Here is a 274,518-nt window from a genome sequence, read left to right as displayed (position 1 = left end):
CAGCCGGCCGGTTTCGCTCCCCTTTGCCGGGTACTGGGGAGACACCGCCGCCTCGTGCTGCCGCCTGCCCCCCGGGGGACCTCGCTTCAGCCCTTGGGAACGGGACCGGGAGAGACCCTCCACGCAAAGAGAGCGGATCCACGCGTGGCGTGGATTTAATCCCCGAGGGAAGAGGCCGGGCTCCCCGCTAGCAGAAGGACAACTCGCCTCCCTGCCGCTCGGAACGCCTTGCCGGGGACAGCCCTGCCTGCGCCTGGCTGCTCTTCAGCCGTGCTGGGAGCGCAGTCCGGCCGACGGATGCTCCGGCAAACAGACACTGCAGCGAATCGCAGCTCCCGCTCGTTACAGCTGCTGGTAATTTTGCCCCTGGCTAAGGCATGCCCCAGACAGCGGACACCCCGTCTCGTTCCAGCTCCTGCTTGCGACGGTTCTGGCTAATTGAAGCTCCAGCTCTGCACCGTTGATTTCAGCTCCTTCTCCTTACAAGCTCCAGCTATTTGCAACAGCCTGGGCTTTTGACAAGGTCGTAAACCAATCGCCGTCAAAACTCGACTATTAGGATTAAATATCATAGTTGGACATTGTATAAACATTAATTAGTTTGTACGACTAATTAGTTAATAACTATTCGAAGCAGTCAACAAGCAAGAGCTGGACTCGAAGAGGGCGTGCGGGGTCTGAAAAGCAGAGACCACCTCTTCCCCCCAGAGACCACCGCAGACGTTGAGTTGGGCCTGGTGCGTGCCGGCCTCCTGCACTTCGGGGTCCAGCAGGACCAGAGCCCCTCCCCCCGGGGAGGGTCCACGCACCCTGCCCACCCCCTGCTTTCCCCCGCAGCCCCCAATGCCCTCCCAGCCCCCCGCACAAACGGCCAAACCGGCTTCTGCTTTGGGCCCCCAAACCAGCTCACTTGGCACCCATTTCTGAGCCCAAAAACCCAGCTGCTGCGCCTGTTCTCAAGGCCCAAAGATGCCCCCGGGGAGGGCAAGCGCTTGTGTGATGCTTCGGGCAGAAACAGGACTGAAAGGTCCGATCCCGGTGCCGGGGGAGCAGAGGCGAGCTGGCTGGGACCAGCTTTTGCTCCTAGAACGACCCCAAGTCCCTGCTCCGAGGGCTTCCCCTTGGGGCCCTGGGGTGGACCTGTCCCTCCCCTTCAAATGCTCCAGCAGTTTCGGGGGCAGAAGGCCGTTTCTAAGCCCTCTCTCCAGCAGCTCCTCCCCCTCGACTCGGCCCGTGAAGCCCCCAGGCTCGAGCACCTCGCTGGGGCGGGCGGCCTCCATTGCCTACAGGCTGCCCGTCTGCCTGCAGGGAGGGCTGGGGGGTGCCCGGCCCCACGGGGCGACAGCGGGGACTCGCAGGGAGGGTCTGTTTGCACACAGCGCCCACCCCGCCCCCCCGCCCCGGCCCCACTGCGCGGCCCCCCTAGGGCACACAGCCCCGCCCCCCAGCCCCACTCCCCAGATGCTCACAGCCCCTCCTCCGCCTGGAGCCCCCCCAGCCCCCGTCCCCGGAGCCTGCAGGACCGCCCCCCCCCCCGCCACAGCCCCACTCCTCGGCTCCCCGGGCCCGCGGCCCCTCACACTCACGCTGCGCCGCCGCCTCGGTGCAGAGCCCGCCGCGCGCCCCGTTGAAATACCCTCCGCAGCCAATCAGCGCGCGGCTCCACCGGACCGCCCGCGCGGGGCACGCCGGGAGTTGTAGTCCCCGCCCCGGGACCGCGCATGCGCACGGCGCCTCGTGCAGCCCGGCTGGCTGTACATCGACACCCGTACAATGGAGGTGATCATGCACCGACCCTGGTGCAACCCTTGTGCCCCCCCATGCTCGCAGCCCCTCCCCGGTGTTTGCAAGCGCCTCCCAGCCCCAGGACCCCCGGTGCTCACAGCACCCGACCACACCATTTTCCAGCCCCGTGGGAGCCCCAAGCCCCACTCTCAAGCCCCGCCAGGACCCACAGCCCCACTCCCCAGCTCCTTGGGGGACTGCAGCCCCCGCCCCCAGCCCCACTCCCCAGCCCCCCTAGGACGCACAGCCCCCCCTCCCCGGCCCCCTCCGGGACGCACAGCCCCCCCCAGCCCCCCTCCCCGGCCCCCCCGGGACGCACAGCCCCCCCCAGCCCCCCTCCGGGACGCACAGCCCCCCCCAGCCCCCCTCCCCGGCCCCCCTCCGGGACGCACAGCCCCCCCCCAGCCCCCCTCCGGGACGCACAGCCCCCCCCGGCCCCACTCCCCGGCCCCCTCCGGGACGCACAGCCCCCCCCCGGCCCCCCTCCCCGGCCCCCTCCGGGACGCACAGCCCCCCCCGGCCCCCCTCCCCGGCCCCCTCCGGGACGCACAGCCCCCCCCGGCCCCCCTCCCCGGCCCCCTCCGGGACGCACAGCCCCCCCCCCCCGGCCCCCTCCGGGACGCACAGCCCCCCCCCCCCGGCCCCCTCCGGGACGCACAGCCCCCCCCCGGCCCCCTCCGGGACGCACAGCCCCGCCCCCGGCCCCCCTCCCCGGCCCCCTCCGGGACGCACAGCCCCCCCCCCGCCCCCCTCCCCGGCCCCCTCCGGGACGCACAGCCCCCCCCCGCCCCCCTCCCCGGTCCCCCCGAGACGCACAGCCCCCCTCCTCAGTCCCCCGGGGGGTCCCCAGCCTCCCGCCAGCCCGCCGTGCCCGCGGCACCTCAGACTGCCGCCGCCGCCGCCGCCGCCGCCGCCGCCGCCGCCGCCGCCGCCGCCGCCGCCGCCGCCGCCTGGGTGCAGAGCCCGCCGCGCGCCCCGTTGAAATATCCTCCGCAGCCAATCAGCGCGCGGCTCCTCCGGGCCGCCCGCGGGGGGCACGCCGGGAGGTGTAGTCCCCGCCCCGGAAGTGCGCATGCGCACGGCGCCTTGTGCACTGCGGGTGCCTGCGCAGGGACCCCCCCTGCAACGGTGGGGATTGTGCAGGGACCTTTGCGCAGCGGGGGGTCGGTGTGTGGAGACGCCCATGCAATGGGGGGGGCAGTGCAGGAAGACCCTTATGCAATTGGTTGGTGTGCAGGGGACCCTCGTGCAATGGCGGGCAGGTGCACGGGGACCCTTGTGCGATGGTGGGGATTGTGCAGGACCCTCGTGTGACAGTGGTGGTTATTTTTCTCGGCAGTACCCTTGGGTTCGGGAGCAAAACAGCCGGTGCCTGAAACCACTGGGGTGTTTTGACCGCTGCTGAGCAGCCTCGAGGCCGCCTCCGGTTCCCACATGGCTCCCATGGTGCGCGTGGACCCTCCTGCAACGGGTGCAGGTGTGCAAGGAGGGTGATCCGGGGTAGGGGTCCCTCTCTGGAGGCACCCAGCTCGAGCTGGCACCTAAGAACTAATCAAGGAGTAATGAGGAACCTTCTCTTGCACCTGACGTTAACCAGCGGGATCCCAGGGTCAGACCCTGTTACGGTGATTGGACCCTGGGGAGGTGGCAGAGGGTGCCCTAGACAGGTTGGGGGGGTTCCCTGGGGAGGACGGGAGCCCCCACCCCCCTGATTGTGGGCACTCCCCCCAAGGAGCAGAGCATGGTGCAAGACTTTAGGGAGGATGAGGGCTAGCAGGACCCCGAGATGGCAGTGCCGGCTCTTCCCAGTGTCTCCCCAGTGCCGGAGGGGGGGGGGGTGTGTGTGTCTCATGACCATGGGGATGGGGGGGGGGCGGCCTCAGGATGGGGCAGGGGGGGAATCCTGGGGTCCGGGAGGGACCCTGGGAGTGGGGTAGGTAGGGGGACATTGGGGGACAGAGGTGTTTCTCGGGAGATTGAGGACACCATGTGGGGAGTTGAGACTGGGAGGGATGACCCTGGGGAGGTGGGGGGCACCGCGGGGAGAAGGGATCCCACCCCCGACACCTGCAGCCACCCCCAGGGGCAGCTGGGACCCCGACCCACTGGGGGACCAGGATGGGAACGATGGGGACTCACTCATGGATACTGCACAGGTAATAAAATAGTTCATGCTGCACCCTGTTGTAGGGTCTCTGGGGTGCCCTGGGCGCCGAGTCCCCATGACAGCCGGCCCTTCCCGGGGGTCCCCAGGCTGCCGGGCTCCTCTGGCCCCAGCCGGCGGGAGCTGTGTCCTCCCAGCCGCTGGCCACGCAATGGCAGCACCGACCCACGGCCACGCGGAGACAGGGCTGGGGACAGGGCCGGGGTTGCCTGCGCTCCACCTGGGTCTGCAGGGCTCGGGCAGGGGGGACCCGGCATCCTGCAGCTCCGCTCCCACCCTGGGGACCCCAGACACCCCCGGGGGTGCGTCGCTGTCCCTGTCGCTGGTGGCAACCGGCATGGGGGGAAGGTGACAGTGAGGGTCCCCGCCAGTGGCCCGGAGTTCGTCACCGCTGGGGGGACAGGGGACAAGCAGGGCCAGCACCGAGGAGCGACGGCAGCACAGCCTACTCTCTGGGGGTCCCCACCCCCTGTCCCCAGGGGTCCCCTCCGTCCCCGTGTTTTATTGGGGGAACACAGAGCCCAACGACCAGCCGCAGGGACAGGGGACGGGGAGCTGCCCCAGGGATGGGGACAGCACCGGGACACGCCGATACTCTTGGGGGTGCTGGCATGCGGGGGGGGGGCACCCTAACCATTGCCGCCCGGGATGACGAATGCACCGGGATGAGGGAGGCACCGGGATGGGGACGGCGCATGGAGGGGCCAGAGCCGGCGCGCGAACGCCGGGCTGCAGGACCACGCTTCGGCTTCGGGGCGGCAGCAGCGAAGGCGGCGGCGGCGGCGGCGCTGCTGCGCACCTGAGCGGTGCCGGCGCTGCAGTACCGCGATTCGGCCACGGGGCGGCAGCAGCGAGCAGCCGCCGGGCGGCGCGTGCACGGGGGCGGCACCGGCGCTGCAGGCCCGCGCTTTGCAGGCCCAGCGCCCGCCGGCACCGCGCACGTGGGGCGGCAGCGGCGTTTCCTTACCGGAACGAACCAACGAAGGCGGCGGCATCACCCCGCAGGCACCACAGTACGGCATTGCCGTTACCGGCGGACGGCAGCGCGGAGAAAGGGGGCGCCACCGCGCATGCGCGGCTCAAGAGCTGCAGTACCCAGTTTTGGTCGCTCGGTGGCAGCAGCGAGCAAAGGAGAGCGCGCCACTGCGCATGCGCGGCTGAAGCACTGCAGTACCGAATTCTGGTCGCTCGGTGGCAGCAGCGAGCAAAGAAAGGCGCGCCACTGCGCATGCGCGGCTCAAGAGCTGCAGTACCGAATTCTGGTCGCTCGGTGGCAGCAGCGAGCAAAGGAGAGCGCGCCACCGCGCATGCGCCGCTCAAGAGCCGCAGTACCCAGCTTTGGTCGCTCGGTGGCAGCAGCGAGCAAAGAAAGGCGCGCCACCGCGCATGCGCGCCTCAAGAGCTGCAGTACCGAATTCTGCTCGCTCGGTGGCAGCAGCGAGCAAAGGAGAGCGCGCCACCGCGCATGCGCCGCTCAAGAGCCGCAGTACCCAGCTTTGGTCGCTCGGTGGCAGCAGCGAGCAAAGGAGAGCGCGCCACTGCGCATGCGCAGCTGAAGAGCTGCAGTACCGGATTCTGGTCGCTCGGTGGCAGCAGCGAGCAAAGGAGAGCGCGCTACTGCGCATGCGCGGCTCAAGAGCTGCAGTACCCGGTTTTGGTCGCTCGGTGGCAGCGGCGAGCAAAGAAAGGCGCGACACTGCGCATGCGCGGCTCAAGAGCTGCAGTACCCAGCTTTGGTCGCTCGGTGGCAGCAGCGAGCAAAGGAAAGCGCGCCACCGCGCATGCGCGGCTCAAGAGCTGCAGTACCCAATTCCGCCCGCAGGGTGCCACCGTCGCCTCACCGGCCCTTTCCCCTTCTCTCCGCCCAGTTCGTACCATCGAAAGACGGTAACTGCTTACTGGCGGTACTGGGCTTAGATTTCCCTGCCCTTTTCCCACTCGCGGCCCGGGCACTAATCTTCATCGCCTCTGTACCAAAAAGCACCCGGTGGCTCCAGCATTTCAGTCCTTTCCCTTTGGCCGCTTTACAAGTCCCGTGGTGGTTTCTGCCCGTGCCCCCCAGCCCATTACCCGGGGAGGAGAAGCAGCACGGGGAACCTGTGGAACAGGTTTCTTTCTAACCCGGGGGAAGCCCCAGGGATCGCTGTCTCGGTCTGCAGGTGGCATCGGGGTTGTGGGAGTGACAGCGGCGACTCAACAGATGCTGGAGAGAGACTTAAAAAAAATAAGGCCACACGGGTGACACCCTGAGAGCAGGGGAGGGGCAGCTATGTCCATCAGGAAACCGCGCTTCTGAGCAGACCCGGTGCCAGCGGCTGACCTGCAAACCGGTGCCAGTGGCTGACCTGCAAACAACGAGCGATACGCTGGTGGTCCTGGGGCTGTGTTGCGGTGTTTGCAGCTTTCCTCGCCTCTGTGCTATCAGCACTCTGCTCTCCTCACCCTGCACACGCGCAGGGCTTGCCACTTGGAGGAGAGACACTGCACGACGTCACTTACCACCCTGCCCTCCAGCGTGCAAAGGAATTAGAAATGAGGCAGGGAAAGCCAAGAGGCCTGCTGGTGTATTAGGCGTCCTCAGCAGTTGACCGTAGAGCCCGGCAGGTTCCATCCTTGCTCTGTGCTTTTGTAGCTTGAACCCCCGATTGTTTTGCCATCGAGACTGCAAGGCGAGGAATACGCCTCTACTTGAACAAGCAAGACCCCTGCCAAATAGCTGAGCTGTGCGCAGTGATAGGCGGCTGCCTGTGACCGACACCTTTTTCTGCTAACACCAGAGCACGCTTCCCTTGTGAAGAGCCATCGGCAGTACAGAACGGACCTGAGCTCTCCTTGCACCGGCTCCCCAGAGAACGGCGTCTCAGTTCGACTGAAGCGTGCAGCAGCCTGTCGTCATCCCAGCCCCTCGCCCTCGAGCAAGCGGCTGCCTGTAGCAGCGGCAGAACCGCTGCTGCGCAGAGGGGAAAGGAACGGCTTGGCGTCAAGCTCTGCGGGCTGCCTGTGGCCCCTGCGGAGCCGACGACCTCGGCAGCCCATAGAAAGGGCGAAGCTAGCAGCCTGAGAAGGAGTCACAGGGTGCTGCAGCTCCTGCCACAACCCTCCTTCCCAGCCTGCTGCTGGAGCACAAGGCACTTGAAAGCAGCAGGAAAGAACAAGGAGGGCAAGATGGCAGGAATAACACGGAGAGCCTAAAGCGTTTAGCCAGCAGGGCTTGCAACTCACCTTGTGCCGTGGTTGAATCCCAGCTGGCAACTCAGCACCACACAACCGCTCACTCGCTCCCCCCTCAGTGGGAGGGGGGAGAGAATTGGAAGGGCAAAAGTGAAAAAACTCCACTTGTAAGGAAAAGGGAGGAAAAAACCCCCAAACAACAGAGAGAAAAACCCCAGACAGACAAGCGGTACAAACGAAAACAACGGCTCACCGCCAACCGCCCGATGCCCAGCCAGCCGCAGCCCAGCAGCGGCCCCCCCGCCAACCGCCCCCCGAGTTTTATTTCCTGACGTCACAGGGCCTGGAACATCCCCTGGGTCCGCCGGGGTCAGCTCTCCCAGCGGTGCCCCCTCCCAGGCCCTCGCGCACCCCCAGCCCGCTCGCCGGCAGGGCGGGGCGAGGAGCAGCACAGCCCCCGGCGCGGTGCAAGCGCTGCGCAGCGGGAACTCACGCAGCCCCGCGTCACCGACGCCGTTTGCAGCACAAACCCAAAACGCAGGAGGAGGGAGAGCGGGGTGGGAGTGGGGGGCGGGGGAGCGGGAGGGGGGTGCCAGAGTTTGGGCGGGGGGCAACGGGCAGGTTGGCGGGGCAGGCAGCACCCCAGGGGTCCGGGGCAGAGGGGTTACGGGGAGGCAGTGCGGAACACGGGGGGTGGGAGGAGGGAGAGGAGAGAGGAGGGCAGTGCGGGCACGAGGTAGGAGGGCAGGGGATACGGGGGGCGCGTCACGGGGAAAACCTCGCACGGGGGGAAAAACCTCGCACGGGAAAGGCGGGGCGGACACCGGGAGGGGCGGGGGGGCACATGCGTGGGGGTGACCTATGCCAGGGGATCCACCCGGGACCACCCACAGCAGAAAACTCGCCTGGGATAACCCGCAACAGATAATCCGTTCCCGATGACTGACCCTCGCTGGATAACCACGAGCGATGCCCCTCAAGGGGCTGGTGTTTCACCCCAAATCTTCCCCAAATCGGGGGGTTTTTTGCTTTTCCATAATATCAAAATTGGGGTTTTTTCCTTTTCCAAAACATTCCACCATTTGGAGGTTTTTCAACGCTTTTTCACAACAAAAATTGGTGGTTTTTGCTTTTTCGTTTTGTGCGTGAAAATGGGGTTTTTTTTGCTTTCCGGCTGCCCAAATCCAGGCGGATTTGGCTTTCCCGGGAGCTCCAAGTTGGGTATTTTTCCCCCAAAATTGCGGGCTTTTTTTTCCCCACCCCTTGCCGGCCCCGAATTAGGGGTTTTGTGGTATTTTTAGGCCATGGCGGCAGGTCCCGCTCTGCGTGCGCAGCCCTGCAGGGGAAAGTCCCTGTTGGGGGAACTGGCCCCCAATCAGGATGGGAACAGGCGGAAAAGGAGAACAGGGAAGAGGCAGCTTTTGAAAGCGCTTTTATATCTTCAATAGAGGGGTGTTTCGGGGCGGGGGGTGGGGGGGGGTGGGGTGTCGAGTTTTAAAATCCTTTCTATAAACAGGGTTTCTTTGCATTTTAAAAACCTTATTATCATAGACATTTACACTTAATGTATTTACACATATCTCTATATATATATTTAGTGAATATATTTATGTTTCACTTATATCCCCCTGTTTCCCACTTATTAGATATAATACCTGCTCAGACTATGGATCTGTTGACTTACATATTTTGAACACTTAAATGTCTTTATAGACTTCTCTATTTACACTTACATATATTTACACCTATATCTTTATAGACTTAGGTTTTAGATTTAGATGTCTATTTACACTTGTACATAATCTCTTAGATTACATATAATGTCTATGTAGACTCTCTATGTAACACATAGTAAGTGTAGATAGCGGTATCTATTCAGACCTTTTTCTATTTTAAATTCCTTCATGTATAAAATGTATCATCCTTTTTGCATTTGGAAGTTCTTTATTTTTTAATTTATAGAGACGTGAGTTATTTTTGTATTTTAAAACCCTATATACATCTTTCAAATTTTTTTATACTCTAAAATCCTTTATATAATAGGGCAGATATAGGTTCTTATTTTGAAATCCTTTTGTACGTATAAATTAATATTATTTTTCAATATATGTAACAAGGAGAGATTTTTTTCTATTTCGAGGCCTCACAGATATATTTACAGTTTTTAAAAATTTTTGAAACCCACCCCATGAATTTTCAGGCAATTTGGGCTGTGACTCCCTTTGGGGGGGGGGAGGGGGGGACACGGACCCCCATGACCCCCCATTCCCCACTCACCTGCTCCTCCACGGCATCATCACCCCCGTAGTGATGCTGGGGTGCCCCAAATGACATCATCACCCCTCCAGGCCCCCCAACCCCCCCTTTTTATTCACCCCCCCAAAAAGACACAAAACGAGGGAAACGGCCCCAACCGGCAGCTCGTTACTTTAATAATGCCGTTTACGTATGTACGCACGCACCCCCGCCAAAAAGGGGGGCTCTGCTAGAAAGATAAAAGAGGAGCGGCCCCCCCAAACGCTTGCAGCCCCCCCCAGCCCCCGTCCCGCAGGCTGCCAGCCGGCCCCTCACCCTCAGCACGCCCAACGACCGGCAGGCAAACCTGGGCCGGGGGTCTCTCCTGAGCACCACGGGACGCTCACAGCGAGGCATCTGAAAAACAAAAATCCCAACGGATATTTCAGCACGTTAAAAAAAACAGCACCGAAGGCAGCAGAGGAATTCGGTCAGGACAAGGGAGAGGGTAGCAGTCGAGCTAAAGGAGGGTGCCAGGCAAACAGGTCAGCTCGAAATACAACGCGGCCTTTAAAAGCTCGAGCGATTCGAACGCTTAAAATCAGCGTGAAGACTAATTGACGCGATTCTGAACACGTTCTTAGCAGAGAAGTAAACGCTCTCGCTGGTGTCGGAAAACGCCTCGTCCCTTCCTTACAGCACCGCTGCCGGGAGATAACCCCGTGAGGCTGCAGGACAAGGGCGCGCCGTAATCAGCATCTATGCTCACGGATCCACCGCCGCAGCTCCAGCCCTTGCGCTGCTGCTGCTGCTGCTGCTGCGCATCTCGCTCGCTTGGCCGATAAAGCTGAAAGTGAAGCGTAAAACTTTGAAGAGTAAAATGAAAAAGAAAGAACAAATCTCAGCAATTCATTTTATGCTAAAAAGGCGTGCGCACGCTTACATACGTACAATGAGAAGACTCATACGACAAAAATATTTGATTTTCCTTTTGCGTTAATTGAAATTGCGTAGCTGTGAATTCATACCGTTAAATTATCTACCTCCAAGCTACACAGCTATCGTTTGACCAGGGGTTTTGCGTGTGTGACATGACTAGGAGGGACGCCTGGCCAGCTGCGCCGAGACCGATGCTACCGAACTGCCGGGGAAACGCGCCGTCGAAAGCGAGACAGAAATAAAGTGCTTCAGAGCACTCTGCCAAAATATCGGGAAAAAAGCCCCTAACGTTCAGTTGCCTCTCTTTTTAAACGTTTAGAGCAACTACCCAACTGCTTAAGCACACCTAATAAATTATACGCTACAGCTATTTGGCAGTTGCAGTTTAAACAATGCAAGTCAGTTTGGAAATTAGACAATTTTAACTTTCTTTTTAAAATTTCATTTATGATAGAAAAATCAGTGAGATAAGAGATCTCCCATACGGCTTATACTTTTTTTTGGGTGGGGAGGGGGGGGGGCGGGGCAGGCGGTGGGGAATATCAAATCCCTGGTGCTGCAATACATCAGGCTACCAAAAAGGACTGGCAGGTTTGCTAACGCTGTTGGCTGTACCCAAGCGTGCGGAGGAACGCGTCTTTACGATCTCTCGACTGTTACACCCGAGAACCCAAGATCAGCCATACGTCGACTATTGGAAGATGTGCTGCGCTTGGGTCCTTGCAAGGAAATCGACTTAACTCCTTTTTTTTTTTCCAGAGAGAGTGAAAAGTCTCCTTGCGGATGACTTCTACTGCCAAGCACGTCATCTCTGAAGATCCATTCTGATGGGAAGTTTGTAAAAGGCAACTCCTTTGAATGAAAAAGATTTCCATTCTGGAAAATCTCTTTCCAACCGAAGTCAAAATTACGCGCTGCAGGTTAGGAAAAAGGACATTATAGAATCAGTAACTCACCGAAAACACATCAGGACTCTCTGTCGCTAGTTACGAGGCTGCTACCGCTTCTCGGGAGAGCCTGGAAAACACACCGAAGCGACGCCGATTTGTCCCGTGTTGTCCACGCCTCTTCTTTGACCTTGATTGCTTTTAGCACAGATGCCAGTATCTCAGTAAGGTTTTCAAGTGCTCCTGTAAGGTATTTTAAACACTGACTGACTGAAAAAGCATAAAGCTTTTATCGTGAAAACAAAGCCTGTTTCTCCCGAACATCCGAACTCTTACAAACGGTTCCTTTCCTCTTCTAGTCCACCATTATTTTCACAGCACCCTTTAATAGCAAGCGCACAGAAACAGAAGACTCTGCTTTCAGGAAGAGAAAATAGACGAAGGAAAGCAAGCCTTGAATAGGCGCACCACGCTCCAGAACAGACCTTTATTTTTAGTATTTGTGTTAAAATATTTCATGTTAAAAAATCAGATAGAAGGAGAGCTGCCACATTCTTCGTGTTAACTGTAAAGTCCACACTACAAGCACCTTAGGAAAAATGCAGACACATATCACAGGCATACCTTGTACTTGCAGACCACCATGGATCCTTTCCATCCGTCTCGTACTTTCACGGCAGTTGACATTCTGCTGAGAGGAAAGGAAAAGAAAAAAAAAAAAACCACGTTTAGCACAAAGCTTCCTTTTCTGTGAAGACTACAACTGAGTGGAGGAGAAAGTATTTTGCATCATCTTTGGTGCAGTTGTTGAGACAGGCCACTAGAGCTTATGCATGTTTTAGACAACCGTGCCTTTTCTTTTGGCTCATCGGCAGCTTTAGTTTCGCTAGAACTCACTTGCCTAGAGACGCGCAGGTGACAGGCACAGACACCTACGTACGTTTTCTCAAGCCTAAGTAGAGCCGCGATTTCCTCACCCTATACGTCCCAAGTTGAGTATTTTTGTTAAAGAGTACGGCAACCCGTCTGTCCTCGCGAACTCGCTGCAAAAGAGGAATCCTTTTTTCCAGGCCGTTTCTCTAGACGGTCAAGATCTTTGAAAACTGCAGTTGTGCCACCAAACCTGCTCAGGGTCCCTCCCAACCTTCGACCATCGTTAGATTTAACAGGCACACGCTCTATTCCGTCTTCCAACAGCAAAAATACATAACGCCCCCAGACCCCTAGCGCAACCCTACGGACGTCCACACACACCTCGCTGTTTTGATGAGGAGCCACTGAGCACCCCTGCGAGCACAGCGGGATCATGCGCAAGACCAGTGTCCTGGTTTCGGCTGGCATAGAGTTAATTCTCTTCCTGGTAACTGGTATAGCGCTGTGTTTTAGATTTAGGACGAGAAAAACGTGGATAACACGCTGATGTTTTAGTTGTGGCTAAGTAGCGCTTACGCTAGTCGGGGACTTTTCAGCTTCTCATGCCCTGCCAGCGAGAAGCTGGGAGGGACCTTAGCCAGGACAGATGACCCAAACCGGCCAAAGGGACAGTCCGTACCATATGACGTCACGCTCAGTACATAAGCTGGGGGAGTTGGCCGGGCGGCGGCGACTGCCGCTCGGGGACCGGCTGGGCATCAGTCGGCGGGCGGTGAGCAATCGCATTGTGCGTCGCTTATTTTGTATATTCTTTTATCGTTACGATTGTTTCCCCTTCCTATTCTGTCCCATTAAACTGTCTTTACCTCACCCCACGAACTTCACTTTTTTTTCCGATTCTCTCCCCCACCCCACTTTGGGGGCAGGGGGAGCGAGCGAGCAGCTGCGTGGTGTTTAGCTGCCTGCCGGGTTAAACCACAACAACCAGCTTCACCTACGCCGATTTCAGCGAATGCAGCTTCTGAAGCTTTAAACTGAAAACCGTATCTTGACACTTTGCCGCGGCAGAAACGATCCGTAACTAGAACTCTACAAAAACGCAGTAACGCACATTGCAAACCCACAGCAGCGACAGCTTCAGAAATATTTCTACCGGGAACAAGGGAGAAAAAAATACAGTTTCATCTCACGCACAGGAAAGCAGCAGGCAGAGAAGAGGGTCGGCATTCGTAGCCCTTGCAGAACACAGGCATTCTCCTTCCATTCCTAAACCCGCCTCTTAGGTCGAAATATCACAACACTACTACGGCAATATCGAGAGCAGGGAACAGCAGCCCTGCCGCTGGATGTGCTACTGACTGATGCTATTTACGTAGCAGGACACCTAGACAGAGGGGCACGTTTTTCCACACACAACCCTGAACTTCCTGAAAATTTAAGTTTACCAAAACGAGCCATTTGGAACACATTGCCAAACAATGTTTGGCAATAAAACTTTGATGTGTTTGACACACACAAATTTGTGGTAACTCGCTACTTGCTTCCTGCTGTTGTTGTTCTTCCTTCAGAAATTCTACTTGTAGCCAAGTTATTCGCTACCGGTTCAAGCATTTACCTTCCAGGTATTACCAGCACATTTACACAGGCAATGAACTAAATCGCTCTTCTAAAACTACCCGAGTGAAAATTACAGCCACGAAAGAGGAGTGACAGGGAAGAAAAGGAGAGGTCAGGCAGCAAGAGAGCTCTGCAGGCTGCCACCAGTCAACATCGCACTCTTTTAAAAAAAAAAAAAAAACCACAAACCAAAAAATAACACAAACACAAAAAGCCCACAAAAACCAACAACAAAACAAAACCTTGACGTTGTACCTTTTTTTTCTTTTGGAGCTCGTCCCTGTCTCAGCAGATTGTCTCGTCAGAGCATGAAATGCAGATGATCCGTATCCCGATGACATCTGCACGCGATGAACACGTGTTCAGAAATAGTCCAGATCTGTAAGACTGGTGTCATTTGTGTGGTTTTAATAATCATAACTCCGTTTTATTGACCGACGCATTTGCGAGGAAACTAAGTAACTTTTAAACGTAGCCTCTCCTTGGGGAGAAAAATGCATTAGGGAGTGAAAAAAAGGATGATTCAGAGCTCCCAACCATGACGGAGCAGCGGGGAAATTAACGAAAGTGAAGGCCAACAGCAGCAACACGAAGCGACATTTGGCTTTAATTCTGATCACGTACTTAAGCGGCTCTCCAAGTCTATGCCTCGAGCCTATGAATGACTAGCCCTTTTTTGGAAGGACCAACTTTTTTCCTTAAAAGACCTAGACTGAAGACTCCACTGAACAGAACGTGGATTGAGCCACAGGACAACGTGCCATTGTCACCGAAATCGGGAAGGAACCTCGTAACACCAATGTAGTGTTAAAAGGCAGGCATGCTTTATTAGCAGCGCTGGGGACACGGGGGATCGCTCCACCACAGCGTGTCCAATTTGTTGCACCTTTTACCATAAATTTATACAACAAAATCATAAATATACATAGCATTACATCATTTACTAATACATATGCATGACTAGTCTTCGCTTCGTATTAAAATGAGCTCTCCTCCCATTTGCGCCTGCGCACTGTTGCTTGGTGGTGGTCGTCAGGGGTCTTGGAGATGAAGGCCAGTGACTCCTCTTCGTCACCGTTGGCTGACCCTTTTACTTTGCGCAGACTCAGTGGCCTTTTGGCTTCTATCCGACCTAGGTGATTTGCTTCAACTGGTTTCTTCTAAGCATCAGTTGCTTCTCACAATAGTACATCAAACCACCTCTTAATTTTTAACGATGATTTAGTATACTATTGTAGAAAGCAACCGGCAATTTCTTTATGTCCTTAAGTCTATCTGTACATCAAGGACTGTACTATTACCATATTATCAAAACATTAACAGAACACTCTGAATCTATAATAATCATCTTTTCAACATCTACTTCTAGCAACTAATGATTTCTTTTAATCATTAGTTTGATTGGATTTTAACCCAATCATGGTCTGGGGCTATACAGAGAATTTCATAGCATAGCAGCACTGCTTTGTAACTATGTGGTAACATTTCCCCCCTTTGGAAGTCTTGAAATTTTATTTAATTTCAATACTTCCACAATATTAACTATTTACAAAGGCAGGATTCGTGTTTGCTAGATTGTAATTGTCACCACTATTTCCTACTAGTGCGAGAGTGATTTTTCGATCAACGGCAGCCTTCCTTGTGAACTCTCTTTTCAAGCAATAATAGATAAGCAATATTACTAGGGAAATAATTAACAAACACAATACAGTACTAATTAAAGATTTTACCCAGGAACTTAGGTTCCATCCCAGTCCACTAAAGATTTTGTCAAACCAATTTTCTTGCATGTCTGTTTGAATTTCTTGAGTGTTCTTTTCTATTTGTCCTAACAAATCCAAATCATGTTCTACATCTTGTGTAACATTTGGGATATGTATGCAACAATGATCAATTCTATCTTTCAAATATCCACAAACTCCATGTTCTTTTAACAGAAGCATATCTAGAGCCATTCTATTTTGCAAAGTCATTTTTGAGGTGGCTTGGAGTTGTAAATTTAATTGTTTAAACCCTTTTCTTGTCACATTAGCTAATTTTTCTACTTGCCCTGTTAATTTATATAACCAAGCCCTATTCCTATACGTTGATAGGGGAGCTAACAAGGACTCTAAGGCCCAGCCAATTTTCACTCCTACTGAGGGTTCATTCCATCTTTCTTCCTCAACTTGTGACCTCTTTGCACGAACCAATCTTAAATTTTCAAGAGCACCTTTAAAAGGAGCCTTTTTCCAAATTGGGCATAATGTTGGCATTCCTAAAGTAATTTGCCTCACCTTTTTATCCATGGATAAATGGGTGGTCCAGGTTCCATCACTCATTGCCCAAACTAAATGTCCTGGACTTTGAATAGTGGATTTCTTGCAACTAAAAACTGCATCTCTTTTAAGCTTATATGGATCATTGAGAATCAAATCATTTTTAAGACCTCTACACCAACACCCATATTTCAATGCAGCCGCCAAAGGGGGAATATTTTGAATTGTTTTGTCTATTGTACTACAATTATATATTTTTTTACAACTCCACCAAGATACTATATTTTCCTTTTCTCGGGAAGCGGCTTCTTTATCATTAATAACTGATAAAGCTTGAAAAACTGTTCCATCCCAAGTAAAACACCAAGATATATTAGAGATATATTGAAATTGAGACAGAATTGTCATTGACCACACGGAATCCCATACAACTTTTCCTTGAGCGGTCTGGTTGGTTTGTCTGCAGTCCCATTCCATAACTATTTGGCTAACATTTTTCTTAATTGGTTCTGCATAATTGCAGAAATACCGAACAAAATGTATGTTGGCGCCCTTACGTGTATAATTATAATACGGTGAACCCATTTTCTTTGCTAATAGGTCACAATCATTTTTGCTATTTACAATCTTCATTTTTGGTACCCATACTAATTGTTCTCCCCATTTTTGTTTTGGACTTTGTTCACAATGAATTTCACCTTCGCTCAAATTTGTCGTTAAAATTCCCCATGGAATCGACTCACCTACTGCTCTCGGAATTGGGAGGCATGCCGTTATTTGGGTGACATTTTGCAATTTAGCAAACTCCTTTATCAATCCTATCATTAGATTTTCTTCCGGAGTCCTTTTGGGAATGTGTATCAATTGCTCTGATGAATCTTCAATTTCTGTTTTGTTCATTTGATTTCCTTCTTCTCCAAATAAAGTTCCCACCAATATTAATTGCCAGATTAACATACATTTTCTTACAATCAGACACATTTTAGAGTCAATTTTGCAGTTTCTGGATCCCTATTAATAATTTTCCACGACGGGGCCTTCTTTACTCGAGTGTAATGTATCCACGGCTCCACTCCTTCTACTTTGATTGCAGTGTAAGTTGTTAACAGTACCTGGAAGGGTCCCTTCCACTTCTCCTGCAGTGGTTCAGAGTTCCAGGTTCTTACATATACAAGATCACCTGGCTGATACTGATGTACAGGCGTATCCAAGGCAAGTGATCTAGTCAATACCACATATCTTCGGAGTGCTCCAAGGACTTTCCCTAAAGAAATCAAATATCTTTTCAAATCAGTTTCCCCAGTTACCTTCATATCCCCTGGGATTAAAGGAATTTGGTATGCCTTACCATACAAAATTTCATATGGACTTACACCGTCTTTTGATCTTGGTTGAATTCTAATTCTTAAAAGAGCCAACGGTAAAGCCTGTGGCCACCTCAAAGATGTTTCCTGGCAAATTTTACTTATCTGTCTTTTCAATGTTTGATTCATTCTCTCTATTTTTCCACTTGACTGTGGTCTCCAGGGGGTATGTAGGTCCCACTTGATGCCTAAAATTTTGCTAATTTGCTGGACCATTTCTGCCACGAAATGCGGTCCCCTATCAGAAGACATTCCTATCGGTACTCCAAATCTAGGTATTATTTCTTTCAATAATATTTTGACTACCTCTTTGGCTTTGTTGGTGCGGCAAGGAAAGGCCTCCGGCCATCCAGAAAATGTGTCAATCAACACTAACAAATATCTACACCCATTTTGCCTGGGTAACTCAGAAAAATCAATTTGCCAATAATCTCCAGGAGAATTTCCTTGCTTTATTACTCCTAACGGTGGCTTCTTTTGGTTCATAGGATTATTCTTATGACAAATTAGACACTTAGCTACTATTGATTTAACTATTCCTGTCATTCCCACGCAAACTGCAAATGTTTTCAAATTAGATATTATTGCATCTATTCCCCAATGTGTCTGCTCATGCTTTTCTCTTGCAAGTTCTATCATAACCTGCGGGGTCACTATTACTTGTTTTTCCGGTGTTACCCACCATCCTTCGGCATTTTGGGATGCCTTTAATTGCTCTGCCAATTGGTTATCCAATTTACTATATTTTGGTTTTGAATCAGGGAGTTTTATGTGTTTTACTGGTACTAGTGCAAGGATGCCTTGTTTTGCTGCCTCTTTCGCAGCTTTATCTGCCAATCGATTACCTATGTTTACTACTGTTTGACCAAATTGGTGGGCTTTGCAATGCATTACTGCTACTTCTTTCGGTTTCTGTACGTCTTCTAGAAGTTGGAGAATTTCTTCCTTGTATTTTATAGATGTTCCTTGAGCTGATAACAATCCTCTCTCTTTCCAAATAGCTCCATGAGCATGGATCACACCAAACGCATATTTAGAATCAGTCCAAATGTTTACCCTTTTTCCCTTGGCAATTTGCAGAGCTCGCCTTAATGCAACCAGTTCTGCTTTCTGTGCTGAGGTATTTGTAGGCAGCATCCTTGATTCCAGTACCTCGGTGGTGGTGACAACAGCATACCCGGCCATTCGCTTTCCTTCCTGGACAAAGCTGCTTCCATCAGTAAACAGTTCCAAGTCAGGATGTTCCAGAGGTTCATCTCTCAAATCCAATCTACTGGAATAGACTTGTTCAATGGTTAGCAAACAATCATGTTCTAAACTTCCTGCTGGATTCTCTGTTGTTAGAAATATTGCTGGATTGACAATTGGTGTGGTTTTCAATTCCACATCATCTTGTTCCAATAGGACAACCTGGTATTTTAGCATTCTGCTAGGGGACAACCAATGACCCCCCTTTTGCTCTAGAACAGTTATCACCATGTGTGGGGCATATACCACCATCTTCTGTCCCATAGTCAACTTTCGAGCCTCTTGGATCAACAACACTGTTGCTGCTACAGCGCGCAAACATCCCGGCCATCCTTTACTCACATTATCAAGTCGTTTGGAGAAATACCCAACCGGTCTTTTCCAGGATCCCAGTCTTTGTGTCAGCACTCCCAGAGCCAGATGTTGTCTCTCGTGCACAAACAGCTCGAACGGCTTAGTCACATCAGGTAGTCCTAAAGCAGGAGCCATCATCAATGCTTTCTTTAGTTCTTTAAATGACTTTCGGCATTCAGGTGTCCAGGTCAAATACCGATCTTTGGATTCTTTCAAAGCCTCGTATAGTGGCTTTACATATAGTCCATCCATAGTCCACAATCCAAAGTCGGCACCATCCAACCATTCCCAAAAAGGCTCTCAATTCCTTTGGGCTATTGGGTTCAGGGGTCTGACAAATTGCTTCCTTTCTTTCATTCCCCAATTGTCTTTGTCCCTGGGATATTTCAAAACCCAGGTAAATCACAGTTTCTTTTCCTATTTGGGCCTTAGTCTTAGAGACTCTATATCCACCTTGGCCCAGGAAGTTCAATAAACTAATAGTACTCTCGAGGCACTCCTTTTTGTTTTCTGCCGCTATCAAGATGTCATCCACATACTGTAACAATGTGCCTTTCCCTTGATTCTGTCTCTTCCATATTTCCAATTCTTTTGCCAATTGGTTTCCAAATATTGTAGGGCTATTTTTAAACCCTTGTGGAAGTACAGTCCATGTCAATTGTGTCTTCCGTCCTGTGGTAGGGCTTTCCCATTCAAAAGCAAATATGCTTTAGCTTTTTGCATCCAGGGGTATGCAAAAGAAGGCATCCTTTAAATCCAGTACCGTAAACCATTTATGTTCCTCTTTTAGAGAGGTCAATAAAGTATATGGGTTAGCTACAACTGGATGCATATCTTGCACTATTTGATTTATAGCTCTCAAATCTTGGACTAATCGATATTCTTTTCCTCCAGATTTCTTTACTGGCAATATGGGAGTGTTATATTCTGATTCACATTCTACCAAGAGCCCATATTCTAAAAATTTTGTAATCAATTCTTCTAATCCTTTCCGAGCCTCCCACTTAATGGGGTATTGTTTTTGTCTTACCGGCTTGGCTCCAGGTTTCAGGTTTACTTTTACCGGTTCTGCCAACTTAGATCGTCCTGGTTTTCCACTCGCCCAAACCAATGGAATTACTGCATTTTCCACTTCTTCTGGAATTTGTTCTTCCTTGGGGAAATCCTGCAACATAAACGCCTTTGCCTCTATAATTTTTTTGACTCCGGTACTAACAATTTAATTTCCCCATCTCTAAAAGTTATCTGTGCATTTAACTTACTCAACAAATCTCGCCCTAATAAGGGCAATGGGCATTCTGGCATATATAAAAACTGATGAGTTACCCACCGCTTTCCCAATTTAAACTTTAATGGTTCTAAAAAGGGTCGGTTCTCTCTTTGCCCTGTCGCACCAACAACATTAACTGATTTACTACTAAGTCCCCCCTTACACATATTTAGTACTGAATAGGTAGCTCCTGTATCTACTAAAAATTCTATTTCTTCATCCCCTAGCCTTAACATTACCAGAGGTTCAGCTAGGGTTGATTCCTCCGGTCCCCTTCATAAATCTTCGTCCAAGGTCATCAATTTAACTGCTTGAAGAGTTGGATCTAATTCTCTAATTTTGGGGCATTCTCTCTTCCAGTGTCCATGCTCCTTGCACGCGGCACATTGATCTTCCGCCAATCGGAGGTTTACCCTTTCTCTATCTCCAACATTCATTCCACGTCCTCTTCCTCTACCTCTACCCCTCCTATTATTTCCAGCTAGAACAGCCAGCAGTTTTCCATCCCTTCGTGCATCCCTTCGTGCTTGTCTTAATTCTTTCTCTTTTTCTCTATTATTATACACAGTCCATGCAATTTCAAGCATTTTACCCAAATTCCTAGATTCAGAACCTTCCAATTTCTGGAGTTTCTTCCTAATGTCTGGGGCCGACTGGCCCATAAATATAGAGGCCAATTGCGCTTCTTCATCTGGTTTATCTAAATCTAAATTAGTATATTTTCTAGCAGTCACCTTCAGTCTTTCCATGAAGGCTGAGGGAGACTCATTTGGTTCTTGTCTTACATCATATAATTTTGACCAATTCATTGCCTTGGGCATTGCATGTCTCACACCGTATAAAATCCACCTCTGATATCTATTTAACATCTCTCTGGGCCCTGGTTGATTAGGGTCCCATTCAGGATTCACGGATGGAAAATTCTGTTCCACTGTTCCCTGTAAACCCCCGTTAGCATGTGCCCCTTCTACCTGCTTCCTAGCAGCATTTAATACCATCCCTTTATCAGTATCATCAAGCAAAGCATCCAATATCACTTGTAAGTCACTCCAATCTGGATCCTGGGTTCTAATTATTGTTTCGATCACTTTAGCCACTCTTTCAGGATCCTCTCGATAAGTACCCGCAAGCTCTTTCCATGATCTCAATTCAGTGATAGAAAATGGAACTTTAACCAAAACCGGTCCTTCATTTCCTACTGCTTCTCGAAGAGGAGCTTGGAGGGAAGTAGGTCTTACTTCTCCTTGTTTTCCCCGTGTTCTTCCCGAAATTGGGCTGAATCCCCCTATCCCTCCTTCTACTGGAGGAACAGGGAGTTCATCATCTTCTAAATCCTGATCTTCCCCTCCCCTCCTTCGGCGGGGAGCGATCATTAATTCAATGTCTTCTCCCTCAGTTCCATTTTCTATCCTTTTCTTTTTACCACTTTTGTTTGATCCCTTCTTACTTTCCTCATCACTCAATACCATCATAGAATGATATGATCGCATTCCACATCGTTTCTGCCACTCCGGATGGTTTCGCAATGCGAAAAACAAATCAACATATGCCATTTCATCCCATTTACCTTCCCTCTTACAAAATAACATCAGTTGTAGGATGGTATTATATTGCAATGTTCCATTCTCTGGCCATTTTTCCCCATCTTCCAATTTATACATGGGCCACCAATTATTACAATATTCAATTAGCTGTTTCCGAGTCAAAGGATCACCCCCCCAAATCTTTCCAATGCTTCAAAATACATCCCAAGGGTGTTCTTTGTGGGACCGGTTCCTTGCTCGGAAAAGTACCCATCCTCCAAGGACTAGTTGAGTGTGATTGTGCACTATCACCAGTCACTAGTCAGAGGGACCCCAACCCCTGGTGGAGCTCCCTCTCCGGGGACTTTAACCCCGCGGGGACTCTAACCCCCTCCTTTACCCGGGTCTCTAGCCCAACCCTGCGAAGCTTTCACCGCGACTTATGGGCAGGCGTTATTACTAGGTACCTCTCAGCCCAACTCTGCGTAGCTTTCGCCGCGCCTTACGAGCAGACCGCGGGGACTCTACCCCTTTCCTTTTTAGAAAAGAATGCCTTTTTACCTGTTCCAGGGGACTTGCTTTGAATTCTTCGGTCCGGGGATCAGAGGTTCTCCCCGAGAATCCCTCGGTGCCGGCTGGAGGTCCCGTGATCCCACGGATCCGTCGAGATTCACAAGCAGGGTCCCATCTGGGTCGCCAAAACTGTCACCGAAATCGGGAAGGAACCTCGTAACACCAATGTAGTGTTAAAAGGCAGGCATGCTTTATTAGCAGCGCTGGGGACACGGGGGATCGCTCCACCACAGCGTGTCCAATTTGTTGCACCTTTTACCATAAATTTATACAACAAAATCATAAATATACATAGCATTACATCATTTACTAATACATATGCATGACTAGTCTTCGCTTCGTATTAAAATGAGCTCTCCTCCCATTTGCGCCTGCGCACTGTTGCTTGGTGGTGGTCGTCAGGGGTCTTGGAGATGAAGGCCAGTGACTCCTCTTCGTCACCGTTGGCTGACCCTTTTACTTTGCGCAGACTCAGTGGCCTTTTGGCTTCTATCCGACCTAGGTGATTTGCTTCAACTGGTTTCTTCTAAGCATCAGTTGCTTCTCACAATAGTACATCAAACCACCTCTTAATTTTTAACGATGATTTAGTATACTATTGTAGAAAGCAACCGGCAATTTCTTTATGTCCTTAAGTCTATCTGTACATCAAGGACTGTACTATTACCATATTATCAAAACATTAACAGAACACTCTGAATCTATAATAATCATCTTTTCAACATCTACTTCTAGCAACTAATGATTTCTTTTAATCATTAGTTTGATTGGATTTTAACCCAATCATGGTCTGGGGCTATACAGAGAATTTCATAGCATAGCAGCACTGCTTTGTAACTATGTGGTAACACCATCAACACTCTCAGGAAAAAAAAATCAAGTAAAAATCAAGTTTAAATATCAGTTTCCATCGTGTCTCATTCATTCCGCTTCTAGTGACACCTGGGTGCTCCAAAATTCACTATCCTGACACCACGTAGTACTACAAATTGAGTTATGCCTATAAAAATAAAAGGCTATTTCCAACCTGCCCATAAAATCAGTATGAACAAACAGAAGAGAAACACTTGAACTTAAAGAAGGACACAGGCAGCTCTTAATTTTTCGTAGATGAAAGCTCATTCTTTTCCCTGAACGGAAAACACTCGTAACTACCCAGGGTTAGTTACACTAACGAGGGTACGTAGGCACGCTCTGTTCACGGCAATTGTTCATCAGCTTTTCTGCACCGGCAGCAAATTTGCCTTTTCCCTGGGTTTGACGTGGAGCATCTGCAGCGACCTTGAACGCGCCAATGTTTCTCCCGGCTCCCCCGGCCCCACACGTGCCATCACCTGAGCAGCAAGCGGCGTCAACCACGCAGGATTTTCTTCACGTGACGCAGAAGGTGACGCTGGGAAAAGAGGAGGCACAAAATGAACCTGTTTGTCACACCCAGCCAACGGCGAAAACCCAGGGAAGGATTCTGCCGTGCGGGGCCGGGCTGTGCACCCCGGCAGCTCCAGGCGGCCGGTTTCGCTCCCCTTTGCCGGGTACCAGGGAGACACCGCCGCCTCGTGCTGCCGCCTGCCCCTCGGGGAGAGCCGGGGGACCCCCACCTCACTTCAGCCCTCGGGAACGGGTCCGGGAGAGACCCTCCACGCAAAGAGAGCGGATCCACGCGTGGCGTGGATTTAATCCCCGAGGGAAGAGGCCGGGCTCCCCGCTGGCAGAAGGACAACTCGCCTCCCTGCCGCTCGGAGCGCCTTGCTGGGGACAGCCCTGCCTGCGCCTGGCTGCTCTTCAGCCGTGCCGGGAGTGCAGTCTGGCCGACGGATGCTCCGGCAAACAGACACTGCAGCGAATCGCAGCTCCCGCTCGTTACAGCTGCTGGTAATTTTGCCTCTGGCTAAGGCATGCCCCAGACAGCTCCTGCTTGCGACGGTTCTGGCTAATTGAAGCTCCAGCTCTGCACCGTTGATTTCAGCTCCTTCTCCTTACAAGCTCCAGCTGTTTGCAACAGCCTGGGCTTTTGACAAGGTCGTAAACCAACCGCCGTCAAAACTCGACTATTAGGATTAAATATCATAGTTGGACATTGTATAAACATTAATCAGTTTGTAGGACTAATCAGTTAATAACTATTCGAAGCAGTCGACAAGCAAGAGCTGGACTCGAAGAGGGCGTGCGGGGTCTGAAAAGCAGAGACCACCTCTTCCCCCCAGAGACCACCGCACACGTTGAGTTGGGCCTGGTGCGTGCCGGCCTCCCGCACTTCGGGGTCCAGCAGGACCAGAGCCCCTCCCCCCGGGGAGGGTCCACGCACCCTGCCCACCCCCTGCTTTCCCCCGCAGCCCCCAATGCCCTCCCAGCCCCCCGCACAAACGGCCAAACCGGCTTCTGCTTTGGGCCCCCAAACCAGCTCACTTAGCGCCCACTTCTAAGCCCAAAAACCCAGCTGCTGCGCCTGTTCTCAAGGCCCAAAGATGCCCCCGGGGAGGGCAAGCGCTTGTGTGATGCTTCGGGCAGAAACGGGGCTGAAAGGTCCGATCCTGGTGCCGGGGGAGCAGAGGCGAGCTGGCTGGGACCAGCTTTTGCTCCTGGAACAACCCCAAGTCCCTGCTCCGAGGTCTTCCCCTTGGGGCCCTGGGGTGGACCTGTCCCTCCCCTTCAAATGCTCCAGCAGTTTCGGGGGCAGAAGGCCGTTTCTAAGCCCTCTCTCCAGCAGCTCCTCCCTCGACTCGGCCCGTGAAGCCCCCAGGCTCGAGCATCTCGCTGGGGCGGGCGGCCTCCATTGCCTACAGGCTGCCCGTCTGCCTGCAGGGAGGGCTGGGGGGTCCCCGGCCCCACGGGGCGACAGCGGGGACTCGCAGGGAGGGTCTGTTTGCACACAGCGCCCACCCCGCCCCGGCCCCACTGCGCGGCCCCCCTAGGGCACACAGCCCCCCCCCCCAGTCCCACTCCCCAGATGCTCACAGCCCCTCCTCCGCCTGGAGCCCCCCCAGCCCCTTCCCCGGAGCCTGCAGGACCGCCCCCCCCCCCCCGCCACAGCCCCACTCCTCGGCTCCCCGGGCCCGCGGCCCCTCACACTCACGCTGCGCCGCCGCCTCGGTGCAGAGCCCGCCGCGCGCCCCGTTGAAATACCGTCCGCAGCCAATCAGCGCGCGGCTCCACCGGACCGCCCGCGCGGGGCACGCCGGGAGTTGTAGTCCCCGCCCCGGAACCGCGCATGCGCGCGGCTGCCTCTACATCGACACCCGTACAATGGAGGTGATCGTGCACCGACCCTGGTGCAACCCTTGTGCCCCCCCATGCTCGCAGCCCCTCCCCGGTGTTTGCAAGCGCCTCCCAGCCCCAGGACCCCGGTGCTCACAGCACCCGACCACACCATTTTCCAGCCCCGTGGGAGCCCCAAGCCCCACTCTCAAGCCCCGCCAGGACCCACAGCCCCACTCCCCAGCTCCTATCCTCCGCAGCCAATCAGCGCGCGGCTCCTCCGGGCCGCCCGCGGGGGGCACGCCGGGAGTTGTAGTCCCCGCCCCGGAAGTGCGCATGCGCACGGCGCCTTGTGCAGTGCGGGTGCCTGCGCAGGGACCCCCGTGCAACGGTGGTGATTGTGTTGTCCGAAAAGCGGATTCGTGCCCGGCGTGCAAGTAACCAATTCCACACGCTCACGAGAGAGATTGTTTTATTCAGGCCTGGGTGCTCGGTGGACTTGCCGCAACTCAAGCACACACGGTCTAATCACCTTTCTGTTTATATCCATGCTTCTCATACATATTTTAAGTTTCCTTGTTACATATTCATTACATTTCCGAGAACTAATTATAATATTGCATCATCTTAAACACATGCGCACTAAAGCCTTTAGGGTCTTCTTGGGGGTCTTGGGTGGTCTCTGGTGGTCGGCAGGGCAGTGAACTCTTCATGAACTTATTTCCTCTTTACCTTATAGGGTCGCAATTTGTCCCTGAGCCATGCTTGGACCACGTCTGTTTATAGTTTCCATAGCTAAAATTAATTATCACTACTTCTAAAACACACACCTGTTAGTTACCTAACTTCTAAGCAACAAGTCTTCATTGTTTAAAATTACAGAAGCGAGCAATATAGAATCCACAACAAATTAAACTATCTATCACCATAGTGTTCTTAAATTAAAACATAGACATCTTGATCTCCTCCAATCAAACACCCACTCACTAGCTTCATCATTCTGGTTTCTTATTAACTGGTCTTTTAACCCAGTTCTGGGTGAGGGCTGTACACAGGATGATAACACTTTGAAGATTAATATTGATTAAGATTAACATTAACAATTCCCCCCTTTGAGACTTATGATGTTAAACATCATGAGTCTCATAATACTTATTTTCTACAAAAAGATACAAATTGAATCATACAACATGTAATCATAACTAAAATAACGATCAGTACCACAAACAAAAATAATTGTCTAAGCCAATTTAAATTTGGAAGCCACGAGAACAACCAAGAAAATCTAATCCTTCCAGTTCTTTAAACCCATATGCCAAATCTTTTAATTGTTGGATTTTCTTCTCCACTAACTGTGAATTATCACTTAAATTAAAACAACACATTCCTTTAAATTCTTCACAGCCATGATTGTGTCTTAAAAGTAAATAGTCAATTGCAGCCCTGTTTTCAAGTGTGGCTTCTCTTATTTGTGTCATTTCCATACCAGTAGTCGAAAGTGCTTGGGAGGTATAATTTATATCTTTTCTTACCAAACAAGAACTATACATCTCTCCCGCAGAATTTTCGGCTGCAATACAAAAGGAAGACATGTTGGTTACTTCTCGGGCTAAAAGTTCCCAGATATTTCGATTTCTATAACAAAAATTGAGAATCAATCTGACTGATCGTTATTATTAACAACAACACATTTTACATCTTCCTTCTCTCTCTAATTTAATTCTGTTCAAAATCAAATTGTTACACTAATTTAGCAGCATCTCCAGTATCTCATTGAACACGCCGCAAAGTTAACTTCAATGGTTCCTTAAATACAGATGTCCACAGTCCAGGTGGAATTTTTTTAATCCTCGTATAATGAATCCAAGAATCTATTCCTTCTAGTTTCACAGCAGTGTTTGTTATTAACAGCACCTGGAAAGGTCCTTTTTACTTTTCTCCAAGAGGGTCGTCCTTCCACGTTCGCAAATAAACTTGATCCCCTGGATTAAACGAGTGTACTGGAAATTCAAGAGGTAAAGGTGTCTTCAAAAGGACATACTTATGGAAAGAATTCAACACCTTACTCAAAGATAAAAGATATTCAGTTAATACTTTTTCTCCTATTACATGCATTTGTTCTGATCCTCCTGTCAAATTAACACTATCAGGTTTTCCATATAAAATTTCGAATGGACTCACTTTTTCTTTAGCTCTAGGGGTCACCCTAATTCTCAACAAGGCAAGTGGTAAGACTTCGATCCACTTCAATTGAGCTTCCTGACATATTTTAGAAATTTGTCTTTTCAATGTTTGATTCATCTTTTCCACCTGCCCACTAGATTGAGGTCTCCAAGGGGTATGGAGATCCCACTTAATCCCTAATGTTTCACTCATGTTTTTAACAACCTCTGCTACAAAATGTGGACCTCTGTCTGAGGATATTCCTAAAGGGACTCCAAACCTTGGAATTATTTCTTTCAACAAATGTTTTACAACCTCTTTTGCCTTGTTGGTTCGACACGGGAAAGCTTCCGGCCATCCAGAGAAGATATCTACCAATATCAATAGATATCGGTATTGGTTACATCGCGGTAACTCTGAAAAATCTATTTGCCAATACTCACCGGAAGTTATGCCTCTTTTTACCTCTCCAGGAGGGGGTCGGATTTGTATTTTCGGACAAATCTCACATTTATTACTCACACTTTTAGCAATCAATAACATTTTGGTTCCTATCGCATATCGTCTTACTGATTCCACCATTGCCTCTGTTCCCATATGTGTTTCAGCATGGGTTTTGACCATTAATTTCTTCATAATTTCAGGGGTTACTATACATTGTCCATGTGAAGTTATCCACCATCCTTGATCATTCTTCTTACAATGTAATAACATAGCTAATTTATTTTCTTTCTCATTCTAATTTGGGGATTCCACCTGAATTTCTTTTGATGGAATTAAAACATAAATCATAGTATTTAATGCTACACGTTTAGCAGCCTTATCTGCTTTTCGATTTCCTTGTATTACTTTTGAGTCCCCTTTTTGATGAGCTTTACAATGAATCACCGCAACTTCTTTAGGTTTCTGTACTGCTTCCAACAAATTCAAAATCTCTGTTCCATATTTTATAGGGGTACCGCAAGCAGATAAAAGTCCTCGCTCCTTCCATATTGCTCCATGAGCATGCACAACTCCAAAAGCATATTTAGAATCTGTATAGATGTTAACTCTTTTACCTTTAGCCAAATTTAAGGCTTTTGTGAGGGCTATAATTTCTGCTTTCTGGGCGGATGTATTTGGAGGTAATGCTTTTACTTCTCGATCTTCAGTTAAAGTTACCACGGCATAACCAGCCCTCCTTTCTCCTTTTACAACAAAGCTGCTTCCATCAGTAAATAATTCTTCATCCGGAGTTTGGAGAGGGACATCTTTCAGATCTGGCCTGCTGGCATAACTTGTAAACAATCATGGTTCAGATCACTCTCTTTTTCACTTGGCATTAAAGAGGCAGGATTTTCTTCAGGGCCTTTGGTTGCCTCATACAATGGTTTTGCCATCAAACCATAATTTGGAATCCAAAGGCAACACCATCCAGCCATTCCTAGAAATCCTCTCAACTCTCTTTTGGATTGAGGGGGTGCCATCCTACAAATGGCTTCTTTTCTACCATTTCCCAATCTTCGCTGTCCTTGGGAAATCTCAAACCCCAAATAAATTACAGTTTGTTTTGCAATTTGTGCTTTCTTCTCTGACACCCTGTAGCCAGCCATTCCCAAAAAATTTAGGAGGCTAACAGTCTTTTCTTTGCAGATCTCAGTAGTATCTGCTCCCAATAGGATGTCATCAACATACTGAAGGAGGGTGATTTGATCTTCCTTACCGGACCACCGTTCCAGTTCCTTATTCAGAGCTGCTCCAAAGATGGTTGGGCTATTTTTAAACCCTTGTGGCAGCACGGTCCAGCAGAGCTGAGTCCTCCTCCCAGTCGACGGATCTTTCCATTCAAAAGCAAAAATCTTTTGGCTGTTTTCTTCCAGAGGTATACAAAAGAAAGCATCTTTCAAATCTATAACAGAGAAATATGCATTTGATTCATTGATAGTTGTTAACAGCGTATATGGATTAGGGACTATTGGATGAATGTCCACCACTAACTGGTTTATCGCTCTTAAATCTTGAACCAGCCTATATCCTTGGTTATGTGGCTTTTTCACTGGAAGGACAGGAGTATTATAATCAGATTGACATTCTCTTAAAAGTCCGTATTTAAGAAAATTATTTATTATTGGTTCCAAACCTTTTCTGGCTTCTATACTAATAGGATATTGTTTCTTTCTTACCGGTCGAGCTCCTGTTTTCAATTCAACTTTTACTGGTTCCACATTTTTCGCTCTTCCTGGTTTCTCTGTTGCCCAAACAAAAGGGTAAAATGCATCTTTAATCTCTTCTGGAATTTCTTCAGATTCATCTGTGTTTGTCTGTAATAAATAAACTTGGGCTTGCCAGGCATTAGCTTCAGGAAAATGAACTTGGATCTTTCCTTTTTTAAAGTTAATTTGTGCTCCCAATTTATTCAATAAATCCCGTCCTAAGAGAGGCATGGTGCATTCTGGTATATATAAAAATTCATGCATCAGTGTTTTTCCTCCAATTTTACATTTTAAAGGTTTCAAAAAAGGCCTTATCTCCTTCTTTCCCGTGACCCCAACAATAGATACATTAAATTTATTCATTGGTCCTTTACATGTATTTATAACAGAATATTTTGCTCCAGTATCTACTAAAAAATCGACTACTTCATCTCCCAGCTTTACTGGAACCAGGGGCTCAGCTGGGAAAATATCATTTTCTACCCCCGGTCCCCATCATTCAGAGTCTCCTCCCATCATAAGTAAATCAGCTTCAGGTGGTATCTGCTGTGACTGAGTCATGACTGCTCCTTTGTTCTCTGGACACTCACTCTTCCAGTGTCCCTGTTTCTTGCATACAGCACATTGATTAAATCCTAATGGGGTATATTGTTTAAACATATCTCTACCTCCTCCGCCTTTTCCTCTCAAATACCCTCTACCTCTACCTCTCAAATATCTTCTACCGCTTCCTCCAGCTGATCCTTGGGCATTTACAAAAGCAGCTGCTAAAATAGCAGCTTTTTGTTTCCTGTCTTTTATTTTTTCTTTTTCCTGATTTTTCTTTTCCTCCTCTTCCCTATTGTTATACACCTTATAAGCAATTTCAATTAACTGTGATATAGTAATTCCTGTAATCCCATCCACTTTTTGCAATTTCTTTCGAATATCTGGAGCAGCTTGCCCTACAAACAAAGTAGTAAATATTGCTCTATTCTCATCAGTCTCAGGATCTAAGTCTGTCCATTTCCTAGCTGCCTCACATAATCGTTCATAAAAGGTGGATGGGTCCTCTGTTTTTCCCTGAATCATTTGAGTCAATTTCGCCAAATTCTTTGGGCGGGATATTCCATTCTTTACTGCATACAAAATTAATTGTTGATACTGTTTAATCATCAATTTCCCATCATTACTATTAGGATTACAATTTGGGTCTTGAGTTAGCATAAAATGAGCAGGATCTTCTTTTGCATTTATTCTCTCATTTTCTATATTTGCTTTTTCTAATATTACCCTCTTTTCTTCAGGAGTAAACAAATTATTCAAAAGAATTTTAATATCTTGCCAATTTGGATTATGATTTTCAATAATTGTTTGAAAAGGTCTATACTCCTTTTCAGAATTCTTTCTATATGATCCTGCTAATTCTTTCCAATTCATTAAATCAGAAGTTGTAAATGGTACTTTCACAAATACTGGCTCCCCCCTTGGGCCCACTGCCTGGCGAAGGGGTGCTAACCCTTGCTGGGTTCTAGTCCTGCCAGCTATCGGACTAAAAGTATTGCTTCCTCTTGCTTCGGTTTCAGAAGTTTCATTTTTACTTGGTGGTACTAACATTTGTGTATCTTCCTCTTCTTCTCCTAGTTTTAAACATCATTTTCCTATGCTACAAGCAGAACAACAATGCACTTTTGGTTCCTTATTTTCCATCATCATCATCATCACATTAAAATCTAAATCTAAAAGTTTATATTTTTTCCAAATTTCATGATCATTGCTCAAAGAAAAAAAAAACAAATTACATAAGGTACCTCATAACATTAATTGTAAAATAGTATTATATGGCAAGGTTCCCAATTCTGGCCATTTTTCCTCATCTTCTAATTTATACATTGGCCACCATTTAGTACAATATTCAATTAATTTATCCTTTCTCAAAGGATTACCCCCAAATTTTCCCGAATGTTTAATGATGCATCCTAAGGGGGAACAAGGTGTTACTTTTGATGGTTGAGCTCCCATATCTTTACCAAAAAAAGAACGTTCTTTACCACAACTTCATATACTCCAGTCGTCACTGTCAAACGCATATGAATATACCGGTTTACCCCTGGCGCCTACAACTTCATATACTCCAGTCGTCACTGTCAAACGCATATGAATATACCTCTTTACCTGTGGCCACAATTCCTTACCAAATGCATGCACAGTTTTATACTCCAGAACAATATCTCATTTACCTTAGCATTGCACCGTTGAGTCACTCACCTGCTCTGGTCGGGGAGAATACTCACGGAGTCCCCGATCAAAAGGTCGGTGCGCGCTGGAGTCCGGAGAGCAGGGTCTCCCCACCGAGAGCCGGCGAGTCGATCCGGGCAAGGCTTCACAGCAGTCCCATCTGGGTCGCCAAAAACTGTTGTCCGAAAAGCGGATTCGTGCCCGGCGTGCAAGTAACCAATTCCACACGCTCAGGAGAGATATTGTTTTATTCAGGCCTGGGTGCTCGGTGGACTTGCCGCAACTCAAGCACACACGGTCTAATCGCCTTTCTGTTTATATCCATGCTTCTCATACATATTTTAAGTTTCCTTGTTACATATTCATTACATTTCCGAGAACTAATTATAATATTGCATCATCTTAAACACATGCGCACTAAAGCCTTTAGGGTCTTCTTGGGGGTCTTGGGTGGTCTCTGGTGGTCGGCAGGGCAGTGAACTCTTCATGAACTTATTTCCTCTTTACCTTATAGGGTCGCAATTTGTCCCTGAGCCATGCTTGGACCACGTCTGTTTATAGTTTCCATAGCTAAAATTAATTATCACTACTTCTAAAACACACACCTGTTAGTTACCTAACTTCTAAGCAACAAGTCTTCATTGTTTAAAATTACAGAAGCGAGCAATATAGAATCCACAACAAATTAAACTATCTATCACCATAGTGTTCTTAAATTAAAACATAGACATCTTGATCTCCTCCAATCAAACACCCACTCACTAGCTTCATCATTCTGGTTTCTTATTAACTGGTCTTTTAACCCAGTTCTGGGTGAGGGCTATACACAGGATGATAACACTTTGAAGATTAATATTGATTAAGATTAACATTAACAATTGTGCAGGGACCTTTGCGCAGCGGGGGATCGGTGTGTGGAGACGCCCATGCAATGGGGGGGGCAGTGCAGGAAGACCCTTATGCAATTGGTTGGTGTGCAGGGGACCCTCGTGCAATGGCGGGCAGGTGCACGGGGACCCTTGTGCGATGGTGGCGATTGTGCAGGACCCTCGTGTGACAGTGGTGGTTATTTTTCTCGGCAGTACCCTTGGGTTCGGGAGCAAAACAGCCGGTGCCTGAAACCACTGGGGTGTTTTGACCGCTGCTGAGCAGCCTCGAGGCCGCCTCCGGTTCCCACATGGCTCCCATGGTGCGCGTGGACCCTCCTGCAACGGGTGCAGGTGTGCAAGGAGGGTGATCCGGGGTAGGGGTCCCTCTCTGGAGGCACCCAGCTCGAGCTGGCACCTAAGAACTAATCAAGGAGTAATGAGGAACCTTCTCTTGCACCTGACGTTAACCAGCGGGATCCCAGGGTCAGACCCTCTTACGGTGACTGGACCCTGGGGAGGTGGCAGAGGGTGCCCCGGACAGGTTGGGGGGGTTCCCTGGGGAGGAGGGGAGCCCCCACCCCCCTGACTGTGGGCACTCCCCCCAAGGAGCAGAGCACGGTGCAAGACTTTAGGGAGGATGAGGTCTAGCAGGACCCCGAGATGGCAGTGCCGGCTCTTCCCAGTGTCTCCCCAGTGCTGGAGGGGGTGTGCGTGTGTGTCTCATGACCATGGGGATGGGGGGGGGGGCGGCCTCAGGATGGGGCAGGGGGGGAATCCTGGGGTCCGGGAGGGACCCTGGGAGTGGGGTAGGTAGGGGGACATTGGGGGACAGAGGTGTTTCTCGGGAGATTGAGGACACCATGTGGGGAGTTGAGACTGGGAGGGATGACCCTGGGGAGGTGGGGGGCACCGCGGGGAGAAGGGATCCCACCCCCGACACCTGCAGCCACCCCCAGGGGCAGCTGGGACCCCGACCCACTGGGGGACCAGGATGGGAACGATGGGGACTCACTCATGGATACTGCACAGGTAATAACATAGTTCATGCTGCACCCTGTTGTAGGGTCTCTGGGGTGCCCTGGGCTCTGGGCGCCGAGTCCCCATGACAGCCAGCCCTTCCCGGGGGTCCCCAGGCTGCCGTGCTCCTCTGGCCCCAGCCGGCGGGAGCTGTGTCCTCCCAGCCGCTGGCCACGCAATGGCAGCACCGACCCACGGCCACGCGGAGACAGGGCTGGGGACAGGGCCGGGGTTGCCTGCGCTCCACCTGGGTCTGCAGGGCTCGGGCAGGGGGGACCCGGCATCCTGCAGCTCCGCTCCCACCCTGGGGACCCCAAACACCCCCGGGGGTGCGTCGCTGTCCCTGTCGCTGGTGGCAACCGGCATGGGGGGAAGGTGACAGTGAGGGTCCCCGCCAGTGGCCCGGAGTTCGTCACCACTGGGGGGACAGGGGACAAGCAGGGCCAGCACCGAGGAGCGACGGCAGCACAGCCTACTCTCTGGGGGTCCCCACCCCCTGTCCCCAGGGGTCCCCTCCGTCCCCGTGTTTTATTGGGGGAACACAGAGCCCAACGACCAGCCGCAGGGACAGGGGATGGGGAGCTGCCCCAGGGATGGGGACAGCACCGGGACACGCCGATACTCTTGGGGGTGCTGGCATGCGGGGGGGGGGTCACCCTAACCATTGCCGCCCGGGATGACGAATGCACCGGGATGAGGGAGGCACCGGGATGGGGACGGCGCATGGAGGGGCCAGAGCCGGCGCGCGAACGCCGGGCTGCAGGACCACGCTTCGGCTTCGGGGCGGCAGCAGCGAAGGCGGCGGCGGCGGCGGCGCTGCTGCGCACCTGAGCGGTGCCGGCGCTGCAGTACCGCGATTCGGCCACGGGGCGGCAGCAGCGAGCAGCCGCCGGGCGGCGCGTGCACGGGGGCGGCACCGGCGCTGCAGGCCCGCGCTTTGCAGGCCCAGCGCCCGCCGGCACCGCGCACGTGGGGCGGCAGCGGCGTTTCCTTACCGGAACGAACCAACGAACGCGGCGGCATCACCCCGCAGGCACCACAGTACGGCATTGCCGTTACCGGCGGACGGCAGCGCGGAGAAAGGGGGCACCACCGCGCATGCGCGGCTCAAGAGCTGCAGTACCGAATTCTGGTCGCTCGGTGGCAGCAGCGAGCAAAGGAGAGCGCGCCACTGCGCATGCGCGGCTGAAGAGCTGCAGTACCCAGTTTTGGTCACAGGGTGACAGCAGCGAGCAAAGAAAAGCGCGCTACCGCGCATGCGCGGCTCAGGAGCTGCAGTACCGAATTCTGGTCGCTCGGTGGCAGAAGCGAGCAAAGAAAGGCGCGCCACTGCGCATGCGCGGCGGGAGAGCTGCAGTACCGAATTCTGGTCGCTCGGTGGCAGCAGCGAGCAAAGAAAAGCGCGCCACCGGGCATGCGCGCCTCAAGAGCTGCAGTACCGAATTCTGGTCGCTCGGTGGCAGCAGCGAGCAAAGAAAAGCGCGCCACCGGGCATGCGCGCCTCAAGAGCTGCAGTACCGAATTCTGGTCGCTCGGTGGCAGCAGCGAGCAAAGGAGAGCGCGCCGCCGCGCATGCGCGCCTCAAGAGCTGCAGTACCGAATTCTGGTCGCTCGGTGGCAGCAGCGAGCAAAGAAAGGGGCGCCACTGCGCTTGCGCGCCTCAAGAGTTGCAGTACCAGCTTTGGTCGCTCGGTGGCAGCAGCGAGCAAAGGAAAGCGCGCCACCGCGCATGCGCGGCTCAAGAGCTGCAGTACCCAATTCCGCCCGCAGGGTGCCACTGTCGCCTCACCGGCCCTTTCCCCTTCTCTCCGCCCAGTTCGTACCATCGAAAGACGGTAACTGCTTACTGGCGGTACTGGGCTTAGATTTCCCTGCCGTTTTCCCACTCGCGGCCCGGGCACTAATCTTCATCGCCTCTGTACCAAAAAGCACCCGGTGGCTCCAGCATTTCAGTCCTTTCCCTTTGGCCGCTTTACAAGGCCCGTGGTTGTTTCTGCCCGTGCCCCCCAGCCCATTACCCGGGGAGGAGAAGCAGCACGGGGAACCTGTGGAACAGGTTTCTTTCTAACCCGGGGGAAGCCCCAGGGATCGCTGTCTCGGTCTGCAGGTGGCATCGGGGTTGTGGGAGTGACAGCGGCGACTCAACAGATGCTGGAGAGAGATTTAAAAAAAATAAGGCCACACGGGTGACACCCTGAGAGCAGGGGAGGGGCAGCTATGTCCATCAGGAAACCGCGCTTCTGAGCAGACCCGGTGCCAGTGGCTGACCTGCAAACAACGAGCGATACGCTGGTGGTCCTGGGGCTGTGTTGCGGTGTTTGCAGCTTTCCTCGCCTCTGTGCTATCAGCACTCTGCTCTCCTCATCCTGCACACACGCAGGGCTTGCCACTTGGAGGAGAGACACTGCACGACGTCACTTACCACCCTGCCCTCCAGCGTGCAAAGGAATTAGAAATGAGGCAGGGAAAGCCAAGAGGCCTGCTGGTGTATTAGGCGTCCTCAGCAGTTGACCGTAGAGCCCGGCAGGTTCCATCCTTGCTCTGTGCTTTTGTAGCTTGAACCCCCGATTGTTTTGCCATCGAGACTGCAAGGCGAGGAATACGCCTCTACTTGAACGAGCAAGACCCCTGCCAAATAGCTGAGCTGTGCGCAGTGATAGGTGGCTGCCTGTGACCGACACCTTTTTCTGCTAAAACCAGAGCACGCTTCCCTTGTGAAGAGCCATCGGCAGTACAGAACGGACCTGAGCTCTCCTTGCACCGGCTCCCCAGAGAACGGCGTCTCAGTTCGACTGAAGCGTGCAGCAGCCTGTCGTCATCCCAGCCCCTCGCCCTCGAGCAAGCGGCTGCCTGTAGCAGCGGCAGAACCGCTGCTGCGCAGAGGGGAAAGGAATGGCTTGGCCTCAAGCTCTGCGGGCTGCCTGTGGCCCCTGCGGAGCCGACGACCTCGGCAGCCCATACAAAGGGCGAAGCTAGCAGCCTGAGAAGGAGTCACAGGGTGCTGCAGCTCCTGCCACAACCCTCCTTCCCAGCCTGCTGCTGGAGCACAAGGCACTTGAAAGCAGCAGGAAAGAACAAGGATGGCAAGATGGCAGGAATAACACGGAGAGCCTAAAGCGTTTAGCCAGCAGGGCTTGCAACTCACCTTGTGCCGTGGTTGAATCCCAGCTGGCAACTCAGCACCACACAACCGCTCACTCGCTCCCCCCTCAGTGGGAGGGGGGAGAGAATTGGAAGGGCAAAAGTGAAAAAACTCCACTTGTAAGGAAAAGGGGGGAAAAAAACCCCAAACAACAGAGAGAAAAACCCCAGACAGACAAGCGGTACAAACGAAAACAACGGCTCACCGCCAACCGCCCGATGCCCAGCCAGCCGCAGCCCAGCAGCGGCCCCCCCGCCGACCGCCCCCCGAGTTTTATTTCCTGACGTCACAGGGCCTGGAACATCCCCTGGGTCCGCCGGGGTCAGCTCTCCCAGCGGTGCCCCCTCCCAGGCCCTCGCGCACCCCCAGCCCGCTCGCCGGCAGGGCGGGGCGAGGAGCAGCACAGCCCCCGGCGCGGTGCAAGCGCTGCTCGGCGGGAACTCACGCAGCCCCGCGTCACCCACGCCGTTTGCAGCACAAACCCAAAACGCAGGAGGAGGGAGAGCGGGGTGGGAGTGGGGGGCGGGGGAGCGGGAGGGGGGTGCCAGAGTTTGGGCGGGGGGCAACGGGCAGGTTGGCGGGGCAGGCAGCACCCCAGGGGTCCGGGGCAGAGGGGTTACGGGGAGGCAGTGCGGAACACGGGGGGTGGGAGGAGGGAGAGGAGAGAGGAGGGCAGTGCGGGCACGAGGTAGGAGGGCAGGGGATACGGGGGGCGCGTCACGGGGAAAACCTCGCACGGGAAAGGCGGGGCGGACACCGGGAGGGGCGGGGGGGGACATGCGTGGGGGTGACCTATGCCAGGGGATCCACCCGGGACCACCCACAGCAGAAAACTCGCCTGGGATAACCCGCAACAGATAATCCGTTCCCGATGACTGACCCTCGCTGGATAACCACGAGCGATGCCCCTCAAGGGGCTGGTGTTTCACCCCAAATCTTCCCCAAATCGGGGGGTTTTTTGCTTTTCCATAATATCAAAATTGGGGTTTTTTCCTTTTCCAAAACATTCCACCATTTGGAGGTTTTTCAACGCTTTTTCACAACAAAAATTGGTGGTTTTTGCTTTTTCGTTTTGTGCGTGAAAATGGGGTTTTTTTTGCTTTCCGGCTGCCCAAATCCAGGCGGATTTGGCTTTCCCGGGAGCTCCAAGTTGGGTATTTTTCCCCCAAAATTGCGGGCTTTTTTTTCCCCACCCCTTGCCGGCCCCGAATTAGGGGTTTTGTGGTATTTTTAGGCCATGGCGGCAGGTCCCGCTCTGCGTGCGCAGCCCTGCAGGGGAAAGTCCCTGTTGGGGGAACTGGCCCCCAATCAGGATGGGAACAGGCGGAAAAGGAGAACAGGGAAGAGGCAGCTTTTGAAAGCGCTTTTATATCTTCAATAGAGGGGTGTTTCGGGGTGGGGGGGGGGGGGGGGGTGTCGAGTTTTAAAATCCTTTCTATAAACAGGGTTTCTTTGCATTTTAAAAACCTTATTATCATAGACATTTACACTTAATGTATTTACACATATCTCTATATATATATTTAGTGAATATATTTATGTTTCACTTATATCCCCCTGTTTCCCACTTATTAGATATAATACCTGCTCAGACTATGGATCTGTTGACTTACATATTTTGAACACTTAAATGTCTTTATAGACTTCTCTATTTACACTTACATATATTTACACCTATATCTTTATAGACTTAGATTTTAGATTTAGATGTCTATTTACACTTGTACATAATCTCTTAGATTACATATAATGTCTATGTAGACTCTCTATGTAACACATAGTAAGTGTAGATAGCGGTATCTATTCAGACCTTTTTCTATTTTAAATTCCTTCATGTATAAAATGTATCATCCTTTTTGCATTTGGAAGTTCTTTATTTTTTAATTTATAGAGACGTGAGTTATTTTTGTATTTTAAAACCCTATATACATCTTTCAAATTTTTTTATACTCTAAAATCCTTTATATAATAGGGCAGATATAGGTTCTTATTTTGAAATCCTTTTGTACGTATAAATTAATATTATTTTTCAATATATGTAACAAGGAGAGATTTTTTTCTATTTCGAGGCCTCACAGATATATTTACAGTTTTTAAAAATTTTTGAAACCCACCCCATGAATTTTCAGGCAATTTGGGCTGTGACCCCCTTTGGGGGGGGGGGAGGGGGGGACACGGACCCCCATGACCCCCCATTCCCCACTCACCTGCTCCTCCACGGCATCATCACCCCCGTGGTGATGCTGGGGTGCCCCAAATGACATCATCACCCCTCCAGGCCCCCCAACCCCCCCTTTTTATTCACCCCCCCAAAAAGACACAAAACGAGGGAAACGGCCCCAACCGGCAGCTCGTTACTTTAATAATGCCGTTTACGTATGTACGCACGCACCCCCGCCAAAAAGGGGGGCTCTGCTAGAAAGATAAAGGAGGGGCGGCCCCCCCAAACGCTTGCAGCCCCCCCCAGCCCCCGTCCCGCAGGCTGCCAGCCGGCCCCTCACCCTCAGCACGCCCAACGACCAGCAGGCAAACCTGGGCCGGGGGTCTCTCCTGAGCACCACGGGACGCTCACAGCGAGGCATCTGAAAAACAAAAATCCCAGCGGATATTTCAGCACGTTAAAAAAAACAGCACCGAAGGCAGCAGAGGAATTCGGTCAGGACAAGGGAGAGGGTAGCAGTCGAGCTAAAGGAGGGTGCCAGGCAAACAGGTCAGCTGGAAATACAACGCGGCCTTTAAAAGCTCGAGCGATTCGAACGCTTAAAATCAGCGTGAAGACTAATTGACGCGATTCTGAACACGTTCTTCGCAGAGAAGTAAACGCTCTCGCTGGTGTCGGAAAACGCCTCGTCCCTTCCTTACAGCACCGCTGCCGGGAGATAACCCCGTGAGGCTGCAGGACAAGGGCGCGCCGTAATCAGCATCTATGCTCACGGATCCACCGCCGCAGCTCCAGCCCTTGCGCTGCTGCTGCTGCTGCTGCTGCGCATCTCGCTCGCTTGGCCGATAAAGCTGAAAGTGAAGCGTAAAACTTTGAAGAGTAAAATGAAAAAGAAAGAACAAATCTCAGCAATTCATTTTATGCTAAAAAGGCGTGCGCACGCTTACATACGTACAATGAGAAGACTCATACGACAAAAATATTTGATTTTCCTTTTGCGTTAATTGAAATTGCGTAGCTGTGAATTCATACCGTTAAATTATCTACCTCCAAGCTACACAGCTATCATTTGACCAGGGGTTTTGCGTGTGTGACATGACTAGGAGGGACGCCTGGCCAGCTGCGCCGAGACCGATGCTACCGAACTGCCGGGGAAACGCGCCGTCGAAAGCGAGACAGAAATAAAGTGCTTCAGAGCACTCTGCCAAAAGATCGGGAAAAAAGCCCCTAACGTTCAGTTGCCTCTCTTTTTAAACGTTTAGAGCAACTACCCAACTGCTTAAGCACACCTAATAAATTATACGCTACAGCTATTTGGCAGTTGCAGTTTAAACAATGCAAGTCAGTTTGGAAATTAGACAATTTTAACTTTCTTTTAAAAATTTCATTTATGATAGAAAAATCAGTGAGATAAGAGATCTCCCATACGGCTTATACTTTTTTTTGGGGGGGGAAGGGGGGGGGGCGGGGCAGGCGGTGGGGAATATCAAATCCCCGGTGCTGCAATACATCAGGCTACCAAAAAGGACTGGCAGGTTTGCTAACGCTGTTGGCTGTACCCAAGCGTGCGGAGGAACGCGTCTTTACGATCTCTCGACCGTTACACCCGAGAACCCAAGATCAGCCATACGTCAACTATTGGAAGATGTGCTGCGCTTGGGTCCTTGCAAGGAAATCGACTTAACTCCTTTTTTTTTTTTCCAGAGAGAGTGAAAAGTCTCCTTGCGGATGACTTCTACTGCCAAGCACGTCATCTCTGAAGATCCATTCTGATGGGAAGTTTGTAAAAGGCAACTCCTTTGAATGAAAAAGATTTCCATTCTGGAAAATCTCTTTCCAACCGAAGTCAAAATTACGCGCTGCAGGTTAGGAAAAAGGACATTAGAGAATCAGTAACTCACCGAAAACACATCAGGACTCTCTGTCGCTAGTTACGAGGCTGCTACCGCTTCTCGGGAGAGCCTGGAAAACACACCGAAGCGACGCCGATTTGTCCCGTGTTGTCCACGCCTCTTCTTTGACCTTGATTGCTTTTAGCACAGATGCCAGTATCTCAGTAAGGTTTTCAAGTGCTCCTGTAAGGTATTTTAAACACTGACTGACTGAAAAAGCATAAAGCTTTTATCGTGAAAACAAAGCCTGTTTCTCCCGAACATCCGAACTCTTACAAACGGTTCCTTTCCTCTTCTAGTCCACCATTATTTTCACAGCACCCTTTAATAGCAAGCGCACAGAAACAGAAGACTCTGCTTTCAGGAAGAGAAAATAGACGAAGGAAAGCAAGCCTTGAATAGGCGCACCACGCTCCAGAACAGACCTTTATTTTTAGTATTTGTGTTAAAATATTTCATGTTAAAAAATCAGATAGAAGGAGAGCTGCCACATTCTTCGTGTTAACTGTAAAGTCCACACTACAAGCACCTTAGGAAAAATGCAGACACATATCACAGGCATACCTTGTACTTGCAGACCACCATGGATCCTTTCCATCCGTCTCGTACTTTCACGGCAGTTGACATTCTGCTGAGAGGAAAGGAAAAGAAAAAAAAAAACACCACGTTTAGCACAAAGCTTCCTTTTCTGTGAAGACTACAACTGAGTGGAGGAGAAAGTATTTTGCATCATCTTTGGTGCAGTTGTTGAGACAGGCCACTAGAGCTTATGCATGTTTTAGACAACCGTGCCTTTTCTTTTGGCTCATCGGCAGCTTTAGTTTCGCTAGAACTCACTTGCCTAGAGACGCGCAGGTGACAGGCACAGACACCTACGTACGTTTTCTCAAGCCTAAGTAGAGCCGCGATTTCCTCACCCTATACGTCCCAAGTTGAGTATTTTTGTTAAAGAGTACGGCAACCCGTCTGTCCTCACGAACTCGCTGCAAAAGAGGAATCCTTTTTTCCAGGCCGTTTCTCTAGACGGTCAAGATCTTTGAAAACTGCAGTTGTGCCACCAAACCTGCTCAGGGTCCCTCCCAACCTTCGACCATCGTTAGATTTAACAGGCACACGCTCTATTCCGTCTTCCAACAGCAAAAATACATAACGCCCCCAGACCCCTAGCGCAACCCTACGGACGTCCACACACACCTCGCTGTTTTGATGAGGAGCCACTGAGCACCCCTGCGAGCACAGCGGGATCATGCGCAAGACCAGTGTCCTGGTTTCGGCTGGCATAGAGTTAATTCTCTTCCTGGTAACTGGTATAGCGCTGTGTTTTAGATTTAGGACGAGAAAAACGTGGATAACACGCTGATGTTTTAGTTGTGGCTAAGTAGCGCTTACGCTAGTCGGGGACTTTTCAGCTTCTCATGCCCTGCCAGCGAGAAGCTGGGAGGGACCTTAGCCAGGACAGATGACCCAAACCGGCCAAAGGGACAGTCCATACCATATGACGTCACGCTCAGTACATAAGCTGGGGGAGTTGGCCGGGCGGCGGCGACTGCCGCTCGGGGACCGGCTGGGCATCAGTCGGCGGGCGGTGAGCAATCGCATTGTGCGTCGCTTATTTTGTATATTCTTTTATCGTTACGATTGTTTCCCCTTCCTATTCTGTCCCATTAAACTGTCTTTACCTCACCCCACGAACTTCACTTTTTTTTCCCGATTCTCTCCCCCACCCCACTTTGGGGGCAGGGGGAGCGAGCAAGCAGCTGCGTGGTGTTTAGCTGCCTACCAGGTTAAACCACAACAACCAGCTTCACCTACGCCGATTTCAGCGAATGCAGCTTCTGAAGCTTTAAACTGAAAACCGTATCTTGACACTTTGCCGCGGCAGAAACGATCCGTAACTAGAACTCTACAAAAACGCAGTAACGCACATTGCAAACCCACAGCAGCGACAGCTTCAGAAATATTTCTACCGGGAACAAGGGAGAAAAAAATACAGTTTCATCTCACGCACAGGAAAGCAGCAGGCAGAGAAGAGGGTCGGCATTCGTAGCCCTTGCAGAACGCAGGCATTCTCCTTCCATTCCTAAACCCGCCTCTTAGGTCGAAATATCACAACACTACTACGGCAATATCGAGAGCAGGGAACAACAGCCCTGCCGCTGGATATGCTACTGACTGATGCTATTTACGTAGCAGGACACCTAGACAGAGGGGCACGTTTTTCCACACACAACCCTGAACTTCCTGAAAATTTAAGTTTACCAAAACGAGCCATTTGGAACACATTGCCAAACAATGTTTGGCAATAAAACTTTGATGTGTTTGACACACACAAATTTGTGGTAACTCGCTACTTGCTTCCTGCTGTTGTTGTTCTTCCTTCAGAAATTCTACTTGTAGCCAAGTTATTCGCTACCGGTTCAAGCATTTACCTTCCAGGTATTACCAGCACATTTACACAGGCAATGAACTAAATCGCTCTTCTAAAACTACCCGAGTGAAAATTACAGCCACGAAAGAGGAGTGACAGAGAAGAAAAGGAGAGGTCAGGCAGCAAGAGAGCTCTGCAGGCTGCCACCAGTCAACATTGCACTCTTAAAAAAAAAACAACACCACAAACACAAAAAGCCCACAAAAACCAACAACAAAACAAAACCTTGACGTTGTACCTTTTTTTTCTTTTGGAGCTCGTCCCTGTCTCAGCAGATTGTCTCGCCAGAGCATGAAGTGCAGATGATCTGTACCCCGATGACATCTGCACGTGATGAACACGTGTTCAGAAATAGTCCAGATCTGTAAGACTGGTGTTATTTTTGTGGTTTTAATAATCATAACTCAATTTTATTGACCGATGCATTTGTGAGGAAACTAAGTAACTTTTAAACGTAGCCTCTCCTTGGGGAGAAAAATGCGTTAGGGAGTGAAAAAAATTCAGATTCGGAGCTCCTAGCCATGACGGAGTACCGGGGAAATTAATGAAAGTGAAGACCAACAGCAGCAACATTAAGCGACATTTGGCTTTAATTCTAATCACGTACTTAAGCGGCTCTCCAAGTCTATACCTCGATCCTATGAATGACTAGCCCTTTTTTGGAAGGACCAACTTTTTCTTTGTGTTAAAGTCCTAGACTGAAGACTCCACTGAACAGAACGTGGATTGAGCCACAGGACAACGTGCCATCAACACTCTCAGGAAAAAAAAATCAAGTAAAAATCAAGTTTAAATATCAGCTCCCATCGTGTTTCATTCATTACGTTTCTAGTGGTACCTGAGTGCTCAAAAATTCACTATCCTGACACCACGTAGTACTAGAAATTGAGTTATGCCTATAAAAATAAAAGGCTATTTCCAACCTGCCCATAAAATCAGTATGAACAAACAAAAGAGAAACACTTGACCCTAAAGAGGGTCACAGGCAGCTCTTAATTTATCGTAGATGAAAGCTCATTCTTTTCCCTGAACGGAAAACACTCGTAACTACCCAGGGACCGGTTCAGGAACGAGGCACGCTCTGTTAACGGCAACTGTTCATCAGCTTTTCTGCACCGGCAGCAAATTTGCCTTTTCCCTGGGTTTGACGTGGAGCATCTGCAGCGACCTTGAACGCGCCAATGTTTCTCCCGGCTCCCCCGGCCCCACACGTGCCATCACCTGAGCAGCAAGCGGCGTCAACCACGCAGGATTTTCTTCACGTGACGCAGAAGGTGACGCTGGGAAAAGAGGAGGCACAAAATGAACCTGTTTGTCACACCCAGCCAACGGCGAAAACCCAGGGAAGGATTCTGCCGTGCGGGGCCTGGCTGTGCACCCCGGGAGCTCCAGCCGGCCGGTTTCGCTCCCCTTTGCCGGGTACAGGGGACACGACGACACCTCGTGCTGCCACCTGGCCCCCGGGGAGAGCCGGGGGACCCCCACCTCACTTCAGCCCTCGGGAACGGGTCCGGGAGAGACCCTCCACGCAAAGAGAGCGGATCCACGCGTGGCGTGGATTTAATCCCCGAGGGAAGAGGCCGGGCTCCCCGCTGGCAGAAGGACAACTCGCCTCCCTGCCGCTCGGAGCGCCTTGCTGGGGACAGCCCTGCCTGCGCCTGGCTGCTCTTCAGCCGTGCTGGGAGCGCAGTCCGGCCGACGGATGCTCCGGCAAACAGACACTGCAGCGAATCGCAGCTCCCGCTCGTTACAGCTGCTGGTAATTTTGCCTCTGGCTAAGGCATGCCCCAGACAGCAGACACCCCGTCTCGTTCCAGCTCCTGCTTGCGACGGTTCTGGCTAATTGAAGCTCCAGCTCTGCACCGTTGATTTCAGCTCCTTCTCCTTACCAGCTCCAGCTATTTGCAACAGCCTGGGCTTTTGACAAGGTCGTAAACCAACCGCCGTCAAAACTCGACTATTAGGATTAAATATCATAGTTGGACATTGTACAAATATTAATTAGTTTGTACGACTAATTAGTTAATAACTATTCGAAGCAGTCGACAAGCACGAGCTGGACTCGAAGAGGGCGTGCGGGGTCTGAAAAGCAGAGACCACCTCTTCCCCCCAGAGACCACCGCACATGTTGAGTTGGGCCTGGTGCGTGCCGGCCTCCCGCACTTCGGGGTCCAGCAGGACCAGAGCCCCTCCCCCCGGGGAGGGTCCACGCACCCTGCCCACCCCCTGCTTTCCCCCGCAGCCCCCAATGCCCTCCCAGCCCCCCGCACAAACGGCCAAACCGGCTTCTGCTTTGGGCCCCCAAACCAGCTCACTTGGCACCCATTTCTGAGCCCAAAAACCCAGCTGCTGCGCCTGTTCTCAAGGCCCAAAGATGCCCCCGGGGAGGGCAAGCGCTTGTGTGATGCTTCGGGCAGAAACGGGGCTGAAAGGTCCGATCCCGGTGCCGGGGGAGCAGAGGCGAGCTGGCTGGGACCAGCTTTTGCTCCTGGAACGACCCCAAGTCCCTGCTCCGAGGTCTTCCCCTTGGGGCCCTGGGGTGGACCTGTCCCTCCCCTTCAAATGCTCCAGCAGTTTCGGGGGCAGAAGGCCGTTTCTAAGCCCTCTCTCCAGCAGCTCCTCCCTCGACTCGGCCCGTGAAGCCCCCAGGCTCGAGCACCTCGCTGGGGCGGGCAGCCTCCATTGCCTACAGGCTGCCCGTCTGCCTGCAGGGAGGGCTGGGGGGTGCCCGGCCCCACGGGGCGACAGCGGGGACTCGCAGGGAGGGTCTGTTTGCACACAGCGCCCACCCCGCCCCCCCGCCCCGGCCCCACTGCGCGGCCCCCCTAGGGCACACAGCCCGCCCGCCCCCCCCCCCAGCCCCACTCCCCAGATGCTCACAGCCCCTCCTCCGCCTGGAGCCCCCCCAGCCCCCGTCCCCGGAGCCTGCAGGACCGCCCCCGCCCCCCCCCCCCCCCCCCGCCACAGCCCCACTCCTCGGCTCCCCGGGCCCGCGGCCCCTCACACTCACGCTGCGCCGCCGCCTCGGTGCAGAGCCCGCCGCGCGCCCCGTTGAAATACCGTCCGCAGCCAATCAGCGCGCGGCTCCACCGGACCGCCCGCGCGGGGCACGCCGGGAGTTGTAGTCCCCGCCCCGGAACCGCGCATGCGCACGGCGCCTCGTGCAGCCCGGCTGCCTCTACATCGACACCCGTACAATGGAGGTGATCGTGCACCGACCCTGGTGCAACCCTTGTGCCCCCCCATGCTCGCAGCCCCTCCCCGGTGTTTGCAAGCGCCTCCCAGCCCCAGGACCCCCGGTGCTCACAGCACCCGACCGAACCATTCTCCAGGCCCCTGGGAGCCCCAAGCCCCACTCTCAAGTCCCGCCAGGACCCACAGCCCCACTCCCCAGCTCCTTGGGGGACTGCAGCCCCCGCCCCCAGCCCCACTCCCCAGCCCCCTAGGCCGGTGTGTGGAGACCCCCGTGCAATAGGGGGGGCAGTGCAGGAGGACCCTTATGCAATTGGTTGCTGTGCAGGGGCCGGCAGGTGCATGGGGACCCTTGTGCGATGGTGGTGATTGTGCAGGACCCTCGTGCAATGGTGGTGGCTGTGTAAGACCCCCACGCGATGGTTGTGGTTGTGCAGCGACCTTTATGTGACAGTAATAGTTGTGCAGGACCCTTGTACAATGGCAGTGATGGGGCAGGGACCCTCATGCAATGGGGGGTGGGTGCACAGGAACCCTCATGCAACGGTGGTGATTGTGCAGGACCCTCATGCAATGGTGGTGGCTGTGTAGGACCCCCACGCGATGGTGGTGGTTGTGCAGGGACCCTGGTGCGACAGTGATGGTTGTGCAGGATCCTCGTACAATGGTGGTGATTGGGCAAGGACCCTCATGCAATGGGGGATGGGTGCACAGGGATCCTCATGCGATGGTATTGATTGTACAGGACCCTGTGCGATGGTTGTGGTTGTGTAGGGAGCCCTGTGCCAAGGTGGTGATTTGTGTGACAGTGGTGGTTGTGCAGGACCCTCGTGTGACAGTGGTGGTTATTTTTCTCGGCAGTACCCTTGGGTTCGGGAGCAAAACAGCCGGTGCCTGAAACCACTGGGGTGTTTTGACTGCTGCTGAGCAGCCTCGAGGCCGCCTCCGGTTCCCACATGGCTCCCATGGTGTGCGTGGACCCTCCTGCAACGGGTGCAGGTGTGCAAGGAGGGTGATCCGGGGTAGGGGTCCCTCTCTGGAGGCACCCAGCTCGAGCTGGCACCTAAGAACTAATCAAGGAGTAATGAGGAACCTTCTCTTGCACCTGACGTTAACCAGCGGGATCCCAGGGTCAGACCCTGTTATGGTGATTGGACCCTGGGGAGGTGGCAGAGGGTGCCCTGGACAGGTTGGGGGGGTTCCCTGGGGAGGAGGGGAGCCCCCACCCCCCCGACTGTGGGCACTCCCCCAAGGAGCAGAGCATGGTGCAAGACTTTAGGGGGGATGAGGGTCAGCGGGACCCCGAGGTGGCGGTACCGGCTCTTCCCAGCGTCTCCCCAGGCACCTGCCGTGCCACCTATTACCGGGACAAAGCAACGAACGCGGCGGCATCACCCCGCAGGCACCACAGTACGGCATTGCCGTTACCGGCGGACGGCAGCGGGGAGAAAAGCGCGCCACCGCGCATGCGCGGCTCAAGGGCTGCAGTACCGAATTTTAGTCGCCTGGTGGCAGCAGCGAGGACGGCGAAAAGCGCCACTTGGCACCCAGGGCAGGCTGGCAGCACTGCGCGCACGGGGGGTGGCCATGCCCTGACCACCCCTCCCTGGGGAAAGCCCTCGATGGCGGGGGCCAGGCAGGAGCCTGCCGCCCGCCGGCCCAGCCCCTCGCCTCGAGGTCTCCTTCCCCCAGAGGCACCACCGCCCTCCCACATGACCCGGCACGACAGCGACGGCCCTCCCTCTGCAGGAGGGCCCTCAGGGCTCCCTGCAGGGCTCTCCACTGCAACTGCATTGAGGGACAAGAAGACCAGCAGCGCCCCGCTGCCAGCACCAGGCACATCCCCTAGATGGCTGCTGGCCCTGAGCCCGTTGCAGCGTCCAGAGGGAGCGGCACGGGAGGCACGCGAGGGATGGGTGCGTGGACGGCGCCCCAGGCATTCAGCTGCACTGAGGACGTTGTGCTGCCAGCCTCCACTCGGCCGTGGACGCTTTCTGAGGCCAATAAAAGAGGACGATTTTCCCCCAGTGCTCGTCCGTGCCTGGTCCATCTCGGCAGAAAGACGGGTGCAGCCCATGCCAGCAGGCAGAGCTGGAGAGCCCCTGTGCTCCCCCTTCTCCAGGCTGAGCAGAGCCCGCGCCCTCGGCCTCTGCCCGTGCCTCCGGCGCTCCAGCTCCTGACCAGCTGGTGCCTCCGCTTCCCTCCCCCCATGGTGCCCGTGTCTGCCTGGACCCCGGCAGCCCCAGCCCACACCCGGTGCCCAGGTACAGCCTCCCCTGGGCCCAGCGGCGCAGAGAAAGCCCTTCCCTGCGGTGCCGCCCATGCCTTGCTGCCCAAACACACTGCCCACCCCTGCCCACCTTGACCTTCAGGGCCCTTCCCAGAGCCACTGCTGCTCTCCAGCCACCTGGCCTCGGCCCCACCTCCTGTGGGGGCCACCTCACCCCATCCCCAGGCCAGTGCTTGGCACTTGCCTTTGCTGGACTTCTTGGGGTCCCCAGCAGCGTGTTCCTCTGCCCCGTCCAAGGCCCTCCCAAGACTGCCTGGCCTCCAGCACCACCACTGCCACCCCCAGTGCGGGAGCCTCCCCTGCCCTGACTGTCAGCATGAGCCCTCCCACGCTCCATCTCCAGAGGAAAGGAGAGCAGCCGAACCTGCCTATTAAGCAGCTGCCAGCCGGGCTCAGGACGCCGAGTGCCACCACCCCCGGCGCCCAACTGACCGGCCAGTGCACCACCCCGCCCCCGGCGCTGGTCACAGAGCCTCCCCTCTGCTCAGTCCCACGGCCGGGGGCAATCCCAGAGGGCCTCAAGCCTGTCTGGTGCCATTGGCCCCAGGGAGAATCCTGCCGGCTCTTCCCACTCCCCTGGTCCTCCAGCACGTCCCTGGGAAAGACGTCCAGGAGCATCCGTGCCAACACCTCCCTGGGGACAGAGCGGCCTGGAGGTTCTCCCACTGCTCCTCCTTGCCTTTCTGGAAGACGGCTCTGGCAGTTGCTCAGATCACCAGGAGTCTCCCCAGATGCGCAGGCCCTTCCGGAGAGCACAGCGTGGCTTCACGCTGGCACGGCCCGGCTCCCCCCAGCCCTGGGATGCTCCCCAGCCAGTCACACAGCCATTTGGTAAACAGTTTAATTAATACAGAGAAAGGACCACTGCTGGCCCACCTGGAGTTCACCCGCTGCTCTGCTTGGCCGCCAGTCGCTTGTCTCTCTCTTCAGCAATGGTCAGGCGGATGCCCTTTCCACGGGGCAGGGAGATCCATGGCTTGTTGCCCTGCAGCAAGGGAGAAGCAGCCACCTCACGTTGTGAAACCCGGACAGGGGCAGAGCTCTCCCTCTCGGGGGGAAAAGCAGCACAAGCCAGCCCCTGTCCCTGCTGGGCCACATAGACATGGCCCAGCAGAAGCCCCTTAGGGGGTGCCAAAGATGTACAGGCCTACATCTGCCTCTTGCAGTCACGTCCATGAAGAATGCACTTCAGCCAAAACCAAAACACCACCCCTTTCCAACCTGGACAAAAGAGCCCATCGGGGATGGCGAGAGCGCCGAGGCGCTGCCAGGGGAGGGCACTCTCAGTCAGAGCAGCTGCCCCGGTCACGTCAAGATCTGACCACCGCGCATTGCTCAGCTCCCAACTCTCGGAAGGTTTAAAAAACCACAGGGCTGCTTCTTGAAAATGTCCTCATTCCTGAACTTACAGATGCTTCCCCTTCCCAGAGTGCTCAGCCTGGAGCAGGCAGAACCACAGGGAGTGGAGCCAGAACTGATGCCAGCACTGGAGCTTCACTGTGTGGGAAGGCAGCTGCCTACAGAAGACACCAACCAAGCCTCTTGGCTTCAGCTAACAGCCCCCAACAACAGGAGAGAACCCACCCGCCTTGTGTCCGCGCAGGCTTACTTTGCCAATAACGAAGATGTTGGAGAGCCTGGTGGCAAAGCTATTGCCATTGGCATCCTTCACGTGAACCACGTCAAATGACCCAGGGTGTCTCTCTCGGTTGGTGATCACCCCAATACGGCCCAAGTTGGCACCGCCGGTCACCATGCACAGGTTACCTGGGGTGAAGGAAGATGGCTGTGACAAGAGCTGGCACAAGGTGCCGTGGCGAAGCCCTTCCGCTTGGGCTCTTTGAAGAGCGCTGCTGGAGAAGGGCAGGGACAGAGCCGCACTGGCCCACAGAGCGGCCACCGGAGCACCTGATGACACCTACGTCCCACAGGAACCCTGGCACACCTCGAGAAGCCAAAGAGCTCTCTGGGCCCAAGGCCCATACCAAACATTCCCCACCACCTTCTTGGTTGTGTTAGCATCAAGGAGGTGTTCCTGTACTACTTGTCCTGGCACTGCTCGTGGCTCTGTAACCGAAACCTTCTCCCACAGCAAAGAGCCAGGAATCTCCCTATGGCTGCCCAGAGAGCTTTCCGTTCACAGCCCCGCAAGAGCTCAAGCTCAAGCAACCTCTCCACCAGCTCAAGCAACCTCTCCACCAGCTCGCTGCTTCTACCAGGTGCCTGCTTGCTCTTGGAATCGCTCCAATTCCCTAGGTCAAATGCCTCCCACTGCCAGCACATGGGAAGAATCCCTGCTCCAGGTGGAGACCCACCCCTTCCCAAGGCTGCCACCACTGCCTCTCTACTTTAGACCAAAGATGTCTGGTGTTTGTATTTAACTTCCACACTGCTCTCCACAGTGGGAAAAAGTACAGTGTTTTACATGGGATGCAAGACCTACCTGTGTCAAACTTGATGAAATCTGTGATCTTGCCTGTCTCCAGGTCAATCTGGACAGTATCATTCACCTTGATGAGGGGGTCCGGATAGCGGATGGTGCGGGCATCGTGGGTGACCAGATGAGGGATTCCTTTGGTGCCCACAAAGATCTTCCTCACCTTGCACAGCTTGTACTGCAAACAAAACCCAATACTGCTCAGCTGAGGGAGTGAGTGGCACCATGGACCAGGGGCCTCTTGTCACTCAGAGAGCCGCCAGCCACAGCAGGCCTCAGACCCAAGCAAAACACCCAGACACTCCAGAGCTTTCAACAGGAGCCTAGGCAGCAACTTGCCCAGCTCACTGCCCCAGCAATCATAGAATCATAAAGGTTGGAAAAGACCTCTAAGATCACCGAGTCCAACTGTCAACCCAACACCACCATGCCCACTAAACCATGTCCCTAAGCACCTCATCTACACGTCTTCTAAGTACTTCCAGGGATGGTGACTCAACCACTTCCCTGGGCAGCCTGTTCCAAGGCCTGACCACTCTTTCAGTAAAGAAATTTCTCCTAATGTCCAGTCTAAGCCTCCCCTGGCGCAACTTGAGGCCATTTCCTCTCGTCCTATCGCAAGTTACTTGGCAGAAGAGACCAACCCCCACCTCGCTACAACCTCCTTTCAGGTAGTTGTAGAGTGCGATGAGGTCTCCCCTTAACCTCCTCTTCTCCAGACTAAACAACCCCAGTTCCCTCAGCCCCTCCTCATCAGACTTGTGCTCCAGGCCCTTCACCAGCTTCGTTGCCCTCCTCTGGACGCGCTCCAGCACCTCCATGTCCTTCTTGTAGTGAGGGGCCCAAAACTGAACACAGTATTCGAGGTGCAGCCTCACCAGTGCCGAGTACAGGGGCACGATCACCTCCCTGCTCCGGCTGGCCACACTATTTCTGATACAGGCCAGGATGCCATTGGCCTTCTTGGCCACCTAGGCACACTGCTGGCTCATGTCCAGCCAGCTGTCAATCAGCACCCCCAGGTCCTTTTCCTCTGGTCCTTTCCAGCCGCTCTTCCCCAAGCCTGTAGCGGTGCATGGGGTTGTTGTGGCCCAAGGGCAGGACCCGGTACTTGGCCTTGTTAAACCTCATACAGTGGCCTCGGCCCATCGATCCAGCCTGTCCAGGTCCCTCTGCAGAGCCTTCCTACCCTCCAGCAGATCAACACTCCCATTAGGAGTGTTGCCTCTCATTAGCCTGCCACACAGCTATACTACAGCCCCACCAGAAACACCTGCGCTTCGGGAACAGCTGCCCACCCCAGGCTTCGGCCTCCTCACAAACACTGGCTGCATCTTCCCACGAAAGCCTATGCCAGGGCAATTTCCTCATTTTGCCCTGAAGCCCATGGTCACACAGTGGAGGCAGAGGCTGCCTTTCTTCAGGACCCAAGAGAGACCTGCATCCCTCCTCCAGGGCACCCTGGTTTCCCTCCTGCCTTTCATCCCCGACTCCTTCACAGCCACTTTGGGACTCACGGGTCAACACGGAGTGGTAGCCAAAGGTAAAAGCGTACCACAGGGGGACGGAGGGGTCCCAAACGCACACCACAGCCGGCTACAGCACAGCCAGCTCTCCCCTCAGCATCACTGCGTGCCTGCTCAGCCTGCCCTTAGGAAGGACATGCAAAGAACCCGCAGATTCGCAGCTGAGGCACACCAACATGCTTGGGTTAAGGAAACACGTGCGGGAGTCACTCCCCAACACTGAGGGCCAGAAGACAGTTTTGTAAACATTTCCGTAACAGACCCGGGAAGGAGTTCAAGGCTTTTGCATCATGGGCAGTACCATGTTTCTGATCACTGTTAGCTTGCAGAGTCCTACGCTAAGGCTCACCACACCACAGCAGAGCCACCCCCACCCCAAAGGTAACCCTTTGTTACCCATGTGAAGGTAACCCAGCCCATGCCAATAGCCGTCATTTCAATCACCAGACAATGCACCTGCAGCCATCTGGGAGTTGCTCTCATGTCACCAAAAGATTTCCCCCCACCAAAGGCTTTGGACTCCAACCCTGAAGGCCCTGATCTTCTCAAGGGTGGCATGGACTCAGCTCTCAGGGAAGAGAGCGAACAGCTCCTGCTCAGGACATGCCAAAGAGGAAACACCACCCCGACCAAACCCACCTGGGCCCACGCTTACGCCAAGCTGAAGTCCCTCACCTTGGCCTCTTCAGCTGTGATGCGGTGAACAGCAAATCGGCCCTTGGTATCGTACACCAAGCGGAAATGTTCGCCTGTCTTCTCAATGCTGATGACATCTGATTTCAGAGAGGGAAACAAAATAGCAGCTGTTATCAGCCATGTTACCCAACACTGTGACTCAGCACGAAGCTCATGTTTAAAAAGAACTAGGGACTTCAGGCGTGAATGACGAGGTCGTATCTCCTATTGAGCTCATATCTTTTACTGTGATGCAGTGCAAATTAGCAAAAACTGCCAAAGGCTAAAATCTGAACAGCAATTTACACATATGCAAGCAGGCAGCTATAGCCTACAGATATCTGGCTTTGGTATTGTCCCGGTTTCGGCTGGGATAGGGTTAAATTTCTTCCTAGTGCTGTGTTTTGGATTTAGTACGAGGAGAATGTTGATAACACACTGATGTTTTCAGTTGTTGCTAAGTGCCCTCCTAGTCCAAGGACAGCTCCCATGCCTACTGACTGAGCTAGGTACACAAGATGGGAGGGAACATAATCAGGACAGTCAGCCCAGCTGGCTAATGGGGTATTCCATACCATGTGACATCATGCTCAGTATATGAACGGTAGGCATGATCCAGGAAGGGCCAATCGCTACTTGGTTATCCGTCAGCGCGGGTGGTGAGCAATTGCATTGTGCATCACTCATTTTGTATATTCTATCATTATTTATTATCATTATTTTCCCTTTTCTGTTCTATTAAACTGTCTTTATCTCAACCCACGAGTTTTTCTCACTCTTACCCTTCCGATTCTTTCCCCGTCCCACTGGGGGGGCGGGGGTAGTGAGCGAGCAGCTGCGTGGTATTTGGCTGCCTGCCAGGTTAAACCACGACAGGTATTCATTGCAATGCACAACTCCAAACTAAATAACTGCTTATACTTATCCTTTCTTCAACTCCACCAGGAAAGCATCTTTCCCCCCAGATCGTGCCAGCCTCACAAAACATACCCCCCCAGTGCAGCAGAGCTGCCTGAGGTACCTGTTCCAGCCCTCCCCGCTCACCCATAAAGCCTGCAGGATAGGTGATGTCTGTGCGGACTTTGCCATCTATCTTGATGAATCTCTGCATGCAGATCTTCTTGACCTCGTCTCCTGTCAGGGCATACTTCAGCCTGTTCCGCAGGAAGATGATGAGCGGAAGGCACTCCCTCAGCTTGTGAGGGCCTGTTGATGGACGGGGTGCCTGCAAACAGAAGCTTTCTGCTGGGTGCTCAAGCACAACAGCATCGACTGTCCCCAGGGGAAGAATGCTACTGCCCCAATGGCTCTCGCAGCAGCACCTGAGAACAGCTGCGTGGAGCCTAACTGCTAAGCAAGCAGTGGTGGGCTGCAGATATCTTTTCTTGGTATTCTCAGCACCTTTCCCCCAAGTCTTGCCAGCCTCACAAAACCCTGCCCGCAACATAGTACAACCATCTACTGACCCACTCCAGTGAAAGAAAAATACAACAGCGAACAGCTTAAAAGAGAGCAGCCAACTACCCCACTGCCATATTCCTTGCAAAGGGGGGAAACATGAAAGCTGTTCGCAAAGCACTTAACAGCAAGCACCCCCTTCTCCCCTGAGCTGCCCAACTGCCCCAGCTCACCGTCACCCCCCGAGCAGCGTGCCTGAGCATCCCCTTGGTGAGACTGCGAAGCCGCCTGGGTCCTCCGAGAGTGGGAAAGGCCGCTGCCGCAGGCAGCCCGGGCCCGGCCCCGACCCCGGCCCCATCCCCAACCCCGACCCCATCCTCATCCCGCACTCACGAAGACGCCCGTCAGCTTGTCCAGCATCCAGTGCTTGGGCGCAGCCACGCGCTTCAGGTGCTTCTTGGGGCCGCGGGCCTACGGGACGGGACGGGACGCGTTACTGGCCGCCGCCAGGCCCGGCCCCCCCAGCCATCCCTCCCCGGCCCCCTCGGGCTCCCGCCCGCCCCAGCCCTGGCGGCGGGCTCCCTCCCACGCCCCTCGACGCGGCGGGGGCGGCGGCGGCCCGCGGCAAGCGGTGGATGGCAGCGGATGGCGGTGGAGAGCGGCCGCCCCGCGCTCTCACCATGGCTGCGCTCCGCCGGGAAAGGGCGGCCGCTTCCGGGCCGCCGCTAATATCCGCGGGAGGGGCGGCTGCGCTGCGGAGCGCCCCCTGCGGGCCCGGAGGTCCAGCGCCGCCCGGTGCCAGGGCAGGTGGGGTGCGTGTGCCTCCCACGCGGGACTGGCTCGGCGCTCCCGGTGGTGCCCTGCTGACATGCTGCCCACGGAAGGTGTGGGGGACGTCTGGGCAGCCCTCACCAGCGAGGTGGAGTGCCCCGACCCCTCCCCGCATCAAGCGGCCTCGTTGGGGGCACCCTGCTCCCGGCAGCGGGCGGCTGTGTCCGTGCCGGGAGGGTACGGGGGAGGTCGTGGGGAGGGTGATCGGATCCCTCTCGGCCCTCGCCGGTGCTATGGGACACCCCCCACGTTATGCCCCCGCGGTTTGGGAGAGGGTGTGAGAGTGTTGAAGGTGGCGCATCCCCCCCCCCGCTCCTGGCAGGGCGGGGGGGGCTCGGAGACTCCGGGTGCCCCGGCTGCCCCCGGAGCCGAGCCGGGGGGGGGACACGCGTGCCGGCCCACGGCCCCTCCCGGTGTGGAGCTGGGACTCCACGCAGCCTCCCGAACCCAACTCCGGGCCTGAGCGCCCGCTCCCGAAGGCAGCTCGGGTGCCAGCGGTCCCCGGCTGGGCTCCCCGGGGAGGCTGGCGTGTCCCCCCGGGGTACCGGGGTCCCCGGAGCACGCCCAGCCCCCCGCGCCTCGCCAGGCAGCCGAATGGAGCGGCCCCCGGCGAGTTCCCGCAGCATCGCTCCCGCAGCGGGGCGCGGGCGGGACAGAGATCACATCCTCGGGGGTGACACGATGGGGACACCGCGCAGGTGGCACCCCTGGCGCCACCGAAAAGCCGGGAGGAGGCACGGGAGCTGCGGGGCGCGTCCTCCCGCTCCGGGCCGCTTCCCGCGGGCATGGACCCCCTTGTCCAGCCCCAGCGTTAGGCCGGACAGGGAAAGGGGCACAGCCGGGGGGACAACGGTCCTTCCAGATTTTATTTGACAGCAGCTTGAGAGCTCGGCCCGCCTGGCCCAGCGAGGCGGCTCCGCGTTGGGGGCGGGCAGCGCGGCCCCACCCCTCCTCCAGCCCCGAGGGCGGCCCCGTCCCACCCTCGGCCGGGCTCCGAGCGCTCCCTGCGCCCCCACCCCGCCCGCAGCGCCGGCTCTCGCCCCCCGTGGGGCAGCCGGGGCGTTCCTCGCGCCCAGCGGCACCGGACCGCGGGTCCCCAGTGGCATGCGGCGACGCGGGAGCCCCCCGCCCCAGCTGCCCTCCAGCCTTAGCAGCCGGCCGGCAGGTCCGCGGGGAAGTCGAACTCGTGGTGGCCGAGCCAGAGCTCCGGCAGTTCGTCCGCCCTGTCGAGGCCAAGCTCCAGCACCAGCGCCCTGAGCACCTCCTCGTCCACCGGGTCCGAGTCGATGATGCCGGGGCCGGCGGCCGGGAGGGGGCGGCTGCCCGCGCCCCGCGGCTGCGTCCCCAAGCCCCAGCCGGGCGGCGAGCCGGGCTCCTGGGGGCGGCGGACTCCCCCCGCGGCGCGGTGCTGGCTGTTGAGCTTCTGGAGGTGCATGCTGGCCAGGAGACGGGGAGCCGCCTGCAGGGCCAAGGGGGCGGCGGGGGCCGGCGGAGCCCCCCCCGCGGCGGCCGGCAGCTCACCGGCCCCGGTGCCGGAGGGGTAGCGCAGAGTCGCCGCCACCTCGCGGTCCTTCGTGCCCCGGGGGGGGGACCGTAGAGAGGTCATCTCCTCCGGGGCCTGCGGGGACACGGCGGCGCTCAGCGGGGCGCGGGCTGCTCGCCCACCCCCGGGCGGACGACGTCCGGCGGTGTCCCCAGCCGGGGGGGCAGGTTGGAGCGGGGCGGGGAGCGGCGCCCCGGCTCCCCGCGCGCTTACCTGGGCGGCCCGGCTCCCCGCTCGGCTCCGCTCCCCGCACGGCCCAGGCAGCCGCCGCCGGCGCCGGATTTATAGCGGCCCCAGTGCGGCCGGGCCGCGGGGAAAGGCGAAGCGGAGCGGGGCCGGCGGGCGGACGGGGCGGACTGGGAAGGATGGGACGGGGCGGGACGGCCCCCGGGGGCGGTGCCGGCACCGCCTGCCCCTCTGGCCCCTGGCCGGACCCCCGTGTGCCCTTCTTCCAGGCTGGGTCTCTCCGTGTCCTCCCCCTTCAGGCTGGACCCCGCCATGTCACCCCATCCAGGCAGGTACCTCCCACGCTTCTCCATCCAGCCTGGACACCATGCTCTTCCCACCTGCCTCCCAACCTGTTGGTTGGGAACCCCCATATCCCCCCCATCCAGGCTGGGACTCCCCATGCCTCCCCCCGTCCAGGCTGGGACACGCTTGTAACACCTATCCAGGGTGGGTGGCAAGAAGAGGGGGTTCAGCTGGTGCCAGGGCTGGTGAGGGTGACATGAGCTGATGCCCTCAGCCAGCTGCAGGGGAATTTGGGTGCGAGGGGGTCTGTTGATGGGGCACTGGGGGTACCCCCGGACCTTTTGTCCCATCTTTTGCACTTTTCTTGCTTGCACCGAGCTGAGCTCCAATTGTCTCTCCACATTTGGTGATGTGGACAGAGATGGCAGAGGGGGTGCTTTGCCCCATGCCTGTTTCCCTAGCTGTCTGTGGGCGGGCAACCTGCCTGGTTTAGGGTGCCATATCCCTCCAGTCCCATCCCCTGGTGCAGCTCTCCCTGCACCTCACCTAAACCCATTTAGTGCCACAATGTTTGACACTTGGGGGGTTTCCTATTGTTGTATTTGTTTTCCCAGTTGTGTTGCTGAAACAACCCCCGCAGCTTGCAGGGCCGACTGTGCCTTGTGCAGGGACACAGCATGTGGGACGCCAAGGTGGGTCAGAGAGGGCAGCTGCCAGCTTCTCTGCTCATATCCCGCTTTTCTCCTGGCTGAATGATGCCCAAGGCTGATATCTCCCCTGGGCACTGAGAGCCTTTGCTGTGCCGCTGGTAGCACCAGCCTCCTGCCAGCAGTCACCGCGCAAGGCCGGTCTCCCTCACCCCATTGCAGCAGGCGTTGGGGGGACATGGGGAGAAGCAGGGATGGGGTCAGGAGTCACTCTGCAGGGACATGGGAGCCATGTCCAGCTGAACTCCCTCCATGCTGGATTTCCTGTTATTTGGCTCAGCAGTGAAAAACAAGAGATCAAAACAAAGTAAGCCAGGCTGGGAGTCCCTTGGTCTTGCTATTTATTCCAGCATAATTTAATTAAAGCAACAGGAAACATGCTTTCCCACAGCGACTGGACATCTTTAAAAAGAAACAGCACAAATAAAAGCTCCATGGGCCAGGTGAAGGAGGGGACAAGGGCAGCAGAAGCCAGACTCCACGGCCCAAGGCACTGGGAGGGATCTGCCCCAGATATCTGGGTACCTGTCCTCTTGCTGAGATGCCTCGCTGAGATGCTGAGTGGCAGCTCTCATGGGGCACTGGGGCACCTGGAGTTTCATCTGAGGTCTCCCGGGACAGGAGCTGCCACCCTGCCCTGCATCTCCCTTGACACTCTGGAGAGCATCCCTGGGGTCTGGTCCCTCCACACAGGATTTCAGAAGCCCAGCCATTGCCCTGGGGCAGGGGTCTGTGCTGCCTTACGTGATGGGGCTGGAAAGGACAGTCACAAACGCAACTGCACATCTTTGCTTTCCAGCGCTGGCTGGACCTCTGCTGAACACGTGAAGTGCTGTGGAAAAGAGCACTGGCAAGGCAGGGTGGGCGCAGGAAGAAAGGAAAGGGCTGGAGGAGTATTTCAAATATTTTATTTAAAAAAAATTCCCAGTTAAAAACACAATGGCTGTACCTTTCTGTGGGTAGGAGGCACAGCCTGTGCTCCGGGCCTCGGCACCGCTCCCCGGGTGGCAGCGCAGAGGCCGTGCTCCTGCCAGGAAGGCAATGCGGTGCTGGGCTCCAGCTGGGGAGGGTTCACAGCTCTGAGCAGCCCCTCTCTTAAAAAACATTTAAAACCAGTTGTGAGAATAAACTCTGTGGTGTTAAAAAAGGAAAGAGAAAGGAGCAAGGGAGGCTCTGCCAGCAGTGGAAGGCTGTGGCTGGAGGGCCCACATTCTGCCTGGGGAGAGCCATAGTGCTCGCGGTGCGCAGCAGCTTTTCTTCTTTAAAGAGAAAAAAATCAACCAGTTATTTCTTCCAAATTTCCCCCGCAGCCACAAATTTCACCAGCTGCTCACATAAACACACCGTCTTCCCCACGGGAAATGCTCTTGCGGAAACCTGAGCCTTCCTTCTCTGCTAAACAACATGCTTCAGATTCCCTGCAAATAAAAGGAGGCAGAAAAGGATATTTCCACTGATATTTCAGCCTGATGGAGTGGCCTGGCCAGGGGCAGGGGTGCCATCCCTACGCCTGATGGACTGGGCAGTGATACAGGAATCCCAGTCTCAGCACAGACCCTGGTCCCCGCTGGCCCCTCACTCCCTTCACAGAGGCTGCTGACCGCCTCTGAGCCAGACTTGAGGAACTACCAAAGGGAGACCCTGCCACCACTTCTGCTACGAGTTTCTCCTGCAGGTTGATCGCTGGTTCAGGATTCATGGGCCAGCACCAGAGCGGTACACGCTCACTCCCTGCTGCCTTGTCCTTCCTCGGGGCTGGATGCGCCGCCAGGAGTGCACAGCATAGATCCGTCCCTCCCAGCTCTGGAGTGATGTTGTTCCTCCTCCCCTCCTGGACAGGCCAGGGGGGATGTCCCCTCCCTAGGATTGGCCTGTGCTTGGGAACGGACATCCCAGGGCATCCATGGTCATCGCACCCAGGAGCTGCCCCCAGCTTCTCCTGGGGACAGGGACAAGACAGATGGGCAAGGGCATTGAACAAGGCTGGCAGGAGCTGGCAGGGCTCACCCAGCTGCCTGCCCTTGACTCCAACAGCTTTCAGTCTCCTGCCTGACTAGAGGACTGTCCCAGCTCCTGAGGAAATGCATGGAGATCAGGTGGGGAACCATCTTCCTTTGCCCTCAGGCAAGCCCCAGCCCTGCACGCAGCTCTGAGAAGAGCAAGGTGGCTCTGGCTCTGCCCCAAGGGCCGATGGAGGGATGCCAGTGCTGCAGGAGCCAGCGCCAGGGACGCTACACACACTCCAGCCAAAGGCAGACCTCTCATTAGGGTCTCTCATTAGGCCTGAAATAAAAAAGAATAGCTAGGGCTTTGCAGGACCCTGGGCAAAGCACTTGGCATTTGCTCCAACCCTCAGTTCTGGAGGAGCTAACTGTGCTGAAGAGAGCCTGCAGGCTGGGCTAGCAGACCTGTCCTCTCCCCGCCGCCTCCCCACCCACAATTTCCCTTTAGACATGGTGGTTCACATCCCAAGCAGATGATAAAGACTTTTCCTGGGTGCCGGGAGACTGGATGCTCCACACTCACACTAACTGCTCTGCACAGCAGCTGGGGCTGCAGTTGCTGGAGCAGAAGGGGATGGAAAGCCCAGCAGCTGCCAGCACAGCCAAGCAGGCAGCAAAGCAACGCTGGGAGTCAACAGCCAAGAGCAGGAGCCACGGCTCTGCTGCTGTCAGTCTATCCAGCACCCTGTCTTGAGCCCAGCAGGCCTGTTCCCCCAGCGCTGGCAGTGCCACATCCCCCTGTGCAGCCCAGGGTAGGGGCTGCAGTTCTGCCTTGCTCCATCGGTCACTGTTCACTCCTTGCCCCACTCGCTCCTGCTGCCTCCGGCACTGCCATTGCAAGCACAGTGGAAAATTCACTGCAGGGAAAAACAGTCCTGGAAAGCACTGGGCTCTTGGACCAGTTCTCCACGGTGGCTGGGGAGGGAGGAATGGTGTTTCTCCGCTCTCCCCTCTGCCACAGGCATGAGTTTTCCTCTCAGCGGTTGGCACGACAGAGGGAATCCCGCTATCCAGCACCCGAGCTTCCTGCTCCATTTCAGTCACACATGATGCTGGCTGAGAAGCCTTTGTGTGCTCACCCACAGGCCTGGATCTGCATGGGAGGCATTCTGGCCACTGCAGGGGAAAATGAGGCATGGCTTGAACTAGCACTGAGCACAGGGCTGACCAAGCTTGGGGTCTCAGACCCCTTCCTGAGCAGCCCATCTGAGGAACAGACCGCTCATGCCAGCTGGTCCCCAAGCACACATCTGGCTCCTTTGAGAGGTACTATCAGGGAAGACAAAGATGTCTGGGATCTACCTGTCTCCCTTCTTCCCCTACAAATCCAGGCTACCAAATCCATTTCCTTCCACAAGCACAGAAGCTTTTCTAGACACAAAACACATGTTCCCATCAGATCCAGTGCTTGCAGTGGCCGTGGCATTGCAGCTCCTTCAGGAATGCGCTCAGTTCCCAGGGGAAGTGGCTGTGAGCTGAGCTGGAAGCGTCACTCGAGGGTGTGGAGGTGCCATCCAGGCAGAGCACAGCCTGCAGTGCCCTGCTCCCTCTCCCCTCCCTGCTCCCAATGCTCGGGGGTCCTGGTCCTTCTCCTAGGACTGATGTTGAAGAAGGGACATTGAGGAGGGCATGAATTTCCAAGCCTTCCTGCTCCTGAGCCAGTCTGACGAGGTCTGACAGCAGAAGAGAGGGGTTCTAGTTAAGCTGCAATTGCCTTAGGAGCCCGTAAGTCAAGCATCTGTAGGGAACAGGGTTAACTGCCTCATGCCCCAGGCAGCACTTTGACAGATGACAGTAAAAAGAAGGACTGGTCTTTTGCAACACGACAAAGAAGGAAACAAAAATCGTCATGCACAGGAGAGAAAAGGAGTGGAGGAGTTGTATGTAACAAAGCGCAGCAGTTGCGATCAGGTGGTGGACTGAACGTTCCCAAAGAAGTGTTTCAACCCACACTGAAGTTACCCACCTCCAAAGGACAGGCACAGACTGTTTACACCTCCTCCCAGGCAGCGGTCCCTCACACAGGCTTGGGGACAATTGCGTGAATGTGATCCAGGTGAGGCTGGAAGTGTGCCATGTTACAAGCCCACTTCAGCAAGCATGGAGTCTAACCACTTGCCTTTTACTCATCTCTCTGTAAGGCACTAGAAGACATGGCTGTTTTCTGAGTTGCTTCCACCGAGTTGGAGCACCCGTGCTCTCTTGGGAGCAAAGGATGGGAACTTTGCTCCAGGGCAAAGCGCTGCCTCAGAGAAAAGACTTGTGCCAGGGCTGACTGTGGGCCAGAGATATTTTTGCCTTGCAGGGTTGACTCTCTAACTGACAAACTCCAGCCAAACTTGCATGCAGGAGGAGGATGTGAGCTTACAGCATAAACATGCAGAACTTGGACTTTTGATGAAACAAATGGTGATTTAAACCAAAGAGGCAGAGGAAGGTAAAATACTCTATGCCAAGCTTGTAACGGGTGAGGAGCGTACATGTGGGAAGTGGTAGCTCACCAAGCTGTGGCAACGGGACTGTCAGCAACGGGGAAGCATGTCTAGGAGTCAAAACTGGGCTGGGAACTGGAGAGGCTATGGAAAAACTAGGCTGGGGAACTATGGTACAGGAGAAGGGCTAAATATGTGAGCTCTCCTCTCCTGAACTCAGACACTGTGGTACACAAGGGAATGAAAACCACGCATCAGAAGCAGCTGGAAAATATCCCCCTGAAAGCATCTGCTTCTCATTCAGCCCTACACAGCCTCCACGTCCTGCTGCATCCAAACGTTAACCCTCAGCTCCAGGCAGTCCACTAAGATTTCTCTCTTATTGACAGGGTAATCCCAGCCATGGTACCTTCCCTGCATCCAGGCTGAGACTTGGGCTCACGCTCCCAGCTTTTTCTGTCTAGCTGTAATTAGCTGCCCTCCTCTATAGGAAGCCTGTGTGGGCACATCTGTCTGAGGCTGATGACACCCACAACCCCATCCAGCAAGCGTTTCATCTCTGAATCATAGAATCACAGAAGGGTTTGGTTTGGGACGAACCTTTGAAGACTATCTAGTCCAACCCTCCTGCCATGGGCAGGGACATCTTTCACTAGATGAAGTTGCTCAGAGCCCCGTCCAACCTGACCTTGAACACTTCCAGGGATGGGGCATCCACAACTTCTCTCATCACCCTCATCGAAAAACGTTTCTTCCTTATGTCCAACCTAAACCTACCCTCTGTCAATATAAAACCGTTGCCCCTTGTCCTGTTGCTACAGGCCTTGGTAAAAAGTTTCTTTCCATCTTTCTTAGAAGCCCTCTTCATATATTGTAATGCTGCAATAAGGTCTCCCCGCGGAGCCTTCTCTTCTCCAGGCTGAACAACTGCAACTCTCTCAGCCTTTCTTCCTAGCAGAGGGGTTCGAGTCCTTGGATCATTTTTGTGGCCTCCTCTGGACCTGCTCCAACAAATCCATGTCCTCCTTGTGCTGGGGATCCCAGAGCTGGACGCAGTGCTCCAGGTGGGTCTCACCAGAGCAGAGAAGAGAGGGAGAATCCCCTCCCTCCACCTGCTGGCCACACTGCTGGTGACACACCCAGGACATGGTTAGCTTTCTGGGCTGTGAGCCCACATTGTCGGCTCATGTCCAGCTTTTCATGCACCAGCATCCCCAAGTCCTATCTCCACAGGGCTGCTCTCAACCCATTCATCCCCTAGCCTCTATTGATACCGGGGGTTGCCCTGACCGATGTGCAGGACCTTGCACTTGGCCTTGTTGAACTTCATGAGGTTCACATGGGCCCACTCCTCCAGCCTGTTAAGGTCCCCCTAGATGGCATCCCTTCCCTCAAGCGTATCAACTGCACGACTCAGCTCGGTGTCATCTGCAAACTTGCTGAGGGTGCACTCAATCCCACTGTCATGTCATTAATAAAGATATTGAACAGTATCGGTCCCCTGAGGGACAGTGCAGACCCCTGAGGGACACTACTCGTTACTGATTTCCACTTGGACGTTGAGCTATTGACTGCAATTCTTTGGATGCACCCATCCAGCCGATTCCTTATCCATCTAACACTCCATCCATCAAATCCTTCTCTCTCGAGTTTGGAGAAAAGGATGTTGTGTGGGACCATGTCGAAGGCCTTACAGAAGTCCAGGTAGATGACATCAGTTGCTCTTCCCTTATCCACCAATGCAGTCACTCCATTGTAGAACGCCACCAGAGGAGTCAGGCATGATTTGCCTTTTGTGAAGCCATGCTGGCTGTCTCTAATCACCTTCCTGTCATCCATATGCCTTGACATAGCTTCCAAGAGGATCAGCTCTATGATCTTACTGGGCACAGAGGTGAGGCTGACTGGTTGGTAGTTCCCAGGGTCCTCCTTTTTACCATTTTTAAAAATAGGCACGATTTTTCCAGTCACTGGGGACTTCACCTGACTGTCATGACTTTTCAAATATGATGATGATCATATTTTTCAAGTATGACCTCTCATCATGACTGGCTGTTTATTTGCAGTGTCACCAATTCTTTACAAACCTAATCTTACTTCTAAAAAACCTCCTCTTAACAAGGTAACAGATGCATAACCCAAGCCAGGCATGTTGTGGCCATCTGTCAGGAAGATTTCAATAAAAACTGACTTTAATTTAGGCTGTCTGTGAGATAAGGTTTAAAAAGTTTGGGCATATGACTCCTATTAAAAGTGGTCCATTCACTAGGACTCATCTTGTGCAGTGTCATGCATGTCCTACAGACCAGACCAGGCTGGCCAGAACAGTCCATCTCACCCAAGAGTCACTCACTGCCTGCTGCTTTCCCACAAGGCTTCCAGATGTGGCCAGGGAGAGGGTGGGGGCCTCCCAGCTTGTGCTTGCTCTTGCCTGACATCCCTCCTATAAGCCCTTGCCTTCCTCAGCAGGCTCCACGAGCTGGTGCTGGCAGAAGGGATGGACAGAAGTGCCATGGCAGCCGGAAGCCCCCTTCCTTCCCCTGCACTGTCTCCAAGGAGTTGCAGTTCCAAAGCACCGACCACAAGCCACAAACTGAGATCCCAGAGCACCAAGCCATTCCTCATTTTGAGCGCTGCATGGTGGGACAGGACAGAGGAGATGATCATCTGTTCATCAAGCTTCTGTAATGAACCAGACCCTCAGCAGCTCCTTGTCCGCTGTACAATGGATTTCCAGAACAGTGGCTGTCCCCAGGACAACACTCTGCTGAGTTGGCAGCAATATCCTCTTGACTTTGCAGAAGCTCCTTTCTCACTGAAATGCTTTCAGCCCTACCAAGATAGTGGACCCTGCCATCTTTTCTCAATGCCCACTGCAGATGTGTGCCCACTGCTTTGTACCAACAGGTGTTTGCCAGGCACCGCTGTCATGCCAACCTGCTCCACCACCTCTTGTGATCTCTGTGTGAGATGCTGAAAATCGGTCCCCTGTAAAGATCCAGCTGACTTTAACTGATTTTTTTTGCTTCCTTTTTCCAAATCAGTGGATGTGAAAGTCTCAGCAGCACACGGACTTGATACATTTCCAACTTGGCCTAAGGAGTCTCAGTTCTTGGTGTAATGCTGTTATAAGCTAGGTACTCTAGCACTTAAAAATAATGGAATAGAAACTCCTATTTTTCTCCTAAAAGGAGCTGTGACATCTTTCTCGTTTCATCTTTGGGAACTGCAGCAAGTTCTGAGGGTTTATAAAACTGCTGCTGGGTCCAGTTAATCCCAGATGAAGATGTGCTGCTTGTAGAGATGGAGCAGACTAAGGCCCTTCAGCTTGGAAAAGAGATGGTGGTGTAAGTGCAACACAGGTCTGTCAAATCACAGACTGGCAATGGGAAGGTAAATAGGAACAAGTTACTTGCTCTTTCTCATTTACATGAACAAGATGGCACTCAGTGAAATTACCCAACACCAAGTTTTACACAAAAGAAAGTAGTTTTCCATATGCCAACCATGACACTCACTGCTGTGGACACCCAAAGTCTAAATGAGTCCAGAAAAGGAAGAGGAATTAATGGAGGACAGGTTCCTTGATGGATCTCTAATGTGCATCCAGTAACAATGCCTGGCTTGGGAAGCCCCAAAACCACCAAATCCAAGAAGCTGGGTAAAGATACCAGGAAAAGGACATATAAAACCAACTGCCATACTTCTCTTAGAAATGCAGATTTATGGACACATTTACTGTACATTTACAGATATACCTACTGAGCCTACCTTCCCACAGTGAGCTACATACCCTCCTGGCTGGTAACCACCCTTGCTTTCAGTGACATTTTAATTAAAAATCAAGAAGTTAATACAAGAAGAATGGGCTCTTCAGATATGTGAGCAGTAAGCAGAAGCCCAGGGAAGACACAGGCCCATTGCTAACAAGGGCAGGAAAACCAATTACTAATAATGCTGACAAGACAGAGGTTCTCAATTCCTTCTCTACCTCTGCCTTTACCGGCATAGCTGGACCCCAGATCACAGGAACATGTACCTACCACAATGCATGCGTCCATCCACCAGCAGGGATGGGTGGTCTGTGACCTCTTGTGAAGGTTCAACCCACATAAATCTGTGTTAAGAGAAGTGGCTAAACATATGTTAAGAGAAGTGGCTGACGTTGTTGCAAGGCCATTGTCTATAATATTTGAAAAGTTGTGGAGATCAGGGGATATCCCTGAATTCTGGAAGAGGGCAACTGTCACACCCATCTACAAGGAGGGCCCAAAAGAGAACCCAGGAAACTACAGGCACATTAGTCTTACTTCAATCCCTGGGAAAGTCATGGAACGAGTCCTCCTAGAAACTACTACAAATCAAATGAAGCAGGTGACTGGGAAAAGCCAGCATGGATTTACCAAGGGCAAATCAAGCCAGGCCGATCAGGTCATCTTCTACAACAAAATAACATCTTCTGTCGACATGGGGAGAGCAGTGAATGTTGTTTACCTGGATTTCAGCAAAGTGTTTGACACATTCCCACAGTCTCCTCCTGGACAAACTGACAAGGTACAGATTGGACAGGTGGTCTACAAGGTGGGTAGAGAGGGAATTGGCTCACAGGCAGAACATAGATGGTGGTGATCAATGGTTTTTACTCAGGTTGGCAGCCTGTCACAAGTGGGGTCACCCAGGGATCGATACTGGGCCCTACACTGTGCAACATCTTCGTCAATGATCTGGATGATGGGACTGAAAGCAACCTCACCAAGTTTGCTGATGATACCAAACTGGGTGCCGAGGTGGACACATCAGAAGGGAGAGCCATCTTACAGAGACCTGGACAAGCTGGAAGAGTGGGCTAACAAGAACAGTATGAAGTTTAACAAAGACAAGAGCAAGGTCCTGCACCTGGGACAGAATAACCAAAGAGCCCAGTTCAGGCTAGGATCTGTGCAGCTGGGGAACAGCCTTGCTGAAAGGGACCTGGTGGACAGCAAGCTGAACATGATCCAGGAGTATGCTGCTGCAGCAACAAAGGCAAATTGGATCCTGGGCAGTATCTGCAGGGACATTACTAGCACAAATAGAGATCATTCCACTCTACTCAGCACTTGTCAGCTGCACCTGGAGTACTGTGTCCAATTCTGGTCCCCACAAATTAAGAGAGACATGGGCAGACTGAAGAGGGTCCAAAGGAAGGCCACGAAGATGATCAAAGGGCTGGAGAACCTGCCCTGTGAGAAAAGTCTGATGGAGTTGGGTCTCTTCTCCCTGGAGAAGAGAAGGCTCGGTGGGACCTCATCACAGTATTCCAGTACTTGAAGGGCAGCTACAGCGAGGACAGAGGCTTTCTCTTCACAAGCAGCCACATGGAGAGGACAAGGGGCAATGGGTATGAGTTGCACCAGGAGAGGTTTCACTTTGTTATAAGAAAGAAATTTTTTACAGTGAGAACAATCAATCCCTGGAACAACCTCCCCAGGGATGTGGTAGAGTGCCCATTGCTAGAGGTTTTCAAAACGCGACTGCACAGGGTGCGAAATAGTCTCATCTAGGCTCCCTTTCCCATGAAAGGTTGGACCAGATGACCTTTGAAGTCCCTTACAACCTGGGCTGTTCTATGATTCTAATAAGGACGAGGCCCCATGCTCCTCTGCCCAGCCAGAGGAAAGGCAATGCAACTTTTGCTAACAGGGACCCACAGCTCTGAGCTGATGTGCTACTAACACTGAGAATCCCAAGCGAAGCAGGAGACAGATGACGTTGTACACAATGAGCAGTCAAGTGAATGTAGTTCATCTTTCTAGTCAGCGAGAAAGACTCCAACGAGCTTTCCTGAAGTCCTCTCTAAAAAGACCCGTAAGACTGAAGTAGGAGTGTTGGCCTGGACAACTCACCTTTGATAGAGTTAAGAATTTCTTGAATTCTCTGTGGCTCATTGCGGTCTGGTCTGCAGCTTGGTGTGATCTCCAGCACATAATCAGGACCGTACTCTGTGAAGAACTGCAGGGAAGAGGAGAGGACAGTCAGCAGAGAGGTCTCTGGCTGGCTGAGGCTGGAGGGAGGGCTCCCCGTGGGCACCTGTTTGTAAAAAGGCAAAACCATGTTCTCCATCTGAGGGGCACATGTAGCTTAACTACATCAAAGAGGTGCTTCTGCAGTGTCTGTGCCCACCTGAAGTTTGCAACTACTACCAATTCAAGGGTTTGGTAAGCAGAGCTCAGTGGTGCAGCCAAAAGCAGTCTCACATCTATCCCAATGTTTTATTTGGGAAAGCTGTTGACACTCATTTTACACATGGTTACTTGCAAACCTGATTTTTTTATGATCAAAATTCAAGTGCTGCCTATCAGATATCCTTCCTTTTGGCTCCCCACCCGGCAGGGTGCTGCATTGACATGACTATGAAACACCTGGAAGGAGAAAAATCAGTGTGCTTCAACACTAATAATGTGTCTTTCCTGGCTGAGTGCTCCAATAGTGTGCAGTTGAGCCTGAATGAGAAAATCTGCAGCACATGGGCTCTAAACAATAATGCAGAATCACAAATTATTGCCAGCAGTTTTATTTCACAAGCACACAGCACTGAGCAAAGAAGCAGACACACCAGGGTTAAAAATTCAGCGGTGAAGTTGCAGTCAGTCCTGTTGCTACCCCTGGAGAGTTTCACCCCATGGAGAGCTAGTCCAGACCCAAAGCTACTGTACCAAAGATAGGGAAATTCACAGCAATATAGTCTCCCAAGTGATTAATGATGCACAGGGATGGGGTTTTCTTTAAGGGTGAGATTGGAGGTGGCAGATCTGGCAACCAAAGACAGACATCTCTAGCAGGGGCAGTGAGGGCTTCTCCAAATAGACCTCAACATGCCAGTATTGATGAGGAAAATGAAGTGGCTTCTGAATGCTGCAGGTTACCGCCCAGCATTTGAAACCAAACCTGAAATCACGCTGGGTTTACCAGCCTGTGAATCGCAGTGTTAAGGAGCTGCCCGCTCTGTAAGTACATCAGCTATTCACACAGAACGGGCAAGGCAGCTGGGTCACGGCAGGCAACATGCTGCCTGCCAGACTTTTTTGTGGGCCAACACAATGTTCCACTGAAAAGGGAGTAAAAGGCAGATTTTGACAGCTGCACCAGCTCATTTGTGCAGTTCTTGGTCACTGTAGACCCAGCCAGCTGATTTAAAAAATGGAAAAATCTTTCCTTTTTAGTGAGTCAGGGTTTTGATCTATGCTTTCAACGCTGTGAGAATGAGATCCCATCTGTCCCCCAAACCAACATAGGGCAGCAGAAAGCTGTAGTACATTGTGGCTGCTCTTAGCTCATTGAAAAATTACCATGACTATTCAGATCAGAGATGGACCCAGGGCCAGCCTGAATGGGAGCCCTACCCAGCTGTATCATGCAGCATGGCAGCACATGCTTACCTAACTAGCAGGTAGTCCTCTTTCTTCCAAGCTTTTCTGTGGTCAGCCCAAGGACTGATGTATATTTTTCAAGCAGACTATTTTCACAGTTTTCTTAAGTAATCTCCCTTATCGCTAAACATTTTCCTTTCTTTACCTCTGCCCCAAGATTGTTTCGGAAAGCCCCTGCTGAAATACTGACAGGAGAGAACACTGACATTTTTCCTGCTTAGAAGGACTGAAAATGGCTACAGCAGAAGCCGCCAACATGTTTTGGGAAGTCCTCACTGACAGCTGGTGCCTCTAGTCTGGTTTGAGTTTGCTCTTGTAGTGTGAACAGGAGACAGCTACTCCCAGAGCATACAGGCTCCACTGGCAAGGCCCACTGACTCCACAAACCAAGCAAGCTGGCTTATTTTCAGGAAAAAAAGGAAATACACACAAAATCTTGACTGCAGCATCCAAGAAAGAGCACATGGAAAATGCAAACCTCTCAGTAACTGGTCTCGGCTGCACAACCTGCTGGTTACACTGGCAGTGGCACAGCGGACTTTGTACTGTGGGCCTAGCACATCCAACCTGGGAAACAAGGCAGGTTTCTGACAAAGGCATCATTTTGCACTTCCTTATCCTCCGATTTCTATGGCATCAAGTGAAACAGAGTACCAATACAGTTTCATGCAACTGTTTTTCAAAGTCTATGTTAAAGGGCAAAAATAACTGGACTTTTGCACTGATGTGGTTTATGGCAGTTGAGGAGCTTTCGGTATTAAATAACTAATATCCTGTAGAGCAGCTCCATGTGCTGAGCCACCCTGTATGGGTTGCAGAGTGCAGTCACGCAGAAGAGCTTGGGGCCAGCTGGGTTTTACACCATCCACCAGAAAGCGGGTCAGCAGGGAAGCCTGGTAAATCTTGAACTGGCTTATCCAAGAGCTCTGAGGCAGGTGCTCTGAAGCAAACAGCCCCAGCTGTTCAGCATGTTCCTACCCCTCTACCACAGGTTCCTGTGCAGGTGGCAGGAGAAATTCGTGTCCAGTCACCCCAGGTCAGAGACTGAGACACAAGGGCTGAGACACAAACCGGGAGGGCACAGGGGCAGCGGCAGGAGCCCCTGCCCACTTCTGCTGCCTTGCGCCGGTGGCAGGACAGCCAGGCAGGCAAGGATAGGACCACCTCTCATTGTCACAGCTAGAGGTGCTTCTTGTCTCTGAGGAAGCACTAACAAAAGAAATTCTTTCAACCACTCATCAATTGACAAAAGCAACAAGCAGCACCTGGGAATCGTCTGAGTTTTAACCCACCACAGGGACCCAGAGAAGCAAATCTACCAAAACAAACCAATAACATCGATTTTCTCTTTGAGGTGGGAGGCTTAAGTCTTAATATTTCCAAAGACAGTACAAAAGAGCCATTTGTACAAGCACCTTGTATCCACTCTCTTGCAGCCTGGAGGGGATTCAAGAGGTGGTTTTCATGCTTCAGAAAAGACTCATTCTGTTTCTTCATCTCTCAGAACAAAGAGAATGTTACAAGCAGGCAAGCTCATGCTTCAGCAACAACAAAAAGCCTGCACTACTCACTCATCCATTTATTTGTAGCAGGGGAAAATATATCTTTTTCACTCCTGAAAAAACCCTGTCATTTTCAGGGACGAAAAAAAGTGTTGAGAACCAAGACTCACAAGGAAAGCTAAAAATCCTCTCCTTAATCAGCAGCTCACCTGGAAGCTCACAACTGCTCCCTTTTAAAACTCAGGCATGCCAAAACTGAGAGAATCACAAATGTCCGATGCGCAATGCTAAAGCCCTGAGCAGGCCAAAAGGAGCTGAAGTTCAAACCAGAGGGAGGCATACCTGAGACTGCATATGTCTTCCCTCCCATCAGCGGGGTGTCCCAGAGAAAGAAGCAGTGCCCAGTGTAGTAGCACGATTGCTGAGTGCTTTGGTGGTCTGAAAGAGGGTGGGAGTAATGGTTCAGGAGATGGGAATGTGGAATGACTTCAGGGAAAGAAGTGTTGCAGGAAAAAAAGAGTGGGCATAGAGGCCAGGAAAAAGGGTGAGAAATGGAGAAAGCAAAAGGCAAAGAGGAGAAATGAAAAAAAAAGAAAAAGGCTAAAACAATAATGTTCTTAAAGGGGAAGGATATTTTCTACTGAATAATGCCAGATCTGACAACAAGTACTATGCCAATAGCAAAAAATTAGGCATCTTGTAAAAGTTTAAATTCTGTCCCTGATTTTAGTACAAACAGTTCATTGACGGACACTGCTGCAGGGGGACCATGACCAACTGCACCATCAGCACTGGATGTTCAAAGAAATTCTATGTTGGTCCTTCCAGACATCCTAAGACTCCTTAAGCACCATTACACTGCTGCTCAGTCAAATGCTTTCTGGATCTCAAGATCACAGCTGTCTTGATTTCAAGCCCTTCTCTACAAACTCATGAACAAAAAAGAACCACCAAAAGACCTCCATGTTTCTGAATATTGACTTTCTTTCATAGTAACTTGATTCCAAGACCTGGAGCTGTAAAGAACATCCCCAAACCCCTCAACGCTGGAAGAGAAGCAAAGTGCTGAATATAACTGGATAGAATTTGGCCCATCATCACTGAAAAAGCGTGCCAAACCCGGCTGATGGAGAGACATACATCAAGACCAGCACAACTTAGCCACTTCATAGCAAGGTGCTTCAGCAATGATCTGTCCCACGCCACACGCTCTCATGAGTTTCCTTCAGAAGGAGAGCAGAGCCCTGGGGTTGTACAGCAGGAAAGCAGTGCTTGGACTGCCTTCAAGTTGCTCACAGTCAGGAATTCTGCACTGATCTCAAAAAGCTGACTGGTCTGACAGCTCAGTTTCCAGGTTTCATGTTCATTAGAATGGGAATTCATACTTAAAGCAAAGAAAACACAAAATCAGGAAGTACTAACCTTTGTTTCTGTGCACAGGTTCTGATAAGCTATTAAACCATTAGTGGTTCTTTGCCAGAAGCAGCAGAAAAAAACCTGGGAATCTGACAAAAAGACATCAGCCCTGTGTGCGCACAAATACATATGTACACATACACAGAAAGCGCATGCTGTTCCCCTTTTAGATTATCTCACAGCTGTGTAAATATTTCATACCCACTAGCCTCCAAACCAATTCTCCTTCTTCATGAGTTTGCCCCCTGCCAAATCTGCTTCCACCAGTTTACCTTAAATATGCCAACCCATCCCAACAGCACAACGCAGGCAGCCTGGAGCATCTTGTGGAAAGATTATAGAGGGTAAAATATACTGATGAGAAGGTGACTAAAAATACGCAAAACCAGTCAGCTGTAGCTTCTCTGGGAGTTTCTGTCAGGAAGCTCTGCAGAATTAATGCAAGATTAGGACGTCTCATTCTTAGTCACAGAGAAACAGGCTGCCTCACAAAGCGCTGGCCTGGAACTTGCACTAGCAGCAAGGTGAGGAACTATGTTATCTTTGACTAGTTCCATCTAAGGGGAAAAAAAAGCCTTCTCTAAATGCAATGACTCATGGAATGAGAGAAGGGAACAGAAGAATTCCCATCAAAGTGAAGGGCCACATATTAAATACATAGTAAGATACTCCTTCCCCTGAAAATCTGGGGTCCATAAGGTTTACACTAACTTGTCAAGTCAAAAATCCAGGTGCGAACATCACACAGGAATGTGCCTTGTCCAGGATCTGGCATAAGGCAACGGCAAAGCACTGGCATCTGACTGCTCTCTGTCATGCTTTGACGGGAAGTGTATTTTAAGTTCAGTAAATAGCGGAGCAAGACGGGCTATGGCTCCCAAGGACAGTGTACAAGCATTATTCCAAACCGTGCCCTCCAAAAACGGTATTTGCCATCAACCATCTTACTGTCTTCTGCTCTGACAACTGTGACCAGCAAAGACTGGTCTTCCAGATAGCTTTGTTGTAAAGCAGAGCCATGAAGAGAAGCCAGAGAGCAAAAGGTCCTTGATGACTTTGGATGTCAACTCCCAAGCTGGCTCATCCCTTCTACAGGCAGCTTGCAAGGAGCCGTTTGACTTTAACAGACTCAGGTCCCCTCGTAGAAAGTGCAGGAGGGCAATAGCAGCAAGTTGCTTCCTGGAGCACTGGCAGGTATTCACATCTGTACCCAAGGCAGCTGGTAGAGACACTGCACTGAACTGCACACCCTGCCTGCATCCACCAGCGAACCTGCCTGATGGCTGGGAGCCTTTTCCCTTGGCAAAAGTGGAGACTGGAAGCTTCATCCTAACTTTGTCCAAGCCCTCCACAAGGCAACAGCCCATCTTATGGATGCAGAGCGCGATAAAGCTTGCTTTTGTTTGCACAACGCTTTCTAGTTCACACTGTGGCTTTTTAAACAGAGCCAAGTCTTGACATGCCCCTCTCCATGCTTCAGAGGAAGCCAGAGAACATCCAGCCATCCCTACATCCAAGTTGAAACACAGCTGGGCCCCAGACGCACTGCACAACACATGGACACGCTCACGGGAAGGTGGAGGATACCTGCACCCTGAATTGCTTGATGGAGCTTGCCTTCTCCACATAGCCACCCACCAAACACCCAGACAAGCACTCCCATGGCATCTCAAGAGTTAAGAGACCCAAACCAAACCTCCACCATTGTCGCCTGGACATTAAGTGTGTGGGGCTATGTGCTGCCATGCTCATATGCAGCCCTTCATCGTGAAGGGTCTGGCGAGTGGTGGCACAAGAAGTCAGGTTTTTATGCCCTTAAACAGCATAGAGGTTTCAGGAAGGCAGGCCTGAGATTTTTCTCCCCATCAGCATCTGCACAGGGAGCTGCATCAGCACACTCTCACTGCACTCTCTGCAGTGACCTCTCCCCAGACCTCAAGCACCAGCATTTCTTGTAGTTGCCTTATTACAGAGGCATCTGCCTCTGCTAAGGACCTATGTGCACGTGCCGTTGATGTGGATATTTCTGACTGTGCTGTGTCCCAAAGGCAGGGTTCAGCAGGTTCTCCAGGAGAGTCTGGTACCTGTATGTACCTCGCAGCTTTCATGAGAAATCAGACTTGTTTCAATGCTCCTGAGAAGCAGGAGGTTCCCAGCCCTGGAGGAAAACTCTTTCCTGGGGAAAAAGCACAACGTGATCCAGTACAAGTTGTCCCACGCTGATCTAAAGCTCCCATGCTGGCCTTAAAGACAGGGTTTGCACATCCACTCAAGGGCAAGAGGCTAGTAGATCTCAAACTCCTGCTCTCGTGCATGCCGAAGCCTGTGCCATCCCTGACCAGAAGACAGAGCAACGTGCTGAACAGCTGCACCACAGGAAAGCCACAACGTGGGGGATACGCAAGTACCTGGCAGGGACTCTCCCGTGAGTTTTGTCAGCCAACTGGGATTCCCACGTCAAGAGGAATAGATTCACCAGGCATAGATTAATACATACAAAGGCTGGGACATAACAGAGGTGGAGATTGGAGTTACTAAGACAAGAGTTTGGAAGAAGACACACACTGGTCCTCACATGCTCAGGCTGCACATGCCCTCTGCAAATGAGCAAGTAACAGCATTTTCCCAGTTGGCCCCTCCTGGTCCCAGGCTCTAACCATCACATCCAACACAAAGACCCGCCTTTTCACAGCTTCACTGGTTTATCAGCCTCAGCTATTAACTTCCTGCTGACAAGTAAACAGATCCAGCTGGCAATGTTTCCAGTTGACTCTTCTTTCTCCGTGAGTGACAAGACCTTGGAGGACCATGGACACAAGGAAGAGTTACTGGTTTGAGTAAAGCCGCCACCAGGCTGCACCCACAGTTGAAAGCCCACAAGAGCAGGATCAGGCAGTTTGGTCTGTGTGGAGAGGAGCCAGCTTGGGGACAGCATCCAAATTAAAAGGCAACGTTAGCTGCAGCGAAGACAAGCCTACAACTGCTCGGGATCTGCTGTGGCTTCTGATCTCATGGAAAACAGGACAAACAGTGAGAAGGACGTCAGCTTCACTGCAGATCACCTGCGGCTGTCCGACTGCAGCAAGGTTCCTGCCTCCTGCCCATGGCAGTGTTGCCGTGTTAAAAGTAACTTGCATTTACTTAAGTACCCAAATCTAGACTGGATCAAGAGGGGATTTTTTACCTGAGCTTCAACAGAGCTTTCCACTCTCGGAAAACAATTTTTCTCCTCTCCAAGCCAGGGTCGTCTTCAGAAACCATATCAAAAAAGGTGTTTATTGCTGCTGTAATCTTATTACAGAGCCATTCTGTTAGACACCCTCAGCCAAACATGAGACCAAGTAACCAGAAACTGTTGCATTTGTCTCTACCTCAGAGAGAGCATAACAGCAACCCCAAACCCAGCTTTCTTCTCTTCTAAGAGACATTCAGGCACTGACCCAAACCACTGTCAAGCAACCAAGTGCAAATCAGCTGGACAAATCACTCCCAAGTTTGCTTGCACATCTGCACTGCTTCCCATTTTATTTCAAAGTATAGAAAAGACTTAATCTATAAACCCAAAGATGCAGTTTCCAATGAGAATGAAAATTGGCCAGAAAGGCTTTACCAAGGAAGAAAGGATGGAAAGAACCAAATTTTTACACTGCAAGAGGAGCTGCTGGAGTCTCCAGCTGGGAGGTTTAAGCCCTGAGAGTTGGTTAAGAACACTGGTGGCACTGGGGATACTGGGACAAAACCAAACTGAGGGAACCAATCAGAAAATCTGAGCATTTCCTGCGATGGAAATCTTTTTGAAAGTGGAAATTTTCTTGAAGGAAGTGGTGGAAGCCCAATTGCTTCCACTACCTCAAACCAGATAAAGCCCTTGAGCATAAACAAAAGGGAACATTGCTGTACTGGGTGCCAGTTTACTTTGAAAGGGGAGTTTTGATATCTAAAAGTAATTATTTTTTTCCATGTCCAGTTTTCATGACCCAGGCGATTTTCTAATTCATTTATTTTTCAAAATGAAAGTCCTGGTAACTGTTACTAGCCCAATATACCCCTTCATAGGTATCTTTTAGCAATCTCTCACACAGCAAAACCCCACCACATTTTCTCCACGCAGTAAGACTTACACGCTGCAATAAACAGGCTACCTGCGACTACCCGACTGTTGGAAGAGTATCCAGAAGACAGAAAACTCGGATGATGCAGACGGAGACTGCTGCACGCACATGAATTCTATCCATTACAGGGGGTACAGACCTTTGCATCACCTGAAGCCTCAGTGCTGCGGACACTGGACCTGTCATCCTTGTTCAACAAGTTGGATGAACTTGCTCCAGGTAACTCAAGCCGAGGTGGCAGAGTGGGCTCTCAGGTGTAATGCCCCTGCCTCATTTATGGTAGGCAGGATTTTAATGAAGAACGGTGGCATTGAAGCCCCTTCCTTTAGTGCTACCCCATGCAAGGTGCATATTGGATCACATCTTGGCATACAACCAGGCGTCCCTGCCTCGCTCCAAACCAGAGGCTCAGCCAATTCAGCCCTATCAAGTACCAGGTGGAGAGCAAGGAATTACAGAAATCAAAAGAATGGCCCCAAGCGTGCCACCCTGGAGAAGCAGCTACCCCCTTTCCTGTGTGCACTCGGCAAGTCCTGTAAAGCACACTGCACAGCCAGTGGCTAGCCTTGCGCTCTTCTTTTTGCTCAGGGTCTCACTTGACTAGGGCAGGTTTAGAGAAGTGCTGAACACCCACAGCTGCCCCCAGGACCAGCTCAAACATGTAAGTACCATAATAATGCTGAATCCTTTCACAAACCAAATCTTACGTGTTACCAACAGGACAAATACAGAGACAGCAGGATACTTCTTGGCCATACATCACAGAAAACTGGAAGAGCACTCAGAGAAACTCTGTGTTCGTACTGTTCTTTATACTCGTCCCCCTGCATCTGCTATCAGCTACTGCAGCAGAGAGGAGAAGAGACAGACAGACTGACAGCTTCCTGGACAATACTGCTCACTTGACTGGTGAAGGAGGTACCATCCTCCAGACTGCACATTCCCATGCTATTTAAGACCATCGCAACACGTCAAGCGAGCGAAGTCCAGCGTCCAGGCCAAGGCAGAAAGAGAAACACTTGCAGTGGATATAACCATGATACAACTCTTTCTTGCAGCACGTGGGGAAAAAAAATCTCAGATGCATGGTTTGGGAAGAAAGCTTTTGTGGGCTGGGAAGGGGAAACGGCTTTTGCTATAGAGGGCTCAACTCCATTTCCCAATTCTCTTCAGCTCTGCGGAATAGCTGTTGCCTTTTGGAAATCGTCGTCTGTCAGGCCAGGCACCCAGCTCCACACCACCTGAGTGGCCAGCAGACACTGGAACATGCCCCAGCGCACAGGTGAGAAACAATAGAAGGGCTTCACTTACAATCAGGGCTTTGTGACAGCTTTCCCCCCACCCCCAAATGCAAATTGTCCCATTCCCTGCCCCAAGCCCCTTGCATCCCCTCAGAAAGGCCTGGCCTCCTGTTCCCTCACTTCTGGGAGCAGCGGGGGCAGTTGGTGGAGTGAAGCGGAGGTTGTTCAGCAGGTACAAAGTGCTTTTTGTTCCCTTGACAGGGCTGAGATGCCACTTCTCCTGCTTCTAACCCTCCTGGGGTCCCCAGGAGAAGGGGCAGTTCGGGAACCTGACTGTGTTCAGTTTGTGGTATCTTAACAGGGCCACAGCTTGCCTCTTTGATCCCTGGCTATGAAAAGTGCATAAAAGTTTGAATTCAAGAATGAGGATCTTTACAAACTGGCCTACAGGGACTCTGTCTGCCCCAGGACCTCCTCTCACAGTAGCAGCGCCCTGTATTATCACCAGCCCCTGTGCTGGTCACTGGCCGGCAGTCCCTTTCATTTAGCTGCCAACACCTCCCTCCCCAACACATCGCGCTCAAAAAGTGCCCTGCAAGCACCACTCTGGGGCCCCAACACCGAACATTCCACAGGCTCACTGCTGCCTGGATATATGCAGTCGGTATCTCACGCAAAACACTTGATTCCTGCAAGGGCAGCTGGAGCACACAATCACACAGAGGCAAAATCTCCCCAGCTGGGTGCCAAACAGAGCAACATTTAACCTCTCCCCAGTAAATAACCTTCAGGAGGGCAGCAGGCAGCAGCCAGAAGGCCAGGGCTGAGAGCACACCGCTCTGCCTGATGAGCCGGGGCCTGTCAGGCCATCTCGCTTACACTGCACACAAGGATGCTCTGCTCCCTCGGCCTTCCTCATTTTGTAAATCCCACAAAAATCACACCTTACAAGAAGATCTCATCATTGTTTATGAAAGTGTTTCACATTAGTTTACTGATGCTTCATTCCATTTCCTCATGTCCTATCGTTGGTTGCCAGAGAGAGGAGATCAGCACTTCCTCCGCTGCCCTAGACTGCGATGAGGTGCCCCCTCAGCCTTCTCTTCTCCAAGCTGAACAAACCCAGTGACCCAGCCGCTCCTCGTAAGCCTTATGGACACCCACGGTCCACTAAGATGCCCAGGTACATCAGCCTCATGCTCTGGGTCTCTTCCCTCCCTGCCCTCTTTCCTCCATTCCTGCCCAAAGTCTGTTAATGTTACCTTCTCTGGTTTGTGAGCATATTTGGAGGGACTAAACAAGGCTAATGAGACTTTATAAATGTCTCATTTAGCATGACCACGAAGACAGAGCACAATTGCACACGAGCACCATGGATCAGCAAAGCCATTCAAAGCAAACATGCTCCATCTGATTTGGATGGCAGACATTCTGCTGATTCAGCACCGCACACTGCACCGTCTTTAGTATTACGCTGTGCGTAGTAGCATGAGAGCAAACGTGGGACGATGTACCCCATGGCTCCTGGGCACAGCTTCCCAGGCTCGGGGTGAGCTGCTATCCTAACCCTTCAGTGGGCAAAGTTTGGACATCTCTTGTTTCAATGCAAATGGCCTCACCGCATCCAATATGAAAACACAATTTACTTGTCCTTACTCCTGGGCAAATAAATACGATGCTCAGCATTATGAAATAATCCAGTTTAGGAGGATGGAGGGGGCAGGTAACTGCATCAGAGTTATATTAAAGAAAACAAAGATGATCCTTCAATGTTCTTGTCCAGACAGCTGGTTTCAGAAATTGTTGATCTTGGTTGTGGTTCAAGAGCTGAAAACACAGACCAATGCTGATGGGAAGAAGCAAGAAAACATTTAAAAGTGATAAAGGAAATCCTTTGAAAAACTGTAAGCATCAGCCTGTGGCTTTGGCTTTCAGGGTACTTGTTGATACAAACTGCTTAATGCATTTCAGAACAGGATTATAAATGTAAATGAAAAATAGCATTTGGTGCCATTAGTGAGACTAGAAATGAAGCTCTTGATTTCCTGCCAGAGGATGCGAGCTAGCACCCCTCTAGGAGAGGCAAAAACTTCACACCTGATCGGGGACACACACCTTCCTGACTGTGAAGCAGCCCGCAGTGGCCACTTGCACACAAAAACACAAGGGTGACAGCCGGCTCGCGCCTTGGTTCAGGGCAAGCCCTACACGGCTGCAGGGCATCGCATGCACATGGGTAACGCACTATAGCCCAAAATCTCACCTTCAGCTACAAGGCAGTCCCAACCACCAGCAGGCTCTGTGGCCAATAATAATGGGATAAACCTGTTGACAGGCAACACTCCTCCCAATGCCTTTTAATTAGCAGTTCATCAATGCCTCAAAGCCAGGGAACATGCATCCATTTGTTCTACTACTTAGGAGCAGAGTTGTAACTAGAGGTTTGTATGCTAACCTAAGGACCATGCCTCGGGATACTTTACCTCATGCTGTTCAAATACAACTTCACCGCTTCCACCTGGTAACTCGTCACTGGGGATCTGAACCCTGCTGCAGTTCGCCTACCCACTTCTTCCAAGTCCCAAAAGAGATGCAGATTCCCTAAAGGCAGGCTGCTGCTTATTGACATGAATATAACCATCTTTTAGCTGGTATCTGATCCAGAACCGTTCAACTTATGTACCAAGGCTATTTCTTATTACTAAGGTCACTTTATTACCAAGGCTACTTTATTACCTTTGACGAAGCACATGGCCACAGACTTTAAAATAATCAGACAACTTATCATATGCCAGTGTCTCCACGCATTCTTTGTGGACCTGATGTATATTCTAGCAGAGCACCATAGATTTCTTACTCGTTCCCGGTTCAGTTCCAGCAAACTCCATTCACCCACGAGCTTTCTGGCTATGATGAACCATCACTCCAGCCACTTCACCTGGCATTCAATAAGCACTGCAGCTATGCTCCTGATCCTCACCAGCTGCTTTGCTAGCTAACGTCACCACCCCAGAGATAATTCTTACTAAACCCCCTCAGTAGTGCAGGAGTCAAGATGCACTTGCTCATGGCAGGCACTTGGTTTTGTGAGCCTGCCATAAAAATTCTCCTATAGGTGCCCGAGTGAGAACAGCAGCTGACTGCTTCATCCAAGGCAGACCATGCTTCCCCTCCCTCCAGCTCATTCCTCTTCAAGTGCTGCACCACAGCTCCAAGAGGCAGGCTGGACTGATCTCTGGGAACTTGTTCCTCCAGGGTGAACCCTGAGCAGCTCGTCTCATCTCCGGAAACAAAACCGCAAGCACCGTTTCAGTGTAAGGGGAACCCAAACAGGCCAGCCACCAGCAGCACAACTCACAGCCAGCTCAGCCCTGGGGCCTAAGTGGCAGCCAGCCCAGGAGGGCATACAAATTCATAGAATCATAGAATACCAGGTTGGAAGGGACCTCAAGGGTCATCTGGTCCAATTTTTCTTGGCAAAAAACTTCCTTTGAGAAGGAGCAGCCAGACCACGCAGGGCCCCACTGTGCACCTTGTGATATCTTGCAATCAACTCATTCCCAAGCTGCTCTTATCCTTCAGGGCACTTGGTGCAGGAACCATTAACACAACAAATAAACTGTTCAGAGCAACAACAAACAGGCAAAACCTAACCAGCAATTAAGTCCTACAGAGGGATCCTTTTCACTTCCCACATATACAAAAGAACCAGTCTTGTTTAAAGCCTGTTTCTGCAGAAACCTAGTTAAAGGATCATATTTAAGCACGACACCTCTCAAAAAGCATCTTGTATCTGTAATCAGCAGTTTCTGTAATGATGAATTTCCAGTTTCAATCCACACAAACACTTTACTTCCTCATGCATACTGGTCCGTGAGATCCTTAGATAAGGGCAAAACCATAATTCTCCTCTGTAGTCACTGTAGGCTTGAACTGCTTTGCACGTGCAGGTTTATTTCTGTAGGGTCAATACCATTGATTTGCAGTTTGAGACCTATTATGAACCTATAGTTATTTCACCCAAATTCAGTCTAGATTGTGTCCCTCCAACCAGCTGTCCAGCCCCGCTCAAGACTTTAAAAGCACCAGCACTGGAACTGAGACAGCTCATATGTGATCATGAAAGCACCTGGCCCCATGGCCCGCTGCAAGACTGCTGGTCAGAAAAGCTTCAAAGCACCTGGTACTTTCTCTAAGTCAATGAAAGCAGGCCTAAAATTTAAAGCCTTGAGAAAGGCCTGGCTCTTTCCTGGCAAAAGTACGTGCACATCCTGAAGAGCTCTTTGAGCAAACAGGTGACTCCCCCTCCCCATCTTCTCTGTAATTATCTGAGACTGGAGCTTATTGGCGCCTGAGATCCCTTGCAAAAAGATGCAGACAGCATCAGGTTTTGGGAACAAGCACCCACTATGCTGCTAGGACAGTGCGTTATTGTTACCAGAGTGTCTCAACAAAACAGTATTGAGCGGCAAGGATGCCGTTTGGCTTAGGTAGAACGACTCAGCTCTCGTGCAAGGAGAAGGGAGGGTTTGTCAAAGCTTTACCTCGTGATCAGGGATCTCGGAGGACAGTGTTCTCCCAAGGATGACCGCAGTCAAGTATGTCCAGCAGCGAGCTGTATTGGCAAGGTTGTAGCCTCCTATCTCCAGCAAGAATTGCGATTTTGGAGGAGGAAGAGTGGGGAAAGGGAAGAGAAAGGGAGAGATTTTAGTGGAAGGCACAAATCGCGGAGGCAACACGTGCAGTTTACATGAATTCAGCTTATTTCATCCACTTAAGCTGTGCCAAAAACTGTACTTTGCACCTGCTGGCTACACAAGGCCAGGTCCAAATGACACTGTATGCAGGGCAGACCTCCCAAACTGAACCCCAGTTACACCCAGTGTGGCACAGGCTAGGATCCTCCAGCCACCATCTCAGACTCTTTGGGCTGGGGGAGTGTTTTTGGGTTTTTTTTTTTGGTTTTTTTTTTTTTTTTTTTAGTATTGACTCTTCCCCCAATTTCCACCTCAAATGCTTCCACAAGTTGCAGTGGTGAGACACTCCTTTGTTATTTTCACAAACAACAAATAGTTGCCCCTCATTTTTTGACAAAAGTTTTGGGGTTTCTTTTTGCCTGAAAGGTGCCATTCCCAGCATACCCACAGACACGCCACAGCAGGATTGAATACTCGCAAGCTTTCCAAAACAAAGTGCATTAAGCACATCAAATTTTAGGCTTAACATGCTATACCTGATCTCCCTCACCTCAAAAAGGACAACAGCTAGAACTGATATGGCTCCAGGCACAGAGCTGGGGGGCTCTCCCTGGCACACAGTGGCTTTTGTTGTTCTGAAATGCTCTGTATTGCATAAAGCCTGTCCTGCACTCTCCCCACTGGACAAGCAGCTGGTTACGCAGCATGGCAGAACTAAGTCAACCTTAGCTTGCCCTGAGTATCAAAGCCCTGCTGTACAGGCTGTGCAGGCAGCCAGTCCTTTTCCTGAGCCCCTCCTTGAATCCAAACAAAATCATTCATTGCCAGATCCCTGGACGCAGGTTTGGGAACACAGCGCTCACTTTCAAAAAGCAGCACTGAAGGGCTGATCAGCAGAGATGGGAATCAGAGGTGCCACTGAGAAGCCAGGGTCAGTTCATCAGGGTTAACGGCCTCTGCTCTTCTCCAGAGGAGCCAAGCAGTCTTTAACTCAAGATCTTAGGGTCAGGATTGAGACTTGCACCTGTTGGTATCAAGGATTTCAGGTCTGTGTGAAAACAGTACTGCACCACAGAATGCGCTCCTGACGCTGCCCAGCAGTCACTCTGCTAAACTCCAGTCAGCGCTGAGCCCAAGGGCACACACTCAAGGAAGGGTCGCAGGAGGACAAACACATTTCCTTGTGAACAGCAGGACGCGCATGCACTCACCTCCTCCCAGGATGAGAGTTGCTAGCTGCCACTGCAGGACGTACTTCAGGCACTTGCCCACTCCCTCAGGCGTCATGTTGAAAGAGCACATGGGATCTCCGGCGACGGTGTCTGCCCCCAGCTGCAGCACAACTGCGTCTGGGTTGAACGCGGCGTACACCTCCTTCAGCACGCTGTGGAGAGGAGAAGCGGTAGGGGTTACCGCAAACGTGGCTCAGAAGGATGCTGGCGGCACAGCCCTGGTCCCTCAGATCCACCGATGGCTCTCAAGGTTTCTGCATTCTCTGCTCCCACCCCCCTCATACCAGTTACGCTCCCTCAGCTCCCAGTTAGCCTTCTGCCTCCACTACACTCCTGCAGTAAGTTTAGCTCTCAAATCACAAGGCTGATGAAGGCAAAAGCATCACTGAGAACACAGGGGAGGGAGATCTAGTCCTGATCAGCTTAGTGGTAGCATCAAACCACACATTTACAGTGGCCGCCCTAAGCGGAAGGGCTGCAAGCCAAATTCAGGGGCTTCTCTCCCCTGTAAAAGTCACGATGAAGAGCAGGGTCTGGCGAAACAACAATCCTAAACTCTCAGACACCTCTCACCAGGACAGGACGAACAGAGGAAGGCTCTGTCTAGGTTCTCACTCTCCTCTCTCCCATATGGCTCTTGAGGTAGAAATACATTTCCCCCCACTCTAGTGGATGCTGGGGTGCAGCAGGGCCGGTGTCCTGGAGATAGTTTATTAGAAGCATTCTTTCTTGCAGAAGGCAATTGGGCATGTCAGACATTTGGCTTTGCTCCAGGAGATTTTTAGTATTATGAACTTCACAGAGGGAATAATCCTGTTACCAGCGCTGTGCTCCAAAGCCCAAAATAACAAGGCAAATAATGGAGAAAAACATGTTCCTTTCACAACAGTGTTTTTATTTTGCTAAAGCAGAAACAGATGTGATCCCTGCAATAAATGCTTTTGCCTTGGTTAAGAGAACCTAAACATCGCCAGTTCTTATTTGATATGCAATTAGAAACCACTGCGGTGCCAAATGAGAGAGCTGCTTCCCTGTGACAAAGAGCTTGCATTTACCAGTATTCACCCCAAGAAACTTAGCCAGTCACTGCAGCCAGACAAGGAACCCCACTGAGCTCAGTGTGGTCTGCCAAGGCAGATGCCTGCAGGGCTGAGGATATCAGCTCTACAAGCACCACAAATTCACTACTGAAATACAGGCACTGCTGAGAAAAAGCTCGACCAGTGATGAGAAAAACTCTGGGAAAAAACTCAACCTGCCCCCTGCCCTGAGACCAAATATGCGAGCCTGAGGGAAAACAGGATTTCCATTCAGTATGCGTATTCACCCGGGTATGGCAGCACAGCCTGAACATGCCGAGAGCCAGGCCCCAGCACCCCAGGTACCTAGCAGGGACAGGTAGTTGACAGCTACTCACACCACTCATGTTTTGACAGCTACCAGGCCATGTTGTCCACACAGCCCCACCAAGCTAAGCAAACTGAGGCAGATGGTAAAAATCACAGTGCCAAGGAAAGAGCGGTCAAATTGGCATAAGCCTCCTTCCTGAGCGGACCCAAAGTCAGCCTCTCTTCTGCAGATGTCAAGGACAGGATGGATGAGAGGGGCTTCCACCTCTGCCCAAGGCCCACATTGTACTACCCTTCCCTGCAGTAAGGAGGACTGAACCGGCTTTCTTCCAACACTGTAGGGCTTCTTGACACTGTCTGCTGCTGGTGAGGGCTGTCGTTGCCTGCACTCAGACCTCTGCAAGCACATCTAGTTCCTGTGAGCTGTCTCTGGGTCCCTCTTCCCCCACCTCCCTCGGACACACTTCTTCACTTTTGCTAGACAGGCAGCTGACACTGGCCAGTTCAAACAGCTCACCTTTTCCCTAGGAAGCTTTACATTCCTCATGGACCCATCAGAAATGGGCAGATGCATGTGAAATAACATGGACAGAGGAAAGTTCATCTCTCGCTAGCAAAGACTGGGGGTCCCTGCCCCCTCACCGATCTCACTGTGCAAGGGGCTCTTCCACTTCCACCAAAATGCAATCATTATCATGAGTCCTTCTATTATTTCCCCAATGAAACTCACTTCAGGCCAACGCTTCCTACTATTTCTCAGCAAGGTCTCCCAGTGAGGACAAAGAGTCTTTTAGCCCATCCCTGCAGGTTTTTGAGGCTCCATGAGGAGTTTTAAACAAAGTTCACTCTCTCCCAGGGCTTTTAATTTTCAAAACACATCGCAGACATTAGCTAAATGATAAACATCTCCTTCACACGACAGCATTTGTCTGTAGCTGCTGGGATATCTGTTAATGCATAAGGGTAGCTTAGTCCCCTTCTTGCCCCATGCTGTGCTCAGGAACAGAGTAATTCTTTCTGCTGTTTTAGGAAATCAGCAGAAGGACTGCTCTGCAGTCTCAGGCCCGTGCAGATGTTGATGGACCTTCACAGGCATGCAGGCTACAAGCTTGAGCTGATGACAAAGCCAAACTGACCATACAGGAGCAGGTAGTCCCTTCCACCCATCCTTCCCAGTCCCTTCCTTTTGCTTATGATGGAGCTGCCCTGATCCCATGGTGTGCAGTTTCAGAGAGCTGAACTAGTAGAAAGTTGCTTAGCAGGGTTAGTTTTCTGCTAGGTTAACTCCCTAAACTGGTTCATGGCAAGGAAAAGAAGGGAAAGGAGCAGCACCCAGCACCCGGTCATGCCAAACAGTGGGCAGCCAAGGATAAGGCAGTGGGAACATGACTCTTCTCCCCTTCTGGCTGCAACCCTCAGGGAGACCAGCTCAGTCATGCCGTCAGAGCTCCAAGCCTGTCTGGGAACTCCCGATACCTCCCTGCAATGGCAGACTAAACCCAGCTAGAAAACTGACTTTGCATCGAGATACATCATGAGCATGGCAAAGACCTCTCACCGACTCACAGCTGCGGGCACAGGAACCTCTGACCTGTGACAGCTGGCTCCGATGGGATGGTACCCCCATCAGTGTGGCCAGGGCACGGCGCAGCCAGCAAGGACCGTGAGGTCTGTGGGCTGTGCACTCACTTGGCACATGTGCAAAGGGGATGTTCTGCCCCTTTTCTGTTCCTGAAATAACAAACAAGTTCAGGGAAGTCTCATGAGCAACATAGGGCCGAGAAGACAAGGTGACCCCAGTGGTTCCTTTCTGGCCCTGGCAGAGCGGTGCGCCGAGGCAGGGCTGCACTGCCTGCCCTTGCACCAGAGATAAACAGATGTTCTGAGTTTTCAGATTTCTCCAAGCTCTTTCTTTTAGCAGTATCCAATTCACTGCGCCCCTGCCAGCCCCTGAAGGAAGCGGCTGACAGAGAAGTCAGAAGAACAGCTAGAACAGTCAGTGGCTGACAGGGAGGATTGAAGAGAATGGTTTTCTGCAACTGCTCAAGTAAACCCAGAATGGCAGTCAAAATTTCACAGCCCCAGTGAGACTGCCACTGGAAGAGGACCAGTGCCACACAATGTGTCCTCCTATCGGTGTCAGGAGATGGCCAGCAACATGGGAAGGAGCTCCCCAAATTGGAGGGCTTTCCTTTACCTGGATATACAGGCAAGATTGTGACTTACACCTCTGACCTCCATCACCAATTGAGTGACGGAAGGGCCTGCCGGGAGGCAGCTCAATCACCAGCAGACATTCAGCCTTCAGTCTTTCAATCTTCCAGCATAGACAAAAGATGCTTGGAAAACACTTTTAGCTCAGCCTCAAGCATATCTCTCACAGATGGTCAGGGTTCAGAGCATTTATTTGAAGAAAAAGCATCTAGCTCTAAGTCCACAGCTAAAAAGTACTTGTCCCTTCTCAGTCTCTCCTTAAACACAAAAGGCTGACTCGTGGCCCTCCAGCCACCCACAAATGCCTCTGTATATTCAATTTGCCTAAGGATTCAGACAAGATCTCAGACCTCCTAAGATCCATGTTTATTGTAATCAAAAACTGCAACAGGGGAAGGGGCAAGCCTTAAGGAAAGACTGTAATTAAAAATAGTAAATAAACAAAATCTGTGCAGTCTCTGTTCTCTAAAATCCCATCCAAGTAAACTGTATCAGAGCAAGAGGGCTTACGTTTCACAGATCTGGTAATATTTCTCATCCTGAATGCCATCTTGAATAGGTACATTCACGCTGTAATAGCGACCTTTCCCCAGGCCAACATCTGTCACATCACCGGTGCCTGAAAAACAGAAACACCCCATGGTTAATTACGAGGGAAAGGGGATGAGCAGCAAGAGAAATGTGTGGGATGTCTCAGATGAGAGCAGAGAGCATGCTTATGGAGAAGTCCACTTGCCACCACCAATAAAAGAGGGGTTGGATGGACCTGGGTCTCACTCTCTGCCCAATTCTGTCACACAGCTCTCAAGGGCTGCAGGTGGCCGACCAGCAGTGGCTCTGCCCAGAGCTTAGCCACAACCAGAAAGGGGGAAATGCCAAACATCTAATTCTCCCCTCTTTCCTTCTCCTGGATCAACAGAAGATGTGTGAGACACCTCTGCTGGACAGAAGGGATGTAACCTGCCTTTGCTGGGGCCTTGTCAGTGATGCGTGAACCAAATTAACACAAATCTCCCAAGTTCAACTTGCCTGGGAAAAATCCTGGCGAAAACTTGTGCAGAGAAACAGTCATGACTTTCGAGGTGAAACTAAAGGCATCTTCAACTCCTATGAGAAAAGGGAAGAGAAAAAAGCTTTCATGCATCATTCCCATAAATGACAGAGTCTAAACACACAAACGAGCCACTCAATAAATATGGGGCAGCAAGCAGAGCAGGAATGGAACGAACAAAGCAGAAAACCAGATGTGGCTCAATAAATCCATCCTTAATCACCGGAGACCTGAATTCAACTGCAGCAAAGGTCACAACTGAAATGAATTTGGCAGGTCTCATGCTAATCAGTACTGAATGGTTCTCAATACCCCAGGTCAGTGCCCACGTTAGCAGCACTCGCCTGCACTGCTTGGCCTGCAAGGCTGGGGGAGGGAGCTGAGCAGCGATGCCTTGGCCAGAGCTTGGCTGATTAGAACCAGAGCTACTGGGCTCTCTTGCTTTTTGGTAATGCTGCTGCAGTTCAACATGCCTTTTCTCTTCCTTAAAGACATATTAAAATAGTGGGGGTGGGGAGGGAGAAAGAAGTAACAGGAAACTTAACAGAAACCAAATGTGGGGGGAAAACGGAGCAAAATGAAACACACCATAAAATTTAGGAGAGGAGGAAATGTTGAATGGTGTTGAAATAACGTCCCTGAAGGAGAGAACAGTTTCAGCAAGGCCAGCTCTGGCTTTAGTTTTACAGCGTCAAGCCTTCTTTTAAAAGCACCGTTTACTACTGACTGCTTCCCTCTTGCACTGGTGGCATTAAATAATTAAACACTGTCGGCAGCTGTTCTGCTGGGATGAGAGACAAGGGACTGGGGGAAGTCCTGCTGGAGAGCCACTGGCAGGGGGGATTACTGGAACGCGAACACGCTGTTTGTTCCTTTAGGTACAAGACTGCTGCCCACACCCTCAAGAGAGGTCTGATGAGCAGCACAGGGCAAATCCATAAAGCAGGACAAAGCAGAAATGGATTGAGGGAACTTGACTGCACTGAAAGGAGGCAAAGCCATGGCTGTTGCAGCAGGTAAAGCTCTACTGCCCCGACAAGCCTTCACTTCTCCCATTCCTCCTGCTGAGTCTGTGTGGCTGTGCTGTTTGCAGCGTGCGCTGGGTCTTACCATCCCCATGATGCAAATCCAAATCAATGTAAAGGACACGGTCAAATTTCTGGCGCAGCCGCAGGATCCCCAAGACAGCATCGTTCAGGTAACAGAAGCCAGAAGCTTCATCTCTGTGAAAACAATGTCCGTGAGGTTGAACATCACCAATGCAATTGCCACTGATCTTGGCGTTGTCACTTTTGCTTTGCAAGTCTCCACCTCGCAGGGGCACAGAAGAAGATGAAGAGCCTGGCCAAGGCCCAGCAGCGACCAAGGGATGGGTCAAGAGCAGCTCAAAGCATGGCTGGGAAGCACAGAGAACATGACTGCTTGTGCCAGTCGCTTATCAACCCTAGGCTTGCTGGCAGCTGGTAAAGCATCAGCTGGCTCTGCTGCAGAGAGGCTCTGACCCATGGCGGGCTTGGCAGGGTACCTCTGACCATTTCACTGCTGCACAAATAAAACGTTAGCTTTCTGCACCTGAGATATTTTAAGGAAGTTCAGAGCCACTGGACTCAAACCCACTCTCCGCTGTGCTTCCTCTCCCTCTGCAGCAAGAGGACGGGCCCCTGGACAGTCCTGCTTGGCCATTTTCCTGTGAGTGCTGTACAGGCACAGGCAGGCAGCCACTCCATCCCTGCTGTCCAGGTCACAGCTCCCAGGAAGGTGCTGGCAGTGAAAGGCAGGTCCAAGGCAGTCAGAACACTCTGCTGCTCTGTTCCAAAGTCTCGGGGTATGAAGGTCTCCCCAATGCAACACTCTCCCCTCCTCCCCAGGAAAACGCAAACAAGATGCTCCACATGCAGTCCCCCACCATACAGTTCCTAGGCTCAGCCAGAAGAGAGCCCCAGCAGCTAAACAGAGGACAGATGTTGCATGGAAAGATTTATCCCTGACATATATCAGGGGGCAGCTACCATACTGCTGGCATCAAAGGAACAAGGAAGTTTCTTAATGCTACTCCAGACTCGCTTCGCAGTCAAGTCCCCATCACCACTTGGCACTAGCCCATATGCACTCTTAGGTCAGCCCTGGATAGCTGATTTAAACCAAAGCTTTATACTTTGCAACAGGAGTGTCCAAACCCTGCTTTCCCAGGCTCGAACAACTCCAGGATCTTGGAGTCTCTTGGAAATGCCTCTTGGAAATGCTTCTTGACTTTCACCCACAGTACTTGGCTCATTTCCCCCAACACTCCCTGCTCAGTAAACAGCTGGAAATGGCGAGGAGCAAGCACAGGGTGGCAGAACTGCACCTGCTCTCATTCCTTGCAAATGTCATGGAGCACAGATGCTTCCCAGTGACTCTGTTCATTTACAGTGATGCTGAGAACTGGGATGTTAGCAGGTATCCTGGGAATCTTCCTTAACTGTGATTACACATCGTACCCCTCCCATCCTTCCCAGCTCGCAAGGAAGCAAAGTGAAATATGTCACGTCTTGGGCACTCTCTCCATGCTGTAACACACGATCTCTTTCAAATTTGAGGCCAAGTGGAGCAGGACACCAGCTCGGAGAGAGGCTGACGAGCCTCAGAGCTGCAGTTCAGGACCAGCACTTGGGATTTCTACCCACACAGATCCACGCAGCAGAGCTCGGTCTGTCACTGCCGGAAGGGCACTGGGTCAAGAAAGGCACTGCAGGCCTGGGTCAAGAAAAGGCACTGAATCAGATCTCACCCTCTGCCCCAAAGGCATATCAGTGAATTGGGACCTTCAAAAGCCCCGGATGACAGTGGTTACCATTCCTACCTTTACGACCTTGGAAAGTAACCAAGCCACCAGACAGCAGGTCTTTTTTGACAAAAGGACACGTATTTTGCTAGCACACACATCCTAGCACCAGGCACCTGCAGTTGGCTGTCAGTCTGGCTGGACCTTCACACTGGACTGGCACCTACCACAGCTGCTGCCTATCCTGCAGCATCCCGTGCCACTTCACTCGGGTGACTGGGAAGGCTCCTTTGAGATCAGTAAGTATTAAATGCCTTTTTTAAACAGACATTATTTGTTTCCCAGAACAGTGCTCATAGCACAGCTTAGTGGCAGCAACACTGCTAAGATTTCTTCTGTTACGGGCATTTTATAAGTCATGCAATCAAGATAAAAAAGAACAGAAGATTTTTAAAAAGCCATCCCTCCTGTGAAGAGCAAGAGGGCTCAGCTCAGCCAAACTAAACTCTCTCCTTTCTCAGCAACCCATAGTTGAACCCATATTCAGCAAAGTGCTGACCAGGAAAAAGGTCCTGATGAGACATTGCCATCGCTGGAGTTTGCACACTACCGTTACACCTTCAGAGTTTCTCTGCCAAGTCAGGAAAGTCACTGGAGCAAGAAGAGAAACCTGCACGCTCATGTACAAGTTGTTAGGGTCAGACATGTGGTTCATGCTAATTTCTGGGGCTCACCAGGGAAACAGAACAGCACTGCAAAGGCCAGTTAGCTGGAGACAAGGAAGGGTGCTGTCCTATCTGCATTTGCAGACAGGCCTCATGTTTTGGGACATGGGGGACACAAGTTAAAATAGAACATACATCCATAGAAAATGGGGAAGCCATAGAAACAAATTATTTTACCACTACAGAATCACAGGATTCAGGGATGACATTTTTACTTCCTCTCCTGTTGTTTTGGAAGATCGTTATTGACATTACAGCTCAGAGCAAACAGCCACGCACAGAGCATGGGCAAAACCAGAGGTCAGTCCTGCACTGTTTCAAACCTCTTATTAAGAAACCAAAAAAGCCACACAAAACAGTTTGGACAACATGTCGCCACGTTCCCATCCTCTTTCAAGTTGGGAGCAACACCAATCATTTGCCTCTCCACAGCCCTTCTCTACGGACTTTGCAAAAATCAATTCCCACTTGAACTCCCAGAGATAACCTAGTATCAACGGATGGTGGGACACCTCTGAAAATATCTGCCCCAGACCTGCACTGCAGTCCATGATAGCACCGGGATTGGGCAGTAACCAGCCTACTCTCAGGCCTCTGCCCTACACTCTGCTTCTTTCCTATCTACCTCCTGCCTTCCCTCACCCATCTCACACCTTGCTCTTTCTTCCAGCTGGATCACCACACCCTGAGGGTTTGCAGGGAAGCTGGGAGCTAGGAGGTGGGGTTCAGACACCAGATGAGAAAACACAAGGAAAGAGATTGTTTTCTTACTTCTTTGCATGATGCCACCCTCCAGGCCAGTTAATTGCTACCTTGCACTTGCCGTCCAGCAGGCACTGGGCTGCAGTGATGGTGGCTCCTCCCACAGCGGCCGCATACTCAAAGATCCCTTCAGTAGCTGGACAGTCGTAACCTGCAGGTAAGAATCCATGTATCAGACACAACAGGCCTTTTCCTCTGGGTGAAGCACATTCTCTTTGTTTCGAGCTCTCTCTCGTTAACCACTGCTCTAACTTTCTGTTCCAGGTGCAATGAAAGAGCCATGGCACAAAACCCTCAAAACAGGTATCGGATTTGGACTCACATGGCACATTTAGGTGGTGTAAGTAGGAAAAAAATTGTATTGGGTTTGCATGGTAAGGTTTTTGTAGTGGGGGGGGCTGCAGGGGTGGCGTCTGTCAGAAGACACCAGGAGCTGCACCCGTGTCGGACAGAGATGGCTCCAAGACAGACCCACTGCTGACCAAGGCTGAGCCCATCAGCAATGCTGGTGGCACCTTTGTGATAACATATTGAAGAAAGGGAAAAAAACACTGCGCAGCAGCTAGGAGAGACAAGTGAGAATATGTGAGAGAAACAGCCCTGCAGACACCAAGGTCGGAGGAGGTGCTCCAGGCGCCGGAGCAGAGATTCCCCTGCAGCCCGTGGTGAAGTCCATGGTGAGGCAGGCTGTCCCCCTGTAGCCCATGGAGGTCCACGGTGGAGCAGATATCCACCTGCAGCCCGTGGAATACCCCACGCCGGAGCAGGGGGATGCTCAAAGGAGGCTGTGACCCCGTGGAGAACCTGCGCTGGAGCAGGCTCCTGGCAGGACCTGTGGACCAGTGGAGAGAGGAGCCCACACTGGAGCAGGTTTGCTGGCAGGACTTGTGACCCCACGGGGGACTCACACTGGAGCAGTCTCTTCCTGAAGGGCTGCACCCCATGGAAAGGACCCACGCTGGAGCTGTTTGTTAAGGACTGTAGCCTGTGGGAAGGACTCACGTTGGAGAAGTTTGTGGAGGACTGTCTCCCATGGGAGGGACCCCACACTGGAGCAGGCGAAAAGTGTGAGGAGGAAGGAGCAGCACAGACAAAGTGTTATGAACCGACCACAACCCCCATTCCCCATCCCCTTGCAGAGCTCGGGGGGAGAGAGATAGAAGAGCTGGGAGTGAAGTTGAGTCTGGGAAGAAGGGTGGATGAGGGGGAAGGTGATTTTAGTTTTGTTTTCAATTTTCACTATCCTACTCTGTTATTAATTGGCAATAAATTGAATTAATTTCTCTAAGTCAAGTCTGTTTTGCCCATGACAGTAACTGGTGAGTGATCTCCCTGTCCCTATCTTGACCCACGACCTTTTCCATCATATTTTCTCCCCTACCCTATTGAGGAGGGGGAGACAGAGAGCGTCTTTGTGGGTACCTGGCAGCCAGCCAAGGTTAACCCACCACAAAAATCAACAATCAGAATGTTTCCTTGCACTCAGATCATTCACAGATGGGTCTTGAACAAACTTCTGATCTGTGTGCCTGGCTAGCCCGATCTACCGGTCCCTCATACCAATCTTGCAAAAACACTCTCAGTTCCCTGGCTACTCTACCAGGAAAGCCCTGACACAGTCACTGATGTATCCGCCCCTCTAAAACCAGACTTCCACAAAGGACACAGGCCTAGGTACGCTGGAGGTCTATAGCTAGAATATGATCTTCACCTATTCCTACAGCAGCCTCCCTGGAGCCGTTCCCCAGCAAGGTGTGACTCCAGGGCTGCTCCTCTGCCTGCAGACAGATCACCTTCAGAAAAGTAAAGGATAGATCTAGGGGAGACTCATGAGATCAGCACAGAATCTGCACCACTGCCTCAGTTCTGGGTCACTCCTCCTGTTCTTGAGACTAAGACAGTACCCACAGCCACCTTGCCTACTTTAACTACTGCATTGCTCAGGCTGTCTTAAGTCCAGGCAGGCAAGAGCCCTCTGCTCGAGACGTAAGGAAAGTACCAGGCAAACAGCAGCCATTCTAGTCCCTGGCTGTAGCTTCAGGCCATTGTTCATGCGTGCCCTCCACCACAGCAGGCTTGCGGCAGGCAGTCTCAGCTCTGTTCCAAGGACAACACGTCAGGGCCTTCTGTCCTGCTTGAAATCCTCAAAGCAGCAGCAAAAGGCACTGGCTCCCAGTATGCAAGCGACAGGCTGTGCTGCACGGAACAGTAGTGTAAGGCTGACAGTACCCTCTGCTGGCAACAGTGAGAACGCCAGCCTGACAGGTGACCACCAGCTGACAGGGTTCAGCAACACCCCATCAAAGAGCGTTTCTCTCCACAAACAGCCCAGCAGCCCACCTGAACTCACCCCTCTGTCTAACCTCAGCTCCAGCAAAAAGCATCCTGGACCTGATAGTCAATTAATCTCTTGCTGAAGATATGCATCCTTACCCAGTCCATACTCCACGGACTCCGGATGGTCATCATCCCCCTCCTCACTGACCTTCTGCAGGTGCTGCAGGTAGGCATCCGTGTGGAAGCTTGCCATCTCCTCCATGGAGGCCACTTTTGGCTTGACTATCCTAGGCAGAGAGGAGGAAGGGAGCACATCAGGACAAGAGGCGCCAAGGTTCGGCTGGAACGCGCAGCTTTAACCTCCTCAGACTAGGAGCTTTCTTTTGGCAATTACTGTTGAAAAAGTAAACAAACACCCCCCCCCCCCCCCCCCCGCCAAACTGTCACTTTGAGTGAAAGCCACTCAGCTGAGCTGGAGTAGGCCTTTCCCCCAGCTTGGCACTGTCTGCTGTGCCCACCCCAATGAGGAACATCTGCAGGTGCTTCCTGCATTAACCTTTCCACTTTGCTTCAAGTCTTTTCCCTTTTTTGCATGTTCTCCCAGTTTGAGCATTCGCCAGCAGATCCAACATTCTGGTTACACACAGAGGAAATAACAGAGTGAAAATGTCCAGGCCCAGCCCAGTGCTGGAGCAGGACACCAGCCCACTGAGTCAAGAGCTGAGCAGCACCTCTTACATGCTCTTAACTCCACCTGCATTCAAAGCAGAGACCGTCTGTGTCCTCAGCAACTCGCATATCACCTTTCCCGGGTTTGGGCGCTTTGCGATCTGCCTAAATAAACCTTGTGACACATTGAAGCCCTCTCCAAACCTCAGACTCTAGGGACACATGCCAGCAACGCAGTACAGCTCCATTGCTACTGGAAGAATGCAAGAAGCTCCCAGCTCCAGGCTAGCCGGACACTTCTCACCCCACGCCAGGGCGAAGAGCCCTTTGGGTCCACTCTGTAATCATACCTGCAGCCATTTCCCAAGCACACTCTACCAAAATGACCAGAAAGAAAAAAAATCCTTTAAAAAAAGTCCCAGTAGGACTTTCTGGCCCTGCTGAACTGGAGCGTGGGATTTTTTAAAGATTTTATGAGATGCTACATAAGAGAGGCTGAGCTAAGCCTTTTCTTTCCCGTCATATCCCCCAGTGTCAAGAGCCTAATGGGGCAGGAGGATTCTCACTGTTCCGCCTCAGACCTCATCTTGTCTTCTCTCCTGAACAGCACCAACACTTCACAAAAAGGTTCCCAAATCAGTCACAACACAGCAAAACAACATGGTCCCTCTCAGCATCAGCACTGGCCAGTGGATTCAGAGCAGCACCAAGGGTGATTTCGACATCCTCGCTTCTGCTCAGAGCCACGAGAGCAGCAGGTGACAGCATGCTCTACGCAAAAAGCACAAGGCAATTTGTACTCCATCGGACCAGGAAGGGTAAATTACACCTGCCATAATTACCATAATCTTGTCCATTTAGCAAAACAAGCAGACTTTCCTTAGATCCTAGAAATACACACTGTGTCGGCTCCTATAATCATGCTGCCAGCAGTGACAGTATAAAACCTGCAGTTACTCAGTATTTTCCAAACCTTAGCAGAGAAGAAAATATTCTCTTCACAGAAAATGGGAGCACTTACTTCATCTGGTCAAGTAAGGAATACGCTTCAATCAACGAATGTACCATACTGGCCTGAAAAAAGAAGAATAAGACCATGAGAGCAGCTCTAGTGTAGGTGACAGAAGCACAGCAACTGGGGGCTGAATGACTTGCAGCGAGGGTGTAACTGTGACTTCTCCCAGCAGCACAGCTAAACTGGCACCAGCCTGAGCAGGGTCCCTGGACAGGGTCTCCCCCACCGAGGGTGTGCAGCACAGCAGGGCGTGGTGGTGGGGGACTTCCCGGTGTGTCAGGAAAAGGCACAGCAGCGCACAGCTTCTCGGTGGGGGGGCGCCTCGGAAGTGCCACTTGTGTGTCCCAGCCACCCGCTCCCGCCCTGCCGGCGGCGGTAAGGGGAGAGACAGCTCTCTGAGCCCGCACTCCTCCTGCCCAAGGCGTGCCCCCACACCGCTGCCCCTTCCCCCAGGCTCCCCGCACCCTCCCGCTGTCCCAGGTGCCGGCAGCCTCTCCAAAGCCCCCGGGCTTCCCGGCAGCCTCCCCGGGGTCCCCTCCGACCCCAGGCCTCACCACTGCACTCCCAACGCCCCCACGCCGGGGTCCCACAGGGCCCGTTAGCCGCCCCCGCCACCCACCCCGCGGCGCTGACCCGTTTGGGCACTTTGCAGAGGGAGTCGCAGAGGGCCACGTACTCCGGGCTGTACACGTAGACCGGCGGCAGCGCCGCCATCAGAGCCGCCACGCCGGGACGCCCGGCACTGCCGCCCGCTCGGGGCACGCCGGGACCGGGCCTTGCTCCCACGCGACGGGTAGTTCCGGCCCCGGGGCACGACGGGAGGAGCCGCTCCGCCCCAAGGCATGCCGGGAGCTGCAGTCCCTCCCCCTCAGCAGCATGAGCGGGGCCGCCGCAGCTGCCCCCGCAGCGGCGGGACCCTCCCTCCGTGCCCAGCCGGGCCCGGCCCGGCGAGGAGAGCAGACCGCATGATCGCGTTAGAGACATTTTATTGGGCGCCCCCACCCCCACAGCTCGGGATGGTGGTTTTTCTTTAAAAAGGTAGTAACTGTCATTAAAAAAGGCCCGAGGCCTGCACGCACCCACGCACCCGCCCGGCCCCCGCCCCGCGAGGGGAGGCCTCCTGCCAGAGAGGATGCAGCCCTGTGCCCCGCTCCCCAAAGAAGCCCCAGAAGGTGCCCAACGCTTTTTGCTGGGGATCCCTCCCCACGCTCGGCCAGGGCCCTGCTGACTTCCAAATGCAGCTTCCTCCTGATTTTCTTGGGACAAACAGAGAAGTTGGGCGGGGGCTAACAGTCTCTTCAAGCCTGGGATCAGTGTGCAACAATTACAGAATAGCTGCTACTGTCAGGAAGCGGCCCTGTGAGACAACCCAGGAGCTACCCTCAAGCCCAGCTTTAAGGCCAAACAAACGCAGAGATCAGAAAACACACAGGAGAACATCAGTCGCTGAGGGGAGCTGCTCCTGAGCTGGCCTGATCCGCAGCAGAGCAGCAGATCTTGGCACACAGGGCTGCAGCTACGCTCGCACCTATAAAAAGCAGCCTGGGGAGCACTAGCAACCAGGAGAGCTGCGACCAGAGAGGGCAAACAGAGAATGGCGCAGCAGTTCGTGCAGAAGGGCATCATCACCCTACCAGCTCCAGAGGTGAGTTCAGTCAGTGGTCACCACCCTCTCAGAAGGACCTTAGCTATGGTATCCACCTGGCAGAAACCCATGTTCTCTGCACTCGCCAGAATGGATGTGGCAACCCAGACAGAGCTCCCACAAAAACATGCAGCCATCCAGGCCTCAGGCTGCAGGGCATGCCAGCGCCTTTCACTGGGAGCAGATGGCACTAGTGAGAACAGCCGTGTGAGGTGTGACCAAGTGGACGATCTGCTCAGCCTGGTGGCAGAGCTACAGCAGGAAGTAAAAAGGTTAAGGAGCATCAGGGTGTCTGAGAAAGAGACAGGCTGGTGGAACCAAGCTCTGCCCTCCATGAGACAGAAACAGGAACAGCCACCAGAAAAAAGCCCAAGATCAAGGGGATCCTGTATCCTCCCCCTGCCAGGCTGAAGGCAGTAGCTTAAAGGAAAGGAGTGAATGGAAGCTAGTCCACGCTTGGGGCAGCAGGCGAACCCCCTCCTTGCCCACCTTGCCTTCCCAGGTGCCTCTGTGCAACCGGTATGAGGCTCTGGATGTGGAAGGCCAGTCAATGGATGATGTGGATGACAGTCCATCTACACCAGAGGTGTTCCCAAGGGCAGAAAGGCCTACCCCCAGTATCATGACCACCTCCATGAGGAAGAAAAGACTTGTTATAGTTGTAGGTGACTCCCTTCTGAGAGGAACAGAAGGTCCAATATGCTGGATAGACCCTCTTCGTGGGGAGGTCTGCTGCCTCCCTGGGGCCCGGGTTAAGGACATCACTAGGAAACTTCCTAGCCTGGTACGGCCCTCGGACTATTGCCCATTACTGCTCTTCCATGTGGGTGGCGATGAAGCTGCAACATGTAGTCCAAGGGCAATCAAAAAAGACTTCAGCACCTTGGGACGGTTGATGAGGGAATCTGGAGCACAGGTTATTTTTTCCTCTAGCCTTCCAGTTGCAGGCAGCAACATTGGAAGAAACAGACAGACCCAGTCTATTAATACATGGCTTCATGGCTGGCGTCACTACCACAGTTTTGGGTTTTTTGATTATGGGATGCCCTACATGGCACCAGGCCTGCTGGTGTCGGATGGGATTCACCTTTCTCAAAGGGGGAAGAGGCTCTTTGCTCATGAGCTAGCTGGGCTCATTAAACTTTAAACTAGACTTGAAGAGGGAAGAAGGTAATATCAGGCTTGCCCGTGACAAGCTGTGGGATGATACGCCAAGGTTAGAGGGATGGGGTCCTAGTGAGGGCCCTCAGCCTGTTGCTCTGAGACATGCTGGGTACACTGCAGCACACCTGAAGTCTTACAGAGATAAGAGGTAATTGGAGCAAACGGGAACACCAGTGAAACACCTCAAAGGAATTAAGGTGCGTTCCTCTAAGAAAGTGACATGGCTGACAGCCCGGCTGAAGTACCTCTACATCGATGCACACAGCACAGGCAACAAACAGGAGGAGTTGGGAGCCACCATGCTGCTAGAAAGCTACAGCCTCGTTGCCATTACTAAAACTTGGTGGGATGAATCCCATGACTGGAGTGCAGTGATCAATGGCTACAGGCTGTTCAGAAGGGACAGGCGAGGAAGGAGGGGCAGAGGGGTTGCCCTCTACATCAAGAAATGGATAGAGTGTGAAAAGCTGTCTCTGAAGAATAGCCACAAGCAGGTTGAAAGCTTATGGGTAAGAATTAGAGACCGAGGCAACAAAGGGAACCTTGTGGGTGGTGTTTACTACAGGCCACCCGATCAAGGGGGGCCTATTGACAAAGCCTTCTTACTCCAGCTACAGGAGGCATCGCTCTCGCAGGCTCTCGTCCTGCTGGGGGACTTCAGCCACCCCAACATCTGCTAGAAAAGTAGCATGGTGAGCTGTAGGCAATCCAGGAGACTCCTGGAGTGCATGGAGGGGAACTTCTTCGGCCAGGTAATAGACAGCCCTACCAGAGGGGATGCATTACTGGACCTGTTGGTCACCAACACAAGTGAGCTAATCAGCGACATCAGGATTGGAGGCAGCCTGGGCTGCAGTGATCACACACTGGAGGAGTTCGCAGTCCTGAGGGATATGGGTCAGGCAAAGAGTAAAGTCAAGACCCTGAATTTTAGGAAAGCGAACTGCCAGCTGCTTGAGGAGTTAGTCAATGGGACCCCCTGGGAAACTGCCCTCAGGGACAAGGGAGCCAAACAGAGCTGGCAGATCTTTAACGATGCTTTCCATAGAGCGCAAGAGCTCTCAATCCCCAGGTGTAAGAAATCAGGAAAGGAAGGCAAGAGACCAGCATGGAGGAGTCGAGACCTGCTGGTCAAACTAAAGGGCAAGAAGGAAATGCACAGGCAGTGGAAGCAGGGACACGTATCCTGGGAAGAGTAGAGGGACGCTGCCCGGTTCTGTAGGGATGCAGTCAGGAAGGCCAAGGCACAGCTGGAGCTAAACTTGGCAAGGGACACAAAGAATAATAAAGAAGGGCTTACAGGTATGTCAGCCAGAAAAGGAAGGTCAGAGAAAGCGTACCCCCCTGATGAACATGACTGGCAAACTGGTAACAACAGAGAAGGAGAAGGCTGAGGTACGCAACAACTTTTTTGCCTCAGTCTTCAGTGGCAATCTCTTTTCCCACAGCTCTCAAGTGGATGGACTGCACGACAGGGACTGGGGGAGAAAAGTCACTCCCACTGTAAAAGATGATCAGGTTCATGACCACTTGAGGAACCTGAACATACAGAAGTCTATAGGATCTGACGAGGTGCATCCCAGAGTCCTGAGTGAATTGGCTGATGTAGTTGCCAAGCCACTCTCCATGATATTTGAAAAGTCATGGCAGTCAGGTGAAGTCCCTGGTGACTGGAAAAAGGGAAACATTGCACCCATTTTTAAAAAGGGTAGAAAGGAGGACCCTGGAAACTACCGACCTGTCAGCCTCACCTCTGTGCCTGGGAAGATCATGGAACAGATCCTCCTGGAAGCTATGCTAAGGCACATGGAGGACAGGGAGGTGATTCGAGACAGCCAGCATGGCTTCACCAAGGGCAGGTCTTGCCTTACCAACCTAGTGGCCTTCTATAATGGAGTGACTACATCAAGGGACAAGCGAAGAGCTACAGATGTCATCTATCTGGACTTCTGTAAGGCCTTTGACACGGTCCCCCACAACATCCTTCTCTCTAAAATGGGGAGAGATGCATTTGATGGATGGACTATTCAGTGAATGAGGAATTGGCTGGATGGTTGCATTCAGAGGGTAGTGATCAATGGCTCAATGTCCAGATGGAGATTGGTGACAAGTGGTGTCCCTCAGAGGTCCATATTGGGTCCAGTACTGTTTAATATCTTCATCAATGACATAGACAGTGGGATTAAGTGCACCCTCAGCAAGTTTGCAGACAACACCACGCCGAGTGGTGCGGTTGACATGCCTGAGAGACGGGATGCCATCCAGAGGGACCTGGACAAGCTCGAGAAGTGGGCCAGTGTAAACCTCTCAGGGTTCAACAAGGCCAAATGCAAGGTCCTGGGGTCCTCAGCACAAGGAGGACATTGACCTGTTGGAGCGGGTCCAAAGGAGGCCACAAAAACGATCAGAGGGATGGAACACCTCTCCTGTGAAGAAAGGCTGAGAGAGGTGGGGTTGTTCAGCCTGGAGAAGAGAAGGCTCCAAGGAGACCTTATTGTGACCTTTCAATACCTAAAGGGGGCTTATAAAAAAGATGGGGACAAACTTTTTAGCAGGGCCTGTTGCACTAGGACAAGGGGCAGCGGTTTTAAACTGAAAGAGGGTAGATTTAGACTAGATAAAAGGAAGATTTTTTACAGTGAGGATGGTGAAACACTGGCACAGGTTGCCCAGAGAGGTGGTGGATGCCCCATCCCTGGACATATTCAAGGTCAGGTTGGACAGGGCTCTGAGCAACCTGACCTAGTTGAAGATGTCCCTGCTCATTGCAGGGGGGTTGGACTAGATGGCCTTTAAAGGTCCCTTCCAACCCAAAGTATTCTATGATAACCCCACTCCCCCCACTACTTTGTGGTGTGTGTACCTGATCCCCGTCAGTCCAACCACATTATCTCATGTGGGCTTTGACCTGCAGGATAGAGCAGAGCTGGGACCCACTCTAAAGTCACCACCCCTCTCCTGTGCAAGGCTATGGGAGCTGGGGCAGAGGCCACAGCTGAGCATTAAGAGCACATCTGTGATGGCACAGCTAACACTGAGCCAAGCAGCCAGCTCAGAGCTGCTTCACAGGGCACGTATGAACTTGGGAACCTGCAACTTAGCCCTTAGCAACATTGCCATGGACAGAGCAGATGGCTCGTAGGGGCTGCCACCGGCATCCCCCAGCCAGCCAGAAGCCTGTCCTCACAGCTTGGTGGTAACAGGGATCTGTCATGACCTTCGGATGCTCCTGGCTCCCACAGCCTCCCCACCTCTGCACACAGGACCCCTGAGGGGGGCATGATGGGCTGCCTACTTCCAAGCAGCACAGCTGTGGCTGGGTTGGACTGTTTTGATTTTGGGTGTGCTGGGAGAGAGGCTCAGGCAGCATCCCCTATTCCTCTAACAAATTTTTTCCATCAGCCGCAAGAAGAGCAAGAGCTCCAGCCTACACTAGTATAAACCCTGCAGATTTGGAATAAAAAGCAGCACAGAACAGGTTAAAACCCTCATATCTGCTGGAGGCAGGGAGGGTGTGAGCTGGCGAGGGAGCGCTGCAGTGCTGAGCACACACGCCTGGTGCGGGGGGCCCTTTCCATCTCCCTCAAACACAGGCACCCTCCGGGGGTGATGACCCGGGAGGAGCCGTGCAGGCAGAGACTTCTAACACAAGCAGGCTTCAAAGCTCAGCCTTTCCCTGCCAGCCCTTGCTCCACAGGTTGCATGCAGGCACAGGTCAGCTTAGCATGCGTGCCTCCTGCGGAGCTCCTCAGGAGAGCTGCTCACCCACCGAGAGGCCAGGACTGGGAGGAGAGACGGCCACACAGGCTGCCTGCAAACTAGCCTAATGCCCATCTTTAAAAGCTGTATGAAACAACCCTCCCGCAGCACCTGCAACCTGGGGAGAAGAGCTGCGAGAGCTACTGCATGGAGCAGCTGTCAGTGGGCAGGAAGTCATACACGTACATGGCCACCGACTTGGACAGGTAGGTCATGGTGCCAAACCGACCACTTGGTGCGCTGTCGTACAGCAGGCTGCAGATGCCCGTCGTAGGATCCCTCTCCAGCATGTGGTCGTCAGCACCCAGGGCTTTCTGGATTTTGGACAGGGAAGGAGAAAGGCAGCATTAGGAATAAGGGCAGTTCCCGCACCAGCTTCCACCCCAAGCATCTTCCACTGCGCTCGCAGTGTGACACATCGATGGTGAGCAGTGGGAGGAGGACACTACATCTTTGCTGTGCCCCGTGAACACAATGAGGACAACAGACAGGACCCTCCAGTTGGGTGAACCCTGCGTAGCTGTGGGGACCACAGCCAGCAGCCCTGGGTGCAGGCCGTGACCCCTGCATGAGGCCTGGCCCCTACCTGCTCCTCATAGAAGAGATCGTTGGCTGTCTGCAAGATCTTTTCCACAGCTATGATGCCGCCGATGGTATGCACCTCCATGTCCACCAGCATGGTGAGCACTAAGATAGCCTCCACCAGCAGCTGCCTGTACTCTGGCTGGGGCACGCGGTTGAGGACTGACTCCACATGCACAGCAAACTTTATTTCCCCTGGGGTCATCTGTGAGGAGGGAGAAAGAAATGCACCTAGAGCATCATGTTGCCAACACAAGTCCTGAGCTATGCTGGGCACTCACCCAGGGCAACCCAGCACCCACCTGCCCTGTTTCCCCTTCACATAAACCTCCTACCTCTCTGGTTGTTGAAGAGGGGAGAACAAAGCCCTCCACGGAGAGGCCATGGCACTGCAGAACAAGAAGGAGAGACGATGGTTATGACCTGGAGAAGCACTGTGCTAAGACATGTAGGTGCAGCCCAACTCGCTCCCACTTGAGCATTGGTGCGTGCTGCCCACACGCCCCAGCTCCACCTCCTGACTCTTTGCCCAGCATCACTCCTTTCCCACCAGTTTGGCATCAGTCGGAGCCCTCCCGCACACAGCACAGTGCTCTGCTCCCTGGCTTACCATGCCAAGGACAAGCTGTGGCCAGAACTGCTTCAGCTGCCTAGCTAATGTATAAAGCCTAGCTAATGTATAAAGCACCTGAGCAGACCTTGCCCCACTCTGCAAGGGTCAGCACAGTATGAGGTAGGTCCTGCATGCCTACAAGGCAGCTCCAGCTCTTCCCCAGCCTTCCAGGGCCAGCTGCAGGCCTTGTTCATGAAGCACGTATCTACACAACATCAGGGACCAGCCCCAGGTGCCTAAGTCCCCCAGCAAGGCTGGTGCCTGGGACCACAGGCTCGCATGCATGGAGAGGAGCCAGCCGGACATCCAGCTCACCTTCTGCAGGACCTTCCAGACCTTCTGGTAGAAGCCCACAGGGACACGGTTGAGGGCCCCATCCAGCCGCCGTCTCCGCTGCCACTGGCCCTGGCGGCTGTCCTTACTGCGCTGGTCTTCCAGCATGCTTGAAAAGGAGCCTTTGCCCAGCAGCTCCGAGTGCCCAGCAGACTGGGCAGACAAAACAAGGACCACAGAGAGTGCTGTGAAGTTAAATACCCCACAAGAACACAGCCCGCTGCTGCCCAAAAGTTTGTGCTTGCCCAGCCTGGGTCCCAGGGCAGAGCTGCCACCCCCTGCCCCCAGCAAAGCCCACCCTGCAGCCCTGGCTCCCTGCAGCACCCCCCCAGCTCCTTTCTGCAGTCACAAATAGGACAGACCCCATGTGCGCAGCCAACAAACGCAGGTTACCAGAGAGGACTTCAGCTCAGTATCCCCGGACTGCAGACTGAGGGGCTGAAGGAGAAAGGGAGAGAGAAAAATCAGACTGTGCCAGAGCAGGGTGGCCATCACAGCAAGCAGAGCAGCAGCAGCATGGACCAAGCTCAGGTTATCCCAGGGGCTGCGGTTAGCTGGAGATTGAGCGGTAGTTTCGAAAGGCGAGCTGCGGAAAGTCTCATTTTAGCATCAGAGGGGAAGGACTGTGCCAGGGCACAGAGTGGCTGCGGGGCCCCCACACGACGGTGCTGCAGCAGCAGTGGGCTTGTGCTGGCTGGCACACAGGAGCGGGCTGCTACTGCTCTGTTGGCTGCTGGCATGGGCAGGGATTTAGTCTCAGGCAGACTGGAGGGCCAACACAAGGTCACTGCACCTGGACGACCCTCCTCGCCACATACATGGTCTCCCTGCGATGCCACGTTTCACACTGCAGCAGGTTGGCCATAAACCTGCTGCGTCAGCCTGGTCCCCGCAGGCCCTGTCTCTTTGAGGACGGGACCCCTCCTAGAGCTCAGGACTCCTCCTGGACACACATCAAGCACCAGAGGAGGTCCTTGTCATTTGTACCTGGGCAGGAGGCTCTTCCCCCAGAGAAGAAATAGCTGGGGAGGCTATAGGCAGGATCCAATCATCACTAGTGAACTGCCCAGCAGGGCCACTGCTGGTCATGGCACTGGAAACATCATGCCGTCCCGCTCAGCAAGTTTTTGTGGGGTATAATGGGATCTATTCGGCCATAGCAGCTATGGAGCACAGCTCCCAGCTGGTTGTAATGCCAATACACCCATGGCTTAGAGAAGCCTTCCTCCCTGCCATTCCAAACATGCCTGGTCCCACTCAAAGGGGAGCTCCCCAAAGGTTGTGGGGCAGTGCCAGCCCTGCGCCCTCACAGCATGTTAACCCATGCCAACGTCTTCCCAGGGAGCCAGCCTCCTTCTCGTGTCCTGAACAGAGCAACCCTGAGCCTGCCGAGAGCAGAAGCCAGCTCATTGCTGCAGCAGCTCGCTCAGTGGGTTTGTTTAGGAAAGCTCATTAACTCATGCATGCTCGGAAGCTGCCCTGGTGTGTGGCACAGGGATAAAAGCTGAGGCTGCAGGAGGACCAGGATGGCTTCACCTTACTCCCAGTCAGGGACTGCCTACGTTTATCCAATTGCTGCAAGAGAAGAAGGAAATGAAGTTTCTGCTCCTGGAAGAGGCCCACCAGGACACCAGCCACAACTGGGACACCACGTGGTCCTCCCCACCCCTGCACTTTCTCAAGGACCCCTGTGCTCCCCCTGTACTGCACTGCCAGAGCAATCCCCACTAACAGATTTACCCCAATTCTCCCCCCAGGGCAGGACTGGAGCCAAAAGGAGCTCCTGGAAGCAGCTGTAAGCTCTCTGAAGCCCAGGAACAAGCTCCCTCCTGCTCTCCCATCAATCCTGCCTGTCTTGTAGCTGCTTGTCACGCACAAAACCTGGCAGAAGCAGCCTGCACAACCTGCCCTCACCTGTTTGATCTCACTTTTCAGCCTGACGATGCCGGCACGCTCAGGCTTGGTGGCCCCGACAGCCCCTACCTCACAGATGGAGATAGCGGTGGTGAGCGACGAGTCGACTGATCGCACTGGAGGGGAAGAGAGGTCTAGAGTGGGTACCATGGCTCAGGGCACAGCCGTCCCTCATTGCTGCTCAGGCACTGGTACCTCTGCACACCTTTGTCCTCTATCCCAGCACCAGAGATCCATAAGCACAACACAGAACTGCTTCAATTCCGGCCTGACCAGGCCAAGTGCTGAACTAAGCAAAGCCCCAGTAGCCACAGGACTCGGGCTCAATCCCCAGAAATTTGCTCAGCACCACCCTGCTGAAGAGCACGGCTTCTCGCTGGACCACTGCAGTGCAGAAGCAGCTGTGCTGAGCGTGCAGAAGGACAGGGACATCCCCCACAGGTGGGAACACCTGGAGCTGGCTGTGCTCCGCACCAGAACAGCTTTGCCCAGAGATGCTCTTGCAACCTTGCTGAGAGACTCACCACTCCTTTCCACCCCAAACTCCTTGCCGGAGAGGATGTGGTAGAGGAGGCTCTTCATGTCTGATGGGCTGAGATTCATCAGGTTCTCGGTGGCTTCTCCAGCTGGAAAGAACAGAGTTGGGATGTTGTACCCTGCTTCACAGCCCTCCTGGTACTTTTCTACGCTACACCCTGTTCTGATAGCAGGGGAAGCACTGGTACAGGAGCTCATCCTGGAAGGACATACACTAACTCCAGCTGTAGCCTACAAACAGGGAATCTTCCCCGTGCCAGTCCAACACATGCCTTAATAAAGACCACAGTGAAATCACATGCCTGTGCTGCCTGAGAACAGTCTCAGCTGCAGACCCCAGCACTTTCACGCAGAGTCTCGTCCTGGTGCTGAGCTGTCCATTTTTAACAGCTCTTCTCCCTCCTGGCTGACAGGGCCCCAAGCACCTCAGCACCCACCCCAGCCGGGGTGCCAACCCTGCTGCACGTACCCGAGCAGCGCAAGGAGTGTGCCAGCTCCGTTGCCATCACCTGGATGATGAGCCCGATGCGGATGCGGAACATCTCAGCGAAGAGTGCAGGCTGTGTGCGCATGTACATGGCCAAGTACACCATGATCTCCTGGAGGGGAAGAGGCAGATCACCCCACTGCTGCTCACCAAGGTGAGCCAGGTCCCCTGCCACCCCAGCCCCTCACCTGGGTAAGAATGGACACACTGAGGTTTTTCTCGCTGGCTTCATCAATGAGGTGAACGAGCTCCTCGTAGGGGATCGGGCTGAGGAGGGAACAAATGGCAGAACAGGTGAGAGGCAGCAGAGCAAGCCCTGCATCCCTCCTGGTCTGTACAGCCCAGAGAGGAGAGATACAGGCTGGGGACAGCCACCCAGAGCAACTCCTGCCCACGGACTCCAGAGTAGTGGGCTCATATCCAGCCCCAGCCCAGCATGTGTGGGGAGAAAGAGGTGCCACACTCACGCGGAGATTGTCTTCTCGCGTGGCTCTGGAGGCAGCCCCACCGTCAAGTGCTTCTGGTGAGACAGGAGGTCAGTGCAGGCCTGGGGAGAGGAAGGGTCACCCCAGGCGTCACCAACAGCTCAGTGTTTGGGGCCTCAGCACAAGGCAGAGGGAGACAGAACTGATGCAGCCATGGTTTGCCTGCTCACTCTGCTGCCTCCTCCCCAACGGACCTCAGCCTGCCAGAGGCCAGCTGCATGGTTATTACCTCGTCCAGAGCTTCCACCTTCTTCTTGAGGATGCCAGAGATGTAGCGGATCAGGGCCCACTGGCGCGTGTCCCCCACCCGCATGTACATCTCAGTGAGGAGCTCCTTGACAGTGGGACCAGGCTCACTATCAAGCCCCGTATGCCACTCGGGCCCCCTGCAGTAAAGGAGATGCCGGGTTACGGCCAGCAATTTGCCCTGCAGCAGCTCCCTGGCAGCCCCCAGGCTTTGCAGGTTGGGATGCATGCATGGCTGTGCCAGCTTTCTCTCTGCTCAGTGAGCCAGGAGGACTTGGAGCTCATCGTACTTGAGGATGTGGAGCACGTAGAGGATGTCCGCTTGCTCCTGCAGTGTGGGGCAGATGCGCAACTGATCCACCAGTGCCTTGCAGTCCACATTGCCATCCTCATCATGGGGCAGGTTCATCTCTGCATAGAACGCGTGGCTCTGGGGGAAGGGAGACCCATGCTCCTGGTTAACACCGCCAACACCCCGCACCAAGTGCGGTCTGGTTACAGAGCCAAGGCTATTGACCCATGGATATTCCCCCTCGCCAAACACCAAGCCTTCCCCATGCAGCCCTGCAAGGACCCTCTGGCTCCAGCTGAAAGGATGGTACTGCTCAGCCAGTCTGGGAGGGACAGGGCTCACCTTGCCATCCACATCATGCTGGTGGGGTGAACTCAGCAGCTTTACCGACTGCTGGGACGCCTGGAAGATCTTGCTGGGGACATACATCCCAACATCTAAAAAAAAAACCAAGGTTGGTGCAGACAATTCTCAACGCCAACCACCACTGCTGTGCCCCAAACCACCTCACATCTGACACACTGCTCCCCCAGCAGCCCCTGCAGAGAAGCCAGCTGTGGGAGAAGCAGCCCCTGCCCACCCAGTTAGAGGAACGCCACAGGGAGCTGCCATCCCTTATTGTTCAGCAGTTTCCATGAGGACTGCACAGGCACCAACTCCAAGATACTCCATGGCCAGGACTAACATGATGGACATAATGTGCCTTTGCCCAGGCAAAGGCTGGGTTGCTCTGCAGTCCATGGCATGCTCCCCTGGGGCCCCCAGCATCGCACAGCTGGGAAAGCTCCCAAAGCACCTCAGCCTCACCCCCGGGCTTGAGTGAAGGTGCTGAGGGTGCTGGAGTTACTCACTCTGGACATGAAGGTCCTTGGCCTTGGACGCCAGGGACATGAGGTCGCGGGTGGTGTGGACAGCAGCCCGGAAGCGGCTCAGCCCTCCGCGCTGGGCAGTGGGAGGGAGGTTCGACTGGGGAACCGTGCGCTGCAGCAGGTGGTCCAAGTACTGAGCAACCTCGTCATACGTGTCTGCTGGAAGGGGAAGCAGAAGAGAGGGGGTTCAGCTGCTTTGCACCAGGGCACCCTCCCCACCCCGGAGAGCTCCCCAGCTGTGCCTCAGCGAGGGCTGCACAAAGCAACAATGTGGGGCTAGCGCCGGCAACCAGATGGACAGATGGACAGTGCCAGCAGCCAGGCTCACAAAGCACGGTAGCCGTGGCACCCCTGTTCCTGCACTACTTTGCCGGGAGATAACAGCGCCGCCCAGCAGAGAGGGGGATGCCCTGCGCGGGGAGATGCCCCATGCCAAGGCAATGCAATACAACACAGAGCTGTCGATGCACTTCCAGCCAGTGGGCCAGAGCAAAGCTTTGCTCTGGTGTGTCTGCCCCAGGATGTGAGCTGCAGGCTGCATGTGAGGCTGACAGCATGGCATCCCCTTTCCGCACCTGGTGGGGATGCCTCGTGCCAGCGCCTGAAGGCTTGGCTGGAGGAGTCCCCCAGACATCAGGCTTGAGAACATCATCCTGCCTGGCTGCAGCATCTGACCACAGGAAAAACTTAAAATTGAGCATCTTCTAGTTGCTTTATAGAGAGGCCAGGCAGGCCCTGTCTCCCATGGGGGCGGGGCGGGGGGGGAGCGGTGCAGACACCTTGGAAAAGCCCGGGTGCGGCCTGCAAGGAGACCACAGGCAAAGCGAGGGGAGGGCAAGAGAAATAAGTATTCAGAGTCACAGCAGTGCAACATTGGCTACAGGAGCAGCAGAGGCAGAGCAGACTGATGGGAAGGCTGTGAAGATGACCAACACTAGGTCATGCAGGAGGAGGACGTACCCAGGCCTGCTTGCAAGGGGAGCAGCAAAACTTGCACCCCACCATGGTCTCAGGACTCCGTGGGTCCATCACGCTGTGATAGGCCAAGGCCCTCTCAGGCACCCTATCCACAGCAGCAAGGCCTCAATTTGGCACCCACTGGAGCACTCTGCCCAGGGAGGGTCAAAGGCATCAGGAATACAACACTCAGAGATTGCTTGGGGACATGGTGGCTCTTCCCCACCATCACGGGCACTGTACCATCACTTTCTGCACCGTCACTTGTGCACCAAAGATTCTCAGCCAAATCTCCAAGTGGAGGCAGGTTGCTGAGCCTTCGTCTCTTCCCCATGCAACAGCCTACAAAGGTCAGAGCAGCTCGTTCCAGAGCTTCCTCCGTGCTCTCCATGGCCACATCCACCAGCCCCATCCCCGTCTCGCTGGAAAACTCCTCCAGCGAGGGGGCTATAACAGCTGCATCAATTCACCCAGTCCCACCCCACTGGTGTCACCATAAGCATCACCCAGACAAGGTTAATTGATGGAGGGTCAGATGGGAACACAAACAGGGTGAAAACCCAAGTGTATGAAGAACACAGTGGCAGACAGTGGCAGGGAGGTTGGGTGTTACAGGTGAGTTTGGCATTTGGCACATCACAGCAGCAACTGGCCTGTTCTCCCTTACCATCCTCTGCTATCTGCAAGCCATGCAGCCACTCCTCGACGTCTAGCTCCTCAAAGCTGCCAATGCTGAGCTCGTAACTCTTGGCAAAGACCTTACCCTCTGGCCCAGGGTCCATAAAGCTGAGGTGCGTTCGGCATGACGTTGTCAGGAACTCCGACAACTTACCCGTCTGGATCCTGAGCAAGAGGAGGGGAGGTCACACAGAGAGAAAGGGGGAGGCAATACCCTCGGCTTTGCCTCCTGGATCCAGGGAGATCGCACTTGGCAGGGAGAGACGCACTCGCCCAGTAGCATACACAGGCCCCAGTGCCTGCTTTAGCTGCCTGCAACTCCTCCAGCCACAGGTGGGCATGGACGGGCTGCCCAAATGCTATTAGAGGGATCCCGCAGCCATGGGTTTAATGGCATGAAGAGGTATGTCCTCTCTTGCATCTCCTCTGTTGGGACTGTAGCCTCGGGGTGCACTTACAGCCTAGCACACCCCAATGTATCCTCCACAGCTTGTTCCCCAACAGCCGATGCTCAGGCCGAGCAGGTACCCTCATAACCAGGCTCTCAGAGGCCACCAGCCCTCTCCCCTCCTGCACCCCAGGAAGCTGCACTCACCTTGCGCCACCAAAATACCCGTCCTGCAGCTTCTGCAGCGTTGCCAGCACCGTGGGGTGCACGCTGCTGCTGGTTTCATCTGTTGGGGACAGAGACACAGACAGTCAGGCTCTCCCACTCAAACAGGCTCCCCGAAGGTTACAGGGCCAGGTGAGCATTCAGACATGCAAAGCACCATGGCATCGGCCAGACCCTTGCTTTGGGTTGCACAGCCAGGCTGTGGCGCCAAAAGCACCACCCAAAAAGGGAAATTCAGGACTGCCCAGGCTGGATTCCAGCAAAGCCAGGCCAAGACGCACTCCAGGCTCCTGGGATTTCACCTTGGGCTGAAGCCAACAGTACCAGACAGCAGCACCCAAACAGCCCCCTGCTCTGTCCTTGGCTTTCAAACAAGGCAGCAGAGGGGGTGCTGCTGTCAGGGGCAGAAGACACCACAGCAAAGGGCACGCTCAAGACACTGAAGGATTTCAAGTACACAAGGAGAGCCAAAAAGGCCTGGAAGCAGAACAGAGTCCCTTCCCTGCACCAGGCTCATGGGGAAGCTGTGAGCTGCTCCAGAGAAGCCAGTTTTGCTCTGTGCCATTGCACAGCACTCTGCTCCTTCTGGTTTGCTGTTTTGCCCTCCTTGTTGTCTAGGAAAGCCTTTAGCAGGTGGTTAGTCTTAGTGAAGAGTCAAGATGCAGGAAGAGCTCCAAGAACACTTTTACAGAGGGACTTTTTTTGGTCTTGCTCCCAAAAGGCTTCCCAACAAGCCTAGCTGCCCCGAGACTGAATAACCCCATGCCAGCAAACATCCCTTGAGCTGCAGGCACTAGTGCTTGGCAGGCAGCCCCACTAGTTGCCAGGACAGCTGCCAACTCAGTGTGGCTCCTTGGAGTGGTAAGCTCTTTACAGGATGCTACTGGCTGTTCCAACCCCACCATGTCCCATTACAGAGATGGTCCCACATCTGCCCACCCCCTTCCTCCTGCAGAGGCTGCTTCCCAGGGCTGCTCTAGCCAAATGCCTTGCAAGACCAGAGGATCTATACCGAGCATGGTGTGGGAGATAGGGAGGGTGATGGTCGGCCGCCCGGTCATCCTCCAGCGGCTGCAGAGGTACGACAGGTCCGTCCTCAGCATCTCCACAATCATCTTGTTGTCGAGAGCCAGGTAGAACTGCTGTTGGTCTATGAACTGCGAGGACAGCAGGAGACATGAGTGGCCCTTCCTGCAGCCACCGGGTCTCTTTGGTGCCACCCACGTATTCCCACAGGCGCTCAGCCAGGCCAGCCATACAGTGCACCCAGGGGAGATGCTCCTTTGCACCAACAGCTCATCCCACCTTACCTGGTACGTCCAGTACAGTCTAGCAAGGGACCCTCAACCCCCAGGGCAGCTACCAGCCACCAACAACTATGAGGAGATAACACTACAGCTCAGCAGCAGCATCACCCAGGCCCCACACAGCTGGTCCATGCTGTGCCTATCCCAAGCAAATATGCACTTCCCACAGCACCAGGCTTGCAACCCTGCTCGTCCCCGCACCATGCTGGACAGAGGGGACAGCTGTCCTGCCATCAGCCTCCTCCTGGTGTCCTTGTCAGGGTGAGCAAAGAGATTTTCACCCAACATTGATCATCAGAAGGCTGAAACCGTCTCCTCTCAGCACACAGACAGCCAGGACCACCAACTCTGCTGCTTCACGCCATAGAGCTGCGGCTGCTCTGCCCTCCCAGGTTGTTCAGAGGGTGAGAATAACTCAAGCACTCAGTCAGCGGAGAAACCTCCTGCCCAGTTCCAGATTGCATGGGAATAAGCCCGTGCAATGCCACCCACCTGCGGGGTAAAGGTAAAGATGTTCTTCCTGATGTTGTAGAGCTTGGAGGTCCCAAGGACACCCATGTGCCGGTAGGGCCGTCCTGTCAGGCACATCTGCTTGTTGCGGCCTAGGGGGGCGGGAGGAGGAGGTTTTAGTGCAAGCCTCCTCACAAGAGGGGATGCAGCAGCAAACAGAGACAGACCCCTGTGTTACCAGCCAGCAAGAAAAGACTGGTTTGTGATTGGGGTACCCCAGGACCCTGTGTTGAGCTGGCATAGCTCTAAGGGACAGCGATACTCTGTCCCCCAGCCCTGCCCAGGGGGCTAGAGACACCCAGGCCCTCCTGCTGAAACAGGGGCATACAGCCCATCCTGACTTCTGCAACATGCCACACCTCCAGGTCTTTGGGGATCTCAGAAGCTGGGGCAGGGCCAGGGGTTCCCCCCTGCACAGGGCTGGCCTCCCAAAGCCGACAGCTCTGTCAGTGTTCCCATTGCTCCTGGATTACTCCCAGAGCCCAGGATGGTGCAGCAGCAGCATCACCCCTTGGTCATGTCAGCCCTGGCAGCTGCCAGGCTGCTCCTGTGTCCCCTTTGCCCATGTCACACTTGGCCTTTTGGTGGCTTAAATTAGCCAGTGTGTGCAGCCTTCAGTGGATCAGATTTCTCCTTTGGCCCCGATTGAGTCTCCAGCTCCTGCACAACAAGCCCCAGGCTCAAGGGGTTGCAGCGTCAGGGAATGAGAGTGCAGAGCTCTGGAGCACACCCTCCCCTCACACTCAGCCCTGCCAACCCTCCAACAACAGCCGTCCCGCCTGAGCTACAGGCTCTCTCAGCCAGGAACTGCCAGGGGGCCCTTCTCTGGGGTCTGGCTTGCCTCCCCTATTGATATCTGGGTACAGGAACAAAAGCTGGCTCCTGCCCACACCAGGTCCATCCTATATGGATCAGAGCCTCTGCCTGTCCCTAGGGCAACTGTGAAACTGCAATGCCAAAGGTTTATCCCTTTCAGAATCACCCTGACAGCACTGCCTGCCACTCCAGTTCCCCTTGGGCAGGAGTAGCTTTACCAGGCCCAGGAATGGGTGGCAGAGCCCTCATCAGCCAGGCAGAGAGCAGCAGGGCAGGACATCAGCATCTATGAGCAGGAGTGACAGGGGATGGGACAGACCCTTCTGCACCCCCTTTGCTGCGGGAGCAGGGAGCCCAGCTCACCCAGCCGGGCGTAGATGTGGCTGAGGATGCGAGCAGGCTGCACTCTGATGGGGTAGACATCTGCCACAGTCTCCACGTCGATGTGCTCCTTCCTCAGGACAGCCTTGATCTCCTCCGTCTCTGCCAGGATGCACACTGCGGAGGAGGACAGGCTCAGTGCAGCAGGGGCACAAGGGTGTGGCAGCACTGCCCCTGGCCATTGTGGACACATACAAGGTGCCACGTCATGTAGAGGCAGCTGTCTGGGGTCCCTTTGGGAATCAGTTCCCACTGCAGAGGTCTGCCTTGCTCCTTCTAACATTCTCTACACCCAAGCCTTCCCTACTGAGCGGCAGGAAGACAGGACAGTTTTCAACCTCTCTCCAGAGAAGGCTGTAGCAGTATTTCCCTGGGGCAATGCAGGGTGGAGTGGAAGGACTTGCACCCTATCTTATACCCACCTTGCCAGAGGTGAGATCTGGCTGCACCGGCAGCCACCCAGCAACCACAGCCACCCCAGAGCCACCCCTGTGAATTCTGCACAGGTAGAGTCCCCTGGCCTGGCAGGCACAGGAGTTTGGGACCGGTCCCTTTCCCTCACCTTGGACCACCACGTCGGGCTTGGGGACAGTTGCAAATCGGCGGTTGAGGGGATCTATTTCACCAGGAGCTAGAAACCCCTGAGGAAAGAGAGGTATGAGGAGGTGAACATTTCATGGTAAGGTAGAATGGGTGATGCCTACGGACAACCCACCTTTAAGAGGTCCTGTGGGATGGAGGTGACAACTTTCCCATGGTAGGTGGCTCAGGGTGGCAGCATTTGCCCTTTCAGAGCTCACAGCCTGGCCCCACAGCCCTCCCCACCACCAGGGGTGACCGTACCTCAGCCATCAGGCAGCCCAGGATGTAGAGGGACTGCCCCCACATAAGCGGCAGCTTGCCCATGGGTATCCTGTCCACAGTGTGGGGGTTCCTGTACTCCTCATCCACCTGGAAGACAAGCCAGGAGATCGGGGAGGGATCCACAGATACAGGATGTTGAAGGAAGCATCATCATTGCATTTTGAAGTCCAGCAGTTTAAGGCTTAAAACAAAGGTCTACAAAAGCATTTGCCACAGGGGGTCCAAAACATCCTGGCTACATTCCTCCCCTCTTCTTGTGATTGCCCCAGGCACCTGTGTCAGACAACAGATCAGCTGCTCAGACCACATTTGGGTTCCCAACACAGGCCATCCCACGGGAACGACTGGCATGCCCCAGGAGCACCAGAGCGATGCTCTCGCTTGCTGGTGGGGAGAGCATCTCTCCTGTACCACCTGGGCACCAGAAGGCCATTGTTCTCAGCCAAGGCCCACACAAACACCCTCACCACTAAACGGGAGCTCAGCACAACCTCCTCAGCCCAGGTCCACGTGTCCTGAGCTCTCAGAGGACTCCGATTCCAGGCCAGCAGACTGTCAGCAAAGCACCCTTGTGTATGGGGGCAAGAAATGCTTTGGGGAAGCAGTTTATTTATCCAACATGGTTTTATAACAGCTCCAAGCCACACTTTTTTTACATGGGGTTTCCATGCACTACATGTGCTTCTTTACTAACGATTCAGGTTAATCAGTTAAAATCTAATTATCTCGTAATGAGACATTCCCACTCCCACTGTAGCTCAGGACCACTCACCTTATCCGGCGGGACGCTGTACAGCTCTGGCACCAGGCGCACCCCATTCTTCCCCTTGATGAGAACCCCCTCAAGGGCTTCCCGGTACTCCTGCACCTGAGGAGAGAGGAGAGGGGATCTGCCCTCAGTCACGGCTCCCTGCATCCTTCCCCCCCACGCCTCCCTTGCCAGGGACTTCTTTCCACCGGCCTGGCAGGTCCTGCCTCCCTTACCTGCTCCATGTTTCCGCTGAAAATCCCATCAATGATCAAGTACGCCCAGAAGAGAGGCCACTCGCACTCGATGTTCTCAAACAGCTTCAGCTCAGCAGGTTCGTAGTAGAGGCGGTTGGGGTCCTACAGGGAGGGCGTTACAGCAAGGCAGGTGGTGGGTGGTAGGATCCCCTCAAATTGACAGGGCTTCTACTCCACCCGAGATCCCAGCTTCAAATGCCCTCCCAGTCCTCCTCTATGGATGATGGCTGAGACAGAGCCGAAAAGCAGTTTCACCTCCAGGCTGTGTCCTTTCCATCAGACATCCCCTCCCAAGCCCCCTGCACTGATGCCGAACGGACTCACCCTTTCTGGGCAAAGGGAGCCTACCCAGTCCCCCGGAGAGCACCCCAGAGCTTTGTATAACAGCACAACATCCCCCTCGCTGCACTGGGGACACCTGCGTCCCCTTCGCCTTGCCTGCTCTGCCCCAGCTCCTCAGCACCTGCCTCCTCCAGCATCACCAGGCTGGCCCAGCCGGGTGCGAGGGCTTGGGCTGGTCACGCAGGGCCAGAGAGAGCAGGGTCCCTCCTGCCATTTGGTGCGACTGCAAGCCTGACACAAGGGAAGTGGTCAGGATGAAGAGCTGCCTCCGCCGAATCCTCCCAGCCCAGATGTGGGTGCTGTACTGCCCCGAGGGACCTATGCTCAACCTTCCTTGCTAACTGCTTTGTTTGCTACAAAGAAGGGAGAGAGCTGGCCTTAGCAGACTGTCAAGCAGAGAGGACAGCAGCGACAGAGGAACCAGATGCTTTCTATAGTGCCCGCACACCAGCCACAAGCTCCCAAACTCCCATTTGACTCCAGCCAGCTGCAGTGCCTCTGCAGATAATGCTGCCCTTCCTGTGCCTTGCAGCTCCCCAGAAGTAATCCACGGCTTTGCACGCTGGCAAAGCTCGTGAGTGCTGTGAAAGTCAGACTGGCGATGCTGCCACTCTCTTCTGGCTCTAGAGAGACAGAGCCACACACACTGCCTGTTATGATCGGGTCTGAAAAGGTGCAGCTGAGGAGAAGCATTTAGAAGCACTCATGCCCAAAGGAGCCCCACCAGGTTATGGGCCCAACAGTCGGTGATGATTTAAGAGCCTCCAAGTACCATTTCCTGGTTCTGTGGTTATCAAATGCAACTGTTGCGTATAAAATTTTCCTGTTTTCCCTCCCCAAAGCAGAAGAAAGTCTCCGCTCACTCCACTGAGAGCCAAGCGTGGCAGTACACAAGCTACCTGCTGTCTCGGGAGAGGCAGAAGCAGCTTTGTGACCTCCAGTGCTGCCACAGAGCCAAGGCTGTCAGGGAGCAGCACTGCATGGTTGCCTCCACAGGCCTCCGGCCCTCAGTCAGGGCTGGGAGAGCTGGGGAAAGAGGCCACCTCGGCAGGGTCCCACACAGGGCAGTGGTCCCATCTTCCCCCAGCCTAAGAGATACACAGAGCCAGCAAAGCCAGCCTCTGCCCATCTGCTATGGGTGTGGGTGGGATGTACCACCTCTGCAATGGGCTCTGGCGTTTTGGGAAGCCTTGCCCAGACCCGTGACACTGCCTGGGACTACTCAGGGCTCTCATCTTCCCAGTGCTCCCCACCACAGCCTTTGCACTGCACCTGGGGAGGCTGCAAACGCAGCCCAGGGCAGCTGCTGCTTGGCACTCAAGTTCTGACAGGTGGCAGGGCTGGGGACACTTACCTCTTTGGGGGTCCTGTAGCCATCCCGGAGGAAGCGGCAGCAGCCGTACCGCCCCTGGAAGCAAGGGAAAGAGGTGCTGAGCAGGAGCAACAGTGTGAGGTACCTCGTACCTTCAATGCAGAAGCATGGGAGGGTCTCCTCCAGTCAAATACTCCCTCACTTGCTCACCTAGTGCTCAGGCACCACGATCACAGCCTAGGGCCACAGCAAACAGGACTGTTTCTTTGCACACCCCTGCCACAGGTCACGGAGACTGGGAGAGGACACACCCCAGCACCCCCTCCCCGAGCACGTTTTTGGGGAGAAAAGGGCTACAACAGTTTGGACTGTAGCTGTCTCCTGGGAAGAGCGAGACAACGGCAGAGCCACTCACCTGCAGCTTCATGATGATCTCTTGCTTGGTGATTTCCACCAGCTCACTGTCCTCCACAGCGAATGCCGGGTAGGAGATGACAGAGAGCACGCTGGCGTCCACCTCCTTGGATGTGGAGGCCCTGGGCAGCATCGAGTGGAGGATGGACTGGGCAAAGGGGAAAGAAGGGTTGTTAGGTTGCCAGGCTGGGCATCATTCACACCGCCCCAGCAGATCATAGTTCATCCTGTAATGGTGTAAAGCCCGTGCGGGTCTCACCTGGCAGTGCTGCACCTCGTCTGACAGCACCCGTATCACCGACTGCGGGCCTCCCTTTGCTCCAAAGAGATCCAGCTCATCCAGTGCCTCCAGGGCAGCCTGCAAGCAGGGCGAGACTCAAAGCGGCAAGTCCTCCACCATGCTGCTCATCTGTAAGAGCTCTCACCCTGTGCCAGCCCCCTTGTATAATGCACTGCCTAAATTTAAACAAATTTAAACCCTGCTGTGGCTGCAGAGCACCCCTGGTCAGAATGCGACCACATCTCTGAAGCCACAGGTAGTCAGACATCAACAGGGCCCTGGACGTTTCTGCCACACACCCCAACTAATTTCTCACTCCCAGTTCAGGCAAAACTCAGGCAAGAGGGGCACAGTTTTATCCCAGCACACAAGGAGAAAAGTCTTCCTCCCCAAGAACCTATCACTGCATGGGGCATTGAGCCCATGAGTTCAACATGCCCAGCCTTCCCTGTAAAAAAAGCAGCACAGGGCCACGGGTGCTCCCTGGCACCTGCCCAGCACCCCTCCCCGGCTCACCTTGGCCATGCCGACAGAGCTAGCATTCAACTCGGTGATGCCCTGGTTTGTCTTGTCCCCGCGCTCCCATATCCCGAAGTCCTGCGCAGAGGCAGCGGCACATTGGAGAAGGCAGTGGTTCACAGCACACCCAGAAAGCCTTCAAATCCCACCCATCGGTGGTGCTCCCAGCAGGCACTATAGGACTCTGCCCTCCGGGGCTCAGGAGGGACCCACAGCTGCCCTATACACCAACCCACCACCTGGACACCCAGGGCACACTCCCCTTCCCCAGCACGGGCTACCCACCGCGGTTTTGTAGGCTGCTTCGATGTAGAACACAAGGTTCTGGATAAAGTTGACTTCATCCAGGCTGTGAATTATGTGCAGGCCTGAACAGGGGGAGGAATTCATGTTAGTCACTCCAAGCCCACAGTCATCCCTAGGAAGGGGCTGCAGTAACCCAGGCTGGACCCCTCCTCCTCACTGCATGCCTGCCCTGTGGCAGCCATGTCCTGGCTGGCTCCCGTCCCCACTCCCACCTCCCTACGGCAGCTCTGGGGCTTCAGGCAAACAGGGGCTCTTAGAGAGATGGACATCGAGGGGCCCAAATCCACCTTGGGTGCTGCAAGTCTAAGAAAACAGTGAGGTCAGGGAGGCCATTGCAGCAGCTTGGCACCCAGGAAGTTGCACCCAAACTGAGAACGTGTAGAGCCCTACAGATCAGCATGCTCAAAGCTGAAATGGCATCCCCCAGCAGCGTCACCTGAGGCCGTCATTTGCGCCAGCATGAGCAGGTAGAGGGAGGTGGCATCCATCTGCAGGTGACCCCACTCGTGGTCCCCCACCACGGTGGCACAGGTGTGGGTGTTGTACTTGGCATGCAGGCAGTCCCTGGTGCTCTGGCTGTACTTGAACGCCTCCACCTTGTCCACCTTGAGAAGAGCAAGGAGATGCAGGGGTTCGTCAAACCCTGTCTCCAGAGAAGTCTGGCAGCCCCAGAGCCAAGGGCTGCCCCATGCCATCAGCCCAGCAAGTGGAGCCATGCCTGGCAGGGCAGAAATCCTACAGCCCCCGGGCTAAGCCCCTCCATGCACCAAGGCAGTGAGTGCAGGCTCACGTACCACCCTAGCACAGGGCTGCAGCCGTGGAGGGCCCATGGCCACAGCTGCACCATGTGGAGAGAAAAGGGTCACCCCAAATGCCCTCATGGAGAAGAGCTGCGGAGTCCCAGCACCAACCAGGCCACAAGACAGGGAGCAGCTGGCAAAGGCTCCACTGGCCACCAGCCCACAGCACTGGGCCTTCCATCACACCAGGGACAGATGCCAAGTCAGAGCTTATTTCAAGATTTGCTGGAAGGGGGCCTTCCCTCTGCTCATCATGGAAGGCTGGGGAGAGCCGGCACAGATGGGACTGATAGTCTTTGTGGCAGAGCTGGGCTTTGAGGAGACCGCTCGACTCTCGGAGGCACTCCCCAGCCCCTACCTGTCTCATCATGCACTGAAGCAGTCCCCGCATCAGCTTCACCACGCTCTGTAGGAACAAGGAAAATAGCTTTGTTAATCTCCATGCAGCCAGCAGAAGCCCTGACTCAGGATCAGCTGGCCACTGACCTTTGCAGGGCTCCAGCGTCTGTAACCAGAGCCCCTGCTCACATTTCCATGGCCCCTGCTCCCTAGGCAATAGCAGAGGGAAGCAAGATTTCTTGCCTTGCCAGCAACACCGAGCTGCTGTGCTGTGCAGGGGGAGGGAGGGCATGGCTGCAGGACACAGCTCCCCAGCCCTTGGAAGAAGGGCTGCGTTCCCCGATCACCACAGAGCCAAAGGGCTGGACCCTCCGCCTGGGCTCCAGCACGCGCTGGGAAGAGTGGGCTTTGACATCCCTTCCTATTACCCCCTGTGCCTGGGGACAGTCCTGGGGACAGTCCTGTCCCCGTCCTCACTGCACAGCCCCAGAGCCGGGCCATGCCAAAAGCAAATCATCCGGGAGGTGACAGCTGGCTCCCGGGTACCACCAGCCAGGCTGGGACAGCCGGCGCGGGCCCTCCTCCTGCCGACTCCCTCCTACCTGCTCCAGCTCGTAGGCCTTGGCCTTGTCCTCGTCGCGGTCTGCGTTCTTGCGGTAGGCCAGGCCCAGCCCCCAGACGGCCAGGATGCTGTAGACGTTGTCCCTGACCCAGGCATCCCGGTGGTCGGCGCTGGCGGGGAGCAGGCCCGTCACCGCGTCCTGCGGAGGGGGGACACACCGAGGGGCCGCGGCCCCCCTTCCCAGTTAACTCCGCCTGTCCCGGCCTGCAAGGGTCAGGCGGCGGCTCACCAGGCCCAGGGGCCGGCGGGGGACCCCGGGGCCCGCGGTGAGGCGGATTCCGGCCCCCCCCGCCCCGGGCAGGCACCGCACCTGATGCCGGAGGATGGTCTGCTGCACCAGGCGCCCGTACCCGTCCAGTCGCACGCCCGAGTTGCTCCGGCTGCGCATGGCGGCGGCGGGACCGGGCGGGCGCGGCCGGCAGCGGCACTGAGGGGACCGGCCCGCCCCGCCCCGCCCCGGGTCCTGGCAGCGGCCCCTCCGCGCCCCGCCCCGCCCCGCGGCGCCGCCCGCTCGCTACCGCCCGCAGCGCTGCCCCGAGTACCGCGGCACCTCCGGAGCGGCTTCCCCGTCCGCGCTGCCCTGCGCTCTCCGCCGGCGGCGGCGGTCCGACCTGCGGGGCGCTCACTACCTAGCGGGCAGGACCCGCCACCAGCGCGGGCCGGCGGGGCGGGGGGGGGAGGTGGGCGGCGCCCCCTGCCGGGCGGAGGCCGCGCAGCGCTGTGGGCGGACACGGCCACGCGCGCGGGTGTGCGAACGGACACACGTACCGGTGTGCACCTAGGGACGGACACACGGACACACGTACCGGTGTGGGATTGTACAGACAGACACACTGACACGTATGCCTGTGTGTGCTACGGATGGACACACAGACACGCGTGCCAGTGTGGGTGCATGGACAGACACACAGACGTGCATATAGACAGAAACATGGACATGTGCATAGGCATGGACATACACACACAGAGGCACGGAGATGCCCACACATGCACACATACAGGTATGCACGCACGCACACACCTCCCTACACGGGCACGCGTGTAGGCAGACCTATGTGTGCACACGCACATCCATGCACACACGTGTGTACATACCTGTGCATACATACTCCTGCACTTGCATGTGTACACAGCACACATACACACGTGGCACATACAGGCACACACACATATACAGATACAGAGACAGGAATGCATGCACATGAACACATATGTACATCCACATGTATACATACATATACATACCCTCATATATACACACACACACACATCTATACTTGCATAGACAGAAATACACACAAGCACACACATATACTTTCCATGCACATACATAATCATATGCTTGCGCACAGACACATGTACGCACACGCGTAGGCACGGGCATATATATACACCTACATGTATCTCTGCAGGCAGATATGTGTACATCCGCACAAACGCTCTCACACACACACACACACAGAGGCACACCGGCAGCGTGTGGGTGCGGTCGGCTCCTGGGGACCCCAGCACCCCTTGTCCTGGAGACCCGTCTGGGCAGGTGGGGGCCAAATGGGTGCTGTGGCGGACTCAGCACCCATCGGGCAAGAGGCAGGAGGCCGTGGCTGCCACATGCCAGCTGGTGCCACCCTGGGGCGCACATGGCCCTGGCACACGTGTAACCTGTCTTCGCACAGGCGGGCAGGGGCAAGAAGCTGCTGGATGCGGGCAGGGGGGCAGCGAGTTTATTGCCTGTGCAGAGCTTCTGGAGCGGCTGAGCCGCGACATTGCTGCGGGGGGCTTGGGGGACCAGTCCTTCCGCAGCCCAGCCCTGCAGGGCGTGTGGCTGCTGAGGAGTTCTGTCCTGGCGGTGAGCGCACAGCACACCCCCGTCTCCGGTGGTCCCAGTGCAGAGTGGGCTTTCCTGGGGTTGCCGGTGGCTGTCAGCACTCGTACTGTGGGGGCAGCACTCGTACCCCACTCGGCCCTGTGGGGGCAGGGCAGCCATGAGTGCTGTGCCAGGGTCCCTGGAGCGGGGGGCATCCCCGGGCTGGGGGCACCTGGGGTGGGGGGCAAAGCTGGGCTCTGCTGGGGCTCAGCCATGTGGGGGTGCCTAGGCTGGGGGCACTGGGACTGGGGGACACTGGGACTGGGGTACACAGGAAGGCCCTGGGCTGAGGGCAGCGAGGAGTGTCATAGGGGTGGGGGGTCCCAGGGTGGAGAACTGTGGGGTACATGGGGGGGTCCCAGGGCTGGAGACATTGTGGGGATGGAGATACATGCGAGTCCGAGGCATGCAGACTAGGCTGGGCAGGGGGATGGGCAGGGGTCCCCGCTCACCTGCAGGCCCTGGTGATGCACTCAAGGCCGTGCTGGCGGCAGTGGGCACCCCGGAGTCTGCTGCCCACCATCCTCCAGAAGGGTGTCATGTAGGGCAGCCGGGGGGGCGTGTGCCCCCCTGCCCCAGGGCTCCTGCAGACCTAGAGGGGCGGACAGGGTGGGGTGGGGGGTGCCGAGCCCTCAGTGCCCCCAGCGCCCACCCCCCATGCCCAGACTGGAGGGAGCTGGGGAGAAGCAAGAGGAGGGAGAGGAGCAGCGCCAGGCTGGTAGCAGTGCCTGGGGGGGTGGGGGAGGCCCTGCTGGCCCTGCCATCTCATCTGGTGCCCAGTGTGACGGGGGCTGAGGCTGCCACGGTGCCACTGACTCCAGCCGTCCAGTGCCTCTGCTGGGCACTGCTCCTCCCTGGTCACGGCCCTGCACAAATATTTCGGTGGCCCCAGGTGGCGGGACAGGCCCTTGTCACACCCCACCCTGGCTGGGGGCTGCCAGTGCCTCTGCGGGGCATCCACAGGGCACCTACAAGGCAGCCAGTGCCTGGGCATCACCATTTGCCTCCAGCTACAGCCCCCAGCAGGGTGTCCGGTGGGCAGCTGTGCTCCACAGCTGGGTGAGCTCCACACCCGGTGCCCCCATGCTGTGCCTGGCCCTGATTTGCCCCAAAGCTGCTGGGGCATGTGGAGCAGGTCATCCCCTCCCTGCCCAGTGTCACCCCAGAGGATGGGGCGTGCGAGGTGGCAGTGCCCACTTGGGATGGGCGGCAGGAGGAGTAGAGAATGGGGACTGGGTGGAGACAGAGCAAAGCCCCAGTGTGGGGTTTGGGGCAGGAGAAGAGGCTGGATGCTGGGCAGGAGGGGGCAGGGATGTGCTGGCTGGCCTGGGGGAGAGTGGGGGGCCGGCACAGCCCCCAGCATGGGCAGCAGCCCCACAGGCAAGACCCCTGCCAGAGCACAGGGTGGGGGCATGTCCCCAAAGCTGGGGCTCCTGGAGCTCCCCGCAGGGCTGGTGCTGATGGGGTGCCAGGCTGTGCCTGATGGGGTGCCAGGCTGTGCCTGAGGGGGTTGCACGGCTGTGGGACCCGCAGGAAGAGATACTCCCCGAGGTGCACGAGGGCACTGGGCTGGGGGCCCTGCACCCTCCACCTGGCTCTGCCCTGGCAGCCCCAGTGCTGACGCAGGCATGGTGCTGGGGTCAGCCAAGGACAGCAGCTCTTTCCCTGAACTGCTGCTCCTCTGTCCCTTTGGCAGCGCCTGCCCCACCACCAGCGCAGAGGAGATCACGCTGCTGGGGCAACCCCTTGGTGCCTGGGGGTACCCCGGGAAGGGGTCCAGCCCAACGGGCACAAAAGCCCACTGGCATGGTGCATACGAGGACACAGGGCTGGGACAGACAAACCCCAGTGCCCATCCGTCTCCAGGCACCCAGCAGGTCCAAGGAGGGCCCACAGCAGGCTGGGGTGTGGGTCCCTGCCAGGGGCAGCAGTAGGCACTGGCATCCAGTGGTGCCCAGGGCTGGGAGCATGCAGAGCTTCCATGCCTTTCATCATCGCTTGCCTGGATGAGTCAACACCGCACGCTTAATGATTGACAAGGGAAAATCTTCCCCCTGGGGTCAGGTCCACGAGCTTCCAAAAAAGCAGACGACCTTCCCCTCCCCACAGCCTCCTGGCTGGAGGTGGCCAGGATGTGGCCAACTGAGGACAAGGGGCAGGAAAGGACCTTTCCTGGGGGCAGCAGCTTCTCACTCTGCCAGGACAGGGGATAAATTCTGGGGCTGCTGGCTAGGGGAGGGATGGGGGCTGGCAGCATGCTGCCCCACAGCAAACACCCACAGGAGGGAAGAAGTGGTGAAACATCCTGATGGAGCTTGGACCAGCAATAGCAGATGGGGCTGGAGGGCAAGCGAGAGATGAGACCCTGGCAAGAGCCATGAGCTGAGGATGCAGAGGCAGTACCCAGCTGGCAGGTGGCAGTGCCATCAAGCACTGGGGACAAGGATTACAGCTGCCACCCATGCCTCGCTGCTCAAAGAAGGGGAACTTTGCCTCAGCTTTGCAAACACAGGACATCGCACCCAGGCAGGTTTGCCTGCAAACACATTTCCAAAATAACCCTGGCAGCCAAATGCCTTGGCCACAGTGACAGACAGCCCAGGGAGACCCAGCTCATTGGCCCCCCATGGTGCCCTGGGAGCTGCCCCATAGAGAGGGATGTGGGGCATCTCTTGTCTCCAGCACCACCAAGGCAGCTGCCTGCAGCCAGATCTGGTCCCCCCTGCCCCAGGGCAGGTCTATGGTCCAGGGGAGTCTCTTCTCTCAGCTCCTGCTTCAACCAGCTGGGATTTACTCCCTGCACAAAGCAGGGAGCAGCACCCACCCCCTCCACTGCAAGCACAAGGGTGGCTGCACGGTGACACAGTCTACACCAGCCTGTCCTGGGGGGCACCCGCTGCACCCCGGGGACAGAACAAGAACAGGCAAGATGGTCTTTAGCAAAATCCATCAATTTATTTATTTAAGCAGTCAGCAATAAATAAGAGGAAAGCCAGGTGGCATGGGTGCTGGGAGTGGGATTGACCCCTCCAGGAACAGGGACAGGCCAGGAGCCCAGCAGAGCCTGAGCCCCATGGGACAGCAAGGGTGCGAGAAGGCAGAGGGACACCGCGACAGGGGTCTGACCCCTGGGATAGGGTGAGACCCGAGCCCTGCTAGAGGACAAGCCAAGGAGGTGAAAGACAGGAGTGGCGGAGGAAGCAGCAGGCAGGGCCCAGGGCAGGCAGCTGCCTGGCCCCCGGCACTGGGAACAGCTGGCAGCTCGGGTCCCTCCAGTTTTCACAGCCCCCCAGAGCAGAACTGCAGGGGAGGAGAGGGGCTTCCCCCCCCCACCCCGTGCCAGCCCAATTCCCAGCCCAGTGAGATGCCGCCACAGCTGGGACTAGACAGGATGGGGTGCATGTGAGCTGGGAAGGAATCCCACGGGCAGGGTTGCATCGGATACTGATGACACCAGCTTGGTGTCAAGCATGGGGACACCCGGTCTGCTCGCCCTCCCTGCCCTAGCTCCACCAAGAGACCCCCAGCCACCTCCTAAGAGCTTCATGCTCCATTCCAGGGACCCAGTTCTTCTCTGGAAGCATGGGGCCAAGCCCCCCCAACCCCCAAAAACAGGCAGCGGCCATGGGGCTGCAGGAAGGACAGATGCCACAGGGCAACCACCCCAGCACAGGCTCCTGCCTTTAAAAACCTACAATTTACATAAAACTGCCATTGTAAAACCTTCCCACAGAGCAGTGCCATGCGGGGAGGGGGGACAAACCCACCCCAGGCAGAACAAGACAAACCCTAAAGTCCAGATCCGGCAGGGACAGACAGAGCCTAGGGGTGATGTGCCAGGGTAGCGGCCATTACCGGCAGGTGCAGGACTCTGCAATCATGTTCTCATACTCCTTGTAGAGGATGCCGCCATTGCGCTCGATCATGAGGACGCTGATGGGGCTGTAGCGGTAGGGGACGCAGGAGGGCCGGGGCACGTTGGCATCCACCAGCTGATGGACGAAACTCTGCACCACAGCGTGGTTGGGCGCATGGTAGTCGTAGCGGAGCAGGCGGGGACAGGCACCCTTGCAGTAGCGTGGGTTGTAGCGATGGGGAGCGATGATCCAGTGGTCCCAGCCCAGCTGGGCAAAGCTGACAGGGAAGGGGCGCAGGGAGCAGTCGCTCTTCTCACTTCCCTGCTCCCGCAGATAGCCAGGCAGGTCGTGGGCCAGCATCCCCGTGTCACGCCGGTGCCGGCGGGGCTCTGCCGCCAGAGGTGCCAGGCCAGCCCGGGTGTCATTGAGGTAGAGGAGGAGGAAGGGGTGGCTGGGGGCCACTGGGGAATCGCGGCTCCCCGCCCGGCTGGCATGCACACAGACATGTCGCAGTGCCAGGCTCCCTGTGCTGCCGTTCCCTGACACCAGGTAAGGGGTAACATCTGCTTCGGCCCAGCCGTGGCGCGGGTGTGCGGCAGGGCTGAGCAGCGCCCCGGGTGCCTCGCTGGTGGCCGCCAGCTCCAGGGCACAGAGGAGGCGACCATGGGCCAGCAGCAGGCTGGGCAGGTAGACCACGGTGGCTCGGAGGAGGTGCTCAGCCTCGGGCTGGCTCTCCAGGCGGTAGGTGAGAGGCTGCACGTACCAGCGACCTGTGGGGAAGCAGCAGTCAGTGCCCCCCTGGTACAGCACAGCAGGCACCGCGCCAGCACAGCCTTCTCCCAGGATGCTGCCGCAGCCCCACAGTGCAGTGGAGCCTGTGGCATCATCACCCTCAAAGTCCGTAACAGCCAGGTGCCCCAGCATGAGGCAGGAGCCTCAGCAAACAGCAGCCGTGTGCCACGACTTGCCGGCAAGGTGAAGAGCAAAGAGCGGCTGGGATAATTCCCATCCTCTGCACCAACACCACTGGCCTGGCACAACATCGGGCAGGATGGGAAGGGGAGAGGGGCATGCGGCGCCAGCGATGCCCTTGCCCATCTCACCCGTGGGGCAGGGAGAGCCTAGGCCCCCTGCCAAGGGAGACCCCATAGCCAAGGGCAGCCCCGCAGGGCACAGGACGTGCCAGCCCTGGCTGAGACACTGTAAAGAGAGGGAAGGAGGGAGGCAGAGGCCCCCCAGGGCTCAAGCCCACCCCATCATCTCCGCTAAGCACCCGCACTTCTCTTGGTGCCTGCCTGCTCCTTACCTGCCCAGGGCTGACCCCCGTGGGAACTGGCCCGGACGAGGCGGACAGTGTTGGTGCCCAGGCTGTGGCCGTGGCGGGGTCGCCCTTCGCGGTCGGCGGCACGCCGGTACAGGTTCAGCATGTAGCGCAGGGGCTGCCCGCTTGCTGGCCCCGTTCGCCAGCCCCGGCTGCCTGGTGCCTGCACTTGCAGGGCCTGCAGGAGGGGCAGGGGGGGGACGGCGGGCAGGGAGCCAGGGGGCAGCGTGGACTGGTTTGCAGCCCGGCAAAGGGGCACAGCGAGGAGGAGGAGGAGGCTGGTGAAGGGATGGAGCAAAGCCATGATAGGTGGGATGGGGGTGGGTGGGTGAGCGGGGCAAGGTGGGGCTGGCCAGCAGCAGGATTAGGGAGAGGCTGCAGTCATGCTTCTCCCTGCTAGAGAGGCAGAGCTGGTCACTGGCACCAGCAAAAGGAGACCCCAGAGTGCTGCCAGCTGCTATCAAGCCAGGACAACCATGCCAGCTGCTTCAGATTGGCACAGGAACAGAAAGGTGGGGGGGACTCTATATGCAAAAAGGGGTGCAAATTCTAGACTAAAACCCAGACCAGAGGCAAAGCCAGCTGGGCAGGAGCCTGGCTACAGGGGCTGTAAAGGTGCTGGGGTGAGGGAGCCGTGCGGGGGGGGGGGGAAGTGGGGTGGGTGGGGAGGACCAGCTCACTCAGCCCACCTGCTCCTGGCCAGCCTCCTCCTGCAGGGTAAGAAGTCCCAGCCCCCAGGGCCCATTTTAAAGACGTGGCCCCAATCAGGGTTTAAAGGGCCAGGAACTCCCTGGATGCCAGGAGAGGGGGGCTGGAGCCTGGCGGGGCGCTCCGCTGCGGTGAGAGCCCCTCCAGCTCCCCCCCACCCTGTGCCAACTCTCCGGGCATTCGTGCCCATTGCTGCAAGCTGGTACGCACTACCCAGAGCAGGCATAGAGCCTGGGGGTCTGCTCCCGGCCCCGTGGCATGGCCAGGCTGCCCAGTGCCTCACTTTTCCCAGCTTAGAGATGGGCATCAAGCCCAGGGACTGTGGCACTGAGGCACGCAGGTGGGCAGAATGACCTGGAGCCCAGCAGCGCTGAGCGTGGCCAGGTCAGCCGGTGGTACCCACGCTGCGGGCACCACCATGCCTGCAGCTTCGCTGGGCTTGGCCGTCCCAGCTCCGAGGTCTTTCTGCCAGCATCTGCCCAAGGCCGAGGGGTTGTGAGGGTGATGCCCACCTTCTCGCTGGCATGAGTTATTTGAGGCATTGCTCTTACAGGGGACGTTGCCCTCCAGCCCTGGTGCCGCTCTGTGGCTCTGTGGTGCTTGCCCAAGGCAGGCTTTGTGCACCACAGAGAGGGATGCAGGCAGCCGCAGCCCATGCCCCCAGCAGAGTGCCTGGCATGGTGCCCAGCCGCATAGGACACTGCTGTTCTCCTGATGGGGTGGAGGGGGCTGGGCGGGGTGGACACTCTGGTTGGGAACCACTGGTGCAGGTATAGGGACATGGGGGGACCTGGGGGGTGTGTTGGTGCCTGCCTTGCTCTGGGTGCTGCCCACCCTTCCCAGCCGGGAACAGTGGTAAGGGCTGGGAGGGCCGTCTGGAGGGGTGCCGGCGTGGGGGGGGATGCGGTGCTTAATGGGGTGTGGGGCCATGTGACAAGCCAGGGTGCAGAACCCTCACGCCTGGCCGGGCAGCCCTGGTTACTCATTTGGGAAAGGGCACGGGGGCAGCTGAGCCCGGTGGAGGCTGGGAAAAGTCTGGGCATGGCGGGAGCTCGCCATGAGTGGGGGGCATGGCAAGGGCGGCAGCAAGACCATGGAGGAGAGCAGGAGAGTCAGGCCAGGGGTGGACATGTTGAGGCCATGTGAGGGGGGCCATGCATCGCTGCTGGGTGGGCTCCAGCGCCACAAACAGCCTGGGGACCACCCCGTGCCCATGCCCTGGAACCTCCTGGCACAAGGACATGGCACATTTACTGGGCTGCCTGCAGCTGGGCTGGGCAGGACGCAGGCAGGGTTCAAGGCAGGTGCCAGTGGACAGAGGCTGCCAGGAAAAACTTGAGGGACCCTTCCTGCGCCTGGGCTGAGCAACCCCGGGGGTAGCTCAGCAGCCTGGCACAGCAAGCCCACCCTCCCGGGTCACAGCACTGCGCCCACCCAGCCTGCAGGCAGCCAGGGGCCGCAGGTGTTGCTGGCAGGGCAGAGCTTTCCAGGCCGGCTGTGCTGTCTGGAAAGATGAGTGAGAGCTGGGGCCCCAGCTGGGAAGGGGAGGAGCGAGACTCCCAGGCTCCCCCGGGAACCAGCACCGATCCAGCCCCACCACACCCAGCTGCCGCCCACCGCCTCCTTCCCCTGCCTCAGTTTCCCCAAAGGGGCACAGCAGCCCCTCCTGGACCTGGTGGGGGAAAGGCGGAGGTGAAGCACAGCCGTACTGCCACGCACACCCCGGGGTGCCTGGCAGGACAGGGTGGGGGCTGGAACGGGCAGGCCAGACAGGAGCCGGCAGCGCGTGCTTGCCTACAGGCTCAGGGCGCCAGCGTGATTGTCGGGGCGGGGTGCCACAGGGAGCCTTCTGCCCCGCGGAGCTGTGGTGGGTGCTGCATCACCCCACTGCCACCCAAGCAGGCACCCCCTTGCATCCGCGTGAGTGCTGCCAAACTGCCGGTCACACTGCGTTGCCATGCTGGGCTGAACTGTGCTAAGCCAAGCTGTGCCATGCCAGGCTGAGCCGTGCCGAGCTGTCCCTAATGGTGCTGGTCCCTGGCGGCACCATATTGTGCTAGGCCAAACCAGGTCATGCTGTGCTGAACTGTGCCAGGCCAAGCTAAGCCAGGCCAGGCTACGCTGTGCCGAGCCGAACCGTGCTTGTCCATGTCAACCCGAGTTGAACTGCACTGAGGGAAACCGGGCCAGGCCAAGTGTAGCCAAACCAGGTCAGGTCCCTGGCCATGCCATGCTGTACCAAACTGAACCGTGCCAGCCCTGTGTCATGCCATGCTGAGCTGAGCCAAGCCAAAACGTGCCAACCCAGCTGAGCTGCACTGAACTGTGCCAGACCAAGCCATGCTGGGCCACCCAACCCATGCTGGCCCCCTTGCCATCTCATGCTGAGCTGAGCCAAATTGTGCCAGGCTGAGCTGAGCTGTGCCGTGCTGAACTGAACTGGGCTGAGCTAAGCCATGCCAAGCCAAGCTGTTCCATGTTGTGCTGAGCCATGCCATGCTGTGCTGTGCTGAGCCGTGCCATGCTGAGCCGTGCCATGCTGCGCTGAGCCAAGCTGAGCTGTGCCTGGCCGAGCTGAGCCATGCCAAGCTGAGCTGTGCCATGCTGTGCTGAGCTGTGCCATGCCACGCTGTGCTGAGCTGTGCCATGCCACGCTGAGCTGAGCCGTGCTGTGCCTAGTCAAGCCAAGCCGAGCCATGCCAAACTGAGCTATGCCATGCTGTGCCTAGCTGTACCGTGCTGTGCCGGGCCAAGCCGAGCTGTGCCATGCCATGCTGAGCCGTGCCGTGCCATGCTGTGCCGTGCCGAGCCGAGCCAAACCGAGCTGTGCCATGCCGTGACGAGCCGAGCCGAGCCGAGCCGCTCGCCGCCGTCCCCCCGCGCCTCATTGGCGGCGGCGGAGCAGCCCCGGTGCCGGCCGGCCCCGCCCCGCCGCTCGGCCCCGCGCCGCTCAGCCCGGGCGGGCGGGGGTGTCATTTCCTCCGCGGTGCGGGGTCGGGCCGGGCCGGGCCAGGCCGGGATGGGGCGGTAGCGGCCATGGAGCGGTCCGAGGGCCGGCCCGGCGCCCCCCAGTACGTGCATGTGCAGCTGCAGGGGGGCGCGCCCTGGGGCTTCACGCTGCGCGGCGGGCTGGAGCACGGCGAGCCCCTCATCGTCTCCAAGGTAGGCGCCGCCGGACGCGGTCCCCCGTGGGCTCCGCCGCATCCCCCCGCGAGGGGCCTCGGACCCGTGGCGGGGCGCGGGAAGGGGGGGACACCCCGCGGCGGCGCTGGGGGCTCGGGGAGCCCCGGCCGTGGGGTCGCGTGTCCCGGCGTGGCGCGACGGGGCCGTGGCCGCCACCCGCATCCACGTCCCCCCCGCGACCCGCCACCCCGAGCCGCGGGGGAGAGTGGGAGGGGGGACCGTGGGGGCCGAGGGGGCGGAGGGACAGCCCAGGCCCCGCGGCAGGAAGAAATTCCTCTGGCACATCCGTTGGGCTGGCGGCGGGGGCGGCCCCCAAGTCCCCCCCCACGTCCCCCCCGGTCCCGTCCCGCGGGGCGCAGTCGGGGGGGGCAGCCCCCCTTCGTGTGCCCATCCGTGGGTGCCGCGCCCACGGGCACCCCCGGCACCGGGCTCTGCGGGGACGCTGGGGGCCACGGTGGGGGGGACCGGAGTCCGCCCTGTCCCGTGCCGGCACCCCGAAACGCTTTGGCAGGGCCATACCCGGGACGGGGGTCTGGTGTCGGGGTGTGGTGCCGAGCGGGGGAAGCGCAGGGCCCGGCCGCCCGCGTCCCTTCCGCAGCCGGGAGCGGGGAGAGTGAGGGTGGGGCCCCACGGCCGCGACGTGCAGCCACGCAGGGGGTCACCGATTCCCGTGGCCCCGCGGGGGCATCGCCCGCCTGGGAAACCCGCTGGGAGCCGGGCAGCGGCCGGGAGTGCCCCAGCACCCCGTCCCCCCGCGGAGTCCGGCCGAGCCCCTGTCACCGGGCGATTTGGCTGCCTGCCCGCCCAGTGCCACCGTCCTGCCGGGGCCAGCGTGCTGGCGGGCCGGGCTGTGCCGCGGCCCCGGGGCTGCCTCCTTGCCCCGAGCCGGGCTGGCTGCTCCCCCGGGGCCCTCCACGCCCTGCGCCGGGACGCGGGCAGCGTGGTCTGGCTGGGGGAGCTGGAAAAGTGGCTCCGGTCCCTGCCCTGCGCCGTGGGGTGGCACCGCCGGCGGGCGGGAGCCGGGACCCAGCCGGGGGCCGGGGGGGCCGCTGCCCGCCCCCGACTCGCTGCTGGGCTGCCGGGCCTCGGGGCGGTGGGTCTAGGTGGGTCCGCCGCTGCTGGAGGAGGGGATAGGGGGGCCAGGGGACGTTCCCCACCGCTGCTGAGAATGGAGGGGGGCCCTTGCGGGCCGGGGGGTGCCGGCCCCCGCGCTCCCCCGGCCGGGCCGCCGCCGCCGCGTGTGCTCTGCAGACAAAGGGGGCTTGTTCCAGCGCTCTGTGCATTCAGGAGAGAGTCCCCCGGGGCGCCTGCTCCGCAGCCGCGGCCGGCCGAGGTGCGTGCCTGCCGGCCCGTGCGGGGAGGGAGCAGCCCCCCCTACGGTGCGGGGGGCCCCGGGCCCCACGCCGGAAAGGAGAAGGGAGTCCCGGCACTCGGTAAGACAGTTTGTCGTCTGAGCTTGCTCTAGGCAGGATCCTTTCCTGTGGCAGAGTCCCACGGCAGGGCTGGCACGGGCTCCGTGGGGCTGCTGAGCGCCCGCTGGCACAGGCCCCCCTCGGCACGTCGGAGGCAAGGAGGGAGGTCTGCGTGGGGCAGGGTGGGCACAGCTCAGGCACTGCCATGGTTGTGACTCCTTCTAAGACAAGTCTCTCCTGGGTCAGTCAGATAGTTCTGTGAGACAGCTGGTGCCCACCATTAGGGCCCAGAGTGAACACCAGGGGTGGTGTCAGGGAAGTGCCCGGGGCTGGCCCGGCCAGGCAGGGCAGCAGGCGGCGGGGTTTGGCTGCCAGTGCTGAGTTCACTGGTGGCGAAGGCAGAACAAGGGGCTGTTTGTGCCAGATTTAGCTCCTGGTGAGCGATGTCAGGTCTGAGCTGTGTCCACCCTGGCGCATCTGGTGGCCCAGTCGTGGGTGCAGCCCCGGTGGTGTCCTGCACTGGGGGGGGACGACCCACCACCACTGACTCAGCCCTGCGGCAGGCTGGATGGATTGGGCACGTGGCCGGGCAGAGGACTGGGGTGAAGGTGCAGCCTGTCCTGCCTGCCGGCTCTGCCAGAGCTGCCCAGTGGTGGGCAGCAGTGTGGCAGGGATTAAACCCGGGTACTCCAGCGAGTGCATGGTGGGACTGGGAGCCCTTGCAGGCAGCTGGGGCCCCGTGCCAGGAAGGCAGCCCCATGGCCGACTCCTGGGTGGGAGGGCAGCCTGCCCGCACAGGCAGGTGCATTGGGCTGTGCCCAGCCTGGCCATGGCATTGCAATCCCCAGGTCCCTGAAAAAATGTGAGACCTGAGGGCCGCTGGGCACAGCCGTGCCAAGCAGAGACATGGGGCAGTGCCGGGCTGGGCAGGAGGCCTGGCTGCCCCTGCCTGGCTCCCCAGGTGCCGTCTTGCCCATGGGCAGGGGGATGCCCCCTGAGCCCTTCCTGGCACCAGGGCTGGGAAGGGGTGCCTGGGGGCTCGTGCGTGGTGGCCGGCCTGCTGGGGAGCTGCGGGTGCCCCCCAGCACTGGGGCCTGGCTGCCGCCCAGGCTGGGCTGTGGAGATAGTGCTGCGGGCACTGCGGGCAGAGCTCATTTCTCTGCCGGGCCGGGAGCGGCAGGGCAGGGTGAGGAGCCCATGGGCAAGGTGGGTGCAGGAGTCCAAGCATGGGGCCAGGCCAGCTCTGCCCGTCACCCTGCGGGCAGCTGTAGGGTCTGGCCAGGTCAGGCTCCACATCCATGCCAGGCATGGGGGCACGGGGCACCCCAGGTCCTGCCCTACGCACCTGCATGCCCCGTGCCACTGCCACCACACAGCCCAGTAGCTGGGCTCGTTTGCCAGCCCTGTGGTGTGAGGGACTGGTGTGATGTTTTAACCCCAGCCAGCAACTAAGCCCCACACAGCCACTCGCTCACTCCCCCTGCAGCGGGATGGGGGAGAGAATCGGAAGAGCAAAAGTGAGAAAACTCGTGGGTTGAGATAAAGACAGTTTAATAGGTAAAGCAAAAGCCGTGCACACCAGCAAAGCAAAACAAGGAATTCGTTCACTCCTTCCCATCGGCATGCAGGTGTTCAGTCATCTCCAGGAAAGCAGGGCTCCATCACGCGCAATGGTTACTTGGGAAGATAAATGCCATCACTCCAAGCATCCCCCCCTTCCTTCTTCTTCCCCAGCTCTATACGCTGAGCATGACATCATATGGTCTGGAATATCCCTTTGGTCAGCTGGGGTCAGCTGTCCCAGCTGTGTCCCCTCCCAACTTCTTGTGCACCCCCAGCCTGCTCGCTGGTGGGGTGAGAAGCAGAAGGGGCCTTGACTCTCTGTAAGCACTGCTCAGCAGCAACTAAAACATCCCTGAATTATCAACACTTTTCAGCACAAATCCAAAACATAGCCCCATACTAGCTACTATGGAGAAAATGAACTCTATGTCAGCCAAAACCAGCACAGCTGGGCATGGCGATCCCCGGCCTTCGGGAGCAGCAGGATGGGCAGAAATGAGTGCCAGCACTGGGTGTTCTGCCTGCCCTGGCTCAGCACTGTCCGTCCGAGGGCTGCCCGCGCTGCACCTACCTGCTGGGGCAGAGGGGACGGGCTGGGGCCCTCCATGCCGGCAGCACCGTGGCCCTGTGTCCTCCAAGCCGCGGTGGTGTGGGGTACCAGGTCCATTTCGGCCATGGGTGCCAGGATGGGGTAGACGTGTGCCAGGGCCGGGCACAGCTCAGCGCTTCCCCTGCTGTTGACTTCCCTGGGCGCACACGGTGTGATGGCATCCTTCAGCATTGAAATAACCACGGGTGCCTGGGCAGGGCCAACGTGGGGCTGGGAGCAGTGGCGGGACGCTGGCATCCGCGCCGGACAAAGGGCCCTTGTGCTGCCCGCGCCTGTGGGGGAATCTGCTGGGACGGGACATTTTTCTTCGCCTCCCCTCCCCGATGCCCTTTCGTTGCTCAGAAATTCATGTGATTGAGGCAGGGGGAGAGCCCAGTGCCGCAGATCCCTCCGCGGTGCCCGGGGTGCAGGCACGCCCTTTCTGAAGCCTCTTTCTCCCCTGGCACCCGGCAGCGACGGCACACCCCTCGGGGTGTTCTGGGGGGCCGTGCCCCCCCTGATGCCCTTCTCTGTTGCCCAGGTGGAGGACGGGGGCAAGGCTGCACTGTCCCACCAGCTGCAGCCAGGCGATGAGCTGGTGAACATCAGCGGGACACCGCTGTACGGGTCCCGCCAGGAGGCCCTGATCCTCATCAAAGGCTCCTACCGCACCCTGAAGATGATCGTCCGCAGGTTGGCAGCTCTGCGGGTGTGGGGGTAGGGGTGTGGTGGTGCCAAGGCCGGGGGGCATCACCTGCCTGGGGGACTGGCAGGAGCCTGGGGGTGCCCCTGTCTCCAGCCTGGAGGTGCCCCGTGCTGGGATGGGGTAGGGGGCAGCCCCACCATGGCTGCCAGCACCGCATGGTAGGTGGGGGTTCCCCAGCCCGGTGTGCCGCCAGCAGAACCGGGGCAGTGCTTGCCACCGCCTTGCTGGGCGGTATCCTCGAGCGTGGCCGCTCCTCTCCCTTCCTGCCTGCCTGCCTGCTGCCTGCCTGGGAAAGGAAGGAGAGGCAGGGCCAGGCCCTGCAGTCCCGTCCCCCCCCCCCCGCGACCTGCATCCACTCCCTGGCTGCAGCCTGACCAGGCTGCAGCTCCGGCGGCACCCAGGGGCTGGGGCGGCGCAGGGCACTGCCCACGGGGCAGGGGGTGCCACGGGGCTGTGCCAGGGCTCAGCATCATCCATGGTGAGTTTGGGGCCTCTGGGGGGAAAGGGACCCCTGTGCTGACCCCACAGCTCGTCCCTGCCACCCTCCCTGCCCATCCAGCAGATGCTGGGGCTGCACCGCGCACTTGGGGGGTACAGGAGGTGGCATCTGCCCACATGTCTGTGCAGTGGCACTGGACATCGCTGCCTGTGCGTGCTGGGGGGACTGGAGACCTGCCTGGCACAGGGGGTGGGGCGGAGACTGGCACAGGACCCCTCCCCGGGGACGCGATGTGGTGGGGGCTTGCTGCAGATGCTGAGGGTCCGAGGAACAAGGGGGGAAGGTCAGGCGTGCGGTGGGGACACAGATGTGGCCCCAGGCTCCCTTGGTGCCTGCAGAGCCAGTTCAGTCCCGGCAGGGACCCTCGCCCTGCTGGAGCATTGCCTGTGGGCTGTGCTGGGGCCACGTCCTCGGTCCCCTGTTGATGCTGGCAGCGGGAACACTGCAGGCAGGGGAGCCCTGGCAGTGGGGGGGAGCCATGGGATACCCCTGCCCGGCGCTGGGTGCTGGCAGGGCTGGACCCTCCTCGCCACCGTCCCCCTTGGGCGGGCGCTGGCCTGGGGGGGACAGGAAGCCCCGTAGGAAGTGACTTCAGCCCCGGTTCCTCGGCCCGGCTTCCTCCCCATTCTTGTCCTCTCCTGCTGTTGCTCTTGGCAGGAGGAACGTGCCCGTCCTCCGGCCCCATTCCTGGCACGTGGCCAAGCTCGCCGAAAGCCGCCCCGACGCCCCCGCCATGCACTGCCCCGCTGATGCCTTCAGCCTCTCCTGGCCCTCAGGGTGTGATGTCAGGTGAGACCCCCGACCCACTCCCGGTGGCACCCCTGGGACCGCGGAAGGGGAGGGGGCGGACGGGGCACCCGCTTGGGTCGGGGAGGGGTGATGTGGGGGGGTGCTTGCTTGCTTGCCCCATGCTGCTGTCGGGCATCCTCCTGTGTCCTGCAGCCGCACTGCCCTTTCCCCTGCCTGTTTACTTGCTGGCTCCCGGCAGGAAGGGGCGGTGGCTCTGCTGGAGCCGGCCAGGAGCTGCTGAGTCCCAGTGTCCCCCCTGCCAGAGCAGGCAGGTCCCCAGTTGCCGGAGCTACCCACGCCCTGTGTCCCCGTGCCTGCTCCCCCTGATAGCACCGGGGCAGCCTTGGTGCTGCCCCCAAACCTGGGGGTGAAGGGCAGGTTGGGGCTGCGCCGGCCTGTGCCCTCCTATCCCGGGGGATGTATGTGGTGGGGGGGTATTGGCTCCCCGGGGTCTCATGCCCATCAGAGGGGCTGGCGGGGAGCTGGGCAGGGGGTGGCAGGCGCCCCTAACGCCGGCGTGGGGCCGGGCGGCAGCGAGCTGTCCCTGCAGTGGAACCTGCTGTCCCGGCACTGCAGCACTGACCGGAGCAGCTCCATTGGGAGCATGGAGAGCCTGGACCAGCCCGGCCAGGCCTACTATGAAGGGGACCCCTCACCCGTTGACCAGGGCATGTACCACAGCAAGCGGGACTCAGCCTACAGCTCCTTCTCTGCCAGCTCCATTGCCTCTGACTGTGCCCTCTCCCTCCGCCCCGAGGAGGCCGCCTCCGTCGACTCCGGCCTCCAAGGCCCCTGCAAGTCCTCCGACGGGCGCTACCTGACCACAGGGGCTGAGTCGCCTGCCAGCCGGCACCCCGAGGCCTGGCGGGTGCCTGTACCCCCCCAGCCCCCTGTCAGGAGGGACAGCCTGCGGGCAACCCCAGCCGGTGGAGGGGACAGTTGCCAGGCGTCGGTGTCAGCGGACATGCTGCACGCCAAGGGCCGGTGGATCTCCGACACCTTCCTCTGCCAGCGGGACGGGGAGGTGGAGGCAGCGGGCAGGAGGACGCCAGCGCCGTACCCCACGAAGGACCGTCTCTCCGCTGACCAGTATTACATGCTGAGTTCCCACCCGGACCGGTGCCCAGCTGAGCCGCTCCTGGGGGAGAGTGTGGAGCCTGGCAATCGGCTGTACCCGGATGGTGGCGTGCACCAAGTGCGGGATGCCGGAGCAGCGGGTGACAACCTGCTGCTCTCCCCTCTCAAGGGCCGCGCGCCACACCGGCACAGTGCTCCTGAGCAGCTGTTGGCCTCCCAGCTACGCTCCCTCCAGGTGGGCACCGGCAGCGGGCGAGCCTCGCCGGCCCCCGACGGGCAGCGCTGGACCCTTTCCCCACTGCACCCTGAGGGCAGCCGGCCAGGGGCCGCGGGGGCCGCTGAGGACCCCCCACTCTGCCCGGAGCCGTGCCGCCGCCTGCCACCCTGCCGCTGCTGTTCCGAGCCGCAGCGAGCCTGCGGGCAGGGTGGGCAGGGAGCCAGCGCAGTGCACGGCACCGAGGGGCCGGCGGAGGAGGAGACCCGGGCAGTGGGCCGGCGGGCGGGGGGTCCTCCCCACCGCTCCGCTCAGATGCGCCGCCGCAGCGACCGCTTTGCCACCAGCCTGCGCAACGAGATCCAGCGGCGCAAGGCCCAGCTGCAGAAAAGCCGGGGGGGTCCTGGTGCCCCACTGCCTGGTGAGGAGCCAGTGGAGGAGGCAGATGAGCCCCCTGAGGGCAGCGTGCCGGTGGAGGGACCCCGTGCCCCAGCTGAACGTCTCAGCCCTGCGCCCGGTGAGGACGGCAGGAACTCCGGCCGCTCGGGGGACCGGGGCATCCCCACCCCTGACCCACTGCCAGTCTCCAAAGGGCCCCCGTCCCCCGAACGGGTGGTGCCGATGGGCCGGGGCCGCTGGCGCTGGTCCCCAGAGCGCAAGCTGCAGCGGCAGCGCTCACCCAGCCCTGGCGAGCTGGAGGCCTATGGCCAGGGGCCAGCGGCCCCCAGCTCCCCACCACAGGGCGGCGACGAGGCCGTCCTCCTGCCCTTCGCTGACCGCCGCCGATTCTTCGAGGAGAGCAGCCGGCCGGTGCCGCCCCAGCATGGCAAGCCCCCAGCGGGTGATCCTGGTGCCTTCCAGCCCCCTGGCCCTGAGCACCGGGACACCCGCCGCCTCTCCGTGGACCAGCCCTACAGCTCCCCCTCGCCTGGCCGCCCCAGCTCCGCCAGCCCCTACGCCGAGTGCTGCCGGGAGCAGCCCCCCTGCTACAAGCCGCTGGGGAGGCCAGTGGAGCTGGAGTACCTGCGGGGCTTCTCCTACCCCTATGGGGGCTCCCTGCGGCCCGAGCCCTGCCGCTACTGTGGGGGAGACCTGTGCACCCAGCCACTGCCCCGTGGCCATGCTTGCCGCTGCCACCCCCAGCCCTGGGCACGCTGCCCCGACTGCTGCTGCCCGGCCCCCCGCCCCGGGCGGGAGGAGAGCGATGCCTGGCCCCCCCGAAGAGCTTTCGCCCTGGTGAGTGAGCCCCCCGGGACTGTGCTGGAGAGCAGCACTGGCACCACGCTGCACCCCTGGAGCATGATCCTGGGTTGGGGTGGGGGGTACTGTGCCCATGGGGGGCCCTGCAGACTCCCTGCATGCCTACTGTGCCTGGACAGGGATGGGTTGGGGGGTGCTGGGGAGCCTGGGTGCTGGGGAGGGGGATGCTGACCCCTCTTTCCGACTCAGTCTCCTTCCCCCACTCAGGAATTTCCTCTGGATGAGTGGGAACCGCCGGCAATAACCAGGAAAGCCAGCCAGTCCATCAGGTGAGCCCGCACTGGGTGCTGGGGTGCCGGGACGTGCATGCTACTCAATGGGGACCTCTGCCCGTGAGGCGAGGGGACCACTGTGATTTTGGTTGGTGGTGTACGAAGCACCTCCCTTAACGCCCTGGTCAGAGCCACACTGTGCCCTGCGAAGCGCGTCACATGCCACCTTGGGCAAACAGGGCCTGGGGGTGCGAGGAGGTGCCCATGGAGGTGTGGGTCCCTCCTTACCCATCCCCAGGGGGCTGGGGGCATCTCTGGGGGGCTGTGCCCAGTGCGGGGGTATCGGGAGAGCCTGAGCTTCCCCTGCCAGCGGGGCTGGGTGACTCCGGCTGGGGAAACTGAGGTAGGGGTGGGCATGAGCTGTTGGCGGGGGTGACTGTTTGGGGGGATGGGTGCCCCCTTCTCTCCCCAGCGAGCTCTCCCACTACCAACTGGGCTTCCCGAGGCTCGGCCCCTTCCGCCCCTGTTTTGAGAGTGCTGAGCCAGAGTGGCCGCCCTGCTATCGGGCCACGTCCACGCATGACCTCTCGTGGGATGGCGACCGCCTGGCCCGCTCCCCCGAGAGCCCCCCAGACCCCCTGCACCGCCCGCTGCGTGGCAGAGCCTTCTCCGAGAGCCACCTCAACCTGGAGCCTGCCAGCCCCCGGGGCCACGACCGGAGGGACCTTCTCCGTGCCAAGCTGGACCCCCCCGGCGTCCCCAAAAAGAAGGGCCCCCCACCTCCCCGCCCGCCTCCTCCCAACTGGGAGAAGTACAGGCAGCGCCGGATGTCCCAGCGCCTGCCAGATGGTTCTGGGCACAGCTCTGCGTTCGCCGCCGCTCCAGTGCCGACCCGCAGCATTGCTGAGGCCGTGCGCGAGCGGTCGCAGAGCTTCACCTGGGAGCAGGAGGGCCGGTCCCGGGGGCATGTTGCTCGCCCCCCTGCCACGCCAGGTGCCTGGTCCCGACCCGAGCACCCCGGATCGCTCCGCAGGATGCCCGAGCCCAATGCTGGCAGCGCTGAGATTTGCAGGCAAGTGCCGCTGGGGGTGGGAGCAGGGCTGTGGGCACAGCATGGGCATAGGGTGGCTTTTGGGGCTACGTGGCCCTTTGAACCCTGCGTCGGAGCATCCTCATCCACCCCTTGGGGCGGGCTGTGGGGTTTTCTTGGGGTTTTCTTGACCTCTTTCCCTCGGGAGGGCATGGCCCTGCATGTCCCCATCCCCCATGGGCAGGCAGGGGAGCTGACTTGGATGCCCCTGGGTGCGTGTTGGCAGGATGTCGGCGGCCGGGGAGGAGCGTCCGAAGGCGAAGCACCCCTGGGAGATGGAGGAGCAGCCCCAAAGGCTTGGCCGAAACCAGGAGCGGGGCTGGGCCGGCCCCCATGGGGTGAGTGAGTGCTCCCTGCCCCTGCTTGGTGGCCCTAGCCCCGCCACCCCGGGGGCACCCAAGCCCAACCCCGGAGCAGTGGAGGAGGCGAGCTGCCAGGGGGGCCGGCCCCAGCCCTGCCGCGTGGACTCAGAAGAGCTGCTGTGGAACGTGGCGGGCAGGGACCACTCCCTGGCCGGCATTCTGGCCCCCTTGACCCCCCTCGGCACTGCCACCGAGGTGATGGGCGAGCTGCTGGTGGCGGGGGAGCGGCAGGCCTGGCGGGAGCGTTTCCAGCAGGACTGGCACCTGGAGGCCCTGGCGCAGGACAGGTAGGACTGGCGCAGCACTGGGCACCATGCCGAGGACAGGCTGCACCCTACCACCCACGGCACTGAGCCCCTGTCCCCGCAGGCAGGGCTTCGAGCCCATCTCGCCGCCCCCTGGGAGCACTGCCAGCTCCACCTCCTACCTGGCGCATTATGGCCCAGCAACAGGCAAAGCTGAGCCTCTCAGCAAGGTGAAGGAGCTGCCGGAGGTGGAGGGGAGCTCGGAGGATGAGGAGGAGATGGACCGCGAGCTGGTGGAGAAGAAGGTAAAGCGGGCACTGCTGGGGATGATGCCCATGGGGACCTGGGGCATTGCCAGATGCTCATAGGGACGGGGGCATCATTGGTTGCTCGTGCGAACTAGGGGCATCACCGGATGCTCATGGGGAGACCAGGGACATTGCCAGGTGCTTGCAGGGACCAGGGGCATTGCTGGATGCTCATGGGCTGGAACATAGCCAGATGCCTGCGAGGACCAGGGGCATTGTCGGGTGCTCATGGGGACCAGGGACATCACCAGATGCTCTTGGGAACCGAGGGCATTGCTCAGTGCCTGCAGGGACTGGAACATTGCTGGATGCTCACAGGGACTGGGGGCATCACTGGGTGCTTGCGGGGACTGGGGGCATTGCCGTATGCTCATGGGAACCAGGAGCCAGATGCTTGCCGTCTGTGGGGCCCCGTGCAGTGTGGCACACGTGCACCCATGTGCCAGTCCCCCAGTCTTAATGGGGGGTGGCCCCAGTCGCCCCTGACGCCTTCTCTCTGGCAGCTGCAGCTGATCGAGAGCCTGAGCCGCAAGCTGGCGGTGCTGCGGGAGGCACAGCGGGGGCTGCAGGAGGACATCAGTGCCAATGGGGCACTGGGCGAGGATGTGGCTGCCCGCCTGCAAGCCCTGTGTACCCCGGGGGAGTTCGACAAGTACCGCCTCTTCGTGGGTGACCTGGACAAGGTGGTCAACCTCCTGCTTTCCCTCTCGGGGCGCCTAGCCCGGGTGGAGACTGCCCTGGGCAGCCTGGGGCCGCACGCCCCTGCCGAGGACAAGGTGGGCATGGGGCAGGGGGGTACCTACATGCGTCAGGGTGCGGGACGCCCCACCAACGCCACCCGTCTTGCCTGCAGGTGGCCCTGCGGGAGAAGCAACGGCTGCTGGCAGCGCAGCTGGAGGACGCCAAGGAGCTGAAGGAGCACGTGGGGCGGCGGGAGGAGGCAGTGGGCGCCATGGTGGCGCGGTACCTGCCCGCCGAGCACCTCCAGGACTACCAGCACTTCGTCAAGATGAAGTCAGCCCTCATTGCCGAGCAGCGGGAGCTGGAGGAGAAGATCAAGCTGGGCCAGGAACAGCTCCGCTGCCTGCATGAGAGCCTCGGCCAGGCCCCCAAGGGCTGCTAGCCCCCTGCCCAGCCTTCCCCCGGGACCCTGGCCGTGGCCCCAGCTTGCTGCCAAAGCGGATCCAGCCCCTTGGGGGCTCTCCCTGCATCCGTCCATCTGTCCAGCCCCTGCTTTTTATTTATTTTTCCAGTTTACCGAGCAGGGGAGGAGGTGCCAGTCTAGGCGCTGGCAGGGTGGTCGTGCCACAGAACTGCCCTGGGTTCTATGGCCACCCAGCACCCAATGGCCCAGCAGGACCAGATGGATGGATCTGCCACCCCCCTGGGTCTTTCTGTGCCCACAGCGGTCCCTCCACCTTGTCCTGGATACCAGTGCCTGTCCTGCAGCTGGTGCTGCATTACGTGTCTTAAACATGTCCCACGGCTGCCCCGGGGCATCCCCACACAGCACCTGGAAGGGTTAAACCATCCTTGTCCTCCAACATGTCTGTTTGTCCAGCTCGGTCCGTCTGTCCAGTGGGAGCTGGAGGAATTTCAGCCGCCAGCATCCTCTTCCTCTCCATTGTGTCCGAAACAATGGCCCTGGCCAGCGGGTCTTTAACCCATTCCCTGCCGCTCCGAGGCACCGCAGGGGGCTGAGGCAGGTGCTGGACATTTTGGTGGGTGCCCCTGGGATGGGTGCCTGCCAGGGGATAGGGTGCTGGGAGCACTAGACCAGGGGCTGCGGTTACCCCCTGCCACCAGTGCTGTGGGCACGGGGACCACCTGGCCTCATCCAGCCCTCACTTCAAGCCTCTGCCCTGGCACCGGGAGGGATTAATAGAGGAAAAACCATGCTAAGGACAAAATGGGACACCTGTCCCCCTCCTCTGTGCCACAGCAGCCCCAAAATAGCACTTAGACCTCACCGTGGGTCACCCTGGTGCCCCGCTGGTGTCCCTCTGTCCCCATGGGACAGGCAGGCGCCTCGATGCTGTTTTTGCACAGGGGTTTCATGTAACAGGTAGCAGCTTGTGGGAGGGGGAAAGCATTTTGGGGAGGCAGGGTGGGCCCCAGCCCCTTTGGGGGTAGCCACAGCTGGGCAGCCCAGCCCCAGGGTGCAGGCAGCGCCCATACGTGCCTGCTTGGCACTGCAGCAGCCCCCCCTGCATGGCTGCTCCCCCCGTGGGCCCTCCCCAGCCTGTTAAACACTACACCCCACACCTACCTGGCCCCACCCTACAGCGGTGCCTGGTGAGAGCAGGGTCCCCTGCATGCCCCCTGTCTCAGCCGCCCCCCGTGCCTGCCCGGGGACACTCCTAGGACCAAAGACTGCACCCATTGGGAGCTGTGGGACGTGCTGCTCTCAGGGGAGACCGGCAGCCCTCAGCAGGTCACCGTGCTGGGGCAGCGTGCCGGTGCCTGTGCCTTGGCGAGTCCTATTGTGCCTCTCTCACACTAAAGCAGCAGCAGCTGCACAACTGAGCCGTGTCTTGTGTGGTTTGTCCCTGCGTCCCCCAGCACTGGGGCTGGCGGATGTGTGCCATGGTGGGGATGCTCCAGCCCTGGCAAGCTCTTGGGACTCAAATGCCCCCATGGCACTGCAGGGACCTGGGGTGCAGCCATGGGCAGGGAGGTCCTCTGCACCCAGTGCCACCAGGCTGGGTCTGGGCAGGGGGCAGTGCCTGGACCCCTCCCCAGGGGCACATGGAGGGGGCATAGCACTTGGGTGACGGTTGTAGCATTGTACCTGGCACTCACAGCTACAGCAGCGCTGCTGGAATGTTTGGGGTGGCACTGGGAGTGGGTGGCCCAGTGGGGTGGCACTGCCCACGGGGGTGGCGCGGTGCTGCTGCTGCTGAGCTGGCTCTGGGGTGCCCTGGTTCACCTCAGCACAGCAGGGTGGCGTGGGTGGGCACGGCCACTGTCCACTTGCTGGCCAAACGCCTTCCCCAGGGCCTCTGAGTGCCAGCCTGGCACCACAGAGTGGGGCCTGGCACCCCTTCCCCGAGCCTGGCCCCCTGCCCCTGCCTGGCAGCCCCACGACCCCAAGCTGGGGGAGCCGCGGTGCAACGGCAGCGCCGGCCGCCGGATGGCACCAGCACACGCGTGTGAGCACACGCACACGGGGGTGGACGTGAGCGCACACACACGTGTGGGTGCATGAGTGCAGGTGTGTGTGAGCACATGCACGTGTGGGTGGGCATGGGCGCGCATCGGTGTGTTCATGCACATGTGTTGGAGTGTACGTCCATGCATGTTGGCGCGGAAACATGGGAGGATGCTTGCGTGTGAGGCCATGCACCTGCGGGTGAGCACATGTGCACAGGGGTGAGTGTCTGCGAATGCATGCGAGCACACACCGGGGTAAATGCATGCACGCACATGAGAGCATGTAGATGAATGGCTGAAAGCATGCTGAGTATGAGCACATGGCTGCATGGGTGAATACAGGCACATGCACGTCAGTGCACACAGGTGAACACGTGCGCACACAGGTGAACACATGCACACGTGTGTGAGCACACACAGCTGAACGTGCACACACACAGGTGAATGCATGCACACACGTGTGAGCACACATACACACACAGATGAGTACAGGCTGTGCGTGTGAGCACACATGCACAGGGAGGAGCACAGCCCCATGCCGGGGAGCACAAGCACCAGGTGAGTGACTGCACATGTGGATGAACACACACGGGTGAACATGTCCACGAATGTGTGGCGTGCACATGTGAATGCATGCACATGTGTGTGAGCGCACATGCAGGTGAACATACACGTGGGTGAATGTGTCCATGTATGTGTGATGTGCACATGTGAACGCATGCACACGTGTGTGCACACACAGGTGAGCAAATGCACAGGCAGGTAAGCACACATGGGTGAATGCGTGCACATGTGGGTGAGTGTGTGTACATGTGTGTGGGCAGGGCTACTTGTACAAGCCCATGCATATGGTCAACTGCAGACACACGGGGACAGGGATGCATGCATGCGTGTGTCTGTGCCCCATGGCCTGTTCAAGACCCACTTGCCCTTCCATGCAGCTCCCACTGCTGCCAGACAGGACCTTGGACCCAGGGCACAGGAGGCAGCACGGTCAGGCTGCTGGGTACCAGGGCCCTCAGTGCCTGCGCAGGATGTGGCCATGGGGTGGTGGGTCCTGGGTATCGTTGGGTGGGACCCCAGGGGAGCTGCAGGCCAGCAGGCTCATTGTAGCATGCAGGGCTTCTGGGTCTCTCAGAGGTGCAGACAGGTCCCAGACATGCTGGGGTAGACCCTGGCCCTGCTGTCTGTCTCCCCAGGACTATAATCTCTCCATTTTACAGATCCCCAGTCTGTCCCACCGTATGCTGCACCCCTGGTCCTGAAGGAGCTGGGGGAGGATGAGGATCTGGTGGGTAGTGATACTTCAGTGAGAGCCAAGCCCCCCACCCTGGCCCCCTGCCCTATGTGGGAAACAGGGAATCCCAAAACATGGAGGTTCCAACCCTGCAGCAGCCCCCCTGCCTCCCTGCTTGTTACAGCTCAAAGGGCAAAGCCATGCACAAGGTGAGGGACAAGGGAGCCCCAGGCCCCTTGCCCCTGGGCATGGCCCATCGTGGGGGTGGGCTGCGGTTTGGGGGGATGAGGGACTCTTGTCTGGGCCTGGCCGGCTGCCAGCATGGGGGTCCCAGAGTAGCAGCGGGTGAGGGCTGGGCACTGGGGGCCGCAGCACCCCACGCTGTGGGGCTGGGGCCCTGTGCACACCACAAGTGGAAAGCGCGGCCAGACTCTCTCTCACTCCCAGTGGTGTTTGGGGGCACACCCCCATCTGTGCACACGTGTGTGTGAGCTCCGTACACACACTCTGGAGCATGTTCCTGTACAAATACACCTTTGTGGGGTGTTTGCATGCACACGCACCATAGAATCACAGAAGGGTTTGGGTTGGGAGGGCCCTTCGGACACCATCTAGTCCAACCCTCCTGCCATGGGCAGGGACACCTTTCACTAGATGAGGTTGCTCAAAGACCTGTCCAGCCTGACCTTGAACTCTTCCAGGAATGGGGCATGCACAACTTCTCTGGGCAACCTACTCCAGTGTCTCACCACCCTCATCGTAAAACATTTCTTCCTTATGTCCAACCTAAACCAACCTTCTTTCAGTTGAAAACTGTTGCCCCTTGTCCTGTCACTACAGGTCTTGGTAAAAAGTGTCTCTCTGTCTTTCTTAGAAGCCCTCTTTATATAGTGAAATGCCGCAATAAGGTCTCCCTGGAGCCTTCCCTTCGCCAGGCTGAACAACCCCAACTCTCTCAGCCTGTCCTCATAGCAGAGGTGTTCCATCCCCCTGATCATTTTCGTGGCCTCCTCTGGACCCGCTCCAATAGGTCCATGTCCTCCTTGTGCTGGGGACCCCAGAGCTGGACACAGTACTCCAGGTGGGGTCTCACCAGAGTGGAGTAGAGGGGGAGAATCCCCTCCCTCCACCTGCTGGCCATGCTGCTGGTGATGCACCCAGGACACGGTTGGCCTTCTGGGCTGCGAGCACACGTTACGTATTCATATAGTTTGTGTGCATGTGTCAGCGTGTGTACAAGTAAGTGTGTGGAGGTGTCGGTGCGTGTGCTCACCCATGCCTGTGCATGCGCATGCATGTGAGGCCATATGCACATATAGTTGCATGGAGGTGGTGCATGTGCTCGCCCATGCCTGGGCTGTGCATGCTGATGCATGCATGGGCATGTGCACATATATGTGCACGGCCACAGTGTGTGCGCTCGCCCACGCCAACCGTGTGCATGCCCTTGCGGGTGGTGCACACATATATGCACAGCGGTGGTGCATGTGCTCACCCATGCCTGTGCACACATACATGTGTGGATGTGGTGCATGTGCTTTCCCATGCCTGGGATGTGCATGCTTGCACATGTGCGCCTGTGTTCGCACATATGGGCGCGGCAGCCATCCATGTGCTCGCCCATGCACGTGCCTGCCCGTGCCCATGTGGATGGTGCACACATATGTGCATGACGGTGGTGCATGTGCTCTCCCACGCCCGTGCACATGCCCGCCTGTGCCCACGTGAGCGGTGCACCTGTATGTGCGCAGTGGCAGTGCATGTGCTCGCCCACGCCTGTGTGGGCATGTGCACACGTATGTGCATGGCAGCAGTGCATGTGCTCACCCATGCCTGGGCTGTGCATGCCTGTGCGCGTGTGGGAGTGTGCGCACGTACGTGCACGGCAGCAGTGCATGTGCGCGCCCATGCCGGGGGTGTGCCCGCCCGTCCCCGCGTGGGCGGTGCACACGTATGTGCACGGCAGCGGTGCATGTGCTCTCCCATGCCTGAGCATGTGCCCGCCCGTGGCCGCGTGGGCGGTGCACACGTGTGTGCATGGCAGCGGTGCGGGTGCTCGCCTATGCCCGCGCGGGTGCCCGCCCGTGCCCGCGTGCTCGGGGCCGTGCGTGGGCCGCCCGTGCCGCCGCGCGCGGTGCGCAGCAGCGCCCGCCGCGCCGGAGCAGGCCGGGGCTTGCGGCGCAGGGGCAGGGCCGGGGCTGCCTGCAGAGGCACATCCCGGCGGGGCCGCGCTGCGGGGCCGGGGGGACTGCGGGGCAGCGGGCGGGGGCCGGAGGAAGAGCGACCTTGCACAAGCGGCGGCGGCGGCTCGGGGTGTGCAAGGTGTGTGCGCGGGGGGGGCCGCTCCGCCTCCCCCTTCCCGGGCGTGCTGCGGGATGCTCGGCGGAGACCTGGCACCCGGCAGCCCCGAGGTTGGAGGGGGGGTGCGAGGCCCGCAGCGAGGGGGGGGCTGCGCCCGGGCGGGGGGGGCGGCAGCGCTGCGGTGCCCTCGTTTCCCCCCCCGCCACCTCCCCGAAACGCTTGTTGCTGCGCGGGGAGACGGCACCACGTTTGCCGGCAGCCGCGGGGGGGGCGGCGGAGCCGGCCCGCGGGAGCCGCGTGGGGCCGGGCACGGCGCCGTGGGGTGCCCCCCGCCACCCCCGGCCCGGGCACGACAGCCCTGCAGCTGGCCAGGCTGGCTCGCCCAGGTAGGTGCCCCTCCAGCCCGCCCGCAGCCCCTGGGGCGGGCAGGGATGCCGTGGGGAGATGGCTTCCCCCGCATTTGGGGAGCCCCGCGCCCCCCCCTCCATCCCACCCCACGCGCAGCCACCTGCTTGGGACTGGCAACCCACTGGCGTGGGGCCGGGAGATGCCCCCAGCCCTTCCCGGCTGCCGGAGCAAGGCAGATGGCGGGAGGCAGCTGCTGCTTTTCATGGAGACCCCCTTTCTCCCTCCCCCCGGCCACTGAGGGCAGCCCAGCACCCTGGGGATGGGCACCGGAGGGGGGGCTGGCGCAGGCTGCGGCAAGGGAGGTGCACCCCGGTGCCAGTGCATGGGGTGGCCGCAGTCTCCCATGGCAGAGCGAGAGATGGTGTTGGGATGTCAGGCAGGGTGAGGAAGAGTTGGGACACCGAAAAAATGCGAGGAAGGAAAACTTTGCCTGCAAGGAAGCCACCCTGAATGGCGTTCCTGGGTGAGGGAGCACCGTCTCCCCTGATTTCCAGGATCGCACCTCCCGGCTGGCCGAGCCATAGAGGGTGAGGGGCTGTGCACCCCCTTTCAGAGCTCTTCCTCCACTCCGGTGTGTCCTTGTCCTCTCAGGGCTGTCACAGGAGGCGGTGGAGCCCTGAGCCAAGCTGGGTGGGAAGATGGCCGAGAAGCTGTTGCCCGGGGACCTGTTCCTGAGGAAGACCCGGGAATCGGTGTCATCCCTGGACTCGGACAAGCTGGCACCCATCTCGCCCGAGGCGGGCGGCGAGGAGTCGTCCGACAGCGAGGGCGAGCAGGAGGACAGTTCCCACAAGCTCATCCGGAAGGTGTCCACCTCGGGGCAGATGAGGAGCAAGGTCAGGGGCATGGGGACCTGGGGCGAGGGGCTCGCTGGCGCGTGGGGTCCCTGCCGAGAACGGGGCGGGGGGGGTTCGCCTGCTCTGGGGTGTAAATCAGTGCCAGGCACTTGCTGCTTGCAGACCCAACCCAGCCAGTGCCTGGGGCAGTGCCAGGAGGGGTCTGGCCTCTTTGCCCTGCAGAAGAGCACATGCAAAGGTGCACACCCCACGGTGGCAGAGTCAGCATTGGTCCTGTAGAGCTGTGGAACACGGATTTTACCCCACTATTCGGGAACAGGGTCTCTCCCATACCCGCCCTCCCCCCCCAAATTGCCTTCATCCCATGTTTGTATCCCCTGGGATCCCCCTACCTGCCCCTGGGGAAAGAGGGCTCTTTTGGGAAGGCTCTGCCCCATGGATGCTCTGGAGGTGAGATTTAGGGGCCATCGTGGTGCCATAGATTCCTGGGATCCTGCACCCTGCTGCAGGCAATGCGTGTGTGGAGCCAGCATCTTTCCCGGCGCCCCAGATTAATTTGTCTGTGCCAGCTCCCCTGCGGGCCCTGCTCCCGCAGCCTTCCCTAGATCCAGGTCCCTGTGGTGGTTTGCTGGGTGGATGGGGACACCTTTGAGGTCGGACGTGACACTCTTTTGCCTCCCAGCTGTTGGCATGAGGGCAGCTTGTGTATGTGTGCAGTTTGCTCAGAGGAAGCTATTTTGGTAGGACCTACAAAAATACGGGGTGTGGCGCTTTCTGGCCAAACAGGAGTGGGTGGCCGTAGGTGTCCTGGGTAGGGATGGTGAAATGGCCAGGCACCTCCTGCCTGAACCTCAGGGAGAAATAACCTGGGCTGAACGGCCAGGTGGGAAGCAGGGAGAGGAGGCGTTTTGGGGAGGGGGGATCCGGGCATGACGTGGGGAGGATGCTCTGGGCGAAGTGCCGGGTGAGCCGTCCCTTTGCATCCACCTTCCGGCTGCGGGAAGGAGGCGGTGGTGTGAGTCAAGGCGGTGCCTGCAGTGCCAGCGGGCATGCGGGGGCTGCCGCACCACAGGGGAGACCCTTGCCCTGGGGCCATGCCAGAAATTCCCCCGCAGCTGGCTTCTGGCCCCAGCCGCCACTCGGCGAGGATTTGGTGACCGCGCCGCCCCGGGGAGGGGGGACAGCTGAGAAAACACCGTGGGGGGATGCAGTTGTGGAGCAGGGTGTACCCTCGGGCTCTGGTGTTGGGTGCCGCAGGCACGGAGGGAGTCAGTGGGGATGGGGTGATGTGCCAGGTCTGGTGGCAGCTCGGGGCTGCTTGAGGCTGGGGCGATCTCCCCTCGCGCTGGCCAGGCCTGACTGTCGTGCCAAGCCCAGTGCACTGGCACAAGGGGGGCAAAGGGCATTTGCCCAGGGGTGCGGAAGTCGCATGCTCCCAACCCGGCACTGTGGGGTTTTCCCACTTGGCAGGAGACATTTCCGGGGCAGGCGGCACTGGAGGGGCTCTTGCTGAGTCCCTCCGGCTGCTCAAGGAACGTGCCTCAGTTTCCCCTTCTTTGGAGCAGACTGGCACCTCCTCTGCCCGCTGTGACCTGGCTGCCAGGTGGGTGCCATGGGCTAGGCTGGGGTGCAGGGTGCTGCCCAGGGGGCACGGTGGGAAGCCAGGCCGGTGGGCAGGGTCCTGGGGACGCTTAGCACTATGTGCAAGCCCTCAGCACCCTTCTGGAGGGGTGGCAGCAGCCCCTGGAGTTTGCCATACAGCATTTGCTGTGCTGGAGGGGTTTGCTGTGCTGTGGAGCATGGAGGATATTGCAGGGAGTCGTCAATGCCAGAAAACCTGAGAGAAAAGGGTGGATGGCCGGGCTGTGCCCATGTCCTGCAGCAGCAACACAGGGACACGAGTGTGCCCCGAGCCCCCAGCCCAGGCGTCAAAGCCCCTTCGTGCCATCAGCAGGTCCAGCCTTGCCGGCTGACAGGCTATGCGCGGGGAAAGGCTGAGCTGCCGGCTCCCTGCCTGTCGCGGCCACTGCCTGCATCCTGCCCGGTGTCGGCAATTAGCCATGCAAGAGGTGATGCCGTGCAGCATGCCAGGGGAGGCGGGCGGCGTGACGGCTGGGCAGGCGGAAAGGATGCAGCTGGGTTAATGGCCCGCGGAGCTGGGGGAGAGGAGGAGAGAGGGGTGAGAGCTGGGCCGGGCTGGTGCTGAAGGGGGCTAAGAGCAAGCCGTGCATGCATCCCCCTCCAAAATCTAAGTGTTTTCAGTGTCGGGGTTCAGGTTTTCCCTGAGGATTCCTTTGCCTTGGTCCGGATGGGCAAGACCACACTTGCCACCCTGGTTCCTCGCCGGATGGGGTCCTTTCTTCCCTATGGAGATGAGCATTTTGGGATGCGATTGCTGCTGCCACCCAGGTCCCTGGCTCATAACCGTGCCATGGCACATGTGCTGCCTGTCCCTCTGGCCACAGCTGCAGCTGGAGCGACAGGCAGCATGTGTGCCGTGGCAGGCACCTTTCTGAGCCACTTCGACACCCCTGTGCACCCATGTGGGTTTGGGATGGGGGGGAGCCATTGCCTGCACCCCAGAGACTGGGGGTGGGTACCGGGGCGGGTACCTAATTAGCACACAGTTAATGAGTGAGGGAGAGTCTAGTGCCAAGGCAGCTCCCGAGAGATAACTGGGTTAGTGGTGATGGTGGGGCACAGACTGGCCTATTTTTTGGCCGTCGGTGGTGGTTGGGGTGCTGGAAGGGGTCTATAGGAGCCTGCCATGTTGGGGAGCTGACTGGGGGACCCTAGTTTCTGGTGATGGGAGCAAGCAGCTTCCCCCATGCCAGGGTGTTGTCCAGCCGCATGGGGACAGGAGCAGGTGAGGATCATTTTGGGATCTGCTGAATCCTTCCTGATTGCTGCTCCCTGTTTCCAGTGCCCCCCCAAAATGCCCGTTCCCCTATCCCCTCCTCAAACCTCCCCATCAATCATGGCTCCCCACTCCACACCCCCAGCTTGGCTTTCTCCGGGCTGTAATTGCCAGGGCGCCCCGCGGGGCGCTTTGTGCTGGCTTCTGCGTGGAGGCAGTGAGGCCATTGTGCTCGGTGACAATGACAGCTGCCAGGCGCAGGTGCCCCCGCCAGGCTGAATGGCCCCAGGACACATGGGGTCTTGCTGCCGCCCCCTCCTCCTCCTCCTCCTCCTCACCGCAGCCAGGGGCTGCCAGTTGCCTGCACCAGGTTTTGGGAGTGCAAGGGCAGAGCGGGAGGGGGATGCTGTGCTGCGCCCTGGCACTGGTCCCCTTAGGGCTGGGCATGGAGGGAAGGAGGGAGTGCCGGCTCTGGGGTGCATCAAGACAGTTGAGGTGCTGGCAAACAGGGGTGGGGGGGCACATCCTGCCCGCGTGGGCCGGGTGCTCGGCTCCCAGCGCTGCCTCAGCACAGGCTCTCCTGGCAGTTGAGCGGAGGCGGGGAGCAATCCGACAGCTCTGCTCTGTTCGGCTCCGGCTGCAAGGAGCTGCAGCGAGCGACTGGTCCTGGGGTGTTTGCACCAGAGCTGGGGGGCTGCAAGCACCAAGGGGGCACAGGGTTGTGCATGCCAGGGATAGGAGCATTGCCCACGGGCTGGGAACAATGTGCACAGCCATGGCGGGCAGGGGCATGGCTTGTCTGCCTTTTAGAAAGGGGGATCATGTTCCTGAATTCCTGGGATACATCACAGCTGCTTGGTGGGGCTGGGGGACCCGCCAGCATCCTCCCTCGGGGGGCTGGAGTATGTCAGTGGGGTTATTGGTACCCCGAGGGACGAGTGCTCCTGGTCCTTGCTGGAGGCACTGGGCACCCCGCAGGCTCAGGGTGCCCCAGGGATGGGGTGAGCGGTGCCTGTGGATGTAGAGGTGTTGGGGCAGCTGCAGGAGGCCTGGTAGGGCGGTGCTGCAGAGCCAGGCTGTGGGGAGAGCTGCCTGCCGAGGGCTGGATCCTGGCCAAAAGACAAGGAAAGCAAGGTAGGGTCCCTGGGGCCAGGCCTGGAAACCTCCTTCCTGCAGCAGGAGGGTGGCGCGTGGCTCCCAGGCAGGGCAGTGCGTCCTCCTGGCTTGACACTGGTGAGCGACTGGAGCATCTCTTGTATGTGGAGAGCTGGGGCTGTTCAGCCTGGAGGGGGGGCTGGGGCTGGGGCGTCCTCAGCGATGTGGATAGATATTTGAAGGGGAGGGTGCAGCAAAGAGGGAACCGGGCTCTTTTCAGTGGTGTCCGCCGGGCACAAATGAAAAAATAGGAAATTGCATCTGAACACAAGAAAACACATTTTCTGCTGTGAGATTGGTCAAACGTTGGCACGGGCTGCCCAGAGAGGCTGCGGAGTCTCCATCTGTGGAGATATTCAGAACCCATGGGTTGAGTATCTCCATGATCCTGGGCAGCTCCAGGTGACCCCCCCTGGGCTCCATCCCAGAGCTTCCTGCCAGCCCCAGCCACGCTGCGGTCCTGGACACCAAAGTCCATCTCCACCCCAGCCGTGCCCTGCGTTGCTCCCAGCCTGGTGGCACATGGCCTGCCGGGGGCTGGCAAGGGGATAGCTGGTCACTGGGTCATCCCCGCAGCGGGACTGTACTGCGGGGCACAGTGACGCTGTCGGGCACCGTCCCTGCTGAGGAGGCTGCAGCAGGATAGGGGAGGCTGGGCTTGCTCTCGTTAATGAGGGCTTGCTGAGCTGGTGCCTGGGGTGTAAAGATAGCCCCAGTGTCGCCAGCCGGATGTTTGTGAGGTTTCTCAGACGTGCTGCCCTCTCCCCGCTCACATTTTCCATTGTGCAAGCGCTGCTCTCGCCCGTCAGTGGCTGGGCAGGGTGGGAGAGCTGTGGCAGTGCCCGCTGGTATGTGGGCGCGAGGGGCAGGGGGGGACTGGCACGGGGTGGGCTGGCGTGGGATGCCTGCTGGCGGGATGCTTGGGGACTGATGTGGCTGTAGATAGGGAAGCACAAGCTCATTTCTAAAAAGCAGCTGAAGGTTGTGACTGCTGGAGGATGAGGTGTAGGGGGGATTGCCCTTCTTCTGGGGGCTCCTTCCCTCATTCCTCTCCTGGTTATCCTCCATTCCTTTTCAATGGTCTGGGCGGTGCCTTGAGGCACCACGTAATGGCGTGTCAGGACCTGTGCCGGACTCTCCTTTCAGGGATCCCCCCAGCACTGGGAAGGGGGTTTTGGGGTCCTGCAATGGCAGCAGGCTACATCCTCGGAGAGCGCGGATGCAGTTGAGCCTGTGGGGTTGTGGCACTCCCTGGGCACTGAGCCCCCCGGCTGCCGGCTCCCGGAAGAGCTCTGCCATATCACAAAGCCTGATAAGGTTTCCAGCTGACTCCAGCCCACAGGGTGCCCAGCAGATGCTGGTGGCCCCTTGGCCGGGCTGTTTGCAGGGCTGCTGGCTCAGGAGGGGGATGAGCTCTGACCCAACCGGACCCTGGCACGTGCCCGGTGGGCTGCTGCATTTGGAGGAGGGTGGCTGCCCGGAATGATGCTGGTGCAATGCAGGTTGGTGCATTGGCGGGTGTTTGGTCCCCTCTCCTCCTCCCTGGGCAAGGCATCATGTTGCCACGGGGCCAAGCAGATCCCATCAGGAGCGGTGTAGGGCTGCAAGCCAGGTGGACAGCCAGTGTGGTGCCCACCAGCCATATGTGCCAGTATTCCTGAGTAACTCAAATTCCTGGCTCTTCTCCAGCAGCTCCTTTACTGTCCAAGCTGATCCCAGCAAGAAAACTCTCCCGCCCCAGCTGTGGTCAAAACTGGCTGCACTACGGGCTCTTCCCGGGGATGGTGGTGGCAGAGCTGGGAGAGTGGGTTGGGGGTTCAAAGCAGCATCCTGGGGCTCTGCCTTCAGGCCGAGGGAAGAGCCAGCATTTCGGGGTGCACCCTGGCCTGGAAGAAGCCCTGCTGGGGTGCGGTCCCGGAGGGAGGCAAACTCCCCTGGGCTGCGCTTCAAGCCCCCTTGCCTGTGCCGAGTACACAGCCAGCCCACGGCATGATGGCCCCTGGGGACCAGCCCGGTCCTGGCAGGGCACATTGCCGGTGGCCGGCCATCCTCCCAGGGCTATTTTTAGCTGTATCTCCTCCAAGGGCCCCTCCAAGGCCCCGGTGCTGCTTGCCCTCCACTACTGTGGCTGAGCTGGAGGTGGCAGTTTCTCTGCAGACCCCGGGTGGTTTTGTTCTTGCCTTCGCCTCCCCACGCTGCGTCTCTGGGACCCCCCCCGGTGCTGGGCACATCCCAGGTGATGCTGATCCCCCCGGGCTGGAGAGAGCAGGGAGGGTCCCCAAGATGGGGCAGGGGAGGGCTGGGGCAGAGCCCCGCAGAGGGGAGTCGGCCTCGGGCTGGTGGCCAGGCAGGTTGCACGTCGCTCTGGGCATCAGCATGCTGCATCGCCGCCTCTATTGCTGGGATGGAGCCAGTGTTGGCTCCACTGTGCCTCCCTGCAGCACTGGCTGGGGCTTTCCAGCCAGAAAAGCTGTGGTTGGTGTGAGCAGAGGGGCTAGGGCTCAGTTCGGGGTGCGGGTGGCACCCCATGCTCGGGGCTGTGCAGCGGCCAGCGCAGAGTTCCCACCCCAGTGGCTGGGGGCTGTCAGTGTCCCTGAAAGCTCTCCAGGAGGAAGAGGCAGCCTGTACCCTGCGCTGCAGGTGCGCGGGTCCTGCTCCTGGGAGCTATAGGGTACCTAGTAGCCACTTGCTACAGAGGATTGTATTATTGTGGTGACCCTGGAGCCCTGGTTGGGGCTGCGGGGAGCCAGCCCAGCAGGGGCAATGCCACCCCGGCACATCCCGCCCACCACTCGCCCCGAGTGCCGGCTTTGCCTTCCCCACCCCTTTCCTGTTTGCAAAGGGGAAACGACAGGCTCGCTCGACGCTGCCCGCTGCAGCATGGCTTCCCACCGCATGGCCAGGTCTGCTGGTGCCCTTGGCCATCAGGTGCCTCCCTTCCTGTCCCTAGTGCCAAAAGCAGGGTGCCAAAAGCAGGGTGCCAAAACCACTGAGCCACTGGGGAGCTGCTCCCAGCACAGGGCAGCACCGTGTGCTCCTGGCAGAGACCCACAGGCAAAAAATCGGGTGTGTGGGGCTGGCTCACCCCAGTGAGACTCTGAAACAGCCCTCTGGCACCCCAGGCAGGGTGGCTCGTATGCCGGCCTGGCAGCGTGGAACAGTTGGTCTCCATGGCTCATTTTGGAGAGGGGACCTGCCTCATTTTCCCCAGGGAAGGGGCTGGCTGGCTGGCCCCACGCTGGCAACACCAGTACTGACTGAACCTGTGCCCCGTCATGTAGCGCTGGGGGTGACGGAGCCTGGACAGCCGGAGGTATAAGGGGTTGTGTGGCAAGATGCTGTGCATGGCAGGATAGAGGGCTTGGGCTTTAGTGCCATGCCTGGGGCTCTCTGGGCATGTTTTGGGAAGCACACAAGGGTGGACATGGGGAGAGGTGCCCCCCATGCTTCTCTGCACCCGCCTTGCTGCCTCACATTGGGTTGCTGGTGATTAGTTAGTCTGCGCTGGGGGGAAACTGAGGCACGCCCCCCCCATCGCTACGGCATGGGTGTTGTAAAACTCTTATGGGTGTCGTGGTAGAGGTGGTGGGGGCTCTGCCTTTCGGGCTCTGCCCTAGCCTGGGGCTGCCATAGTGCTGGCAGCCACATTGCCATCCCCAGAATGGCCAGGACTGACATCCTGGGGCTGGGCGATGCCTTGTTGCCACTGGCTGCCAGGAGAAATTGCTGCAGCAACCGCAGTGGCACGGCTGGGGGTGTTTCAGCTCCGGCCCCTTCGCAGGAGGGAATGCCATGCCCCCGGGCAGCCTTCCTGGCCGTATCCTGCCACCCACATGGCCCTGGAGCCAGGCAGAGCTGAACGCCCGCACCCCGCTGCAGTGCTTGCTCCGGCCCCTGCTGTGATAGCCCCGAGCCACCGTCATGGACCTGCCTCTTCTTCCTCCTTGTCATCACGTTCTCCTGCTCCTCACCATCACGGGCTCCCCCACGCCGCTCCTCGCCGTCACATGCTGCCTGTCCTTCGCAGCAAAAGTGATGACTGCAGCACAGAGCCTGTGCCTGTGTTCGCCACATGCAAACAGGTGTGGTGGAAGTGGCGTTTGTGGCTGGATCCCACCTGGCCGTGGCATGACCCTGCCCTGTCCCCTCCTGATGTGGCGCAGGGACTGCTAGGATGCATGGTTTGTATGTGGATTTGGGGGTCGCAAATGGACCCCTCGTGAAAGGCCGCGCTCCCCTTGCTGGCTGTGTCACAGCCTGGGCTCAGGGCAGCTCTGGGATCACCATCTCCTCTGTGTGCTCTTGCAGCCGAGAGGCCGGGAAAGGGATGTGGTGGGTCCCTGGGTGCTGGCACTGGGGACACCAGGGCTGTTTGAATCTGCACTGACACTGGCAGGCACCACGAGGACCGACCACAGCCAAACCCTGCGCCAGTCCTAGCGGGGGCAAAGCATTGATAGGGAATGATAAAGGCTTAAAATGTCCTTCTCCGAGCTCGGGGCTGCAGGCTGGAAGAGAGCCGGGGACATCCTGGGGGTCTTGGGGAGGGGTCAGGCATTTGAGGCAGTTGAGGCTCGGGGAGTTTTGGCTTCTTTGTGACCTTGGAGGCTCCTGCTACTCCTGGTGCTCTGGCCATCTCATTTGGAGCCGTGGGGCAGTGGGTTAATCCTGAGGCCAGGGGCCAGTGTGTTTGCAGGCTGGTGGGCACCTGGGTGCCACCTCTTGCAGCACACGGGCTGGGCACGGGAGCACAGGGCCCCGGGGCCATGGTTCTCTCACGATGCCCTTGGTGCCTGGTGCTAATTTGCCATTAAATGTGCCTTGTCGTCGTGTGCTGGGATCCGATAACCGCTGTTGCGGCTAATTGCAGAGGAGCAGCTGAATGGGGCTGCCGGCGGTGTTTAAAGAAGATACAATCAAAGATTAGGCAGTGCCAGAGCATCTCTGCCACCCCGCTCGGCACAGGCTCATAGCCGCGTTGCAAACACTAATTAATTGAGCCTTGTAAACACCACTGTGAGGAGGGTAAATATTGGCAGGTGCTGCGGATTGGGGAGGGCAGAGGACGGGCGGCCAGGCTTCAGGGATATGCTGCACTGCAAGGGGATGCTCTGCCTGCCGCGGGCTGCCCTTGGCCCCAGGTTGTCCCCTCCGGGGGGTGTGGGTGCCAGGCAGGGCTGGCCGCATCCTGGCCGTCTGCTCCCCAACCTAGCAAAGAGGCTGGGGCCTCAGTGCCCGGCTAATGCCACCTCCAAGATGCAGTCCTGCTGGCTCTGGGGCATCAGTGTCCCCTCCAAGGGAGCTCTCCCAGCCCCAGCTCTGCCCTTGGCTTCCACAGAGCTGCAGCAGGTCGAGGCTCTCCTGGACACTGTTCTGGGGGATGGGGAGGAGGCAACCAGCAGCAGTGGTCCTGTGCTGCTGGAGACCTCCAACTGCCAGCATTGCCATGCCCGGCAGCATCCCCCAAATCACATAAAGTGCCCAATGCCCAGGGTATGGTGAGTGATGGACATAATTTACCCTGCTACATCCAGCACAGTGTGAACCCCAGAATGTCCCATCTGTGCTCTGGGCACCGCTTAGCTCCTAGGGACTCAGGGCCCAGCGTCACTGGAGGGGGGAGTGGCTTTGGGGGTCCTGGGGGCTGCGGGAGCTCGCGACCCTGTGGTCTCTGCAGAAGAGCGTGAAGGAGGGGCTGTTGCTGAAGCAGACGAGCTCCTTCCAGAGGTGGAAGAGACGATACTTCAAGCTGCGGGGCAGGACACTCTATTACGCCAAGGATGCCAAGGTAGGCTTGGGGTGGGCCTCCAGCATGCTCAGCCAGGGGGGCTTGAGCCTGCAAGCCCAGGCAGGAGCCCAAAATCCCTGCCTGGTGGACTGGGGCTCCGGTTTCTCCCTCGCAGTCCCTGATCTTCGACGAAGTAGACCTGTCCGATGCCAGCGTGGCCGAGACCAGCACCAAGAACATCAACAACAGTTTCACGGTGAGGGAGGTGCGGCGCTACTCGCCGTGCCTCTCCACCTCAGCACCTTGTGGGGAGGCACCACAGAGCTGTGGGGCACCCCGCAGTGTGGCCTCGTGCTGCTGGAGGTGGTGGTGGTGTGCCAGGGTTTGCTGGGGGCTGCTCTCCTGGGGGCTGGCTGGCTGCGGGGTGGCCTTGCAAGGGGACATGGGGACGGTGGCTGTTGCAGGTGATCACACCATTCCGGAAGCTCATCCTATGTGCAGAGAACCGGAAGGAGATGGAGGACTGGATCAGTGCTCTGAAATCTGTCCAGAAGTGGGAGATCCATGAGGTGATGCGGGTGGGGGCTGCGGGGGTGCTTGTCTGTGAGTGGGTACCCCTCAGGAGCCAGGGGTGCCTTTGGCTGCTGGACAGGAGCTGCTGCCCTTGGCGCAGCCCCATGGGGAGGACAGGAGCCGGGAGTGGGGCTGGGGGGACTCAGAGGGTCTAGGAGGGAGGGAGTGCCAGCTGGGGGTCCCAGGCGACTGATAGGGCAGGGCTGTGCCCCCCAGCAGGCCACGCAGTTCAACATGGAGCACTTCTCGGGCATGCACAATTGGTACGCCTGCTCCCATGCCCGCCCCACCTTCTGCAACGTGTGCCGCGAAGCCCTCCCAGGGGTCACCTCCCATGGCCTCTCCTGCGAAGGTCAGTGCCGGGGTCCTGCTGGCAGGTTGGGCTGGGGCCGAGACTGGGGTGGGTGACCCTCTTGGAAGCTGGTCTGGAGCAGGAGGGATGTAGGGTGATGCCCACCAGCTGCCAGGACAGCACTGTCACCAGCCACGGAGGAGTTGGGGACAAGGGCTGCGCACCCCGTGGGGACCGTCCCTGCTCCTCACCTGCTCCCCCCCGCGCAGTCTGCAAGTTCAAGGCACACAAGCGCTGCGCCGTCAGAGCCACCAACAACTGCAAGTGGACGACCCTGGCCTCCATCGGCACCGAAATCATTGAGGATGAGGACGGGGTAAGCAGGGGAGTCCCCACGGGGGACCCTGGCAGGACAGAGCCACCAGTAGAGCTGGCCTTGCTGTGCCCAAATCAGGAGCAGGGGGGACCCTGGCACCCAACTGTCCCCTGCACTATGTGACCTCTGGGCTTGGCTCTGTGGGGACATGGCCTGGGGACACCTCCTCTGCCACCTGGCAACAGGATCCCTATTGCTCTCCAAGTGGGGCCACCCCCAAAAGTTTGCTGGGGACACCCCTGCCGTGCCCCACGCGCTGGCAGCTGCAAGGGGGCCAGGCAGGCAGGAATGAGAGGGCACAGGAGGGGTCCAAGGGCTGCCTTGCCGTGCTGTGGGCCATCATCCCCTGCCCACCTCTTCCGTCGTGCCTGGAGAAGGGGGTGGCCTGTGTCACTGTTCCTCAAGCACACGGGGGCAGCAGGGGTGATGTGCCGTTGGTGACTGCCCCTCTCTGCAGGTGGCCATGCCCCACCAGTGGCTGGAGGGGAACCTGCCTGTCAGCGCGCGCTGCGCTGTCTGCGACCGGACCTGCGGAAGCGTCCGGAGGCTGCAGGACTGGCGGTGTCTCTGGTGCAAGGCTATTGTAAGGATGTGTCCATCCCTGACCCGCCCCCGTGGCACAGACAGCACTGGCCCTCCTGGGTGCATCGCTGGGGAAACTGAGGCTGGGGGCTTTGGTGCTGTGTCCCCTAGCTTTTCTTATGCACATGTCCCGTCCCTGTGTCCCCAGGTTCACAGCGCCTGCAAGGAACTCTTCGGCAAGAGGTGCCCACTGGGCCAGTACAAAGTGTCCATCATCCCGCCGACCGCCTTGAACAGCATCGATTCGGATGGTGAGTCACGGAGGGGACAGGGCTGGGCTGCGGGTGCGGGGGACAGGCTGTTTGGGACAGGGCTCTGAGCTCTCCGAGCTCCTCCGCAGGCTTTGACTTGCGGGACTGTGCCGGCTTTCCTGTGGGGCACCAGGAACACCACTATCAGTAGGCTGGAGAGTCAACGCCCCTCCCTGCCGCATCCTTGGTTGAAGCTGCTTGTTGCCTTGCGTTCTGCCCCAGGGCTGCAGCGGTGCCATGCTTTGGGGTGGCACTTCTTCCCCGCATGTGGCTTCAGTTGCTCCTGCCAGGCTGCCTCTCGTGATGGCCCTGGTCATGGTCCCTCCGTGCTGGGGTCAGCAGTGCCAGCCCTGAGCCCCTGACGTGGGGTGCCCCCTGTTGTACCCCAATGGTTCAGCATCTTGCAGGGCAAGATAAGGCCCTTGCTTGGGTTATTTCTCAGTGTCTGAACCTCAGCTGATTTTTCGGTAGTGCAGAGCACAGCTTCCCCCTGGCGTGGTTGGCTGTGGGGCGCTGGGGGGAGAAGCAATGTGCAGCCTGGGGGGACCCCCCTCCACCGACTCCCTCACCCTCTGCAGAGGGGCTCAGCTGGCCTCCGCTGAGCAAAATCTGTTCTCTTCTGGATATTTCTTTCCTCGTTCTTTAATGATTTTCACTGCTCGGCTCAGCCGGTGGCTCATCTGCTTCTCGTTACTCATCAGGATGCTGTCAGGGTAACCATCACGCGGCTTCTCCTCCGGCTTCAGAGCCACAGCTACTCACGGCTGGCTCCCTGGTAGCATCTCTGCCCTGTCCCTCTCGTGGCAGCCCAGTCAACCGAGGCCGGCGTGGCTGCGGGGCCAGCAGCTGTGACTGCTGCCAAGCCCGACCGGGCTTCGCTACCATGGGAAGCAGCCCAAAGGCCGCAGCCCCCCTCCTCCTGCCGTGCTGTCCCCCCCCAGCATATGGGTGCTGCTGGCAGCAGGCTCTTCCGCGGCAGCCCACGCTCTGACTCAGCAGCCCCCAGTGTTTTGCTATGCCGATCCGCTCCACTCGGCCTGGTTGGGAGTGGGGAGATCGAGTGATGCCCGGGCTGGGCAGCAGTGGGCTGCGGGGATGCTGCTCTCCGTGCGGTGGAGGCACTGGGGCTCCCGGTCGCAGCCCCTGGGGCTCTGGGTGCAATGGCTGTGGGGCCGGTGCCAGCGGCAGCGAGGGCTGATGCTTTTCCTGCTGCAGCATCGCCGGGTCTGGCAAGGGAAGGAGCCAGTGGGCACCGGCCCATGGCCCGGGCTGGCCAAGATGTGCCTGAGGCGGGTGCGGGCTGCGGGCCAGCTATCGATCCTCCTCTGCCTCGGGCACATTTCATTCCCCATCTCATTTCTTTAAAAGCACAGTGCTGGCTGCCAAGCCTCCCGAGGCTTCTGCGTCATTCACACCCACCCCGTCAGAGCCCTCGTAGGAGCAGGCGGCAGAGCTGGGGGTGACAGTACAGCCCCCCAGGGCTGTGGCTGGTCCCCTGTGGTCATGCCGGCTGCCAGTGCCACCCCCGGGAGCACCCCCAGGTGGGAGTGTGCCCCATTCCCCTGTGGTTTTTGTGGGTCGGTCCCAGCTGGGCTGTTGGCACAGCAAGGAACTGACCCTCTTGTGCGCCCACCACCGCTGCCCCTTTTGGAATGGCAGGCTGGGGACACGAGTCAGCTCGGTGACACACTTTGTGGCTGCAGGGACAGTGATGGAACAGGAACCTAACTTGGATCTGCCCCAGTGCTAGCCTTGCCCCTCCCTATCCCCATCCCACCCCATCCCCATTCCCATCCCCATTGCCATCTCTTACTCTTCCTCCTACTCCTCACCATCCCCTGGGCACCCCGATCACTGTCCTTCCTGCCTGGGCCCACCACCCTACGGGTCAGGCACTGCACAGTCAGGGTGTCCACGCGGCCTCTGCTCTCCTAAGGTGTCTCCATCAGTGTCCTTGGGGAGTGGGAGCCGGGGCTGAGGGCTCACGCTTTTGGGCTCGCCGCAGGTTTCTGGAAGGCCACCTGCCCCTCAACCTGCTCCAGCCCTCTCCTGGCCTTTGTCAACTCCAAGAGCGGCGACAACCAGGGCGTCAAGTTTCTGCGCAAGTTCAAGCAGTTCCTCAACCCGGCCCAAGTCTTCGACCTCATGAACGGGGGCCCACACCTGGGGTAAGCGCTGGCCTGCGTGCCCCGGGGTGGCCCTGGTGGGGTCCTAGCAGGCGCCTGGCACAGCCCCCAGCCCCTATCTCCTGTTCCTCCCGCCAGGCTGCGCCTCTTCCAGAAGTTCTCCACCTTCCGGATCCTGGTGTGCGGGGGAGATGGCAGCGTGGGCTGGGTCCTCTCCGAGATCGACGCCCTCGGCCTCCACAAGCAAGTGAGCGCGAGTGCCTGGCATCGCCAGCGCGGGCTGGCACCGTCCCCAACACCAGCACCTGCCGCTGCTGCGAACCCTGCCCTGTGCCCTGGGGTGCTGCGAGCGATGGGCACGGTGGGGTTGGGGGTGTCGCAGGTGCCCTTGAGGGCTGCTCTGACCCCCCCACCTCGTCCCTCTCCCGCAGTGCCAGCTGGGCGTCCTGCCCCTGGGAACCGGCAATGACCTGGCGAGGGTACTGGGCTGGGGCAGCCTGTGTGATGATGACACCCAGCTGCTGCAGATCCTGGAGAAGTTGGAAAGGGCAACCACCAAGATGCTGGACCGGTGAGCATGGCGCAGGGCACGCGCCTCTTTGCTCCCCCCTGCCTCAGCACCTCTCAGGCAGCCTGTCCTCATCCCCTGCCCACATGTCCCTGAGGTGGAGTGCCAGGAGGCGGCAGGCAGCCATGGTCTCTGCTTGGCAGGTGGAGTGTGCTGACCTACGAGGCCCCTAAGCAGTCCCCCCTGGCCGTGAAGGAGGAGGAGAACGGGGACTCCAACATCCAAGTGGGCACCGTTGGGGACTGAGGGCTTGAGATGGGGGAGGGCAGGTGGGGGGCAGGTCCCTGTTCACCTCATCAGCCGATTTGGGGGCATGCAGGGTGGGATCGCACAGGGAGAGGTCATGCTGGGGGTCCCTGGGGACTGGGGCTGCGAGGGGGCTGGCAGCCCGCTGCGAGGGATGAAATGAGTCTGGCAGGTCTCAGCCCAGCATGTGCATTTGGGAGCAGGCAGTGGGGTGAGGGGGAGCTTGCCTGCTACTGGCAGGCTATTTTGGACTCTTCCCTGTGCTCCCCCTCAACCCCTTGCCTCAGTTTCCCTCCTGCTGTGGCTGAGCCTCCCCTCTGCCCCGGGGCCACCCTTGGGGCTGGGGGAGTGGGCTGAGAAGGGCTGTTCATCCCGGGCCAGGGCTGGCCGGGAGAGGCTCCCTCCTGGAGTGGCAGGGTGTTATGGCTCCAGCTGTCCTCCCCTGTCTCTCCCCAGACCCAGATCTCCCACTATGCCGACTCTGTTGCCTTCCACCTGGCCAAGATCCTGGAGTCGGACAAGCACTCAGTGGTGATCTCATCTGCAAAGTAAGGAGCGGGCTGGTGATGGGGGTGCCGGAGCCCCCCCGCTGGGCAGGGGCCATGTCCCCAGGGGTGCTGAGCCCCGCCCCAGGCCAGGCTGTCCCCTGGCTGGCCACCAGCGGCTGCCGGCTGTGCTGGTGCCCAGCAGATAACCCCGGCACTGCCCCTCTGGTGCAGGGGGGCGTTATCCCAGCAGCCCCCCCGGCTGGCATCTGTGCCCGTCTGGTCGTGCCGTGCCCCTCTCCACCCACCTGCTGCTTCCCTCGGCAGGTTCCTCTGCGGCACCATCAATGACTTCGTGGCTGAAGTCGGCCGAGCTTACAAGAGGGCAACAGAAAACAAGCAGGAGGCCGAGATGATGGCGCGGAAGGTGGGTTACAGGGGAGCTGGAGGGCTGGGGTGTGCTGGGTGGCACAGCCCCCGGGCAGTGGAGGGGCTGGCGGGCTCTGCTCCAGTGGCCTGTGCCCTTGCTGTGCATGCATCAGGGTGTGCTGTCCTTGGGGTGCCCAGGCACTTGGGATGTCCTGGCAAGCATGGGGTACTCAGGCACTTGGGGTGCCCAGTCAAGCATGGAGTGCCTAGGCTAAGATAGGGTGCCCTCGTGCTTGGGATGCCCAGGCACTACAGGTGCCCAGGCAAGTACTCAGCACTGGCGGTGGGCAGTGACTTGTGCCAGGGTGCTGAGCGTGGTGGGCGTCCCGCAGTGTGCCATGCTGAATGAGAAGCTGGACTCGCTGGTGCGGGAGCTGAACGAGGAGGCTCAGGCCATCGTGGTCCCTGAGGGAATGGCACAGGCCACCCCTGCCGACACCAAGGACCAGGAGAAAGGCGGCAGCTTTAACCCCAGCCCTGTGCCTCGCATCTTCAAATCCAAGGAGCAGCTCATGCTGCGGGCAAACAGCCTGAAGAAAGCCCTGCGGCAAATCATTGAGCAGGCGGAGAAAGGTGAGGGGGTGGCAGGGGCTGGCAGCTCGCGTGGCACTGCAGCAGCCTGGCGTGGGCTGCAGAGCCACCGCAGCTTGGTGCTGGAGCCGTGCCTTGGTTTCCCCATCTGAATCCTTGCGGTGGCAGCAGTGCTGTGCGATCCAAGGGCATCAGCCCTTCTCTGATGCTTGGCTTAGCTGAGAGAAGTCCCCAACACGGGGAAAATGTGCCACCCTGGGTCCTGCCTGTCTCGAGCCCCCCGGGGAGGGGGCACAGGGCCATGGGGCTGCGCAGGACTCGCTGTCGTGCCCTTCTTTGCATCCAGCTGTGGATGAGCAGAACAAGCAGACCCAAGCCTACCGGGGCAGCGCGGGCCCCAGCAAGAAGGACAGCTCGGAAGAGCTCAACAAGGAGGAGGAGAGGCTCAGTAAGATACCAACGGGGCATGTGGCTTTTTGGGGGGGCATGGGGGTGAGCCGTGGGATGGGCTCAGGGTAAGAACCAGTTCAGCAGCTGCCTCCTCTCCCCCCTGGCCAGGCTCCCGGCGGGAGACAGTGACCTCTGCGTCTTCCTCCATCATCCTGGACAGGCCGGACACCTTCGGCAGCTTGCATTTCCCTGAAGACCCCAGTGCCCTGTGAGTCTGGGGTCCTGCCTGCCCTGGGGCGCCTGGCCCTCTCTTGCTGCCCATCACAGAGCGGGAGCAGAGCTGGGACCACGATGCCTCTTGGAGATGGCTACGGGGGCATCCTCTGCCCACCAGTGTGGCATCCCTGGTGCCCAGCCCTCCCTGGCCTGGTGGTGCCCGCGCTGGGGAAGCCTGCATGTGCCCGGTGCAGGATCTCTTGCTGCCAGCTCCTTGGCCAGCACCATGCCCATGCTGGGAGCTTGGGGCTCCCCCCTCGCCCAGTGCAGGTCCTGGGTGCGCCACGGGTGTCCCACCATGGGGACCGAGGAGGTTCCAGCCATCCCTGCTGGCTTGGGTCAGGCTTCCCAGTGCCAACCCCTCCGGGAGCTCATTGCAGCTCCAGCGGGTTTTATACCCCATCCCCGGGGCCAGCCCAGCCTGTGTGCAGCTGCCTCCTAACTCGCCTGCCTTGTCTGCTGCTTTCAGCCACTTCTCGGAGAAATGCGTCATGAATAACTACTTCGGCATTGGCCTGGATGCAAAGATCTCCCTGGAGTTCAACAACAAACGGGATGAGCACCCCAAGAAGTGCAGGTTGGCTGAAACCCCCTAGATTCCCCCGGGAAAAACGTGTACCCTCCTGGCTCTCTGATGCCCACACCAGGAGGGACCATCAGGATGCCGGGAGCCATGGGGTCGACTCAGGGCTGCTGTGCCTGGCTGGGGACCCCTTCCTGCAGCAGGTTTTCCACCTGCACCCAGTGCCACAGTGCTGGGGTGAGCACCCCTGGGTGGGCGGCAGATTGCAAACACCGCCGGGAAGGGGGGAGGGCTGCTGTGAGGCTCCAGCTGCCGACGCCCCCCAGGTGTGTGAATGGGCACAGGAGGGCTTGGTGGGATTTACCCACTCTGCACCTGGATAGAGGAGACATTGCTGTGCCGGTGTGGAAGGGTGCACCTCTGGGTGCCACAGGCTGCAGCCTGCATCTCCCGGGAGGCAGCGGGCAGCCCCTCTGTTGTGGGCGTGGGGAAACTGAGGGAGGTGCAGGGCCAGCAGTCCAGGATGGCTGGTTCAGCCCAGTGCCCCAGGAGGGCGCGGAGCCTGTGGCAGGCAGGGGGGAGCCCACAGCCCCTCTCACCCAGCCTGCTTCGCCCTGCAGCAGCCGCACCAAGAACATGATGTGGTATGGGGTGCTGGGCACAAAGGAGCTCCTGCAGCGTACCTACAAGAACCTGGAGCAGCGGGTGCAGCTGGAGGTATGGGGCCGGGAGGAACAGGGATGGGCTGGGGGAGTGGCAGTGCAGCGGCCCCCCAGGCTCAGCTCTCTCTTGCAGTGTGATGGGGTGCCCATCTCACTGCCCAGCCTGCAGGGCATCGCTGTCCTCAACATCCCCAGCTACGCCGGGGGCATCAACTTCTGGGGAGGCACCAAGGAGGACAATGTGAGTGCCAATGTCGTGGGGTGGGGAGGGGGGCACGATGTCCTTCCCATGGTCCCACGAAACCTGGGAGCCCTCAGGCAGGGGTCTAGGGTGTCCCTGCTTTGGGCACACATGGGGGAAAAAGCTGGGTCCCAAAACAAGCCCGGTTTGGGGGTCTCACTTGTACTGGTCCTCTACAGAACTTCGGGGCTCCATCCTTTGATGACAAGAAGCTGGAGGTGGTGGCTGTCTTTGGCAGCATCCAGATGGCCGTGTCACGGGTCATCAACCTCCAGCACCATCGCATCGCACAGGTAGGGGCAAAGGACCCTGCGGGACCCTGCGTGGTGCCGGAAAGTTTTTGGGGCACCAGCGGAGCCTGGGAGGCTTTTCAGCCCCGGCACAGCGGCTGAAGCCAGTGGCGCAGTGCCAGCTGTGATGCCAACCTGAGGCTGTCCGCCCCACAGTGCCGCATGGTGAAGATCACCATTCGGGGGGATGAGGGCGTCCCTGTGCAGGTGGATGGAGAAGCCTGGATCCAGCCGCCTGGCATCATCAAGATCCAGCACAAGAACCGAGCCCAGATGCTGACAAGGGACAGGGTGAGCTCGGGGTTGCCCAGCCCGTGCAGTGGGGCTGTGCTGGGGCACGGGGAGGTGTGACAGGCTGAGGGGGCCATCTCCGTCCCCCGCAGGCATTTGAAAGCACCCTCAAGTCCTGGGAGGACAAGCAGAAGGGGGAGAGCTACCGAGCGGCCGCCCGGCCGCGGCTCAGCTCCCAACAGTCCATGGAGTACCTGACCGAGGAGGAGAGCAGCCTCTTGCAGCAGGTCTCACAGGTTGCCGAGACTCTCATTGCCAGGTGAGGCTGCGGGATGGGGAATGTGGTGGGCATGGGGAGCGGTGGAGCTTCTCTGTGGCCACCCAGAGCTACAGGGGTTTCCTAGTCTCGTGCTGCCTGTCCAGCCCGGGGGAGTCCCGGCAGCTCCAGCCCCTCTCACCCGCAGGATCCACGAGGCAGCAAAGGCTCACAAAGCCGTGGAGCAGGAGCTGGCACACGCTGTCAACACCAGCTCCCTGGCGCTGAGCGAAGCCCTCTCCAACAAAGCTGCTGGCACCTCGGAGGTGAGCTAGGGCTGGGGGTGCAAGGCAACCTTCGCCTGGCCGCCCTGGGGCCCTGCCACTCAAGGGGTCACCCCTCCATGCCCCCCAGTTTCTCAGCAGGAACACGGCTGTGGAGGTAGTGCTGAGCATCAAGGAGCTGTACGCCGAGACCAGGGCATTCCTGGAAGGGAAGGCGGTGAGTCAGGGGCCGGAGAGCACCCTGAGCCCCCCACAGAGGGGCCTGTGCCCTCGGCTGGCACCTCTGGGGGTGGCAGCAGGGCTGGGGATGGTCCCTGTCCCCCACAGCTGGACTCGCCGCAGGAGGAGGAGGCGCTGCACGGCCCCCTGAGCGTGCTGGGCCAGGAGCTGCAGAGGCTGCTGGACATCCACTGGCTGGGGCCCATTGCCCACCCCGCTGAGGAGGTGGGTGCACAAGGACCGGGGTGGGGCATAGCCCACCAGGTGGCCCCAGGGGGGCTGTAGCACCCCGCTCAGCCTGGCTTCTCACAGGAAAGCACCGGCAGTGCCAACAAGGGCAGCTTCAAGCTTCGCCTCAACATCCCCAAGCCCAGGAAGGACAAGGACAAGGTGCAAAAGCAGAAGACCAACAGTGTGCTCCCAGGTAAAGTAGGCGGCACGCCAGGGTGGGAAACGGGCATAGCCCACACTGGTAGGGACCGCCACCTGCTGACCTATCCATCGGCCTCCTCTCCTGGGCGTGCTGTGGAGGGACCTTCTGGGAGGGGGACAGGGGATGTCACCTTTGTCACCAACAGCCCCTTAGAGCTTAATTTTTCTGCTAATGGACATGCAGAGCCCCCTGGCACCATTGCAAGGGGGAAAAGGGGGCTGTGGTACAGCTCAGCCCTTCGGGCAAGTCCCTGCCCAGGGCTGGGGGTCTTGTCAAGGGGAAGAAGCTTGGATGTTCCATAAGTAAGCTAAGGAGAGGAGAAACCTCTCCAGCCTAAGTCTGCTGTGGCCTCTGGCTCTGCCAGAGCTGGGGGTGGGAGGGGGAGATGCTGGCTGCAGCCTGCTGCCACCACTGCCCTCGGCTGCCTGCCCTGCGACATCTGGCTGCCTCTGTGGGGGCCTAGTTCACTTCTGTGGTTTTCCTCCCTGCTAGCGGACAAGTGGGGCTCCGAGGAGGTGGCAGCTTGGCTGGAAGCACTCGGTTTAGGGGAGTACAGAGACATTTTTGTCCGGCATGACATCCAGGGCTCTGAGTTGATCCTGCTGGAGAGGAGAGACCTGAAGGTACAACCTCCCTTGTGCCCCCCTGAGGGACCCAGTCCCGGGGAGCACGGTGCCCTCCATACCTCCTCTCCCCATCTCTGGGGGAGGGGGCAAAGCAGGTGCTCACCCTGCACCTGGCCCCAGCCCCGCAGGGCTGGACTTGCGCCACTTGTTTAGCTTGCACGCAGGGGCTGGAAGCTGGCCCCCCAGCTTGCAAGGCTCTGTACGCCTGCCCAAAGCAGAATCAACAGCACCATGCCCTCTCCTGCCCCCAGGCATGGGGACATGCTTGCAAGAGGACAGAGGTCTCCTAGCAAGGACCATGCGCTGGCATGGAGAGCATGGGGAGCTGGGCTTTGCAGCCTTGTCCTCCACCCCACAGCTTCCCTGCCATGAGAGCTGAGGGCTGGCCCCCTCTGAGCACATCAGCTCCCCTTCTCTCCTTTCTGCAGGACCTGGGGATCACCAAAGTGGGCCACGTGAAGAGAATCCTCCAGGCCATTAAAGAGCTCAGCAACCCTCCCTAGGCCGGCAGTGGGGCAGCAGCCCAGCCCACACACTGGGTGCTGCTCCTAGGGACTAGGGGTCAGGCAGGGGGGCTCCAGGTCCCTGCTGTGCTCCATGTGTGTGGAGGCCACTGCTTGCCTTGCTTTGTCTGTCCCCTGGTGTCCCTGGAGCTGCTGCTTCTCCCTGAGCCTGTGGAGCTGGAAACACTAAAGCAGAGGTCTAGCCCCGTGACTCCCAGTCCAGCCCACGGCAGGGTCACTACAGGAGCTTGGGCTGCCATATGTGCACCCAAGCTGGGGGCAAAGCAAAGATCCCCCTTCCCCGTGTGGGTATTTAAGCTGTGTAAATATTTGGAGAAAAGATACTCATTGCTGCTGCTTGTGTAGTGTCGTTGCTTAGGGGAAGGGGAGGGGTGTGGGGAGGGTGATGGGGACCTGGCCCCTTCACCCCTCATCTTCCTGCTGTCACCCCTTCCTGCTCCCCTTCATGTACCCCCCCGCCCCAACACAGCAAGGGCAACCACAGCTCAGGGGCTCAGTGTAATCTCCACCACCATCCCCTACCCCTGTCCCAGCAGCCACCACCAGCATGTAAGACAAACAGTATTTTATTGACAGCTCCACATGACTTTTTTTCCCGCCCCCCTCCCCTCCAGTTAAAATTGCTATTATTTATGTACATAGTGCTCCCGTGTCAGAGAGCACCCGGCTATTTACAGGCTATTTACAGAGACAGGGCTAGCAGCTCTTCAGTATCTCCTCCAGCTTAAGCATGTCCATGGGGGTGACTTTGGCAACCTCAAAGAAGACCCTGGAAGGAACCATGTTGGCTTAGAGCTCAGCCACAGCCCTGACACCCATCCACCAGGGCCCCCCCGACCTCTGCAGCACCCAAGGGTGCATGCTGGTGGTGCCACCCTCTGCAGAGGGGCAGGCCTGAGGCAGAGCCCGATGATGCTCACCTGTGTGAATACTTGGTGCGCACGGCCTTCAGCTTGTCATGGGGCTGGTACGTGAGCAGGAAATTCAGCCTCTTCACCAGGGGATGCAGGTCCTGGGAGCAGTACCCGCTGTAGTACTCCAGCGTGGGGGTCTGCAGAGGAACAGTGGGGCTGAGCTGGGTCCTCTCAGCGACAGTACAGCCATTATCTCCCCTCTCCAGCCCCCCAAATCTAAGCATAGCCCCAGAGCATCACCCCTGCACACCAGTCCATCCACTCCTGCACCCCCGTGGTGCCTCCCAGGGTGCCTTGGTCAGGACAGCAGGTCAGGCAGGCGCTTACCCAGCCACCAAGGTTCTTCATGGTGAGTGCCAGCAGCAGGCAGCTGGCAGCCAGCTTGGAGGGGCTCTCCCGGGCGTAGTCATACTCCTGCAGGGTCATCTCACAGAGGAAGCGGGCTAGCGTCAGTGTCTCCATGGTGGCACGGGCACACTACAGCCGGGCAGGCAGGAAAAGGCTCAGTCTTTCAAGCAACGCTGCTCCGCCTCCCCCAACCTTTTTGGGATCTAGAGTGCTGCCCCTGGGGCACAGGACACAGCTCCCACACGCCCAGCCTGCCACAGACCAGCATCCTCACCCCTCAACCCTGTTGGGGGGGCCTAGCCAAACCCTCCTTGCTGCCAGCTGGGAGCCCAGGGCCCTGGGAATGCACATCACTACCCCGGGGAGCCAATACAAGGGGTGCCTGGAGGCACCTTGACACCAGCCCACCCTCCTGTGGCACCCACCTTGGCAAAGCGTCGCAGGAACCGGTAGGGGATGGGGATGTTGATGTCAAACTTGAGGGTGCTGAGGATGCTCATTTCCATAGCAATGAGCTCTTCCCGCTTGTAGGCATCATCACAGATGTAGAGGAAGTCATCCACGCATGGTGGGCACCGCTCCTGCCGGGGCACAACTGCTCTGCTTAGCACCCTAATGGGTGTTCCTGTGAACACTCAGGAAATCCTACCAGTCTGCAGGCCCTCTAAGTATTCATGCCCTGCCAGACCCTGAAAGGACTGTTACAACACCCAGGGAGGCTTGTGTGTTGTCTATACTGCCCCAGCCCTTGGCTATAACTCCAAGCCTTGCTTGCGTGAGGTGAACTCAGGTGTCCTGGTGGTCTCTGCAGAGCAGAGAGGTGCCAGATCTCCACTGACGCCAGGAGACAAGATCCAGCCCACCAGGACTGCATTCGCAGCCCTTGGGATAGGAAGGGGTAACACGAGGACAGACATGACTCCCCAGCAGCTCTCAAGGCAGTGGCCTGTCACCGCAGGGACCTGGCCTTCTTCAATAACCCATGGCGACCAGAGAGCTAGAGCCCCCTCTGCCCCAGCACCCCAAGACAGTGCACGAGGAGTCACCTCAAATTTGGAGGCGATGAGGATGGCAGTGGAGCCGATGAGCTGCAGCTTGTCCCTCATGCTCACCACCTCCACCAGGTAGTGGTCCACCAGCTTCACAGCCAGGTAGAGCGTCTCGTGGTTCAGCTCAAAGTTCTCCTGCAAGGATGCGGGCAGGGGGGCAGGAGTGGGTATCAGGCAGAAGCTAGGCCCACCTGGTTCCCTCACATGGGCCAGAGGTGCCCGCAGAGCCAGGCTCGGAGGGATGGATGCAGGCTCATGCCCAGCCTGGGGAGGGGGAAGATCAGTTCTGCACTGGGGACACTTGCAGGAGCCTCTGCCAGCATACTGAGGTCCCACACGCCAAAGGCAGGGTGGAGGCTGCTCTGCAGAAGGCCATGCCCCCTCCCCATGCCCACGTACCTGCACCTCCACCATCCAGTCCACTAGGATGGCACGCATGTCCCCGCTGATGTCTGGCTGCTTCTCCATGTAGTCGGGGAGCACGAATTTCTCCTGCCGAGGTACCAGCTGTCAGGGGCTTGCTGGACACCACCACTCTCAAACAAGGCCCCCGCCAGGTGCTCAGAGCCTCTGGGCAGCAAGTAGCCCTGCCCATACGGTCACCCCTTCCCCAGACAGGGCTGCCACCCCCTGGCCAGGCATCACCCACCTCTCTTCCCCGCATGTATTCGAAGATCTCCTTGGCATACTCCGCATTGGCGTAGGGGTCACCCAGCTGCTCCTTGTCTATGTTCTCCACTGCTGGTACCTGGTGGGAAGGAGGCGGCAGTGGTAAGGGGGAGGCCCCGAGCCCTGCGGGTGCTGGTCACCCCTTCAGGGCAAGGCTGCTGCACATCTGCACCCCCTTCCCCATCTGCCCCCATCACCCTGCAGCCCCCACCCCACTCTTTCCCATGGGAGAGGGAAGGAAGGGGGGGGGGGGTTTACCCCCCTCCCCTGCTTCCCATCACACTGGCCTGAGTATCTCTGAGGTCCAAAGCACTGCCTGATGCCCCAATATCACCAGCAGCAACCACAGACCAGCACCGTCAGGATGAGACTGGGGGCCAGGCTGCAGCCTAGGGTCCCTGCCCTCTCCTCGGAGGGCTTCAGTACCTGTGCAGGCACCGGCTCCTCTGGCACAGGATCCTCCTTGAGCTCTGCAGGAGCCTCTGTTGGGGGAGTTTTCTTCATTGACCTGGACAGGACAAGAGTATAAATCATTGCTGGGAGGTCCTGGCTGAAAGGGGTTCTCCAGAGCCCCTTGATGCTAAAATATCCCCATAAAGACTCTTAGAACCGTTTAGATTGGAAAAGACCTTTAACACCATCAAGTCCAACTGTTAACCTAGCACTGCCAAGTCCACCACTAAACCATGTCCTTAAGTGCCACATTTACACATCTTTTAAATACCTGCAGGGATGGTGACTCAACCACTTCCCTGGGCAGCCTGTTGCAATGCTTGATAACGCTTTTGGTGAAGAAATTTTTCCTAATATCCAATCTAAACCTCCCCAGTGCAACTTGAGGCTGTTTTATCTACTGTCTGCCCTCCCCATCTGCTCATGGTGTCTATCACTCAAAGGAAGCCCCCACCACTACTTGTTCTTTCCCATGGGACAGGTTTGCAGGTACTGGCCCTGCAGTGTCTCCTGTGCCCCCGTCCCTGTCCCCACCTCCCCTGGCTACTCACTTTTTCAGGTTGATCTCATTGTTCTTGGCCACCCCCAGGGCAGCATGGGCCCTCTGTGCCTTGTGTGGTGCCACTTTCACGGCCTCTTTCTTCCCTGCCACCACCTGGTTCTTGTGAGCCTGTTTGGGTGAAATGGAGGTATACAGAGGTGCACAGAGGGAAGCGAGGTGTGCCCTGCAGGCAGACCTCTCCTCCTGCTGACAGGGCATGGGACACCCCCCACTCTGCATGCTGGAGGGGATACCCAGCCCCACTCTCATGGGGGGCTCACAGGGGGCACCAAAGCCCCCACCCCCACAGAAGTACTCACATTGGTGATGTCCCCAAACGCCGACCTCTTCTTGGGCCCACCCTGGGGTGAGGATGGAGACCTCTTGGCCTGACAGCTCTCCTCCTGCAATAGAGGCTGTTAGAAGATGGGGGGCCAGCTGACCCACAGGAGCCCCCCACACCCCTTTGCCCGGCTCAGGACTCACCTTGTCAGGGTTGGCATTCTCTGCAGCAGGGCCCACCTTGCCTGCTCGGGACTGCTTGGTGCTCAGCATCTTGGCGTTGCGTGGCAACGGCATCCTCTCCCTTGGCCTCTACGAGCAAGCTGGGAGCAAGGCAGGGCTTGATGCGGGCAGCTGCCTGCCCCCAGGGACACCCTCAAGGGCTAGGGGCAGAACCATGGAGCACTTGTCCCTCTTGGGGGGGGTAGTGCAGCAGGGACAGACCCCAACCCCCTCCCTGAGCAGGCAGATGGTGCCCTGAGGCAACCCCCAGGGAGGGTGCAGGTCTGGCTAGGGGTGCGGGGAAGGGCTGGTGTGCTCCTCCCAGGGGACATGGGGACATGGAGCCCCTCGACCCCCACCAAAAGCCCCCGCTCGGAGCAGGGGGCGGAGGGGCAGCTCCCAGCACCCCAGGGAAGGATGTAAGGGCTCCCACTCCCTTACACCACCACCCCCAACACCAGGCGGGTATGCGGGCTCAGGGGTACCTCCGCACCCCAGGGGAGCAGGACCCCCAGGAGAGGGGTCTCCACCCCTGCCCTCCCCCGGGGCACTGGGGAACGGGCCTATAGGAGGGGATACCGAGCCCACGGCGGGGGTCGGTACTCTCGGGGGAGGGAAGAGCCAAGCCTTCAGGGGACCCCCACTCATCAGACACCCACCCCAAGTGGGGGCCCCACTCCCCTGCGTTCATCCCCTCGGCCCCCGGGGGCCCCTTGAAGGTCCCAGGGGCCCCCACTCACCTGCGCCGCCGCCCCACGGCCGGCCCCGGCTCTTTTGAAAGTAGCAGTTCGGTAGCGGCCGGCCAGCACTGGCGGAGCCTCGCCCAATCAGAGCGCGGGGCGGTGCCAGACGGTGGCCAATCGGTGAGCGGGTAGGCATGCGTTGCTAAGGTGCAGGGCGGCAGGGTTTAAAATTCAGCTCCAGCGGCCAATGGAAGAGAGGATTTGCGGCGGGGGCGGGCCGGGCCGGCTGACCGGGGCGGGCGGTGATTGGTGGGACGGGTTGCCGTTTAAATCCGTCTCGCGGGGGCCTGTGGGGAGGGTGTCATGGCGGTCAGCGGGCTGGGTTTGGTGCCGGTGGAGCGCCTCAGCGCCTCCACCACCCCCTATCACGCCCTGGTGGGACCCGGAGCGCCAGGGGAGCAGCGCCGGCTCTCCCGCCCTTCATGGGGGGGATGGAGCGACCTCCACAGGCCTCTGGGCCTAGCGCTCCCCGGCAAGGGCTTCGGCCCTGGCCTGCTGCCCGCTTCCTCCGCCCGCAGCCAGAGCTGTGGGTCACCCCTTTGACCCCCGGACACCGGGGCTGCCCTTTCTCACCGGGTTGGGGGTCTTTGGTTTGGGGGGCAGGGTGTGCCCCCGGGCTGGCCGTGCAGCTCTTGTGATCTGCTGTCGCAGATGAGTGATACAGATCGCTTAAAGAACGCTGTCAAAAGGATCATTAAAAGTGGTTTTAACACAATGTCATCCAAGTGCGATTTAACGAAGTTCGATGGCAAGGTTCGCTCTGTCACTGTACCGCACAATCATTTGAACAATGATTCAAAACAACCAAGGCAGAGTCAAAGTTAGCAAGGCACAAATCAGAGTTTGTTAAGCGCAAGGTTATGTGCGATACCGGTCGCTTACCAAAGATCTGCTGTTGGTGAGAGGTCTTTCTGCCTCGAGGAGCAACCTTGAGGGCGTCCCAGCTCAAGGGGAGATCACCACCACGCAGCCAGCTGCTGAGCAGGGAAAGCTCAAAGAAGGCTCACTCAGGTTGTCATACTTATGGAATAAAGTGGTTGGCTTGTAGTCAAATTACATGCGATGGGAAAGGTATGGATGAAACTCCTTGTACCCTCAACTTTCTTTGTTCCTTGATAAATGAGTCTTGGAAAAGCCACCCGCTTTTCATGTGTTAATTGCATGATCGGTGTTCCAAGCTCATACGCATGGATGCTCACTGTGTCACTCTGCTCCTCTGTGGGTTTTCAGAGAGCAGATTGGAACTAGAGAAGTTCTTGGCCTGTTTATGGCTTAGGACTTTACCTCCTTTGGAGCCTGAACCAAACTACCGTGAGTTTGGTTAAGGGGTCAAGTGCATCCGTCACACCCGGCCAGGCAGGGATGGCACCACCAGCCACCAGTTCATCCCTGTTGGTTGAGCTCTGAGGGCTACAACCCGCTGCTGCAGACACAGCCTCAAACGGGGCATGAACGGGTCCTGTTTAACATACTGGCCAGGGAGAAAGCCCCTTGCCCCAAAAAACCCTTGCAGCATGGCTGGGGGAAAGGGTCTGTCCCTCTTGCCTCCTCCCCTGCCCTCTGCTCCTGCCTGCTGGGCTTGGGGGACTCAGGAGGGTCCATCCTGGGCTCTTCCAGCAGCTCAGTTGCTCTCAGAGGGTCCACCTGCTTCTCATCCCCTGCCGAGATCACAAAGAGGGGGGGGTTTGACCTCCCCAGTGAGGACCCCCCAGCCAGTCACGCCCACCCCCGCCAGCATCTCATTTTCTGGAAGAAGGATGGAAGCATTAACATCCGTGTCACAGCTGGCCATGACAAGTACCTGGGGGAGCAGGGGTGGCAGAGGCAACTCCCGCCTGCAGCCCCGGGGTGGAAGGGACCTGCCCCATACCCATTGCCTGAGCTCAACTGGAGGATGCTGAGCTGGGCTGGTGGGGGCAAAAGGTGGCTCCGAGGGCAGGAGCTGCCCTGCCTGTGTGGGTTGGTTCTCGCTGGGCAGCCGCTGACCTGGCACTGTCTGAGCTGCTCCCGTGGTCCTCGAGGCTTTGGAGATGCTCTGACCTGATCCCCATTCCCTTAGGGACTGGGATGGTGGGTGGCACATGTGCCACCTGTTGTGCAGAGGCCCCTTCCCCTCTCCAGCTGTTGGGGGCTTTTAGCACTGCCCAAGCTTGAGGCTCAAAGGAAACCGCCCCCAGTCGAGGTAAGCTCAGCAGAGCTCAGCGCTGCAGCAGAGGAGAGCTTCCCCCAGCTGGCAGATTCCCAGCAAAACCTTCCAGATTCCTACGTTTAACCCAAGGAAATCCTTTGGGATAATCCACACCCACATGCCGCTGTTGCCGGTGGAGCTGATGAACTCCTTGCTAGGGAAACATCCCAGTGCCAGCTTCCGAGGGGACTTAAACCTGCTGCCCAAGGGACATGTGGGCAGGATCCGGCCTTTCTCCTTGCTAACAGGCAGGGCAACTCGGGCCGCATACAAGCAGCTCTGCCACGTCTCTAGCAGAAAGACCTGGGGCTACTGACAGCCAGGAGCAGCAGAACAGCTTTGGGGTGCGGCATGGCCGAGGGGTGCTCGCAGGGCCGGCAGGGGTTTAAACCTGGATCCCACAAATCTCAGGTACCTTCAGTCCTCAAAACTGGTCAGGGCTGCTGTGGCTCCAGCCCATCTTGTTTCCTCCTTGCCACTTGTCCTCTCCAGCCCCAGCTCCCCTGGTGCCGCCACTGCCGTCCCTGAGGTTTGCTTGCCATCAGTCTGGGATCCTTGTGGGATCCAGGTGTCTGCCTTTCCTTGCGCGTGTTGGGGCAGTGCACACTCCAGCCAAAAATACGAGTCAGGTGCATACCCGCCAGGCAGAGCTGAGAGACATCCCACTGCTGATGGAAACACGGTGCATCGGCCTGTAGGATAAGATCCCCAGCCAAAAACCCCATCCAAGTCTGCCTGCAGCTCTGCGGGGGCTTGGGCGAGCTGCCCGCTTTGGGATGGGTCTGTGTCTGCCTGTCCTGCCCAGGCTTGGCAGGGGGAAGCCGGCTTTTCCAGTCCCCACGGCGCTGCTGTGCTGGCTCTCCTCAGGAGGCTCTTGGGAAGCCCAGCCCCACTGCAGGGGCTGCGGATCGCACCACATGTGCCGAAATCCCACCTGGCCATTGAAGGCTACTGGAGGAAAGATGGGGGGAGCAAGAAGTGGACCCTGCAAGGTGAACACCATGGATCTGCAGCAGGAGCTGTCCAAGCATGGAGGCAAGTTTGTGGTCTCAGTCCTGCCCGTCATCTAAGGATGCTGGGGGCCGGTTTGAGGTGAGAGTCCCCCAAATTCTCCTTGGGCTCTGGCATCCCTCAGCAAACCCTGAAATCAGGCAGGATGACAGTCCTTACCCCCCCTCATTGGAGCAGGAGTGCAAGGGTGCTGCATTGCCATGGCACCCGGCTCTGCACCGGGAGAGCATCCACCGCGGAGCACAGCACGGCTCTGGCCGCAGAGATGGGGCAGTGCCTCCCTGGCCCCCAGCAGACCACCAATGCCAGCCGCTGGATTAAGGGGTGCACTGACATCCCCCACAGCCTTTTCTTGCCGCACCCAGCCCAGGCACTTCACGTGTGGTGACGGATGGAAAAACAGACCCTGCTACGTGCTAGCTCAAGAGCATCGGTGCCTGGAGTGTCCCTATCATGAGAAGAGCCGGGTCGTTGCTTCCATCCAGCCCCTTCCCACAGCACTGCAGAGTCCACGCGGCCTTTTGGAGCTGGAGCAACCCCCAGACCCAGCCCGGCTCCCTGGCACTGTGGGACTGCTGAGAAGCCCCTCTGCATGGCACATGGGGATGTTTGCTCCAGGATTGCTTACCAGACAGCCTCAGGCTCAAGAGGAGGAGCAAGGGCAGGGAAGCGTCGTTCATGGGATCCACACGGACTGCTTTTCCCCCATTTCTCTTCCCCAGGCTAAAACCTTTCCCATGCTAAAACAGGCCCAACTTGTTGCTCCCCATGGCCCAGTGCCAGAAACACTGGCAGGAGGCAAGGACCTGATCCGCACAGGGAGGGCTGAGCTTTGCTGCTTCCTTTTTCCTCCCTTTTCACTATTAAAGGCAGAGGTCAGGAAGGGATGTTGTGTCTATGAGCTGTTGCATTTATTTATTGGAAAAAGCCCCAGCAAGTTAACCCTGGGGCTCTCCTGCCAGTGGGGGAAGCATGAAGGAAAGCGCAGAGCAACACAGGGTGACAGAGCTCCCAAATGCCCGCAGGGAGATAAGAGCCAGTGCCATGCCAAGCTGCTGGCTGTCCCAGCCCGGGAGTGCAGCTCCCTGGGGGTACCGGGGCTGCAAGGCACGGGACATGGTAGGGCTGTGCTGGGTGATGCTCGCAGCACTCTCCCACCCGCTCTGCCTGCATCCTTGCCACGCCCTGGCCATTTCTGCGTCTCTGCTGCCGGCATGCTGCCCGAGCGCTGGGGAGTGTTTGCAGCACCGGGGTTGGAAGCCAGCACCCAAGAAGAAACAGGAGCAAACAGCCTGGAAAGGCTCAGAGTGGACTCGGCGTGGCTGAGCAAGGTTAAGTACTAGAGCCAGCCGATGCGAGATGAGAATGGGGAGGTTAGCTTAGGGTTAGAGGCGTGTTTGTGGCAAAGGAGCCAGTGGCCCCGTGAGCCATCCCTCAGCCGCTCATCACACCGAGGGACCGCATCTTACCCCCGGGTTAGCCGTTTCCAGGCTGGTGGAGCAGTGGGTTGATGGCCACACTGAGGCTGCCATGGCCCTGCTGCCACTCAGGATGCCCACTCACCCCGAGCAGCCCAAGCTCTTGTGTCTCTCTGATGTCAGATCCCACTTAGCCTCTGCCCCCTGCTGCTCTCTGGCCGTTTTCTTCCATCTCTTATTTGGTGGCCGATTTGATCTTGTGGATGGCGTATGGGCTTGACTCCTTGGGCATCCAGATCTCCTCCCCGCCGCGGCCCTGGTGCTCCACCGCTCCCTCCATGGCCGCTGTCAGCTCAGGGCCAAAGATGCTGTCGGTGGCCCGGTAGGTGCGGGTGAGGCGTCGGAAGGAGGAGTCCGAGGAGCTGTCATCGGGAAGGTCTTCGTCCTGCTCGTCCCGCAGCTTGGTCCTGCTCAGCTCCGAGCTGCTCCCAAGCTCTGCGTCTTTGAGAGCCTCCTGGAGGAAGGTCGTTTTGGGGCTGATGATGCACAGCAGGAGCATGAGGCCTCCCGAGACCCCACAAAGAAAGTAGAGGCCAACTTTCTCTGGGACACCTGGAGGGAGAAGAGCAAAGAGAGACACCAGGGTACAAACCGCCTCTGCAGGCTGGGGGTATCAGTGCCTAGAAAATCCCCTCTGCTGGGCATATGGGAGGAAGAGGAGGGATGCAGGGATGCCCTCAGCACCCAGGCTGCAGGGGCAGGACAGACCCTGCCCCAGTGATCATGGAAGTGTCACCCAGAGCCTCATCAGCATCCACCAGTGTCCTGAAATGCCCCTTTCCCCATAGGAAACCCCCATTGGGATGCGGGGTAGGCAGCACGGTGGGAGGAATCATCTCGCCAGGATTTAAATGAGTAGTTTCCCCTGCCAAGGGAAATTTTTGCCTGCAGAGAGGTGCTCTCCATCCGTGCCCCTGCAGGCAGGGCAGGAAGGAAGGAGACCCGGCGGGTAATTCAGCCCATTGGAGAAAGAAGGTCTGTGGGCAGGACCACAGCAGCACCGCGACCACCGATGCTGCGGGACCTCGGGGCTCGTTCAGCTTCCGAGCTCCCGCGCTACGTGGCCCCCCCCAAACACAGCATGGGCATTGGTGCCCTCCTCCCTCGTGTGCCTGCTGACCCTGTCAGAGGGGTTTGGGGTCTGGCTGCCTCTGAGCCGAGCCCTGGGCTGAGCAGGGGCATCACAGGACCTGAGCCACCCTCCCAAGCCCCTCCCGCTCCCCCGGGTGCTGCGTGAGAGCTGGGGAGGGCACGTACCCCAAAGGTGGGCAAAAGCTGCCAGAGAGCTAGTAAAAATCATCCGGTCTTCCCGGAGCCTGGAGAACCTGGGCCCTTTGTACCAGCCACCTGCAGCAAACAAGGGGAGGCAGGCTGAGACGCGAGGTGCTCCCCAGTGCCCCGCTGCCCGGCTGCCTGCTCCTGCCTGCCCCCTTCACCACGCCACACTCCTTTCCTTCCCGCACAAGTGCTCCTCTGCCTGCGGGGATGCTCCCTTGCGGGTCCTCCTCTCCCCTGCTCCCAGCAGACCACATCTCTCCAGCCCCTCAGACATGGGCACTGACTGATGGGTGGCTTCAGCCATGGGACAGCAATGCTGGAATGGAGCTGCAGGGCTCGTGCCAGCGGTAGGTACCATGGACGCAAACAGGCCATGGAAGGGGTGGTTCACCCAGGCGTGGACGCGATGCCGCACTGCTTTTGGCATAGCCTCGCCCCCACGTTACCGTGCATGTAGTCCGAGAGCAGGAAGGGGTCTGAAGTGTCAGGGCCCACCTCCTCCAGCAGCTGCTTGGGCACTGCAAGGAGAGCACACACTGAGCATCACCACCCTGCTCATCCCCAGCAGCCCCCTGCCTCCCCAGGGAGCCCCGCGCCCCTGCCTGCATGGCACAGGGTGGGCACAGCAGGGGCTCAGCCAGTGGCCTCCATGCCCCCAGCCCCACGGGTGGCTCTCACCGCAGGTGTAGGAGACTCGCAGCTGTTTCTTCATGCCAGGGAGGCACGGGTCCCCAAAGGTGGCCCAGTCAGCAGCCACGGTGCAGTTCGCCTTGCGGTGGCACTTCTTGGAGACCCTCCGCAGGGCGTCCGGTGCCAAGCACTCTGCAAAGACATGGGGCATGGACCCACAGACAGACCTGCCTGCCCCTGCCCGCTGGGGAGCAGCCAGCTGGGACCAAGGGGCACAGGTACCGCTCAATGGCATACTTGTGCCATGCTCTCTGCATGGCTCCTGGCCCCATTTCTGGCTGAACTGTTCCGGCGTACCTATATGGGGTCTCCCAGTGTTCAGGGCATCGCACTCTGGTTTGCCCCGCAAGAATCGTCCGTAATTTGCAGAATAAATGGCAAGGATGGATTTTGGTCGGCACTGCAGCCTCAGCTTGTCGTTCTCGCACACAGTCTTGACCCGATGGTTCCCTGGGGGGTAACACCACAGAGCGTCCCAACGCATCCCAAATCACCTGCAGCCCCCTCCTCCCTCAGCCCAAGAGAGCTGCCAAGGGCAGGGCTGGAGGAGGGCTGCGAGATACAGGAGGAGCTTGTCTGCCCCTTTCTGAGCAGCCGAGGCCGTGGAAGAGCCCACGCAGCGTTGCCCAGACCCTGCTCCACCTCACCTGGCCGGCACTTGTAGGAAGCAATGAGGTACTTGTGTGTCCCAGGGCACGGGTCCAGCCCAAAGACTTGGCTGTGCACTGAGAACTGGCACCACTGCTGGTCCTGGCACTCAGCCAGCAGCTTCTGGAGAGCAAAACGGGACAGACGTGAAGATGGATGAGGATCCTGATGTTGTTCTCGCCTCCTCTCCCTCAGTGCTATCACCAGGCTCAGGGAAATGGCCTCTCACCCCGCAGAGAGGGTGTTCTGTGGCTGCTCACGGCCCCCCCCGCTGCCGCAGTGACCCTGCTTCATGTGTTGGTTCCTGAATTGGCTCCTCCCCTGCACCCACACAGAGCTGTGTACCGGCACAGGTCTGCCAGTACCTGTGCCAGCACACACACCAGCATCACACCACGCCATGTGTGTGCAGCACCTGTGCAGGCGTGCACGCTAACGCAGCCCCATGCAACACCCATGTAGGCGTGGACACTGACATGCCACTGTGCAACAGCCATGTATGCATGCACATTCACATGGCCCAGTGTGCAGGTGTGCACACTGACACAGTTCTGTGCAAAACCTGTGCAGGCGTGCACTGCGACGCAGCTCCATGCAACACTTGTGCAGGTGTGCACACTGACACAGCTCTGTGCCACACTCGTGCAGGAGTGCACACTGGCACGGCTCCGTGCAACATTCGTGCAGGAGCGCACAGCGACGCGGCCCCGTGCAACACCCGTGCGCTCACGCCCACACGCCCACGCCAGCAGGGCTCCGTGCAATGCACACGCGCGGCCACAAGATGGGGACGAGGGTTCACAGCACCTCGGGCAGCGTCCCCCCTGGGGACCGGGGTGGCCTTTGCCGCTGCCCGCTGTCCCTGCCTGCCCCCGGCGGCCCAAACCCGCGGGGTGGCTGCGCGGGCCCGTGGCTATGGCAGGGATCTCCTGGGCAGCCTGGGCTTGGGCTGGCCGTGGGGCTGTGGCTCCCGGCCCCCTGCATCCTCCTGGGATGCTGGGCATGCTGCAGGCCCCAGCAGCATCAAACCCACAGTCTGAGCAGATGGTGCTGGCGGCGGCGCTGGGGGAGTGGGGCCACGGCTTGTTCCTGACCCTCGCTGCCGCCCCTCTGGGAAATTGTGATTCGGGCCCTGGGATCCCACCACCTGAGATGATGGGATCGTCCCCTCCTCCCCCTCCTCTGTCCCTGTCCGCACCAGCCCAGCACAGGACTGAGCCTCCTCTTGGTCTTCAGTGGCTGCCAGAAGTGAAATTTGAGGAGGAAATGCAACTAATCTCTCTCCCCAGGTTTTGCCTAAACAGAGCTGAGCCTCAGCAGCAGCCTTGCTCTCTGCTCTCCAGACATCCCTTCTCCTCCCACAGCAGCCTCCAGGCAGCAGGCAACCCAGCCCTGTGTGACCACCGTCCCCCGGGTGGAGTGGCTCCATCTTGCTGCAAACCTGAGCTGCACAGATCCTGCTCACAGACCTGCCCTTCGGTCTCCAAACGTCTGTGCCAGGCCGCATCCTCCATCCTGCGCTTGACACATAAGCTCTGGGGGACCCTGACCTGTGTTTGCAGGGTGGTTTGCGGGGCCGGCTTGGTGCTATGCCAGCATGGTCCAGCTCGGTGCTTGCAGAGCTCCTGGGACATGTGGGATGCCGAGAGGGGATCTGTGGCTGGAGTAGGACCGGGCAGCAAGCTCCCAGAGCAGGGAACTGGCCCCTCAGCTCTTGTTCCTCTTCTCCAGCTCCATGTTCCCCTTCCCCACAGGCAGCTGCACGCAGCTGGGTTTGCTGCGGTTTTGGCCCAGCCCTAGCAAGGAGCTGGAACAGGAATAGAAAAGTAACACATGAAACCCTGTCCCCATTGAGGGACCCTCCTGCCAGCTCCCACCACGCGACCCGGCTGCCCTGGGTTTGTCAGAACCCTGTGACCAGGAGGGAGAAGCGGATATGGTTTGGGCGTGCTGTATCTGGCACGGCACGGCGCGTTGCCCATCTCACCCACTCTCCCGCAGCCAGTGGGTGCAGCGTCTCCCCAGCCATGGGTAGAGCTGAGTAACTGGACCAGGGGCTTGCAGCTGGGGCCGAGGAGCATTGCCCGGGCCGAGCAGGGCTCCGGAAAAGGCAGCGACCAGGCTCCTGTGACTACAAGGCCAGCTCCAGCCCCAGGTGCTCCTGCGGGAGGAGGGGGTCATGGGCGAGCGCAGCCCCTGGGAGATGGGGCTCCAGCGTTCAGCCAAGGTTGAAGTTGCTGAGAACTGGAAGAGTTTGGCTGGCAAAGGACACGCACTCGAGGCTTTGCAGAATGAGCGTTACTGCTCTCCTTGTTCTCTCCCAGGTGACTGCTGTGATGCCTGGACTGGGCTGCTGCCAGCTGCAACAGCCAGTCTGGCCCAGGGTACCCCAAGACCATGGATGCTGACGCCAGCCATGCCGGCATGGAGAGCCAGAAGCCAGGGTAAACCTGCAGGATGCCAAGGGATGACATCCCTCCCAGCTCCTCTCTGCCCCATTCCTCAAACTGCTCGTGGTATCTCATGTATGGGGCTGGTGGAAGGCTGATGTCCTCACTGGGCACAGGGTTTTTCCCCAAACACAAAGAGGAATCGAGCACAGCCTCAGCACGGAGCAGGTTGTGGGACTTTTGGAGCAGCCCGGCGAGCGCTTCCTCCAGCCAGACATCAAGCTTTGGAGCAGTCCCTTCCCTTCTGCCATCCCCTGTCTTCCTCCCCTCTCCCTGTGCTTGGCTACTGCAATCAATAGACCCTCCTTTGGACTTGCTTCATTAATCTGCTTCTTGGGAGCTGCCAGCATGGGCAGGTGCTTCTTCTGGCTGGGGAAGAGCCAAGCTCTGTGCTAACCCGAGGGGATGCACCCACAGGGCTGAGCACAGCATCCCTCGTGAGCCCCTGTCCCGCTTCCCGAGCCTGGCACCCCAGCTGCTGCACCACCTCTCTCCAGGACTCTTGCTTTCTCCGAGCCTGCTGTGTCCTGCGGGATTACTCCAAGAGCCAGCTCAGGACGCAGCAGTGTCTCCTGCCAGGCTCGTCTGGCAGGGCTGCCCCACCCTGGGACCCACCGCAGAAGGTCTCGTCCATGCTTACCTCCCAAAAACACTGGGAAAAGGACCCCAAGAGTGAATCCCGATGCCGATGGCAGCAGCCTCCCTCGGGGCACGGGGAGGCTGCGCTGCCTGCAGCCACCCAGCCCAAGCAGGCAGCCCAGTGACCTTGGGAAGGAGGAGTGTGCAACCCGGTCCTCTGGGACCCCCAGCTCTTACCAGGTGGGCGGTGGCGGACATGCACTCGGTGCTCTCCTGGGAGGCATTGCCAGGGCTGGGGCAGAGGTTGGGGCTGGGTACACGACGCCCGTAGAAGGCGCTGAGGATGCTGATGGTGGTCTTGCGAGGACAGACGATGAGGAGCTGCTCTCCGTCGCAGGTATGGGTGGTGTGGTTCCTCAGCACCTTGCGCAGGTACCCTGGAAGGGGAGAGCACGGGCAGTGTTGGCTGGAGGAGACACTGGGACCACGGCGGTGGTGGGGCTTGGGCTCCTGACAGCCGGTGGCAGTGAGGACGTCCTGGGCTGGGGCACTTACAGGGCAAACAGGACCAGACTGGGGCTGCGGCAGAGAAGGCGGGCTTGCAGCAAATCTTATCTCCAGGATTGCAGCCAAGAGCTGGTTAGCAAAGGGAAGTGAAAGCTGGAGGCAGGACGACAGGTCAGAAAAAACACGTATGGAAGAATCCCACGAGGAGTAGTCAAGGGTTTAGAGAAAATCAGGCTTGTTATGGAGACATGGGGAGGAGAGAGCAAGGATGAGCCAGAGATGATGACCCAGAGATGATCACCGGAGTCGGGGAGAGGAGGATGCTTTCTGTCACACAATGCCAAGCCACAAGCTGGAGGAAAGAAGGGTCCAGCAGCTGCTGCGAGCTCCTGCAGTTGGCTGGGTCGGTATGGAAGGGTGCGAGCCACCAGGTCATCATCTGAGCCCAGCTGACCCTGGGTCTCTCTGCTGGAGAAGCCCAGTGCGTCAGTGTGAGCCGTTCCCAGCCCATGGCCTTTCCGATGGGCACTGGCCCTTCTCTCCCTGAATTCTCGGTGCGGGGTATTTCTCTCTTTTAATCCTGCCTCGTTTGTGTCCCAAACCACTTACCCTGTTGATTTCCCTACAAGGCACAGTGAGGTGCCCAGCCTTTAAGAGGGTTTAACACGCAGCTATCAGCTCTGGCTGGTATCAGCTGTGCTGGGTGCTGGGTGAGCGAGGAAGCTGTTTTAATAAAAGCTCTGCAAGCTGCCAGGAGTGCTCTGAGCAGACATCGGTTGCTGGAGGAGGCTGAGGAAGCAGGAAAAGCTGACAAAAAATGATGTGTAGGGTCCTGGATAGAGCAGTTTGCATTAGACCTTGGAGAAAAACAAAAGCAAAGGGGAAGCATCATTTTGAGGCTGGGAACTGCCTTTGGGCACTGGGAACTTTGAGGGCTGCTGGCTGGGTCACAGACCCCAGTCCCCAGCTGTGGGGTCCTTGGAGGGACTCGCACCCCAGCCCCAGCCCAGTGCTGGGGTCCAGGGCAGGACACGCACCCTGTCCCCCAGCCCACAGCTGTGTCAAACTCCCCCAAACCAATACAAGAAGGTGGGAGCGCCGGCTCCCAGCCCCGCACTTCTCCCTCTGTCCCTCTGCAAACTGGTGCCAGGCTCAGCTGCACAAAGGGCCCCTTTCACCTTCCCTGCTGCCGCTAACCCTTTGGTATCTGTGGCCAGCATCCCTCCCAGGAGACGTCAGTGGACGTGACTGGGAGCTGGCCCTGCTCGGAGTTAATCTTTCCCTTGGACACAGGCAGCTGCTGGCATTTCTCCTTGCAAGCCTGGGATGAGCGAGTGGGAGAGCCACAGCCTTGTGCAAGCGAGCCCTTGCTCGCTCCTCTGTGTGCTGGAGGAGAGAGGAAAGGAGAGGCGGAGGACGGTAGATGGCAGCAGACAAGCTGTTTAGCCAGGTCAAAGCTCCAGTGAGATGCAAAGATGCTCCTTGGAGGACACAGAGCTGGATCAGCCCCTGGGGGTGCAGTGCCCACAAAGAGGGGGGCAGGACAAACCCTGTCCTGCCCCTCTCCTCCGGTTGCCCCATATCAGTGGACACGGGGGGCTGTGAGGGGCATGGGACCCTGCCCGGGCTGTGGCCCCCATCTCCATCCTCTGCATCCCCTGCAGCAGCTCCATGCCTGTGGCCGCAGCCAGGCTCTTGTGCAGGCTTCAGAGCTGCCTGGGGCTCGACTTTTGCCTGGCATCAACTCCAAACCCGCCTGCCCATCCCCAAGACGGCTGGCGGTGGGGCTGCCTAATCCCCCGCTGCCAGGCCAGCCCTGGGCACAGCGGGCTGAGCCAAATCCTGGGGGTGGTGGGGGATATGGAGGAAGAACAGGGGGAGAAATGGGTTTCCCCAAATCCAGCCTGCCTCGCAGCAGGCACCCTCCTCTGCTGCCATGCTGGCTGGCAGCACCAGTGGTTTGTTTTTTAAAACTGAGGCTCAAACAGGGCCACAGGGACAGAGGTTTCTCCATCACACCATTTTGGGGCAGTGAGCAATTGCGAAGATGGGGTTTTTTTTTTGGGTGAAACCATGAAACGGAGGCTGCAGGCAGATTTTGTGAGTGATTCCGGTTGCCTGCGGGTGCTGCTGACTCAGTCCCTGATGGTGCGGTTGTGCAGTTAGCTCTGCCCAGATGAAATCACATCCTCCCCGCCGCAGCCCGCCCTGCCGCGCTCAGTGGCATTGTGCCGGGCTCTCGCGCCGCCTGGGCCCGGCAGAGCGGAGTGGAAGGTGTGTGTGGCTGTTTCTAGAAGTTCCCTCAGAGGAACGGCAGCCCCCGGGCGTCCAGCCTGCCTGCACCTGTCCCGATTGTCCCAAGCGCTGGAGTGCAAGGGATCCCAAATTTCTGTCTCGGCTACATCTGTAAGGCTCACCAGCGCTGCTCCTGGGGAGAGGATCTGGCCCTTGCTGTGCCTTGTGGTAGTGCAGCCCCCTACTCACAGGTAGCTCTGGCTGGGGAGCGCAGCCACCAGCTCCGGCCAGGGACCGGGCAGCGCTTCAGCCCATCTCTTCCCTCGCCTTCTCAGAGCAGCAAAGGCTTGCAGGGGAGCCCTGCGTGCTCCAGGAGCCTTCAGCTGTACACACTGCCCAGCCCGGAGGCCAGGGGGGTCTCAGGAAAGCTCGGGGACTGTCTTAAGATTCATTTTTTTTGCATTTCTGCCTCCAAACTGTCCAAGGGAGCGTAGCAGCAGTGGGGGGAGCCGCTCCCTCGCTCACACTGGGGCTGCGGGACATGCATGGGGTGTTTTCAGATCCCAGCTCTGCTGAGGGGATAAAAAACCCCAGTTCTTTTGGCAAACTCCCTCTGGCCTGCACTGGTTTGTGCCTCGCTTGTCCCTACCCCACCAACCCAGCTGTCACTTCGCCCTCCACTCGGCGCAGTCCCCGGCATCCCTCGTCGCCCTGCCCATGCCCCGACTCACCGGAGAGCTCCGGGCTGGCCTCCAGCCCCACGGCCAGGCAGAGGAGGACCAGGGCTGCTGCTGGCCCCACCAGCCCGGCCATGGCACAACCGCTGCTGGCTCTGCTGCGTCCCACCAGGCAGCCTCTGCTGGTCTGGTCCTCGGCAGCGGCTGGCGCCGGGGCTGGCAGTACGCGGGGACAATGGCTCGCTTCTCTGCCCTGCCAAAGCGCCGGGGCCGGGCGGGCGCCTGCGTACCCGCTCTTTGTCTGCTGCCCAGGGCAAGGGGCTGCTCTGGACAGCTGGGACACTCTCAGCACAGGGACACCTCCCACTGGGAGGGAGGGACATGTTTTCAAAGGCGCTCCGTGGCTGGTGAGCAGGTGCCGTGCCTTGGCATCACCGTCGCCGGTGAAGAAACCAGCAGCCCTTTCCCTCCCGCCTCCGTTTTCCCCCGAGCAGAGGGACAGGGCTTGGCGAGGTTTCCAGCATGCCCCCTGCTTTCTCACAGACACGGTGAGGCAGAAATCCGGATACATGTGTGCCGTAATCTCCATCTCGGCAAATGTCCGGCCATTCACTGTTTGAGGAGGAAGGGAAGGGCTGCCTGCGCTGCCTCCCAAGGCGGCTGTTCCTGCAGAAAAGGTAAACGCCCTCCCTGCATCAAACACCACAGGCAGGGACCTCTTTGCTAGTGCCCTTCTGCCCCCACAGCATCCACAGGGCCAGATATCCGGCGCTCCGATATCTCGCGAGGAGGGCACCGTGCCATCCCCGTGACCCTCGCCCCGCAGGAGTTAAATCCCTGCCGGCTGCTTCAGCTGACAGCTTGGAGGGAAGCACAACGGGCAGAAGCTGCTCGCTCTGTCCCCAGGCTGAGGTCAGCAGAGAAGGCAGCAGCTGGCAGTGCCAGGGGCCGGCGCAGCTCCCCGCAGGCTCAGCATCACTTGGGGAGGGGCGGCAAGGGGGCTGCCGGGATGGCAGCAGGGACCGGCACACATCACCCAGGGATCTGCAGCGGGAGCTGGGTGGGGGAGGCGAGATAGGCGCTGAGCTCGTGCTGAGGGTGCTGCCGTGGCGCTGCTTGGCACTCACAACGCCATTAATTCATCCCTCTCACTTATGAGAACACCAGGCAGAGTTTCCTGTCCCATTGGGTGGAGTTTCAAGTTCTCCAAAAGCTTTGATGAGGCAGAAAGAAAAATGCCCTCCAGCCCCTCCTGTGCAGCCACCAGTGTAAGCACCACTCTGGGCTGTGCAGCAGTACCCAGGAGAAACATCTCCCTTGGGGAGACTCCTCCAGAAGCCTACAAAATAATTTCCCAGCCTAATTGCCTCGGGGTGGATGCTTTCTTATCAGGATTTGATTATTTTTAGGAAAGTCTGAGCTTACCCAAGCTGGGGGGTGCTGAGTCAACCAATCAAGATCCCCATTTCATGAAAAAAAATGGGGTCCCGAGGTGCAAGACAGGACTCGCCCAGGAGAGGAGTTAAGCCCATGGGTGCTGGGAAGTCGTGTCTGCTGGGACGGCAGCCAGGATGATCTGACGGCAAACGTTTCCCTCCCATCCTGGGGAGGAAAGCAAGCCGGTCATCCTTCCTGCGAAACAGCCCAAATTCCAGGAACGGGGCCCTGCCGGGGGTCAGCCCTGGAGACACCCCTTCCCATCACCCCGCCATGCACCGCCCTGGCTGGGCTGCTGCCAGCAGCGCTCTGGCGTTCCCCGCTGCACCCCGACACGCTCCAGCCTCTTTGCTTTCCCTCCTTGGCTGTTTTGCAATCCTTCTTGCCCGAGGTCTGCGCCCTGGCAGCGCTCGGCCAGCTGCAGAGAGCCAGTGGCAGGCGGCCAGGCTGCCCCGCTCGGCTCCCCTGAACCCTTGCCCTGCTCAGCCCCCACTGCTTGCAGCGGGGGGTGCTCAGAGGAGCCCACCCGGGGAGACCCCCGGGGGGGGTGGGCAGGGAGAGGAGCTGTACCCTCCTCCCGGCAGCTGCCCCTCGTGATGTAGGAGCAGGAGGGGGGAAAGCAGTGGGAAGGTCAGCTCAGTTCGCCCCAAAGAGATAAAGAAGCGGCGAGCCCTGGGGCACTGGTGTCCGGGCGACGGGTGGGAGGATGGCGAAGGGACAAGACCAGACCGGAGCGGCACGAGGAGTGGCAGGCGAGACGCTTCCTCTGCAAAACCCCCCCCGCTGCCAGCTGGGAGGAGATGGCAGCGGTGCCGGGGCTGCCTAGGCCTCCAGCCCACTGCTCGGAGGCACCGGGGCAATGCCTGGGCGGGTGCGATAGACTGGAAGGGGACCCGTGAACACGTCCAGATAGACCCGTGCTGAGTCATGGCTGGGAGGCCCCGCAGCTTCCCCCTCCCCGCTGGCAGGTCCCGGCGCACACACCATCGCTCCTCCCCGCTTCAAAAGGAAGGAAGGGGCAAGCCCCAGCCCTCCGCAGGGCGCGAGCGCAGCTGAGGTACTCGAGCCGCCAGCCCTCGGAAAGCCTCCTCCGTCGGAGCTCCGCAAAGGACGGACCAACTCACCGCAGCAGTGAGCGGCCAGCGGTCCCTCCCCACGCTGCCAGGATGGAGAGTCGGCAGCACAACGCCACCAAGGAGCCTGAGATCGAGCTGTTTGTGAAGGTGGGTCTCGGGGCGGATCGTTGCTCTTTGGCAGTTCCCTGCAGGCTCATCCTCACCAGGCTCCAGCTAGGCGTAAGCGGTGGAAATTCGAGGGTGTCTTCACGTTTTGGAAGGCTGGAGATGGGTGCGAAGTTTGAGATCACTTGCTATGAAGGCTGGCTAAGCAGGTGCCCAGAGGAGGAGACCAGGCACGCAGAGGCACAGGGACCGGTGGGGTATCATGCCCAGCATCCTGGAAGATGCCCTGGTCTCGCGGTGGTTGTGTACCCCAGGGGAACGGCGCAGCTGGTGTAACGAAGGAGCGGGCACACGTGTGCCTCTCGAAACCCAGATAAGACAAGCCCCAGCCTGGGAACAGCAAGCGGGAGGGCTGAGAGCAGCCACTTCAGCTTCTCCTGCAAGCTAGGGTTGTGAAACAGAGCGTGGATGGCTTGGGGAGCCAGCGTGGGTGCCCACATGTGGGTGGGATGGGGCAGCTTCGCAGAGCAGCCCGGGGCGATTATTTGCTGGAAATGTTTTTTTTTTTTCCCCTGTTAAGCAATTTTCCGAAACTTCGCCTGGAACATTTTAACACTCGAGTTCAAAATATTTGGAGCGGACATGCAGGGTGTAGCAAGAGAGGAGCCGAAGCTGGCAGCTGGTAACTGCATGTGCCAGCAGCAATGCCAGCAGGGCCCCGGGACACGCTGTCAAGTGGCAGCGGCCAGGGAGAGCGATGCCTCCCTGTGCCACCAATCGAGGTTTTAAGGGCAGTTTCCCCGCAGCTGCTTAGGCCCGCGGGCTTTGTTCCTCTCCTCCTAGGGCAGCTCGGTGCCCAAAAGGACGGCTGTGCCTGGCTGCAGGCACTGGCTTCCCTGGCGCAGGCACCTGGCAGTGCTGGACACCATGCGGCGCCTTGCTTGGGTCGTAGTTGGAAATACCTGTTGGAAAGGATTATGTGAGCCTTCGCGGGAGGGATCTCCTCCATCCCCTTGCCAAAACTGTGGCCACAGTGGTGCTTGCCAGGCGCCAAGCTCGGCTGAGGTGAATCCAGACAAGTGTATTTTCTTCGTGAAAGTAATTTGGGTCTTGAGTTCCCTTCTTAGCACCACTTTTTGCCCGGGATGGCTGGGGAGAAAAGAAAACGATACATGACTGCAATGGCGGCAGCACCTTCAAGGGGGTTTTCAGAGGGAAGGGAAACAGAAAACAAAGCAGCAGCATCGTCAGGACTTCCCCTATGCCTTAATTTAGCGCAAAGAAAACCTTCTGGCTTGTCTGTTAACAAATTGATGCTGTGCCTCCTTCTCCTACCCTTCAGGACCCAGTTTTACCAAAGTCACAGCAGCTCCCGGCTGCAGGCAGGCACCCTCCCGTGCCATCAGCACCTCTCACCTCTCCTGGGCCGGGGTCTGCCCTGAGACGCGGCTGCTGGTGTAACCCGTGGTAGCCATAAATCACGGGGGGAGCCGGTGCTCCTGCAAGCGCCCACCAGCACGCTGCCCCTGCCCGGCTTTCACTTTGGCAAATGCTGAAGTTAACTTGGCAAGGATGGGGAGGGTGCGAAGCAGCTTCCGCATCGTCTTCGGGTTGGGGCGGGTGGTCCCCAAAGGGCTGGCAATTTCTTACCTTGCCGTGGTCCCAGTGAGAGCATCGTCCCACAGGCTCGGGGGCTCTCCCTGCCCGGGAGGAGGCTCTGCCCCTTAGCCCCATGAGGTGTTTAGCCACCCCCAAAGCTGCTTTCTGGCTTTCGGGCTGGCTGTAGGAACCATGGGCAGGTCACAGTGGGTGTTGAGCACTTAGCAGTGCCCCAAGCATGCAGAGCTGCTCCCTCCTCCCACTGCATTTCATGCTGTTTCGCCGAGGGGGAAACCACAGGAACTGCTAAGTAACTTCGGGGTTTTAATGCCTCATGCAGCCTCGTGAGGCCTCAGAGAGTTGGGGCTAAAAACCTGCACCTCCCTGGAGATGCTGTACTAGCCCACGCTAGGTTTATCCATCGTCCGGAGGGGAAGAGTGAGGAAAGTCAGTCTGGGGGGGCTGCGGGCTCTGCACCCCCCGCCCTGGTCCCTGCTGCAGCCCGGGGAGGGCAGGGGAAGAGGCTCTCTCTGGAGAAGGAAGTGAAGAGCGATGACTTCCCCGCCATGCTGCTTGGTTTTTGCTGAGGGTGTGTGGCTACGAGTGTCCCAAACCCCTTTCCCCTGAGCTCCTCTGGCTCCTGGAGGGCTCTCCCCATGGCCACACGGGTGCCAGCAGGGCCGTGCCAGAGCCTGGTGCCCATCTCGGCAGCGCCCGAGCGCTGGTGGACCTGCCCTCTGCTTCCTCCAGATAAAGATTTGGCTCTGAGCATCCTAGGATGGGCCTGGCTTGATTTTTTTTCCCTGCAGAGGCCATCCTGATTTTCCTTTCACTCTGGTCCAAAATTCCCCATCTTTCTATTTTTAAAAGACAAGGGGGAAAACCAGCCTGAGCTGCTCAGAGGCTGAAGCTACAAGACAAGCACAGAGAAGCCTGAAGCAGGCAAGCACAGCCTGAGCCCAGAGCAGCCCCAGTGAGGGACATCCCGCCCACCCAACCATCCCCTCCAGCACCACTGTTGCTCCACCAGAGCCGCTCGCTGCCTTGGCTCAGCACAACAGCTCCCGTGGGGCCAAGAAGATAAATTGCAATTAAGCCCCCTCGCTCCCAGCCTTGTGCTGCATGAGGAAAGCAAAGGGGAGCGCAGCCGGCTGGCTGCCCTCTCCTCTGCCACCAGCAAGGGCCTTCTCAGGGGAGCAGGGAGGAAAGCGTCGGTCCTCGTGCCAGGTAGCCACAAAAGCACCTTCGGAGCTGTTGGTGTTGGAGATGCTCTAAAGGATGGCATTAGTTTTGGCTTGTAGGTGCCAGCGACGATGGAGAGGGGAAGGGGAGCAGAGATGCCCTGCTGTCATGTGGACAGGTAGCCCTTGTGGCTGTTTTCTTATTCTGCCCTCCAGCTCCCTCACAGGACGTCTGGTACACAATTTTATCTGTTACCAAAGAAACCTTATTTGTTATAAGCTGACATGGGACGCTCCTGAGCAGCAGCTACCCACGAGCATTTCTTATTAATAGCCAGCAAAAAGTCTCATGTGTGAATTCAGCTTCACTTCTGGCTATATTCCAAAGAATCAATACATTTCTCAGTTCCCATTTCCTGTCTCAGGAGCATCATTTCATGACAGCTGAGCATAGGAAATACTGGTTAAAAGTCATTTTCATTCCTCTGGAAGGACTAAAATGTGTTGGCATAGTGGAAAAGCAGACCATCACCTCCAGCTGACCACTCGGAGTGTCAGGGTTTTGTTTTGGTCATTTTACCGTCTCCCTTAGGGTGAGTTTGAGGCTGGTGTATCTCTGCTGGAGAAGCTGAGCACTCCAGAGTCCACAGGTTTCTGGCACCTGTACATACAGACAGGTGACTCGTAGCATTTACCTCCAGCCACAGGTCTCTGCATCTTCTGCTAATGAAGCATCCTCAGCCATCCTGTCTTTGGGACCCCTGGAGCCACCTCCAGCTGCCCTCCCTGGATGTTATTGCTGCTACTCGGCTTCTGCACCACCAGATCCTCCCAAATCTCATCACCCTCCTGCTTGCCAGCTGATATTAAGGCTCAGCACAGAGCCGCAGGGCACGAGCCGTCTCACCGGGGCTCACGGGCTGACACAAGCTGCTCTGTGGGAGCAGCATCCCTCCATGAAGGAGCTGGCGTGAGCCGTGCTGCTCCTCCCTGCAGTGGCAGGACTGCCACATGTGCCGGAGAACTATGGTTCACGTGCAGCTGAGGAACCAGTTAATTCTCTTAAAGAAGTTGAGTTTCCTGTGAGCCATTTTACCTCTCATACCACGGCGCAACTTCCCTCTCTGAGCAGCATCTGTGCCAGTTTTCATGCACTGGGGGGAACCTGCCCCATTCCTCTTGACCAAACTCCTCTTAAGGAGTTTCAGTCCTTTTTGCAAAGGATATTTTCAGCTGCTACATAGCAAGGAAATGGGCTTCACTCCACCTGCTGCTGCTTTCCCTTGTGATTGCTGAATGGGCATCATCTGGGTGAGACCCTGATGAGGGAGCCCTGGTGGGAGTCAGGCAGGTGGTCCAAGCTCCTCACTTTCCCACGTCCCCCCTGCTGTTTGACCCCGTCCTGGTCACAGAGCAGCCCCCTGAGTGCTGAGATGCCATGGCTGTGTCCGTGCAGAGGGCTTGAAAGAGACTGTCTCCACATGATCGAAGCTTTAGGAGCTGACATGAGGCTCCATTCCCCACCAATGCTGGGTGGGATGCCAGCACGAATTCATCTCTGCACAGCCCCACCACCCACCGCCCCTTCTCCTCCCTGAGGCTGAGGAGGCTTGCTTGGGTGGTTCTTGGCCATCATCAGCCTGGGGAAGTCATGCCTACGTTCGTTAAATGCACACAAAACCGGAGGCAGACACTAATAGCACACGAAAACAAACCGCTCTTTTCCTGGCAAACATGAGCACATTTCCCTTCTCGCCGCCCTCTCCAGCCTGGCCTCCCAGCCAAGCGGACCCTCCCTTCCTCCCCATCCATCAGCAATCACCCTCCACCTCCTTCCCCTGCCTCCTTCCCCTCTTCCTCCTGGCTTTGTCTCACATTCCTGGGAAGGATCCGGCCCCGGGCATCCTGAGGATGCTCGCTGATGCTTTCTAGTGGCTCAGGGAGGGGATCCTACAGCCGAGCCCTGGTGCCGGGAGGGGCTCCCTGCAGCATGCAATGCCAGGCTGCTGGGCCAAGCCCTCCGTCTGCCTTCCTCCGGAGGCCGGCTCTGATGGCTCTCCACCTCCATCCTACCTGGGCTGGGTAAGCCCAGCCGGTGGGTTAAATCCTCATTTCTCTGCTTTCCCGGCAGGCTGGTCTGGATGGAGAAAACATCGGAAACTGCCCCTTCTGCCAGCGCCTCTTCATGGTGCTGTGGCTCAAAGGGGTCAAGTTCAATGTCACCACGGTGGACATGACCAGGTGAGACGGCACCAGAGCCCAGCCCTGTGCCAGCAGTGGGGCGAGACACCCCTGACTCAGCTCCCTTTCAGCACTTTCCTCCCTCCCACCCGCGCCGCAGCCAGCATGTGACCGTGAGAGGGACAGGGGTGACAGTCCCTGCCCTCACACTGCCCGTCACGCCGTGGGGTGCAGGGAGTGGGCCAGCACAGAGCTCCAGCCACATGCCAACACGTGCATGGCACAGGGACACCCTGTCCTGCTGGATGCGGGTACAAGTCTGAGGCACCACACGGCAGACCAAGAGGCTGGGGGCACTTCTCAGCCTCCCAAACCCAGCAGAGCATGCAAGTGGGGATGCTCCTGGTCCTGCGCCCCCTCCCACACACCCACCTCAGCCTTGTCCATTCACCCCGGGGAGGCTGGCAGATGCAGACAGGCTGCAGACTCAGAGCCCACTTATTTTCTCCACTCCAGGAAACCTGAAGAGTTGAAAGATTTAGCGCCAGGCACCAACCCACCCTTCTTGCTGTTCAACAAGGAGCTGAAAACAGACTTCATTAAGATCGAGGAGTTCCTGGAGCAGACCCTGGGCCCACCCACGTAATTGCAAGCTCGCTCCTTCCCCCTTTTGGGGCCCGGTGGGCACGCCGCAGCATTGCGTAGTGCTCGGCAGATTGGGAAACCGAGGCAGGGTTCCAGCAGGTGCCTGAGAGCAGCTGGGGGACGGGGCTGGCTCACCACCTAGCACCCTGAGCTGTGCTCTGCAGAGCCAGGGGTTGTGATGCCGAGGGGCTGCGTCCCCCAGGGAAAGCGGTGGGTTGGGCTGCAAGGAGACGGGGATGGGCTAGGATGGAAAACAATGGGAGGAAATGCACTGGTCCCTTGGTGCAGGCAGGGCTGTGGGGGGAAGAGGGAGAGCAGGGGAGGTCCCTGCAGGCGTGGGCACCCCCTGGGAGCTGGTGGTTTTGCAGCTGGCTGTGGCAGTTGGTGTCGAGACAGAGGGGAAACATGAGACCCCCTTTGCCCGCTCGTATCCGGTGCACGCAGCTGAGTGAAAGCAAATGCCCTTGCTTGAATGCAGCAGCACAGCTGGCCCAAAGGGCTGCCGGGGGGGGCCTGTCCCCCCTGAGCTCATGCAGGGCACTGCCCGCAGCCCGCCAAGCCAGCCCACCTCATGTCCTGTGCGGCTGCAAGCCCTCCCGCCGCGTGCAAAAGAGGAAGCTTCAAATGCGTTTGTCATTCCGCCTCCTTGGACGTGTCTGCCCTTGCAATGTGCCCTGAGACGCATCAGCAAACAAGAGACTGTTCCTGAGGAAGTCATGGGAGCTTCTGGCTTCCCCGGACCCCTCCCGTGCCAACACGTGTCCTCTGGGCTGTGCCAGAGCTGCCTGCAGGCAGAGCTCTGCCCTGTGATGCCACCAGTGTCCTCAAACCAGTGTCCCCAAACCGTGGAGTTTTCCCCTAGCAAACACCCAAGGTAATACAGCTCCCAGGGTGGCAGCTGCAGTAATTTAAAGCATCACCATTCTCCCACAATCAGCTGAATATCACCGGCATCCTCCAGTACCAGCCCTGGGCACCATGGCCCAGGAGATAACGCAGCTGAGGACCACGCAGTTGAATCTCTGCCTCCATCCTTGCCTGCACTGACACGAGTGTCTCTTTAAAGGTATCCGCACCTGAGCCCCAAGTACAAGGAGTCGTTCGATGTGGGGAGTGACATCTTTGCCAAGTTCTCGGCGTACATCAAGAACCCACGCAAGGAAGCAAATATCAGTAAGAAATGCGGGTGGGGGCTGTGGAGCTGTGATCTGCCATGCTGGGGGGGCGGAGAGATGCTTTTGTCTGCGGGCAAATCCTGCCACCAGATTAGCGCTCCTGTTGCCTTTCCACCAAAGCCTCCTTGGCGAGCGAAGGAGCGGGCAGGAAGGGTGAAGGCAGTCCTGTGCTCCTCGGGGCTAACGCTCCCGTGTGCAGGCGCTGAGGAGAGCGGGTCCTGGAGGAGAGCATGGGGTGATGCTGCTGGGATCCCCTGGGAGCAGAGACTCTGGCCAGGGTGCAGTGCTGTGCACCACCGGTGTGGCCCTGAGGGCTTTGTCCCTGTATGCAAAGCCTGGGAGAGGCTCGGCCACCCTGGCACAGCCCAGGGCTGTGCTGGGAGCCCAGGCTAACTGCACTTGTTTCCCTGCCCACCCAGATTTCGAGAAGGCCCTGCTGCGGGAGTTTCAGCGGCTGGATGTCTACCTAAACACTCCTCTCCCCGAGGAGATTGACCAGGACAGCGTGGAGGACATCACTGTCTCCAAGAGGAAATTCCTGGACGGAGACCACCTGACGTTGGCTGATTGCAACCTCCTGCCCAAACTGCATATCATCAAGGTAATGGCACCGGCTCCCAGGGCCAAGGTGGGGGCACCTGCTCCAAGAGGGGGTGACAGGGTAGGGTGATGCAAACAGGGGGCTGGGGGGTCCCATATTTGTTCCCCCCCCAGCCAGAGAACAAATCTTCCTCAGGTCTGAGAAGTCTCGGCCTCCTCCTCCTCTCCTCTCTAGATCGCAGCCAAAAAGTACCGCGACTTCGAGATCCCAGCGGACATGACGGGCGTCTGGCGCTACCTCAACAATGCCTATGCCTGCGATGAGTTCAGCCACACGTGTCCCGCGGACGAGGAGATAGAGCACACCTACGCCAGCGTCGCCAGGAAGATGACCTAACCCCACTGCGGGGTGCGCCGGCAGCACTGCCCCTGGCCGAGCCCTCCACCTCCGCAGTCCTGACACAACCAAACCCCAGCCGAGGGAGGGACTGGAGGGGGTTTACGGCATCGCTACCCCCCGCCTTTCAGAAATAGCGCATTGCTTCACAGCCCCCTGCCGCTCCCTCCTCCTCCTCTGCCGGCTGGCTGCAGCCCCCGCGCGCTGTCGGTGCTGACCGCGTGTACGGACTGACCCCTGCACGGCTGCAGTGGCAACTGCATCCCTACTCCCTGAAAACGCGTCTCGTGGGCCTGTGACCACGCATCATGGGAAAAGCCAAGTGCTACTTCCGCAGCGGCACTTTGGTAGAAGAGATGAGACCCCCCAAACGGCTGGTCCAGCCCTGCCTCCCCGTCCGCTGCTGGAGCTGCTCTGCTGTGCCAGTGCAGTCCCAGTCGTCCCATATGCTCGGGAAGAGGCGTCCCGGGATCCCAGCGCATCACCTGGCCTGCAGCTGTTTGAATTCGCCCGGTCGCCCTTCTCCACAGCACTGCGCAGCCTGCGTTTGGGCAAGCCCTCTCTTCCACCAAGGCATCCAAGCTCCATCTGAAGACACCAAAAGGCTCTGCCCCCGGTAGTTTATTGCAGTGACAAATTATTCTCACTGCTAGAGAGCTGTAATGTGCATCTAACTCCCCATTAGGACATGGGGGCTGGAAGATGCTGGGGATGATGCCTGGCGTGGAGGTGCCAGGACCTGCTGTGGGAGGGAAGGAGGGGTGCGGGGACTCATGAAGGGCTGAGGATGGAGTGCTGAGGATCAGGGCATCTCTCCCACATGTGCCAGCACCCAGGGCCATGTGCTGCTGGCTGCAGGGTCCCGCCTGGCTCCTGTGAGCTAAGAAACCTCTCCCTGACTTGCAGGACACTGCAGGAGATGCAGCCATGTGCAGCTCCAGCTCCACCACTCCCTCCCCTGTCCCCACCAACATTTCAGGTGCCTGACTGGGAGACGGAGGCATGGGGTAGGGCATCCATCTGGTGTCCACACCCCAGTACCAGAGAGCCTAAGAGAGCAGGCAAAAGCTGCTTTCCAAAGCACTGTGTCTGTAGGAGGTTTGTGGGCAGGTTTGGTGCTCCCTGGCTCAGCGTTGTGCCTTCCCGTCCAGTGTCGCTGATGCAAGAGGAGTCAAAGCCGCTCTGCACAGCCATGACATCCCATCCTCCCCCATCTGATACCTCCAGCTCCCCCAAGGGCTCCTGCCAGTGCCTGTGAATTCAGCCAGACCTCCCCAGCCACCCCCGCGGGCAAAAAAATACTGTACAGTGAGTGTGGTGGGTCCTGCGGGGACACGGCGAAGGCAGAACCCCCCTCCAGCCCTCACTGCCACTTCCCTCTTTGCACTAAAAGGTGTGTCCTTGCAAGCCTGCCTCTGATAGCACCGGGTTTGGGGACTGGTTTGTTATTAATGGGTTTTGGTTTGTTTGGTTTTTTTAAACTAAGAACAGCAATAAACTATATTTTAATATGCCTTGCTTGTGTACTGTCAGCACATGGGCCAAGACCACCGGGCATGGAGGGTGCTGCAGGAGGTGGAGAGGGCTTCCCCACAGTGGAAACCCTCTTGAGATTTAGGATAAGTGAAGCTGTAGCCCCCAGTCTCTGCCGCCCTGGATCACTGGGGTGCCTGTGGCAGCTCCTCCCCTCCCCAGGGCACATGCACTGCAATCTGCCCACGCCTCGCATGTGGTGGTGGGAGGATGCAGGACCCTGCACGGTGTGGGGATGGAGTAACCACAGGACGCTGCTCTGGTGAGAGGGTTGTTTATTCAGCTCCTGCTGGCAGCCAGCATGTCCCTGCTAGGCCATGGTGGCAGCTCTGCCTTGCCATGGGTCCTAGAGGTCTGCTGGTATGGGAGGAACACTGTCCTGCACCCCGGATCCTCATGGGACTCTCCCTCTACCCCACGACACCCCTCCTCTGCTGCAGACCCTCTCCCCTTTTCCCCACAAGGGACCGGAGACCTTTCAAAGCTCTGTGCAAACCATCCCACAGCGAGGTGTGGGGTCATGCATGGATGCGCCCGCTGGAAGGCAGTGGGATAGCAGTGGCAGGGAGCGGGCTGGCAGGCAGGCGGCAGGGAGAGCTCCTCCTGTACCCCTCATCTGGTGACACAGTATTTCCAGAAGCAAGCTGGGAGAAAAAGGAAGAGACACTCATGCAAGGGGCTGCAGAAGTGGTTGGCTATGGCCGGAAAGTTTAAAGGAAGGGAGATGCCCATCTCTCTTCCTAGGCTCTCCTTCACCTTTGAAGTCAGGTCTAGGAGCACAGCCTGGGAGCTGAATGCCTTAGTCCACACCATGGGCACCCTCTACCCCAAACCACGGGCACCCCAAACCACGAGCACCCTCCACCCCAAGTCATGAGCATTCTCTACCCCAAGCCCAGCCCCTGCTTGCCATAGCCTCTTTGCAGGTCAGTGGTGGGTCGGGTCCCAGGGCTCGTTGGGAGCTGGACACTCACCTCTCTTGCTGGGTTGCTGGGGGGCCTGGTCTGTTTGGGTAAATCCCTGGCTCTGGAGCTCACCCACTGCCACCATCTTCCAGAGGACTGCATCAAGGTCTTCCACCTGCTGTAGAACAGCAACCCCATCACGCGTGTGTGGTGCCCATCTGGCAAAACCAGCCCCCAAACCCCTTCTCCTCAGTTCCGGACCAGGGAGGGAAGCAGTGTCGACACCTGAGCGGGACTGCCTCAGTCCCCATTTACTGGCCAACAGGGATGGGGTTTGCTGGGACCTCGTGGGGAGCTGGCCCATGGGAGTCCCCTACCCAGCAGTGTCTCCCTGGACCGCCCGCTCCTAGGCCGGAGAGGCACCCCCACTCACCAAGCGGTCAGGGACATCCTCCTGGAGAGTGCTTTTATTTCCTGAAAAAAAAAAAAAAGAAATGCCAAGAGCACACAGGGGCTGTGGGTCCAGTGTGGGGAGCAGGAGCCAAGGGAAGAAATGTCAGAGGAGAGGGGACACAGCACCATCGCCTGCTTCTCTCCACGCTCCCCTGGGGGCACCTAACCTGCAGCACTCCTTCGTCCTGGATGCAACCTTCACCTTTTCAAGAGCATTCTAATGCCTGTCTCCTTCCACATGTGCCCCAACACCAGTCCCATCCTTGGGTCCAGTTCGCCTTGAGCTCTTGCTACGAGCTGCTTTCTGGTCGTGGCTCGCTCCTTCCCCTGGTGCAGACAGAGCCTGGTTCAGGTTCCTGGATGGCTAGAGTCCTGCTAGAGGCTTGCTATCAGCCATGAAGCCAACTGCACCGTCAGCCAGGTTAAAATCTGTCAGCATAAGGTCTGGGTTGAATGGGGAGATAGTGACGAGGGCAAAGTGGCTAATTCGAGGTATGCTTATTCCTCGGGCAGTGGGATGGAGAGCCTGAGCATGGTCCCAAGAATGACAGGCAGGTTGTTTGAGGGGGACTAGGGTTTGTCTCCTCATCTGGCCATGCATGCCAGCCCGAGCTAGGAGTCAAAACGCTGGCCTTGGCACTGCAGGTGTGGCCTCAGTAGTGCTGAGCAGAGGGGAAGGGTCCCCTCCCTCGACCTGCAGTGATGTTCCTCCTAATGCAGCCCAGGACACCGTTGGCCACCTCTGCTGCAAGGGCACGTTGCTAGCTCTGACCAGGACATGTCCTGGTGCCTGGGGTTGTTCCTCCCCAGGGGCAGGATTCGGCACTTCTCCTTGCTGAACTGCACAAGGTTCCTCTCAGCCCTTCTCTCCAGCCTGTCCAGGTCCCTCAGGATAGCGGCATGACCCTCTGGCATTATCAGCAACTCCTCCCAGCTTTGCATGAGCTGCAGACTTGCTGAGGGTGCATTCTGTCCCATTGTCTAGGTCATTAATGAAGATGTTAAACAGAACTGTCCCTAGTACCGACCCTCAGGATGTACCACTAGTGACTGGCCTCCAGCTGGACTTTGTGCCACAGATTGTGATGCCAGTTTTCGACCCACCTCACTGTCTACTCATCTAGCCCGGACTTTGTCAACTCGTCTATGAGGATGGTATGGGAGACAGTGCCAAAAGCCAAGGCAAACAACACCCGCTGCCTGGCATTGCCTTCAGCATGACTGGAACAGGCAGGTGGAGAAGGTCCCCATTAGCCACTGGGCTTCCCCCTGCCACAAGAGACCCTTCTGAGGACAGCTCTGCAGCACCCCTTCCTAGCCTCACTTAGCCAGGCTGCTGCACCAGTGGGAGCTGCAAAGGGTTAAGTCCAGACCCCTGTTATCCCAGGTAACACCTCAGGGGAGCGCAAGCAGAAATCTTGCCTGGGTGAGTCTGTCCCATGGCCTGTCCTGCGTTGCTCTGAGGAAAGGGATACTCTAAGGTCACCACAAAAACAAACGTTAGGCACATGGCTACGACTAAGGCAACAAGTCCCTTGCTGTCTGACTGTGTTTAACTGGAAACCAGCTGGTGTGTCGGGGGCTTTCCAGCATCTCACCCTTTGACCCATCCCTCCCCCAGTGCCTGCCTGTGCACAACTCCCAGGAAGCTCCCACGAAGCTCTGGGAGCTGAGCAATCCCAAACACTTGGCCTTGTATTTCCTTTGCCTCAGACACGCAGTCATGCTACTAAAGCTCTGGAAGTCCCCATGAGTCAGCCAAGTGACAAGAGGAGCCCCTGTGCCTGCTCATTTCCCAGCAGCACCAGGCAGCGTGCCACGCCAGGGCTGCTTGCAGGGGCTGCGCAAGTGGATCATGGGGCTGGGGTCATGCTCTCCTTCAGGGCTCAAGCTGTGCCCAAGTGACTTTTTCTCCAGCGTCAGGAAGCCCAGAGTGTCTAAACTGGTGCTTACCCTGCTGGTCGGTACTCGCACGTATGGACCAGGACCACAGGGTGGATGCGAACGAGTGTCATCAGCCTCAAGCCCGGCAGATGCTGGCTCTGCCACCTGCAGTCCCCTGGGGCACTGGCCTGCGTGCAGTGATGCACAGCAGGGCATCATGCTGCAGCAAAACCCGCAGCACACGGTGCAGTCAGGTGGCGTCAGGCGCCAGGTCTCGTGGCTGTTGGGGAGGCTCGTACCAGCCCGGTGACCATGAGCAGAGCTCACCCCACCCCAGAACATACCAGGCCACCCAGCGTGCACCGCTCGCTCCGCACGTGAGCTGCTATTCCCTCATCTCCACATAGGATGTCAGAAGAATATCGAGTCTAGAGGGATGCTTTGTTTGTACGCCCCAGGCTGGCTGATTCCCAGGGAAACACTGTCTGTCATCCCAGAGAACCTGGACACGTCACCCAAACTCTGCTGTCTGCAGATCACAACAGCCAAAGCAGACCCTTGGGTACAGGATGGTCTTCTCTTGTCCAACCTGGTCACACTAGGAATGGGTTTAACCCTGCTGGACATACAGGGGAAAACAATACTGGGGAAAACCCTCCCCAAGCCAGAAGGTCTTCCTGCTCAAAGAGAAATAGGGGGAAGCTGTGCTGCTGTGCGTGTCTGCAGCAGCCAAGCCCCCATGAAACACCAGATAGGAGCCTCATGGTTTGAGCCAGCATTCAGTGCCAGCCATAAAGTTGTGCACAGGAACAAGCCCCACCTGGCTTTCAGGCACAAACACCCAAGTCAGTTGTCCTTACCTTGGGCACTGTCACTTTCAGGGTAGACAGGATAAGCGCTGATGCAGCAAGCCCCCAACAGTAGCACCAAGGTGATGACCATCCTCTGGGAAGGCATCTTCTCTCCTTCTCCAAGCCTTGACCAATTTCCTAGGAGCCTGTGAGTGAGGGAGTGTGAGGCGGTTCTCTTTTATGTCCTCCAGCTCTCTGCGATCAATATGCTCTCATCAGGTGGGTTGTCTTTTCTGCTGGGTTGGCCATCCATCCTGATGACAGGAGACGACTGGCCCTGCTCTCCCCACAGTTCGATCTCTGTCACTCTTGAATGACGATGCTTGATAAATGCTTGGCCGGGTTTTCAGAAGCTCCGCTGTTTACCATGGCTGTGCTGTGCTGGGGGAGGAAGCACTACAGAAGGCTGGACAGGTTAACCGTGCCTCTGGTGGGGTCTGGAGGAGAATCAGAAGAGAACATGGGGCCAACATTTGGACAAAACCTGTGGATCCACGCTTCCTTTTTGCATGATCTTCCTCCCCAAGGGTTACCACATGTCTTCCACTCTTTTCACATCTCATGGCAACACGAGGGCAGTGGCAAACCCTTTGGCCACCTGGGCATCCCGAGCTGATTCTCAGTGGGTGCCCCAGTCCCTGATGATGGGACCCATCAAGTGACAAGGCTCATCCTCTGCAGATGGCAGGAGCTGGAGCTTCATTGCTGGAGCAGTATTTGACCTTGCTGGTGTTCAGAGGAGCCTCTCTCCTTATCCCAGAAGCTGGCAGCGCAATTCCCCTTTCTAGAGGATGCTCCAGGTGACCGATGTAGTCCCAATCCCGCTTGGCTGTGGACATCCAGGCAGTAAGCCACTGCAGACTGAAGGGACTCAGGCTGGGCTTCACAGCAACATGAATGTGGTGCAATTCAGAGTCAGCGCTGGAGTCTGGGTAGTTTTTGCTTAGAGTTAAAAACCTGGAAAAAAGTAGCCAGTGATGGAGGCCTTGCAGCCAGTGTCCCATGAGACAGGGTCATGAAAAATGGCTTTCCTGAGAGAATAATACAGAGGTGGTGCACACTCTTCTCAAAAGCTGCAGCTACAGAGGCAGACCCCAACCTGTGTCAGCAGGGACCTGGCCCAGCTCTCCCGTGTCCAGGTTTCTCCAGTTCCCATTTGAGTCCCCATCTTATTCACACACTTCACTTACCATAATATCAGCCAACTGGAATTGCTTCTAATTAAATCTCTTTGCCTGGAAGGCTTAATTCAGAGACACCCAGGTGAAACTGGTCCCTTTGGTGACTTCACCCAGGCCATCTTTGCTGTGACAGCAGCTTGCACCCTTGTTCGTATAGTGCCATGCTTCCTGAGAGCAGCGAGGAAGAGTTTGACAGCCACAAGAACATTTTAAGCTCTCAGGAGCTGCAAACCAACCTTGGGTGTTATTTGTGGGGGAGAGGAGACAGAAAGGTTCGTTCGGTGCCCTTTCCTACCCCTGCCAATGCTGGGGCTCTGCCAGGTTGAGCAGTACCTGCTTCAGAGGTGCCACAAGGAAAGTCCCTTTGAAATCTTGGTGGGAGATCTATGTTTCTCAATCTCTTGTGTCCTCTCCTCTTGCGGGGTGGGACATCATGGAGGCTTTCCTGAGGAAGATTGGACAGGAAGCTTGGGAGCCCAAGCATCTGTTTTTTAACCAAGAGACTGACATGATCCTGCTGACCACAAAACAGGGAGACAACAGCGTCTGCACGCCCAGGTACAGGCTCCCATTTTTCATAAAGTGGTTGAAGGTGCATTAACAAGAGATCGTTACTTCTGTCTGAAAATTCCTGTCTGTCAGGCACATATCAGACTGGGAGACAGATGAAGCAAAATGTTCATCCATCCTGACCAGGCACGCTGCTCAGCTGGGACCTTTCTCCTAACAAAAATCCATATCTAGCCTGTTTTCCAGCTGCTTCCATCCCCTGGATGCCAGGTTTCATGCCGTGTAATGAAAAATCCTGGAGGCAGGCTCATCACTCCTCCTGTCAGGACGCGGGCAGGAAACACAGCCTGGAGAGGGTTGCCATGGGGAGAAAGCACGGAAAGCCCCTCCAAACTCATGTGTGCATCACATGAGACAATGGGCACCCAGCTCGGAGGGCAGCTCTGCCTGTGCCATGCATCACCGGAGCGTGAGCAGTCTTTGTGGGCAGAGAGCTACAGATCAGTGTGCCCGGAGCAGTGTAAGGGGAGCGGGAAGGCATTGAGCTGAGCCATCTAGTCCATTCCTTGCCCACAGACCAGAAATCCCCTGACATGTGCACCAGGAGGTTGGAGAGCACAAGGACCTGCCATATCTCACAGACCTGTCTGAGCCTGCTGCTGGGAAGAGCAGGGGTGAGCTGTCAGGCTCCTCCATCCAACGCAGGGAGTTCATCCTGTGGAGCAAGGGGACCTGGTGACAGAGCTGGGTGACACATGGCTCCGTCAGCTCGGCTTCAGCAGGGTGCCCATGGCACCTCCTGAGTACAGACACTTGCCACGTGTTCCCAGACGAGGGCACTCCAATACTAGCACATGAAGTGGGAACAGTTTCGCTCTGCAGCCTGCCAGCCCCCAAGCTTGGCCCTGGGGTGACCTGGGCATCCCCATCGCCCGTTGGTGCTCAGTGCTTGGGTCCCGACCTGCCGAGCTACAGAAAAGCGCTGTGTGGGGAGAAATCACACAGGTCTGAACCAACAAGTTCACATCTCTATAGCTATCAGCCCTGCAGCCCTCTCCATGCACATGCTCCAAACACATTATGCTTAGTCTCCAGCTGTTGGGGCTTCCATAGTCCCCACCCACATCCTGGTGGGCTTCCCAGCCAAGCCAAGCAGCTAAGACCACCCATCTCCTGATCTGCTGGCCCAGCACTGTGGGGAGAGATGCAGTGGGAACTGGTGACCTGGGCCACGTTGCAGCTCAGACCTGTCAAACCACGGAGCCTTTTTGGGTTGAAGGCCTGGCAGGACAGCTCTGACGCTGCTGCTCCATGCCACTCTGGGGGCCCACCTGGAGCTACAGGGCCATCGCAAAGGCACCTTGCACAGAGGTGGTTGGATAAGGGCCTCGCTCAGCGAGCCTGGGGCCCCACAGTCCCAGGTCCCTTGCCAGATGCACAGGCACACGCTGGACAGTGCTTGGGATGGCTGCAAGGATTTGTGGTGGCTCTGGGCTGTCCCGAGCGCTGGCAGGGCAGCTGCAGTGACAGGCAGGATGGAGAGCGGGCAGAGCAGGGTGGGCACAGGGCCACGGCAGATCCAGGGGGTGGGCTGCAGTTCGAGAAGCTGCTCTCTTCATCTCTGCCTCCCATGGCTTTCAAAGGCAAATAGGGATCTTCCTTCATTCTGGCAGCCTGCAAAATATTAGAGCTTAATTTTTCCCTGTCATTTCAGGAGCTGCCGTCTCCCTCGTGTTTGTTAGGTGCTATGTTTCCTGTGTGGCGGCTGCAAAAGTCCCATTAGCCCCCGCATAGCAATTTTCCACTCTCCAATACTTTTATAGGCTGGCAGCTCAGCTCTCTGAGAATTAGTAATAAGAAATACCCTCTTGCATAGTCCTAAAACTGCTGTTTCTAATAAAGAACTGTTTTCAGCTGCATTCCTCTCATTGCTTTGATCTGGTACCGGTAGAAGCTGAAAACACTGCCAATAGCACGGAGAGCAGCCAGGAATGAGCCTATCGATCACGGTGAGTCAGAGCTTTCACAAACCTCCGCACCAAATACCTCCAGGCACGGCGTTGTGGCCATGGGCCTGAGGCCAGCATGAGAAACAGCGGCCGACCTCTGAGATGATGGGCGCTGCGGGGCTGGGCTGGATGTCTAAGGACCCGTCGCTGGCTCACCCATCTCCAGGCTGTGGAGGGAGCCTGGGACGCCTGCGAGCACAAGGCAGGAGCCAGGTGCATGCACACGCCTGAGCGCTGCAGCAGTGATGGAGGGACCCAGCCGGGCATCCTGCTGCATGGGCTTGGCTGGGGCTGGGGGCCTGCTGCTGGACCCAGCTCCATCCTCCAGCACAACCCCATCTTCCCCAGTGCGTAACGCCTGGCCAGGCAGACTGGAGCGAGTGTAATCCAGACGCACTCCACCCAGACCCTGAGCTGTGCACAGTGGTGGCAGGTCTCTGTTGGGGCATGCCGGGATGTCACCCCTGCAGCGAGCATCTCACCTTCTTGCTGTGGCTCTGCAGAGCCCCACACGCCGCTCGCACCTCTGAGGTGAAGCAAAAAACCCCCTCTCGCATCCACTCGGAAACTTCAGCTGCTAAAATGCCATCTTGAAATGTCGCGAGCCTTTTGCCTTTTTCCACTCCGCATGAACATCTCTGTTTCATACAGAACGGTGACATCTCAGCTGCCTCAACCACCCCCTGGGCCGGGGTGAGTCCCTGCTGCTGGTGAGTAACTCGCCTGAATCACCCGTGGGGATCCCAGCATGGTCGCCCTGCCAAAAACTCAGAAAAGAGCTGTTTTTCTTTTGATCTTTAAAGACTTGGCAGGCTGTTATAAGAGCCTTAGCTGTGCCCTGGCGCAAGCTCAGCATCCAACAACATGGCAGCCGTGGAAGCCAGTTTAGTCCCACCGTGCTGGGCCAGTGCCTCCCAGCAAACAGCCAAGGTCTCAGCTGGTGCAGCAGGGGCTGGACTGGCACGATGCACACTCTTTGCTTGGCCTGGAGGACCTCAAGCTCAGGATGCAGCTTCTTCCCAAAGTCTAATGGCACAAACAACAGGGCAGCTTTGACCGATGCTCCTGCTGAATGGTTCCTTGCAAATGTCCTGCAACCACGTGATGACCTTCAGGAGTGGTGGTGGGGCTGGAGGCCCCAGTGGCCCTGCTGGGGATGAGGCGGTCAGTCAAACAGGGCTCCACATGCCTAGGGTTCTGACTGTGACCTTGAGACGCATCGGAGACTATGAAGAAGCACAAAGGGGATGGTGACGGGACGCCACAATGAACGATGGGAAGAGAGCAAGCCCTTGGCATGTCATCTCTGTTCACTCCTAAGCAATGGCCCCAACCTCCTTGTCTTGTTGGCCAAACACTCCCATCACCAAGGGCAGTCCAGGACTGCTGTGGGATGCTCAAACTTGTGCGGTCTCCACCTTCAGAAGTTTTCAAGGCCAGACTGGAAAAGACTTGATCAACCTCGTCTGGCTTCAGGTTGCTCACCCTACTCTAAGCAGGGGAGCTTGCTCCAAGGCTCCCTTCCAACCTCGACCTGCTGTGTGGGGACATGGCACCGCTTTTACTGAGCTTGCTGCCTGCAGCCAGTGTCCTGGCAGTAAGAACATGCCTTTCTACACAGCTGCAGCTCCAAACCTCAGCTCACAGCGCAAAGCCTGCATCTACTGAACACCACCCGTGAGGACACAGCTTGGCATTACCCACCTCCAGGTGAACGATGCACAGATGCGTGCTCCCTGGTGCAGACATAAAGTGGTTTTTAGGGCTCATCCCAGGCTGCAGCTGTGATACTGGCCAGGTGCAAATGCTCACTTTGCTGAGACCGTTGTGTGGGCACACGTGTAGCCAAAGGAAACGCAGTGGTCCAGCTCTGAAAGAGCTCAGCACTCCAATACAGGACATAACGAACATCGTTTATGAGACCAGACCAACAGGATTAAGAGGTTAGGCTAGAAGAGAGACCAAAGGAAGATGCAGAGAGCTGTGGGGAGAAAGGGAATAAGCTGTTCCCTGGGGAACAGGACAGGAAACCACAACATGGAAAAAGTGCGATGCGTCCTTGGGGAAACCATTAGTGGAGAAAATTGACCATTTGCAGGGAAAGAGCAGGGTCTCCACTCCCAGAGATCTTGAAACAGAAGCAGGACACACATCTCGGGCACTTGTCAAGGCGATCAATCACCATGAAGTTCCTGTTCACCCGCTAGAAGGATTGCGTGGCTGTGGGGCCACAGAGGAGGAAAAGCAGACACATGGTTTTGGCTCCGTGAGCTTTGGCAGAGCAGTCACAACTATAGATCAAATGCCTCAAAAAGCTTCAAGTTAAAAAAAAAAAGAGTTGGGATGGCAGGAGGGAAGGTCAGCACGGAGCATGTTGCTCGAAGATTTACAGATTGCAACGTTTCAGCTCCTGTGTTTGCCCCAAAACCTCAACTCCTCTGGAGTCTGCCTGATTTTAGCAGATGGGGGAATTCTTCCGGCTTGGCTTCTGGTTTGCTTTCTAAACACCTGAAAATTAAAAAGGCCATTTCACGTGACCCAGAACGACGGCAGATACCTGTGCCCCAAATTTTCGTCTTATCAAAAAGAGAAAGTGAAACAAATTAAGGAAAATCAGACTCTTTTTTCAGCTGAGCCTGAGAGGAAGTTTGTTGGCAGCAAACAGCGTGTGGGTAACACGCGTGTTCCTTCGAGCACCTCTTGGGACTGTCTCTCCCCTTTTTTTTAAAATTCAGCTCAATCTATTTAACACACCACATGTCCTCACATCACCACTAAGAGAGATTTTGCTAACGAGATGCACAAAGCACAGCTGCCTGCTTTGAAGCAGAGACAAAGCTGTCCCAGCAGCATCGCTGCCCGGGGAGAGGACACCTCTTTGCCCTGGTTCGGAAGCACTCACACGGGGCTGCCCCATGGCCCCGCTCAGCTGCCAGAAAGCCGCAGCCGGTGTTGCTGCAGATCTCTGGCTGAGTCAGCCGTGGCGGCAGGGGAAGAGGAAGGCGAGCAGCCTGGCAGAGGGAGGGCAGAGTCACCCCTGGGAAGTTGCACAGCCGGGGTGTCAGGGATGACTCACGGGGTTGGAAAGTGGCCCCGTGCAGCCCTGCTTTACCCAAAAGGCTCCCCAAGGCTGTCCCCCTCTGTCGCCTCCACCAAATGCCTAGGTGCTGGACGCCAATTTCTCACCTCTTCGCAAATCTGGCTTAAATCTCGCAAGTCCAGGAGCCTGGATTTGTCCCCCAGAGCTGGAATCCACCAATCCCAGCCCTCTTGCAAAGCACAATGCTGCCTGACGCCAGGGGAGAGAGTTTCCCCTCGCCTCTGTGGCTGCAGGCACAGCCTCACAAACACATCCCGGAGAGAAAACCGCAGGGCAGGGCTCCTCAGAAGTGAATTCCCCAGTGCTAGTAAAAGGAATAATAAAACTATCCGGCTGTTGCTGAAGAACCAGCCTTTTCCCACACGACAGCAACACGCAGACCAGCTGTGGGTGCAATTTTCTCCCAGGGAAACCCCAAGTGCCTTTCCCAGATGCTGTTCAGGCAGGGCAGCGCTGGTTCTGTAACACAGAAAGAATAAGCACAGAAGCCAGTTTTCCATAATAAATTAGTGTTATTTAAAAAACAGCTCCAGTGCACGATCAGTATCTCCAGACAAGTAAAAAAAAAGAAAAAAATCTCCTCTTTCATTAAAGAGGTTTTTATATACATATGAGAGTATATACATAAATTTGCATTAGTATATATACTGTACACACACATATGCACACATATAGATGGTAAATGGATAAAACTTTTGGGGCTTCAACTTTGGTATGCATTCCTTATGCTTCGGTTCAAGAGCACCAAAACCATAGAGGGAAGGTCTGAAGATGCTGATCTCACCCATCGATGGCAGCCATGCCTAGGGCATGCCCGTGCCTGCCTGCACAGGAGCCTGCCCCAGTCCTGTCCCCAGCAAGGCACCGGCAGGTCCGAGCAGGCAGCCATCGTGGCCGGGGCAGATCCAGGCAGCACCTCGAGCTCTGCTTGATGCTGTGATCTGGGTCCCGGGAGCTCCTGGCATGCCCCTGCTTGCCTGCTATGGCTCACTGTCAGCTGGAGGACGCAGCTCATAGCCGGAGAAGGCAGCTGCCTGCAGCATGTTGGGGGGCAACTGGGGCAGCTGGCAGGGGTTGGGGAGGGGGACGCCCAGTGCTGCCAGCTCCAAGTCGCCCTGCTGAACGGTGCTGTCACCCGGCTGTGTCTCAGTCCCAAGGCCACGCGGGGGCTGGACGAGCTGCCCTCCATCCTCCTGCTCACTGGCCGGCATCTTCACGGAGCTGAGCGGTACCCAGTGCCCTGCCGTGCCAAGGCTCTGCCGCAGGTCCTCCTGGCTGAAGGTCCTGCCCGGCGTGGGCAGAGGAAGGCAGCTGCCTGCTCCCAGGGCTGGGCATTGGCATTTAGAATAAAGCTGGAGGTGCAGGGAGAGCCACGTCTCGGATGTCCGGTAGTCCCCGTCACCTGTGTAGCTGTCTCTGGTCAGTCCCACCGGCACCTGCTGCTCCAGCACATCATCCCCATCACACGCCTCCCCATCCTCCTCCAGCCGCGATGAGACCCAGGATCCCAAGGCATTCTCCAGCTGGCTATGCATGCAGGATGGGTCCCTTCCCTCGTGGCAGTCTGGCCCAAACCCGTTGGCACAGTAGCCACTCGTGTCCTGGGAAAGGCTTTCTCCGAGGAGCAGCTGGACTGCAGGTGTTGTCTCCTCAGCTGCAGGCGGCCCGCGGGAGGGGAGCATGGTCGGCAGGAGCAGGGCAAGCGAGTCCTCCTTGAGCTCAAGGGTGGGCACCCCGATGGACACACTCAGCTCCCCGTTCAGGAGAGCCTGCTGGGAAACAAGCAGTGAAGCAGTCAGCCTCAGTTTGCTGAAACCTCCGCCAGCCTGGGGGTGAGGAACCACGCACCCCAGGGAAGGGAGCGGTCCTGGACAGCCTGTCTGCCGTGCTCGTACCCGGGCGAGACGCAGGCAGGGCTTTGCTCACTACAGCACTGGGGCGCTCGTACCGGGGGACCAGCAGCTATCGTGCTGCTGCTTTTCAAGCTACACCCCAGCTGTCAGAGGCTGATGGAAGAGCTCTCACCTGCTCAGAGACGCAAGCAATCCCTGCGCAGAAACCAAGAAGAATAGGAAAGCAAAGAGTGCTGGCACTGAGCTGGGCCAAGGCAAGCGGAGCAGCCTGCCACCTCTTCTCCACGCTGGCATAGGGGACTTCTTTAGCTTGGCAAGTTGGTTTTGTCCCCAGAGTGCTCAAAGGGCTGCTTAGCCCAGGCTGCTGCCACCCCCAGCACTGGGAAATGCGGGTGCAGGGGGAACTGGGCCTCAGGCAGAAAGGCTGTCCTGGTGACTGTTTCCACAGGGCGCAGAACATGTTTTGGATCAGCTCAGCAGGGCTGCAGCCCTGCGAGCCTCTCCGAGCCTTGGGGCTGCATTTACCCCAAGGGCCAGACTGTCCCAGGATAGCAGCCCCACTGTTTGCTTCTTTTCCCTTCTTTCTCCCCTTCAAGCTGTTGTAGATGGGCATACAGCCAAGCAAAAGCCAACCGCCTAAAGCAGGAGGCTCCTAATGCCGAGGGCCGTCCTTGGAGGCTACGTGCTGCCCGAGACACCCTCCTCCTGTGTGACCCATGGCTGGCTGATGCATCCCACCAGTATCTTCTCCCACGCAGCAAGGCCTGGGGGTACAGTCGGTCAGACAGGGGGGAGGCACCTGGGCACTGAGACGGGTTTGGTGGTGCAAGAGGCAGCGGGAAGGAGGTGCTGAGCCCCCTGCAAATGCAGGGGACCCTAGCTCGGCCGCCGCACACAAGGGACAGAGGCTGGAGGAGGATCATTCACTCACAAGCGTTGTTGGGAGGTGCGTCTCCGAGGGGCTGTGGAAGACGTGCAGCTGGACGAAGCAGAGCCCGGCCACGCTCAGCAGCAGGAAGATGCCACTCAGCACAGCAAGGAGGACCCAGGGAAAGCCTGCCAGGAGGTCACAACAGGCTGAGGGGTGGGAGGATCCCAGCCGGCATCCCCCCCCAGCCTGCCCTATGCCAGTGCTTCCCCAGAACCCCTGCGGCAGGCTGGAATGTTCAAGGAGGAGATGCGGGGCAAGCCCAAGGTAGATGGTGAGAGAGTATCTCCCCAAGAAAGGTCCCCACAGGGCGATACTGGGCCACCAACCCTGACCAGAATGGCTGGGGGGTGAGTGACCCACACCTCCACAAGTGTCCGTGCTGCAAGGTCCGATGCAACCGCAGCAGCTGAGCCAGCAAGAGAGCTCCCACCTGTGGGGCCTGCCGGTGTCACCATGCACTGCTCAGCCTCCTGGCTCTGTTCTCTGGCCATGCCCGCGGCCGCCGTCCGGACGCAGTACTGCGTGCTGGGCTTCAGGTACCTGAAGGTGCATGGTGCTTCCTCCCCACTCCGTTTGCAGGGCACCTGGAAGCAGAAGGGATGCGTGGCCAAGGCGGCTGGAGGTGGGGTCTGTGCACTGCTCCGCTCCCCAGTGCAGCCTCCACACCCCACTTGCCCCATGGTGTGGAGCACAGACCCTCCCTCCCTGCTCCCCAGCACCTCCAGCACTTGTTTCTTCACCCTCAGGTCCCAGAGCATCTCGTTAAACACCTACCGCATGCTTTCAGAAATTGCTACAGGTTTTTCTTATTGATGCAGTCTAGAAGAGGAAAGGGATCTCCTGCCACCCCCAGGTTGTGAGTCCCGAACTGGGAGTGCAAAGCATCTCATGCCCGCTTGCACTGCTGGGCGTGGGCAGGGCTGGGGCAACTCTAAAGGCACTACCACACCAATGCAACTGGACACGGGCATCTTTGCTGCACCAGGAAAGCTTTTGCAAGTCCCGTGCTCTCCGAGCCTTGCCCACCCCGCCACATACTTGCTGGACGAGCACGTCCCCTTCGTACAGACTCAGCCAGTACCACAGCTTCAGCAGCACCTTGTCGACGGGCTTGTAAGCGCCGGTTTTGCTTCGGTAGGGGGTGAGTGGCATGGTGATATTTACACTGAGGATGTGACCCTGGAGGAGCCAGGACAACTTGGGGGGGCCCACAATTGCTGTAGGGAGGGAAAAAAAAATGGAGGAGGAAAATTAAGCCCTTCAAAACAGAAGGCAGGCATCTCGTTTCTCTAGAAATGATGTTTTCCTGTTGGACCTCCCACTCACAGCACACAGAAACTTCCTCAGGTCTAGCCTGATGGCACTTTGTGCTGTGAAACCAACTCTAGAAATGGCAGCCACCACATCTTTGTGACAGCCAGCTCTGCTTCTGCCTCCTCCAGTCACACCAACATAGGCCAGGGCAGACCTGCTAGCACCTCCGGCTCCCTGCTGCTGAGCACTTCATCTCTGAGCCATCAGACGATGGTCTAGAGACTCGCCGCAGAGTGCAGCAATTGCTCTTTCAGCTAAGTGCATCTATTTCCATGCCAGTTGGATGCAGAGGGAATGAAAAAGGGAACCCTAAGAGCTGACATACATCTCATTTTAGCCGCTCGCACATTCGGTTCGTTGCGACAACCCCCTATGAGGTGGGTTAGGGGAAGGTCCTGAAGTTTTTCCTTCCTCCAAAAGACAGCTAGGCTTTTTGGACAGGACAGCCAGTCTCCGACTGAGAAGAGGCACATGCCCTCACCTTGCAAACACAGCAGCCAGGGCAAAGGCAGTGCTGGAGGGAGTACTCCTGCCTTCACGAGCCTGCGCCAGCTTTACCTTGCTGGAACAAAAATGCCCTTACCCAGCATCAACCAGACCCATGGCAGGGGCGAACAGGGGATGCTTTTAAAAGGTAAGCCTGGAGGGTATCCTCTTTCCTACCCCATCTCGCTGTGTTTTCCAGAGACCCAGATTCTCATAGTGCCTCGATGACCTGGGGCCTCCCATCCGTGGTCCTCACCTCACTGTGTCTTCTCCTCTGTCCCCTTGTTCTTCACCCAGCCCTTCTCCAGCAGCTCTGCTCCCATCCCTTTCCTCCGGTTGGGGCTCTTGACACTTTCCCCACCAGTATCTCCATATGATTTCCCACCATATCCCACCAGACCTCTCCAAGGACCCCTCTCCCCATCGGTCCCCCAGGAAGAGCAGGAGCCCGGCTGAAGGAGCTCCCTGGTCCTTACTGTCTCTGTATGGCTGCAGCTCGCTGGAGTAGGCCCACTCGGACAGCTCGCCTCCGACCACCGCTCTCACCCTTGCCCAGTAGATATCGTGGATCTTGTCAAAATACAGCTCACACTCCCAGGAGGAGCCGGTGCTGTTCCCCCAGCAGGCATCTGCCTTGGTCCAGCGAGAGATTCTGCCCATGGAGAAAATGCAGGGATTTCTCCTTTTCAGCACCTTCCTAGCCAAAAAGGAAGGCTGCCTAGCCATTGCCATGCTCTCCGAGTGGAAAGCATGGGAGAGCACAGATATTGGCCAACAGCATCCTGGGCTGCATTGGGAAGAGCCTTGCCAGCATTGCCAGTCAAGTCCCCTCTCATCAGCACTGGTGGGACGGCACCTGGAGTGCTGTGCCCTGACCTGTGCTCTTCGCTACAAGAAAAAACATGTCCATGCTGGAGAGAGCCCAACTGAAGGGCCAAAAAGATCACCAAGGGGTTGAGGCATCTGTGGTATGAGGAAGGCTGAGCGAGCAGGAACTGCTTAGCCTCAAAAGAAAGTGGCTTAGGATGGGGGGTCTTATCAACGTGATGGAGTAAAGAAGATGGAGACTTCTCAGAGATGGCCAATGAAAGGACTAGAGGCAGCAGGCACAGGTTGAAATACAGGAAATTCCATTTAAGCATAAGGGGAAAAAAACCCAAAACCCAAACCCAAAAGCAACCCCTTTTTTTTCACTGGGAGGGTGGCCACGAAAGGGAACAGGTTGCGCAGGCAGGTTGTGGAGGCTCCATCCAGCCGTCTGCCAGGGTGCAGGGGGGATGAGCCACCTCTGCCCTCTCCTCCCCACCGCCCCACCTACCGTCTCCTCCACTCCACCTGGTACGCAGCACCGCTGGGCGAGCCAGGGTCCGGCTCCCACCACAGGCGGACATGGAAGTTTTGTGCCTCCAGCCTCACATCCCTTGGAGGCAATGGTGTGCCTGGGGAGGGGGGGAAGCAGAGGGCATCAGGCAGCATCGCTCTGCTCTGTGGGGGCCTGCTCCTTGGCCGCTCAGCGCTTGGCCACACTGCATGGGTCTTCCTGCTTTGCATAGGCATCGTGGGGCCTCCCCCCCTACCCTACACCCCCAACTTCAGTCCCGCGTAGGCAAACACTGACTCCCTGCTAGGCTCGGGCAAGCACTGGCTGCCGGCGCGGCGTTCAGCATCCGCATCCCACAAATATCTTGCACACCCTGAAGCATCCTATCTGCGGTCCCGCGAAAGGCACTGACACCCTGACGTGGTTGCTGGTGACCCTGGGGTTTTCTTTCCTGACACACCTTGAAGACCACTCAGTCCCCTCCTCCCTGCTGGTACCTTCTGTAGGTCTGAGTGTTGTCCCCGTGCTTCTCGCCCCACTGCAGCCCGGGCCACCCCCTACCCGCCGCGGCAGTTCTGGAGCCGAACTTACCCCAGAGCAGGGTGCAGCTGGCCAGGGACAGAAGCAGGCTCAGGGCAGGGCTCATCCCGCCGCACCCTGTCCATCTGCCCCCAGCTCTACGCTGCCATGCTGGGTGCCGTGGCGAGAGGATGGGCGTGCTGGAGCTGTTCTGCCACCGACAAACACAATGGGCAGCCGGAACCTGGGATTAGAGAAAATATTTTTTTCCAAAGCTGTGGCCAGCAACACCCGCTGCAGGCATGCCTTGCACACAGAGGTTGCATGCCCAGCCGTGGCACGCTGCAGTGGCGGGGACCCCCTGCTGCCCCCCAGGATGGGGGGGGCAGGTGCCCTCAGGGCTGCAGTGGCAAGCGGGCCTGTGGGGACAGCAGGCAGCTGCCACGCTCTGCCGTGGCACCGTGCACGTGCTGCAGGGATCTTCTGCTGCACCCACCTCTAGCTGGTTCCCCGTGGCATTTGGTCCCTCCCTAAAGGTACTGAGAAGTCACGCTGCTGGTGTCACTGGGACGTGGGTCTGAGAAAGCTCCTGGCCTGATGCTCACACTGCTCTGGCGGTGACTCAGCCTTGCTCCGGGCATGACTCACACTGGCACAACCGGTGATACCGCCGCGACACTCCCAGCCCTCCCGCAGCTTCTGTGGGATGGGGAGGGTGCCGTGCGTGCCGGCACCCGGCCAGGTGAAACGAAGCACCCCAAGGCACCCCCTTGGGGTGCCGTGCCCTGAGTAGATCTCGGTCTGTGTGAGCCACAGCGGAGTCTGGTCACACCGGGCACCTGCGTCGCAGCCCTGCGCAGCCCCGGGGGGAGGCTGGGGCAGCGCTGCAGCGTGCTGCTGCCCCGCTTCGTCCTCCCTCTCTCTGAAACCTGGCCAGTAGCTCCTTACCTCGGCCTTGCCCAGCACTCAGCTCCCAGGCAATTTTTTTCCCTGCTCTTGCTGGCTATGAAGGTAACCTTGCTCTCTGAGGAGAGACATGCAAGGGCTTTGAGGCCACCAACGCCAACCTCCTGGTCATGGGGACATATCCCCCGGCGAAGGCGAGGAGCCCAGGGCCACCTCCAGAGGCAGATGGGTGGGAGCACCTCCCTGGCCATACTGGACATCCGTAGGGCTGGCTTACTCCCACTCATTGGTTCTTGCTCTTCCCGTTTTATATTGACTCTGCATTAATGTTATGAGCGCAACTGCCTTGACAGATGTGTATAAAATGCTTTCCCCATGTTTTCCGTCCCTTGCAAGCATTCAGAGTTGGAAACAAGGAGAAGCAGCCAGCAAGCAGGGATGGGCAGCTGCAAACCGTGGGCAAGGGCTCTTAGCCCCAAGGCAAGACCTCCGAAATGCCAGAGCCGAAGCACGGGCAGAGCCCTGCCCTGACACTAGCATGAGCCCTCCTGGCTTTGCAGCAGGCTCCTGGCAAGGGCGGCAGGCGTTTCTCCCTGGAGGGAGAAGGGGCTCCCAGGACTGTTCCCAGGACTCGCACAGGCGCAGAGCAGCAGGTCAGCTCCCCGGGGAGACCCTGGGACCTGGCTGCCTGTGCGCGCAGGGACAGGGCTGCTCCTGCCGCAGGAGGAGGCAGGACGCTGAGGGCCAGCACTTTCACAGCAGCGAGGGCAGCCGCAGGATGGTCCCTGCCAGCCCGCTGCTGACCCCAGCACACCCGGTCCCCATCCGCCTTGGCCAGAAGGAAAAACCCAGCACCCCTACCCATGTTGTGGTTTCTGTAAAAATAAGGTTTAGTGGCTACCCTGTCGGCCGAGCCACACAGATTAAACCCCCTCTCCTCTGAACATCCCCTCCTTCGCCCGCATCCCCCATCACCACTTGCCCTGAAGTGTCAGCGGTCCCCCCTACCTTGAGCCACGCAGTTGCTCATCTGGTCCCTGCGTAACAGGATCCTGCTGGAGCAAACACAGTGTTGCCGTCCGCGCCCGCCACGCTCCGTTACACACAACCGACATCAGCTCAGCAATCCCCCCTTAGGCTCCGAGAGCGTTCGCTGGAAGCATCTCAGGGTCTGCCCAGCTCCCAGGCTCCCTCCAGCCGGGGACAGGCCCATGTCCTCTGTGCCACCACGCTGGGAGGCTGCGGGAGACGTCCCATGGCACGGCACGTGATTTAGCTTTGGTGGTTCATGCCCCTTCTCCCGAGTCAGGGTTTTTTTTTCTTTCTTCCTTCCTTGTTGACGGTGTCTCATCTGGCTGCAGGCTCCCCGGGCTGGCAGCCCTCGGCCGGCTCAGCAGTGCCCTCTGCGAGCGAGTGGCGAGAGGCAGCCTGCCCCCAGCACCCTGGCTGCACCCAGCCGTAGCACCCAGTGCCCACGTCCCCCCGTCAGGGGCCACGAGCGGCTTGGGGACAGAAGACAGCAGCTCAGGGATCGGGCCAAGACCAAGGGCGACACATGGCAGGGCAGGCACAAGCCAGGATGTCCCCACAAAGCCAAGGCTGGGGGGAGGTTTTATCCTTGTCAACATCAGCACCGCAGGCTGGGTGTGCAGACCTGGGGCCCCCGGCCCTGCTCTGCCCAAGACCCCAGGGAACTCGCGCATGGCTCAGCATCGCCCTACGAGCCCCAAGCCTTTGGCAGCCCATCGGGGAGAGAAAGCAGCAGGCTTACGCTTTCCGAGGGCGTAACGCTGTGCAACCACTACCAGACTAACAGAGCCATCGGCCGCGGCACCGCCGGAGCTCGCCGGCACCCTTCAGCTCCGCCAGGAGCCGAGCAGACACCGCGAATCCAGGCATTTTAAAGCAAGAGCCCAGCAGCAGCCGAGTGCCACCCGTGGGGCAGACACCAGCACCTTCACTGCTGTCCCTGCACTGTGCCCGCAGCCCGCAGTGTTTGGCAGCCTCGGTGCATCCCACGGTGCGAGCGGAGACAGGGCCAGTGCCCAGGGGGACAGCAGCCCCGCAGCCGGCAGGGCAACAGCTGTTGGGAACAAGGACACGCAGCCGGCAGCAAACTGGACACTCTTTTAATAGCACCCTCGCTGAGAACGTCTTACGCTTGTTGCCCACCCCAGGAACAGCCAGCTGCCCATGTTTCTGCCTGCGTCCGCTTGTGGGGGCAGAGAGGCTGGGCAGCTGGGGAGGGTGGGTGGCAGGGGCAGGGGACGCCGATCAGGCTGGGTGATCCGCCTGGGGCAGAAAGGGAAGACGACACAGGCAGGAGATGCTTTAGCTGTCTCAGCACACAGAGAGGAGCATTTGAAGAGCTCTTCCAGTGCTGTCAAAAGCTCACAATAGCAAAAGCTTCTTCTCCCTTGCCCGCCAGCTCCGCACCGGGCACAGCCCAGCACCATCCACCCCACAAAGCACTGTCGGTGAGATGAGCGTATGGCTGCCTCCAGCACCCTCAGCCCCTCTCCCTTTTTGGTTAGAGGGTGGGGGAAACCCTGTGGCAGCTCAGAGAGGCTGCAGGAGCCGGCAACCCTGCGGTGCACTGGGTGCAGGCCCAGCCCCGCGAGCAGGGTAAGGCCAAGGAGGATGGATGCACCCAGGGAGCCCTGAGGGTGGTGCTGGGCAGCCATGCCCGAGCAGGCTGGCAGCGCTTCCTCTCCCCAGCCTTCACCCAGCGTCTTCAAAGCAGCAAGCGTTACAGAGAGATGGCCATCTCCATGCCCAGGAGAAGAGAGGTGCCCGTGGCACCGGGGCTCCCGAGGGGCCACGGGGAGGGCAGGTCTCTCCCCTGGCAGAGGGTGCTGCAGGGATGACTCCAGTGGCAACAGCCCGGCTTCCCCAGGGGCTGGAGGCACCACCGGCCGCTCCCAGGAGGGCGCAAGGTGGGGCGTGGAGGGAGCAGGTAGTGCCATGACGGGATTGGGCATCAGCGCCCGCCGCCGCCTCGCTGGGCACCACTGTCTCTGTCCCTGCCTCTCCGCAGTGCCAGGAGCCCAGGCTAAACTTTCCCAGGTACAACCCATCCTCCAAAGGCCTTCTCCAGATACCGGGCTACCGCCAGCGTCAGGTGGTCGTTGTAGGAGGCTGCGACCAGCTGGATGCCCAGCGGCAGGCCCTCGCTGCTCAGGCCCAGCGGGCACTGCGTCACCGGCAAGCCCAGGACGTTGAAGATAGCTGGAAGAGAGAAGGTTGCATCAGAGCAAGCACAGCAACTGGGATAAATCACTGCCTGGCTCTCCTAACCCAGGTAGGTAGCTGCTGCCACGCATGGCACCGGGCTCCTCGCAGCTGGTCCCTGCCGGAGCGGTGCAGTCAAGGCAGGCGGTGCAGAGACATGATCACAAGGGGACATCGCTGGCCAGAGGTTCCCAGCGCCCACATCACATATGCAAATTGCACCCATAAGTGATGACACACTTACGTGGCACTTGCTGCTTTGGGACATTCCTGCCCCAGGCACCATCCCTCCATCACTCCAAAGCCAGACAGCATTGCAACACGGCGCTGGCATCAAGGAGCTCAAGCCGCGGGAAAGCCACATAGAGAGCCCCAAACTGTACCCCAAGAGACGCAGCAGCTCTCGGTGCCTGCTAAACCACAGCGCCAGCTGTTACAGCGTGAGCGCATCCCTCTGGGGCAGGGTGGTCCCCTCCAAGATCAAACCTGCCCCGCTGCGGACAGCAGGTACAAATGCCACGGTTTTAAAGCATGACCATAATCCTTGCCCCATGTTCTGGAGCAGCGAGACACCCTGCTGCACTGCAAAGCCCACTGTCAGTGATGGAAATACTCTGGGTAAAACACCCTGGCTCCCAGCCTGCTGCTGCAGGGGGTGAGGGCATGCCTGTGGCCCCTGCCGGCACCCCAGCAAGGAGTCAGAGCTGCTCACCTGTGTAGGCGAAGTTGAAGGGCATGCATATGGGAGAGTGGTGCCTGGGAGCTATGGTGGGGTGGGAGGGGTAGAGGAGCACCCCATCCGGCCCCAGCAGGGCCTCCATCTCCTCCTGCAGGCTCTTCCCCATGCTCACCAGCTTGGCATTCCCACCAGGGTTGAGTTTCATCAGCTTCTCCGTCAGCCCCAGGGCTGCAGGGCAAGGGCACAAACAGGAATAGAAAGTGAGCGAGAGGACTGTGGGTTAAGCAGGCTAGAAAGCGCATTGCCCGGCCACACGCAGCATCCCCCAGCTTCTAGTGGAGCCCCCCCAAGCCCCCCACCCTGCCGGCACACCGGCTCCCAGAGCGGATTGCCCCCTGCATGCGGCACGGCTCTGCAGGCAGCATCTCCCCAGCTTTGCCAAGGGAAAGGCTTTCAGCCTGCCCGTCGCTTCAAGGAGTTTTTCCAGCCACTGGAATTGAGCAGAGCTGGCGGAGCAACCTCAGCACTCATTAGACAGCACCACGACAGCACTAATTAGGGTTCTCTGGTTTCTGCTGCTAAGAAACAAGATCGGTGCAGACCCCTGACTGGCTCCCTCTAAGCCCCAGCAGTTCTGGCAGCGCTCACAGCAGGAGCAAACCCTGCCTGCCGTTCTGTCGTCCTCCCTTCTCCCAGAATATCCAATCCCGGTTATCAAAGATGCAGCCAACTCCCCCTTGAGCATGTGTTTGACTTGAAGACACCGAGTGTCACTACAAAAAAACAGTCTGAAGCTGCTCAGGGGAAACTCCGGAGTCCCTTCGCAGGGCACTGGAAGAGCACTATTCTCATTTAACAACTCGCCTGCCCCACCGCTGCCTCCGCACGCCCAGGGGCTCCTCCCGACCTTACCAATAGCTGGCAGAGTGTGGGAAGACATCCCCACGAGCCACTTCATCAGCTCCCACAGTGGCCACACCGGCTTCCCATGATCCCCCAGCAGGTCCGTGAATAGCTGTGCCTCCTGCAACACACACACACACGCTCCCTCCATCAGCACCATCAGCTAGCGCACGATGGGGAAGAACAGGCTGACAAATGACAGCGAGATCTCTGGCTGTCCAATTATCCCGACGCAAGCTGTTCCCATTTTCAGAGAAGAGGTGCCTGTCAGGAGTGTTATGCAGCTCTCCAGCACGAATCCAGAGCGGCAGCGGGAACACCTCACCCTGCCAGAGACAGCAAGAGGGGGACCTCGCTCTGCGGAGGGAGAGCCCCCCAAAGCAGCACCTTTCAGAACCGCTCCTCTGACATGATGCAAGGGATGATGCTCCAGATAATGTCTCCCAGAGGCATTTACTGCTGTTATATGTCTGTGGGATCAGGAAAAAGGAGGCAGCAGGGGCCAGGCGTGCCCTCCTTAGCAAAGTGGGGTTGGTTTATTTTTCACTGCTGCCTGCGTGGCAGAATGCACGAGGTATAATACTCCTGCGAGTTTATTTTTGCTACAAAATACTTCCAGGCACACACAGAGCATGGTGCAGTGGCTACAATTCAAGGAAAAAATAAGACAGGCAGGCCTGCTGCTGAAAAGCTGCTAATCCACCACCTCAGCCCTGGCATCCTAACGGGCATTAATCCCAACCTACAATGCCAGGAGACACAGTACAGAGGTTAAGAGTGAGACAGGACGCTACCTGCTTGGCCGACTTGCCAACTTGCACAGAAAAGGTCAACATGCTAAAATGGCTTCTCCCTCCCTAAACCATCTTGCTCCTCTGCTGGGAGCCACATCGTCATCTCATGGGAAACCAAGGGAGAAAGGGCTGTGTAGCTTTGGAAAGAGATGAAAGGAGGATTGGGGGGACAAACGGAGCAGAGAAAGCCCCCGGGCAGGTCTGGGAAGCCTACAGTTCTCCGTGGCTGGCCCCAAACAGCCAATTCTTCCCTGCTGCTGCCAAAATTGTGCCTTTGCCAGCTCAGTCTGACACACCTGCCCATCATTGTCCTTGGATGACATCATAGCTGACCAGATCTGGAAAGAATACTTCATTTTGTGGATTGCCACACGCTGAACTTGGACCCCCAGCTCGCCTTCAAGGTGCTCCACCACCTGAGGGGAAAAGCGGGAAGGGTTTGTTTCCGCAAGGATGTGATGTGCTGCAGTCAGTCCATGGAAACTGGGGACAGGGGAGAGCCCAGGAGCAGCTTCTCTTTGCTGCCACGCAGGAGATCCTGCAGCTCCTGCCTGCTCCCCTCCGCCCTGAGCAGCGGGACCTCCTCCATCCGATAACAACCTTGGAGCTCCCCAAACAGCCCTCCACGCCACCCCCAGCGATGCTCCAGAAGAGCACCAAGAGCAGCACAGAAGATTCCATTGAAAACCAAAAAAGTTCCTTTGCATGACTAAATGCCAGGCAGCAACCCCAGGAAGACCGCAAACACACAGCCAGCCCTCCGCAGTGCGATGTGCCCCCAGGTCTCCATAACATGGACAAGAGATGTTAAGAAAGCAAAATACAGCTATTGCAATGGAAATTGGGCCAAAAACTTTGGACACCTCGGTGCACTCCAACACACGGGTGCTGCTGGCAAGGGCATCTGCAGCCACTTGCAAGATTTTCCCCTTGTTTCTTCTTTAACACAGAAGAAGAAAAAGATCTTTTCACTTTTTTCCCACTGGAAGCACAGGACCAGGACTCGAGGCTGCCTCCATGGCACTGCAGCCCTCCATCCCGCCAGCCCCTGCAGGAGCCACACACAGAGCAGTTCACCTCACCCCCAAGGAACTCCTCGGACTGGTCTCCCCAGGTTTTATCTCCAGGCTCACCCCAGTGAAAGCCAACCGTTCCTTCCTACCTTCTTTTGGGCCTGCAAGATCTCCTTGTCCACAGGCCACACAAAAATGGACCCGCCGTCATGATCCATGCAGTGAAATTTTATTTTCTCCAGCGACACCTTTTCATTCAGCTTCAGCCTGGAAAAGGAACGGCGCTTTACTCACAAATCCATCCCTGGCTCCTCCCTGGCTGCCAGAGCTGCTCCCATGCTTGTTAATGTGTTCTCAGGACACCTGATACGTCCTCAGGACACCCTGCTCTACCCATCAGGGCGGGAAGGAGAGTCCCTGAAGGCACACAGAGACCTGCTGCCCACAACCCATCCAGCTGCTCGCCCGCCCCGTCAGTCCCAGCTAGTTCTACTATTTGTTGCTGTTAGGAAAATCCTCATCTCTCAGGATGCACCTTGTAATTACAGACCCTGGCCACCGCTGAGGTTGGGATTGCACCACGAGAGCCATGGAGAAACAAAAGTCGTAACGGAGAAAGCAACCATGTGCAGGCTGCAGCAAGAAGCAGGACCTGCCCGGTCTGCCCCATCTCCGCTCTGCTTCTTACTGGTACATGCACATGAAAGACTGCTTGGTTGCATGGACCTATGAAGAGACCAAACGGGGCCATGGTGTGGGATGGAAAACTCATTATTCAGCAACAGGAAAAAGCACAGGTAAAACACAAAAGAAAGGTCAGTCCCAGGAGGGAAGTGCCGTGCTGGACGGCACTGGCTGAGCAGCTCACAGGCAAAATCTTCCTGTGAGGAGGACCCAGCTGACCATGGCTCCTGTTTCCCAGAGCACACGGGTGGTGGGAAGGACAGCCCCAGCTGCAAGGGTCCTGCTGAAGCCAAGGGTGGAGGAAGGAAACTAGTAACAAGCAATCTGGGTGGTGCAGACCTCCTGTCTTGTACACCAAACAGAACGGACCCACTGCGCTGACCAGAAAGTAGCTGAGACCAATTCAGCACCTTGAAGCATTAGGAGCAACTTACTTGTTGACTCCAGGACCGGCCATGACCCTCAGCATAGGCTCCAGGTCCTCCGCGTAGCGGCACATGGGTCCCGTGCAAAGGAAGCTGGTCCGCACCCCTTGAGCGTTTGGGAACTGGCCGTCGTTGGGCACCACCCCTGTGAGCACAGAGGGAGATGTTGAGTACCTCCCTGCGAGCACCCGCGAGCATCGCCTCCAGCCGGGGCAAGCCGTGCGGGGGGGCGGCCCCTGGGTGCAGGGGGAAGCTGTTGCCCAGGGATTGCACACATCGGCAGCACTTGCAAGCTGACAGCAAGATGCACAGGGTGGGGAAAAGAGGAAAAGCACCCAGCAGGGACACCAGCTACCAGGGAAACACCCCAGCAGCAGATCCTGACCTTGGGAAAACATCGCAAGCTGAGGATGCAATACCAGGGGTAAAACACCTCCCACCTCCCATGCACTTGGCATTCTGCCACCAAACAGCTTTCCACTGCTGAGGGCAGGTTGCGCTCATGCAGCGGGCTTGTCCTGTGCAATAAGTTGCCTGTCCCCTTACAGCAATCCCACCAGAGGCGAGCACAGGAGTGTCCCGAACAGGTTCCTCCCACACCCTGCATTCCGCCTCCTGGCATTTCTGCTGGGGAGGAGAGGAGATCCCCATGCCTGCTTTACCTGTTGTGGGTTTATGGCCGAAGACTCCGTTGAAGAAGGCAGGCATCCGGATGCTGCCACCGATGTCGGAGCCCACACCTATGACTGAGCAGGCAGCTGCCAGGACACCACCCTCCCCGCCTGCATGGGAGAAAATACAGCAAAAAAAACCCCACAGGCTTATACTGCAAATCATCCAGCAAAGCAGCAGCATCTCATGGTGGCCGCTTCCCTCTGCACGCAGACGGGGTGGGAGCCACCCCGGCTTTAGCGATGTCTGGGGGACTGCTGCGTTTGCATGTAGAGTAAGACAGAGTGAGCCGAAGCAATGCTGGGTAACATCCAGGAGGTACAAAGCAGTTGAACCTCCAAATGGCCTAATGCACTGCCCCGGAAAGAGGCCTGTGAGCTCTGCAGGAGCCCAGCAACAAGTTAAAGCAGCGTGCAGAGGACTTTGGAACACCTTCATTGCTGCATTTTAATCTGCTGCTCGAGCAGGACCGTGCTAACGTGCCGGGGCTCACCTGAGCTGCCGCCCACGATCCTCTGCAGATCATAGGGGTTGTTGGTCCGGCCGTAGACCCTGTTGCTGGACTCATACCACATGCACAGCTCGCTGCAGTTGGTCACGCCCAGTGGGATGGCACCGGCCTGCTTCAGCCGGGACACCACCGTGGCATCTGAGGTGGCAATCACGTTGCGGCGGTTGACCAAGCCAGATGTGTTGGGCATTCCTGCGGTGCCAGGGTCGACAGATGGAGGGAGATGTCAGGGACAGCTGCCCCAAGATAACCCTGGGGGCAGCAGGCTGCAAGGCTGGTCGCAAAGACGACGCCTGTGAGAAGCAGGTCCCCAGCAAGGGCTGCTCCTCTGAGGCACCACAGCTGCCACAGCGTTTGGGTGCTAAAAATGAACACAGACACAGGAGCCCAGGCGGAGGGGGGTGCAGAGCGGGGAAAGGGAAGCTGCTTCCCTGCAAGCGCCCTGCCACAGCCACCCACCACCCTGGGGAGCACGTGGCTGAGAGGGTGCAAGTCACAACCTGTGAAGCTGGAGAGAAGCAAGGGCAAACGCACCGTGCAGAGAAAAGGCCTCCTTGACAGTGATGGGAACCCCTAACAACGGGAACTTCTCCTCCAGGTAGTCATCGCCAGGGCCCTCCGAAAGCAGCTTATCTACCTGCCGAGCTTCCTGCAGGGCCTCCTCAAACCTGCAAAGAAGCAACTGGCGGGGATGCTCTGGCGCTTCTCTCCAGCCTCGAAGGACTGGCAAGGAGCAGGTATCTCTGCAGGGTGAGCAGATGCTAAGCGCATGGTAGGAGTTGGTAACGGAAGTCGAGACTTCCCCAGCTCTTCTTCACAGTCTTTGCAAGAACCCAGCCAAACCACTGCCAGCAGTGCTGGCGGGAGCAGCCAGCACCAGCACGGTGCTGCAGCACCCTGGCCTGGGGAGGCAGGGGGGCCCGGAGGAAGGCTGCGGCAGCGGCGAGCCAACCGTCCCCTCTCCTCCCTGGCTTACCTGTCCTTAACGACGGCGTTGATGAGGGGATTGACCTCCTTGATTCTCTCCACGTACGCCTCAACCACCTCGATGCACGTCACCTAAAATACCAAATAAAGGGGAAACGGCAGTCAGACGCAGGCTGGGAGGAGGCGGGGGGGGAGCTGGGCGGCCGTCCAAGGGGCCGGAGACCGGGAAGGGACGCGGAGCACCCCCGGCTCCCCCACGCCGGCACGCTCTCCGCCCCCCAGACCTTCTACGGGACGCCGCGGCCGGTGCCCCGCAGGGAGCCTGCGAGCCCCGGCGGTGGGCGCCCCCGGCCCCGGCCCGGGTCCCGGCCCCGGTCCCCCCGCCCCGGCCCCGGTCCCCCCGCCCCGGCCCCGGTCCCAGCCCCACCTGCCGGGCGCGGAGCCGCGCCGCCAGCTGCCGGGCGGGCAGCAGCAGGAGCGGGCGGCGCGGCGGCGGGACGGCGCGCGGCGGCGCGGGGCGGGCGCGCGGCGGCGCGGGGGTCACGAGCGCCAGCAGCGCCAGGCAGGCGCGCGACAGCAGCCGCAGCAGCAGCGCCAGGCACCGCTCCGCGCGCGACAGCGCCATAGCCGCCCTCTGCCCCTCGCCGCCGGGGCCCCGCCCCTGGGGCGGAGCGCTGCTGCCGCGGAAGTGACGCCAGCGCGCCGCGCCGCCCGCGTTGCTGTAGGACCCGCCCTGCGGCGCTGCGCGGGCAGGGCTCCGCGGCTGCTGCGGGGGCCTCCCCCGCGCCCGTCCTCCCTGCGGGCTGGGCGCGGCGGCGGCGGCGGCGGCGGCGGCGGCGGCGGGGTAAATGCGGCAGCTGAGCCGCTGGTTACAGACAGCCTGGCGAGGAAAGGCTGCGTGTGCCCGAAGGCGCGGCTAGGGCAGTGTAGTCCGACTCTGTGGAAGGGTCTTCACCGACAAGCTGCCTTGGGCGAGGTGTGGAAGCGGCCTGAAGGGTTGGGGCTGAACTGCAGCATCGTTGAGCGCATCCGCAACACCTCTGGCTTGCTTGCGGCAGTGTCCCGTGCTGCGGGTGAGGAGGAGATGCTTCCGTTTCTTGCAGAGGTTGCCCGTCCACATCCAAAAGCCTGTCCTTGAGGCCTAGCTCCGCACACAGACAGCGGGTGTTACCAACCTGCAGGACCTTAACGCTGATCAGCTTAAAGTTGCCATCTGATTATATTGTTCCTTTCAGTTTTAAACACTGAGCTTCATTCTCAGGCTTTTCCCCTCATAAAAGACAACCATTAACATACTTATTTTCAAACAAGCACTGGGGTTTTTCAGTTGCTCAATTACAGAACTAGAAGAGCACGGGATAATCCTCAACCCTCAAGACAGAAGTTACAAGAATCAGTAATGCTAGGAAAAAAAAAATGTGTTTTAAAGCAAGTATTTAAGCAGCATCTGAGCTGGCCTTATTACTTCCATCCACATAGTTGGCAATGAAGTTATCAGTGAAAAGCAAGGAAGATGAGGGGATACGTTTCTTGTGAAAATCTTTTATGACTGCAAAGTCAACAAGTCAACGTTTATAAAAATAATCTGCAGCATACACACCCTGGGAGGATATTGGGTTGACCTCTGTCCCATAAAAACCGAAGCTAAACATAAAAGGAAAGTCATTTGATAACAGTTCTTTTTTTACAAACTCTTATCAGAGAGACCTTTTTTTCCCTGCCTAATGCAAATGGAGGAGAGGAGAGAAGGAAGGGGAAAGCTGCTTTCCCTGCTTGGAGTTAGTTTCCTTTGCCCTAGGGAAGCACAGAAAGCTGCTCCATCCACTAGCGGGTTTAGTCACCAGGGCCTCTGAGGCCCTCAGAAGGGCCCCTCCAGCTGTAAAAGGTGGGGGACTCCCATACTCCCACAAGGACAAGGGAAACATTTGTCCCCTGCTGATTTTAATCACCCGGTTTCTCCTTTTTCCTTGGCAGGCCTGCCCTGACCGCACACACCAGCCCACTCAGGGACAGGTCACAAGCAGTGCTGGGCTCAGCGCTTCCTCGGGCAGGCCAGCTTGCGTGCGGCTGACGGCGCAAAGGCAGGTTAAAAGCTGCGTTTTCCATTTCCCTGACATTGCTGAAACACTTGTGGCCTTATCTGGATCCTTATGTAGCCTTTGCCTTTTCCCCCACAATGTCTAAGCACCTGCACGCCCTCAGATTACAACAGGTACAGGTTGGAAAGGTTTGTGCGTGTGCCCTAACCTTTTCTCGTACCTGCATCTCTGTGCAAGCGCAGCTTAACAGAGCCCCAAAGTCACCTGCTTAGAAGAAACTGTAAGTCAGGACTTGTTAAAACCTGGCTTGTGAAATCTTCTGGCAGCGTTGGCAGAAAAAACCTTCAGTTTGCCAGATCTGGAACTAGGATGACAAGGCTTCCTCAGAGCTTAGGAATGGCCTGGGTAAGCCAGCTGTCCCACAGGTTTCTTCCAGAGCGAGAACGGTAAAATGGGTCCTCTGAAAGGAGGCAGAGAGAGAAAGTCCCTTCTAAATGCTATCCCAGTACTGCTTTTTGTCTTTTTTTTCCTCAGTCTCTTGGTGGATTTGCCATTTTTTTCCCTTCAAGTCCTGCCCAAATGTTGGCAGAGAGGAGTGTGAGCAAAACCACTTCTGTCCCGGCTCTCTGCTTACTGTGCTGCGCAGGAGCTTCAGCAGACATCTTCCCTAAGCAACCCAGCTTTGGTGTCTTGCTTGCCATGGAAAGTGTCTCCCTTAATCTTTGTCTTTCACCTTTCGAGAACAGAGCTTTGAAATCCATACCAGATCAGCTGCCACGTACTTGGCATGAGCTCCCTGCATCCCTGCTAATCACGCTGTATACCAGCGCTGCCCCAGATAGCAGCTCGTGCTGTTTCTCATGAGGTCAAGCTGGTGAGCTTTCTGGGAGTTGAGCCAAAAGAACAGCTACCATAGTTCATGGTAGCCCAGTGGAGCTTCATTTTCATGAAAAATGGAAAAAATGGGATAGAAGGTGCTCTAGAAATAAAGCACTAAGATCTGGAAGCCTAAGGTCAAAATGATTAAGACTGCTTTCAATTACCAGAACCAACCAAACAAGCAAACAGCACCCCATACACACACTAAGAAGCCAGTTAATTCCAATCTGATTAAAACACAGGCAGCCAAGAGCAAGGAGGTTGGAAATACACAACGAAGCTCACACATCCAAACCTGTCCCACCGCCTTATCCTAAGGTACACCAGCTGGTTAGATGAAAAACATGATTCAGGGTCTTGCTCTCCTGGAATTCATGCCTGTCATTATCCCCAGTCATTTCGTTATTACCAAAGGCTTAAAAAAACACGTGAGATTAGCAAGAACGGACGGAAAGTTGGAGCGGTTCTGCTCGCTGTATGTATGCATGTTGTAACCACTAATTGGCCAGGGAACCATGAAACAGGCTCAGCAGCAGAGATCCAGGCGGGTGGGAAGCAGAGAGGCGTATGCTGGTCGACAACACTGTGTTCTGGTTGCCTTCACCAAACTCACCAAAGCTGTTCTGAATGTTTTTCCCAATGCAGAAAAAATACCTTTCAGGAAATTGAAAGAAGAAAAAGAGCCTGACAGCACAATTCTGTCCTTTGCAAAATGAGTCATTTAAAACTTACCCTTAAAATAAAGGTTCAGAAGAAAACTGGGTTTTGTGTAGAACAATGTTGGGGTGGGTGAAGAGGGAAGGGACATTTAAAGGTTCAGATTTAAACACAACAACTCAGATGCTTAATTCCCAGCTGAGCCCAGAAAAAAACCCCAAGTTTAAAGACGGTTCCTCCGAGCCTGCTCTTAACCAGATCCACCACAGAGGGATGCTGTGCTCTGCGTTTCCATTAGCTGTCTTGCGAGCTTGCCAGGAGCCAGGCCAGTGTTATGTGGCTGTTGAGTACCCGTGTTGTAACACCCGGGGTTTGGAGAGAAGGGTCTCTGACATTGCCTTGCCTTGCTCTCAAGCAGCAATCGCAGGTCCTGGCATTGCATAGGAAGGCACTCGGAGGCCCCAGGTGCACACAGAAAGGCACCTGGAGGCCCCTGGGCTGTGCAGAATGGCGTGCGGAGGCTCCTTGAATGTGCAGAGGGGCACTCGGAGGCCCCTGGGGCACTTCAACAATTTCTGCAGCTTCCAGTAAAAGCAGGATCAGTCCGGCTGCTCCCGGTGCTGCTGTGCATCCTCCTCCGGCTGGGCTGGGATGTCCAGGGCTGCACTGGGCGGGATAGAGGGTCCAAGGAAGGGGTTGGATTTTTCTTCTTCTTGCAAAACAGTGTCTAAAGTGAAGCAGCAGAATCTGACAGGCGCACATGAGGCATTTATTTCTCTCTGTGGTGGGAGCACCCACTTCCTTCAAATGACCTTGACTTCCCTTGGGAAATGAGGGTGAAGGCACTCTGCTCCTTTTGGGAATCTCAGGGCCCTGGTGCCAGGGGGCAAGACCCTGCTGTGCCCAGGGTGGGAAAGGAGTTTCCTGAGGGAGCAGGCGAGGGTTGGGATGGTGCTGGGAGACTGTTCCTGCTTCCTAGGTTGGATTTGTAACCCCCTCCTGAGATGTAGGACGGGCGCACCATGCACCTTCAGAGCAGTGACATATCCTTCCTGGAGCTGTGGCTGCATTTGGGGAAAACAACTACAAAAGCCTGTTTAGAAGCCCTGCAGGCAGAAATGTCGCCTGGAGCCTCCCTGGGCAGATCTCCCTGGCAGGGCTGGTAGCAAGGGCAGGAGATGCGGGGCAGAGGAGAGAAGCAACTGCTTGCCCTCTCTGGGGAGCATGGAGAAAAGTTTGTGAAGTTTATTCATGTGCTTTGGAAGCAAACGTGTTTGATTAGTACTTTTGACACTAAGCTGAGTAAGTGCAGAGGGAAGCTGGGTTGTTTTCTCCACTTGCATTGCAGCCTGTCCTGGGGACGGAGGTGCTGGCAGTGTTTGGAGAAAGCCTCCCTGCATTTTGGGTGCTCTGCACCCTTGCTGGGGGCTTCCCAGCCACGCTCTCCCATGATTAGCAACTTGTGCATGTGGAGCAGGAGCCACTGTGTCCCCAGAGGGGTTACTGGGGAGGAAGCCTCTGGAAAGGTCACTCCAGACCTGGTTCCTGTGCCTGAGCTCCAATCCCTCCGTTGAGCAGCTGCTGGGGGAGACTGGGACTCCCAGTTAGAGCAGTGGAGAGCATGGGTACTTGAAGTAGTATATCAGGCAACAAACTTTCACCTGAAAGTTAGAAACCTCTTTGCAAATTGGATGTGTCTGCCTACACATATAAATAGATGTAGATATTTAAAAATAGATCTCTGCTGCCCCAGTGAGCAGGGCCAAGGATCACCCAGATGGGACATATAGCTCGCCAAACCCGGTGCTGGGAGTGCTGCGCTTGTGGTGGGTCAAAGCCGTGGTTGGCAGTGTGGCTGCAGCAAGGGCTTTGCCACAAGGTGCCTGGGGACCCATGTCCCAGCCTGGAGCATGTGCTATGGTCAGGGTTTGTTGCCTGGTGGTGCAAAGTTGCCAATGTCAGCCTAGCCTTGCTAGGGAAATGCCAGCTCCCTTCCAGGTGGGTTTTCTGTGCCGGCTCCCTTCCTTGGGCGGCTCAGTGAAGCGCTGGCTGTGGCTTTAGAATTAAGGAAGAGGCAGATGTTTGCTTTGCAATCAGCCATTTTATTCACGCTCTTTCATGCCATCATCTCTGCCATGCTGGGGAGGCTATCGCTAGATCTGGGACTGCGCTTCCCTCCAAAGTGGCCAATATTGGTAAATGAAATGCTGGCTCAGTCTCTTCAGCCAGACCAGGGGAGCCTGGCTGGGCACAGGGGGAGAACAATCCCTGGGGAGAGGGGCTGAAGCCTGGGGACAGGGTTGCATCGCCTGTCCAGTGGGGACGGCAGGGACGGGGCCAGTCTGGGTGAGCTCTGCAGCCTGGCTTGTCCCTCTGTCCTCGCTGCCCCAGGGTGCAGAGGAGGCTCCCGAGGAGGCATCGGGGTCGCTGTGTGCCAGGAGCTGCAGCTCCCTGGCAGGCGGGGGCAGAGCCATTTCATCCCTCCCCGTATGCCCGGGTGCCCGGGGCGCAGGGCTGGTGCTCACTGGAGAGATCTGGCTTTGGGTGCTCTGCTATCGCCAGTGAAGCTCTCGAGGACTTGGTTATTGCTTTTGGGGTGAGCCGGGGGGCAGGATGGCTCCACGGCCACCCATGTCCTGCTGCTGACCCTCTTCCCTGCGTGACCGGCCTTGGGGACAGCCGGGGAGGGGAACAGGGTGGAGATGCCACGGCTGGCACCTTGGTTCCCCCAGTGGCCCCCAGTGAGGGGGGAGTCAAAGCTAAACCCCAATGTGGCTTTGGGGGCCTGAGCACCCCATACCTAGAGGGGCAGGAGGGCCCAGAGGGGATCCCATGCTGCCTGCCTGGGAACACGGTGATCCCGGGAGTGTCTGCAAGGACCCCATCACTGACATGTTTGGTGGGGGGCTGTTTTCGGGGCCATGCAATGGGTGCAGGGCGCTGCTCTGCAGAGGCAGTGGCTGGAGCGCTCTCTCCTCATGGGAAAGGCCACCCGGCTTGGACTTTACCTGTGCGCTTGGACTTGATCTGTGCAGGAGCACAGATAAACCTGAGCTCCAGCGTGGGGCAGCCCTCGGGGACATCTCATGGTCCTTTTGCTCCCTGAGATGGTTTGGGAAGCTGTCCCCCTTTGTTAAAGGTGCAGGTGTGAGCAGGTGCCCGTGCTTGCCCTGCAGTCCCCACGAGGCGGAGGAGTTTTGCCATCAACACCCTGCATTTTATAGCGATGTTGGGAATGCTTTCGGCAGGCCTGGCTGTCACTGAACCGCTCTCAGGTCCCGGTGGGGACGGTACAGCACCCGGTTAGCGGCAGCCCCGCTGTCAGTGCGGGAAGGGAAGCCCCGGGCTTGGCTGGCACTGGGCTCTGGGGCTGCTGGAGCTGTGGGCAGCAGGAGACTTGTTTCCAATTCCAGTTAGAGATACAAAGAATGGCTTTTTTTCTGCTGAGACTCTGTCTGAAGGAGCAGGGGCTGGGCTTCAGCTTTGTCTCCCTCCAGGGGCTGCTGCAGAAGCGGGGGGCTGTGTCTGCCGGCTTGCTTAGCTCCCTGCAGCCCTCACCAGGAGCTGCACCCAGGAGGAGCCGAACGGCAGCCGGGCATGGCGGCATGTGCTGGGCTGCTTTTCTTCTTGGAAATAAAAACTGCAGCAAGCCACAACTGAGACAAGGCGATATTTGATTTATTCACTGCATTGTTTATTTAACTGCTGCTAACAGCTCTCAGAAAGAGGCATCCTTCCCTTAGCTCCCCAAGTCCTTGTCTTCTGCAGCAAGCTCTTGTTAGCAACCAGGCTGTCAGGTTATCCAGCTTGCCTCTCCGACGGGCCACAGCAGGTCCCCCAGACGTGCGTGGACAATGTGGTTGCTGCAGGAGAACCCCGTAATGACCCACCAGGCCAGAGCAGCGGGGTCCCAGCTGCCAGGCATGGCTGGCGCCAACTCCTCACAATTTGGTTGAGGCTTGGGATGGGTGCAGGTCTGCCCGGTTATGGGGCAGGCTGTTGCTATGGGGCAAGGTGGTGGTGACTGGCATTCCCCACCTGTTGTGGGAGTCCTTTTTGCGGAGATGCTCCCCTGGAACTAAGCTGGCGCTGCAGAGGTCTGGGTAAAATGCTGCTATGGGGCCACCACCCGCAGACCCACTGGCAGAACGGCCGTGGGTTTTGCAGCCAAAGCTCTCCCAGCCTGACTGCAGAAGGGCTGGGCCAAACCAAGTCTAGCACGGCACAGTTGCCGGCGTGATTGCCCTCCTGGATGCGGCTGGAGCTGCTGGCAGCAGGGGGATGGCTTCCCTCCAGAGCAGAGCTGTGGGCCGGGGAAGACGGGTGTTTTCGGGCTCGCTTTGCCCGCTGCCATCGCAGCAATGGTGCTGAGCACCCTGGGGCCAGGGCAGTGCCACGGGAGGTCGCTCTGCCACCGCCGTTTGGCGTCCCCGGCCCCTGCCCTGCAGGGCTGCAGCTGTTCCCGCTGCACGGAGCCAGAGTACACTGTGTTCACCCAGAGTCCTTGATTAAACAAAATGTTTATGCATGCCTCTGCTCCGACGAACATCTTGGCTGGCTTGCATGAAGCCTGCTCTCCGCCATGGCTCCAGCTGCTCCAGAGCACAAGCCCCAGCTGCCGGGAGGTTTTGGGAAAGGTCTGTGTGATGCTAACTTAGGAGCCTGCTGGCCTTCTCTGGATGGTCCCCACTCCAGGAACCCCCACCCTCGGTCCTTGCACCCCCAGCTCTGCTATGAGGGGCTTTGGCTGCCGGGGGAGATGGCTGCCATGCAACCCCTTGGTGCCAAGGGGAGCTGCGGGCCCCTTTGAGGGGCTGCGGGGGGGGCACGCTTTGCTACTTTACCCCTGGGGGGGGGTGACACCCACTCCATGAATCCGCTACCCCTTTCCCACTTGAGCAGGGCTTTGGGGTGCATCTCGAGATTTCAGGAACAGCTAAGACATTTCCTGGGCTCCAGGGTGTCTCTGGCAGTGCAGAACATTGTTCCTGACGCTATACCTTGTCAACATCCTCCTGGTGACCACCCGCTCATCAGGACCATGTACAACACCATGGGGTAGGGTGGGCCATTTTCAGCACCAGCCAGGGCAATGGCAGGGCTAACACTAGTTTCCAGGGCTGGCCTGCTTGCAGCTCCGTGTCCCCTATCCTGCCCAGCCAGCATCATCCAGGATGTGCCCGCTTCCTTCCCTGCCCGAGGGGACTCTCCGTGCCAGTTCTGCACACCTGAAGTTAACCGGGGACAGGCTGGCCCCGCTGGCCTGTGTAATCTCTCAAGCAGCGTGTGGCCGCCCGGTCCGTGCCTGCACAGCCCTCAGCCAGGTGTGCCATCATCGTATTCATGGTGTTGCTCCTGCTGATACCTCCAAACCCCTCAGAGTGAGTGGGGTAACTCCCCCCCCAAGCCGTTTCTCCTATGGAGAAGGAGCAGCATGCCTTGGGCAAGGGGGCCCAGCATATTGAGGTCATTTACAACCCTGCCAGGTGAAACCAAAGCCAAACACCAAAGAGAGGTGTTTGGAAGTTTATGGGGAGCTCTGGGCGCAGATGTGACTTGGGGATGGGTACTGGAGCTGGGATCTGATCCGTGAAGCCGAGTTGAACAGTGCCTTGGAGACTGGCACTATCCGTGGTTGTGTACATGCTAAGGGCGTGCTGGGAGAGTCACAAGAGATGGAGCATCCCAGCGTGCAGAGTTAACAGCCTAATAACACAGCTAGGGATGGGCAGGCAGAGAGGCTGGAAGAAACTGGTGGGATCGGTGCTAAAATCTCGATTTTTTGCCTGGTAGTTGGGTGACGGGTACCTAGCAAGAGAGACCAGCCCGGTGTGTAGCCAGCCCTGCGAGGAGCGGGGAGAAGGGGTCTGCAGGACTGAGACAGGGCCAACTGTGAAGCTCAGGGCTCAGTGCCTTGAATTCTGGAGGCCAGAAAGGAGGAGAAAATGCTGATGGCCATCAGGTGCTGATGGCCACTTTGATGATGACAGCCCCGCACCGGACTCCCAGCCATGACTCGCTGCCTGGGGCAGGCTGCAAGATTCTTTCCCAAGAGCACCGGCTTTCAGCAGAGCCGGTTGCCCAAGCGGCTTGTGTGCCCCTGCCAAGCCATGTGCTGTGGCCTTGCGAAACGGTGTTGATAAACACTCCAGGGCATGCCAAGTCCTGCGAGACGACAGCTGATGTGCTTGGGCTGCAGGGAGTGCCCGCACGGTGAGAGGAATTTTCCACTCCTCTCCAGCAAGCGTGTCTGACCCTGCTGGGGGACTGGCCCCAGCAAGGCAAAGACTTATTTGCTGGTGTCCCAGCTAACCCTGTCTGGCCCTATAAACTCCGCCATGCAAGGGCTGTCCTGGGCATAAGTCAAGGCAAGGGGTGGTTGGGTTGCCTGGGGCATGGTGGCACCCTGCAGGGCTGGGCTGGGCTGCCACCATTCCCAAGGCGACCCAGCCACCCCCATCTCACCATAGGGCCATTCTTGTGTCCTGGCGATGAACTACCCATTAGCTTTCCCTTTCCAAGCACGTGGGCCGAGCTGGATCGAGCCTTCCGCTGGTCCGGTCCCTGTCCCAGGGACTTGCTTTTCAGCAACGCTGGTCCTGGGGGGCACTGGGTGACCCTTGCCAGAGCCCTCGAGGCTGCCTAGGTCAGCTTGCCCTGCTGTGTCTTCTGGCATATTGGAAACGTCTCAAAGACAGGCAGGTTTGTAGCATAAAAAGGGTGTGCTCCATCATGTGCTGGCTGATGTATGGTAATTAGCATGCTAAAACCCAATTTAATTTGACCAGCTAATGTTCTGGAGCTGCAGCTCGCTTTGTCTGTCTTGTGATCCCACTGTGCTCTCAACAGACGCATATAAAGCTCTCAATAAATGAAGGCTGAGCTTTCTCCAGGGGCTGGTCCGGTACTGGGGAGGGTCGTGCCAGGCGGTGCAGACGACATGCCACGCATGTCCTTGGGTGACTCCTCTTCCCCATCTCAGCCTGGCATGTGCTGCACCCCACAGCCCTGGCACCTGCAGGGGATGGGTATTTCAAACCCTGACATCACACATGGCTTTCCACAAAGTGTCCCCAAGGGGCCAGGACCGTGCTGATGAAGGAGGAGTGTAAAGGGCATTTGGAAAGTCTGTGTGACCCTGCCGATAGCCATGAGCAAGCATGGCATCCACAGCTGCCTGGGCAGCAGGAAAATCCAATTATTTTGGGCAACATTTGTAAATCAGCAGCAGCTGATCTCTGGCACAACACGACCCTTTCCAAAGGCCTTCTTCCCCACACCCTCCTGTGGAAAGCCACCAGCATGAGGATGCACATGAACCCGGGACAGCTGGGGTGGCCCGTGCTCCCAATAGCAGCAAACCCTGGAGTAGCGTGGGGCTCTCCTCCCTGTGTCCCCCAGGCCGCTTTTGGGACACCGCTGCAATATATTTTCCAGTGCTTTGGCCAGCTTGATTTAAAGTGACCTAAGTGGCAGAGATCCTGGTCATTCTCTTGGGAAAGTGTTTCAGAGCCTGATGTGAAGCCCTTGTGTTTGCTGCTGGGCTCTGTCGGCACCGCTTGGTTTGCTGCAGATGCAGCGCAGGGAGTTAACCCTTGGGCGATCGATGTGTGTGGGTGATTGGTATTTGTCGCTACATGAAACTGTCCCATGGAGGCATTTCTGCTTTCTCTCAGGTACCGGGGTGGGGCACGTGCTCCCATTCAGCAGGCTGCGGGATGACCTCGTGCTTCTGGAGCGCAGTGACTGCCCCGCAGGAGCTGTAGATCTGCTTGGTCGGGGCCGGGGGTTTCCTCAGAGACTCGTTGCTCCAGCAGGGACCTGCCTGCGAAAGGCATGGCTTGAGTTCCTCCTCCATCAATGGGCAAAGGAGCCAAACGTCAGCCAACGCCTGGAGAGAGAAGACATAGGGCAATCACAGGTCTCCTGTTGTAGATAGGACGCTGGGGGCGAGGGCTCTGGGATAACTCTGCTTTCCGCCCTTTTTTCCTTCCGTTCCTCCTTCCTTCCTTCCGCTCTCCCTCTTGCTTTCTCTCTCTCCTTCTCTTTCGCTTCCTCTTTCTGTTTCTCTTTCCTCCCTTTCTTCCTCTCTTTTGCTGCCTCCTGGGCATGCCCCTACTGCCACCCTGGTGCCCCTGTGCCCATCCCTCTGGCATCTGGGCTGGCAGCGGCAGAGCTGCAGAGATGGTGTGACACACCTGCCTGCGGGGAGTCCTCCAGCAAAGCCCCAGCGCATGAGAGGGACCCGTGCCCAGGGCAAACACCGTTACACCATCAGCTGGGGGGGGCCGTTCTCCCCGTGTCCCCTGTCGCTGGGGCTGAGGTCCCTGCGTGGGGTGGACAAGGTGGGCAGGGAGCAGATGTGCATGCCTGGGAAGGCACCGCTGATGTGTCAGCTATATATAACTGCACTCGCGATGTGTTGTGGCTGTGCTGACCTAAGGACACAGGTGGATCATGGTTTTAATGTAGAGTAATCGCTATTATTACCAAGCTGGTATTATAGGGGAACAAGTCAAGCTTTGGGCAGACCACCTCCTCTCCTGTGTTGTGCCCACAGGGCATCCTGTGGCCCATGGGGAGTGGAGGTGGGACAGCATGGCAAGTTCCTGCCAGCAAAGGCAGGCACGGAGGCAGACCTGGCTTCCATGAAGGGTGTCTGGCAGGGCAGGAGAAGCCCTTTGTGCTTCCTTTCTCCCTGTCTTGGCTCAAACCATGTGCTCCCCCTGCAAGCTAGAGCCACCCTGGGGCTGCTCCCCTCTGCGTTACCCATGGCAATGTTGGCAGAGCTGGGATGGCATCTTCGCTGTGGCCTCAGAGAGGAGGTGGTGGAGGAGGAAGGAAAGTTTCCTTCGCTTCTGTGCAAAAAAGACTGGCAATCCCTCAAAGCCAGATTTTCCCACCAGGTAGAAACAATTCCCAATTCACAGGTTTCCCCCAGGGCTCCCTTGTTCTCAAGTGCCATCACCTGGAATGCCTTGGCAGGGCACCCGCCTATTGCCTGCTCTGCGTCTCACCCACAGGATGAATAAAAATGATTAATTGGGGTTTTACTGCATGGTCAAGGGACTGCAGTAGTTACAGGATCCAGGCAGTGTCACAGCGCTCACAGCCCAGGGTTGCTCATACCATTTTGCACCCGGCTGTTCCCCGCGCACCACGTGCGATGGCTGTGCCAGCTGTGCTGCTGTGAGGGAGCAGCACCGACGCTTGCTCTGACACTGGTGGCAGATCAGGCTCCCCCATCTCTTCCCAAGTCCCTGCAGGCTCAAGACTGGTGGGTGCTGGATCGGGGCATGGTGGGAGTCAGACCCTTGCCAAGACAGCAGCATGGTGACGGGGATGCACTCGCTGAGGGTCCTGCTGGGAGCATTCCCTGGGAAAGGGCATGTGCTGGGGCCTGATGCTGCGTGGGGAACCTGGTCTTTGGATGGAGATAGGGCAAGAGAAAGGGGGAATGTGTGGTTTGCTCGTGGCAGCAGATGGCTGGGAACAGAGGAGAGGCTACTTTCTCCTCTCGCCCCCAGTTCCCGGCATTGTGGCTTGTGCATGCAGGCAGAGGCAAGGGCAGGCAGCGGGGCACTTGGTGCCTGCACATTCTCTACTGGGGAGAGACAGAGCTTGGGCAAAAGGCATCAGAAGAGGCAGCAGGTCCTGTCCTGCCCCTGGATACTTGGGACATGGTGTTCTTTCTGAGCAATGATAAGGACAATCAATAATAAAAACAGGCAGCTGGGACGCAAGCCCGGCCTCCAGCCAGTGACCTTCAGGAGCTGGGTTACTGGAGCAAGCGCAGGCGTTCTTGGCAGTGGCGAGAGCAGTGCCTCGTCGGGAGAAAGCGGAGAGTAAACACTGCTGCTGGACGTGCGCGGTGGGGCGTGTGGCGAGCGCTGCCCGAATGCGCGGCTGGCAGCCCCACGGCAACACCCCTGGGTGCGCAGTCCTTCACACCTTCGGGTAGCTGCCCCTGCGCGGATGCTGCTGCAGCGGCTCACGCACATGCATGCACACACTGTGCACCTCGATAAAGAGCTAGGACGGTAACGAAGCTCCCACGGACACACAGGGATGCGTGTGCTTGTTACCCTGCTGACAGCACTGGCGAGCAGGCAGGCAGCGCACCAAGCACATGCGCTCGGGGGGAGACACGGCCAGCCAAGCCTCCGGAGTAACCCTGAGCACTTACATAACAATTTGCATTTACAAACCACTGCACAAACATGACCCACTCGCCAGGAACACAGCTGATCTCAGCAAGATCCTGATAAAGCAAAAAAAAAACCCAACCCAGCTCCTCGACCCAGCTGGTCGGGACTGTTTGGGTCTTGTGACGTGGGAAGGTTTGCAATGCCCTCGCCAAGCAGCGGTGCATAACAGCCTGGAAGGTTCGAGCTGTCTGAGGGCTGACGTGGGCGTCTGTCCTGCAGCAGGTTCTGGCTCTTTCCGAGCTTCTTGGAGCTGCAACGAAGCTCAGGGTTTTGCAGTTTTCCAGGGGAAAAAGGGCTGCGGGGCCACATGCGGTACCACCGCCTCTTCCTGCCCCAGGAGGAGAGAGTCCTGCCCCACCAGGATGAAATGACCTTTTTTGGGGGGCTGCAATCAGAGGACCCCAACCTCAGGCCGGACTCTCACTGCCTGATGAAGATACAGGCTGTTTCTTTCTTTGCTGCCCAAAGAGCGCTTCCTTCTCCTGAATGCGGCCACGGCAAGGGGTTCAGGATGTGCTATTTCATGTCATGTCCTCTGTTTTGGGGACAGGGCAGCATCACCCCCATCAGTACTCTCAGTGGAGAGGCTCCGGCCACGGCAGCGGTGCACCACAGTGCTGGTGGGCACCGTGTCCCTCACACTGTTCTCTCCCACTTAGGTTCCTGTGGGGGCTGGTCCTTGTCCCAAGCCTGAACGTGACACTGGCTGACCCCAGCCCTGCTGGCCCCATCTGGCGGTTCCTCACTGCCACAGCCATGTTTGACCCTCTCTGGGCATCCCAAGCCCTGCACATCTGCCCAGGTCCCGTCCCACCAGCTTCCCTCAAGCAGCTGTCCCTCCCTGCCTCCGCACCCGCACCTTGCCCTGGGCTGCAGCAGGACCAGTGCAGGACCCCCAGTCCTGCTAGTACCACATGGAGGATCTCCCTTGGTTGGGCTTTGGAGAGGTGAAGGCTGTTGTTGGCATGGTCGGGAAGACGTGGGCATCACGGCTCCCTCGGGGGAAGGCTGACTCTTGCATGCCACGGCTGTGTGTGAGAAGAGGCACTCTCTCTTGCGTGCAGCACAGGGCAGCTGATGCTCCAAGGCATGTACTTTCCCCGTCTGGTTTGGGAAGCCCTTCTCCTTTCTCCTTCCTCCTTCCACCTCCCGCCCTGCGCATCTCTCCTCTTTCTCTGGGCACACGAAGCAAGTCACCTGCTCCAGCCCTTTGAAAGTGTCTGCAGCAAAGACCAACCAAGAAAAGCCTAAAAATAGCCTAGAAATAGTGGAGGGGAAAAAAAAAGGGGGTCTATCACTCAGCAAACAGCAGAACCAGTCGCTGCATGGCAAAAACGAGAGAGGAACTGGGAGTTGAAAATAACATCCGCTCTCAGGGAGCCAGCCTGGGCCACCGACTTCCCAGCTTTCTGCAGGCAGTCTGCCTACGTGGGCAGACCGTGCTCGTGAGAACCGTGTTCCTGCACTGTGTCTGAACACTGCACCCCGCTGAGCTCCCATCTGGGGGAGCGCGGGGATGCGGGGATCCATCCCAGTGTCAGCTGGATGCTCTCCATCGCTGCGAGGACAGCTGCCCGTGCCCCCAGGGAGCCGTTCCCCTGCGGGGAGTGGCAGGACGGGGTTAGTCCCGATACGCCAGTTTGGTGAACTGAACACAAGCTTGGGCTACTGGGTTTCCAGCAGCTGCTGGCGTGGAGAGCAGGGATGTGGCCGGGGAAGCCTGGGAGAAGACATCAGGGTGAGGGGAGCCAGGCTGTGCATGTCCCCTTCCCAGGCCTGTCCCAGCCACGGCTTGTGGGCTCCTTGTGTAGCAGTAATGGGAACAGCCTGTTCACCGCTACTGCAGCCTGAGCCTAATCTAGAGGATCTGGTGCTGCCTTGCGAGGTTTCCTTGCGGGAACGGGCAGCTTTTCATAGCAACTGGGGGAACCAGCCCCTCGCAGCCCATTCATAGCTGGCAGGCGTGCAGGCTTTTGGATGCCTGTGGCTTTTCCTTGGAAGGCACTGGAGGCGATCAGGAAGAAGAGTTATATAAAAGCTCATTTACAGAATCCGGTCAAGTGGATCCGGCAAATGCCCAGCACATCCTGACCCTCCTTTGGCTCTCCGGCCACCACAGCGTGCAAAGGCCAGTTCCCTGGAGTAGGGAGCAGCCTGCTTAAGGTGGCCAAGAGCTTTGCTGGGCCCTCCCCACGATAGAGAGCAGAGAAGCCAAGTGCTTCTGATATCAGGAGTCTCTCCTCTGCTTGACCTCAAATGCACCTGCAGACCCGGAGTGGCGGAGGAGGCTCCTGGTGAGCCCAGCTGCAGCAGCGATGCCTTATCTCGCCCTGCATGCCATTGCTTTGCTCCTCCCACGGAGCAACACAGCGTGCAAAGCATTGAATAAATACCCTGGGCTCTGCTCCTCATCCCCCAGCACAATGGCAACTGCATCCCTTAGGAGGACCGCTATTTCTGATGTCCACATTGGGGACATTCCGCCTATGGGAAGCTCTTCCCAAGCTTGCAGGCAGCAGCCTGGGCAGCTCTTACTTCCCGCAGCCAGGACAGCCCACAGCACTGTGCATCTTGGCTTTCTCTTCGGCGGAGCATCATAGCTGGGAGCAAGGGGACTTGAGGCGGAAGAAATGGACTCCACAGGAGGCTAACCTCACCGCTTTTAAATCCTGCGGACTGGGTTTTCATTCCTGCCTTACGCTAGTTCAGCATCTGGCCCGTTCCTCTTGTCTCCCTGCCCGGGGCTCCTGAGGAGCTGGTGGAAGTCACGAGCAAACAGATAGCATGACGCGGTTTCTGCAGCGCTGGGCTGGGCAGCACGCAAGAACGGATGGAGGGCGCGCTGCTGGCATGGGGGAATGCAAAGCAGAGCTGGAGCCTGAGTTTGTCCCCAGAGCTGAAGCCTGAACTTGCCCTCATCTCAGGCAGGTTGAAAACAAGTCTGCCCTGAGACCACATGAAAGCGCACGAGCCTCTAGCTTTCATGCTGTCTCTGATCTTGCCTGTTCCCCAGCGTGCTTGGTGTGGAGCTGATGAGGTTGCACAGTTCCCCAGGACACCCTGTCCTACATGAAGGCAAACCACACTGGCTGCCGCAGAGCCTGCCCTCACCTTTAAAACCCTGCTGGGACGTGTCCCACTCCATTCCCTCCATTGCCTGAGTGATCCATGGGGCTTCCTTGGTCAGCCCCCCGGGGGTCTCCCCAGCCCCTGCCCGTGGGGAGGTTGGTGGGCAGCAGGAGAGGTGCATTGCTGGAATGTGGTGGCTCGCGAGCTGGATGCGGAGAGCGGGTGTTGTGCCAGCCCTGGGGCGGTTTTTAGAACCACGGTTTCACAGGTCGGTGGGCACCAGAGGGAGGAAGAGGACTTGTAAAACCACATAATTTTCCCAGGACTCACAGGGCTGCCTCGGGCCAGGCCACAAGCTCCCCATGCAGCTGGCCGAGCGCCGCGGGGCGAGCACACTGCCTGCCCTTGTGTGCCTCCTGCCTGGGCCACCGTCCGCCCCCCGCTCTGCCTCGTGCGCGGTGACTGCGGTCTGAGTCAAGGCGTGATGCCCGGTCACGCTGCGGCACCCCCCAGCCTCCTGCGGCTCTCTGGCCACCACGGCACACAGCGTGACCAAAGCAGGCAAAGCTTGGGAGGGCTGTGGGTGGGTGGTCAGCCTTGCTTTTGTCCTCAGCTGGGCGAGCCCCAGCCTGAACAAGTCTGCAGTATCCCCATCTCCGCGTCCACTTGGCTTCTGCTCCATCCCTGCTTGTCCTCTCTCCTGCTCAGCTTTGCTGGCCTCCCTCTCCTTCCAGAGCAGCCATGTCACTGCTTTCCTTCCCCACCTTACCCGGTCCAGCTCCCAGACAGGGCTGGAGCACACCCTGCTCCTCACCTGCTGCGTGGTCCCAGCCTGGGGGTATTTCATCTCCAGTGGCCCGGCACTGGGAGAGGGGTCTTGGCAGACTCCAGAGTGATGTGCCTGGCTCCTGGTCATCAGACACAGAATCAGCCCCCCACCACAATCCTTTGGACAGGGGCAAAACCTGTGCTAGCGATTTGGCCTCAGCCCAACCTTGCCTTCATCCCTGTAGTTGCTTGGAAGCTCCCAGTTGCTGCTGAGGACTGGGACCCTGTGTCACTGGTTGAGATGCTCCGACAGCTGAAAGGACACATGATGCAGCCCCAGTAAGGGATGTTGGTACCCAGCTGTGGAAAAACGCCCTTCCCTTTGATCAAGTAATGGTGTCCCCCTTTGTGGGGTGGGTTTTGTGCCACCTGAGGGGATGTCAGAGCTGTGAATCCCGGCCCCGGTTCAGACCCGGGTGCCCAGCCTGCAGGGCTGGGCAGCTCTGCTCCCAGTACTACCATTGCCATCAATTCAGCTGGGTGCAGAGGAGCAGAGCAGCCTTGGAGGGTCTCTCAGCATTGCTTATTTTCCCTTCGTGGCACAGAGCTCTACATGCCTCATGTCCTCACCTCCTGGTGGCTGGGAAACTGAGACACAGCACCATGCTGTGCCAGGGAGTGACACCCTCTTCGGACTCAGGTGCTGTCCTGGTCCCTGAGTGGTGACACCTGAGCACTGCAGCCCCAGCAGTCCCTCCTTGCCTTGGGAAATGTGGCTGTCTCTCCCCGGGAGAGGCACAGGCCACCCAAAGGTAACCCAAACCCACTTCGCATTGCTGCCCTTTGGCAAAGCCGTGCTGGCACGGTCCCCGGCAGACGGCTTGCCGTGGCCTTGCTGTCCTCTGCCCCAGTTCACAGCAGCTACGTGTAGGGCAGATAAGGGCTGTGCAGGGGGAGGACATGCTGCCGGCTTGCACAGCGGTGTTTAACCCTTGCCCCTTCCCCTCCGCTCCGTGCAGCCGGCGATGGCGGGGTGCACGGTGTAGCCCGGAGGCAGCCCTGACGCCGTGCCCATGGGGGTGCCCGGGCAGCACCCCTGAGCCCGCCGCGGGGCCGGGAGCATGGCCAGGAGGTGGCAGCAGCCCGTCACCGTGGTGCCAGGGCTGGGTGCCGGGCTGAGACCCCTGCAAAGAAGCATTCCCGCTGCTCTGGTCCCTTCTCTGGCAGCGAGGAGGGCACAGGGAGAGGAAGGCAGAGCTCCGTGCAGGGCTGCGAGGGCAGACGTGCTGGAGGGGGCTTCGGTGGCATGTTGTGGGATGAGGACCGGGGGATACGGCAGCTCTCTGCACGGCACCTCTCTGAGCAGGCACAGCTGGGCTGTGGTTTAAGCATCTTGCTGCCAGGCCCTGCAAGGCGTTGTGGTTTGAGGCAGCAGCGTGTGGAAGTCGGAAAGAACAAACTGTTCAGCCGCCAGCCCTTCCAGCTTCTGCTTTCGAAGTTATCTAACAGCCCAAACAAACAGAAAGCACTGGCTCAGCCACAGCTGGCTGGCCCAGCCCAGCAGTGCAGGGCAGGCACAGCCTGTCCCGTTCCCATTCCCACAGCCGAGCAAGCTGTGCTGGGTCGTTGCTTGCTGCTGCTCTCCGCGTGGTCGCCAAGGGGCTCTGCTCCCCCGTTCCCCACCATGGCTGTGCACCCCCTTCCAGTAAAATGCCACCGCAAATGCCACCTGGCAAAGTGCCGCTTCCCGGGCATCCCTCTCCGACGATGACCGGCAGTCACTTCTCCCTGCAGAGATGGACAACTTCTGCATCTTGGGAGGGGTTCCCTTGCACTCTGCTCAGTCCTGCTTGGCCACCGGCAAAAGGGATTGCTGCGCCGATGCCACGTGTTGAAATGCAAGGGCAGGGTGGAAGGACTGGCAATGCTGCGGCCAACCTGTGTGAGGAAGGAGAGCGCTGACCCACCACCCCTGGGTGCTTCAGTGCAACCCAAGGCTCTGGCGATGGGCACAGGCTGCTGGAGCCCGCAGCCTGGGAAGGACCCATGTGGTTCAGCCATGCATGGGGACAGGGAGAAGCGTCTGTGTCCCCAGACAAGCTGTGGGACCAAGAAGCTGCCAGCTTGAGGGCAGGAGGTGACTGCAAATGGTGCAGAGAGGGGGAAGCTGTGCCCAGAGCTGGGTAGCAGCGGAGAGCCTGGAGCAGGGTCCCACGGGTGGCCCTTCCAGCCCTGGCCTGTGACAGAAAGGGGAAACTGTGGGCTGTAACCAGCTCTGAAAAACAAGGCTGTGTTGTGGTGACTTGTCACAAGTGCCGAATTCACACGCGGGGGTGCAGGTGGGAGGGGGAAGTGGGAAAGGGGTGGGGAGCCCTGTTACGTAGAGCAAGTCCTCCAGCCTTCCTTCCTGCGGCTGTGGGCTGAGGGTATATAAACAGCTGAGCTATAATTATCTGGGGTTGGTGAGCAGCGAGCCCGAGCTCCCGGCTGCCACGGGCACGGCTGTGGGGCCGGCGGGCTCAGAGCTCCCCAGGCTGGCACCCACGCCCCAGGCAGGCTGCGCTGCGCTGCTGGGGAGGAAGGTATGGCCACCGGTTTGCTGCCTCTGCAACAGGAGTGACGGCGCTGCGGAGACCCCGAAGAGGACACAGAGGCTGTGTGGAAGGAAAAGTCCCCATGGAGGGGCCCGGAGGCTGCTGGGTGATTCTCCATGGGGCAGGAGGGCCCATCAGTTTACACCAGGCTGGTCCGGGACTGGTCCTCACCATTGCGTTTCCCATCCAAAATTGCCACCATTTGTGAAAGGCTGGTGCAGGGAGAAGGCACCTGCCTCTGCAGTCCTTTTTGTTTGCATTTTGACAATTTTGATCTGCCTTGTGAATGCTGCTCCGCTTCCCAGGGAAGCCCTTTGCTCCTGATGCTCCCAGCGGGGAGTGGGAAACGGGGGTGCACCAAAGATCCCGTCCCCCTCCCCAGTGGGGAAAGGAGTCTTCTTCTCCAGACCTCGGGTACCACATCAAGAGGTCCCTCAGGCAGCTTGAGTGAAAGCAGGAAATCAAGTTTGTTTGGTTAAAAAGAGCCTGGCAAGGGGAACACCCTGGGGGGGATGAGAGGAAGACCCCAGGGGGACGGAGTGCACCCTGCACCCTGGCCTACTCAGATGCCACAAATGAACCTCTGATTCAGACTGCAAAGTCAGGCAGCTCCACCTGCTGCCATCTGCATGCGTCCCAACTCCTCCAGGAGTTTTTCATTGTAGGGTAGTTGCTCTCTCCATTGCACTAAGGGGATCCAGGATAGTCGGTGTTTCAGAGGACAAAATGGACACCTGAGAGTTTTCCTGGACCTTGATCTTCATAAAATTTGGGCTAGAGGCACTCCAGAATGCATTCTGAAGGCACCAATGTCCATGAAGGTGCCCGGCATCTCTGGGTGCAGGCAGACGTTTCCCCTGACCACACCAGCATGTGTTCACCAAAGGTGGGAGGAGAGGAGAAACAGCAGATAAGGTCAGGGCAAGACTAGGAACCGTTGGGGGGATTGGGAAGGGTGAGAGGGTGTTTTGGCTGGTCCTTGTGTTGGAGAAGTGCTGGTATGGTGGTAAGACAGGGCAGAAGGGAAGGACCAGAATGAGTTTGGAGATTGTCCCCTGGAGCAGACAGAGGTGCATAGTCCGGGGTGGATGGTGCTGCATCCCTCTGGGGCACGCCGTGGCTTTCTGCTGCACGCGTGGGTCACATCGGGCCAGGCCAGGCTGAGATAGCTCTAGTTTGGACTGCGATTTCTGCAGCTAATGGGAAACAGTGAGCTGGGAATGATGAACTAAGACACGGCACGAAGACACCCAGTCATTGCAAAAGACTCAGCCAAGGGCTGGCTTTAAGATGTGGAAAGTGCTTGGGGTTAGTTTGTGCTTAAAATTTCCAGCTCCTCCAGCCTCTCTGCTCTCAGCTGAGCACAGTGTTTGCTTTCACTTCCTTGCCTGGTCTCCAAGTCAGACAAACGCTGGGAACTTTCCACATCCAAAACAACAAAAACAAAAGACACGCAAGAGAAAACAACGTTCAGATTTGGAAGTAAAGAAGGAATCCATCATTTCCTACCCAAAACCAATCCACACTTGGTGGGGAGCTGGGTAGGAAATTGAAACAGCCACCTGAAAAAGCTGAATTGATCACAAAACAGGTCCTGGTGGCCCTGCTGGGCTGCCCAGCTCGGGGCAGGTTGTCTCTCTGGTCACCCCATGAAGCCCAAAAGCTGGGCTGCCAACCTCAGGGAGATGTTTTGGGGCATTTTAGGGCACTTTGGAGCAGGCTGTTAGCTCTTGAAGAGCTCAGCATTGGTGAGCTCAGGGCTGGAGGTTGCGGGATGAGGAGGTGTCAGGCTGTGGCTCCGGTGTCACTCGTTGCTTGTCACAAGGAGGCAAGCTGGGTCAGGCATGGGCACACCTCCGCACGCAGAGTATGAAGATGTGCTTCAAGCCATAGCTGAGGGTGGTTTGAGCTGGGTCTGGCCACCCTGGAGTCGGATCTTCTGCCTCTGGCTACGGATTCCCGGCCTTCAGTGCTGGCTTGAGCCATTCGCATCTCACGGGGCTTTTTCAGCCCGAGCCCAGTGCTGCTGCACAGGAGCTCCTTGCTGTCTTCCAGGAGCTCAGGAGGGTTGGCCGGTCTCAGCTCCCCCTGTCCCCATGCCACTTCCCAGCCTGCTGAGCATCAGCTGAGAACAGCCGCAAACCGGGGGTCCCGCGTGCTTTATCAGAGATATCAAGTGGCGATGGCAGGGACATGTTCGATGACAGGACTCCAGTGGTTTGGCAGAGACCCCTTCCCCTTGCAAGAGAGAAGGGGACAAACCACCACGCGCAGGCTCTGGTCTGGACGGATGCAGGCACAGGCATGGCCCTTGCCCACGATTTGCAGCAGGGTCAGAGCAAGGAGGAGCTCCTGCCCTGGCGTGGTGGCTGAGTGCTGCTGCCTGGGAGGGCAGCGCAAGCTCCTGCTGAGCTGTTCGGGAAGCCAGCCAGCGCCTGCAGCCCCGACTCACCTGCCCTGCTCCTCCTCTCCTGCGGGGAAGGGCAAACCCGGGATTAGCTGTTCCCAGCACGTTCCAGGTATTTACCTCGTGGGACTCCCGCTCCGAAGACCTTCGCTGATGAAAGACACAGACCTGGAACAGGCGTTTGGCTGACGAAAGATGCAGTGGAAGTTGCCAGCAGAGCAAGTTCCCTGTGTACTTGCATCAGGCTCCCAGATTTCACTGGGGTGAGAGGCACGGCCAGCACCCTGAGCCCTGCAAAGCTCTTGTTTGTCTCATGGACCTCCTGTCCCAAAAAGAGATGAGGGAGCTGCCACTGCAGTCTGGTGCTGCTGGGGAGACCAGCAGGGGAGCTGGAGAGCATGGCTACATCTGCATGGGTACCCTAGAAACAGGTTTTCTTTGGTCCTCTTCCCCACTCGGCTGCCCTGGGGACAGCCGGAGCAGGGACGGGTTTTGGCCCAGGTCTGATGCAGGGCCTGTGGCTGGAGGGTAAGGGGTGACCAAGAGGGGAGGACGCTGAAGCCGGTGTGGGAGCTGGTGTGGCTCTGCGGGTCTGAGGCAGAGCCAACAGCACCAGCACTAGTTCACATGTCCAGGTGGACACCTACCCAGACAGGCTGACCAAGGACTTTTCTTCCATGGGCACAGGCAGAGGGTGAAACTCTCCCACTGCAGAGGTGTAATCCTGAAATCACCCCTGAAGACTCTTGTCCAGACTCCGCTTTGCAAGCTGACTCATGGTTTGGGGGATAAAATCGCTTTAATTTTGGAACACACCATGCCCACAGGGTGCTTTTCTCAAGCAGCCCTGGTGGCAAGTGTTCCCTGTCAACAAGCCCTGCAGTTATAAAACATCCCCGAAAGAGCAGCAGAGTCTGCCGCGTGTTTGCCGAGCCGCCGGGAGCGCATCGGGCGTGCAGGTGGTTGCGCTGGGCTCTTCGCATGCCTGTGGCCCTGCTGTGCCCCCCCCAGCCTGCTCCCGGCACAACATGCTGACCTCAGCCTTACATAAATCTCCTTGTGGGGCGAAAAGGAGAAACAGTGAAAACCGTGGACAGTGGGCAAATTTTTTTACAGTGACTCCATCCGGCTTGGACCATGCAAGGAGTCTGAAGGGATTGTTGCTTTGGCAGGCACCAAGGCTCATCCTGAGCCAGGACCATGCGTGGTGGGGTATTTAACATAACCCAGAGGTGCAGTGAAGCATTTGTCCTCTCCCCTGTCCTGCGGTTCCCAGGGCAGAGGTGATCTCCTGTTTGCGTGGGCAGCGCTGGCTCTGGAGCATGGGCTGGGGGCAGAGTGGGGGCTCATAGGTGGTCTTGGCAGAGGGGACCCCAGCGGGTGTTTTACAGTCATCGTGCGACTGCCTTGGCCTTGGCTTAAGGGCAGGTTGTCTCCAACCTGGTAAGAAGAGCTTCCCTGGTGAGACACCACCTCCTCCACAAGAACCTCCCCGTCCTGGTGCGGCAGGGCCTGCCCTTTTCACCTTCAACCAAAGCCGGTCACAGAGGGACTGGGTGTGGGGTGAGCTGCCCCCAAAACCCAGACCGCCTCGGGGCAAATCCCAGCTCCATGCCTTTCCTTCACTCACGTACTTTTTTCTCCCAGCACAAATACATCTGGACTGGCTCATGGGCTCTGTTTTCTTCTTTGGGCAGAGAGTTGTGCCAACAAAGCAAAGCTTCTTCCTTATCCCTCCCCTTTCTAATTGTTTCCGTATGGATCTAATTTCACCACGTCCCGGAGCAGGGTTGGGTTCCCTGCTTACATAAAGTTGAAAACAAGGGGTGAGGCACTGGCTGTTGGCAGGAGAACATGTCCACCCTGCAATGCCCTCGGAGCATAGATCAGCTTCCAGGCTTGGCTCTTCCAGGAGCCCAAGACCTGTGGTCCTTCCTCAGGGAATGAAAGACTGGGGAACGCTCCTGTTGGTGCAGCAGGGACCCAAGCAGGGTTAGAAAGGCATGGCTGGGCTATGTGCTTTGCCAGCCTCTGGCTCAGGCTGAGCCCTGGGCTGGCCAACTGTGGACACCACGCCGCTGACACTTCTCCTACCCCCTTCCCTTGGGCTCTGGGTTGCTTCTCCTGGGACAGCCCCTTGCTTGGAGGTCTCTGGTGCCACAAGTGCCCACATCCTTCCTGCCCAAGTCAGACCCTGCAGAGGATTACTGGGGTGAGGGCCAGCTATGGGGGTCAGGTAAAGGGTGGCATTGGGGTGCACTTTTCCATGGGGTTCCTGCAGTGCCACATTTCCCCACTGCAAGCCCTGGGTATCCCCTCTACTGTTTGGCTCTGCAGTGCCAAGCTCAGTCGTGTCCTGGGGGGTTATATGGAGGGTGGTGGGCGAATCGCCACCCACTCCCACCTGCTCAGGGACCTGCATGGGGACCTAACCAGTTTGGATGGAGCTGGTGGTGTGCAGCTCAGGTCAAACAGAGCTGGTTCAAGCCCAGTTCAGTGCACTCCAGGCTGGGGGCTGGAGTCTGCAGTTTTCTCCAGTGCTGGCTCTTTTCCAGGCCAGTCTGGCAGTGTCAGTGGGCAAAGGTGGCCCTCCCCAGCCATGGCGATACCCTGATGCTCATCCTCCTGTTGGAAGGAGCCAGCTGAGACTCGTGGTGGTGGTGAGGATGCTCTGCTAGCTCTGTACTGACAGGCAGTGCCAGTACTCCTGCAGACAGCCAATACTGTATTGGGGACCTGGCAGCCCAATCCCTCAACCTCTTTCCTTGGGTCGCAACTCCTGCACCGCGGTTTCTGCGTGAGCCGCACTGCTTGGCCGGGCGTCAGCCTGCCCAGAGGGACGGGGCCCTGGCTTCGCATGCAGACAGGGCTGGCTCAGCTAAGTGTAGCTGTAGCGTTGCACGTGGCCCCAGGCGTGCGCTGTGCTGTTTGCTAACAGGAGCTTTGCTGACACGCCGACTGCTGCTTCCTCCCGCTGGCCTGAGCAAGAGCGAGGCAAGGCTGCCTACCTGCTGCCTGCAGCTGGCAGCCTGAGGGCAGCCCTCTGCCATACAGGGCTTGGACTCGGCGAAAGGATGGCTCTGGGAGCTGGCATGACATATGCCAGTTATTGGGTTCACATGTGTCCAGCAAGGCTGCTGCATGAGCCTGCCTGCTCCTTGCCTGCCCAGCACAGACACAGAGAGGAGAACTTGCCCTTCCCCAGGTCATGATCTGGCAGCGTCCACTTGTGTTTACTTGAGTTTTCAGAAGCACTGTGGACTTTGCAGAAATCCTGTCTCCAGAAAGAGAGATCATTGCAGAAGACACTGCATTGCTCAGAGGCTGGGTGCCGGTGACTCACTTGGGTCGGGCTTTAATCTCAGGGAGCAGCTCCGTTGAGGGTCTGGAGCTGTCTGGTGTTCTGCATGGGTCCCTGCCATCCCTATATGACACCTCTCTCCATGAACTCGGCACTCATATGCACCTCCCCCTTGGCTGATGGCTTGTGTTTTGAGGAAACCTCAGTCCTCCTACTGCTCTGCAGGGGATGGGGATGGGAGAGGAGCTACCCCAGAGCAGGAGGCTGGAAGGGGACAGGGGTTGATGTTAGGTTCAGCCAGGCCTGCAAAGATCCTGTGAGACACAAGTCAGAGGCTACTAATGGAGACCTGGCAATTGTCACAGAAGTTTCCAGTTTTCTTCAGGGAAGGTCAGGGAGCTTCTTCCCATAGCCGGTGAGGGTGAGCCTCTGGACAGCTCTAGCATTTAACTCCTGTTGCCTGTTTGTTGCTGACATCTGTTGCCCCAGCTGCCTGCTGGCCTGGGTGCTTGGGGAGCAGTAACTAAACTGGGGGCAGGCCTGCAGCTGAGGCGCTGCAGGGAGCCAGGACCTGTCAGCACCCCAGGGGTGCCAAGGGTCTCAGGAACCCTGCTCAGGGCTGTGCAGCAATGGTGTTGACTTGTTGGGGCATGATCTCTGGTGCCAGCTGAATACACTGCCCCAGCATACCAGAGTCTCAACACAGTCAGTGTGGCAGAGAGAGGATGTGGCTATGCAGGTGCAGAACTGCAGCCATGTCTGATGCATCTCCCTGGGCTGATGGAAGGTGGTGGCCTCACCAGTGGGACGTCTTCTCTGGCTGAGGTGTTAATAGGTGAAGAACCCATGGGAGGAGTTGAGCAGACTGCACACTGTTGATGGAGACTCCAATGATGCAGGAGGTTGGAAACCTGTGACCTCTCACAGCTCCTTCTACACAGCGACTGTTGTTACAAACCAGATAGGTGCCCTGGTGAGGCAGATGACCTCCCATCAAGAACAGTATTGGAGCCAGACGAACTTGACACATGTCCTTGCCAAGAGGAGGTGGTGGGTGGCAGTTGTTTGAAACTCTGGGGATGGAGGCACCAACCTGCTGTCTCAGGAGGTTTGCTGCATCTCCCAGATCCAGGATGTTGTGATCTGCTGGTGCTTTGGAGGAGGGAAAAAGCTGCTCTTTAGCAGGACTAGCTCTTCTCTAGGACTCTTCTCTGGAATGTGCAAGGGTCTCTGCACACGTGTGTGTGCATCTGGGCTCTCTGGCATGTGTAGCATACTTGCAATCCATCCTAAACTCATGGAAGTGTATGTGACCACCAGGAGGTACAAGAAGGGGTGCGAACTCAGCCCTTCATTTTTACAGAAAGCGTGACATGTGTCTGGTGCTTTGGCGAAGAATACTTGCTCATGCTGTTGGGCCCCGCAGAGGTGTTTTCTGCCCCTGCCTGAAAAGCTGCCTGAAAAGCTGACTGTGTATTGCACCTGCCTTCCCTGGGGAAGAAGCCTTGGGTCAAGTGCCTCCAGTGTCACTGTGCTGCTTTTCATGCTTCACTCCTCCAGGGGCCAGGGAGTCAGCAGAAAGCTTATGGGGGGTGCTTGGGGCTCTTGCAGGGCTGGGAGCCAAGCTGGCCACACAAGCCCCTCTCAGATAGTGGGAAGGGAGCAGTAAGAGGGCAGTGTGATAGAGCAGGACCCCTGTGCAGGGCTCCCACCTCAGAGCCTGCACGGGTCTACATGGTGCCACCGCTCCTGAAGCAACAGCTCATGAGTGACAGAGCTAGCAGGGCTGCAAAGTCCCCCAGGTCTCCCCATCCCCTTTGGCTCTTCAGCAGACATCGCTGCTGCCAGACCGGGTGGGAGCCAGTTTGGCTGGGCCATGTGGTCACAGGACCACAGTGGCAAATCTGCCTGCAGAAATGCTGCTGCGCTGGCCCTCCTGCACCGTGAATCCGGATCGATGGCATGAGCAAGCCACCGCCTCCTGCTTGTTGGTCACCTCACGCCCTGCTTGCCCAGCTCTGATCATGACTGACTGTGGAGGGGTGATGTCTGGCAGGTGGCACCGTGGAGAAACCCCATGCGCCACCTCCCAGCAGCAAGTGAGTCCCCAGCAGTGCTCCAAGGCCGGGGGTCTGCACTGCGGGTCCGCACCGCGGGGAGCCGAGCAGGTTTGAGTCTGCCTGCTGGGGTGGGGGGGCGGGTGCTGCCAGCAGCTGGCATGACTCAGTGGGTGCTGCTTATCCCTGCTATCACGCAGTGCTCGGAGGCGCCAGGCTGGCTGTGGGGTGGCGAGGCCCTTCCTATGCGTAGCTCGTGTGGCCATGAGGCATGAGTCAACCGACGGGGAGACGGGGTGGAGCCTGGGTTTTGGTATGGAGCAGGGATTTGGTGAATCGGCAGAGCTGTGGAAAGCAGTCAGCTCCCAACACCTCAGCCTCCTGGGTGCCATCCAGCCTCGCCGGAGGTGAGCCAGTGCTCTGGCACTTCCCACGCAGTGGGCCATCCACGCAGACCTTGTCTGGCACGGGTCTGGGGTGACCTGGCTCCAGGGGAGCCCAGCGCCATGGCCCGGGCTGTGCTTGGGGACATGGTGGTTGCAGAGCTGGAGGTGCTCAGTGGCTCACAAAGACCTTTCTGTCTGCAGAGGACTCGCACTGCTATTGTCCCCCGTCCTAGTTTCAGTGCCGGCTGCACACACTGCTCATCTTTCCAGGTCAGTGAAGAGGGCCTTTGTGTGCCAACAGAAGTGGTTCTCTCCCCAAGCAGGGTCTTTCCCTTGCTCCTCGGATCACGCTGCTTTGTTTGCACTGGTTTTGACCGGAGCATGAAGTATCTTCTCGCGTGCATCCATCCTCCCACTGGAGCTGCCAGGCCTGGCACTGCCAGGCAGGGAGAGATGCTCTCTGGCTGGTCGGCTCTGCCCGGAGGTGCTTCTGCCTGCGCCCCCGCAGCAGCAGTGGGGCAATGCGTGCTGGCTGAGCTGCTCAGGGATGCAGCCCTCGGGAGGGGTGGTGCTCTGGGCAGCTCAGGTGTCCCCTGAGGACAGTGGCGTGGTGGGAAGGACAGGGGCAGGGCAGTGTGAACTTTGCCTCTGTCACTTGGGCTGTGGGGACGAGGAAAGCTCCATCAACCCAGAGCTGAGATGGAGCAGGGGCCATTGGTGGTGGCTGTCTCAAACCCCTGGCTGCTCGGAGTCCACCTAACGGGGCTTTGCTGGGGAGTCCAGAGAGCATCGGCCCCTGACTTTGAAGTCAGACCTTGGCTTTCCCAAGGGAGGATTTGTCCTGAACCAGGAGGTGCAGAATTACCCACCGCCCCAGCAGCATCTAGGGGCTGGGATTATCCCTGGTGTCTCAGTGGGATGCGTGCAAAAGAAAGCAAGCAGGACCAGATGCAATCAGAGATGAGGCCAAGGGAGGGCAGGGGCATAAGGCAAAGACAGAAGGGCAGGTTTGGGAGGAGGCCAAGAGACAGATTTTTGCTAGCAGCAGGCTGAGGGCTGTGAGCAAGGAAATCCGCTCTTTTATCGCCTGGTTAGGGACAAGGATCCGAGGACTCCCCTGGAGCAGGATAACCAGCTCCACTACACGCTGTCCTTCCCAGGAGCAAAGCCCTGCAGGGCTGCGGGCAGAGTGGAACCCGCAGCGGGTGTGAGCTGGGTCTGGGGACAGCACACGGGCTGTCCCAGGTGATCCACCCACCCATGTGAGAGTGTGCGTATGCACGTGTGTGCACACAGGCCCTGTGTACGTAGCTGGATCCCACAGGATCTGAATACCAGCGTGAGAGTGGGTGTTTGTGCAGGCATGCTCCCTGTACACAGCTCAGCCCCAGCGCAGCCGGCAGCGATTGCTGCAAGACTGTTCTCTCTTGTATTATTCCTTGACTTTTTTTTTTCTCCTCAAAACCCAGCATTTAATCATTTCACACCCCAGGAACATCACTGCTTTCTCGCAGCAACTGAACTGATGCCCTGTGTGGGATGGGGGGATGAGAGGAGCTGCAGGCACGTGGTCCCTTCCTTGCTGTGGCAATGTGACACGATGTGTAGGCTGCGTTTCGAAATGCCCATCTGATGGAGACACACGCTGAGAGCTGGGAGCGCCGACGGGCTGTGCACAGCCCAGCATCTCCCATCTCCCTTTGGCCAGGCATGAGGGACACGGCCGGTGGGCACCGTGACTTTGTTCAGGGGGCTGGTGATGGAGCACTGAGCCCCGAACGCGGCATCCCTGCTCATCCTGGGCCCCGGGCAGAGCGGGAGGAAGGTGGGCGCGTTGTGGGGAGGGAGCTGGTGTGCCTGCTCTGCCTCGGATGGTTGCACCAAAGAGGAGAACATCAGCCCTTTCCCAACATCAGCCACATGCTGTTGTTTTTCAACACAGCCTTTGGGGGAGAAATCCTCTCTGCTGCATACGTGTGTGCAGGCACACACCCGCGGTCCAGCTTGCCCCGTGCCCCTGTGCTCCAGGATCCTCCCATGTCCCTGGGCTGCAGCAGCACCCTGCATGTCCTTGCAGGTCACCCCAGCCGCTGGGACCTGTCCAGCTGCAGCTCTGTGGCCGGTGGGGCACAAACACGCACCCTGCTCATCCCCACAGGCCCCTCTCTGGGGGCACCCTGCCACTCCCGCAGCACCCATTTTCTCTCTCTCCTCCCGCCTGTTTTTTAAGGTTTTGCCCTTATTTCAGCAGGCAAAATCAATGACCTTCCTTGCATCTCCCCTCCCTCTCCAGATCCCAGCTGTTCTTCCTCTTGTTTTCAGCCAGCTACTATCCTGGAGCTAAAAATAACAAGGAATTTACAGCCCTCGACCTTGAACTCGGCCAAGCGCAGCGCTCCTGCTTTGTGCTGTGTCAGCAAAGCGCTCGATGGCTCATCCTGGGTTTTCCTTGCATCTCTGCAAGTCCTTTCCCCTGGGGGCACAGCATCGGAATGCCAGCCAGACTGGCATCGGCTGCGAGAGATGCTGCGAGCTGGTCACGTAAGAGGGGTGAGACGTGCCATACAGGCACGGGGGAGCCGGGCAGTGTGTGATCAACTCCTCCTCCCCAGAGGAGTTCAAGTCCCCAAGACGTCATGGGATTTTGGTTTTTTGTCCTTTCAAGTCGTGTATTTTCACTGTCTCTCCAGTGACATTTCCTTTGCGGATGTTTTTAGCATATATTTAGAAAAGTTTCCAAGTTTTCCCCTCCATAATTGGGAATGCAGGAAACTCACTATTTCTGTGTCATTGTCTCTAAAAGGAAAACTGAGATTGTCATGTAATCACGGGACTCCTGCAGCCAAAACCTTGAAGAAAGACACCCCACCCCACCCAGCTCCATCAGGTTTGCGGTGCTCGTTGCTATTTCAGCGACATAACGAGTCTCCACATCCATCCGCTGTCAAAAAGGAGTTTGGAGCCTGCTTCCCCCTGCCATAAGGAGGATCAAAACCTCACAGATCACTTGGGAGCTGCTCCGGGTCTGCGCTGAACGAGGGCAATGTCTAACCCTGCCATAGCTGTGCTAATCGTGGAGGCTGCTCCGATGGTGCTGCGTCTGCCCCAGCCAGGCTGTTTCAGGGCTCCAGGGCAACTGTGGTCGCCAAATCCTCCCTTCCCTCTGTCTTCTCCTCTGTGTCCCCATCTCTCCCACCCATCAGGAATCCATCCCTGCAGTTGGAATCAGCAGAAATCAGGTAGTTAAAGGTGAATTTAAAGAAAAGCACAACAGTGCTGGAGCTGCACTTTTCAGAAGTCACTTGAGTGTGCGGGAGCCTCTGTCTCGCTGCCAGCAAGGGAAATCACGTGTTGAAACCATGGCCCTTCACGTGCCTGTTATGTGGGGCAGACCCGGTCTGACTCGGGCAGGACTCTGTCAGGTCGGGGGGTGTGATGGAGACAGGGAAGTGCCACAGCTCCGCCAGCCACCCTGCAGCACCCATGGGACACAGATGCACCCGCTGACACACCAGCGTGGCATGCGGCATCCAGCCCCCTCACTCCGCCCTTCTTCCCCCAAAAAGAGGTCACTGGCCGTGGGCTGTGTGCCCACCCCTGGGAGGGGATGGAAAGGACCAACCCTGGACCTGCCTTCGTGAACGTGGGCTCCGAGCGAGCGCAGAGCGTGCAGCAGTGCTGCTGCGTGGATGAGGCCAGCCTTCGGGGAGCACCCAGCCTCTCACGGAGGATGGAGCAGAGACCATAAGACTGAGCAGAAATGTCCCGCTCTGCTCCTGGCTGCTTTTGAAGGCCATGACATTGAACTAGATGGATATTTTCATCCATCTAGATGGATGTGGTGTGATATGACCCAGCCTTGCCCTTCCCATGGTAACCCTGGTCCTGCTGAGGGGTCCTACCAGATCCCCCAGGATCCAGTCCCCGGTGTGGGACAGGACTGGTTCCTACACCCATGTACTCAGTGACAGCACAGTGTGAGGCTTTGCCATCCTCTCCCTGCCCCAAATTAGCATGCAGCCCACTTAATTGCTTCCTTGTGGGATGAGTTTGGAGAGTGTCCGTCATCCAGAAAGGGAACATGCTGACATTGTTGTGGGTTGATGGCACAACCCTTGCTGCAAAAGTGAAGCCAGGAGCCCCTGCGGCAGCTCAGTGCGGGGCTGGGCTCGTAGCAGCCCGCCTTGCTCTGCCTGGCTATGCCTTTCACCTTCCTGAAGGGAGCAGAACTGCGGTCGGCAGCCACGGCCAGAGGGCTTGTGAGTAGCCCAAGGCAAGGCAGGGTGATGCATCACATCGTTGCGGTGATGCAGGGCCCCATTCCCAGCCTCCCCACTGCAGTCATCCCTCTGTCCCTGCTCGAAGTGAGTCAGGCGGGCGAGGAGGGAGGCGAACAGTGCGGTGCTGGCGGGGGTCCCCAGCTAGCACCCATCTGGAGGGGCACTCCAAGGCAGCCTGTCCTGGGGCCACTGCTTGGCTGAGAGTCAGTGGTACGTGGGCATGGAGCAGCCCAGACTGAGCTCTCCGCTTGCCAGCATGAACCCAGTGGTGCCTGGTGGATCTGCCCATGGCCAGGGATTATTTAGGAGGTGGTGCCTGTGGTGGCGGGGTGGTAGTGGCCAGGTGTCAGGACTGAGAAATGCCCTCCCCCATCCCTGGAGGAGCAGCCAGGAGAGAGGAGCCTCCCGCCTCTTCTTTCCTCCGTTTCCCCACCATGGGCATGGGGGTGCGGCTGGGACAGCAGCAGTGGGAGGGATGCAGCAGCCCAGTGCACGGGTCAGGATATAGCCTGATACCCAGCTCAGGACAGCAGTGCCAGCACATGCCCGTGTCTGGGGGTACCTCTGCGTGGGGCCAGGCCATTCCCAGCTGTGACTCAGCTGGAGCTCTAACAACTGCCCCAGTGACCCACAGGGACGTGAGCAGCTCTGGCTTTGGGCACACGGCCAACAGCCTGAGATAAGCGGCTCCCGGCCACGCCAGCCACTCCACCAGGGCTGTATGTCACCCCAGGAGAAGGGACGGTCCCCACGGGACAGGCGGGGACTGCACCTTGCTCTGTGCCTCCAGGACTGGGGTGGTACCCAGCCAGGGTGCTCTGGGGTGCTGGGACAGGGGCTGGCCAGCCCTGGGGGGCTCAGGGGGAGGGTTGGGACATGAAGGCAGGATGGTGTCCCTGTCCATCAGCCATCAGCCTCATGGCATTTGTCTGGCTTTCTACTCAGCTGTTAGCATCGGCCTTTGCTCCTGTGGTCCATCTCATGCGGGGACATCCTCACACCCTGCCCATGGTGTCTGGAGATGGGGGACGCAAAGCTGTTTGAACCAAGCAGCCTTGTTTCATCTCGCCCACCCCAAATGCCTCGCTCCAGCTCCTGAAGACCTTGCTCTGGATTTTGACTGTGTCCAAAAACCCCAGGCAGCCCCAAGAGCGCATAGCGAGCATCCAGCTCCTGCTGACGGGCAGCGTTCCCACCGGGGAGCCCAGGGGGACAAAGGGCTGGCTCCGATCTGCCTGACATGGTGTTTTCTCTTGCGGTTGCTGCAAGTGGCTGCCCCATTGTTCCCCATTCAGCTGCCAACGCTGGTATCAGCCATGCGCTGTTTGCAGCCGTCACCGTGGCCTTGGGTGCCTTTAGGTCCCCAGGAAGCTGACCCCGCTCTCGCCTGGTTTTAGCCAGCAGCAACCAGCATCCCAAGGGGTGGCTGCAAAAGCTGTCCCTGCATTTTTCAGTCATAGCTGCTTCCACTGCCTGCTGTCCTCTTCCCTGCTTGGCCCGTGGAGGCTGGGAGAAGGGAGCTGGAGGCCGTCTGGCTGCTGTGGTTGTGAAACCCGTGAGTCAGGGAGCCCGGGGATCCGGCACCGAAACACCGAGCAGCTCCCTGGCCCTCTGTGGGGAGGCGGGTGTGCTGGCAAGGGTGGCGAGGGTGCGGGGAAGGGTGCAGGCAGGCAGTGCTGCCGCTGTTGCTCAAGGGATGCTGCTTGGGTATTCTTTTGTCTCCCAGAGCAGGGGCAGTGAGGCTCAACTCACGGGAAGGGAGCCCACGAGGAGCGGGAATGATTCATCAGCCGTATTAAGCAGATTTATGAGGTTATTTCTCAAACGAAGGCTGAGCGTGTGTGTCATGCCATCCTGGCCTGGGCTGCATCACGGCACCGCTGCCAGCGGAGAGCCTGCCAAACCTCAGACCTTCCACGAAAACAACTTCAGTGGGCAATAAAACTGGGATAAACACAGCAGCACCAGCTTCGGAGCAGGTCTGTGCACGAGGCCACGCGTGTGTGCGTCCCGGGCCCAGGCTGTCCGTTATTTGCAATCATTCGCGGTGCCCTGGGTAGAGGGGGAGATGGTAGGGACTCACCCAGGGTTTGAGGATTTCGAGCTGTGGCTGGGGATTTTGAGCTGGGGAGCAATTTGCTGGGGAAAAGGTGCAATTTCTCCTCTCTCCCTTGTCTTGCAACATCTGAGTTGCCCCGCTGGGAGCTGGCAGCACGCTCGCTGGGAGCTGGGGGCCACTGCCCTGCAGAACAGATGTCCTGTTGGACACGCCATTGGGGCCACAAATGAAAGGGTCCATGAAAGATGCACCGCCAGGAGCTGTGGTGGCTGTGAGAAGCTGGAGAGTGACCTGTGGGATCGTGCCAGTCTCTGGGCACCAACAGGGAGAGTGGGGAGTACTACGCGAGGTGCAATGCCTGTTCCCAGGACAGGGAATTGCCCTTGGGTCCAGCTGGGACCCAGCTGCTGGGATTGGGCTTGGGTAGTCCCAAGGAGTGCCTGCTTCTGGTCCATGCCTGAGTGAGGGACACCGTTTGGGGATGGGCCAAAGGAAATCCTCCAAGCAGCCGGGCAATATTTCTGCAGTCCATCTCTCCACCAGCACCACCTCTTAACCATGAGGGTTTAAATCCGAATGTCTGTCTAGCCTCTCCTCAGAGGTGCTGAGACTTTCCCATCACCAATGAGCTCGCCCAGAAAACATCATCCATCCACTCGGATGAAACATCGGTGTCCCCTCAGCTGCTTCCCTGCGGTGCCCACCGCGCCCCTGGGTCCACCAAGGCCAGCCCGGCGGCTGTTTTGCTAAACTAGCAGAAAACTGGTCCTGGGACATTCCTGCCTGGGATTCATTTTAAAGCTACTAAAGAGGTTACAACCTTCCAAAAAATGTGTCTCTGGGAAGCTGCCCAGTGGGAAAGAGGACAGACCCAGAACATCAGAGCAATGAGGGAGGATTGAAAACAAGCTAGGAATAAAAAAATGACTATATATATAAACATGCTGGGCAGAAAAGCCAGCGCTTCAGCCTGTGTTCTTCATTTGTTGTTGTTGTTTTTAATCTTTGATTTAGAAACTTGCTGCTATTTATATCCCTCCCCTTTCCCTGCAGCGATTAGCAGCGCTGATCCTTTCCAGATGCTGGTTCCTTGCAAGCCTGCAGCCTGTGCTGGTGGGGCTGGGGGGGGCTGTGGGGCCAGCTGGCACTGTGGGGAGCGGGCTGGGACTCAAGGAGGAGCTCCAGCACCGCTGGACCCCACCAACGGCCCACCTAGCAGGGGATGGAGCCCCCTGCGATCCCGCTGACCTTCGGGGAGCCGGGGACAATTTTGCAGCATTGCAAAATTGGGGAATTTTGCAGCATTGGGGGGGAGCAAAATGCCAGCGATGTGTCCACATTAGGGTCTGGGGGCTGCCAACTCCTCGAGGAGCCACATGGCATGCCCAGGGTGCCCAGGCGGGGATTAGCAAGCAACAACATTTCTTGCTACCATGTTTTTTGAGAGCTGTTTTACCTTTGCCAGCTCCTAGTTGATGGAGGGTGAAGAGCTCCCTCCAGAGCCCCCAGCCCTTCCCAGGCAGTCCCAGGTCCTGCCAGTGGTGGGGGCTGCCTGGCAGAGCTGGGCCATGCTCGGAGAGGCAGGGGGCCAGATGTGGGGCTGGGGGATGCCCACCAGCTCTGCCCTGTAGCTGCTGGCCTGACCCAGCCCCTTTGGTCTAAGCACTGCCAGAAACGAGAGGTGAGGCTGTCTGGGTTGCCTGTCCCTGCCTGCTGATGGACCAGCTGGGGGGAGCTGGGACATCCCTGGGGCGGGGATCCCTCCAGCCCCATGGCAGAGCATGGGCACCCCAGCTGCACCCGAGTTTGCCCTCAGTGCCCACAGGTGGCATCTCTGCTCTCCATCCCCACCCTGGGCTGCAATCCCCCCGCAGGCAGGCGGGCAGGCAGGAAGGGGTGAGCACGCGTGGGGAGCGAACCCGCAGGTGGGTGCTGAGGCTGCTCCCTGGGGGGGCCGCCGGCTGGCTGTCTGTCCGTCTGGGCGAGAGGAAGGACTGGAGGTGACGCGGTGCCTGCAGGAAGCCTGCTTGCCCCACCGTCTGCACGGCAGCAGTGAACCCGCTCACCTCGAGCATGGCATCAGGGCTGTCGTGTAAGCTGGGTTCCCGACTGTCCTGCGCGTCCCACCCCCAGTGACAAGCTCCCACATGCGGCGGCTGGTGCAGGAGTACCACACTGCCGCTGCTGTGTCCATGCCTTCCCCGGCTGGTGCCCGTTCCCTGTCCTGGCACACCTCCTGCCTTCTCCTCTTTCCAACCCAAGTGAGACATTTGCAAATGAGCTGAAAAAGTGAGGGGGTGACAGGAGCCTGGGAGGCAATGAATGTGAAGGGATGGGTGTTCAGAGCAGATGGGACTGAGCTGCATCCCCAGAAGGATGGAGGAATCCCCTTCCCCTGCGGCAACTACCCTACATCCCTGCATCTCAATCCCCCTCCCTGTATCCTCATCTGCCCTGGAGCTGCTTTCTGGACAATGAAAGCTTTTGCTGCTGTTTGTTTGAGAGCCATTTGGCTCCACTGGCCCCTAAGGGGGCAGGGATTTGGCCAACTGGCAGCAGAATGGCTTTACTATCAGAGTGCAACAGCACGTCAGGATAAGTTGCATCTGCAGAGCCCAGGATCCTGGTTGCCTGCGTGTCCCCAAATTGCTCTCAGGATGGAGGGGCTCTAGCAAGAGCCCAGCTTGGCACAAACCCTGGCTCTCCGAACCGCCCCCACTGAGCCGCTCTTCCCACGGGCAGCCCTGACTGCCCAGGGACTGAATGCCTCCTGGGGCAGCTTGGCATGAACGCTGCCTCCTGCGCGTAGGCACATGTGGAGCCTTGCAAACACCACCCCGCCCGACCCCGTGCAGCCTGGGCTGCCCAGCAGTGCTACAGACAGGGGCCAGGCAAGGTGAGCTTTGTGCTGGAAGGCCTTTCCATCTGCTTTCCCGGCTCTAAAGGGCCTGCGGGGCATGCTGGGGCTGGGTGGAGAGGGCTCGATCCTGTTCCCAGCTGGTTCGGCCAGGCTGCACACACTGCCCCCGTCCCCTCCAGAGAGTTGGGTGGGGGGTTTGCGGCACAGGCACAGGCTTGGATCCTCGCTGGATGGTGCAGTCATCCCAAAGGGACTTGCTCTGTGGCTGTGGCACCAATCAGCCCTGGGGTGGTTGGGACCCGTCAGTGCCACACAGCAGAACTGCTGAGCCAAGCCCTGAGCTCACACTGAGACACTGCAGAGCCGCCTGACAGGTGACGTCTTCCATCTTCCCCGGAAAAAGCTGGTGTAAGGCTGCAGCCGTGAAGTGACGGGCACTGCTCGTCACACCACAGCCTCTCTGCAGCCCCTGTTGCCCAAGCTTTGCCTCATCTCGCTGGCATCTGAGCTCACTTCCCCCAGCTCCCTGCTCTGCAGCCAGACCAGGTCTGCCTGGAAGCCCCATGGCTCTGGGGCTGGCCAGGGCACAGGGCTGGCAGAGCACGGGGCTGGCAGGGTCCCCGTGCATGGGGCTGGGGGGCACAAGTGCAGGGCAGCATGGGCAAGGACTTAGGGATAAAGATGCAGCTGAATGGGTGACGGAGCAAACCATCCCACAGCCGTGTTCACGCGTGCATCTAAGCAGCCCATGGCTGCACTGCTCCCCAGGGACCCCAGCGTCCCTGCAGGGCTTGGACGTGTCCTCGGCTGCTCCCTGTGCAGGCAGTCCTGGTCCCTGGGAGGTCCCTGCTCTGTATCACGCCCTGTCGACATCTCTCCCTACCTCAAAAGGTTGAATGAGTTGTAGGGTTCCCATGGAAAATATGAGTCCGGGCTTCCCTGCCCGCGCAGGGAGGTTTCGTGGTGACTCAGTGGCTGGTAACCGGGGCAGCAGCACACAAACAGGCAGCGCTGAGCATGCTGCGGGCGAGGGGATCCCAGCCGGACCGGGGCCAGGAGAGGAGGGGCCACGGGGAGCGGAGCCGGGGGAGCTGGTGGTGGTTCCTGGCCCCTTTGCCGGGGGTGAGCTCGGGGATAAGGAGAGACTCGGGGTGGCTAAGCACCCAGCCTTGGGCTCTGCTCAGAGATGGGTGGAGGTCCAGAGCCTATTTGAGAAACCCCAAGGAGAAGATCTCAGGGGAGCAAGCCGAAGGCTTTCAGAGACCTGCTGCTGCCGTGTCCCGGCCTAGGCAGAGCAGGGCTTCCCTGGGACAGTCCCTGGCTTTCCCAGTTGAGATGCTGCAGCCCTGGGGAGAGGCTGGGGTTTCGGGTGCAGTTTCTCCACTGTTCCTTTGGTTGGGTGTTTTCAGTGGGTAGCAATGGGCAGAAATAGGGCAGCTGTGACTTTTGGTGCTTTCCCTGCCTTCTCAGGAAAACTGCTCCTGAAAAACATCACACGACAGCACCTGGCCCTGCCTCCTCCAAGAATTCTCTTGTAAACAGATCAGCTTGTAAAACGCCTTTAGCCAGTTTCCACACTGGGAGCTATGTGGAGAGGGGTCCCGGGCACTGTGCCTGCCGCTGGGCTGTGGCAGGGAAGATGCCAGAGGACCAAAAGAAAAGAGGGTAGCAAAAACTTTAGTGCCCACGGGGCAATTGCTTATAAGGAGGGGTGACAGTCCTGTTGCACAGGAGGTGGCTGTGCACCACTGAGCAGCCCACCGCCGTAACCGCCTCGCCCAGCACCCCATGCCCAGCACCCCAGCACACCATGTGCTGCTGCTGCCGGCTGCAGTCTGGGCTGCAGAACAAGGCTGTTTGTTTTATTTTGTGCATGAATTTGAGACGAAAAAAGGAGCAGAGGGGGGCAGTTAAGTGCCACCAAGCAGACTTGGTGGTGCACCGGGTACATGGCCCTTCTCCGCTTGCCCTGGCCAATGTAGCTCCGGGGCGGCTGCAGAGACTGACTGTCAGCAGGGGATGATGCAGAAGAGTTGGCTCATCAGGGATGCTCCTGTGGGATTTCACAGCCAGATGTGGGATTGTACAGCTGCCTGGAGCAGGGCAAGGTGCTGCCCTGCTTGCAGAGCCCACGGTGGGCTGCTCCAGGCCAGGATTTGGGTACACAGGTAGTTAGCATGAGCCATAGGTCTAGAGGTCTGGTATGCCCTGCACCCTTTCTGCAGACTGCAAGAATAATATGTCAGACCCCTTGGTGCAGGGCTGTGGAGCTGGGGTGAAGGCTCTGGTTGACCATGTCTGAGCCCCCCACTGTACCTTCTGGCCCCGGAGGAGCCTGCAGACATCCAAGGGGAGCCGGTACTGGCTTGGTGCCCTGGCTGACAGCACCCGCCTTCCATGTCTTTCCTTTGAGCTGTATCACATCGCAACCCGTCATGACAGCCCTGCGGCGGTGATGGGCCGAGAGGAGAGGGGGCAGCGTGGCCGCTGGTATGGCCCTGTCGGATGAAGGCGATAAGCTGCAAATGTGGGAGAGGGACATGGAGCATTGTGTCTGGTGGAGGTGGACAAGGGCTGGGGACAGGCGGCTCGGGGGGGGTCTGTGCACCCTGCCAAGCGGAGGGACCCCTGGGGTGCCTGGCCGGGAAGGCTGGGGCGGGACACCCTCTGGGCAGCGCTCACGTGCCTCTGGCTCTGCAAGGGAGAGGGGCACGTCGGGACAGCCCAGGCCCTGAGACTGGCGCGGCGTCGGAGATGGGGGTGGTGGGAAGAGGGGACCTCGGAGGCGTGGGGCAGGAAGGGAAAGCGAGAACCAGAAAAAGACATTTATGCAATCTGAGTTTAATAGAAGGGGATTAGCATTCACTGGGAGACACCCTGAGCAGGTCAGAAGAGCTGATCCCTGGAAGGCAGAGGGCAATTTGCTCTATCTATACCCAGCTTACGCCAGTCCTGCTCCCCTTGCTCGTGAACCCCTGACAGCCTCCAGCTCGACATCTCCCCTGGGTGCTTTGACAGCAGAGCGGGATTAACCTGAGGGCACTGGGAAGCATCTCACTTGTGGAGAGGACGCTTCGGGGAAGCAGGGTCCCTGCCGGCTGCCCCGGCACGCCCAGGGTGGAAAGGGAAGGCAGGCGGAGGGAGCCTGAACAGAGGTGGCTGAGCCTGAGTTACCATCACTCGCATAGCGGTGACATGCCTGGGGTGACTTATGGTATTGACTAAGCCAGAACAGGGCTGGAGAGGATGGGAACACCCCATCTCCAAGCCTGAACATGCTGAGCATGACCCAGGATCCATGTCCTGCTACCTGACGGGCACTTTGGGAAAGCTAGAGATGCCCAGGCATGGTGAGACGGTGACTGGGAAAGTCACGTCCTCGTCCTGGCTGGGAGCCAGGCGGGGCTGGGGCCAGTGGCCAGCACTGAGTCACGGCCAGGAGAGGCTGGAGCCGTGCTGGCTGGTGGACTGCGGGCCGCTGACGTCATGCTCACCCCATTTTGTGGGAGCACGCAGAAAGCGCTGAGCTGTCGCCACAGCAACAGCTGTTTTCCTGCGCAGCCCCGGGGAAATCATACTCCCACAGGATGTATTTTTTTGGGCTGGTCCCTCCGCTTGCCCACCCTTACCCTTGCACACACTCCTACGTCTTCCTCAGGGTACCGAATGGGCTGAGTGGGCAGCTGTGGGTTATTTTAGGGCTTTTTGAGCTATTTTGGGCAGTGGCTGTGAGACACCGTGGGCAGGCAGGAAGGGCCAGGCTTTGGTTTCAGCTCTCAGAGCAACGGTCGGGTTTGGGATGGGGATGGCTGGGGCAGGGCAGAGTGGAGGAAAGCCCTGGGATGTCCGCAGAAAGCAGCCGAAGGAGACCCTGGGGAGCTGCTCTGGTCAGGAGGGCTGGGAGGACACGTGTGGCCGTGCAGCGTGGCGGGGAGCTGGAGTGCTGGAGAATCTCCCGGATCCCCCAGGAACACCACCACGGAGGCAAGGGCTGTGGGATCAGCTGCAGCAGACGAGCAATGTTGGCCGTTCCCCACCGGATCCAGCAGCCATCCTGCCAACAAGGGACTGTGGTGCTGTGGAGAAAGCCCTCGCAGGGCAGCCCAGGGTTTTGGCGTCATTTTATAGTCCCTTCCCCTCCTGCAGCCTGAGTATCAAAGGGGGATGTAGCTGAACACAGCTACGGTACCTGTCCAGAGAGTGGGCGGACTTGTGCTGCGGATGCCACGCCAGCGCACCACCGAGCCTCACCCGTGCCTCAGTTTCCCCACTAATCCTGTCCCCATCCATGCACCACGTGAGGATGAGGGTGCAGACTGGGAACACCGAGGCAAAGCCGGAGCAGAGGTTGCTCAGAGGGTTTGTTCTCAGCCTCCCTCGCTCTGGTGGGTTTGTGGTGGCACTGGTGACATTTCCATCCCCAGAGCCCCGGGGCTGAGCAGGCTGAGCGGGGGGTAGCATAACTCCGAAGATCCCTTTTGTCTCAACACCTCTCCTCAGTGGGCAGAGCTTCCCACACAGGGGCAGGAGCTGCCTGTTCTCCCACCCTGCAAGCACCCACCTGGCTCCAGCACCCACTACCCAGCACCCAGGACACCTACAAAGCCCCTTGACAAATGCTCCCCAGCACTATTGGTCCTTAATTTATCCCATGGCTGGAGCCCACCACCACCAAGCCCTGCTGTGCACGGTGCTGCACAGCCGCACGGCACCGCGGCTGTCGGGGCTGGTGCGCTGCCTTGCCGCAGACGCTGTTTGCTGTTGCTCGACTGCTTCCACCCAAGTGCTTCCCCTGGGTGCTGGGACACGGGTGGCTGCTTTGCTCAGCCCCTTTCTTCCTCTGCTTGACTCTTTCCACGTTCAGGAAGTGCGCAGTTTTCGCTTTCGGTCTGGTAGAAAAGCCGTGGTTTGCCTGCTTGGGATTAAAACCACCGTGGAGGAAGGGGAGGTGACATCGCCTCTGACCCACCAAGACCTGCAAGGACGGAGCAGCCAAGCCATGTGGCATGGCTCTCCTCTCCTGCCATGTGCTCCCTTGGCACCAGGCAGGAGCAAGTGAGTCGGCCAGTCCCAAAGCACCCCCCCTTCGCAAGGCTGCGGGGTTTCCCCCCCGCTGGAGCCCCAGAGCGCAGCCCCCCAGACAGGTACGCCTGGCCGGGCAGGCTGGGCCAGGTCTGTGCCAACGTGGGCTGGGCACAGCTTCCCAGCAGAGCTTTGCTAAGGGTAAACCCATTGCTCAGGGCATGCTCAGGGAAGGAAAAACAGAGGTGGAGGAGCCTGC

At 57.5% G+C, this 274,518-nt stretch overlaps 12 protein-coding genes and 1 long non-coding RNA gene across 36 annotated transcripts; 3 read left to right on the top strand and 10 right to left on the bottom strand.

Annotated features, from left to right (window-relative positions):
• Positions 1 to 9,522: 9,522 nt before the first annotated feature.
• LOC142087899 (uncharacterized) lies at positions 9,523 to 14,427 on the bottom strand. Its single transcript, XR_012675662.1, has 4 exons — positions 13,927 to 14,427; positions 11,806 to 11,869; positions 11,251 to 11,424; positions 9,523 to 10,202 (listed from the first exon to the last, which is right to left on the bottom strand). It is a non-coding gene; the product is annotated as an uncharacterized LOC142087899 (long non-coding RNA).
• A 35,419-nt stretch (positions 14,428 to 49,846) lies between these two features.
• On the bottom strand, positions 49,847 to 55,785 carry RPS4X (ribosomal protein S4 X-linked). Its single transcript, XM_075162689.1, has 7 exons — positions 55,735 to 55,785; positions 55,449 to 55,526; positions 54,702 to 54,882; positions 53,658 to 53,755; positions 51,463 to 51,634; positions 50,629 to 50,786; positions 49,847 to 50,004 (listed from the first exon to the last, which is right to left on the bottom strand). Exons 1-7 carry the CDS (start codon positions 55,735 to 55,737, stop codon positions 49,903 to 49,905), a joined length of 792 nt encoding a protein of 263 aa, XP_075018790.1. The 5' UTR covers positions 55,738 to 55,785; the 3' UTR covers positions 49,847 to 49,902.
• Positions 55,786 to 56,987: 1,202 nt separating this feature from the next.
• Positions 56,988 to 57,493, bottom strand: CITED1 (Cbp/p300 interacting transactivator with Glu/Asp rich carboxy-terminal domain 1). The gene has a single exon (XM_075161838.1). The coding sequence runs from the start codon at positions 57,490 to 57,492 to the stop codon at positions 57,034 to 57,036; it is 459 nt and encodes a 152-aa protein (XP_075017939.1). The 5' UTR covers position 57,493; the 3' UTR covers positions 56,988 to 57,033.
• Positions 57,494 to 59,493: 2,000 nt separating this feature from the next.
• Positions 59,494 to 104,317, bottom strand: HDAC8 (histone deacetylase 8). 10 transcript variants are annotated; one of them, XR_012675660.1, is made up of 13 exons: positions 98,154 to 98,336; positions 97,484 to 97,536; positions 95,950 to 96,080; positions 94,425 to 94,565; positions 93,526 to 93,667; positions 90,376 to 90,488; positions 89,244 to 89,321; positions 88,725 to 88,833; positions 84,631 to 84,803; positions 83,267 to 83,361; positions 72,296 to 72,391; positions 68,928 to 69,033; positions 59,494 to 60,025 (listed from the first exon to the last, which is right to left on the bottom strand). XR_012675660.1 is itself a non-coding variant. In XM_075162685.1 (12 exons), the coding sequence occupies exons 2-12, from the start codon at positions 97,528 to 97,530 to the stop codon at positions 60,003 to 60,005; spliced, it is 1,158 nt and encodes a 385-aa protein (XP_075018786.1). In that variant the 5' UTR covers positions 97,531 to 97,536; positions 104,232 to 104,317; the 3' UTR covers positions 59,494 to 60,002. The 10 variants fall into 10 exon arrangements, 8 of the variants coding, with proteins under 8 accessions (XP_075018786.1, XP_075018781.1, XP_075018784.1 ...); XM_075162685.1 differs by lacking the exons at positions 72,296 to 72,391; positions 98,154 to 98,336 and adding an exon at positions 104,232 to 104,317; XM_075162680.1 differs by lacking the exon at positions 72,296 to 72,391.
• On the bottom strand, positions 98,842 to 122,915 carry PHKA1 (phosphorylase kinase regulatory subunit alpha 1). 10 transcript variants are annotated; one of them, XM_075162671.1, is made up of 34 exons: positions 122,779 to 122,915; positions 122,449 to 122,607; positions 121,866 to 121,913; positions 121,144 to 121,312; positions 120,687 to 120,769; positions 120,399 to 120,479; positions 119,862 to 119,960; positions 119,604 to 119,750; positions 119,231 to 119,284; positions 117,514 to 117,636; positions 117,302 to 117,397; positions 116,509 to 116,616; positions 116,228 to 116,306; positions 115,648 to 115,782; positions 114,451 to 114,560; positions 113,664 to 113,808; positions 112,634 to 112,712; positions 112,028 to 112,203; positions 111,604 to 111,702; positions 110,386 to 110,562; positions 109,877 to 109,971; positions 109,533 to 109,672; positions 109,226 to 109,382; positions 108,979 to 109,058; positions 108,700 to 108,778; positions 108,494 to 108,623; positions 108,012 to 108,113; positions 107,488 to 107,603; positions 107,110 to 107,148; positions 105,967 to 106,011; positions 105,556 to 105,726; positions 104,963 to 105,016; positions 104,632 to 104,832; positions 98,842 to 104,359 (listed from the first exon to the last, which is right to left on the bottom strand). In XM_075162671.1, the coding sequence occupies exons 1-34, from the start codon at positions 122,854 to 122,856 to the stop codon at positions 104,186 to 104,188; spliced, it is 3,828 nt and encodes a 1,275-aa protein (XP_075018772.1). In that variant the 5' UTR covers positions 122,857 to 122,915; the 3' UTR covers positions 98,842 to 104,185. The 10 variants fall into 10 exon arrangements, 8 of the variants coding, with proteins under 8 accessions (XP_075018772.1, XP_075018773.1, XP_075018775.1 ...); XM_075162672.1 differs by having other exon boundaries at positions 110,386 to 110,559; XM_075162674.1 differs by lacking the exon at positions 107,110 to 107,148.
• Positions 122,916 to 128,186: 5,271 nt separating this feature from the next.
• BMP15 (bone morphogenetic protein 15) lies at positions 128,187 to 129,817 on the bottom strand. Its single transcript, XM_075161837.1, has 2 exons — positions 129,499 to 129,817; positions 128,187 to 128,962 (listed from the first exon to the last, which is right to left on the bottom strand). Exons 1-2 carry the CDS (start codon positions 129,815 to 129,817, stop codon positions 128,187 to 128,189), a joined length of 1,095 nt encoding a protein of 364 aa, XP_075017938.1.
• A 3,398-nt stretch (positions 129,818 to 133,215) lies between these two features.
• On the top strand, positions 133,216 to 146,346 carry SHROOM4 (shroom family member 4). Its single transcript, XM_075162670.1, has 10 exons — positions 133,216 to 133,383; positions 137,510 to 137,661; positions 138,831 to 138,962; positions 139,539 to 141,489; positions 141,721 to 141,782; positions 142,198 to 142,797; positions 143,042 to 143,464; positions 143,547 to 143,727; positions 144,234 to 144,506; positions 144,584 to 146,346. Exons 1-10 carry the CDS (start codon positions 133,258 to 133,260, stop codon positions 144,851 to 144,853), a joined length of 4,170 nt encoding a protein of 1,389 aa, XP_075018771.1. The 5' UTR covers positions 133,216 to 133,257; the 3' UTR covers positions 144,854 to 146,346.
• Positions 146,347 to 156,948: 10,602 nt separating this feature from the next.
• Positions 156,949 to 173,107, top strand: LOC142087890 (diacylglycerol kinase delta-like). Of its 3 annotated transcripts, none has more exons than XM_075162660.1 (29): positions 156,949 to 157,140; positions 161,316 to 161,426; positions 161,542 to 161,622; positions 161,831 to 161,935; positions 162,156 to 162,291; positions 162,501 to 162,607; positions 163,065 to 163,190; positions 163,338 to 163,440; positions 165,446 to 165,608; positions 165,705 to 165,813; positions 165,998 to 166,137; positions 166,278 to 166,359; positions 166,837 to 166,928; positions 167,193 to 167,292; positions 167,627 to 167,867; positions 168,172 to 168,273; positions 168,384 to 168,483; positions 168,961 to 169,068; positions 169,635 to 169,731; positions 169,810 to 169,917; positions 170,097 to 170,210; positions 170,364 to 170,498; positions 170,591 to 170,757; positions 170,903 to 171,020; positions 171,109 to 171,195; positions 171,306 to 171,422; positions 171,495 to 171,621; positions 172,123 to 172,253; positions 172,685 to 173,107. In XM_075162660.1, exons 1-29 carry the CDS (start codon positions 157,135 to 157,137, stop codon positions 172,757 to 172,759), a joined length of 3,288 nt encoding a protein of 1,095 aa, XP_075018761.1. In that variant the 5' UTR covers positions 156,949 to 157,134; the 3' UTR covers positions 172,760 to 173,107. The 3 variants fall into 3 exon arrangements, with proteins under 3 accessions (XP_075018761.1, XP_075018762.1, XP_075018763.1); XM_075162661.1 differs by having other exon boundaries at positions 156,950 to 157,140; positions 171,510 to 171,621; XM_075162662.1 differs by having other exon boundaries at positions 156,951 to 157,140; positions 162,159 to 162,291; positions 171,510 to 171,621.
• Positions 173,108 to 173,331: 224 nt separating this feature from the next.
• Positions 173,332 to 182,759, bottom strand: CCNB3 (cyclin B3). Of its 2 annotated transcripts, XM_075162666.1 has the most exons (14): positions 182,670 to 182,759; positions 178,884 to 179,659; positions 177,999 to 178,288; positions 177,241 to 177,359; positions 177,075 to 177,158; positions 176,765 to 176,883; positions 176,187 to 176,268; positions 175,741 to 175,839; positions 175,491 to 175,583; positions 175,089 to 175,226; positions 174,468 to 174,623; positions 174,022 to 174,171; positions 173,701 to 173,831; positions 173,332 to 173,549 (listed from the first exon to the last, which is right to left on the bottom strand). In XM_075162666.1, the coding sequence occupies exons 4-14, from the start codon at positions 177,331 to 177,333 to the stop codon at positions 173,477 to 173,479; spliced, it is 1,218 nt and encodes a 405-aa protein (XP_075018767.1). In that variant the 5' UTR covers positions 177,334 to 177,359; positions 177,999 to 178,288; positions 178,884 to 179,659; positions 182,670 to 182,759; the 3' UTR covers positions 173,332 to 173,476. The 2 variants fall into 2 exon arrangements, with proteins under 2 accessions (XP_075018767.1, XP_075018768.1); XM_075162667.1 differs by lacking the exon at positions 174,022 to 174,171 and having other exon boundaries at positions 173,391 to 173,549.
• Positions 182,760 to 182,853: 94 nt separating this feature from the next.
• LOC142087891 (protein eva-1 homolog C-like) lies at positions 182,854 to 193,944 on the bottom strand. 2 transcript variants are annotated; one of them, XM_075162663.1, is made up of 9 exons: positions 193,168 to 193,944; positions 191,797 to 192,408; positions 188,561 to 188,760; positions 185,294 to 185,417; positions 184,944 to 185,096; positions 184,635 to 184,778; positions 184,403 to 184,474; positions 183,936 to 184,025; positions 182,854 to 183,230 (listed from the first exon to the last, which is right to left on the bottom strand). In XM_075162663.1, exons 2-9 carry the CDS (start codon positions 192,329 to 192,331, stop codon positions 182,854 to 182,856), a joined length of 1,695 nt encoding a protein of 564 aa, XP_075018764.1. In that variant the 5' UTR covers positions 192,332 to 192,408; positions 193,168 to 193,944. The 2 variants fall into 2 exon arrangements, with proteins under 2 accessions (XP_075018764.1, XP_075018766.1); XM_075162665.1 differs by lacking the exon at positions 183,936 to 184,025.
• Positions 193,945 to 194,128: 184 nt separating this feature from the next.
• LOC142087893 (chloride intracellular channel protein 2-like) lies at positions 194,129 to 203,592 on the top strand. 2 transcript variants are annotated; one of them, XM_075162669.1, is made up of 6 exons: positions 194,331 to 194,402; positions 199,272 to 199,381; positions 199,838 to 199,963; positions 201,033 to 201,139; positions 201,561 to 201,742; positions 201,917 to 203,592. In XM_075162669.1, exons 1-6 carry the CDS (start codon positions 194,346 to 194,348, stop codon positions 202,076 to 202,078), a joined length of 744 nt encoding a protein of 247 aa, XP_075018770.1. In that variant the 5' UTR covers positions 194,331 to 194,345; the 3' UTR covers positions 202,079 to 203,592. The 2 variants fall into 2 exon arrangements, with proteins under 2 accessions (XP_075018769.1, XP_075018770.1); XM_075162668.1 differs by lacking the exon at positions 199,838 to 199,963 and having other exon boundaries at positions 194,129 to 194,402.
• Positions 203,593 to 214,533: 10,941 nt separating this feature from the next.
• Positions 214,534 to 223,172, bottom strand: LOC142087888 (interleukin-20 receptor subunit alpha-like). Its single transcript, XM_075162659.1, has 8 exons — positions 222,843 to 223,172; positions 221,001 to 221,172; positions 220,407 to 220,527; positions 219,565 to 219,740; positions 218,327 to 218,505; positions 217,719 to 217,872; positions 217,289 to 217,413; positions 214,534 to 216,276 (listed from the first exon to the last, which is right to left on the bottom strand). The coding sequence occupies exons 2-8, from the start codon at positions 221,053 to 221,055 to the stop codon at positions 215,485 to 215,487; spliced, it is 1,602 nt and encodes a 533-aa protein (XP_075018760.1). The 5' UTR covers positions 221,056 to 221,172; positions 222,843 to 223,172; the 3' UTR covers positions 214,534 to 215,484.
• A 775-nt stretch (positions 223,173 to 223,947) lies between these two features.
• FAAH2 (fatty acid amide hydrolase 2) lies at positions 223,948 to 232,308 on the bottom strand. The gene is made up of 11 exons (XM_075162658.1): positions 232,101 to 232,308; positions 231,723 to 231,805; positions 231,281 to 231,414; positions 230,729 to 230,938; positions 230,226 to 230,345; positions 229,573 to 229,708; positions 228,604 to 228,721; positions 227,738 to 227,857; positions 226,657 to 226,768; positions 225,778 to 225,972; positions 223,948 to 225,062 (listed from the first exon to the last, which is right to left on the bottom strand). Exons 1-11 carry the CDS (start codon positions 232,296 to 232,298, stop codon positions 224,887 to 224,889), a joined length of 1,602 nt encoding a protein of 533 aa, XP_075018759.1. The 5' UTR covers positions 232,299 to 232,308; the 3' UTR covers positions 223,948 to 224,886.
• Between the last annotated feature and the right edge of the window lie 42,210 nt (positions 232,309 to 274,518).

This window comes from Calonectris borealis, chromosome 13, assembly GCF_964195595.1.
Source record: "Calonectris borealis chromosome 13, bCalBor7.hap1.2, whole genome shotgun sequence".
Taxonomy (NCBI): domain Eukaryota; kingdom Metazoa; phylum Chordata; class Aves; order Procellariiformes; family Procellariidae; genus Calonectris; species Calonectris borealis.
Note: the sequence above shows the minus strand (reverse complement) of the source record. Positions and strands in the feature narration are given on the sequence as shown.

Coding starts and splice junctions, on each gene's coding strand:
- HDAC8 (XM_075162688.1), bottom strand. CDS start 98,191: ATGGCGGCGCTGCCGCCGGTCTACGTGTACAGCCCGGAGTACGTGGCC. Junction 96,081..97,483: donor TCCTTACTTGACCAGATGAA/GTAAGTGCTCCC, acceptor CTCTCTGCCTAG/GATAGTCAAGCCAAAAGTGG. Junction 69,034..83,266: donor CCGAGATCCCTGATCACGAG/GTAAAGCTTTGA, acceptor TCTTCCCTGCAG/TTCTTCACAGAGTACGGTCC.
- CITED1 (XM_075161838.1), bottom strand. CDS start 57,492: ATGACCTCTCTACGGTCCCCCCCCCGGGGCACGAAGGACCGCGAGGTG.
- PHKA1 (XM_075162671.1), bottom strand. CDS start 122,856: ATGCGCAGCCGGAGCAACTCGGGCGTGCGACTGGACGGGTACGGGCGC. Junction 112,204..112,633: donor GGGTATTTTGGTGGCGCAAG/GTGAGTGCAGCT, acceptor CCTCTTGCTCAG/GATCCAGACGGGTAAGTTGT. Junction 104,833..104,962: donor CCTCTTCAACAACCAGAGAG/GTAGGAGGTTTA, acceptor CCCTCCTCACAG/ATGACCCCAGGGGAAATAAA.
- LOC142087890 (XM_075162660.1), top strand. Junction 165,609..165,704: donor AACGGGGGCCCACACCTGGG/GTAAGCGCTGGC, acceptor TCCTCCCGCCAG/GCTGCGCCTCTTCCAGAAGT. Junction 165,814..165,997: donor CCCTCGGCCTCCACAAGCAA/GTGAGCGCGAGT, acceptor CCTCTCCCGCAG/TGCCAGCTGGGCGTCCTGCC.
- FAAH2 (XM_075162658.1), bottom strand. CDS start 232,298: ATGGCGCTGTCGCGCGCGGAGCGGTGCCTGGCGCTGCTGCTGCGGCTG. Junction 225,973..226,656: donor CCACACTCTGCCAGCTATTG/GTAAGGTCGGGA, acceptor CTTGCCCTGCAG/CCCTGGGGCTGACGGAGAAG. Junction 225,063..225,777: donor CTTCAACTTCGCCTACACAG/GTGAGCAGCTCT, acceptor TCTCTCTTCCAG/CTATCTTCAACGTCCTGGGC.
- BMP15 (XM_075161837.1), bottom strand. CDS start 129,817: ATGGCTTTGCTCCATCCCTTCACCAGCCTCCTCCTCCTCCTCGCTGTG. Junction 128,963..129,498: donor CGGGGGTCAGCCCTGGGCAG/GTAAGGAGCAGG, acceptor GCTTCCCCACAG/GTCGCTGGTACGTGCAGCCT.
- RPS4X (XM_075162689.1), bottom strand. Junction 53,756..54,701: donor CTATCCTGCAGGCTTTATGG/GTGAGCGGGGAG, acceptor CTCTGAAATCAG/ATGTCATCAGCATTGAGAAG. Junction 50,787..51,462: donor TTTCATCAAGTTTGACACAG/GTAGGTCTTGCA, acceptor CCTTCACCCCAG/GTAACCTGTGCATGGTGACC.
- LOC142087891 (XM_075162663.1), bottom strand. CDS start 192,331: ATGGAGATTACGGCACACATGTATCCGGATTTCTGCCTCACCGTGTCT. Junction 185,418..188,560: donor TGTCCGCCACCGCCCACCTG/GTAAGAGCTGGG, acceptor TTTGCTCTCCAG/AAGCTGCTGGCTGAGTGCCA. Junction 184,026..184,402: donor GCTCTCGGACTACATGCACG/GTAACGTGGGGG, acceptor TGTTTGCTGCAG/GTGGCTGGTACAAAGGGCCC.
- SHROOM4 (XM_075162670.1), top strand. CDS start 133,258: ATGGAGCGGTCCGAGGGCCGGCCCGGCGCCCCCCAGTACGTGCATGTG. Junction 137,662..138,830: donor CTGAAGATGATCGTCCGCAG/GTTGGCAGCTCT, acceptor TGCTCTTGGCAG/GAGGAACGTGCCCGTCCTCC. Junction 138,963..139,538: donor CCCTCAGGGTGTGATGTCAG/GTGAGACCCCCG, acceptor CCGGCACTGCAG/CACTGACCGGAGCAGCTCCA.
- CCNB3 (XM_075162666.1), bottom strand. CDS start 177,333: ATGCCGTTGCCACGCAACGCCAAGATGCTGAGCACCAAGCAGTCCCGA. Junction 175,584..175,740: donor AATACATGCGGGGAAGAGAG/GTGGGTGATGCC, acceptor GTACCTCGGCAG/GAGAAATTCGTGCTCCCCGA. Junction 173,550..173,700: donor CGCACCAAGTATTCACACAG/GTGAGCATCATC, acceptor GGTTCCTTCCAG/GGTCTTCTTTGAGGTTGCCA.
- LOC142087893 (XM_075162669.1), top strand. CDS start 194,346: ATGGAGAGTCGGCAGCACAACGCCACCAAGGAGCCTGAGATCGAGCTG. Junction 201,140..201,560: donor ACGCAAGGAAGCAAATATCA/GTAAGAAATGCG, acceptor CTGCCCACCCAG/ATTTCGAGAAGGCCCTGCTG. Junction 201,743..201,916: donor CCAAACTGCATATCATCAAG/GTAATGGCACCG, acceptor TCTCCTCTCTAG/ATCGCAGCCAAAAAGTACCG.
- LOC142087888 (XM_075162659.1), bottom strand. CDS start 221,055: ATGAGCCCTGCCCTGAGCCTGCTTCTGTCCCTGGCCAGCTGCACCCTG. Junction 217,873..218,326: donor GGGACGTGCTCGTCCAGCAA/GTATGTGGCGGG, acceptor TTCTGCTTCCAG/GTGCCCTGCAAACGGAGTGG. Junction 216,277..217,288: donor CGCACCTCCCAACAACGCTT/GTGAGTGAATGA, acceptor CTTGTTTCCCAG/CAGGCTCTCCTGAACGGGGA.